Source organism: Heteronotia binoei, chromosome 2 (assembly GCF_032191835.1).
Source record: "Heteronotia binoei isolate CCM8104 ecotype False Entrance Well chromosome 2, APGP_CSIRO_Hbin_v1, whole genome shotgun sequence".
In the NCBI taxonomy this organism is placed as follows: domain Eukaryota; kingdom Metazoa; phylum Chordata; class Lepidosauria; order Squamata; family Gekkonidae; genus Heteronotia; species Heteronotia binoei.
Window position 1 is genome coordinate 125,388,392 of NC_083224.1, and position 288,358 is coordinate 125,676,749.

At 42.9% G+C, this 288,358-nt stretch overlaps 5 protein-coding genes across 8 annotated transcripts; 2 read left to right on the forward strand and 3 right to left on the reverse strand.

Annotated features, from left to right (window-relative positions):
- Window positions 1-408: 408 nt before the first annotated feature.
- On the reverse strand, window positions 409-25,484 carry SLC35D1 (solute carrier family 35 member D1). Its single transcript, XM_060231985.1, has 12 exons — window positions 25,231-25,484; window positions 24,503-24,536; window positions 24,331-24,417; window positions 21,997-22,064; window positions 20,706-20,777; window positions 19,318-19,386; window positions 16,912-17,014; window positions 12,990-13,082; window positions 9,540-9,607; window positions 8,686-8,764; window positions 7,687-7,769; window positions 409-4,825 (listed from the first exon to the last, which is right to left on the reverse strand). The coding sequence occupies exons 1-12, from the start codon at window positions 25,452-25,454 to the stop codon at window positions 4,717-4,719; spliced, it is 1,089 nt and encodes a 362-aa protein (XP_060087968.1). The 5' UTR covers window positions 25,455-25,484; the 3' UTR covers window positions 409-4,716.
- Window positions 25,485-31,666: 6,182 nt separating this feature from the next.
- C2H1orf141 (chromosome 2 C1orf141 homolog) lies at window positions 31,667-105,497 on the reverse strand. The gene is made up of 10 exons (XM_060231979.1): window positions 105,468-105,497; window positions 95,362-95,457; window positions 74,211-74,307; window positions 61,360-61,523; window positions 58,289-58,389; window positions 50,456-50,565; window positions 48,882-48,978; window positions 42,201-42,327; window positions 37,737-37,929; window positions 31,667-32,788 (listed from the first exon to the last, which is right to left on the reverse strand). Exons 3-10 carry the CDS (start codon window positions 74,289-74,291, stop codon window positions 31,760-31,762), a joined length of 1,902 nt encoding a protein of 633 aa, XP_060087962.1. The 5' UTR covers window positions 74,292-74,307; window positions 95,362-95,457; window positions 105,468-105,497; the 3' UTR covers window positions 31,667-31,759.
- Window positions 105,498-105,617: 120 nt separating this feature from the next.
- IL23R (interleukin 23 receptor) lies at window positions 105,618-148,143 on the forward strand. The gene is made up of 14 exons (XM_060233022.1): window positions 105,618-105,705; window positions 116,760-117,053; window positions 118,219-118,342; window positions 120,802-120,965; window positions 124,902-125,047; window positions 125,149-125,302; window positions 128,556-128,638; window positions 129,922-130,138; window positions 133,183-133,380; window positions 133,540-133,641; window positions 137,743-137,805; window positions 139,620-139,716; window positions 140,915-141,005; window positions 147,508-148,143. The coding sequence occupies exons 1-14, from the start codon at window positions 105,618-105,620 to the stop codon at window positions 148,117-148,119; spliced, it is 2,433 nt and encodes an 810-aa protein (XP_060089005.1). The 3' UTR covers window positions 148,120-148,143.
- A 10,341-nt stretch (window positions 148,144-158,484) lies between these two features.
- Window positions 158,485-214,101, forward strand: IL12RB2 (interleukin 12 receptor subunit beta 2). The gene is made up of 19 exons (XM_060233024.1): window positions 158,485-158,624; window positions 169,713-169,800; window positions 170,461-170,494; window positions 173,143-173,408; window positions 175,270-175,384; window positions 176,330-176,505; window positions 180,782-180,924; window positions 182,293-182,431; window positions 183,551-183,681; window positions 187,423-187,540; window positions 189,560-189,639; window positions 193,023-193,242; window positions 196,266-196,457; window positions 199,373-199,474; window positions 199,556-199,711; window positions 208,455-208,571; window positions 211,740-211,839; window positions 213,130-213,217; window positions 213,634-214,101. The coding sequence occupies exons 2-19, from the start codon at window positions 169,743-169,745 to the stop codon at window positions 214,099-214,101; spliced, it is 2,703 nt and encodes a 900-aa protein (XP_060089007.1). The 5' UTR covers window positions 158,485-158,624; window positions 169,713-169,742.
- Window positions 214,102-237,208: 23,107 nt separating this feature from the next.
- Window positions 237,209-262,670, reverse strand: SERBP1 (SERPINE1 mRNA binding protein 1). 4 transcript variants are annotated; one of them, XM_060231983.1, is made up of 10 exons: window positions 262,072-262,670; window positions 255,625-255,778; window positions 255,129-255,275; window positions 254,915-254,986; window positions 254,033-254,107; window positions 248,161-248,338; window positions 245,467-245,514; window positions 243,034-243,207; window positions 242,214-242,252; window positions 237,209-238,609 (listed from the first exon to the last, which is right to left on the reverse strand). In XM_060231983.1, the coding sequence occupies exons 1-10, from the start codon at window positions 262,466-262,468 to the stop codon at window positions 238,553-238,555; spliced, it is 1,341 nt and encodes a 446-aa protein (XP_060087966.1). In that variant the 5' UTR covers window positions 262,469-262,670; the 3' UTR covers window positions 237,209-238,552. The 4 variants fall into 4 exon arrangements, with proteins under 4 accessions (XP_060087966.1, XP_060087964.1, XP_060087965.1 ...); XM_060231981.1 differs by having other exon boundaries at window positions 254,915-255,010; window positions 262,072-262,641; XM_060231982.1 differs by having other exon boundaries at window positions 255,129-255,296; window positions 262,072-262,636.
- Between the last annotated feature and the right edge of the window lie 25,688 nt (window positions 262,671-288,358).

Here is a 288,358-nt window from a genome sequence, read left to right on the forward strand (position 1 = left end):
ACGTCTGTCCTAATCCCACTCTAATTGTTCTTGGTTACTGGAAATCTCACCAAACTCCTCTCAGATTCTGGAATTCCAGTGTCACCATTTCTATCTTCATTATGCAAACTACAGTCCCTCTTTAATACAAGATTCCAGTGGACTCAGATATAGCGGAGAACATTTCTGTGTCTAGGCATCCATTTTTTCCCCTCATCAACAAGTAGTATGGATTAGTCCTCTGACTGCATACAATACTGTTGGCCCCAATGACTTTGCATTTCAAAGCTGAGAGTTATTGTAATGTGGTTTAGAGTGGCAGACTCTAATCTGGAGAACCAGGGTATGATTCTCCATTCCTCCACATGCAGCCAAAGTCTGTGACCTCACACTATACAAAACTATTTTTTTTAAAAAGACACTGAGAAATTCTTTGTAAATTTATTAAAGCAAGTACAAAAATACATATGCACATAAAATTCCTTTTGGTGTCATCTGACTTACAATTTATATATAAAGCCTACAGAACATACTTTTTTGAGAAAAAAAAAGCTGACCTTTACTACTAGAATGCTTGTTTTTGTAAATAAATTCTATATAGGAAAATATGTAGAGGGCAATTCATAGCACAGAAAATAAAATAGGAATTTGTTCACCTTCCCAGTGTATGCAATGCCTTCTGGAACTTGGCACTAAAGAGGGGTGTGTGTATACATATATATGTATGTGTGTGTGTGTGTGTGTGTGTGTATAGAATGCAGAACTATTTTACATGACAGTACATCCAGCATTTTTTAAAAAAAACAAACATTCTAAAAAGATACCCTGAGAGCAACTGCCTCAGTACAGCAGATTTACCGAAACAGTTTGAAGTTAAGGTATCAGCACTTCAGTTTAGGAAGATCCCCACATCGGTGAACAGACCATGCAAACATATCAACAGAGATGTCATTTGCATAAACAATTCTTGTGAATCTATGGTTTTGGCAGGAGTTTAGCAGTACAAGTTATGAGAGGTACACTAGCAACTGAAATATACATAGCACATAATCTCACCTGGCAGCTTATGTCATGCTTTTAGCAGGCACTGTCCGTGTATTACTAAAATGTAGTTCATACCCACCATTAGTGGAAGAACAGAAAGGAAAAGCAATTTTTAAAACAGAAGGAAACATATTTTATATAGGAACATCAGATTCTTTGTCAGTATTCCTGCAGCTTCCTCAATCAGGTTTCAAGTGAATGGAATAGGTGCAGTAATAGTGGCAGGGAAAGGTAAAGGTAGTCCCCTGTGCAAGCACCAGTCGTTTCCGACTCTGGGCTGACGTCGCATCATGATGTTTACATGGCAGACTTTTTTATCAGGTGGTTTGCCATTGCCTTCCCCAGTCATCTACACTTTCCCCCCAGCAAGCTGAGTACTCATTTTACCGACCTCAGAAGGATGGAAGGCTGAGTCAACCGTGAGCCAGCTACCTGAACCCAGCTTCCACCAGGATCAAACTCAGGTCATGAGCAGAGCTTAGGACTGCAGTTTTACCACTCTGTGCCCTAAGTAACACTTACATTGGTTATAGACAAGAAACAAGCCACAAACACTGAACTACATAAACCCAAAAGAAAGTTATATAAACTCCTGCTGAAATTAAGGGCAGTAATGAAATGGGATAGCTAATGCATTTCCACCAACTGGTTTGTGAGAGGTGCTTGCACCTGTAGTTAGTCATGTGACAGTGTAGCCCTAAATTTAGGTGAACACAATCCTCATGATTTACAGAATTTATATGCTGCCTTCTGCCCATTAATTTCAATGCAAATTTTGTATGCCCTCTGTTTAGGACTGCAGCCTTGCACCCAGATCTTAATTTTAGTACAACTTATTATGATTTGACTTATGCCAGGAGCAGAATGCCAAGTCAGCCTCTCAGAGAGCAGAGATACTAGAGTCTAATTAGAGTAGTTTAATCTGTACATTTTAAAGCAGAAAGTTTCTGATTTTTTCCCCTTTAGGATAACCCTATATCTGGAGATGTATATTTGTCATCTTGCATAGATGACAAGTATTTCCAGAGATAGACCCTTTTAAAATACTATAATAGAATTTAAGATAACTATTTTAATCTCTGATTAGCTGGTGCAAAGACTTAATTTGCTTGAAGTAGTGAGTCACATTACAGAAATAGTGTTTGAGAAGAAAATAAAGACATTAATGCACCCACTAGATTAGATTTTCCAACTGGGTAAGTCCAGATTTCATAATACAAACTTTACTACAGATAGATTCAAGAACACTGTCTGAAAACCACTATGGTAAAAACTGTTAGTAAGTTTACAGTGCATTGGGAAGATTCAGTGTACACAGTACTATGTACTGAATACTCCATGGGCTAATGCCAAGATTCATAGAATTGCGGGGGCAAGTTTTCTGCTATATGCTCTTGTGTCATAAAACTTTTAGTTTATATTGAGAAGAATTAGTGCACTGGCCCATTTCTTCATACAGCAAATGAAAAGCAGCTGTTTATGCTCTTAGGTAGCTTTCTTGCACTGCTACCTAAGATGCTCTGTTAAGGACTGAAGGAAGCTCTCCAAAGTTGCAAGCACTGCCAAGACCACCAACTTCTGAACACAAATATTACAATGCAGCTAGGGTTCTTTCCTCAGTCATCCACAATTTTCTTGAAAGGCATGACCAAAATTTTAGCATGTAACTAAACCATACACATGGCATGAAATCCAAAATGCAGCTCAATGTGGCTCTCATATTTCTCTTGGTGAAGGAAGTAATCTGTGAAGGAGTTAGTTCCTTGCATTTTCCAGATCATTGTTGCTGCTTCTGCTTGTTTACAGCCAGAGAAGAGTTCCAATTCCAGGCTGTTCTTTGCCCCAAGAAAATCCTTATGGTAACCATGATGCCTTATCCCACCCCATGTCCACAGAGTCCAGGATCTACATCCTGTCAGTTTGATCATGCAAATAGAGCCATTCTTCTTTTTCCATAATAGTAATGATGGCCAATTAGATTCCTCAGCCATATTCTAGACAGTGACTGTACAATGGTTCTTCTTATTGTTTTAGAACAATATTTCTCCCAAATGTCACCATTTGCTCCATGCCTCTTCAGATCACTGAACAAAAATGTTTAATGGGGATTATTTTTCAAATGCTTTGTAGAATTCAGATAACCACATATGCCAAGACCACCAACTGTTTTGAATGTAGTCTCCACAGCTGGGAGGCACATTGCAAAGTTAGACTGACTCACCATCTTGAGGTAGCTTACTGCCCCTACCTCAAAGGAAATGTGCTGGAACTGAAAACCATTCCCAAGCAGTACAGGCCTTCCTAGCTAGAATGCTGCCACTAGTCAACTACACAAGCTCACATGTGAAATTTATCAATGAGGGGACCTGCTTTTTAATGAGAAGGCACACTGCTTTTTCCACTGAGTGAAAGCTTATCTGTCTTACAGGTCAACATTATCAAGAGATACTCAACTGCAGATAGACTGGCTCAGGCATTTGGGTGAGGGAGAGAGGAGCCTTCACCTTGTCTTCTCAGAACTTCTCAACTACAAGGAGCAACTAGGCTCTCTCTTCTTTTCTCAGAGGAATGACACAGTAGAGAGGAGTGTTTCATGTAACACTTGCTACAGCCATCTATGTTCGTAAGAACATGGCTATGAGGGGCAGGGTATCTGAAAAAAAAAAATAACACTGGCCAGGGAGCTATTGTCCCAGTAGTTTGGCAGGAGGATTTTTTCTTTAGAGTTTAAAAATCAAAGTCTACAAGTAAAAAAATGCCTGAGTGCATTTCAATGATGGGCTTTTTCAAAAATTAAATTTCAAGAAAGGTTCCTGTACTAAACACTGTTTTCCTAGGAAGGCAGCTAGTTTATCTGTTTAAGCAGAAAGAGGAAACTCTGGGGCTACACATCTTTCTGACACAGGGAAAATGTGCAAGACTAATCAAGGGAAAGCTTAGTAGCAGGGAATAAATTTGATAACTTTAAAACTACCGTTCACATTTCTCATTCCTCCATGAGAATACTACTCAGACCCCTATTCTGAACAATGGGTCGACACTTATAATGCTCCCTGTCTGGAACTTCCACAGGGCAGCCTCTCTGAAATCTTGAAAGTATACTTAAATAACTGCTGAAGAGAGCAGTACTTGAATTTTTAATCCTGTGCAAAGGAACCACTGATTTCAGATGGAAACAGGTAAGCCCCATGTTAACCTTTTATTGCAGTAGCCAAAGGTTAACCTTATCATAAATTGCATTTTACTCAAGTTAACAAATTATTTGCAAGGAAATGCAGTAAGGCTCCATCTTTTGGGAAGATGAAGAAGAAAACCTGCTCAGAGCCCCAGTTGGTTCTGAAATATTTAGGACAAATTCTCTCCATGTGCAGTTTTTATCTTGCAGTGTCCTCTGTACACTCAAGATTATTAATACTGTATCACTAAACGCTGGTTTTAGCAACTGGTGTGTGCTCTGATGTGATAAACTTTTGTTTTTAGAAAAATGCTGTTTCTTACAGGTTTAAAGTTACCCAGAAACCTGTGTATTTCATATGCATCAATTAATAAATACCTAATTATTTTAAGGCAGCAATCTTCAGATTGTGCAAATGCAAAGTACCCATAGTATTCCATTCACAGACACTATATAGTCTAATGATTTGTCAGCAATCACTGCTGAAGAGCAACAGTTACTTTTAAGTAACCCCTTTGTCATACAGAGCTCTTCCCTTTAATGTCCATCTTGATGCTAGCTTCAGATTGCTTGTTCATTTGCTCTTCCGTAAAAGTGATGTAAGAATATACCAGGCTTCCAGCAATACTGCAAAACATATGTTTGAGATTAAGAATATCCATATTTTCAGCTGGCAGTTGTCTGTAAATTACACTAAATAATCAAACAGCATTCCAACATACAGAAAAAAAATCAGGAATGCACCTGTAAATTGCTTCATAATTGCTGTATGGTGTTACAGCACTTTGTTACAGGAACGATAAATTAAAGGGTTTCCATCATAAAATTTCCCTTTGCTGTATTTCTTCACATTATGCAATGGTTTTCTTTTTCACTTATAACCAATTCCAGTTAAATTTAGAAAACAAACAGTATTAAATAGGCTTATCAATTAGACAATTGTACAGAAGAAGATCAGCACTGCTGATGGCAACATCATAGGGGACATTGGCCATGTTTTTACTATAGAGTAAATAATTTTTGGACAGGAACCCAAAGAAAAGATCAGTTCAGACATAAACTGGTTTAACTATGGCTAGTTTGGTAAACCAGGATTCAGCTCAACAGATCATCAATTTTAGCTTGAAACCTCCTTCTCCACTAACAAAAAATAGATACCACTGCCATCCCAATCTGTATTACAATTGCTGACTGTTGACATGAAGTTTTTCCTCAATTTGCTTTCTATTGGCTGACATTCCTGCAGGGCTATAAATCCCCACCTTCCTTCCTCTAGGCTCTGACATTCTTTTCCTCATACTTAATCAGCAGACATTCTAATTTCCCTGGCACATAAACACACACCAACCACCTTCCAAGAGATTCACCCTGCAATGTCTGCTGAAGCTCACCTTGCATGCCAGTAGTAGCAAGATAGGCCAGGAGGGCAACACACTGCCCAGACACTGCTGATGGTGGCACATCCTTCCAGTCCTTTACCAGTCAAGCTACTACTGAAGATTCACCACTGAACTTTCTCAGCAGTACCATAAATGACAAGTAAAAGTGACTCAAGGTATCCCAGTGTCACAAGCACTGTCCACCTACTTCACTCTACTGGGACAGGTGGGCTGCAGAAGCAGCACCTCTGGTGCCCAGATGTGCAATAGTAGTACAGGTGCAGGGTGCTGGAGAAGGAAAATCACCCCAGCAGCAGCAAAACAGCTCTGGGAAGGGACCCACATCCCAGACCTGCCCTGCTGCCACCCACCTTTAGGTGATGAAACAAGTGGAGCTTCATTTGACTGCTGCATGTTAGAATGGAACATGCCATGGTCCCTGCACTTTTAATGAGCCAGTTTGCTGCAGAGGTTAAGTGTGCAGAATCTAATCTGGGAGAACTGGGTTTGATTCCCCATTCCTCGATATGCAACTCCGGGTATGACCTTGGGTCACACCAATGGGTCCAGGATGTAGCAACATGAATCCTAACAGGAACACCATGGACGACACACATTCAGTCTGTGATGTGCCAACTACACTGGCTTATGGTTGAATACTGAGTCAGATTCAAGGTTCTGGATATGACCTTTAAGGCCATGAGCAATCTGGGACCAATGTATCTACAGGACCACTTCCTCCACTATGTTCTAGGAAGAACATTACGCTCTACTGGTTGAAATCTACTGGTGATCTCTGGTCCCAAAGAGATCCAGCAGTCCTCAAGTTCTGGCCCCAACCTGGTGGACTGCTCTGCCAGAAAAGATCCCTGTGGGATTTTTTACAATTTTGCAGGGCCTGTAAAACAGAGATATTCCACCAGCTTTTGTCTGAGGACAGAAAGAGTTGCCAAGCTGGCATCCCTCTCCTCCGCTCCTTGAGGGGGTCTCCTGCCCCCTGATGCAGCATCCGGAAAACCAGATGCTATAATGCAAGAGCACTTTACTGAGACACCATCAAAGTTCATAATCTGTTTCTACTAAACTGGTTTTATTAATATTTATATTTTTACCTACTGTTGTACATTGCCCAGAGCCCAGCACCAGCCAGGATGAGGCAATTCATCAAGTTAAAGAAATTAATAACAACAACAACTCTCTCAGAGCTGTTCCTCTCAATAACAGTTTTTGGAGAGCTCTCTCAGCCCCACCTACCTCAGCGTGTCTGCTGTGGGGAGGGGAAGGGAAAGGAGATTGTAAACTGCTCTGAGACTCTGAGTGAAGAGTCGAGTATGAATCCAATCTCTTATTATTCAGAGTAACACGAGATAACGAACAGAGATAACTTCTTTTGAGATGTGGTAAAAGTAGAGCAAATCTGGTTTTAAATTGTTCTTCTGAGGCATCTCTGTAGCCAAAGTGGGCACAGAATGTTGGGCAGGAAAGAAGTCAGGATTAAGCCAGGATACCACATACATATTATTAAATAGCTAAGAGCAATTACAGTCGATGAACCAGCTTCACGTCCAAGTTTGACATAGCATAACTAACAATAGTTAGCACAGTAGGCTGTGTTCAATTAACTAGAGTTAGTTACATTAAACTATTGTTTTGCATTTATGCCTGAACTGAGCTACCAAGGAAAACAGGCATCCATATGGAAGCATCAGACTACAACTGGGGCACAAAGTCAGTCAATACTACAGATTGTTTGACTATAGAAAGCCAAAAATGCCCTTATGTAGATGGCACCCTATCTTTCAGACTGCAAGATGGTGTCACTTAAATATCAAATGGAAGGATTCTTAATCTCTAGTGTGGAAGGAGTCTCATCTAAAACTTTCTTCCAGCTACTTACATTTCATCTTGGAGCAGGCAAAACTGTTCTGTGCTACAACACAATGCTATCTAACTATGACTTGTATTTTTACCGGTGATCTTATAAAAATTTCTTTGACATTCATACAAGAATATATTATGAAGTGTAACTAAAAATCAGATTGTTTAGCCACAATAAGCTTACTCATTTCATATACTTTTAGAAGAAAGAAACAGCTTTATACCACTTACCTGATATTTAAACCTATAAAGTTCATCCATGTGAAAATATAATCACCTCCAAAGAACATTCCAATGTAGGTTATTAAGATATTCTACAAAGAAAAACAACAAACCCATTCAATACAAAGAGTTCAAAACAGCTGTTTGACTGGGATGGGGGGTTAGAAATGGTGTTAACTAGGTTGCTACTTTTTGTTCTAATCCATAGGATATATTTGGATGTTTATAACCCTGTTTGCTTCCCCAATGGAGATACAAAGTGGCTTATACTATCATTCTTCCCTTGTTCCATTTTATCCTCACAACAGCCCTATGAGGTAGGATGGCTGAGTGAGAGGGACTAGCCCCAAGTTACCAGTGAGCTTCTATGGCACAGTGAGGATTCAAACCTGGATGTCCCAAATCCTAATCCAGCAGTAAGCACTATACCATGCTGACTCTGAGAAAGATGCCACATACATGCCTTAACTCTGCCCTGGAAAGACAAACAGAAACCAGCAAGTTGCTGGTCTCTGTATTTTCCTAAGTATTCAAACTTTCTCCTTTCTTCTATACTCAAAGCTTAACTTTTCACCAAGAATACTGAGATGCATGTATATAATGTGAATACATGCAGTTTTTTCTGCATACACAAAAGTTTCATCTCAGGATAGAAATTCTTCTAGTCTAGAGTCAAAGCAACAAACCACATTTTCTAAGTGATCCTTTATTCTGCTCCATATTTCTTTTTTATAATGAAGCAAATGGAAGCCCTATAATGCATTACAACGGAGCTAATGCTCACAATAATGTTTAATTTTAACTGTTAAATTTAAAGTTTTATTAATTATGTTAATGTGTAAGTTGTTGTTAGCCGCCCTGAGCCGCCTAGGCAGGGAGGGCGGGATAGAAATAAAAGTTATTATTATTATAAGAGGTGAATCATGTCCTGTTAATAGCCCATGTTACACTGTGATGGGCCAAAGAGAAATAGTTATCTTTTAAATTTACTTATTTTGAAAGGTTTACCTTAATACAGCCAACTATTGTCGTTGTAAGAGCAGAATTATACTGTGTGCAAAGTACCGTTGAATACATCAGAATAAACCTATGAAGAAGAAAAAGTCAATATGTGAAGTATTTAAGATCACTGACCAGTTTCTAGAATACCGTCACATGTCTGTTAGTTTCTAGGATTCTTGCAACAACAACAAAAAAGCTCTTCTAGTAGACCTAAACCAGCAAGGCAAGAGTGTATACCCAGGACAACTTAGCACAGCTGTGTTGCACCTTCAACTGTTAGCTGACTAGAAGAGAGAACCTGCAAGGAACTTGAAGGGAGAGGCATCCCCTTTGCTTCCTTCCCTCTCCTGCCCTTCTCTATTAATGTTCTCCCCTCTCTCTTTCAGCCCCCACCCATTCTCTGGCAATCTTTGCTCACCTCCTTTCTCCCCTCACCCCCTTCCCCCCTCTTCCCAGACACCCTTCTTTTGGTCTGATTTAGACCACCACAGATCAGTCCACACCTGAGATGCAGATATATAAATACACTGCTGTAAACCAAATACACACTAGTGGACCACAAGAATTCTGTTAGAAGCAGAGCATACAAGACTGAAGTCATTCCACCTTTCACATGGTGCAGCCCACCTTTCACATGGTGTACTTTTCCATGGTGCAGCCCACCTTTCACATGGTGTACTTTTCCTTATTAGTAATACCTCAGTATTAATGCACACAGCAATTTTTTTTTTGCTGATAGATCTAGCCTGCTGTGCTTCATTATAAAAAGCAGCCATATATATCCACATGAGAATGTACACATCACAGGTTTTCTGATAAGTGTTTCTTGGAAGAAAAGCAAGGAAAGATAGTATTCTTACCCCATTATGCATGAGAGTGTAAACTGTATAAGAAAGAGAGTGTCTGCCCAGCCTTTGTATTCCATTGCCTGAAAACAGATAAACCTGGCATCTTTAAACAGAAAATTGCAGCACAGTGTTCTGTCATTTGATAGATAACTAACCTAGAAGCCTGAGAAATCAAAGAAAGGATTCATACCCCAAAGAAAGTTACATGCTATTTAAAATATGACTTATATTCTGGCAAATGCAAGCTACTGAAATGCATGTACATAATGTGAATTCAACAGAGGAAATGAAAGCGGGGGGTGATAGTTGGAGACAAACTATAGCAAGATTGTTTTATGTGAATCATGGGACTCCCATGTCTGTTAGCCGCCCTGAGCCCGCCTGGCGGGGAGGGCGGGATATAAAAATAAAATATTATTATTATTATTATTATTATTATTATTATTATTATTATTTAAGCATGTTTGTATTTTAAGTTAAAAAATATCTTTTATTGTGTTTGTCTGTGCCCTTTATAAAGTTTATGACTATACTACCTGGCATTACATTTTATGAAACGTGGCCTGGCCCAACGGAGTCCCATTTATGTCAGATCTGGTCCTGATGAGATCAACACTCTATCTTAAATATAACCTTGGTAATAACTATGTTGAGGAAACAGCACTTTATGTGAATACCTGATGTTTCACTAGTGTAAACAGCTCTGTTCATTACAAAAACGTGTTACAAAGGCTGAAACATCTGAGTTAGAAATTTTGCCAGCATATGTTCTCTTGTCAAATCTGATATGTTAAAGAAACCTACTTGTCTATGTATTAGCATAGATATGTTAAAGAAACCTATGAGTGGACTTTGTTCACCTTCACTTCTAAGAGCTTTCCAGAGCAGGGGGGGAAAAGTTTATTCAAAAATTGGCAGCACAAATTGAAGAATAATGAGGAACTAAAAGCTCAAATGATAAATTTAGATTGGTGGACAAAAGTACAACTAGAGTCAAGATATACGAAAGACAAGGCTTTGAAAGGGATCAGAAGACCCTTGACAAAATCCTTACTGGCTCAAATAATAAGATGACTAAAAAGATTTATGCCACCCTGTTGTAACAAAAAAAGCAAGATGAGATAGTAAAAGCATGGTGAGGTGGGCCCAGAACCTAGGTTATAACTTAGAAATAGAAAAATGGGAGTAAATTTGGTGAACAAATATTAAAATAACCAAGTCAATCCCATTTAAAGAGAACATCTATAAGATGTTCTATAGGTGGTATATTACACCAGTCAAGTTGGCTAAAATGTACCCAGGTTTACAAAATGCCTGTTGGAAATGTAATAGTAAGGAAGGCTCTTTCTTTCATTTATGGTGGTCTTGTAAAAAGGCCAAAATATATTGGGCTATAATTCATGAAATATTACAAAAAGTATACAATGTGATAATTTAATTTAAGCTGGAATTTTTTTTGCTGAATATTATGCCAGAAAATGTTAAAATGAGTGTTAGGTATATATGTATTCATATGATAACAGTAGCAAGAATCAAATTTGCAAAGTACTGGAAGAAAGCAGAACTACCAACTAAATCTGAAGTAATCTAAAAAAATTCTGAAACAGCCAAAATGGACATTTTAACAGATCTTCTGAAGGAAGAAAGCAAATGCAACATGCTTGAAACATGGCAACCTTTTTATTTATGGCTAGAAAACTGCAACATAGAACATTAAACAAACAAACAAGGTGAGGAAATTAGTAGAGTCAATATTGTATGTAGTACATTATGGAGAACTGGGTTTATTAGACCAAACTGAAGAAGATCTATACTATGATATGTATTTGAAGAGTTAACATTAATTTGGAATACTGTTTCTTTTCTTTTCTTTATAATATTTCTGTTATTTTTTTACCCTAATATCCCCCTCTACCCCTCTTACTCTTTCTAAGAAATCAATAAAATATTTAAACTGAAAAACAGATGTACGCACGCACACAATGTCAATACAAGCTCCGCAGTCTAGAACGGTGCTAGCTTTCTGCCATCTATTTGATTGGGCCATCCGTTTCAAAATGAGCACCACACAAACACAGTGTAAGGCCTTTTCTTTCTCAGATAAAGCTTCTCAAATGGATTGTGCCAGTTACGCACAGCTGGTTTCATAGCCAACCATTTAGCTATGATGTACCCAAGCATTTGCTATAGTGATCAAACTGTAAGTTACTCAAATACCAAAATACAAATTTTAAAATGACCACTATGCTGTACCTCTCTATGAAACCAAAGTGTTTCACCTAAGTATACATTTTACTTCCTATACAAATTTTAAAGCTAGGCATTAATGCCTCTTCACGTAAAAAGAGAAAGTTTATTTTTGCAACTACCAGCATAATCCATAGTCAGCGCCACCCCAAGGGTGTATGGTGCTCCAGGCAGTCACCCCCTGCCGATGCCCTCCTGCAGTGCTGCAATGCAGCGCCGCACTCCGTCGTATCCCCCCAAGGGCACCAGCTGCCCATGCCTCCTCCACCCATCCACCGCTGCTGCCACTGCCCACCCCTCCTTTCTCTTCCCTTCCCATTGCCTCTCCCCGCCCCCCCGCCCCGCCCAGCGATCACAGTGCACCATGCCTGGGCTGTACCAACCGCGACCAGGCATGTATCTTATCATTTGAAGACTGCGCTGGAGGCTTCTCCTCCAGCACATTCTTCGAAAGATAAGATGCATACCGCTTCCCGGCCAGCAGGGCCCAGGCGTGGCATGCTGTGATCACGCCGGGGGGGGGGGGAGGCAATGGGAAGGGAAGGGAAAGAAGGGGTGGGTGGCAGTGGGCAGAGGAGGCAGGCAAACTAGGTGCTTGCCTGGGGCACCGCGAGGGGAGCCCAATTTGGCGCATCAACCCTACCAGCGCCCTAGGCAACCATCCAGTTTGCCTAGTAGGCGAGTCGGCCCTGTCCATAGTATAATTCAGAGTACACCTGCTTAGGATTGTTCTCCACTTCTACTACTACTAGAGTACTAGCATGCCACTTTGGGTTTACAGTATGACTTTGACACTGCAGGGATATGTTGACCTGACAGCCACAGCAGTATTGCTGTGGTATTCTTAAAATCAGCAACAAAATGCAACCTGTTGTATATCTATTTATAATATGCTTACTAAAGCACCAGTGGGAAATTGCTAACTGTGTCAGTCTCAGTAGCTCCTTTGGGATGGGGAAAGAATTAACAGTGGTCTTAGGCTCTGCAGCCGCATTGCTCCTGTAACACGTATGGGCAGTGGGGAGCAACAGTATCCACAAACACCGTGGCTACAGGACAATAATTGTTTAGAGGTTTCACTGAGCTTAGCTACAGCACATAATTATAACGGATATCATGGGCATTTCGGTGGCAATACTGAATTCTACACTTCATTTTTAAAAACATACCAATCAACATAAGTGTGGCATCTGTGATTTTAAAAAACAATCTCACCTTTTGCACATCTCCTGTGAAATAGGCTATGGCCAAAGTGGGAAGAATCATGAATAGTGCATTGTAATAAAGAAGGCCATATTTTCCTAACTCCTGGGGAAATGAAAAAAAAAATGTATTTATCTTGGCTGAAAAAATAAAGACCCAACATACACAGAGAACTACACAAAAACAAAGCTTCATCTTCATACTTTGCCCATGGCACAAATTAGCAGTGATAGAATATGTTGTGCTAGCTACACATACTAACACATTAATACATACTTTAAATGAAAATATAAGAAACAAAATCATATTAATTTGACTATCAAAGAACTTCTCTGTCACTTTCTTACCCTGTTTACCCCTCTACTGACACAGCAATTAAAGGAAGACCCATATACACTTTGTCTGTGAAATACTGGTAACTGGACTGCTGCATATGCAACCCTGGCTCCATAGTAACTGTGATTAAGTAAAATAAGAGTGCCATGCTATGCAGAGTTACACCTTGTAGTGTAATGGGCTTAGAAGGATGCAAGTCTACTTAGGATGGCACTGCAGCATTCAGCCGTGTGTTCCTTCATCACAGCCCTTCTCCCTGCAGCAAACGAACCTCTCCCCTCTTATCAACCAGTTGGTTTGCATTTATGAGAACCAATATAAAGGCTAACTAGGATTCCTTAAACCCAGAATATGAAACCAAAACCCATGTTTTCAGACCCTGGATTAACATTAGCTCCAGCTGTCTTAACTGTAGTTCTAGTGCAGACTACCTGGGAAGAAACACATACAGTTTCAAGGCTGGTTCTTGATTTGTGAACCATAGTTAGGAAGGATTTCCACTTATCTACCAATTACTAAAACCAATTCATCATTTAGTTAACTAACACTCTTAACTTAAACATATATGGTGCTGTAACTAATAGTGAGGCAATTATGAGAACCCTGAAACTAACTTACCATTACAAAAGACTGCACAGGTCCAATTGCTGAATACTTCTGTTCTAAATTCTTCATACTGGCCCATAAATCTGACTCTAAAATGCTTATCTTAATTCTAATGCTAGTTCCATTTTTTTCAGACTCCTTGGCTAAATGGTTTTATAGCTGAATATGCTACCTGAAACAAGAAGCCAACCACAATTGTGGCTGATCATTGATGGAACTGCTTGGACCTCAATCTGAACCCATATGACCTTTCACACATGCATGCCATAGAACAGGGGTCCCCAACCTCATGGGCACCATGGCACCTGCCAACACATTTCCTGGAGCCTGCCAACTATTTTCAGACAGTGGTCAGGGGCAGGTGAATCTACTGCCCAGCAAGGCTTCTCATTGACCACTGGAGCCTTTATTAGGTATGAAGATTTTTTAAAACGCTGCTTGAGCAACAACTGATTCAACAACACAAGGATTTTCACTGTGTGAGTGAAGGTAAGCTGTGGTTGCCATTTTGTGGCTAGACCCCCCACTCATGAGGCAGCCATTTTGTGCCTATGCCAACTACACTGTATTAGAATTCCAAAGGCTTAAAAAGGTTGGGGACCTCTGTATTAGAGAATGCCTTGTTTAATGCCTCTGGCCTCAAGAACACACACCCATACTGGAACCAAGCAAGAAATAGGTAGCCCACCAATAACCAGTCACCTGTCAAGAAGAGCAGGATGGATCACTTTTTATATTCTGAGTTAGGGTTATAAAGACTAAGGATGTTTTGGACAACCACCTTATGATGATTGGTGAATGGTGGAAAATGTAGGGACTCAAGTCCCATTTCAAAAGAACTACTCCCAGATGGGATGCAACAAGTGGAAAGGTTTAGCCTGCTCTGGGCAGGGCACACAAGCCAATAACCAGGAAGGAGAGAAACTGAGTGAAATCTACATCAACAAGCTTCTGTTTCAAAGTTCCAGCTTTTCTTGTAGACACGAACCACATTTTTGCAGTTTGATTCAGTTCATGGCTGAACCACAAGCCAAACCATGATATACCCGTTCATGAACCAAACCAGTTCCTATCAGTTTATGAGTCATTAAAGTTTAAACTTCTGCTTTCTGCTCCCTGTGGCATTCCACAAGGAGCAGACATCAGGGGTTTCCAAACAGCTGAGTGGTGGGACCGCTGCTCAGCAGTTTGATTTAAATGGCTCTGAGCTATTTAAACCAACAGCTGCTCTTCATAAACTACCATGAACTCCATCAAAATTTGAGGAAGTCTGCTGAGGTTCTTCAGTTCATGAACATTGCTTCATGAACCACCCAGAATCCAGTCCCTGCTGCTCAGTTGTTTGGAAACCCCTGCCTTCTGTTCCCTATGGCTTTTTGCAGGGAGCAGAAAGCAGTGGCTTCAAGCCATTTACACAAAACAGCTGAGCTGTTTTTCATGAAGAGCCATGCATTGTATCAAAATTTGTGGGAGTTTGTAACTGTTCTTCAGTTCATGAACATTACTTCATGAACTATGAAATAGCCAAAATTTGTGACAAACTTTAGTTCATTAGGGTTTGTAGAATCTTTCGGGCTCAAGTGCCGTGCCGTGGTACCAGTAGAACCTAGCACTTGAGCCCGAAAGGTTCTACAAACCCTAATGATGTTACCAGCCATGAAAACCTGAAATCTTTGAAAACTTTAGTTCATCAGCCAGTTTATGCCCAACCTACCCATTCCTCTGAAAGGAATGTCAAGGCAAAACCAGTGGTATGTGGAACTTAGCTAGCCTGTTCTACTTTTTTCCTTAGTTTTCTTTAACACTTGCACTGTTCTTCTGATATCATTCTGCTGTGCACCTGTGCTCTTAGTAAACAGAGATGCTTGTTAGTTGAATAAAGGGTTTTTTTATTTTGAAAGATCTCAGACTGTGATCAAAGCTCTTACCTAAACACCTAGCTATTTATCCATGCATAAAGTAAATCACCTGACCAGGCTAGAGAGTTAGCAGGCTTGGAAGTGGGGCGTGTATAACTTGTTTTACACACAGAGGCAGCCTCCAACAGTGATTCTAAGTGCTGACAGGAAGGGAAGGACAAATAAGGTTAAGTGGTGGCAGAATTCTACCCAAATGATCTGGAGGAGGAAGTAAGCGGATCTGAGCCCCCTCACACAGATTCCTATCACCTCTCAGGTGAGGTGAGTGGGGGAGAGGGCAGTGACCTATTAGTCTAGAGAGCCAGAAAAAAACTACAGGTGCAACAGAAATTAGCATTTTGCTTGCTAATTTCTGTAAAGTATGACAGAAAGAAGTGTGATACAATAAAACAGGGGTGGCCAACAGTAGCTTGCCACATGTTTTTTTGCCTACAACTCCCATCAGCCCCAGCCATTGGCCATGCTGGCTGGGGCCGATGGGAGTTGTAGGCAAAAAACATCTGGAGATCTACCATTGGCCACCCCTGCAATAAAAGGTGAAGACTGTTTTATACCATCCAGTTTACCCACAATAACGGGTTTTAGCTCTCTTTTTAGTGCTATCTCATTTATGTGTTTTTAATTTTTATGCCTTGTGATCATGATTACTGGCTTTTCTTCCTCTTTAATCTACTTTGGTTTCAAATTATTTTGTATTCTGTTTTTTAATTTTGTTTTGTAGTTCTATTATTCAATGTCTTGTCTTATGTTGAGCTTAAGACCATTAGTCAAGGACGCTAATAAATAAAAGGAAAGGAAATTCTTATCGTTTTAATTGTATTTTAATTTTTTAGTTTTAATATGTTTATGTTCACTGCCTTGTGGACCCTGACTGGGTGAAAAGACAACATAAAATGTTTTAAATAAAATAAAAATTCTGAGAAATTAAACATAATTTTGATTAAGACTCTGAACACATCAATAGTGCCTAGGAACTAATACATTTTCTGAAATAAAAAATTATTAACATTTGCCTAATTACTAATCAATCAGGTCAGAGGTTTTTTCACTATGAAACAGAAAAAGAAACCTACCTTTGAATCTAGTTTCTGTTTTACATATGCCCCATTTGCAGCTGTCAAGACATCATTAATCAATATAAAAATATAACCTTCTAGATCAAATGCCAGGTCAGAACTAAGGAAGAAAAGATTTTAAAAGTCACAGAGAAAGTATTACACTTAGAAATAACAAATAAGCACAATCTATATACAGTGCAGGTTTCTGTACAAAGTTTTTTTTAATCTCCCATCTACAATTGCAGATGGGAGGACTTGCCATTTTGCCAAGGTGAAAGCCCTCCATTGACTAGATACCTCCAAAATGGAGAGGTAGGGTGCTGGGGCAACCACATATTTTAGCCTCTCTGGAGATAGGAAATTTGGGGTATTATTGCTATCCCTTTGGTGCTCTATATCAAGCAATCTTTGTTTGATCATTGATCTTGCTTGATCATAACCCCTTTGTAAAACAAATTCTAAAGAGAAGTCCATATTCTGTAGTTTAGAGTAGATGGCCCTCTCCCAAAAGGATTGAAAATTATCTTGCAGGACTAAAGCTGTCAAACCCTTTGGGTTGTGTACTAATTTTAACCAAAAGTGTACTAATTATAACCAAAAGGCTAGACTTACTCTAGCTTCCACTTTAACCAACCCTGACTCGAGACGTAGACTGGCATTAGACACATATCTTGGAACCTGGAATAAAGCTCTCAAGACTTTTTCTAGAGGAGCAAAATGGGAGGAGGAAGTATTATCCCATACATTAATTGGGGCAATGTTTTTGCCAAAAATAACCGTAAAGCTGTTGGTATATACATGCCTCCTTTGTTACGAGCAAATTTAAGAATGCCCTGTGCATTTTTCCGGTCAATTGATGCAGCATAATCATGATGGGCAGTTCTACTCCCAAAGGAATGAATCATCACCCCTAAATATTTAAAATAGGATACTTGTTCTAGCCTATGGCCATTGATATAACAAGACCTTTTTTCCCTACTTTTGCTGAATGATAGAATTTTAGTTTTATTATAATTAATCTCTAGTAGGGTCTCTTCACAGTAGGAGCTGAATGCCTTGAGTGCTCTTTTCAGACCCACTGGGTTTCTGGATAAAAGAACCGTATCATCAGTAAATAGCAAAGCTGGTATTTTCCTGTTTGCTAAAATAGGGGGGGGGGGGGGGTGAGTGTCAACAGAACTTATGCCGCTAATCAGATTATTAATATATAAATTAAACAACATTGGTCCTTGTTTTACTCCTCTAGCTGTGGCTACCACATTAGAAAGTTGTCCAGCTCTGTCACATCTAACTCTAAGGGATGTGTTGGAGTAAAGGGTGCATATAAGATATAATAGCCTCTGGTCTATATTCATAGCTTTCAGTTTTTCCCACAACAAGCCCCTGGATACAAGGTCAAAAGCTGACCTTAAATCAAGAAAGGTGGCATACAATAAGGCTGACTTACTGGATGCAAATTTCTCTATTAGATGTTGCATCAATATACAATGTCCCTGTGGACGTACTCCAGGAGCTCAGAGGATTTTCAAAAAATCTTTACATCAAACAACCTGCATATCAGTTTGACCTTCTAACTATCTTATCATATACCACTACTTTGTTTTAACAAGCTTATGCTTAAATTCAAGGAGGAGTGGCTAATTACCAGCTGCTGGAGTCTGATAATTTTACTGACTTTCTACAGCACAGCTCAGCATTTCTTGCTTTATAATATTTAATGCAACAGCAGCAAGTTAATCAAAAGAGGGTGCTTGGTATTTTTAAACTACTAGGACGTGATAATATGCACGCTGTGGAGTACGGAATTCTTTTTTATTAATTACCTTTTGTTTAAAGCCTATTGCTTATCTACATCTGACGCAACTAACGATTTACTAAGACAGTGACCTTGCTATTAGAGTGCTACTGTGTATGTTATGACTAAAGGAGGGCAAATTAAGTCTCTATGTTCTCCACTGGGTGACCAGCATGTGAAGCAACTTATGTACAAAAGCTCACAATACCCAGTCATTTCATGTTTTCCTCTCAGTCTTAGGTTCAAAGCATTGACTATGAGATTTCTGTAATGAACGTCAATAAATCAAAAGTAGGTTTGCAACTTACATACACACACCTGAACAACCCCTGAACAACATACCAAAGATTGCTACAGCACAAAAATTGTCTCCAAATTTTGATGCAATGATTCAAAGCAAGAGGTGTCAGTTATCAGAAACTGTTAAATAAACAAAATATTTCAAGAGTACTAAACTTTTAAGCTTTACATTTTATGACACATGTAGCCCAGCCCGACACGATATCATTTATGTCTGATCCAGCTCTCATTACAAATGAGTTCAACGCCCCTGCTTTAGAGTATATTTTAGCATAAAAACTATAACAAAATGCAAATTACTTTTTTTCAAAAGCCCTGAATCTTACCTTGCAGCTACAAATGCACCAATTATCATTGCAAATACTGTCATCTGAATTCCCCAAGAAAATTTCTTCCTGGGAAGGAAGAAAATCAAGAATTTTAGTAGTACATGATCTCTTGAAAGTTAATGAAATAAAAACAACCAAGAATTCTGATACTGAAGGGTGGGTATAAACGTGTTTCTTGGATGTTTTCACGCAGTTGTTTGCACTGGTGACGAAACCGCGAAGGTGACATGAAGACTCTCAAGATTTTGAATGAATGCCTCAAACACAATACAGCTGATACATGAAGAGCTGCTATGGAGAAACCTGAAAGCAGCCCATCATGCAATACTTGCCATATAAGAAAATGTAAATGTTTGAGCAGTGGACTAGGATCTGGGGGACCTAGATTCAACTCACCCTCTGCCATGGAAACCTGGAGGGCCTCACACAAGAAATTCCTTCCCCTATTCCCCCCAACTTGGAAGGGGAGAGAAGAGTCTTTAATATGGCCTTGAGAAGAGAATGAAGGGATTCTCACTGCAGTGAACTATAGAGTGAAATACATTTACATGCTCCAATTATTTCTTTTTGTGCTGAGACAGCCTGCTCCAAAATTCAATGAAACAATATCATGCTGCACTTTGAAGTAGGCACCACCACTTCAGAGTTCAGCACAATGTAAGAAACCTCTCTGGAGGGGAGTTTTCTCATCTTGCTGATCTTTGAAGCAAGCTGCCTGCCTCTTAGGGGAAGGGGTTCTCCAATTATTCTGAGTTTGAGATGAAAACTCAGCTCATCATTAGAGACTGTGTTCACAGAGGACTTTGGTTTATAAGCCAAGACAACATTTATAGAGCCAACACTGGTCTAATTCTCTTCCTTTGTTCATATAGCATAAAAGCACATCTAGTTCCATCTGCAAAGGACTTTTTCAAGGGGTTGACTCACAGCCATGCTGCAAAATCAAGATAATGGGTCAGATCTGAGACATTCACCAATTCAACCAACCTCTGGAACCCCTTCAGTAGACTCCCTCCCCTTTTGCTGCTTGTAGGGGTTCCCTCCCCCCTCCCCCACAGTAGCATTTCAGGGAGTATCTGGGGAGGAGGAAGTAAGCAAAAAAGTCATGCTCTGTTGATGGGAGTGCTTTCTGTCAGCAAGCCCTGATGCCTTGAGTTGAGAGATCTACAGCAGGGGTGGCCAACAGTAGCTCTCCAGATGTTTTTGCCTACAACTCCCATCAACCCCAGCCATTGGCCATGCTGGCTGGGGCTGATGGGAGTTGTAGGCAAAAAACATCTGGAGAGCTACTGTTGGCCACCCCTGATCTACAGTACATATAGCACAGGCTGTACGTTCAATATGTTCCAGCAAGCAGAAGTCTACTGCACCATCTCGCAACTCACTTGAGTAAAATTCCTTCAGCAAACATTGTAAACAGAATAGAAAACCTTCTCAGGACTGTAAACATTGGCAGGCTGAAAGAAAAAAATCAGAAGGGGGGTAGTTTTTGAGAAGGCCAAGCACACACATAAAATTAAGACTTACTGAATAACAATGTACAAGCTATTTTAAAGTGTTACTCCTGGAAATTTTATGCTAAAAAGTTCTGTATGAATGAGCAACCTTGCTTCTCTAGTTATTCCACTGGGCAAGTAAGGTTCTCAATGTATAAAATACCATGATAAAAGTTTATTTACAGCACCATCCTAAGATGAGTTATACCCTCCTGAGCTCATTACCTTCAATATACTTAGAAGACTGTAACTCTTCTGAGAATGTTTATTGCTAAAACTGGTACCTGCTCACATCTTTAGTATGCAAGCCTCATATTTCTTTTTTAAACAGCAGAACAGCTGGTTTGGTCTTCTGAAGTAAGTATAGTTTTTCACAGTTTAAATATAGTCCACTTCTAAGAATGGCTTCATAAATAGCATGCCATTGTGTTTGTATTAAATAAAGCTTTAGAGACAAAAGATATCCAACAATAATTTATCACCATTTTTTTTAAATTGAGGACCTAGTTCTTGACATTTATCCAGTCAAAATAATCCCCCCCAAGGAATTCTCCAGCTTTCTCTTTGTTCTTTGGCAGCAGAGAGAACGATGCCACTAAGACACAAACAGCAAACTGTTACTGGAAACATGAAATAACAGTGTCTTTATCACCATGTTCATAGTAGGTCTGCAACAAGGAACAAAGATAGCGCACTAAATAAAGCTGTTATTTTATTTTCATTTGCCAGAATCTTAGTAGGAAAATAACCATATTTTGCTTGGATTGTTCCTTAGTCATGGCAGTGTGGAGAGCACAGGAGGAAGAATAAGAGTCACAGCCTGATGCTATACACGTTTGCTTGAAATTAAGTCCCACAGGGTCCTATTCTCAAGTCATAGCACACAGAACTGCAACCTACAGTACCTTGCACACTGACATTATGAACAGAAGGTCCTAGCAGCTGCAACCTTTGCAGCATTACACAGTGATCAGTAAACTGTCTCAGTGTTTCCATGATTAGAAAACTGTCACATCTCCAGAACTATACTTATCTTCTAAAAACTTTACTTCAGAAAAATTTTGATTTGTGTACCACAGCTCTATTTGTGCCAGATAAGATCGACACAGGGATTTTTTTTCTTTACGTGAAGGATTAAGGAAAAATATAACTTCACTAATAGATAAAAAGTTATCCATACTTTAGTTTCTTTGTGCTGAACAGTCCTGTGATTTGGTTCCCAAAATAGAGAAGAGGTAGTGGAAATGTCTAGAAAATTATAAGGATAAAAGAACACTGAATCAACATAGCATTATCTAGAGATACAACCATTCATATGATTACATAGTTTTGCAACTGGAACACTTTTTCTGGATATGTAACATCTCCCCCAGGAAACGGACAATGATGCTTTATCTGTAACACAGTCTCTGCATGTAGAACCAGTGTGGTTTTGCTGCCTCAGAACATGAACACACACATCTTTTGATTTCTCAAGACTGCATTCAACTTAGCAATACCATTTGAAGAAACAAAGGATCTTCAATTACATCAAAACATCCTGTCTTCACAGTAGGCCTAATGCAATGATATGGAATATGTATTTAAATTTGATGACGGAATGTAAAAAAAGACTTGTAAAAGTGTTAAATCAGGTCATTCATTCCTACACACAGGACTCAGCAACCCATTAAATGTTATACCTATAACCCCATACATATAAGTTTCACTCGGATCTCAGAAAATGGGAAGCCCACAAATGAAGATGATGAAAATAAACCAGATACACATGCTTACACAGAGATAAGTCACACTGAGATCAATATGTTCCTTACTAGGTAAGCATGCATGGGGTTCACCATAAGGTTGTAATTCTATATATAACAACTGGAAGTAAATTCCAAGACTCAGTATAATTTACTCCCAGGTAAACTTGTAAGTGATTGTATAATAATATATAAAACTTAGAAATATTTACAAAGGGACAAACTTGACCAACATTAATAGCCTATGGAGACAATGAAGCACAGGGTTAGGGGAAGGATTACAAAGGTGAAGAAAAAAAATGAAATAATTAAGGAAAAGTGCTCCCCAAAGAACTCCCCCCCCCATTTTTCTGTTGGAAAAAAAAATCAGGGATCTAGAACACTAAAAAGAAAACTATGGGGGTTTTTTTAGAAGGAGTTAAATCAATTTATGACATTAGACAATGATAGTTCCTACTTGTTTATGTTATTTATAGACTGCCTTTCTCACAGGGACTCACACAGTCAATGCAATCAACAAAATGGGACATTCAGCAATCACACACACTCTACCACCCCCAATCTCCCAGACCGAAGAGGTGGAAAGGTAAGAATTAGCAATTCTAGCAAACTTTCATTAGGGTGTATTTTACAACTGAATCTTGGAACACCCTAACCTCAATCTATAAAAAGATCCTATGAGCAGTTCAAGAGAATTGGCATTTGGGGAGTTTTCCTTCCATTTTATTGGCTGCTATCCTATCCATGAAAACCATGAACATCAAAGAAAATACTTTTCTTTAAAGTCCCAAAGAAGCATTTTTCTGTGCTTCAGTCTCAAGATCATCAGAGCATTTTTTTTTTTTTGCCATCAAGTTGCAGTTGACTTATGGTGATCCCATAGGGTTTTCAAGGCAAAAGACATTCATTCAGAGGCCGTTTGCCGCTGCCTGCCTTCATATCACAATCCTGGTACTCCTTGGAGGTCTCCCATTCACATACTGACAAGGGCCAACTCTGCTTAGCTTCCAAGATCTGACAGGACCAGGCTCACTTGGACTGTCCAGGTCAGGGCCATAGGAGCATACAGCCACGGAACCCAAATAACACCCTCCAGCATTATACTATTCAAATTCTGGGATAGGTGAGCAGCTTCCTACTTACTCCAGCATTCAAGACAACTGCACTCTAGAGTTAGACCTGCAAGGCTCAAGGTTAGGTGAGTGAGCTACCTTCTGAATCAACAGTGTCTCACTACAGCTATTTTCAGGGGTAGATTTCTAATATTTTATTTCCCTGCCACATGCAGTTTCTCACAGACCTTCTAACTAATATTTCCACCAGATAAACCCTTCAAAGCCTTTGCCAATCAGAAACTATGACAGTGTTATCAGATCACCTTGCATTTGACAGAACAGGGCACTGCCAATGAAAACTCAGGCACAATAAACTTTAATGTGCAAGACCCTGTCTTCTTGTTGCAACAGACTCACAAATTCCTCATCTGGAATTTCGGCTTAGCAGAATAAATTCTGTGAAGATGAAATTCTAGTCTTTTGATATTATCAAAAGAACTTGCAGAAGTTTGCTCTAGTTTGTGCAAAGTACCTGAAGCATACTTTAGAATTGTTCTACATTGTTTGTGTTCTTCCTGCAGGATAAATACAATGGAACAATTTATAGCTCCCTTCCCTCCCCCAGCTCAAACACACACAATGCACAAGAAGGTCCTGCTTCCCTTAAGATGATTCACAGAGGGTTTATAAAAGGGGAGAAAACATACACCATACCTTTCGAGGTATATTTCTGTCAAAGTCTGGAAACTTCACCACCCTGAGTGCCTTTCCCACCCAGAGGACAACCACTGTAGCCAACATCTGTGAAAAAAGCAAGAGAGACCACTGTTTTGACTTCCTTCACTCCCTGCCCTGTTAAGTACTATTAATGAAGATTCCAACTAACCTGACCTAGTCCCACACAGAGCGAGGACGGAAATCTACAAACAAACAAATTCAGATTAGCAAAACAGCACAAAGCTCTCTTTCTCAGTGTAAGAAACATGGCTGATGCAGGCAAGAGCAGCATACCAAGTTCCACATAGCCTCGAGTGGCACAATTCCCTGCCCAAAATGGAAGTAAACAAGATCCGAAGGCATCAAAAATGTCTCTGCCACTGGCAACCAACGCCCCTGCATGTCCAGTCCCGACATGTCCAACAGTATTTGCACAGTGGTTGCATGGCATCGGTTGCTCAGGAAGTACACACACGTACACACCGAGCGAATGCCCAAGACTGAAGAGCGAGAGGCTGCACTTCGGCACGACCAAGTGGAGCGGTCTGCAGAACGCCAGCGACCGGGAACAGGGCAAAACCGGAGGGCAGCACTGCCTGTTCTGGGGGCTGTGCTGCAAACATTCGGCCTCGAAAGGGGTCGCTTGGCCTACAACTTGCTTCGGAAGAGCCCCCAAGCCGGGCGCCTTCGAGGAGTTCTGGCTGCTCTCCCTTCTCCAGCTGGGTCAAGCCTTTGCAGAAGCCGCGCGTGAGGCGCCTCCCAGCATCTCCGGCTGTGCACGGCGAAAGCCTCGCCCTGCCTCCTCGGCACACGAGTTACTGTGTAACTCGTCGGCTCTGCCCCCAATTTCCCTCTGCTGGCGCCGGCAGCAACGAACTTTGCCCTGAACTCGCTTACCCGTAGCCGGTGAGGACGCTCTTGTTAACCACCACGATGAGGAAGGAGCTGAAGCCGTAGAAGGCAGCGGCCAGCAGCTTGAGGCAGACGGTGAGGCTCGGGGCCGCCGCCATGCCCGGCTCCTCATCTCCGCGAGCGGGGGCTGCTGGCGCTGCTGGCGCGGCGGCTGCGAGGGCTTCTCCTTTCACCCCAGCAGCCTGACGTCGGTGCGCGGCCGCCGACATGGTTGCAAGCAGAACGTCAGGCGGGGCGGGGCGGGGCGGAGCGCAGCACGGCGGGACCGGCAGGGAGCCAGCAGGGGCTGGGCCGAGCCGAGAGAGGGATGCGCCCATGGAGAGCGGCTGCCGCTCGGCGGGAGAGATGGGCTGCGCCTTTATTGGGGCAACGGCGGGACTCGGTCTCCGAGAAGTACCCAGGAAAGCTTTGCTGGTGCGCTTTCCGGAGGCGCAGTCAGATATAGGCGAGCCAGCGCTCTGTTGCTCATGAACCGAGTTCTGAAGTGGGAAAGGGCGGAATATAAATTAACAAAAAAAATATTCTACACTAAGAATAAGGCGGTTGTGGAGAAAAATAAAAGGGCTCTAGAAAGAGGCTCTGGGCGAGTGCCCCCCCCCCCGTCTTCCCTCCCAAGAGAGTGCCCCCCCCACCTCCAGGGGAGCTGATCTCTGCCATCTGGAGAGCAGTTGTAATTCTGAGTGATCTCCAGCCCTCACCTGGAGATTGGTAACAGTGGTTCCTGGGAGGAAATGGCTGGTTTGGAGGGTGCAGTGTATGGCATCACACCTGTCTGAGAGGTCTCACCTCCAGGCTCCACCCCTTAAATCTCCAGGAAGTCTAACCTGAAGTTGGCCCTATCTCCTTCCCTTTATCTGCCCCTCTGAGTTAAGGTTTCTATTGCCTCCCCCCTCCCTGCAGCCTCTAGGTAGGAAAAGGACAGTCGCTCTCCACAGTGGTGGGGGGGGGGGCAAAGTAGCTTGTTTTATCTGCACAGCAAGCCTGTGTGGTAGGTGAGGAAGTTTGTAACTGGTCCGAAATCACCCAGTCAGCTCCCACAGGAAGAGCCTGGGTCTGACAGACCCCACTCTGAAGCCCAACTCCTATGACCTCCTCAAAGTCCATGACAAAATTTCTAGGAATTTTCTGCCAACCTGGAACTGGCAGCCCTAATCAGGACTGACAGCAATGAGTTCTCCCTCAGAGGCCTTTAGCAGTAGCTTTCAGATCAAAACACTCTCTCTGATAACTTTGTTCTTAAACACAGGACTTGAATCCGTCTCTGTCTCCTGCTCCCCCCCCCCCTCTCTGGTCCGCTGCTACAGGATGCCATCCCCCCCCCCTTGTTTCCCTTCCAGAGGAGGATAGGGAGGAGCACTCAGCCAATCAAGGGAGGGCTTTTTCTGACTCTCTCCTCCTCCCTCAGCCAATTGAGGAGAGGCTTTGTTTCTGTCCTGTGTAAAGCAGTGTGACAGCAGCTCAGCCAATGAGACAGCAGAGAGCCAGAAACTGCCAGAACCAAGGTTGGTTCTGTTTATTCACAGAATCAGCTTGGCTGCCAAGCAGCAGCCACTCAGGCAGGAAAGAGAAGCAGACTCAACCAATGGCACATAAGTGTCACACATAGACGAAGTCCCCTTCTTCCCAAACAACAGAGGTGCAGAAGAGTTGATGTGCAGATCTCTTTTATTGTTTTCACACTAATGTCAGAAGGAAAACAGCCCTTTACACCCCCTTCCTTCATTCTCCTTTGACTTTCCTTTAAAAACATAATCATTTTATACCTTCCTGTAAACAAAGGAAATTCAGTTGATTGGCTACAAAGTTCTTGCTTCTGGTGATTTGTGGTATCTCATTGGCTTAAATAAACCCATCTCTCTCAGGATGGGGTAATTCCTTAGGGAGTTCTTTGTTCTCTACTCCCAATCTCCCGTCTTCCTGGCATCTAGCATCTGCACGGAACTTTGTGGTTAGGTGTTCCTTTAAAAAATGTGTCAGTAAGTACAATCTCTACTGTGTGGGCATGATGGCTTCTTCAGGCTAGGGGATTCTCCCTGAGGTAGGGAGAAAAGCTTTCCTTATCAAAGGATGCTAACAGAACTTTGATAACGTTCTCTTGCTAGAGAAATGTGCTTTGTGATATGCAATGTGCTTCCTTTCATATCTATTATGCTTAGCAAGGACTCTAATAGAGGTCTATTGTTCTTTGTTTCCCAGACTTTGGGCCTAGAATCCATAGGAAAAGGTACTATACACTTTAAGCAAGCCCTGCAAATATAATACTTTGTAGGTAACACTTTAAATGTAACAGAAGTGCAAGGCAGGTTAGAGCAAATGAGTTATGTGATCTGGATTAGTGGAAATCTATCTGGCACTCTGTGCATGCCCTAGTGAATCTGAATCTATGTCCTACATAGATTGACCCATCAAATCATCAATCAAGAGTACTTATGTCCTACATAAGTACTCTTGATTGATGATTTGATGGGTCAAAGGTTGATGCAGCACAGTCCCAACCAATCATGGTGCTCCATTTTGCCACCACAAAAGGACTTTTATTATAATAATATATAAAGGATAGTGGAGTCAGGTCATTGTATAGCTGGCCCAGTCTTTTTCACTCTCTGAACTGACAGCGGCTTGTGCAGACTAGACTACCTACATCCATTTTGCTAGATAGCCTTAAGACTGGACCAGGGATGTTCTGCACTCCTGGTTCTGAAGGTGATCCTCTTTCACTTGGCTCTTGGAATCTCTTTTTTGAGTCTCGGGCTCCTCCTTTGCCCTCCTCAAAATCCATAACAAAATCTCAAGGATTTTTCCACCAACCTGGAACTGACAGCCCTAGTCAGGACTGACCGCAATGAGTTCTCCCTCAAAGGCCTCGGGCTCAAAAACACATGAGGTAATGACACAGAAGAGGGTTTCCCTGAACTAGGGTTGCCAGGTCCCTCCGATCTCTGGTGCGTGATGGGGGGGATAGGGCTGTGAAATTCATGGGTATTTGGGGATGGGGCCTGGGAAAGGACAGGGACATCAGTGAGGTATCTCAGTGGGCCATAGAAACCACCCTCCAAAGCATCCATTTTCAACAGGGGAACTAACAGGTCAATGTAATGGGGAGATGAGCTATAATTCCAGGGGATCCCCAGGTCCCACATGGAGGCTGGCATCCCTACCCTGAACATTTTTAAAAATATATAGGGAGCCATGTGTGTTTTGCATGATTGCATTGCTGTTGGCCTGTAAGGAGATCAGTGCCAGTCAGGTTCTTGAGGGGTTTTGCTGGCTGGTTTTTGTCCTTTTCCAGCCTCCATCTCCCTGAAGGCTCACACACCTGCGGTTCAGGAGCAGAGTATCTGCTTTGCACATAGAAGATCCCAGGTTCAGTCTCCAGTTAATCAAATAGTGGCTTCCTCCTGAAACCTTGGAGAGCTGTTGCTGGTCATAGTGGACAATACTGACCTTAATAAACCAATAGCCTAGCTCAGGCCTTCTACCCCTTATACAGGGTGGCCAGTTCTCACTGATGGCCAGTTCACATCAGAAAGGCCTTGTGTCACCTCACATGTGGCTGCCACACATCCTCTCAATCAGATGGTCTCAATTAATTACTAGGCAAGTGCAGGCCTAATTGGAGATTGGGACCCCAGTGAACAGGAATAGAGGGCTTAACCCTTTTCCTAGCACCATTTCCCTGATCTGAAACATTCACGGGAGCTGTTGATGCCGTTGGGAAAAAGTCAGTACACGTGTTTCTCCAGTGGTGCAGCTAGCAGCTCTCTAGTACCATTTCAGGTTAGGAAAATGATTTGTATGGGACAGGGGAGAATTAAACCTCTGTTCCCATGCAATATGGTCCTGATCCAAATCAGGCCTCAAGTGCTTAGGATTTACTCTCTGAACATGACCTGCCAGACCATGTCTTTCAACAAGCAACATGGTGGACACAGGGTCTTGATAACACATGAATGGGCCCTTGGAATGTCCCATTGATAGAACATATACACACCTTTATGGGCATTTTGCTAGTTCATGATTTTTTTAAAAAAGAATTATTGAAACAAAATGTTAGAGTAACTGGTTTGGGAGGCAGTATGAATGTAATAGATACAAGGTTTCTTCAGTTTTCAATAAAGGTCTACTACAACCCATAACAGAGGAAGAAGAATTAAAAAGATGTGGGCACACAATTAGCTGGAAAGCAGTCAGTTCAACGATATGTGTCTGTTCACACAGTCACTTTTGGTACATAATCAGCTGGAATGTACAGTCTTAGGGAAAATAAAAGCTGTACGTAGTCAGACTTATAGGTTGGACTTCAGAAAGGCAAACTTCGACAAACTTAGAACTATGCTGGGTAAAATCCCATGGTCAGAAATACTTAGGAAGGAGAGGGTTCAAGAGGGGTGGGAGTTTCTTAAAAGTGAAATAATGAAAGCGCAATCACAGATGATTCCTATGACAGAAAAAAATGGAAGAAGCCTAAAGAAGCCGAGGTGGTTCCATAAACAGGTCTCTAAAGACTTGAAAAATAAAAAAGACTCCTTTAGGAATTGGAAGGAGGTCCTTATAACCATGGATAAATATAAACAAATCACCAGTGCTTATAGAGAAAAAGTTAGGAAAGCTAAAGCTCAGTAAGAGTTTAGGCTGGCCAAAGATGCTAAAAACAACAAAAAAGGGTTCTTTTCTTATGTTCAGAGTAAGAAAAAGAGCAAGGACATGGTAGGCCCGCTGCGAGGGCAGGAAAGTGAAATTGCAACAGGTAATGAAGAGAGGGCGAGACTGCTCAATTCCTACTTTCCCTCAGTCTTCTCTTCTGAGGGAAACAGCGCTCAACATGGCAAGAACAATATATAATGAGAAAAGGGAGTTGCAACCTAGGATCAGCATAGGGGTAGTACATAAACTAGTATCTTTAAATGAAACAAAGTCCTCAGGGCCAGAAAAACTGCATCCAAGGGTACTAAAAGAGCTTGCAGATGTAATTTCTGAGCCTCTGGCCATTATTTTTGAGAATTCTCAGAGAACAGGTGAGGTGCCAGAAGATTGGAGGCGGGCAAATGTTGTCCTCATCTTCAAGAAAGGGAAAAAGGAGGATCCAGGTAACTACCAACCCATCAGCTTGACGTCTATACCTGGAAAAGTTTTAGAACAGATCATCAAACAAATCAGTCCTGGAACATTTAGAAAGGATGGCTGTGGTTACTAAGAGCCAGCATGGGTTTCTCAACAAGAAGTCATGTCACACTAACCATGTCAGATCTCTTTTTTTGAGAAAGTGACTACCTTGCTGGATCAGGGGAATGCTGTAGACATTGTTTAGATGGTGAGGAGTCTGGAGACCAAGCCCTATGAAGAAAGGTTGAAGAAGCTGGGCATGTATAGCTTGGAGAGGTGATATGATCACCATCTTCAAGTACTTGAAGGGCTGTCATATAGAGGATGGTGTGGAATTGTTTTCTGTGGCCCCAGAAGGTAGGACTAGAACCAATGGGTTGAAATTAAATCAAGAGCTTCTGGCTCAACATTAGGAAGAACTTCCTGACCGTTAGAGCAGTTCCTCAGTGGAACAGGCTTCCTCAGGAGGTTGTGGGCTCTCCTTCCTTGAAGGTTTTTAGGACCGATTTCGCACTATGCTTGTTTTGGGTGGAGAGACCTTTTGCTACCGGAGCTTCTCTCCGTTTTTGCACAAGTCCCAGAGCTGTGAGTTGGCATGCTGCTATGCCACAGCAAGTGGGAACCGCTTGTCAGAGGATCTTGCTTGCTGCAGAATAGTGGCGCGCCAACTTGCAGCTCCAGGGCAACTTGTGAGAAAATGGAGAGAAGCCCCTGTAGCAAAAGGGTTCTCTACCCGGAACAAGTGTAGTGCGAAATTGATCAGAGGCTAAATAGCCATCTGACAGCAATGAGGATCCTGTGAATTTAGGGTATTTGTGAGTTTCCTGCATTGTGCAGGGGGTTGGACTAGATGCCCCTGGATGTCCCTTCCAACTCTATGATTCTATGAGGATAAAATGTAGAAAGGAAAATTATTGTATGTCACGTTGGGTTCTTATTAGGACAATAGGTGAGTTATAAATGAAATTAAATAAAACTGTCCTTTCTCTCCATTCCAGGGACTAAAAGCAACCTAGAAAATCATTTCTAGCCAGCAAAACAGTGCAGGGGCAGTATACAAGCCCATCCATTTCCAGTATCATGGCTCCAACCTATATCTGACCCCCCACAACTATTTTTGCAGCCAAATTTCACATCTAGGGATCCCAAGATCTGCAGGGCTCCATCTTGTCCCCCTGTGCTCAAGCCCAGTCTTGATATTCAGACTAAAAATGTCCGTATTGTTAATAATAAACTGTTGTGTTTAAACTGACATGGATATCTTCTGCCACTGATTCCAGTTATGGACTACACCATGGAACAAATGTGGACAAAGCAATTATTCTCTAGTTTTACTAACACGACAGAAGGAAATACAAACAACACAAAATCCATTTCAGAGACAGAAGTTAGTGCTGATCACCACTTTAGATCAATGATGAATAATCTTCTGCACAGGCAGGTCCTTGTTGGGCTCAGAGGCATCACATTGTGCGGTTGGTATGCTTATAACTCGAGAAGGGGATAATATAACTGGTTGCTGTTCTCCCTTCTGGGACTTAAATGTAGTGCTTACTTCTGTTTGAAAGCCTTTTGATGAGAATGTTGATATTGTACTGCTTGATATCTCACTGTCATCTTCAAATGAAAATGGGTGGCAGGATCCTGGAAATTCCATGCTATCCAGGCTGGTTTTATCCAGGAAGGCTTTCTTGTCAGAAGCATCCTGGTTAACATCAGATCGGCCTTTCTTGATTGCTATGCCTTCTGTGCAATCATTTATTACTGAGTAATTGTTAACTGGAAGAGAGGAGTCCTCGTAAGAGAGTTTGTCACCATATGTATATATTTTAACTGGCTTTGAAATGGGTATGTAGTCCACAAAAAGCACTCTTTTCTTAGGGACTGCTTCAGTTGGAGTTATGGACTTGTCCAAGGAGTCCAGGACTTGAGATCTGGTTCCTGAAATCCCATCAGCTGACACAATTTCATGGTATACATCAGTTTTAAGATGCACCCCGCATACTACAAATTCATATTTCTTGTTCTTATGAATTGGCTGTGAAACATATTTTTCTTTTACAGCTTCTTTTGTAATGGGTCTGTTAGCATTAGTGAAGCTTCCAGGCATTTTCTGCCCTACTGGTTTCCCTATCTGAGAATGCATGGGATTACAATGTTTTTTCTCTCTGGATGAAACCTCAGCACTGAGGATTTGGCGTATGCTGAACGTTGTGGGCTTTTTCTTCTTCTTTGCTGTTACTTTAGAAGCAAAATTTGGACTTTGAAGTATTGTGAGGGTTTCATTATAGTTGTTTTGTAGAATTGGATTTAAGTGTGTAAATACCACACATGTGTCAGAAAACCCTTTATCTCCATACTGGTTGACATATTTATCCAAAATAAGTTTTTGCAGATATCTTTCATTGTTGCACAACACAGGATGTGTTTCACTCATTTTCTAGAGAGAGAAGGGAAGGTGAGGGAAAAGAGATGTAAACATATTTCAACAAAATTGGAATAAGAAGGCTATAGCACATGCAAGTGAAAGCACTTTTAAGACTCATTCCTCTAGTTGCTGTGCTTGTGAAAAATGAACAGACAGCTTTAAATGTACTTTTGGTATCAGGTTTGTAAATGTAGTTATGAAAGGAAGTGGGTGAACACATGCATTTCAACCATCCTGCAATTTTGATATTACCCATGAACAGATATATTGCATCTGAAGTATGTTTTAAGTCCACCACCATTTTCCCCCTACAGAGTCACATGACTGGGAAATGCTTTTTTCATATTGTGGGGCAACAAGATGAAAGATAATTTGCAAGTGCTTGCTTGTGCTTCAGTTCCTTAGACGTAAAATAGTGCAGGTGACCCAAGTAATTGAAATAGAGCAAATGGTGGGATTGCATTGATCATGAAATTAATTTAAAACACACACACACACACAAGCTACCTGAAATTGATTTCAGCAAAGGAAGCAGCCTTTGAAATGTGTATTTAGTGGCAGGACACATGCCACTATTTTGCCTTCAGAATCCGAATCCTCCCCTCAAAGCATATGGTGTTGTTTCATAGGCTGATGCAACAATTAAGTCAATAGTCAACAGTATTTTTCAGTAGTTTCCTCTCCCCTCTTGCGTATGCATAGTCATAGGGTGCTTTCACACAGCGACTGTTCGTAAGTGGATTTTGCCATTCTTACACAGTAAAAATCCAGTTACAAAGTGCATTATTTAGTATGTGCAAACATACCCATAGACTTGAACTCTCTCTGTTCTTTAATTTAAAAAATAAACACACATTTATTTTATATTTCTCTTTGAAACAATTAGAAGTTATAAAAATATGCATTCAGATGTGCCAATGAAGCTTTGCTCCAGACACACCAGAAACAGAACTCTCCTCTATTAACACTATTCTCTGGAACTCACCTCCCCCCTTGGAGATTCAGCAGCCAGTTTTTCAGAGGGGACTGAACACTTACCTTTTTCACTTCTGCAATTAGATTGAACAAATTATTTTTACTTTTTTTGTTTATTTTGATATTCTGGTTTTTTATTTATTTTATTTTGGACATATATATGCTGCCATTCCAGGGACCTGTTTCTGTTCTGATTTTCTTGATATTGCTATTATTGGTAAGAATTTTTCCTGTTGGTCTTTTGCTGTATTTTTAGACATCTGACTTATCCATTAGGCACAGTGCTTAGGACCCACAATATTTTTAGGGCCCACAAAAAAATTAATATCTTTTAAATCATAAGAAGAAAAAAATAACTTGTAGGATCAAATGATTTTTTCCTCACATCATTAAAAATGAAATGTTAGAGCCCAAAGAAATCTATTAAATTTTGCCTAAAACAGAAAAAAATAATTTTAAGTATTTAAAGTTAAAATTAATTTTTAATATTAATATTATTATAAAATATGCCTAGGGCTCACAAAAGTCATAATGCGGCTCTGCCTGACTTATTAGATGGCCCAGACTAGCCTGATCTGATCTTGGCTGCTAAGCAAGGTTGGCCCTGGTTAGTACTTGGATGGGAGACCACCAAGAAAGTCCAGGGTTACTGAGCAAAGGGCAGGCAATGGCAAAAAAACCCCATCCCTATTTGTCTGTTGCCTTGAAACTCCTATAGGGTTGCTGTAAGTTGGGTGTTGCTTAGTGACTTGACAGCACTTTCCACTACCATTTTAGTGTATTTTTACCCTACCCTCCTAAGGAGTTCAGTGGGTGTATTCTGGTCTCCCCTCCTCCATTTTATCCTTGAAACAGCCCTATAAAATAGGTTAGAGAAAGTGACTTAGCCCAATGTCACCATCAAGCTTCCTGGCAGACTGACAGCACAATCCAGAGAGGGGGGTGGGGGCGGAAAGTCTTTTGGGAGCAGACGAGCCACTATGTGGGCGCAGGAAGGGTTTGCACCGACGTACAACCGGCACTGCCACAGTGTGGGGGAGTTACGTGGGTGGGGGGCCACCCGAGCGCCACTCCGCCCGAGGGCAGCAGCGCCTGAGGGCTACGCTCGAGCGTGGGTGGAAGTGAGGCGGAGCATGGTGTTCAGGCGGAGGAGGGGGTGGAGTTGGGGGCACGGCCAGGCTTAGGCAGCTTCCTGAGCAGTTTGGCCCGTGACACGCCCCCCCCGAGAGGTGCAACTTTACGCCAGCAAAAATAGCGGCATGTCCCATAGGCACTCGTTGAAACCAAAAACAAAGGTTGCCTCCGCCGCTGCGGAAGCTCGTAAACCCCTTAGGGAGCAGCGTGATTGCCTCGCCAATCCCCTTGTGCTTCAGGCTGACGAGCCCCCTCCCCAGCACCCAATCGTGGTCTCCCCCCTTCTAGAAATACTTCCGCCCTGGCCTTGCACAACTCAGTTGTTAGGGTGAGGAGCACGTTGTGGGAAGTTCTGTCAGCGAGCTCCCGGCCATACAGACTTAGAGTGAGGAACAGGCAGGCAAGTTGGTGACTGGTTTTGCACTGTGCGGTTGCTTTGACAGTATCTTTGACTTGCGAGGGGGAGAGAGAAGTCTCTCCCCTGGGGCTAACTGCTCTTGTTTCCAGGTCTCCACAGGATCCAGGATTCCGGAGGCTCTGCATGCGAGGACTGTAGCCCTTGGCTGGCTAAGTTCCACTGTCCCCCCCAGCCTCCCCCTCCCCTCACTCTCGACCGCTTGGTGTGCGAGCGTCTCTGGCACTTGAACCAGGCAGTGGGCTCCAGCAGGGGGCATTTGCTGACCCCACTCCCCTGTTCTGCTGCCTGCTCCCTTCCCTTGGTCTGCCCTCTGCCACGATCCCAACCCCTGGCAGGGCACGGTGTGTGTGTGGCAGCTGCCCCTTTGCGGGGAGGTGGGTCAGAGACTATCTCTTTAAGAGAATGCAGCCTGCTCTTCCAGCCGCCCCCCCTGCAGGTGCTCTTGATCTCTATCTCTGTTTTGCAGGTGGGACTCCAATACAGAGGCTTCCACGTGTGTCGCTCCACCCCCCCCCCCACTCCCTCAGCTGTTTCTGCCTGCCGCTCAGAATGGAGCCCCACCCACGGCGAGACTACCCAGTGTGCACCAGGGAGACTGCTGCACTCTGTTCCAGAAAAATAAAGTCTGAGCTGTGCCCTCTGTTGTCTCTCCTGCTTGACATCTGCTGCACGTTCCCTGGGCAACCACCCCCCCCCCCCCGTCAGTGGCCTCTCCGAGGGAATGCCTAGGAGGTTGGGAAGACTTGGGGGGGAACGGTCTATGAGCCGCCACGCGCCCCCCCGCATGGCTGGACAGGGGAGGGGAGTGCCTCAGCCTCCCCGGGCTGACAGCCTACCCAACCCCACAGGGCTGTTATGCGCAGGGCACTAAGGGGGGCTGATGAAGTGGACTCAGAGTTCTGCAGCTGATGCACTTGCACTCTGAGTTCCGCGGCCCCTGGGCGAGGTGTTCCATGCACATGGCAGGGGGCGTCAGGGGAACACAAGGGGTCTCTGGGTGGGGGAGTGTCTGCTGCTGGGCTGCTCACTCCCAGACACACATTCCAGCTGCTGTCTATGACCTCCTGCACTTGGTACTTCCTGTTTGTCTGCCTGCCATTGGCAGAGTCTCTGACAGTGGGAGGGTGTGAGGGGATTGACAGCTTCTCCATGGTCCCGTGCAGCCCTGTTTTGCCCCCACCCCTGCCTCACAACCAAGCCAGGCTTCTCGTGCGTGCATGCCCAGGTTCACTCCTGTTCCCTCCCTGTGTTGGTGGGACGTCTCTCCTTTGCCTGTGATGGTCTACTCATCATTGGCTCCATTCTCTGTTTGGGGGCAGGTTGGGGATGGCTATCAGCCTCTCTGGGGTCACCTCTTCCCATCCCTGACTGTCATGAGCTGTGGGGAATGCGCCAGGACTGGCCAATGGGGGGTGGCTGGGCTGGCCCTCCCCTCTGGCTGCCTCCGCCTCCCTTGTGCCTACGTCAGCGGCGTTGCCATGGCGACTGTCTCCCTCACGGCAAGCTATGCCTCTCCCCTCCTTACACTCCAGTGTGCTGAAGTCCTCAGGAACTAGCGGCACGGCAGCTACGCCATGGCCGGTCGCCACTTATGCCTGGATTGGGCTGCAAGGGTCCTCAGATCCTGGGTCCCCAGATCTAAGTCATACACTTGTATCACACCAGGCTAGTTTTTAAATTAATTTTTATCAGGGCTTTTTTGGTAGAAAAAGCCTAGCAGGAACTCATTTGCATATTAAGACACACACCCCTGACATCACCATTGTTTCACAGAGGGCTTTTCTGTAGAAAAAGCCCAGCAGAAATTCATTTGCATGTTAGGCTACACCCCCTGACGCCAAGCCAGCTGGAACTGCGTTCCTGTGCATTCCTGCTTTTTAAAAAAGCCCTGGTTTTTGTTTTTATTACAAACTGCAAGGTTATTACAAGATATTATAAAGACAATAAATTATATATGAAGAGAATTCCTGTTGAGTGCTACCAGAACCTCTCTCTTGTGGCATCACTTACATCACTAGAATAATTTGTTCAGGGTCCTTTATGCCCAGCTTAAAGGCAATCGCTGCTGACATGATTTACATCATGCTCCCATATCCTTCTTTCTGTAGCTTTATTAGCTAAGGTTGTTAGCCCCAAACAACTGTGAAACTGTCAGTTCCACTGCCTTTAGTGTGTGATTCCTGAGTTGCAACATGGCTCAGACCCTGTTGTAAATTATGCAGAAATGCATAGTGCAGTACTTTAACTACTTTGCTAAGAAAATGGCCACATGCTATGTTAAATATATGCAGATTAGGCAAGTGTCAGAAGGCGTATTGTCACTGTGACCAGCATATAACATGAGAGAGTTATTTGTGCAACTTGTTTTGAGCATTATATTAATAACTTTTACTAGCATATAAAGAGATTTGGGATGGGGAGAGAAAATATTACCATTGGAGTCAGTGGTTTAGCTTTTGGCAAGTCAACTTGGATTATTTTGGCATTTGGTTTCTCAATTTCATCCTCGATGCTCAAGGGGATGAAGCTTTCCTTTTCTTTCAAAACATTGTCCTTGGAGTCAATGGTACTTGTCTCAATCCTCTCTCCCTCAGGCATTACAGTTTCATCCAGAGGAATGTATTTCCTTTAAAACAAACAAATAAAAACTGGATGTCTGGCATTTAAATAAAGGCTCATAATACCAATTGTCACCACATGATTTATTTTTATTTATTCCACTAACACTTTCTGTCAGGTCACTATATTCCACTCCGGTGTCATCTTTCTTAATTGGTTACTGGTGCAATTTGTTGTGAACAGAGATTTCACACAGTCAAGAGTAATCTATTTTCTATCCATTTTTTACCATGATTTCCTCTTCACATGACCATGGAAACTCCATCCATAACCCTCAGGATCTACCCACCCTGTTAATAGTGTTTTCTGTTTGTTTGTTTGTTTGAGGAAGAGGGTAACATTGCATAGAAATAACACAATATATATATACATATTTGCAGAGACTTTGATAACCTTCCCCCCCCCACACACAAAAAAATCACACAGCAGGAGACCAGAAAGGGGCTTCTACTGGCTGCCACCACTCTGGTAAAGGTCTGTCTGGGAGGGCCAAGAGCACCCACCCAACCCCTATTTCTTCCTTTTTAACAAAACCTTTGAACTGTGACCAAAGAAACGTGAGGACCCGGGCAGTTTAACGATAACAGGAGATGTATTATAAGTGCTCAAAACAATAAGTGGGTTGCAAAACTTCTTAGTGCACAGTGACTATATAAACAGTAAAAGCTGGTATAATGAAATAAACAGCCCTAACACAACTAAATAAACGTTCCCTTCCTCTGATACTAAAGACTCACCCTCTGAGTGAGGGAACCTTCCTCCTGCTTTTCTCCTACAGCCTTTCCCAGAGAGAACAACTTCCCTTTCCAGCCAAGCCTATTTATGCTTTCCTCCCAGGTCCCGCCCCCTCTGGGTCCCTCCAAAACTCTACTACCCAATCAGAGGGACAGAAGGAATCCTGGGAGATGTAGGCCCCTGTATCTACTCCTAGGAAGGCTTCTCCCTGCCCTCTAGGCTGCACTGGGCCTCAGATCATGACACCCCCCTGCCCCCTTCCTAGAGGTGGGTGGAGCTATGAGTGATTCTGTTCTTTTTGAAAATGAACATTAATAATGCTGGTTAGAAACAATGTAACATCTTTACAACCTTTTAAAAATTCTCTTCCCATGATCCCGTTCTTTATCTTAAAGGCAGAAAATTCTCTTCTGTTAATTTCTGCAGGGGACTGCCCTTGCCATCTCAACACAATAAAGAATAAAGACCAAACAGGATTTATGTACGGCAGAAATGGGCAGGACAATATCCGGTTGGCATTAGACATAATTGATCTGCAAAGAGATTCTATGGAAAACTCAGCGCTAATCTCTTTGGATGCTGAAAAAGCGTTCGATTCAATCCATAAGAACTTTATTTTTTCGGTTTTATCACATTTGAATTTTCCTCAATCATTGATAAAATGGATTAAATTACTATACCATAATCCATCATCCCGATTAAAAATTAATGATAATTTATCACCTCCTATTCGATTAAATCGCGGTGTGAGACAGGGGTGTCCTCTCTCACCTCTTATTTTCAATTTGGGTATTGAACCTTTAGCGGCAGCCATTAGAAAATCTAAGGACGTTATAGGGATTAAATTTAAGAGTTTGGAATATAAACTTGCTTTATACGCAGATGATCTATTGCTGTTTGTGTCGAACCCTGAGCATTCTATCCCAGCTGTAATGACAATAATTGACAATTTCGGCAAGTTAGCTGGGTATAAAATAAACTGGTCTAAATCTGAGCTGATGCCATTAGGGCGTGGAAGTTTAGATTATAGCTCTTTCCAGTTAGCAGTTACAACAGGGCAGGTGAAATATTTAGGCCTTTTTTTGCCCAACGATCTATCGCAGCTAGTTAAGATTAATTTAGATAGGGTATTAACCAATATAACGACAGATCTAGAAAGGTGGAAGGGCTTGACCCTGTCATTATGGGGGAAAATTAATACTTTAAAAATGTGCATATTTCCAAAATTAATTTATATTTTGAGAGGCATTCCTATTCTAATCCCTAAGAAATGGTTCAATAAAATCGATGGGATCCTATCTAAGTTTATTTGGGGCTCCAGTCGACCTAAGATCTCTATGCTTAAGCTTCAGAGAGAGGTGAAGGAAGGTGGTTTTGGGGTTCCGAACCTGTTATTATATCACAGAGCCCTTTTATTAGCTGCAGTTAAATGGTGGAATCTTGTCAGCTTGGATAACGCACCGACCTGGGCATCGCTTGAGGGCGCAATGATATTTCCATTGGAGGGATGCTATGCACTAGGTTCGACGTTCTCTGTGATAAAACATCCACTGAGATCAATTACTTCAGCTAGAAAAGTATGGGAGCTGACACTGAAACTGGTTAACGCTGACCCTTTCTCGCATGAAAAAGCCTCTTTGTGGGGCAATCCTTTAATTAAGATAGGCAATAAGCCGGTTTTTTGGCTTCGGTGGATGCACGCCGGTATTGTTTCTTTGGATCAGTTAAAAAATCAAGAGGATAAGTTTATTGCACACTATGAACTTCCAACTCAAATAACATCTTTACCATTATATCAGTGGAATTTTATGCAAATGAAACAAGCCTTGCGAACTGTGTTCGGGCCTGATGCGTTGGCGGCATCACAGTGCCCGCCATTGTTTGGTCAACTGTCTGAGGCATTTGAGCAGAAGAAATCCAATTTAGTGTTGTATAATATACTGAAGGAGATTACAATACCTGACCTATCTGCACTAAATCAAAAATGGAATCTAGAGGTTCAATGTCACGTGAACTTGGACCAATGGGAAGATTGTTGTAATAAAATTAGGAAGTCCACTCTGGACATCAGGTTGATAACTATACAACAGAAAGTATTGCATAGAGTTTATTGGACCCCACTTCGTATGTTTAAGAGAGCAATGCTATCCTCAGCAGAGTGTTGGAGATGTAAGAGCAGAGAGGCAAATCTCACACATATGCTATTTAACTGTGAGGTGATTCAGAATTTTTGGCAACAGGTGTTATTGAAAATAAAGGATACAATTAAACGTCAACTACCATGGCAAGATAGTCACTTAATACTAAACTTTTTTCCGAAAGAATGGAAATTAAAGAAGGGGCAAAAATTATGGTTAGGAAGGGCTCTGTTGATAGCAAAACGCCAAATTCTTAAACATTGGAAACAAAATGATGTAATTCCAATTCTTCTTTGGGAAGATGACTTATTGAAACTTGCAGCTTTTGAAAAAATATCGTTTTCTGGTCGTAGACAAATGTGTCGTTTTAATGAGATTTGGAGTCCATTTATGCAAATGATGAATGTTTAGCTGATTTGATTTGATATCGTTGTAAACTGTATCGCTTTACTTTTCTTGTATTCACTATATGAAAGTTAGGTTGATGTTCTTCTTTCTGATATCTATTAATGTTTAACTTGAGTAACTATTGTAATTTTATGCACTGGGGTTTCACATGTGGGGTTTTTAAAACAACAATAAAATAAAATTAAAAAAAAAAACACAATAAAGAATAACTGTTTAGTACTTCCTGATTACCAATTCCAACTCCAAAAACCTTTATTGGCATAACAATAACTTTAAAAAAATATAAAAGAGATAGCAGAACAAATCAACCAATATGCCAACAAGAAGAAACAATCCAAGTACAACTATTTGCAACATTGTATATAATAATAACAAAGCAAAGTGATAAAAGTTTGGAACAGTAATCACAAATATTACAGTAAGTGAAATGGTTGCGGTAAAAACTATCATTGATACGCCTTATCTCACTCATTCATTCTTCCCCTTCCCTCTTTTCTTTCCTCTTTTTCTTGGCTTCTGAGTACCTTTGCCAGGAACTCTGCCACCTGCTCAGTAACTTCAGGGTTTTTGTCTCCTAGCAAGAGTTCAATACCTCCAGCCTTAGAGAGTTGCAAAAGAGGGCTAATCAGGTGTGAACCCCCACCTCATGCTACATCTTTGAAAGAGAAGGGATTTTCAAAGCAGTTTGTAATAAGAAGATGCACCCCACCCCCCACCAAAAAGTCCCACTTGGCACATCCAAGCTGTATAGGCCACCTAAAGTACTGTATTTATTCAAATGTAAGACTAATTTTCCCCACAGGTTATGCTATCCAAAAACAAAAAAAGAAAAGGAAGGAAAAAATAAGGGAGTAATCTTAAATTCACATACAAATTAAAGTTATGTCCAATAATAAAAATCTTTTTGGAGTATAACGTGGGAGGTCATCTTACATTCAGGATCACCTTCCTTTTGAATAAATACAGGCAATATAATTTCCACTATTTGACTAATTACCTTGTATTTGGGTCATATGGTAAAACATGTCCATTGATATAGAATCTAACTTTATTGTCTTTCTCCACCTGTTGAGCATCCTGATTGCTGATCTCCTCTTGCATTCTGGATTGGTCTGTTCTTTCACCTGAAATGTATCAGAGACATATTCTATCATTTACAGTTCTTTCTTCAAGGATCTTAGGGTCGTGTACATGGTTCTCTCTTCCTTGAATAGACATATTATGAAAATTACCTTGCAAATAAAGCAGCTGGAATAAATCAAGTGTGTGACAAGAGAAGAGAAGAAGATATGGCTACAGGCAGGCATGGCTGCAACCAAGTGGGTCAGCTAGACAGCCACAGAATAGGGATCTCAGCACACGGATGACAAAGTGGTGACAGGAGGAAAGGCTTAGATTTGTTAGGCACTGGGGAACTGGGATAATCTGAACCTCTATAAAAGGGAGGAGGTTCAGTTGAGCCAAAGGGAAAACATGCTGCTGGCATTTAATGTTAAAATGGTGGCAGAGCAGTTTTTAAACTAATCCCAGAAGAAAGCCAACAGGATCTGGGGGAGCACTTTGTTTAGGACAAGTTAGTCCAAAAATGTGATAGCATAAACACTTAGGGTATTATTGGTAGGATCACAATAGAACTTGGGAGTCAGGATAGGATGATAAAGTATAACCATGTGTGAAGACAAAAGGCCCGAGGGAGATAAATCTTTTGGGGGCGGGGTATTCCATAGGTATCTATATGCCAATGTCAGAAGCCTCCAAGTCAATATGGGGGAGCTGAAGTTGTTGGTGTTAAACTGCAGTTTAGGTATAGCGTGTGTTTCAGAAACAGGCTGGAATCAGGAAAATCAATAGGATGGACATGTTAGGGGTGGTGTTGCTTTGTATATCAAATAGACTGTAGAGCCAAATAAACTAGAAAACATTAGGGGAATGAACTCCCTGACAATCTTTATGGACAGAGATACTATTTTATTTGTTTATTTGTTTCCATTTGTATCCCAAGTTCCCCACTGAAGCAGGCTCAGGGCCATGAACAAGGCCAATAGACAAACTAAAACATTAAAACTAATTACACATTAGAACCAATTAATCATTACAATGACATTAAAAGTGCTATAATAGTGATGTAGGGTTGCCAAATCCAATTTAAGAAATATCTGGGGACTTTGGGGTGGAGCCAGGAGACTTTGGGGGTGGAGCCAGGAGACATTAGGGGTGGAGTCAATATCAAGGCTGTGACAAGAATAATTGAACTCCAAAGGGAGTTCTGGCCATCACATTTAAAGGGACGGTACACCTTTTCAATGCCTTCCTTCCATAGGAAATAATGAAGGATATGGGCACCTTCTTTTGGGGCTCATAGAATTGGACCCCCTGGTCCAATCATTTCGAAACTTGAGGTATATTTTGGGGAGAGGCACTAGATGCTGCACTGAAAATTTGGTGCCTCTACCTCAAAAAACAGCCCCCCCAGAGCCCCAGATACCCACGGATCAATTCTCCATTATTTTCTATGGGAATAAATCTCCATAGGGAATAACAGAGTTCCCAGAAGACATTTCCCTCCCCTCCCCCCCGCTTTCTGATGACCCTGAAGTGAGGGGAGGGCCTCCAAACTGGGGGATTGGCAACCCTATAGTGATGGCAGTACTGCAGCCATCTTCATCATGGCATTCACAGACTCCAGATACACATCAGGTCTGTGGGCCAAATTTCATGGTAACTAGATTGATTTATCTAGGCAAGTACTAGGTTTAACAATCAAAGGTTTGGTGGAAGAGCTCCATCTTACAGGCCCTGTGGAATTGTAAGAGATCCTTCAGGGCCCTAACATCCTCGGGGAGCTCATTCCACCAGTGTGGGGCCACAACCGAGAAGGCCCTTGCTTGACTTGAAGCCAGCCTGGCCTCTCTCGGACCAGGGATCAAAAGGAGATTTTGAGACCTGGACCGTAGTACTCTCTGGAGTACATGTGGGGAAAGGCGATCCCATAGGTATGCAAGTCCCTGGCCATATAGGACTTTAAAGGTAATAACCAGCACCTTGAAACAAATCCAATAAGCAATAGGGAATCAGCTGCCTAACCAACCAGAGATGGTAAAAGGCCAATTTGGCAGTAGTTGCTGCCTGGGCCTCCATTGTTAGAGAGGAGTTCAGGAGCACACCCAAACTCCTAACCTTTGGCACTGGCACTAACTGTGCCCCATCGAGCATTGGGAGTGGAATCCTCATCCCCAGACCGCCGCAACTCAAGTACAGGACCTCCGTCTTGGTTGAATTCAATTTCAGTTGACTCAGCCTAAGCCAGCCTTGTAATGCCAGGTCCAGATTTTTTAGGTCATAGCCAGACCCACTGCCCAAAAACAGAGCTGGGTGTCATCCACATATCGGTGACATCCCAGCCCATACCTGTGGGCAAGGGAGCGCATATAGATGTTAAACAACATTGGGGAGAGAACAGCCCCTTGTGGAACTCTACATAATAGTGGGTGCCTTTGGGACAGCTGCTCCCCTCTCGCTACCCTTTGTCCTCGACCCTGGAGATAAGAGGAGAGCCACTATAAGGCAAGCCCCTAAATCCCAGCATCGGCAAGGCAGCGGATCAGTAACTGATGGTAAGCCTTGTCGAATGCTGCCAACAGGTCTAACAACAACAGTACTGCCGATCCGCCCCAATCCAGATGCCTTTGGAAGTCATCCATGAGGGTGACTAGTACTGACTCAATCCTGTGGCCAGGGTGGAAGCCTGACTGGTATGGATCTAATATGGAAGCATCCTCAAAAAAATTCTGCAACTGAAATGCCACCTCTCGCTCAATAATTTTGCCTAAAAAAGGCAAGTTTGACACCAGTCAGTAATTTGCCAATACAGCTGGGTCCAATGATGGTTTTTCAAGAGAGGGCAAACACTGCTTCCTTGAAGGCCTCAGGGAAAGTCCCTTCATATAGGAACTTGTTGACAATTTCCCTTAAGGGGACTCAAAGTTCCCCACAGCTAGCTTTTATTAGTCATGATGGGCATGGATCTAAACTGCAAGAGATCAGGCAAATAGTGGAGAGGATTCTGTCAACTTCCTCCAGATTGAGTTGAGTGAACTGATCCAGAAACAGACCAGAAGACATGCATGGAGCCTTGAGCTCTTTTACTGTCTCAACTGTGACAGGGAGGTCATGGCGAAGGACTGGGCTTAATCTGCAAAAAAGCTCACATAAGCCTTACAATTCCCTAGCGTTTAGTCCACCCTGCAGCAGGGTAGTCAAGAACTAAATTGTTCTAAATAATTGTGCCGGGCACAAATTTGCAGACACAATCAATGCCATATAATAAACTTTGTTAGTGGCCTTGATTGCACCTTAAAGGTTACTTTACTCAAAAGTGGGGCTGTGCTGTTGCCCATATGATCACCCTTGAGACTGATCTCAATATGAAAAAGGAAATAAAGGAGGTGACTCAAGCAGACAATGTTGTACTGGGTGACTTCAACTACCCTCACATTGTCTGGTAACTATGTACGCAAATCATGCTGTTTAAATGAGAGGTCAGAAATGACTGAACACTGGAACAGTTAGCCACATAGCTTGCCAGAGGGGTAGTGATCTTAGACTTTGTTCTGTTTGGGGCTCAAGACCTGGTACAAGATGTAGATATTGTTGTTCCAGTTCAGAACAGTGAACACAATGCTAATAAATTAAGTATTCAAGTCAATGGAAAGTTACCCCTAAAGTCCAAAACAGTAACGTTTTCAAAAAGCGAACTTACAACTACTTAGAAGGAAGCTGAAAGGAAAACTCAAGTCATATCCCTACAGCAGGGGTCCCTGATATTTTGGGGCCTGTAGGCACACTGTAAATGTTGAAAGGAGGTGGTGAGCAGAGCATCACCCCAAAAACAGCTTCCCCAGGAGGTGAAGCCAAACCCAAAATTCCTTCTGCAAGAGGCAGAGCCAAACAGAATACCTCCCTTCTTGTATATCTAGAGAACAAGGAATGGCTAAAGGGACAAAGCAACCACACGCTGACAAAGCCCCAGGTGCTTATAGGTCTTTTCTATCCTCCAATGGAAAACCCTTTTAGTTGAAAAAGGGCAACCAGTAACAAGCCTGCATTACAATGGCCCTGCCTACTTTCTGAAAAGCTTTGCAGGTGCCATGACATCCATAGGCACCATGTTGGGGAGCCCTGCCCTAAAAGAGTTTTGGAACCACAGTTTGTGAATCCCAGACAGAATATATTCCTTATTTATTAATTTGTTTGTTTAAAACATTATTATGCCACCTCATCAGGATCCACAAGGTGGCAAACATTTTTTTAAAAAGCAATCAAAATACAGTTGATGGGATTTGACAGCCTGGGATTATTGACTTGACAGAAATATTAGGAAAGGGACTGAAAAAATACAGTATTATAAAACTCCTTATAGATCTATGTGGAGCTTCATTTGGAATACTTTGTGCAGTTCTGGTCAGCATATCTCAAAAAGGTCATTGCAGAGCTGAAAAAAGTACAGAGGAGGGTAACCACAGTGATGAAGGTGTTGGAGCACATTCCCTATGAGGAAAGGCTGAGGAGTCTGGGACTTTTCAGTTTTGCAAAAAGACAACTAAGCAGGAGCAGGGAGACATGACTGAGGTTTATAAAATTACACCCAGGGCAGGAAGAGTGGATGGAGACAACTTTTCTCCCTCTCCCAAAATACTAAAACTTGGAGCCATCGAATGAACTTGATGGGCAGTAGACTGAGGACAAACAAAAGGAAATATTTCTTTACTCAACAAGTAATCAAATTGTGAAATTCACTGCCAGAGGATGCAGTGATGACCACAGGCACAGATACCTTTAAAAAACCAATTAGACAGATTTGTGGAGGCTGAGTTTATCAGTGACTACTAGCCATGGTGACCAAAGGAATATTCCACATTCAGAGGCAGTAAACCTCTGAATACCGGTGCCAGGAAGCAACATCAGGGGAAGGCCTCAGACTCTATGATCTGTTGTTGGTCCTACAGAAAAACAAGTTGGTCACTATTTGGGATAGGATACTGGACAAGATTAGGCTTGCCAATCCCCAGGTCCCAGTGAGGGTTCTCCCGTTTTCCCAGACTCCTTCCTGCTCCCAGTCAGCTGGCCGGCAGGGGGAAGCCCCGCCCCCACAGCCATCCCACAAGCTTCAGACTCCACTTGGAATGGCTTCCTCTTGGGATGGTGTGTCTGTGTCTTTAAGGCTGAATGGGGGTAGAGGGGGAGCAAGCAGAACAACATGGCTGCTCCCAGTGGCTGTGAAAGCAGCCCAGACTCTCCATTGGTTGCAAAATATTTTCAGAGATCGTTTGCATAGGAAAGGTAAACTTGAACCTTTGGTTGCTCTGTGTTACTTGAAGAAGTTGGAAGTTCAGCAACTCGTAAGTAGAGATGCCAATCCCCAGGTGGGAGCAGGCCCTCCCCCGCTTCAGAATCGTCAGAAAGGGGGGGGGGGGGAAATGTCTGCTGGGCACTTCATTATTCCCTATGGAGATCGATTCCTGTAGGCTATAATGGAGAATTGATCTGGGAGTATCTGGGGCTCTGGAGGGGCTGTGTTTTGAGGTAGAGGCACCAAACTTTCAGCATAGCATCTGATGAGTTTCAAAAAGATTGGACCAGGGTGTGCAATTCTATGAGCCTCAAAAGAAGGTGCCCCTATCCTTCATTATTTCTAATGTAGGGAAGGCATTTAAATTTAAAAGGTGTGTGGTTCCTTTAAATGTGATGGCCAGAACTCCCTTTGGAGTTCAATTGTGCTTGTCACAATTTTGTTTATGGCTCCACCCCCCAGTGTATCCTGGTTCCACCCCCAAAGTCTTCTGGCTCCACCCCCAAAGTCCCCAGATATTTCTTGAATTGGACTTGGCAACCCTAGACTAGATGGACCACTGGTCTGATCCAGCAGAGCTCTTATACTCTTTAGAGGTTGGCATGAGGATTCAGATGTCACAGCTCCATGAACAGCCTATGGTATTTATAAATTGCCTGCCATATGGACTGGCCTGTCACAAAGAAAGTCTACATACTAGTGATGCTGGCCACTAATGCTAGTTCACATCCTTCATGTAATTAGACTGACCACCATGGTAGGGAGTTTATTAGTATTAGCCTGGATCTTTATGGTCCCTTTCCGTTTATGGATGTCACTGGGAATGTCACTTTCCTCTTATAGATGTCACTACCACAGTTCCACCCATGCTGCATAAAATCCCAACTGTTATAGCTGTGTGGACATTTATCAACAGCTGTAATGTTTAAATCAACATTCAGAAAAAAGGAAACTCAGATATTCGATACTGGAGCAGAAGGAATAGTTTGGAGTACCTTTTGACAAATGGCCCTTCTCTCCTGGTTCAGTGAGAAGTTTTTATATATTATGTATAGGTAAGAACTACAACCAAGCTAATAAGCATTTGAGCAGAGAAATATGATTCAAGAAACTTTTAAAGAGCATACAAGATTCAAAGAATAACATAAAAATGGGACTAAGACCGTTCTCAGTGCAGGAATGGCATACAGTCTTAAAATCTTGTTACTGATCCTTAAAGTGCAACAACTATCGTAGACATACAAGGTTTCTCAAATGATGAATATAAAGCATACTGGCATTATTAATGATATCTTATTCATTTAAATTGTATTGCTTATTTTCCCCAACCTTTTTCCATAGCCACAGTTGGTTGTTCATCTTGTCTCCTGGCTGCTGCAGGTAAACGATGGTAAGTGTCTGTGTTATCCAAAATTTTGCTTTCATCCTGGTTGTTGGGATGGGAATGTTTGCACATCTCAATAAGATTCTAAAAGCTGTATAAATCCTATGTGTAAAGAGGCAATGGCATTTCCAGAGCAATTATATGAAATTATGTGAAATACAACCAAATGAAAACCAGGGTCATGCAAATTTAGAATCATAAAATCATTGAGTTGGAAAGGACCTCCAGGATTATCTAGTCCAATACCCTTGCACAATGTAGGGACATTGCACAATGTTCCTACTCACAAATATTGAACCAAAATTGAACACAGTACTCTAGGTGAGGTCAAACCGGAGCAGAATAAAGTGATACCATCACTTTGCATGATCTGGACACTATACTTCTGTTGATACAGCCCGAAATCACATTGTCCTTTTAGCTACCACATTACACCATTGACTCATGTTCAGTGTATAGTTCTCTAAGACCCCTACATCCATTTTGCACATACTACTGCCAAGACAAGCCATCCTATAATTATGCATTGGATTTTTCCTACTTAAATGAGATTTTTACATTTATTCCTGTTAAAATTCATTTTATTTGTCTTAGCCCAGTTTTCCAGCCTGTATCCTGTATCTGGACTCTGTCTTCTAATGTATTTGCTACCCATCCCAATTTAGTATCATCTGCAAATTCAATAAGTATTCCTTCTATTCCTTCATCCAAATAATTTATAACAATATTCCAAATCATTTATAAAAATATTAAACAAAACAGGTCTTGGGACAGATCCTTGAGGCACTCCATTTGTCACTTCTCTCCAAGAAGATGAGGTACCATTCACAAGCACTCTTTCAATACAATCCATCAGCCAGTTACAGACTCACCTAACCGTACTTGGATCCAAACCATATTTTACCAATTTGCTGCTCGTATTTGAGTGAGCAAAAAACTGAATGGGTCCAGTATTCTCTCTTATCCTGTAACTGTTTTTGTCAAAACAAGGACAGCTATTCTTATAGTCACTGAATTTAATCATGCTTTTAGGCACTGTATAGATATATGCATAAAAGTAAAATGGACATAAAGATTATTTAACACTTTCTTGTTGTACTATGCCTGAAGTGAATTTATAATCATTGTCAAAGTATACCTTTTGCCATTAGATTAATAATCAAGTACTGGGATGCTAAACAGAAGATTATGTCTTCTTCAGTACAAAGCTTTATAACTGATTAGCCTGACAAAAGTGATCCAGACTAATTATCTCAAGCACCCTTTCTGTGCTCAGTTTAGTACTCCCCAGCTGCATAAAGTAAAATGAAAAGCCAGGCAACCAATCACAGATCTTCCAGTGAAATGTATAGTGATTTCCTCTGTAATCTTAGCACCTCATATTAGACCAGAGTATAACAATGTATGAAAAAAATAAAGGGTCTTCTTTGTTTAGCAAACACAAGATGTGATATATAAAAAGAGGAGATCATATTGTTCTATGGAAATAGCTAAGCAATGTTGGCAATGGAAGACTCACATGAGAGATCCTTTCTGGTCTTTTCTGAACTTCTGTGGTGAAATGAAGTGGTTTTAGCTTTCGGTTTAGCTTCAAGATAACGAAGCCTCCATCTAAAGTCTGCAGCTTCCCTTTAAAAAATACAGAGACTTCAGAGAACCTGCTTACAACTATTGTTACAGTGGTATGATAGTCTAATATTTATTTTTTAAAAACTGCAGAAGTGCTCATGGTCCAGGGAAGGTGGGTGGCCACTTCTGGGGGACTGGGGTAGGAAATTTCTGAGAAACTTGCCATGTGGAGGCCCCTGTTGCTGTTGCACTTTATCTGCAGCTGTATCAGCAACAGGAAACCACAGAATCGCAGCCCTGTGTGGAAGATACCATGTACTTATGGTTCTAAATAAATACTTTATGAAGCATTATTTAGGCTCAGCTCACCTCATGCAGAGACCTGGACCTTTTGTGCAGGCTGCCAAGTTGATAGCAATTGTTAGCAGCCCTGTGGATTCCCATGAAAAATCAAAAAATGAAGAACACAGTCCTCTTTATTAGGAACAGCCTAATGTCACATAACAGTTTGTGTGCTTTTGAGATCACTGGAACCCTTCATGAAGCTAGATGTTATACAAAATATTTTAAAATAGTGTACAAAAGAAGAGGAAAATTCCTCAGGACTACGGTTGCCAGGTTTGGGCTGGAAAATACCTGGAGTCTTTGGGGGTGGATCCAGGAGAGGGCAGGTTTTGGGGAGGGGAGGGGCCTCAGCATGGTACAATGTCACAGAGTCCACCCTTTAAAGCAGCCATTTTCTCCAGGGGAGCTGATCTCTGCCAGCTGGAGATCAGTTGTAAAAGCAGGACGTCTCCATGCCCCATCTGGAGGCTGGCAATGGTCTTGGAACGTATCTCGGAAGAGTTGGTAGAGATCAAGACTTGTAAACGATCCCTTTAACCATGGGTTACTCCGCTTCTTTACAAGCCATTTTTCTAGCTTTAAAAGTTCCTTTCCTTCTTTCGCAAAGAATGCCATGGTAAACACGTGGGTTGGTTTCTTGGGAAAACAGTTCCCTACACTAAGGTCACTTGCAGTAGAAAAGCAGACACTAGGACTTTTGGGGGAAGCAATGCCCTACACTAAGGTCGCTTGCGGTAGCAAAAGCGGACCCAGGAACTTTTGGGGAGAAGCAATGCTCTACACTAAGGTTGCTTGCGGTAACAGAGCGGACCCTGGGACTTTTAGAAGTTGATGCCCAGAAGAAGCCGATCCTTTTAACTTGCCCAGTTCTGGGACTTTTTCCCAGTAGGTGCCTAGTAGAACTGATCCTGTTAACTTGCCCAGTCCTAGGACTTTTTCTTGGTGGGTGCCTAGTAAAAGCTGATCCTTTTAACTTGCCCAGCCCTAGGACTTTTTCTTGGTAGGTGCCTAATAAAAGCTGATCCTTTTAACTTGCTCAGCCCTAGGACTTTTTCTTGTCTAACAGTGTGTGGATGCATGTGTAGTGTATATGTGTATGTGAACATGTACACATACGACTGGAGGCGACTGGAGAGGGGCCTCGGAGGCTGGCTGAGCAGAGCGTGCAGGAAGTACTGGAGACTGTGGCCGGCCGCCGCAACCACGGTCTGGGGTGAGCGACTGGCCGGGTGGCTGTGGCGGAGAGCCGGGGAGTGTGGCTGGTGCGGAGCGCGCGGCGGAGGTCGCTGGTGAACGGCTGAGGCATACAGAGTCAACTGGAGAGGGGCCTCGGAAGCCGGCTGAGCGGAGCGCGCGGCGAAAAGACATGGCAATAAGATAGGAGGCTGCCGGAGGCTGGAGGTTGTGGCCGTTTCAGCTGCAGCCAGGGTGAGCGGCTTGAGTGTCCGGGCAGCTGAGAGAGGGAGCGAGAAAGGTGCAGAGGGGCAGAGGAGTGAAGACCGGGCTTTAGAACAACGAGCTGGTGGATATACGGTGTGGAGGAGACCTGTGCAGGAGCCAGAAGGCTGGGACGCCTGGCCCTGAAGGGGGACAGGGGCTAACCCAACCCGGTGGCGAATGAGAAGCGGGCAGGAATGTAATATCAAAGAATGTACTTGATGGTTGCACTGGCATTGTATAAAGGATGATCATTATGATGCCTTAAGAACTGCCTAACACTGTATACCAGCACTGAAGCACTTGACGAGCTGAGACTTTATGTCCTACTACCTCTGCACTACCTCTGCGCCCTCTTTTCTGCACTGACACTTTAAAGAGCCGGAGAACATTCTATATTAAAATATCCATCTAGCACTTTAAGATCTGCAGCACACCAGTACCTTCCTTCCTCTCTGCACTGACACTTTAAAGAGATCGAGAACACTCTATGCAAAATCCATCTAGCACTTTAAGAACTGCAGTGTACCAGTTTACCTCCTTTCCAGCAAACAAACTTTTTGCTTTTCCCACCCACCTATTATTTATTGTTATTTTAGGTTCTAAAATTGATTATAAATTGATTGATTGTAAATTGAATGACTGATTTTATTTAGACCCAAGGGATTATTTATCCACTAAGTTGAGAGGTGATATAATCAGCCAATTAATTAGAAGGTGGGGGTGGGGGGAGGGGATGAACTTAATTTACTTAATTTAATAAAAAAAAATTAATTGGCTGAGGAAATTAGTAGGAAATTAGTAGTGGCTAGAATTAATTTATTAGGTGGAGTGGGCAAAGGAATAGAATACGTTTATGTTGCGGTTGTCGATCTGATATAAGTGACCCGGATTTTTGGAAGATCCTTGGTAAGTGATGTCGGGTCAGGGGATTCCAGTGCTCCAGGGGAGGGGAAAGTACAGCAGTGGGAGCAGGCAAAGTTTGAACGGAAGGAGTCTGAGACACAAGAGAGCTCGCTCCCCTTCCAGCCTGTGTCCCATCCCAAGGATAGCAGGTAGGAGGGCCAAGTGGAAATACTCGCCTCCGTCCCTGGTTAATGTGCAATGCCAGGTCCATAAATAATAAAACCTCAGTCCTGCAAGATTTTCTTATCAGGCAGGACATGGATCTGGCTTGCGTGACGGAGACTTGGGTGCGGGATGGGGAGACAGTTGCTCTCTCCCAAGTGGCCCCACCTGGGTTCTCCGTCCTTCACCAGGCTCGGACTAGCGGGCAGGGGGGAGGGGTGGCTTTTTTCATACGGGAGGATTGCTCCTTCAGGAGACTTCCTCCGCCAGAGATCAAGGGCGTGGAGTGTGTGGGCCTGGTGTGGGACGCTGGGGAAAGTTTGGCAATCTGGCTGGTGTACCGTCCGCCTAATGCACCAGCCAGCTGCTTTACCATCCCTGATGGAGGCTGTGGCAGGCTGAGCATTGGAGCACCCTCGACTTATAGTCTTGGGCAACTTCAATGTCCATGCCGAGGATGCGGCTTCCACTCGGGCGACGGACCTAGTGCTTTCCATGGCAGCACTGGGACTTTCCCAATATATAACAGCGCCCACGCACCAAGCTGGGCACACACTAGACCTGATCTTTGCGGCGGGAGTAGTGGTGGATCAGATATCTGCCGAGGCAGTGCCATGGTCTGACCACCAGGCCTTGAAGGCTCGTGTGAACATGCCGCCCCTATCCCGTTTAGGCGGTGAGCAGGTTTTAGCTCGCCCGTGTAGCCAGATGGACCCATTGCGGCTTCAAATGGCCATGCGGGATCCCTGGCTCTCTGGCGATTCGCTGGATGAGCTAGTGGAGATCTGGAATGACCAGCTCTCCACGGCCATCGACGAAATCGCTCCCCGACGTCCTCTTCATCCTCGATCCTTCATCCTCCATGGTATACCCTGGAGCTGCGATCAATGAAACGGCGATTAAGACGACTAGAGAGACAATGGCGTCACACTCGTGACGAAGCTACGAGAACATCATATAGGTCATTTATGCGGACCTATGAGATGGCAGTTCAGGCCGCAAAGAAGGCTCACTTTGTGTCCAGAATTGCATCTGCGACCTCGCGCCCAGCACAATTGTTTAGTATAATTCAGTCATTAACAAATTTACCACAGGGCAAACAAAATATTAGAGAATTGGAAATAGGCTGTGAGGCTTTTGCGAGTTTTTTCGCAGATAAGGTCTCGTCGCTCCGACGCGACTTACCCGCTATAATTGATACAGTAGAAGAACTTGAGGCACCAAGCACGTCTTTTGGTCCAATTCTGGATTCTTTCACTCCACTCAGCCTGGAGGAGGTCGACAGGATCCTTGTAGCTGTGCGCCCTACGACTCCAGGGGTTCCTGGAGGACACTTCCGCACTGGATCCATTCCAGTCCGGCTTTCGGCCAGGTCACGGGACGGAGACGGTTCTGGTCGCCCTCATAGATGACCTCATGCAACATCTGGATCAGGGCGGCTCAGCAGTGCTGTTGTTATTAGACCTGTCAGCCGCTTTTGATACGGTTGACCATCAGCTACTGACTAGCCGCCTTGCCGATGTGGGGATTCAGGGATCTGCCTCACAGTGGCTGACCTCTTTTCTCCAAGATCGGGGACAAAGGGTGGTGATCGGGGAGGAAGTATCCCAGAGGCACTCTCTTAGTTGTGGGGTGCCACAGGGATCGGTCCTATCCCCGATGCTATTTAATATCTATATGCGCCCCCTTGCCCAGATTGTCAGGCAGTATGGACTGGGTTGTCATCAATATGCGGATGACACCCAGCTTTATCTATTGATGGGTGGCCGGTCCGACTGTACCCCAGAAAATCTAGACCTGGCTTTACAAGCCGTGGCATCTTGGCTCAGACTGAGTCGACTGAAACTGAATCCGACAAAGACGGAGGTTCTCTACCTGAGTCGGGGTGGTCCAAGGGGAGAGATCCATCTGCCGACTCTTGACGGGGTGCCACTAACACCGGTCCCTAAGGTCAGGAGCTTAGGCATGCTCCTTGAGTCCTCCCTTACAATGGAGGCCCAGGTAGCAGCCACTGTTAGATCTGCCTTTTTTCATCTTCGGCGGGTGCGGCAGCTGGTTCCTTTCCTGGAGCACAACGATTTAGCGATGGTAATCCATGCTACAGTCACCTCAAGAATAGATCACTGTAATGCTCTCTACATGGGGCTACCCTTGACGCAAACCCGGAGACTACAGGTAGTACAGAATGCTGCGGCACGGCTGCTAATGAGGCTGCCACGATGGGAGCACATTCAGCCAGTGCTGAAAGAGCTGCACTGGCTACCTGTTGTGTTCCGAGTTCGCTTCAAGGTGTTGGTATTGACCTTTAAAGCCCTTTATGGTCAGCGACCTGCATATCTACGGGACCGCCTTTCTCCATATATCCCCCAGAGAGCACTGCGTTCAGGGGCAAAAAACCTACTCTCTGCTCCCGGACCAAAAGAAGCCAGGTTATGCGTGACAAGATCTAGGGCTTTTTCGGTGGCAGCACCAGAGCTTTGGAATGCCCTTCCAGAAGCCATACGGGCCCTGCGGGATCTGTCTGCATTCCGCAGGGCCTGTAAGACCGAGTTGTTCAAGCAGGCCTTCGATGCTTGACGAAAAGACGGCTGCCACCGGACATCACATAGAATGCCGGTGATCACTGCTTGGAATTTTTAATGCTGCTTATAATGTATGGATTCAGCACTATATAATGGTTTTAAAAATTGTAATATGTTTTTAAACTGGAAAATGTAAATTATGGTTTTATATATTTTATTGGTTTAACTGTGTAGATATGATACTGTGAGCCGCCCTGAGTCCGCTTGCGGAGAGGGCGGGATATAAGTCAAATGTAATAAATAAATAAATAAATAAATAAATGTATAAGATATACGGTGCTCAAAGTAAAAAGAGAAGGGGGAGGGGTCTCTATCCGTTCTTAAACAATCCTGACCTATCTTCACATTCCCTCCCCAGATAGACACATTCAGGAAGGCCTCGGGAAACAGCTGGACTTTACGTGATTCTCCCCTTGTGTTCCAGTCAGGCTCAGCCCTTGTACAGGTGGTATCTGGCCCCCTGGGTGCGGCTAGAGAATCAGCGCTGAATGATAGAGCGGGAGCAGCCCAGCCCCACAATATAAAAATGCTCTCTAGAGCTGTTCACACAAGTCATAATCACTCATACATTCACACAACAGCCTAGCTAGCAAGATTTCTGGATGGTGTACTCCCACGTCTGGCTGTCTGAAGACATGCGTGTTGACTCGCATGTGTTCAGACGGTCAGGATTCTGCCCAATGCTTTCTCCACCAATATCTGTAAGCCAAAATGCCCTCAAAAGAGGTTGGGGAATTGATAGGTGGGCACCTATGGCTTAAAAAGGATCTAGAATCTATGTATACAGGTTTCCACTTCCAGAAATTATTGCTTAAATTTGCCAAGGACAATAATCAAGTAAATACATTAAAAATTTATTACAGAAAAATATAGAACACCCATACAAGGTAATGAATACATACAACACACATACAGTCCTAATAAAAATAGAGAGAAATGCATAGAGGTAACATAAGGATGGACAAACAGGGTGATAATTACTGATTGTAGTCTTCCAGGAAGGCTCCAATGGTGACAAACGAGGACGATGGGAAAGGGGACCCTCAACTGGCCAAGAATCGGGGATGTATCTAAGCAGCAGGAATGGGGTACTGCTAGATGCACCCCTGTAGGGAGCTGGGTCACAGGTTATAAGGACTACCTTGAGCCCTTAGAGGATGGGAGGTACAGGGGCGGATGACAGGTGGTCAGCTGGTACATGACCTCAGAAAAAGGGGAGGCTCCGCAATGACCATAAGGGCTGGACTTGTGCGGTAGCCAATAGTCAGTTTATTGGGGGCACCTGATTGGATGCCCATACCTGGGCAATGAGCAGACCTGGCCCTGGTTACCTGATTGGACTTGCAGGTAACAATGGGCCAAAAGGGGAGGCTCCAGGATGACCATTAAGGGAAAGAATGGAAGAAATTATTGGGGTGGAAGTGATTAAGGCTATCAAAACTTATCTAAAAGGTGACAACAGATGGCCAAATTGCTACCTAAGGTAACACCCGATCTATACAAAGAAACTTGGCTCTGGGTGAAGATGTTCTTCCTCTTCTTCATTCCTCTACTAGCACCATCCTTTGTCTTGGGTTCCATTGGACAAAGGCTTAGGCAGTCTGACAGGATCCACGCCTAAGATAAGCTTGATTGCCTTATGCATAGGTGACATCTGCTGAGTACGTGAACCTCCCGCTTCACTGTAATGGAGTCTGGCACTGCAGGAAGATAGCTGCTGGTGATGTTAGCCTTCCCATATGGATTCTATGGTCAAGGCTGGAAACCGTTTGCCTGGACAGTTCCTGGCGGTGCAACTTCTTCCGCTGCAACGGCCGAGATGGTGTGTGCATGGAGCGACGGGAAACCCATCTGTTCTTCCGGTTAGCACCCTTCCAGAGACACAGAGTGCTGCTGCAACATTGTGGCTGTTAGTACTCACATAAGTCCCTTACAATCTGGTAGACAAAACCCATGTTCTCCTGGCAGATGTCTGTGAGTTGAGTCTCCAGGCACCCTGGCAACCAAACGGGTGACTATGATGTTTTAAAATTAGGGGTCTTTTTCTCACAGAGTGGCCACATCAGCAGAAGAGAATGGACTGTTCCAATATGATGGGGCAGAGGAATCCTTAAAGAGTAGCTACTGGGCAGGAGGGTCAGGAAGAGGACCTTTCATAGACAACAGCAGTGCCACTTCAGCTAAACTCTGGTTAATACTGAGCAGAATAAGGCAATAGTAAACCACTTCTGATAATCTCATACCTTGAAAACCCTATGATTGACACAACCCAAATTAAAATGATAGGATGTCTTGGAGGGCAGTAATTCATAGGCCACCATAGGTCAGAAGTGATTTGATGACACACACACCTTTCTTATCACTTCGTTTAGCTTTCAAGTTGTTTGGAGCACTAGATGGCCTCAGAGCAGGTTTCTTCCTAGTTATGTGTGCTGCTGACACAGATCTAGGCCTAAAAATACCAAAATAGACACAATTGTAAAATGTAATAGGAATCAAACATATAGCTAAACACAATTTAATTGGCTGATAAAGCAGCAGAAAAAAGGCTAAAATGTTTTGTCAACTTTCAGGGCAGATTCTGCTTAGCATTTTTGTGTTAGTTGAATTGTTTTTTTTTAAAGTGCTTACATCCATGCAGAGAATTTATTTACAAAATTAATCACACCTTTCTGCCCAAATAGAACCACCAGGCAGCTAACAATTCAAAGCATAACATTACAAAACACCACAAAATAAGTTAAAACATGTACAAAAAATCTGTCTCTTGGATTGCCCAAATTTAGAAGGTGGGGACATCAGAAGTTAGGCCTCAGAAGATGATCATAGTAGTCAGGTAAATTTGTGTGTAAGTAGGCATTCTTGGACTAGGAGCAATATGAACCAATGGAGCCATTTGGTAGGTACCACTTCACCGCTTTATGGTACAGGAGGAGGATTGCATGCATGAATACTCTGCAAGAAAAAAGTACCTGCACATAGATAAACAGCATGCCAAAGAGCAAGACTGGCTGAACTATTCTCCCCATATAATAATTTTGTATGTGCAAAAACTCTTTTTTAAAAATTCCAGGATAATTCAAATTGTTGACTCTTATCTATGGCAGTCCTGATCTATGGATGGCCCAGGCTAGATGGATCTCATCAGATCTCAGGTCAGCCATGGTATGTTTGGATAGGAAGCTTCCAAGGAATACCAAAGTTGCTACACAGAAGCAAGCAATGCAAACCATCTCTGAACATCTCTTGCCTTGAAAATCCTATGGAGTTGTCCTAAATTGGCTGCAACTTGATGGCACTTTCCTCCACCACCATCTACAGCATGGAGAGAGAAGGTGGCATGGTGTAGCCCAATCTCACCAGGCCTCTGAAGCTAAGCAGGGTCAATACATGGGTGGAAGACCTCCACGGAAGACTCTGCAGAGGAAGGCAATGGCAGACCACCTCTGCTTCTCACTTGCCTTTAAAGCCTTTTGCTGGGGTCACCATAAATTGGTTGCAATTTGATGACACTGACATACATACCTACAGCATGAAATGATGCAGTTCAACTAAGATGTTACCATTCAATGCTTCTAAATATATAAACTAGTAATCCTTAAGATGTGATAGTTTGCTTGTAAAATAACCAGTTCTGGACTCAAAGTCTGCATTGATATATGACCTTTGTAAAACAGGATCAAATATACCTTTGCACAACTGGGTGCAGCCATGCAACTTGATTTGACATCTGGACCATTAATGTGTTTTTATTTTATTGACAAATGGCAATCTTTACTCACAGAATCTAGACTTTTAGATTTCAATCCTAAAAAACATTTTCCTGTAAGAAGTCCTGTTGAAAAAAATTGGGCTTGCTTCTGAGTAGACCTGCCTAGGATTTCGCCTTTTGGTACTAATATATGCATTTATTGTACTACAACTATAGCCTTCAGATTTGTTTTTGTCTCTGATAGGCATTGTGACTTGAGTGTACAGAACCATTATATGTGTAAGGAAAAAATTTCACAGAAAGGCAGCAAAATAAATTAATTCACTGCCATTCAACACCAGCATTAACACAGCAAACTCACCTTAAAATGTTTAAATTCTGTAAATCATATAAAGCAATACATAATCATATTAAGGAATATATTTAGACTGTGATGCATGTATGTGGATTTATAACAAGTTTTTAAAAATGTGACAAGATTGCTTGTTTTCAGTCCACATACATAATTTTTAATCATTCTAAAAATCAGTCAATTACAACAAAGAGGTAAAGGAACATTATTACTACTGCCTAGTGGGAACCTGAGTTTCATCTTTGTTTTTCAGTTTCAAACAACGTTAAGCTTGCCCTAGGAATTCCTGTACTCAATCAGTACAGGTGGGGCCAAGTTTGCAACATGTGATAGCTCTAGGGTTGCCAGATCTGTATTGGAAAATACTTGGAGACTTTGGGGGTAAAGCTGGGAGAGGGCAGGGTTTGAGGAGGGAAGGGGCCTCAGCATGATAGAATACCTTAGAGTCTACCCTTCAAGGCAACCATTTTCTGCAGGGGAGCTGATCTCTGCTGCCAACTAGAGATCAGTTGTAAAGGCAGATCTCCAGGCCCCACCTGGAGACTGCCAACCCTCGATAGCTACCACCCCCCATGCTATTGCCACTCAAAACAGAACAAGTTATATTGTTTTATGGGGGGGGGGGTAGGGTTGCCAAGTCCAATTCAAGAAATATCTGGGGACTTTAGGGGTGGAGCCAGAAGACTTTGGGCGTGGAACCAGGAGACATTGGAGGCAGAGCCAGGAACAAGGGTGTGACAAGCATAATTGAACTCCAAGGGAGTTCTAGCCATCACATTTAAAGGGACATTTTAAATGTCTTCCTTCCATAGGAAATAATGAAGGATAGGGGCACCTTTTTGGGGGGCTCACAGAATTGGACCCCCTGGTCCAATTGTTTTGAAATTTGGGGGGTACTTTGGGGAGAGGTACTAGATATTATACTGAAAATTTGGTGCCTCAACCTCAAAAAACTGCTCCCCCGGAGCCCCCGAAACCTTCAGATCAATTCCCCATTATACCCTATGAGAATCGATCTCCACAAAGGGAATAATGAAGTGCTCAGCAGATGTTTCCCTCCCCCCCCCTTTCTGGCAACTCTGAAGCGAGGGATTGGCCTCTCTACTCATGAGTTGCAGCCAACTTCTTCCAAGTAACACCAACACCCCATCCCAAGAGGAAGCCTTTCCAATTGGAGACTGGAGCCTCCGGAGGGGGAAAGTCACATGATGGCTTTGGGGGCAGGAAGGACTGACTGGGGGCAGGAAGGAGCCTGGGAAAGTGGAAGAACCCCTGCTGGGACCTGGGGATTGGCAAGCCTGGGGGGGGGGGTGGTGGTGGTCAAGAAATACCAGTAAAAACTAGATAGTTGTTCCTACCTTTCTTGATAATAAGCTGAAATGTGACTAGATCCAGCAACATGCTCAGTAGAAGCAAAAAAGCTTGATTTTCCAGCAGGAGACAATTCATAATCCAGTTTAAGTTCAACCATCAGTTGAGTTTTTACAAATGGGCTTAATTGTACTTTCCCAAGACTTGGACTCTGTTTAAAAAAGCAGATAGCACTTTCATTGGTAGGTTTCTGTTCTCATTTTTCTCAATTCCCGATAAATTTTATGGGGTTAGTTTCTTGGGGAAGAGTAAACACTAGTGGGCCTATGTATTATTGTCATCAATCTATTTACAATTATGCAGAATGACTAGGTAACAAGCAGGTAAGTGTCACTAATCCTAAAGCCACACCAGCCTAACATCTCCCAGAAAATCTGCAGCATTCCCAGAGCAGCAGCAGATCAACTTCCTCTGTCTTGCACTGTGTTCTTTCCAAATCTCTTTATCCATACCACACAGTTGGCCCACTGCCAGGGTGGCCTGTGGGGACCATGCCCCTAACTTTGGGCTGGGGTCCCCTGACTCAGGCTGCTGCTGCAGCTAGAGGGCCATGGCAGTCCTTACCTGGCCCGCTGCAGCCTTCCCCACTCTCCTTCTCCATGATTGAAATCACAGGGGAAGGGCAGTGGAGCAGCAGCCGGCATCCCATGCTATTTAAAGGGCTCGCCGTAACCAGCAGCCCCTTTAAATAGCATGGTATGCCGGCGGCTGCTCCAATGCCCTCCCCACACAATTTCAATCATGGAGAAGGAAGGGAGAGGAGGTGGCAGCTACAGCTCTCAAGAGGCCGCTCTTTTGGCCACTTGAGAGCTACGGCTGCTGCTGCCTCCTTCCCCCTCCCACTGAGGCCCCCGTAAAAATTGAGGGCCCCCCGAATTTTCTAATCCTAGCTATGGCCCTGCCCCACAGGATAGGTGGTTTCACACGAAATAAGTATTGCTAGGCAGGCAGAATTTTTAAAATACAAGCTTTGTGTTTTAAAAGCTTTATTTTTCAAAATCTAACATAACACATTGATCAAACTCCTGATTGCAGAAAGAAACAGACATTATAAGAACTCATACAACACACAAAGAAATACTACATGGCTTGCCCACATATGCAAGGAAAGCATGTAAATAAATTCTCTGATAAATATGAGACATTTGGCACTAACACTACATGCCTGAGGGCAGTCATTTTGTGTACATAAGACCTGTGAGATTTTTCCTCTGGTCTTCAGACACAAATACTCATATCAGTTAATCAAGAAATGAAGATGGCATAAGTGATGAACGTAATCTGACCTCTTCCATTCAATTACGATTTTCATTGATTACCTAATTAGTGCTGCAGCTGCTGATTCAGGAAGAAAAACAAATACTAAAGAACTCCACACTGTATACCTAATGGGAAGGACATGTCAGCCAATGAAAAAAATCCTTACAACAATATTGCAAAATGAGAAAAATGATTATTGGGACAAAAAACTTATACTAAATATATATACAAAAAGAGTCTCATTCTTGAGTAATATTTAATGTGCTAAGAGCACCTCTACAGAAAATCCATTATAGTCCACCAAAAGGCCAGGCAGGACAGGCATCTGGTATAACGCCCTGCTTTAAAATGTATCTTCCTCAGCAAGCAGAACACAATCAAATGAATTTTCAACTCTTAAGTTTCCATTCCCAGACAATAAGCAAAAAAGCACTGAACTTTAAAGAACAGATATCCATGCATCAATGGGAATACATGGGAAAAGACATCAAATTTACAGCCAGCCAGGCATTAAGATAAAATTAGTATAAAATGTTTTTAGATGGTATATAACTCCAAAGGATATTGAGAAAGCAAATTAAAAACTACAGAGGAAAATGCTGGAAATGTTTCCTCCCCCCCCTTTTTTTTTAAAACATCCACCACATATGAAAGATGGAAATTTTTTTCATATGTGGTGGATATGTAAAAAAGAAAAAAAATGGAATGAAATATATGGAAAAATGCAGAATATATTAAAGTTCTAGTTTCCTATGGAAACCAAGAATTTGCTATTAGGTATACTGCCTAACTGCTTAAAATTTTGGAAAAGATATTCAAATACAGGGTGACAGCATTCAGAATTATCTACATGGAATTATCTACGCAGAATTATCTACACAGCAAAATGGAAACTGGACGTCTGCCCGTGCTTAGAAGAATGGAGAAACAAACTTGTCAAACATGCACTAACAGCAAAATTAACAACTTAAATTAACAGTTTAAAATATTGTACATGTATGGTAATGAAGAAAAAGTGGAATGGAATCAGTTTTAAATGTAACATCTTGAATACAAATATGTGTAACGAGGTGGATTTTGGAAAGAAGAGGTTTCTTTAATTTTCTCATTATGAGATATATAATAGACTTTCTTTCCTTCTGTATTTCTGTATGGTCGAGGGCCTGCCTACCTGAGGGACCATCTCTCCCCATATGAACCCCAGAGAGTGTCAGTATATCCAGTCTACAGACCACAGCTAGATCTAAATGAAAGCTGAACAAGCTGGCATTGCTCCAGGTTGCATCAGCCAAGATGATGTAATAGGGTATTGCTTAGTGACTCAGCACTAAGCTGATTGGGTACTGAATTTTATAAATGTACTGCAGACTTGTTCTATGTGTCGTGTGTGTATAGTGGATGTGTTGGCGAAGCACTTTGTCAGCCCGTATAAATATTGTAAATAAACCTTGCATATAGTTAGCTTAATAGCAACTGTGTACAGTCTTCCTTCTGCAAGTCTCTAGAAGACCCCACACTAAGCGCAAACTGAGGTCAGCGGGAAAGAACCAGCTGAACACCCCTGGGCCGAAGGAGGCCAAATTGAAGAACACACAGGAACTGGCCTTCTCTATTGTAGCTCCACACCTGTGGAATCAACTTCCGGACGAAGTGCAGGCCTGGTGGAGTCTTGACCAATTCCGCAGGGCCTGCAAGACTACTCTTTTTAAGATGGCCTTCACCTAACATTGAACCAAGTTAGATTCGCTGTAGATGTATCTCGCCATTAAATGTATCAAAGATCTGTAATATAGCACCACAAATGTTTAAATTTTAATAGAAATGTTGGTTTAAATGATGGTTTTATATAATGTAGTATTTGTTGAATTATATGATTTTATTGTATATTGAATTCATGTTGAGAGCCGCCCTGAGCCTGATTCAGCGAGGAAGGCGTGAGATAAATAAAATTTATTATTATTGTTGTTGTTGTTGTTGTTATTTCTATTACTTTGTTGTTAAAAGTAATAGTGAGTATTCAGAAGAGGAAAAGCATGTTGCAATAAAGTGAGTTCAGCTAGCTCTAAATCAACCAAGAACACTTTATTGCAATATGAAATAGTCACAAACAGCACAGGCACTTCACTCACTATATACACTCTGGCCATGGTTAACCACGCCCCCCCCCCCAGGAGGCAACAGTTACTCCTATTGACTCTCTCCAGAAACCTTCATTTGCATCTCTTTGTTACAAGTTGTTACATGCTTCTAGCATCCTGATTGGCCAGTTCTTCCAGGCTTCAAGATCCTAGTTTGCACTGAGTGCCTGCCTAAGGCTCAGGAACCCAGTGAGATGCAATACATAACAATGTAACACTGAGTATATAGCAATAATGAAACTAATGATGTAGATACAAAGACTAGTTATGAAGTTAGAAATGTAAAATGATGAATATAAATGTACCCCCATTAGACGTAAATATCACTGTATGTTATAGACAAAGTCCCCAAAATTTTTCCATGTAATAAAGGAGATGTTTAGAAGAAATTCTTTCTGTTTTTTATACTTTGTTACATATAATCATCTTTGATATATATAATTATCTTACATAACTCTTATTTTCCTTTCTATATTTTCCTTATACTATCTATTTGTTTCTACATAATTGTATAAATACACAAAATCTTAAGCCAGGGGTGTCGAACTCATTTGTTATGAGGGCCAGATAAATGAGACCTTGTTGGGCCGGGCCATGTCATTTTGGACCAAGCCATGTCGGGTCGGGCCATGTGTGTACCTATTTAAAATTAAGTAGCAGAGATACATATTTTATAAAGAACACGGTCAAACACAAATATATATTTTTGAAAAACTGAAAATATTCCTAAAACGTTAGCACTCATTGGTCTTAAGGATACTTTTTTTGTATTTCTCCCATAGGAACTAGGGAACTGGGCAAAGGAAGCTCTGGCTGTTTCCTTCCTTTCTCAGGGGACTGGGGGGAGCCTCAGCGAATGGAGAAAATACAGGTTTTGCTCTGTAGCTCCTATGGGATTGAGCAAGCCTTGCAAAGCAAGCTGTGACGCAGAAGGAAGCAGATGACAGCCAGTTGCTCGGGAGCCTGGTAAGAGCCCTCTAGGGGCCTGATTCGGCCCCCAAACTGCATGTTTGACACCCCTGTCTTAAGGTGCTTGAATTTGGACTTGAATCTAGCTGTTCTACTGCAGAACAACATGGTTATCCTCTGAAAGTATCTTCACAATTATAGTAACTCCTGTGTTCTACTGCATATTTTAAGCTTATGATGGTGCAACGTATATTTCAACGATGAATTTTAACAATTCCTATGACTTATACTGATGCTTGGGTTGACTATTTCTATTGCTCATAGCCAAAGGCCTTTGCAATCTTAACATAGAAGAAAAATACAAAAAGCCTTACAGAAAACATATATACATCAAAGCATAAATATTCTCATTAAAAAGAAAATAAAATCTGAGTTTTCTTTCCAAAAAACCAAATTTAAAATGACATTCATTACCTAATATGACCACAGTTATAGCTTGAAACTGCAGATGCAGGTGCATAGAGAGAGAAAATATAAGTTATGTTAGGGGCTATATCAGATAATAGGAAAGTTATTTTCTCCACCACTGAGCTCAAATTTAAATAAGTTCAAATAACAGAGAAATTTATGTCTAAGATCAGAATACAGAAGACAATACAAAACATAATGTATCCACATATACATAAACACCAGCCCACGGGGAAATTGAACCATCAACGTTGCTGTTGGTGTGGCATGAAAACCAATTGCCATAAAGACTAATGAAGTTTGTAAAGTGTGATACTGGACTATTAGGATGCTCTGTTCCAAATTTAGTATATGCGCTGCCAAAGCAAGCACAAGGATCCTGTTATGATCCTTTTCAATAGGGGGGGGGGCGTGGCATGCTCAGCTGAGAGGAAGACGTGTTTTGTTTGAGCTCCCGGTAGAATGCTAAAGGGAATTAAGTATTCCTTCTTCTGGTGATAAAAATAACAAAGCCTTGAAGACTTTAATATAAGCTGGTGATAGTTGTGAAGTGGGAGTCTGGAAGTTGGCTAGAGGCTAAAGTTAAAGTTAAAACTAATTGGTGTTGAGAGAAACGGCAATGGCGACCTCGGACTCAGAAGCTGAAAGTGAAGATAAGTTAATGAATCCAAAAGATTTTCAATTAGAAGTTAAGAAGGCAATGGGAGCTGCCAAACACAGCATTATTAAAGCAATAACGAAGATAGTGGATGAAAAAATAACTAATTTAGCTGAGGCCGTTGAAGCTATGGCAGAGACTGTGAATAGTGCATGGGAAATGGCGCAGCTAAATGAGAAGAAAATTAACTTGTTGCAAAAACAGTCCAGACAGTTGGAAAAGCAAAATAAATACTTTAAAGATAAACTGATGGACTTGGAAAATCGGGCCAGAAGGTCAAATTTGCGGTTGAAAAATATTCCAGAAACGGAGGATATGGATAATGTGATTAAATGGATGGCTGAAATGCTCCCAGACTTAGAAATTTCAGGGGAAGTTTTGGACCGTATTCATCGAGTTGGGAAGCAGACAGCTGAGTGGAGGTGGCCGAGAGATGTGGTAATGTGCTTTGGAAAATATATATTAAAGGAGCAGGTGCTTAAAGGCATGAAGGCCTTGGATAGGCAAGATAAGTTACTGTATAATGATAAAAAAGTGTTGGTTTTTGAAGATTTATCACAGGAAACAATTAACAGGAAGAAAAAGTTAAGAGTGTTTACCAAGGTGCTGCAGGATAAAGGAATAAAATACAGCTGGAGAATGGCACCCTTTGCTCTGAAAATGGTGCATGAAGGAGTAGAGTTGTTTGCAGAAGATCAGAAGCAGATGGAGGAGCTATTTAAACGTGTGGGACTGCAGCTGCCTAAGGATTACAAGCATTTCCCTGACCGGGACTCAGAAGGGGAAAATAGTTTGGAAGAGGAAATGGGGAACACTCAGAAACAGAAAAGGGGGGGAAAAAGAAGGAGGAAAAAAAGACTTGGGACTTCAGGGAAAGGACTAAGACTAAGAAATGATTAAGGGAAGATGGATTAAGGAAGAAGGAAAGAAGATAGAAGGTCCGGAATAGCTCAACATGAACAGGTTTTTTTGGGGTTTTTTTTTATTGTTGCTGTTGCTCTTTTTGAGTTTACAGTGTGGGAGAGATGTCTTTTTTCTCCCCCCTCCCCAATATGGATGTCAGTGGTAGCTGGATGTCTGATGTGTTTAGTGGTATGATTGGGAAGAAGATGTGTAGATGGTGGCTGATTGGGATGATGTTGGTATGTTTGGATGGTGTGATTGGGGTATGGATGGATGATTGGGATCTAAGGGGTGAATGGGTCGATTATGAATGGAGTAAGAAGGTGAGTGAATGCATATTGGGTAGAATTTTTTATACAAGAGATATGCCACAAGCATTGGCATATTGCATTTCTCTTGGATGGGTAGAATTGGTGATGGAGGGTAGGTGGAGGGTAGATAAGCAACATCAGGTGGGGCTGGTTAAGGGTTGTTGGGGTTTAGAATTCCAGGCTGGTAGAGAACAGAAGAGATATGGGGAAGAGCTATGGTTAGGTATAATATGATAAAAAATGTTAATGTTATATGTACAACTCTTAATGTTAGAGGGCTAGGAAATCCAGTGAAACGGGCAAGAGTTGGGAGATATATTCAAGAATTAAAAGCAGATGTGCTGTTTTTGCAGGAGGTATATAATGGGGGGGAAAGAGAGATGAATTTCCCTGGATTTGGGAAAGGTAAGAAATTTATTGCTCCAGGCTCCTCGAAGAGCAGAGGGGTGGGAATAAATAAATAAATAGTATTTAATTCTAAAATAGATTTTGTTGCAGATAAGGTAATGAGAGATAAGGATGGAAGGTTTATTTTTGTACAGGGTCATTTGGAGGGTGAGCCGGTGGCTTTAGCTTCTTTGTACCTCCCTAATGTGCATCAGTTGAATGTATTGTATAGATTTTTGCAGAAGTTTGAAAAATTTTCACCCTATACTAAAATAATAGGGGGGGATTTTAATATTGATTTGCAGGGGAAAGGCAATGTTAAAAAAAGAAAGGCAGAGAAATTTAAAAGAGTGTGCGGGAAATTTGGTCTGCTAGAATTATGGATGGAAATGTTTCCTAATGGTGATGTGTATTCTTTTTACTCTGCCGTGCATGGAACTTATTCAAGATTGGATGGAATCCTAGTCTCTCAAGAAATGAGGAATTGGGTTAAAGATATGGAGATTGGGATGATTAAGATTACTGATCATGCCCCTGTTTCAGCCTTTTTGCAAATAGGTCATTGTAATAGATCTTATAATTGGAAGTTTAATCCATGGTTAGTGGCAGATGAAGAAAGTAAGTGTAATATTAAAAATGCAATGGAAAGATATTTTGAGGAGAATAGGAAATCAGATACTTCATTAACAATAATATGGGAAGCAATGAAAGCCACTATTAGAGGTGTGTGTATACAGAATTTGGTGAGATTGAAGAAAGGTAAAGATAGGAAAATTAAAGAAGTAGAAGAAGAAGTTAGAGTATTGGAGGAGAAATTCAGGAAATCTAAGAAGGAGGAGGATAAAGAACAAGTAGTTAGGAAAAGGGAAGAGTTGAATGTATTGGATGTTAATAGGACTACGTTAAAATTATGGTATAACAGACAGAAGTATTATGAGTTTGAAGGGAAAGGAGGAAGAATTTTAGCAAATAAAATTAAGAATTTTCAGGTTAGGAAAAATATTAAGGCAATCAGGAACGATATAGGGTTTTTGGAAACTGAACCTAAAATGATACTGGAGAATTTTATAGAATTTTATAATAAATTGTACGCAAACAAAGGGATTAAAAAGGAAGATATAGAAAAATTCTGTGAGGGGTTGGAATTTTTAGAATTAAGTGAAGATAGTAGGAAAGAATTAGATAAGGATATAATGGAAGAAGAAGTTAAGGTGGCTATAGATTCTATGAATATGCAATCTGCACCTGGACTGGATGGTTTTAATGTGGTATTTTATAAGCATTTTAAGGATATATTGGTGCCTCATGTGACTGAATTGTTTCAAGGAATTTTGGATGGATCTCCTACACCGCCTACATGGTTGGAGTCGAGATTGGTGTTAATTCCGAAACCTGGGAAAGATCAGACTTTAAGGGATTCTTATAGGCCAATTTCAATTACCAATATGGATTATCGAATATTTGCAAAGGTTATGGCATGAGACTTAAAAAATGTATAGGGAAAGATAGGGAAAAGAGCAATTTGGGTTTATGCCTCAAAAGTATTTAGTAGAGGCAGTTAGGAAGGTGATGGGTATGGTTTATTTAGCTAAAAATAAGGATTTTCCGCTTACGCTTTTGGCGTTGGATATTTATAAGGCCTTTGATTCTGTGGATTGGACATACATGAAGATCATATTTCAAAAGTATAGGATTGGGGAGAAATTTCAAAATTTGATTGAGGCAATATATTCTAAATCTAAGGCGTTGATAGGAGTTGGTGGATCAGTAGAGGGTTATGTTCAGGTAATGAGTGGTATGAAGCAGGGATGCCCTTTATCCCCTATGTTATTTATTTTAGCATTGGAACCGTTAGTGAATAAATTAAAAAAGGACAAAAGAATTATAGGCTTTGAAGTTCCAGGGAAAGGGAAAATAGATGGGAATCTCTTAACAATGTATGCAGATGACATGATGGTGACAATTAAGGATGTGGAGCCCGCAGTGGCACCTTTAAAAAAGATACTACAGGAATTTGAGGAAGTGTCAGGGTTAAAAGTGAATTTTTCAAAATCTTCGATGATGTGTGTTAATGTAAAACCAGGGTTACAATTAGCAGCTTCAAAAATTTTGGGTATTCCCATAGCAAATAAAATGGTGAAATATTTAGGGGTTAATATTCCTAGGAATATTAAAAAAATATTTGAGTATAATTATAAAAGAATCTGGAGTGGAATTCAAGTTAAAATGAGAGACTGGAGGAAGAGGAAAGAGTCAATTAGTACAAGGAATGCTATGGTTAAAATGTTTCTAGTTCCTAGGTTAACTTATTTATTTTATGTATTGCCTTGGCATATACCAGAATACGTACTGAAGAGATGGCAAGGAGATATAGATAGATTTGTTTTTGCATCAAAGAAACCAAGGACAGCTAATAGGTATAGATATTATGGTATTAAAGATGGGGGATTCCCAATATAATTTACTATTATGATGCATATCAATTAAGGCACTTAATGATTTGGTTGGAGGGAGAATTAGGAGAAGAGCTGAACAGGATAGAAAAGGAAAATTTAGAGGTAGTAGGAGGAAAGGAAAGTTTATTTGAGAGAACGAAAAGGAGGAAGAAGGTAGGTGATAAATTATCAACCTTTATGGGGCCCAGTAGGGTATGGGGGAAGTGGAAAAAAGAACTCGCTCCGGAGATATCATCTATTACTAAAATGTGGTATTATGATAAATTTGCTCCATTAAGGGGATCGCTGTCAAAGGAAGTAGGAGATAAACTGAAGAGGATTACGATTCGAGAATTGAAAGAGGTTTGGGGTACTGATGGGGTGAAGAAAGAGGAGTATAATATTTTGAATAATATTAATTGGTTGTTAAAAAGTCAAATCTCCTCATTGCTGAAGGAGGAAGAACTTAAAAATATTGGTAAAAGAATTAATACTCCCTTTGAAAACTTGGTGAAAGAGTATAGCGAAGATAAGTCAAAAATAGTTTCAAAATTGTATAAGATTTTATTAGGTACAGGGAAATCCCCGAGAGAATTTTTGAAGGAACATTGGGAAACAGATATTGGAGATAAAATTTTAAATGAAGATTGGGAGAGGATGTTTAGATTACCTCCCTTTGTTACAACATCTAGGTTAGTGCAGGAGCAGGGATTGAAGATGATACAGAAATGGTATTATACACCCATTAAGATGTATTATATCTCTAAATCAGGGAGTAAAAATTGTTGGAGGAAATGTGGAGAAATTGGAACTTTCAGTCACATGTGGTGGGATTGTCTCTTAGTGAAAAAATTCTGGTTGCAGGTTGGCATAGAGATGACAAAGATTATGGGATGGAAAATAAGTATATCTAAAGCAATGGCAATTATTAATTTGGATGGTGTGGGATTAAGATCAAAAGAGGATAGTAAATGGATTAATTTGATGTTAGTAGCAGTAAGACAAGTGATAGCAAGGAATTGGAAAGAAGCTGAGAAATTGACAATTAATCACTGGAGGGATAAAATGAATTATATAATTATTTTGGAGTATTTAACGATGAAGATACGAAGAATGAACGGATTAAAGGTTAGGGAACAGGAGGAGGGGTGGTTTAGGAAGATGGTGAGATATTTGGAAAAGTTTAAACAATTTAAGACGATTGGTTGGTTAATAAGAAAATGAATGGATAAGATGTTTAAATAGAGTGATGGAGTTGTATTTGGATGAAATGTTAATAGTTATAAATTTATGGAATATTATAATGTATCTATGGCCTGGGACTCTCACAGAGGTGGATTGGTGTTGGAATATATAACAATAAAAATTTTTTAAAAAATGATCCTTTTCAATAGGGCTGCCAACCCCCCCGGTCGGGCAGGGAATCTCCTGCCTGGGAGGTTCTCAACCCGCCGGCCCACATTGGGCCGGCAGAGGGAACCTCCCCCTGCGATGACATCACCCGGAAGTGATGTCATCAAAATGTTGGTGCCCGTGAGGGACCATTCTAGGCATTTCCAGGAAAACTCTATGGCTTTCCCAGACGCTCTAGCCATTTGGGAGGTTAAAACTCTATGGTACTTTTGCACCATAGAGTTTTAACCTCCCAAATGGCTAGAGCATCCGGGAAAACTATAGTTTTCCCAGAAACACCTAGAGTGGCTCCGCACGGGTGACGGCATTTTGATGATGTCACTTCCGAGTGACATCATTTATCTTGCGCGTGTGAATGTCCCCCACCGAGGGATGAAGAGGACTTGGCAACCCTACTTTTCAAACAGCTAAACCATTGAGAACATTTGGAACTAGGTATAATTTACCACTCCAGTATGGCATCACGATTAATAATGCACACTCCAAGTTTAATGCCAGCCTAGGAGAAACCCTGGTAATATTCTTGAATAGAATAACACCAAAGAATTCTATTATAATTTTCAGGCCAAGGGATTCTTTATTGAAATGAGACACTGCTTTGCTAGCTGGTTGACTGGATATTCTGTTTCCTCCAGTGACTAATGAGGGCAACATGCACAGTTGCACACAAGCCCTAATCAAGGGAAGACCTACTTCAGCTTGTAGCAAAGTAGCTGGAGGTCCAGGAGGCAAGGCTCAAAGCATTTGTAAGAAGAAATCTTGTAGTTTTCACTTCAGTAATGAACACCAACCCCAAACTTCTGAGCTATGGCTTTGCTATGACAACGTTTCAGGGAACAAGTTATTCAGCAAGTTACCCATCAGCACAAGAGTGTCATAAGTATAACACTGCTTTGCTAGCTGGCTGACTGGGATATTGTGTTTCCTCCACTGACTAATGAGGGTAAAGTAGAACAAATTATGCAGCAAGTTCCCCATTAACACAAGAATGTCACAAGAAGTATAAAAAGTTTATTTCTGTCATCCACAAGCTAGAGTCAAAGCAACATTTATGTCTTGACGTAGTCAAGAATCAGAATGGTTGTTTCATCAGCAAAAGAAGACCTAATTCATTCGTCAAGAGAGACTCAGACCTGGAGGAACAGTCTTAAGCCCCCTACATACAAGAGGAGTATTCAGCTACTGACCCCAGATGAGTTTTGTATGTTTGCTTATTATGTTTGTTTATTTGTATGTTTCCTTATTATATGTTCGGCGCCCCACCTTTCTCCCCAGTGGAGACCCAACATAGCTTACATCATTCTCTCCTCCATTTCATCCTCACAGCAAAACTGTGAAGCGGGTTAGGCTCAGAGAGTGTGAGTGACCCAAGAGCACCCAGCAAGCTTCCATGACACAAGTTGGGATTCAAATCCAGGTTTTCCAGATACTAGTCCGTCTCTCTTAGCCGCTACACCACACTGACTCTCACCCCACTGGATGAGTGCTGAGCTGTATTAAGTTTCCATGATGACTCATCATGTATGGTGTATGAATGCTTTTTTCCCTAGAAAAATAGGTGCCAGCAAGGAAAGAACATCAGAAAGCTGTCATTGTCAGGGGATGCTTTTGCAATTTCACTATTTGCCATATTTTTATTATCCATTTTTAAGTATTTATGAATTTGAAAATTTCAGTTTACTAGCTATAATCCTCTTGCAAATGTAATCATGCCACGTGCCATTAATCTTTTCAGTGTTATCCTGATAACTGTATGGAATGTTTTGCTTTACTATTATTAGCATATGAACATTTATTTATTTGGGTAGTTAATTTGCTTTGCATTAGAGAATTAATTAATAATCTTCCTACTCTTCTTTAGAAATCTGACTGGTGTGTCTCTGCAAAACTTTGGATGTGAAATGTTGGATCCATAACTGAAAGACCTTTATTTGCTTTTGGGGGTCATATACTTACTTCCATCTTTTCATATTTAGCCAGCCTTTTCATTGTATACTTCTTCAGCGTATCAAGCTTTACCAGTAACCTCTGTGTCATGTTTATTATTCATTCCCTATGATAAAATAAAGATGTGTTACTGGAGAAAATAACATTTAGAAACAGAGAGAGGATTAATAGCAAGAATGAGTGAGGAAAAAGTGAAAAGTGGTATTTTCTATGAGGGTCAATATACACAGCCCATCTTGTTATTTATTCACACTACAATAAGGCTATGTAATGCTTACCTAGCTGATACGATGTCCATGAGTTCATATGGACACTTATACTACAAACTTTGCAACTTGCTGACATGGTTCAAGCTTGGATTAACATTTTGTGAATGAACCTGGGAAATCCTTGGGCATGAAGCTACCTTATATTGAGGCCAATTCCTCACCGGCATTTGCTCCGCCCCCACACTTCTCCTTGCATTGGCACAAGCCATCGATTCCCCTCCAGTCACTTTGCAGCACCTCTTGCTTCGGGGCTCCTACCTATTCCCGTCACGGCAACTGGAACTCCAAAAACCCAGCATCCTGTTGCTGCAACGGTAATAGGAAGGGCCCGCGATGTAAGATGCGCCTGTGGAGCAACTAGTGGGGAATCCATTGCCTGAGCCGGCGCAGAGAGAAGAGCGGGGGCAGGGCAAATGCTGGTGAGGAATGGGCCTGAATCAGTCTATCAATACATCAAAGTCAGTATTGTCTACTCAGACTGGCAGCAGCTCTCCAGAAACTCTTTTGCATTGTCCATTACCTAATCCCTTTAACAGGAGATGCTAGGGATAGAACTTTAGACCTACTTGCATGCCAAGCAGATGCTCTACCACCAAGCTATGGACTAAGCAATTGCCCTTCCTTCTATTCCATGGTCTAATTAAATTACTTCTTTCAAGACAAACTGTAGTATGCTATTATATTTGAACAGTGAAACTATGGTTTACAAAGAATGGCTTGTTCATAATATGTAATGTCAGTTTTCAAGACAAGTCCAAATCACAGTTTGTTGTTTTTATTTATGTATTAACATGCTTGCATGCCACCTTTCTTCACAGATTCTGAACACATAGTAATTTAGATGTAACAGTAAATTATTATCTGCCATGAAAGACTAGCAGTGGAATCCTAAGAACACTTTCTATTAGTAGGATTCTGAGCAGACCTGTTTAGGCTTGCTCTCCAACAGTGCAATCTTAAGCAGAGTTACACCTTTCTAAGTCCATTGAAGTCAAGAAGAAAAATTGCCTGAAAGGAAAGGCTCCCTGGAAAAAATGCTAGGTGAAGGAAGGATTCAGCATCCCCCTCTCCCCTGCCATTTCCCCCCACTTGAAATACTCATCCACACTTCACAGGTGTTTGATAGGGACTCACTTTTGAAGATACCTAATACCAGGTCGAAAAAGCCCAGCAGAAACCCATTTCCCTATTAGGCCACACCTCTGACATACCATTGTTTCGCACAAAAAAGCCCAGCGAGAACTCATTCACATATTAGGCCACACCCCTGATGCCAAGCCAGCCGCAACTGCATTTCTGCTCAAAAAAAGCCCTGCCTAATACTATGTTTAATCCTGTTCTTATGCATTTAATTGTGTACTTCCATTCTAGTGATTTCAGTGAGATTTAAGCCTTCCTAACCTTTTGTGGAGTCTCATCCAAACACATCTGTCATGATCTGTGCTCGGCTGTGAGACAGAGGCCTAGTGGGCCTAGGGAGCTTGTGAAGCCTGTGTTGCAGTAGGAAGAGATAGTCTACAATTCCCAGAATGCTTGGCGCTGGCTTCAGCCAATCGGTGTCCACGTAGGCTCTGAGGAGAATAGTTTAAAAGCTCTCTCAGGAGGCAGACACTGTTCTTTTACTCCTAAGAGGTCAAGCAGGAAGGAAGGCTCTATTCAGGAGGAGGACCTTCACTCTGAGAGAGTGAGCAGGTCAAGGCCTGGGGTCTAATGGACTAGGACAGTTAAATTTAGTTGCATTAGAGGCTTTATGTTTATTTTCCTTCACCCACATTACTATAATTTAAAGCACCTTATCTGTTCACTTACCCTTTATTGATTTCCTGTTTTAAATAAACCATTTTGTTGTTCTTTGTCACTATGCCTGATCGACACACCTGTTTTCTTGGCCAAAGGGAGGGCTTGGGAGGGGACTCTGGGCCTTCCCAAGGGACCCTAATTCCAGCATGGAGGCAGTGTCAGGTGGCACCCCCATCTGGGTCATGTCAACATCATATGCAGTGTATACAGAAGATCACATTAACTGGATTGACATATGGTTGGTGCAAACACAGCCAAAACATTCTGTCTAAATTAGGCCACAAGAACATAAAATTCAATGCACAATTTTCTGTAGCATGTAGAACTTTCTTCCATTTAATCCTAGAAAATTTTAATTATGCTACAATCATTCTTAAGTAACATTAAATAAAATAACAAGTTCCTTTCCCCTTATACTATTCAGATATAGTTGTTCAAATACAGTGGTTTGGAATAGGGTTGCCAAGTCCAATTCAAGAAATATCTGGGGACTTTGGGGGTGGAGCCAGGAGACTTTGGGGGTGGAGCCAGGAGACTTTGGGGCGGAGCCAGGAACAAGAGTGTGACAAGCATAATTGAACTCCAAGAGAGTTCTGGCCATCACATTTAAAGGGACAGCACACCTTTTTAAATGTCTTCCTTCCATAGGAAATAATGAAGGATAAGGGCACCTTCTTTTGGGGCTCATAGAATTGGACCCCCTGGTCCAATCGTTTTGAAATTTGGGGGATACTTTGGGGAGAGGCACTAGATACTATATTGAAAATTTGGTGCCTCTACCTCAAAAAACAGCTCCCCCAGAGCCCCCGAAACCTCCAGATCAATTCCCCATTATACCCTATGAGAAGACGTTTCCCTCTCCACCCCCCTCCCCCCCGCCCCCCCCCTTTCTGGGAAATCTGATGCAGGAGACAGAACTCACTCACCTCCGGAGGTGCAAAGGCACATGGTCCTTTGGGGGCGTGGCTGGGCTCCCCTCCCTTCACCGGCCAGCTGACTGGGGGCGGGAAGCAGCCTGAGAAAACGAAAGAGCTCTGGCTGCTGCGATCGGGGCTGGGTGCGAAGGGCTGCCGTTCTCCTCCTCCCCTCCCCCCCCCCGCTTTCCCTTTTATGGCCAGCGGGGGGAGGAGGCTCCAAATCGGGAGTCTCCAGGCCTACCGGGGGATTTGGGACCCCTAGTTTGGAACCACTGGAACATTTCCACATGTGCTGCAGTTCTTTGCTCAAGTGACCAAAGACGAACAAAAGGTAAACAAAACATGCTAGCCCCTTACACTAAGTTAATTATAGTATATTCCACACTGCGTTTCCAGTTCTGCAAGACATCATGCAAGCAATCTCCAGCCACTACAAGATATAGGGAGGAAAGAGGTAGGTATTGCACAAGATATTGCACAAGCAGAACTTTGCTAAATTTGTTTATGTTTCCATTTGTGCATCACTGGATTCAAGTTTCTAACTTTTGAAGATACTGAGAAAATGATATTGACCAAAGTGCTTATGTCCTGAGGTATTTCGTCTTAATATTTTATAAACCCATTGTGCAAATCAGTGATGAGATGTATTTTAAAATATTCCAGTCTTGAAAAGTAAGGTCATTTATGGAGACAAGAGCAGGATCAGAGATTAACATTTATGAAGCTGTAGGTTGTATGTTATTACTGAGAGCCTAGCAAACTAAGAGAACTTTCATTTTGCTACTTCAGGCTCTACTTCAATAGCTGGGCACAAACAGGAAATATTAATTAAAAATTAAAAACTGAAGTACTACTAGTTTCAAGGAAGAAAAGAGAGACAAAGTAATAAAATATTATCGATCTCTTTCCTATTTTCTGGGCAATTATTTATAGACTGAAAGATTTTAAACTCTTATTGATTATATATGATTTGATTTTTTTCCTTTCCCTGCTTGTAGGTATGATTGCTTATTATAGAACTAAATTTGGTAATGATCTCTCTCCATTTTCTATGTACTGTTATCTTGAAAATATGTTTACTTCAGTGCAAATTAGAATTTAAGAGACTGTGTAGTATAAAGAGAGTTTGTCCAATCTGTGAATTTATATAAACTCAGAGATTGCTGAAACCCCTTGAACTGCACTATGGGAATGCTTGCATCACTAGGGTATTAGTGCAATCCTGGAGCATGTGAAATTGGGAAATAAGTGCAATCTTGGAGGCCATGCAATCTGAAAGCATGTGCAAGTCTAGGAACTTGTGCAACTCCAGAGTGAATTTGTAAAATGATCAGTTTCTTATTTTTTAATACATGTATTTGATCGTTTTGATCATTTGTAAGTGAATCTGTAAAATATTAAATGCATTTATATTTTTTCACAGAACCCCACAATAAGTTCTATAGAGGGGTTTGGGGAAACATTAAATATTACAAAATTAAAACAGGATGACAGGAAAGAACTAGATGTGATTATTACAAAACATGAAGTAAAAATGCAATAAAAACTTTTAAAAGGTTCCTAGAGCAGATGGGTTTACAACAGAATTCTATCAGCATTTTATAGAAAATATAAGTACTTTACTTACTAGTACTATAAACAGTATACATCAGAGATGGAAATTCCAGAATCAATTATTGGAGAATCAGATTGCGTTATTGGTAACTAAACCAATTAGTTTATTGATTATGAATAATACAAATAATATTGGAAATGATTTCAGCTACAAGATTTTAAAAAATCATAGCAAACTATAGTTTTCATGACCAATCAGGGTCATTCTAAAAAGCAATATGAGGAACATTTTTTTAATATTGTGGCATATAAAAAAGATAGTTACCATCAGCCATTATTTTTCTGCATGTAGAAAAGGCATTTGATCAATTAGATTTATTTTTAACCAGATGTTAGAAGCTTTTGGATTTGGGCAATACTTTATGTCATGGATACCAACTTATTTATTTAGTAGTTTAGGTATGAGTAATCTATAGTAATTATTCTCTTATCCATGGCCAAATTGAGAATGGCTATTGGCTAATATTTCTGGAACAAATAATTGGCCCATCACACATGTCAGTGTTTCTGGCCTCCCATTGGTTGACTTCCCTGCCCTGCCTACTCAAGCCCAGAAATGTTGAACAAATTACCAGAAGCAGTCTTCCCTCAGAGACAGCCACATCGCCAACTCTTCTCTCTGTCAACAGGCCTCAGAAAGGTCTGCAGAGCAACTGTGGTCTCACAAAAGGCCTCTCAGCACACTCAAGCTTCCAAAGGCTGCAGAAATAGCCAGAAAGGACTGGCCCTGCTGGGAGTGTTTGCTGCCACCTGGAAAGTGCTATCCAAAGGCTGTTGCTAGGCAACACAAGCTGTTGGTCTACAAAGGGAGAGGCCTCAGGTGAATAGAATGGCATTCAGTCCACCCTCCAAAGCAGTGATTTTCTCCAGGATGGAAAAAGAGATATGTTCTCTGTAGTTCAGTTCTTCAGGCTCCATCTGGAGGTTGGCTATCCTAGGCCTGGTAGCACCTGCTGGGTGCCTTGATGCTACCAGCCATTTCCTCCATGGGGACCACTGTTGCCAATCTCCAGGTGAGGGCTGGAGATCACTCAGAATTAGAACTGCTTTCCAGAAGACAAACTTCAACTCCCCTAGAGGTGGGGAGGAAGTGAATGCCTTCACTTGGGTGGGTGGGAATACAGCAAGGAGGGGCAAACACCTAGAGCCTCTTTCTAGAGCCTGTTGTATTTCCCCCCATGCCGGGCCTTATTCCTAATGATAAATGAATCTGAAAGTATTAGAATATCAACACAAACTAGGCAAGATTACTAACTTTTCATCTTGTCTGTGGAACCTTTGGCAATTTTCATTAGGGAAAATGACAAGACCAAATGCATATTCATTAATTTAATTTATATGCCGCTGATATTGTTATTTATATTACAGAAACAGATAGTTCAAGTGCAGTTATGGCAAAAAGTGTCAAGACTTACAGTAAATTGGTAAGGCTTAAGATGGACTTTGAAGAGTCATAGTTTTTCATTTGTTTTACCATTTGGAATAGCTGAAACTTTGAACAAGATCACCTTTAAAGAAATACACAGGTAAATTTGAAAAGTGCTAGATACCTGGGAATTATGATATTCAGAGAACAGTTTAACAACTTTAATCCTTAGCTGTCAGGAACCTGCATAACTCTGGGACCACCTCTCCCAGTACAACCTCTAAGACAGCCTTGTGCTTCAGTGATCAACATCTTCTGGAGACCCCCAGCCTGAGAGACATCTGGCTGTCCTCTACCAGGGCTAGGGTTTTCTCTGCCCTGGCCCCAACCTGGTGGAACCCTCTGCCAAATTCCATCCAGGCCCTGTGGGAATTACTACCATTCCACAGGGCCTGTAAAGCACAGATAATCCACCAGGTATTTGGCTGAGGACAGCTGTGGCTTTCCAGTTTTAAAGAGTTTTATTGGTTTCAGAAAGAGTAGGGGTAAGTGATAGGGGGAATAGAAAGCACAATACATTTGACCTTATTCGGCATAAAAATACTTTTGAAAAATATAAGCTTACATCTACAATACTTTCTTTACATAAATTGTCCCATATTATTATGTCTATACTAAACATCATCAACATTTTAAAATTTTATGGTATAAATCTTTTGTTAAAGTTCTCTATTGGTTTTGACAATTCCAGTAAAGGCAATTTTGTAATATAAAATACAGGGGGGGGAAGAGAAATAAGTTCACACCAGAGAATCTTAAGAGTCTTGAGTATCTAACCAGGCATAACATTTCATCCAATATTTTCTTGCTTCTTCTTTAGATCTGCCAGCCAACAGCTGGGATAGAAAGTCCAGCTCTGCTGTTTCCAAAATTTTTCCCACCAAGTCCATCTTCATGGGAATTTCCTGAGATTTCCATCTCTGAGCCAAGAGAATCCTGGCTGCTTTGTTAAAATGTGCCAACAAATGTCTCACTTCTTTGGAATAGTCCTCAGGAAATATGTTCAATAAAAATAGTTCTGGTTTGAATTGAATCTGTGACTTCATAATCTTCTGTAATATTTCATGCACCATTTTCCAATAACCCTTCACTGTCTCATATGTCCACCACATATGATAAAAAGAACCAACCTGTTTAGTGCATTTCCAACATTTGTTAGACATATTAGTATAAATCTTACACAATTTCTGTGGAGTCAAGTACCATCTATAAAACATATTATACATCTTTAAAATGGAAGCCCAGGTAGCAGCCACTATTAGATCCGCCTTCTTTCATCTTCGGCGGGTGCAGCAGTTGGCTCCTTTCCTGGAGCACAATGACTTAGCAGTGGTGATCCATGCTACGGTCACCTCAAGAATAGACCACTGTAATGCTCTCTACATGGGGCTACCCTTGACGTTGACTTGGAAACTACAGCTAGTGCAGAACGCTGCGGCACAGCTGTTAATGAGGCTCCCCCGATGGGAGCACATTCAGCCAGTGCTGAAAGAGCTGCACTGGCTACCTATTGTGTTCCGAGTCCGTTTCAAGATGTTGGTATTGACCTTTAAAGCCTTTTATGGTCAGGGACCTGTTTATCTGCGGGACCGCCTTTCCCCATATATCTCCCAGAGAGCACTGCGTTCAGGGACAAAAAATCTGCTGTCCACCCCTGGACCAAAGGAGGCCAGGTTGCGTTTGACACGAGCAGGGCCTTCTCAGTGGCAGCACCAGAGTTATGGAATGCTCTCCCGGAGGCCATAAGGGCCCTGTGGGACCTTCCTATGTTCCGCTGGGCCTGTAAGACCGAACTGTTTCGACAGGCCTTCGAAGCTTAAACTGAGAGAGCGAGCTGCCACCTGACATCAGTTAAAGTATCCGGTGTCCAACCGTCTGAAAAGCAGAACCGCCAACATAGTAATGGTACAGCACTGTGGAATAGTTTTTAAATTTTAATTGTATTAATGTTTTATAGATTTTATTGACTTACTGTTTTAAACGAATGTTGTGAGCAGCCCTGAGTCCGCTTGTGGAGAAGGAGGGATAGAAGTGTAATGTAAATAAAAAATAAATAAACAATTTTTCTTTTAAAAATTTTGCCCATTGGACCATTCAGTCTTTTACAACTTCGTCTTGTGTCTTCATTTGGAGTAGATATGCATATAATTTAGAGATTAGCTTTTCCTGTGGTCAAATGAGTATTGTTCTGTATTGAAACCTGTCACTTTGTTTTTGACATATCTGGATTTAACTTGCATTCTCAACCACCAGTTCATTTTGATATCCATATTTTCCAACTCTTCTCTGGTTTTCAATTGGTTATCTTTTCCCAACAGGTCATCATACCTATAATTCTGATTGGATTTTAGAAGATTTGGATGAGTAAATGCAAAAGGATATTTTAGCATTGAAAAAAGTGCAGAAAAGGACAACTAGAATGATTAAAGGTTTGGAACACTTTCCCTATGAAGAAAGGTTGAAACGCTTGGGGCTCTTTAGCTTGGAGAAACGTCGACTGCAGGGTGACATGATAGAGGTTTACAAGATTATGCATGGGATGGAGAAAGTAGAGAAAGAAGTACTTTTCTCCCTTTCTCACAATACAAGAACTCATGAGCATTCGATGAAATTGCTGAGCAGTCGGGTTAAAACAGATAAAAGGAAGTACTTCTTCACCCAAAGGGTGATTAACATGTGGTATTCACTGCCACAGGAGGTGGTGGCGGCTACAAGCATAGCCAGCTTCAAGAGGGGGTTAGATAAAAATATGGAGCAGAGGTCCATCAGTGGCTATTAGCCACAGGGTGTGTGTGTGTGTGTGTGTGTGTGTGTGTGTATATATATATAAATAATAATTTTTTGGGCCACTGTGTGTCACAGAGTGTTGGACTGGATGGGCCATTGCCTGATCCAACATGGCTTCTCTTATGTTCTTATGTACTGGAGAAACCCATCTTGGAATTTTTTGATAAATTCTGGTCTTTAGCCATGACCATGTATGGTACAAGGATTTTCGAAACCAGTGATTCTTAAAATAGGAATGACCTTCAAGTCTTTGATACCATAAATATGCATGCCACCCCATAGTAAGATCATGTCCTTCTAACAACAATTTTCTCTTATCGTTCAGAAGTATCCAGTCTCTTACCCATAGAAGCACAGAAGCTTTATAATACAATTGCCTGGAAAGCCCATGCCTGCTCTTAATTTAGGGTCTTGTAATGTCTTTAATTTATTTCTAGGTTTTTTGCCTTGCCAAACATATTTGGAGACCATCTTATTCAGTTCTTGAAAAAATCCACTATTTAAAAATATTGGAATAGTTTGAAACAGGAATAGCAACCTTGGGAGGATATTCATCTTTATTAAGGCTATTCTTCCCATTAGGGATAGGTTCAAGTCGTGCCATTTTTCCAAATCTTTTTTAATTTCTTTAAGTAGTTTGTCATAATTACCTATTTTTAAGTTGCTACACTTATTTGAAATAACAACACCTAGATATTTGATTCTTTTTTCATACAAAACGCCTGATTTTTGCTGGAAAGATTGAATTTTTTCCGTCGTCATATTCTTCGTCAAAAAAATTCTTTTATGGTAATTAATCTTTAATCCTGCCCAGTAACCAAATTGTTTAATCTTATTTATGACAGTCTATTGAATCCATCAGTTGTTCTAGTATAAAGACTAGATCATCTGCAAAGGCTCTGATTTTATATTGTCCATCTTTTATCACAGCTCCCTTTATACTTGTATCTTCCCTTATTTGATTGTTCATGTCACGGCTGGGGCCGGGTCAGGTAAAGTCCAGGGGCAGTCCGAGGTCTGTAGCCAGTAAGCAGGAGGGTCCGAGGCGCCAAATCCAAATCACTGTACAAGTGTCGCAGGTCCGAGGTCCAGAAGCCGAGGTCAGGGAGTCCAGAAGTCACAAGCCAAAGTCAGGGAGTCCAGAAACCAAAGTCAAGCCGGAGTGGATGCTAGAACATCAGGGAGATGACTACTTGCTTCCACAAAGCCTCCTCCCAAAGCCTACAGCTATATAGCCCTCTGCTGGCTGTTGCCCATTTGGGCTAATTGCTGGCTCAGAGAGGCAGCCAGGATCCTGTTGCAACTCAAGCATCCTTGCTCTTAGAATGGCCAGAATCCTCTCAAAACTCAGGGCTCAGGGAGCGTCTTGCTTGTGAGCGTGCCGCCCTCCTCCGATCCCTGAGGTCCTGACGGAGGCAGTCACGCACACGAGCCACCCGAGAGGGCGAGGCAGGGGGGCTGGGTTCTTCTCCAGCAGGAGGCAGGGGCACTGGTGCAGGTGGCAGGGGCACAGTTTCTTCTGTAGGCTCAACTTCCTCTGCAGGGTCCCCAGCACCCATGACACTATCCCCCCCCTAGGGCCCCCATCCGTCGAGGGGCCTGGGAGGTCGGGGTGGTCGTTGTGGAACTGTTGCACCAAGTCCGGGGCATGAAGATTGTCCACAGGCTCCCAAGACCGGTCTTCTGGGCCGTATCCCTCCCAGTCCACAAAGTACTGGAGGCCTCCACGATGGTACCGGGAGTCCAGGATCTGGCGCACCTCGTATTCTTCTTCATCATCCACCAACACAGGTGGGGGCAGCGGTGGGCAAGGAGGCCGAGCTGGGTCAGGGGGTGCAGCTGGAACAAGGAGGGAGCGATGGAACACGGGGTGAATGCGGAGGTGGGGTGGCAACTGGAGCCTGAAGGCGACGAGGTTTATTTGTTCTATGACGGGGTAGGGTCCAATGAACCGCACATCCAGCTTGTGAGACCGACCAGGCCGGCGCAGGTAGCAGGTTGAGAGCCACACCTGATCCCCCGGCTGGATTGGGGGGCCTTCCTGCCTCTTCTGGTCCGCAGCCAGTTTATAGGCTTCCTTGGCCCGCTGTAGCTGCTCTCGGAGCAAGTCTTGGCTGTTGCGGAGCTCTTGCAGGTAGGCCTCGACGGCGGGGACATTCGTGGGTGGCAGGATTGCCGGGAAGAACCGAGGGTGGTACCCGTAGGTTGCAGCAAACGGGGTCATTTGGGTGGAAGAATGGACCGCGTTGTTGTATGCAAATTCCGCTAGAGGCAACAGAGTGGTCCAGTCATCCTGCTGGTAGCAGGTGTAACAGCGGAGATATTGCTCTAGCGTGGCATTGGTGCGCTCTGTCTGACCATCCGTCTGTGGGTGGTAGGCTGAGGACAGGTGCACTCGAGTCCCCAGGCTGGAATGGAGGGCTTGCCAGAACCGAGAGGAGAACTGGGGGCCCCGGTCTGAGATCAGGTGGGCTGGGAGTCCGTGCAGACGAAAGATGTGTTGCAGGTAGAGCTGGGCTGTCTCCTGAGCTGTGGAAAGTTTCGGGCATGGAATGAAGTGGGACATCTTGGTAAATAGGTCGATGACCACCAAGATGCAAGTCTGACCCTTGGATCGTGGAAGTTCCGTGATGAAGTCCATCAAGATGGTATCCCAGGGTCCTGAGGGTGTGGGCAAGGGCTGTAACAACCCCGAGGGTTTGGCTGGGACGTCTTTGGCCCGTCAGCAGACGTCACAGGAGCTGACATAACGGGCAACATCGGAGCGAACTCGTGGCCACCAGAACTCTCGCGTCAGCAAGTGGGTGGTCTTATGCTGTCCAAAGTGCCCGGCGGGTAACGAGTCGTGGGTCAGGCGTAGCACTTCTGCCCGCAAGGGCCCGGGCGGCACATAGAGGCGTTCGCGGTGTAGCAAGAGGCCGCCTCGAGTCGTGAACTCGCCTGCCGAGTCGTGAACTCGCCTGCCGAGTCATCTTGGAGTGCCTGGAGGTGTTGCTGGACTCAGGGATCGTTGGCCTGGCTAGCACGAATGTCCTCCACGAGTGTGGGTGAAGTGGAGGTGGCTGCAAACACTGAGGGCGGCAGGATGGGAGCAGCGGGCGCGGTCTCAGTTGAAGCAGGGGCGTATTCTGGTTTCCGGGAGAGCGCGTCTGCTTTCCGGTTCTGGGTATGGGGGATGTAGGAGATCCGAAAGTCAAAGCGGGAGAAGAAGAGGGACCACCGGATCTGGCGCTGGTTGAGATGGCGGGTGGTCTGGAGGTGCTCCAAGTTCCGGTGGTCAGTGAGCACTTGAACAGGGTGGCGAGCCCCTTCGAGGTAATGCCCCCAAACCTCAAAAGCCGCCTTGATCGCGAGCAACTCCCTCTCCCAGATGGTATAGTTCCTCTCCGCAGCAGTAAGCTGGCGCGAGTAATAGGCGCAGGGCTGGAGTGGCTGAGACGGCTCCTCGCGCTGGGACAGCACTGCTCCCAGGGCCACGTTGGAGGCATCAGCTTCCACCGTAAAGGGAAGCTGGGGGTCAGGGTATCTCAGGAGTGGCCCGGTGGCAAAGCGGGTTTTCAGGGTGGAGAAGGCGTTATCAGCCTCTGGGGACCAGCGGAAGGGTTCTTTGGGGCGGAGTAGTTGAGTCAGGGGTGTTGTCAGGGATGCATAGGCCGGGATGAATTGCCGATTGTAGTTGGCAAAACCAAGGAATCGCTGCAGGTCTTTGCAATTCTGAGGAGCCTGCGAGGTCAGGACCGCTTCCACTTTTTTCGGGTCCATGAGGATCCCCTGCGGTGACACAATGTGACCGAGGAACTCGACAGAGCGCAGGTCGAAGTCGCACTTCTCCAGCTTGGCATAGAGGCCATGGGTTCGTAGGTGCTGCAGGACCTGGCGAACGTGCTGGGCAGGATCGGCGTGCTGGGCAGGATCGCTGGAGTAAATTAGGATGTTATCTAGGTATATGATCGCGAAGCGGTCAAGCAGGTCCCGGAATACATCATTCATGAACCTCTGGAAGACAGCGGGGGCATTGGTCAGTCCGAAGGGCATCACCAGGTGCTCGTACTGCCCGTATTGGGTCCCAAATGCGGTCTTCCACTCGTCTCCGGTCCGTATGTGCACCAAATTGTACGCTCCACGGATGTCCAGCTTGGTGTAGATTTGGGTCCCCTTTAAGCGATCCAAGAGTTCAGGGATCAGTGGTAGAGGGCACCGGTCGTGGATGGTGATCTTGTTCAGGGCCCGGTAATCATTGCACAGCCGGAGCTCCCCACTTTTCTTCTTCACGAAGAGGACTGGAGCAGACAGGGGAGAGGTCGAGGGTCGGATGAATCCGCGTTTCAGGTTTTGTCCAGGAAGTCTCGCAGAGCTGCCAACTCAGGCTCTGACATAGGGTACAGACGCCCCACCGGGAGTGGTGCCCCAGGTACCAAGTCAATGGCACAGTCATAGGGCCGGTGAGGGGGAAGCTGATCCGCTCCTGTCTCTTCGAAAACATTGGCGAAATCCGCATACTTCTGAGGGAGCTGAGGACCACCACTCGGGATGCCAGCTGCTAGAGTGGTGGAAGGAGTCAGATGAGGACATGGGTCTTGGAAACATAGTTCCTGCTGGGCCCAGTCCACGATGGGGTTGTGCAGCTGCAGCCAGGAAAGGCCCAGAATCAGCGGGAAGCGAGGCATGCGGGCGACATTAAACTGCAGCTGTTCTTGGTGCTGCTGGACGTGGAAAGTGAAGGAACAGGTCTCCTGGGTGAAGGGCCCAGAACGGAGGAGGCGCCCGTCAATAGCCTCCACCAGCGTCGGAATCTCTTTTGTCTGCACCGGGATCTGGTGCTGCTTTACGAAGGCGGCATCTATGAAACAGTGGGCCGCTCCCGAGTCCAGCATGGCATACACGAACAGCCAGCGTTCGTCAAGCAGACGGAGTTTGACTGGTAGCAGGAATGACCCCGGGGTATCAGCCTGCTGTTCGGAGGACCCAGGTAGTTGCCCCAGGCTGGGGGTCCACTTACGCCTGGGGCTGCCCTTTTGGCGGCGGTGGCAGCGAAGGTCCGGGTATCCGATGCTTAGCGGGGCAGCCAGAGGCATAGTGGCCTGCCATGCCGCAGTAGAGGCACAGATTCTGCGTGCGGCGTCTGGTCTTTTCCTCTGGGGTCAGGCGGGGTCGAGCAGCTCCAAGCCGCATAGGCTCATCCTCGGTGCTGGTAGTAGCTGGGGATGGGCGAGGAGCCAAGTGGCATGGCGCAGGGAGCTGGCGCCCTCTGGTCTTGGCTTGGCGACGACTTTCCAGGCGGCCATCGATGCGGAGGCAGAGGGTGATAAGTTGTTGGAGCGTGGGTGATTGCTCTACCCTGGCCAGTTCATCCAGGACTTCCTCTGCCAACCCCTCGGTAAACTGGTCCATCTGGGCAGCCTCATTCCACGCCAAGTCTTGGACCAGGAGCTTGAATTCGGTGGCATATTGAGCCACCGAGGAGTTGCCTTGTTTCAGCGCCCTGATCTTCCGGTTGGCTGTGGCTGCTTGGACTGGGTTTGAGAAGGCAGCAGACAGGTGGGCCTCAAACCCCTGGTAATCAGTCAGTAGGGGAGAGGACGCAACCAGCAAGGGTGTGGCCCATTTGGCTGCCTGCCCCTTTAACAGACTGATGATGAAACACACCTTCGTTTTGTCATCAAGGAAGTCCCGTGTTCTCAGTTCGAAGTACAGCCGACACTGTGCCAGGAAAGCAGGAAATTCTTCCACGGCACCCCCAAATCTGTCAGGTGGGGGAACTGGGCACTTGGCTGGAGCACTGGCCGCAGGTTGTTGCTGCAAGTGCACCATTGCCTGTGTTAGCTGCTGTACCTGGGCTTGGAGTGCAGCTAGTAGTCCTGTGGTTTCACTTGCTTCAGCATCCATCCTGTGGAGTGGGTGTTTGTCGGGTGGAAGCAATCTGTCACGGCTGGGGCCGGGTCAGGTAAAGTCCAGGGGCAGTCCGAGGTCTGTAGCCAGTAAGCAGGAGGGTCCGAGGTGCCAAATCCGAATCACTGTACAAGTGTCGCAGGTCCGAGGTCCAGAAGCTGAGGTCAGGGAGTCCAGAAGTCACAAGCCAAAGTCAGGGAGTCCAGAAACCGAAGTCAAGCTGGAGTGGCTGCTAGAACGTCAGGGAGATGACTAGTTGCTTCCACAAAGCCTCCTCCCAACGCCTACAGCTATATAGCCCTCTACTGGCTGTTGCCCATTTGGGCTAATTGCTGGCTCAGAGAGGCAGCCAGGATCCTGTTGCAACTCAAGCATCCTTGCTCTTTGAATGGCCAGAATCCTCTCAAAACTCAGGGCTCAGGGAGCATCTTGCTTGTGAGCGTGCTGCCCTCCCCCGATCCCTGAGGTCCTGACGGAGGCGGTCACGCGCATGCGCCACCTGAGAGGGCGAGGCAGGGGGGCTGGGTTCTTCTCCAGCAGGAGGCAGGGGCACTGGTGCAGGTGGCAGGGGCACAGTTTCTTCTGCAGGCTCGGCTTCTTCTGCAGGGCCCCCAGCACCCATGACAGTTCAGTACCTCTAGAGATAAGATAAAAAGTAGAGGTGACAATGGACAACCTTGTCTTGTACCTTTTTGAATGTTTACATCTGTTAGTTCGCCGTTCACTGTCACCCTTGCATTTTGTGAAGAATATATTGCTTCTACTGCTCTCAAGAAGTTTTCACCATTCCATGCCTTTCAGTTGCTGAAGCATAAAGTTCTAACAAACATTATCGAAGGCCTTCTCAGCATCTAAACAAATTAAAGCCAATTGTTTCTCTGGATGAATTTCATAACATTCCAAGATATTACAAACTCTTGTGACATCATCTTTCAAATATCTTCTAGCGAGATTTATTGTTTACTGCTGAGACTCAAGCACCCTCACTCCTAGAAGGGCCAGAATCCTTTCAAAACTCAGGGCTCAGGGAGCGTCTTGCTCGTGAGCGTGCCGCCCTCCTCCGATCCCTGAGGTCCTGACGAAGGCGGTCATGCACACGAGCCACCCGAGAGGGCGAGGCAGGGGGGCTTGGATCTTCTCCAGCAGGAGGCAGGGGCACTGGTGCAGGTGGCAGGGGCACAGTTTCTTCTGCAGGCTCGGCTTCTTCTGCAGGGCCCCCAGCACCCATGACACAATGCCCTTATTATAAAGTAGTTTTAAAAAGAAAACAACCTTCTAGCTTCTATCAACAATTTGTGGTAGTCAAAATGATGATAAGAATAATAATAAGCAAAACTTTTTAGCCAACCACACTAAATAGTCAATAGGCAAAACAATTCAGTTCACTGCAGCAACAACAACAATTCACTATTACAAGTCCTCTAGGAATGCTGATTCAGTTAAAATCCAAATCAGCACAACGTCTTTCAAATAACTTCAAATTTCAGAAACTTCAAGGTGTAAATTTGTAATCCAGGGCTGAATGCCCTATTTGTAATCCAAGAGTGAGATCCAGAATTAAAAATTAAGCCAATAATCCAAACAAAAGGAAAGGAAATCAGGCACTCCCAAAAGGAAAGGCAAAAAATACTAGAAAATAGGAAAAAGTTCCCCTATTTGGTGATGCAAAAAGAAATAAAGAATGAAGGGTGCATAAAAAAGGAATCCCAAGCTAAAAAATATTTAAACCATGCCAAAAAATAATCCAGCCACAAAAGGCAAAGAAAAAATAAAAACAAGTTTAAAAGGTTATATCCATATCATCCAACAAGAATAGATAAAAATCAACTTTGGAAATTTGTAGAAATATTCTTCTTACAGCCAGAAATCCTACTATGTCTTATGTCAATATCAAATACCCACCAATCTTTAAAAGTTAGTTAGAACTCTTATAAATTCATTCAGAGCACTTCAATTTAAGCTTCAGAGTATTTTTACGCCAGCTGTCTTTCACATCCATGTACACTTGTAAGAAAGCATCTTTCCCAAAATCTAAAACATTTTTCTCCCCCAAAGGGGGTTTAAAGAAGATCAGTTAAGTTCAGTCATCAAATCTCTTATATAACTAAAGGTTGGTGTGGTCTCCTCATGCAGGTATTTTCAATATTACCAGGTTAGGCAGAAACTTTTGCCAGCCTTGAAAAAGAATGAAGGAGAGTCCCCCCCCCGCTCAGTCTTTTGCCCCACTTGAAATCTGCTTCAGTCCTGGTTCTCCTTTTTCGTGTTTATCAAAGATATTGTCATTCAGAAGATAGTATAGGAAAAACACTTACAATAGTAGGAGGATTGATGTCACTTATCTTGAAATTGGAAGATTTAAACGTCCAAAATGTAGAGTGCAGAAGAAAAGAGAAAGAAGCTGGTGGCTGACCCTCTTGCCATTTAAAAATGGCGATCGGAGCAATGAGGCTAGGAGCAAGCAGGATCGGGGAGCAGCCGCCTCCGCTGACACCTCCATTCTACTGCTCAAGCCCCCTGCCTTCTGGGACCCTTCCCCCAGAGTAGAGTCATCCTTCAGGGGCGACTCCTCCATAAACTGATTTAGAAGCAGCTCTGGACGCGTCGGTTCGAGCTGCTTCTAGCTGCGCGTCACCGAAACCAGAAGTCCTGACAGATGTGGCTTTCATCTGGCAATCCCACTTCCACCGTGAGTTAGTGGCTCCACCAGAGTTTGACACCATCTTGTTTTTAGGGAACTGCAATTGTTTTTACTGTTCATAATTTGGTTTTATCTTGTTTAGAATTACAACTGTTGTGAACCACCCTTTGCCCAGCTATTGAGAAGCATGGTAAAAAAATTCAATAAAATAAATTAAGGCACACTTTACTATTTGGTCTACTATTTACTATTTGATCTTTGTTAGACTGTAAAAACAATAAAAATGGCAACAACATATATTGATTTTTTTAAATTTATTTATTTATTTAATTCGATTTATATCCCGCCCTACCCCACCGAGGCGGGCTCAGGGCGGCTTACAACATAAAACCAGCAAAATCAATTTAAATATATTAAAAATACATTAGTAATTATAATTATACAATAAAATACTTAAAATACATATAAAATACATAAAACACATAAAGCTCGTAGAGCTCACATCAATATATATACTATGCTGCCATTCTTCAAATCAGTTCTTCAGTGTTCCAATATTAGATAGTCTGATGTTCGAGATTAGATGTTCAGGCATTCCGATAGCAATTTACTTGTATGCCAACCGGAAGAGGACTGTTTTGCAGGCCCTGCGGAACTGTTCAAGGCTCCGCAGGGCCCTCACCTCCTCCGGGAGCTGATTCCACCAACAAGGAGCTACCACCGAGAAGGCCCTGTCTCTAGTCACTTTCAGACGGGCCTCCTTTGGCCCAGGGATTGTAAGAAGGTTTTGGGACCCCGATCTCAGCACTCACTGGGGAACATGTGGGGAGAGACGGTCCCTAAGGTAGGCAGGCCCCAGGCCATAAAGGGCTTTAAAGGTCATAACCAGCACCTTGTACCGAACGCGGTATGTTATCGGCAGCCAGTGCAGTCCCCGAAGCCCCGGCTGAATGTGCTCCCATCTAGGGAGCCCTAACAACAGCCGGGCAGCGGCATTCTGCACTAGCTGCAACTTCCGGGTTCGGCACAGGGGCAGCCCCATGTAGAGGGCATTGCAGTAATCCAGCCTCGAGGTGACCGTTGCATGGATCACTGTTGCCAGGTCGTCGTCCTCCAGGAAAGGGGCCAACTGCCTTGCCCGCCTAAGATGAAAAAATGCGGACTTGGCAGTGGCCGCTATCTGGTCCACCATAATTAAAGTAGGCTCCAATAGCACCCCCAGGCTCCTAACCCTGTGCGCCGCTGACAGGGGCACACCATCGAGGGCCGGTAAGGGAATCTCCCTCCCCGGACCACGGCGACCAAGGCAAAGGACCTCTGTCTTCGACGGATTTAGTTTCAGCCCGCTCAGCCTAAGCCATCTAGATACGGCCTGCAATGCCAGGTCCAGGTTTTCAGGGACACAGGCAGGCCGGCCGTCCATAAGTAGATAGAGCTGGGTGTCATCAGCATACTGGTGACAGCCCAGCCCATATCTCCGGGCAATCTGGGCAAGAGGGCGCATGTAGATGTTAAACAACATCGGGGAGAGAACTGCCCCCTGAGGGACCCCGCAATCCAGCGGGTACCTCTGGGACAGCTCACCCCCAATCGCCACTCTTTGTCCCCGACCCTTGAGGAAAGAGGTAAGCCATTGTAGAGCCAACCCCTGAATCCCCACGTCGGCGAGACGGCAAGTCAGCACCCGATGGTCGACCATATCGAACGCTGCCAATAGGTCTAACAACATCAGTACCGCCGTGCCGCCTCGGTCCAGATGCCGTTGGAGATCATCCACTAGGGCAACCAGCACTGTCTCCGTCCCATGACCCAGGCGAAAGCCCGACTGATGGGTAATAAAAATGTATTAAATAGGGTGCCTGGACATTATTTGAAAGAATGGCAAAAACAATTGAACAATTTTATTTGGGAAGGGAAGAAACCAAAGGTTAGAGTATATTCAATGCATCATTTCAATGAAAAATAAGGTTTTGGGTTATCATATATACTGCTTTAGTATACATCAGCAATATTACTATGAATTTCAGAATGGGGAAGACAACAAGATGATGTTGTCAAAAAAAATGGTTCCCTAAAAACTTTGGTCGTTTTAAAATCTTTGGTTCAGGCCTCAGATGTGGCCTAAAGAGTTCCCAGAGATAGAAGAGACATAGCTAGCAAAGCAATCTGATCTTGCTATGTTTAGTTAATACCCAGCTGTGTAGGGGCGTGTCCTGTACCAACTTCCAATTAATACATTCCAAGCAATTGAGGTCCACGGGTTTCAACTGTAAGAAAGAGGCTGAGGGAAATCAGAAATAAGGTGTAACGTACTCAATCGGGAGACGCGAGTAGGGCAACATTCTTTATTAGGAGCACGTTGCAAGAGAGAGAACACGCGGGCCGGGTCCCGCTTATGTAGGCGCCTGGGACCGCCTGGGAGGCGCCTGGGACCGCCCAGTCGCCTCTGCGTGTGGACGCGTATGGCTGCCGATACACTACATAAGGTTTGCTTCCTTTCATCCTGGCCAAGTTGCACCATAGGACATATGCCCAGCAAACGGGTTACAACACCTTTAAGCATTTTCATTGGTTCTCCAGGCCTGGAACCCTTTTAGACCCTAAGCTGTAACGACAGTTAGGCTTTCAGTTCAGTGTGATTGCTTGTGCTTGATGATGATTATGTACTACACACTATGCAGTTGCTTTGGGCAGCAATTTTGATGGCTTGCTCAGGAGGGCTAAACAGCTTGCTGGCCCTGGCTAACTCTGGAGAGAGAGCTGCTGGATGATAAGAACCTTCAGCCTAAAATGGAGTAACATCTGGTAACTTAGAATCATTGCGTCACTGTATTCACTAGTTTTTTAATTCTTAGATTTCTTGTTTTCCCTCACAGTCTTGTTTCTTTTAAAATATTACTTGCACCTTAATATAATAATTAAATTTTACTTCTTGTTTACATAATTCCAGAGTTTTGACCAAGTGACTACCGACCAGATAATTGTTTTGTGTTTTGGGAAACTTGTTCTGCAGGCCCACTGCAGAGTTGACTTTTGTGTTAATTTCCCTGAAAGGCTATCAGACTTGCCATTCTGGGATAGACTTAAATAGTTGGTAGCCTACCTGACTAGTGTGAGGGCAGCCTCACACTGAGGTTTTGTAATTTTGTCATGCTGCAGCCCTTCCAACCAAAAGTCCTTAGCCCCAAGTTGGTTAGGGACTTTTGACAGATGTATCTTATTGCAATAGAACAGGATTATATAAAGTGCCATTCTATGCCTTTTACAGTTTGATAAAATGCTCAGCAAATGATGCAAGCTTCCAACACGTGTTGTGAGTGCTGCAAATCACAAATTTATTAGAAAATAGTTTGAGGAGTAATATGTGATATTGGAGGATATTGAGTTTCCACTGAATCCAGGGTTTTTTTCTTTTAAAATAATCTGTTTTAAATTAATGCACATTTCCATTTGACCTTCATATGCCCTCAAGATGGGGAAGGGGAATGGAATTATCTCAGAATTACAACTAGTCTCCAGACAACAGAGATCAGTTTTCCTGGAGGAAATGGCCCTTTTAGTGGCTGAATTCTATCACTCCTGCTGTCCTCCCTCCCTTACCAAACTCTATCCTCCCCAAACACTGCTCCCCCAGATCCCCAGATGGGGATTTCACAAGCAAGAATGCCAACCCCAATTTGACTCAACAAAATGAGATAAATAATTTTTAAAAATTAATTTAAAAATTAAAATCATTTTTTAAAAATAAAATTCAATTTTAAACCACGGTAACTTCCAAAGAGGCTTGTTCTTGTCTTCTCTTTATTCCCCTGGTACTGACCTGTTACTCCTCGTGATAAACTGCAAGTGGTCGTCCACCTCTTCACAGAATCAATGTTTCAGGAAAAAGCAGGTTGACACTAACTGAGTGTCAAACCTAGAAGAAAAATAAAATTGAGTCCTCTTATGGAAACATCACATGAGCCCCTTATACGTGGAGTAAGATGGGGAAGGTAGCCTAGGAATCGTGTTCATCCTTAATTTTTATACATAGCATTGCCAACCACCAGATGGAACCTGATGTTCTCCCAGAATTACAAATAATCTCCAGGCTACAAAGATCAGTCCCCCTAAAGGAAATGGCAACTTCAGAGAGCGGACTCTCTGGCATTACATTCTTGTGGAGCTCCCTCCCTTTTCCAGAGTCCATCTCCCAAAAATTTCCCAAGTCAGAGTAGGCAACCTACCTGAGTGATCAGTTCCCTTGCAAAACCAACACATGTTTGTATTCCCCGAAACTAATCAACTCTTGAAACCTAAGCAACATCTTGAAGAGAAAAAAAATGAAACTTAGCCATAATCTAGAGAGCAATGTGTGGGACAGGACCAGCATGGGATTTAGTAATAATAGTTCTGCATTACCTGAAGGACTCTCTGAAGATAACAGCCCTGTAGAACCTCTCTGTTCCCATTGTGTCATCACTGTTGACAAAACCATGACAACCAAACTAGTTTCAGCAAGCTGCATGCCTCCATGGTGGGAATGAAGGTAGGGAGAATTTTTAAGGAAGGAAGGAAGATTGGAGGGGGTGGGGGTTACACTTACTGCACTTAACCATTTATAGGCAGCTGACAAAGTAGAAATGTTTCTCATTAGAAGGACTGTTTTTAAGATAGTTGTCAGCATTTTTCATGAAATAAATGTGCAATTAAGTTTTGTTCATCAGTGAATACTCTTACATCTACATGACTTCAGGTTCCTTATACCACATTTTGTGTCTTGGTAGGAAAATAAATAGACATACAAAGCTTTCTTTGGTGGTAAAGTATCTTTTTACTAGTGTGCTTGGAAGGTATTCCATAAGACAGCTTCCGGAAATACAATTGCGGCCCCTCAGTATAGTTCACAGTTGGCCATTACCAGTGCCTAACTGCCCTTGCAGCTCTCTACTCTTTAATGTAACTCCAAAATAATATGTGCAGGGCACTGCCTGGCCTAAGATGAAACAAAATGGATGCCAGTCAGAAACAAGCCTGGGCAAATATTTTGGAAGTGAGTCAAAGCATGTGGGTGACTACTGTTTCCCTTCCACACCCTGAGATGTATAATTTGGAACAATGGGTTGGAAAACTGGGCTAAATCAAACAAAATTTCCCAGTGTTTTCTTTTTTTAAAGTTCTACTTTAACGCAGATAGTTCCTCTTTTTTTTCTCCCATGCTTGCCCCAGGGAACATTTTGCCCTATATCTGGAGTCAAAAGCTTTCCAATATCCACCCTGCCTTTCTTCTTAGTTAGCTCTTGTATGTGTCTTTACTGCATATGTATATATGTGTGTGCATGTACATGTACATGTGAGTATTTCTGTCCATTTCTATTTTTAAAAATTAAAAACCTTTCTGGTAGAACTTCTGCCTGGTTTATTTGAGAGTTCTCTTAAAGGAGGAAATCTGGTACACAATGGTGGAGATCCCAGTTACCCTTGCTCTGTCTCCTTAAGATAATTCCCCAATTAAATAGATGATTGCTTCTTTGGGTGATGTGCTGGCTGCTACAATTCTCTGAGTTTCTCTAGGGAACAGGGGGAGATGTCCTCATAGTAATTGTGTAAGAAAGAGGAAGTGCTAGTCCAAAGGGCTCACCAGGACTTGTCTAAACTGAAGCTAGCTAATAAGGAACAGATGTCTATTCCTCCTTAGATAACTCCTGAAATTCCTTTTTTTTGAAATGTTTTTAAAGCACAGATGTTTTCTCCTTTAAAATGTTCCCTTTTTTGCCATCAAGTCACAGCTAACTTAAGATGACCGCATACCATTCAAGGCAAGAAATGTTCATAGATGGTTTGCCATTGCCCACCTCTGTGTCACAACCCTGGTATTACTTGGTGATCCAACCCTGCTTAGCTTCCAAGATCTGACAAGATCAGGCTATCCTGGGGTTATCTTGGTCAGCAATAAAAATACCAATACCAGAGCAAAATTGAGCAGAAGTTAAGGAATTAAACTCCCTCTCCCTCCCCTGCATGGTTCCAACTGAGGCTGCCTGATCCTACAGTTAATTTGCATGTAATGGACAAGACATGTGATTTTATCTGTTTGAGATTATGTTTATTTCCTTAAAAGCTTCAGCAAAGGAAATTATGCTTTACCTATGAAACATCTTCTTATCCAAGAATTCTATTGATTCAGCAGTTTATGGCTTGCTGTTCACCCCAAACTCAGTGGGAAATTACTTTTATTTGTTTGATAAGATCAGTTCTGGCTTTATGAACTGAAATCAATATTTTCACTGTTTAAAAGCTTTATTCACTAACATTAGCAAATTATAGCATTGATTATTCATGAACAGCTGACAACTTAAGAAGCTGCATATATGACCACTAAATGGGCAATAGTTGATTATTAGACTTGTACCTGAAATTACCATCTTGTCGTAATCCCCATGGAGCATGGGGGTAACAACAACTGGTTTTTGAGAACTCTGAACCTGTTTGACTGGAACTTAAGTCTCTTCTTATTTAGCTACAGTATATGTTCCCCAGATGCATGGCTGCCAGTGCAACTGAATATTTTAGAAATCTGTACCCTGATTTTCATCTTGGAACCATGGCTTATGGATAATAATTAAAACATTACAGACGAAAACAAAATAAAATTAACCCCTAAACACCCTCCCCCTCAAGATGCTTACTGTTCACACCCCATCAAAAGCCCTGGCAAACAGGCAAGCCTTGCAGCATCTCCTAAAGATTTCCAACAAAGGCCTTCCCCTCATTTCTTCCGAATGCCCACTCCATAATGTAGGGGCTATGATGGACAGGCCCAGGCTTTGGCCAATACCAAGTGGGCCACCCCAAATGGGAGACCAGTCAGCAAGTGGCTCATGGGAACATATGGGAAAAGACAGGCCTTCAGATGTATGGGCCTCAAACTGTGAAGGGCTTTAAAATTTCATCTAACACTTTCAATTGAACTTGGAAACAAACTGGCAGTCAATGTAGCTGCTTCAAAATGGATGACATATGTTCCATTGGTTAGCCACTGACAGTAATTGGGCTGCCACATTCTGGACTAGCTGCAGTTTTTGAGTTTTCTTCAAAGGCAGTCCAACATAGAACATGTTACAGTAACATAATGGTTCAGTGTGGCCAGATCAGCTAAATCTAAGAAAGGACAAAGCTGGTGAACCAGAAGCAGCTGTGTCATGATCCTAGGCCTAGTGAGGCCTATAAGCTCCAGGGAAGCCAGTATTGGAGTAGTAACCATACCTACATTTTCCAGGATCCCTTCTGTCCCTCTGATTGGGTGGGCAGCGGTTTAGTAGAATCATAGAGTTGGAAGGTACCTCTAGGGTCATCTAGTCCAACCCCCTGCACAATGCAGGGAACTCACAAATACCTCCCCCTAAATTCACAGGATCTTCATTGTTGTCAGATGGCCATCTAGCCTCTGTTTAAAAACCTCCAAGGGAGAGCCCACCACCTCCCGAGGAAGCCTGTTCCACTGAGGAATTGCTCCAACGGTCAGGAAGTTCTTCCTAATGTTGAGCCGGAACTCTATTGATTTAATTTCAACCCATTGGTTCTGGTTCTACCTTCCGGGGCCACAGAAAACAATTCCACACCATCCTCTATATGACAGCCCTTCATGTACTTGAAGATGATGATCATATCACCTCTCAGCCACCTCCTCTCCAGGCTAAACATCCTCAGCTCCTTCAACCTTTCTTCATAGGACTTGGTCTCGAGACCCCTCACCATCTTCATCACCTTCCTCTGGACCCATTCCAGCTTGTCTATATCCTTCTTAAAATGTGGTGCCCAAAACTGAACACAATACTCCAGGTGAGGTCTTACCAGAGCAGAGTAAAGCGATACCTTCACTTCATGTGATCTGAGCACTATACTTCTGTTGATACAGCCCAAAATCGCAATTGCCTTTTTAGCTACTGTATTACACTGCTGACTCATGTTCAGTTTATGATCCACTAAGATCCCTAGATCCTTTTCACACATACTACTGCTTAGACAAGTCTCCCCCATCCTATAACCATGCATTGGATTTTTCCTACCTAAATGCAGAACTTTACATTTATCCCTGTTAAAATTCATTTTATTGATTTTATACCATTTTCCAGCCTGGTCATCCTGTATCCTGTTTCTGTCTTCTTCTGTGTTTGCAACCCCTCCCAATTTAGTATCATCTGCATATTTAATAAGCATTCCCTCTATTCCGCCATCCAAATCATTTAGAAAGATGTTGAACAAAACAGGTCCCAGGACAGATCCTTGAGGCACTCTAGGTAAGAAGGTGGAAAACCAGTCCAAGTGAGATTAGTAAAAGGGAACACAGGCAGTGGCAAATCAAATGCAAGACTGTGATCAGGCAGGCAAAAAGGGACTATGAGGAGCATATTGCAAAAAACATAAAGACCAACAATAAAAATTTCTTCAAATATATTAGAAGTAGGAAACCAGCCAGGGAAGCAGTGGGGCCCTTGGATGACCATGGAGTAAAAGGATTACTGAAGGAGGATGGGGAAATGGCTGAGAAGCTGAATGCATTTTTTGCCTCTGTCTTCACCGTGGAAGATGAGAAGTGTTTGCCCGCCCCAGAACCACTAATATTGGAAGGGGTGTTGAAAGACCTGAGTCAGATTGAGGTGACAAAAGAGGAGGTCCTACAACTAATAGACAAATTAAAAACTAATAAGTCACCGGGTCCGGATGGCATACATCCGAGAGTTCTGAAAGAACTCAAAGTTGAACTTGTGGATCTTCTAACAAAAATCTGTAATCTTTCATTGAAATCTGCCTCTGTTCCTGAGGACTGGAAAATAGCAAATGTCACCCCCATCTCACCCCCAATGTTCCAGAGGAGATCCGGGAAATTACAGGCCAGTCAGTCTGACTTCAATACCGGGAAAGTTGGTAGAAACCATTATCAAGGACATAATGAGTAGGCACATTGATGAACACGGGTTATTGAGGAAGACTCAGCATGGGTTCTGTAGGGGAAGATCTTGCCTCACTAACCTGTTACATTTCTTTGAGGGGGTGAACAAACATGTGGACAAAGGAGACCCGATAGATGTTGTTTACCTTGACTTCCAGAAAGCATTTGATAAAGTTCCTCATCAAAGGCTCCTTAGAAAGCTTGAGAGTCATGGAGTAAAAGGACAGGTCCTCTTGTGGATCAAAAACTGGCTGAGTAATAGGAAGCAGAGGGTGAGTATAAATGGGCAGTCTTCGCAGTGGAGGACAGTAAGCAGTGGGGTGCCGCAGGGCTCGGTACTGGCTCCCATGCTCTTTAACTTCATAAATGATTTAGAGTTGGGAGTGAGCAGTGAAGTGGCCAAATTTGCGGATGACACTAAATTGTTCAGGGTGGTGAAAACCAGAGAGGATTGTGAGGTACTCCAAAGGGATCTGTTGAGGCTGGTTGAGTGGGCGTCAACGTGGCAGATGCGGTTCAATGTGGTCAGATGCAAAGTAATGCACATTGGGGCCAAGAATCCCAGCTACAAATACAAGTTGATGGGGTGTGAACTGGCAGAGACTGACCATGAGAGAGATCTTGGGGTCGTGGTAGATAACTCACTGAAAATGTCAAGACAGTGTGCGTTTGCAATAAAAAAGGCCAACGCCATGCTGGGAATTATTAGGAAGGGAATTGAAAACAAATCAGCCAGTATCATAATGCCCCTGTATAAATCGATGGTGCGGTCTCATTTGGAGTACTGTGTGCAGTTCTGGTCGCCGCACCTCAAAAAGGATATTATAGCATTGGAGAAAGTTCAGAAAAGGGCAACTAGAATGATTAAAGGGCTAGAACACCTTCCCTATGAAGAAAGGTTGAAACGCTTAGGGCTCTTTAGCTTGGAGAAACATCGATTGAGGGGTGACATGATAGAGGTTTACAAGATAATGCATGGGATGGAGAAAGTAGAGAAAGAAGTACTTTTCTCCCTTTCTCACAATACAAGAACTCGTGGGCATTCGATGAAATTGCTGAGCAGACAGGTTAAAACGGATAAAAGGAAGTACTTCTTCACCCAAAGGGTGATTAACATGTGGCATTCATTGCCACAGGAGGTGGTGGTGGCCACAAGCATGGCCACCTTCAAGAGGGGGTTAGATAAAAATATGGAGCAGAGGTCCATCAGTGGCTATTAGCCACAGTGTGTGTGTGTGTGTGTGTGTATATTTGGCCGCTGTGTGATACAGAATGTTGGACTGGGTGGGCCATTGGCCTGATCTAACATGGCTTCTCTTATGTCACTCCTCTATAAGAGGATGAAGAATCATTCACAAGCACTCTTTGGATGCGATCTGTCAACCAGTTACAGATCCACCTAACGGTAACAGGATCCAAACCACATTTTATCAACTTGTCAAAAAGGATAGTATGTGGAACCTTATCAAAAGCCTTACTGAAATCAAGATAAACAATGTCTACAGCATTCTCTTGATCCAGCAAGGTAGTCACTTTCTCAAAAGAAGAGATCAGGTTAGTGTGGCATGACTTGTTCTTGAGAAACCCATGCTGGCTCTTAGTAAACATTGGGAAATTTGCTCAGTGAAGAACAGAGGGGTGAGACCTGGGAGGAAACAATAAAAGGACTGGTTAGAGAGGAAGTGTTGTTGTCTCTGGAAAAGCTGGGGTGGACAGAAGGCTGCAGCTAGGAGGGTTCCCTCATCCAAAAAGTGGTGATTCAGCTGCAATTAGAGGAAGGGAACATATAATTAATTGCGTCAGGGCTTTTATTTTGCTTTGTGCCACCTTTACCATTTCCATGTTCACTATTGCACTAAAAGTTATAACTCACTTGTTTTGAGCACTTACAATAAAGATATTATTATTATACTGCCTGTGTACTCATGTCTCTTCAGTCACAGATAAAAGGTGCTTGCTGAAAAGGAAGACAGGGGTCGGGTGGGTGCCAGGGATCACAGCTTGCAATGCCAGTGGATTCTACCATGCTTTCTGTACACTCAAAATGTTTCTCCATATTATAAATTCATGTGACTCCCTTTTTTTCACAGCGGTCAATAACCCTACTGCTTGGCTATATGGAAAATGGAGCTTTGTGGCTGATTCTCAATTTCAGAAAAAGTCTGTTCAGTTTCAACAGTGGGTTTCCCCCTTTGCCTGCTGTTCCTTTCTGTTCCCTTTCATTCAGTGAACTAATGCTAAAATGCATTTGTGAAACCTGAACCACAAGGATTTAAATTGAAAGAGCTTGTTGGACACTACAATGAACATATGAAGCTGCCATATCCTGAATCAGACCCTTGGTCCATCAAAGTCAGTATTGTCTACTCAGACTGGCAGCGGCTCTCCAGGATCTCAAGCTAATGTTTTTCACACCTATTTGCCTGGACCATTTTAGTTGGAGATGCTGGGGATTGAACCTGGGACCTTCTGCTAACCAAGCAGATGCTCTACCACTGAGCCACCGTCCCTCCCCCCACCGTCCCTATGCAGCTGTGATAGGGCAACTGAGTAAATTTTAAAAAGTTTTGATCACCACCCCACACATATCACAAGTGACATTCCACCCCAATTTATAAAAATGCATTTTAAAAATTGTCGCTGGAGAATAAATTCACCAGAAGAAAAAGAATGGTGCATAAGGTGGACATAGAATCCAAAGCCAAGCTTAAAGGTTTTCCTTGGAAAATCTGCAGTAAGCCTGTGTGTGCATAATAAACCATGGAATGCCACAGAGTAGGAATTAGTGCTGCAGTACCAAAACTATGACTAATGCTGATGTGAATTATACCACAAATCCATTCTGGGATAATTAACTAGAATCAGGCAATATTGTTCTAAGCAGATAAATTAACTTTAAACTTACGGTTTTCAAACTCTTTAAGACTAGTTTTTTAGACAACTACAGATATGCTGGCCATGTACAGGTGCTTAAGTGCAAGACTGTGTCTTTTAGATAGACCTGATGCTGAGAAGGAGATGGGAGGGGACTGGAGAAAGGGGGCACATTTTTTAGAGCTGTGGGTTTTCCCACAGGCTGACTCAGAGAGTAAATGTTACATATTAAACTAAAAACAATACGGTGTTCTTAAATCAATGGTAATGTAGGTCATGACTCATGAACTGCATATGAGTTGCTTTTTCTATTGGTTCATCTGGCAGTGGATTCTGAATCACACATTTTAAGGGGAAGGGAAGTATATTCTGCAGCAATAAAAAGTGAACTCATTCAGCACAGAAGTGGGACACATTGCCCAATGGACAGTAAGGTAAAAATCTATTCATATCTTCAAACAATTGGTAAGCTTAAACTATTCTTTTTTTCTGAATCTTTTTAAAAGGGATAAAGCCTATCAGTATTCTTGACTATATTGTAAATGTGTTTGTTTATTCAGCAGTAAATATCTTAAGTATCAGATTACAAAGCAAGATACTAAGGGGGTTTCATGTATTTAATGATATATGATAAAAATAGCCTTGGCCTTCTGGAGGAAAATCATAGCTGAACTATGAGAATGTTTAAATACCCAAACTAAATAGTATGAAGTTTACAAGAGGTCATCATTTTGAAAGATTACTATATCACATATTGTCCCATGGATATGTCCAAAGCAAAAGGTACCCTATATGGGTATTATTTATATAGATGCATGGACTGGATTAGAAGGAGGGGTGATATTAGACTTATTTAAGGCATTTAACCCACCTTTCTCCTAAAGAGGTTCAAAGTGGGTCAAGATTTACTGTTTGCTAGCTAGTTCTAACATTACATATTTGTACTCATGGCTTAATGGTAATTCAAATGTCACTCTGGCATTCAAATCACTATACCATGTCACATATTGGAATCATCACTCATTGATCTTGTCCCCTAATAGTAGCCATTTGACCAGGCATGTAATAGCTTGTTCCAACATTCCTGTTATTTTCACAACTCAGGTAACTTGTAAAAGTTAATTGATGGACCGTGGGACACTATCACATCCCTAAAGTGTAGCAAAAAAAATATTTCAATATGCAATGGCAAAGAACTGCACATGGAGAAATACTTGTTGGTCATTCAATACTGCAGTTCAGAAAAGCCTTGCAATTGGGAACAGTATCATGCCCTGTATTAAGACTTAGCATGGTACTCTAAGCAGAGTTCCACTCTTCTAAGTCCATCAAAGTCAATGAGCATAAAAAGGTGGAACTCTGCTTAGGATTGCACCTTCAGTGTATGAAAATGTCTCTAATTGCTTTAGAGAGTAGCTGTGCTGGTCTGTAGGACAGCTAGAATTGAGTCCAGCAGCACCTTAGAGACCAACATTATTCTCAGGGCAGAAGCTTTTGAGGGTAACCCTATTTGTCTGCTTTGCGGTTAGCCTTTTGGACTTTGTTCATTCTGTTGGCAAGTTGCATAAAACTATAGATTAGTGCAATAATTTTGCCACATTAAAATTGTTAGCTTCTCACCTGATGACTAAATGAATAGCAATGATGGATAATTCTGGGTTGGCTCCACCAGTCTCCCAGGCTGTACAATTGCAAGGCAAACAGTGATGAGGTATCACAAGAGAGCACACTGATTTTCAGCAAATGCCTTGTGATTGTCGTTGCAAGTTGTACACCCAGGTTGTGTTGCTATATGACCAATAGATGAGCAGATTTTTTTCAGCCTCCATGCCAAATAGTAAGGTATATAATTTAGAACACTCCGTTAGAGCTTTAACTAATACATATATTGAGAACAAAATTTTAAACCACAGTATTTTTCACATATTAATTTGGAATTATTTTACAGTCCATTTTACAATATTCAACGTTTTTCTTCATTTGTAGGATTTTCTGAAGTCCAATGCAGGTGTGATTGCAGTTCCCAAACTGGTGTGGCTGCAGTTTAAAAAAATCTGCTTATCTATCTGCTTAGAACACTCTGCTTACAGAGTGTTCTAAGTTATATACCTTACTCATACCTGTGAGCTCTCTGGTTTCACATCCATGCCAAATAATGGCAGACAGTTTAACCAGCTCTTTTATCCACTTCTCAGACTGTAATTAAGCACTCTGCAAAGACTAAAACAGCCTGGGGTTCCTGCTAGAATGACAACATTTTAAAAAGTCCCATGGGGGAGGAAAGAGGGAAACGAGATAAACAGCCAAAGTTCAAGCACACTGTTAAGAATACAATAAAGATAGTAATCGTGTTTCCAGGTACCAGCTTTCATTGATGATGAACCTGGGGGAGTTGGAGAAAGGAAGCAGAAAACAAAGGAAAAGGAAAGGTCCCCTGTGCAAGCACCAGTCATTTTCGCCTCTGGGGTGATGTTGTTTTCACAACGTTTTCACAGCAGACTTTTTATGGGGTGGTTTGCCATTGCCTTCCCTAGTCATCTACACTTTCCCCCCAGCTGGGTACTCATTTTACCGGCCTCGGAAGGATGGAAGGCTGAATCAACCTAGAGCAGGCTACCTGAAAACCCAGCTTCCACCAGGGATCGAACTCAGGTCGTGAGCAGAGCTTAGGACTGCAGTACTGCAGCTTTAACACTCTGCACCACGGGGCTCTTCTCAACAGCCTGGTTCCTGCCAGAATGACAACATTTTAAAAAGTCCCATGGGGGAGGAAAGAGGGAAATGAGATAAACGGCCAAAGTTCAAGCACACTGTTAAGAATACAATAAAGATAGTAATCGTGTTTCCAGGTACCAACTGTCATTGATGATGAACCTGGGGGAGTTGGAGAAAGGAAGCAGAAAACCAAGAGAAACAGTTATTTTGATGGTGGCATAATTGCTCAGAGGAGCCCCTGGGGGGCTCTAAATTTGAGCAAGGAAACCAAATCTACACTAAAGTAGCCAACTGACCTGGAGAAGAATATCCTTTAAAGGGCTGTTATGTAGCAGCTGATATTATTTATCTCTATATCATAAAAATCTTCAGCTGCCTGTTTCTACCCATGAAGCCTCTACTAAAGGAACAGGACTTTTTTTTTCTTAAGGCCAGCTGGCAACTCCAGTCCAATAGGAAGTTAGAATTCAGGGAAACCTTGTGCAGTAATAGCAAAAAAATGTGGTCCGGAAAAATGGTTATGTAGTTTGAGTAGAATAGAATACATACTAGAGTTTTAATTCAGTCTAGGAGAAAGTTGTGCTTCACGGGCAGAAATCCTTCAGCCTATAGAAATAGTGCACTGGAACTTGTTTCCAAATGCCCTACACATGTGTAGCCCTAGACATAGGGTTCCCAACTTCCAGGTTGTGACTGGATATCACCTGGCATTAAAACTGATATAGAGAACTAGAGAAAATGGCCACTTTGGAAGGTGGACTGGATGGCATTGTACCTAATTGAAGTCCCTCCCCTTCCTAAACTGCACCCTCCTCAGCCTCCATCCCCAAAATCTCAAGATCAGGGGTCCTCAACCCCCAGTTCGTGGAACAGTACCAATCCATGGCCTGTTAAAAAAACGGGCCATGAGTTGTATAATTATTTCATTATATATTACAATGTAGTAATAATAATAAGACGACATTGGATTTATATCCTGCCCTCCTCTCCAAATCTCAGAGCGGCTCACAATCTTTTATCTTCCTCCCCCACAACAGACACCCTGTGAGGTGAGTGGAGCTGAGAGAGCTCTCCCGAGAATCTGCCCTTTCAATGACAACTCTTGGGATAGCTATGGCTGACCCAAGGCCATTCCAGCAGGTGCAAGTGGAGGAGTGGAAAATCAAACCCGGTTCCCCCATATGAGTCTGCACACTTAACCACTTACACCAAAGGGAGAGCACAAGCCTTGTTTGCTGGGGTTTCAGCTTTTTGGAATTCATCCCATAAGGCCTTCTTCCTTTACTGGTTTCTCATGCTCATGTTACCCAGATCAAAGGTTTGCTCAATTTGTTAATTTTACCATTCTGTCATTGGATCTTAAATTTATACCATTTTGCATTCTAAACCACAGCCTACCAGCTATATGTAGCTCTGCTCACTGTACCTGATTCCTTGTCTGATGAAGAACACAAAAAGCACACAAAGGCTTACATTCTGAATAAAACTTTGTTGGTCTTAAAGGTGGTACTTGTTTCCTGCTTTGTTCTACTGCTTCAGACCAACACAACTACCCATCTAGATCTACTTAAGCAATATAACAGTCACAAAAGGGAATAAAAGGGGTAAATGAAAACATAACAGCCTTTCCAAAAGAAAGTGAAAGTCCTGGCAGGATGGAGGAGGACACTGCACTGTGTGTTGGGTGATATATTGGTCAATTTGGATTTTACTACTAGATGAGAAAATTAAGCATAGTAGAGTGACACATGTAAAAAGAGCAAATGACTGGAATGATCTAATCACCTGATTGTCCTGAGAGTGGACAATGTCTCTGCTGAGATGGGATTCAATTGAGACTAGGAACTTTAAATCTTCTTTGAAAGTATGAACTTTAAGAGAGTGGTAGGTTGAAAGAACTCCAAATATGAATGCAATTTAAACATTTGGAAAAGGTCTTAGAAAAATCAACCTGGAGTGATTAGGATTACCTACCTAGAATACCAGCTTGGGCTGGTTTAACAAAGGACTGGGCCAGGTGTGGGGAACATCCATCCCAAGGGCTGTTTACTGTCCTCGAGACCTCTTGGTCTGGCCCTTGGGGATTGCTGGGCTGAGCCAAGCCACATGGCGGCCTCTCTGGGGCCCGGCTGGCCAGTGAAGATCATGAGGTGCAGCCACACTGTGACCCCTCCCTGGGGGTCAACTGGCTGGCAGGGATCATGGGCCCAGCCACGCAGTGGCCTCCCTGGGGCCTGGCTGGCCAGCCAGGTTCGCTGTGGGGCCTGAAAAAGTCATCATCACAGTTCAGTTAAGTTTCTCCCTTGTTTCTTTATTCCGCTTTCTATTTCTTCTCTCCATTTCTTTGTTTCCCTTAATTCCCCTTTCTTTATTCCACTTTCTTCCCCTTCTTTATTTTCTTTTATTACCCTTCCTCCCCCCCGTTTCTTTATTTCCATTTCTTCCCATTTGTTTATTTCCTTTTATTCCCCCTTCTTCCCTCCATTTCTTTATTTCCCTTTATTATCCAGCTACTATCCGTTCAATTTGCACTTGATTATCCGATATGGTGCTAATGAGTGTGTGACCTAATATGTTAATATTAGGGGATGTGGTCTAATATGCTAATGAGTTCCTGCTGGGCTTTTTTCTACCAAAAAACCCCCTGGACTTAGGCATTTGCCTAGGGTGGTGGGTCGTGGGTGTGTGACAAATTAGGCTCTCCCCACATGACTTCAAACAGAAAAACAATGATTTGCATTAATTTTGCCAGTCTGAATAGTTTCTCCCTCAATGGAGCACTGTTTTTTAAACTGATAATTTTGTATGGCCCATGAATGATGTTATAAATATTCAAATGGTCCTTGGCAGAAAAAAGTTTCCCCACCCCTGAACTGGGCAAAGGCTTGATGTTTTTCCTGGGCTCTTGATTAAATTAGCTGAGTGGCAAACCTGATCAACGAAGACTAGGCAATGGCTGACCTCACTTGTGATTAGGTTTCCAGAGAACTCTGCTTTGTAAGGTATATTACTGGATGTGGCTTGTCTGTTTGTGGCTGTAGTCTCTGAATTTAAGTATCACAGATGGGACCACATTGAGAATTAGATATATTAATTTTGAAACAATTCTATTATTAGTTATCTTAAGCATGTGGGCCATAATTTTTTAATTTTTTTTTTTAAAATCATTTAGGTAAATACTTCTGGATGCACTAATCATATTTGTTACCTGATATTATTCTGCTAATTTTATTACTGACACAAAAGATTTTTTAAAAACATTGTTTATCTCAAAACAGAGATTGGAACATTGAAGTTTAGTTTTTAGGCTGGGATATATGGCCTTGGAGCAGTCACATTCCAGACTGCTTTGGAAAGTCTAAGTTCTGAAGGTCTTTTGAAGTGCAGAATTAGAAGGTTAGAGTCTAAGAAATGCAAGGAAAACTGTTTCAAAAGGGTTTTATTTTTTTCCGCAAGGCCTTGGATTTGTTCTGCTGTGATTCTCCAGTGTGACATTAGTCCTGTTGAGCTTGCAGCACAACAGTGACATTGGGTTCTGCTGGACATTTGTTCCTTGGGCTTGCAAAATATATTCCCTAGTTTGACATACTTCTGTTGGGCTTGAACGGCCCAGTGACCCTCAGTTCTTCTGGGCTTTTGAATGTTCAGAAAATTATAAAACACACTTAGACTGCAAATTATTCACTATATTCATTTTGAAAGTTATAAGAATACTTATACAAATACAAATAAATAAATTCCACAGAATCCAAATGTGTTGTTGGTATCATAAATCAATTGCAGCTTCAAAACCCTTCTATTCATTTCTCAAAGCACTGGTGTTCTGCCTAGCGCCTGCATTCTGTTTTTGTATAGGAAGTGCTGGGAGCTGCAAACACAACTGGGAATGAGTGGAATGGTGAATGTCAGTATGTTTGTACTTTATAGACAGCTCCCCCCAAAAGTGAAACTGATGTGTAGGAGATCTGATAGACAGCGTAAATAAGATAAATAAAATAAATAAATTGAGCTGAAGATGGGGAAAACAGATAAAAGGTTGGTTGGTGAGTGGGAAAGAAAGAAGGAAGAAAAGGGATTATGGGAACTGTCAAGAGGAAATGAAGAGGACATATTGTGGGGACGTGGACAAATCCCTGCAAATCTTTGAGGGTTCTTTACTTGTACGACACTAAAATATATCAATACAACAACAGATTACAGCAGCCACAACTGCTCCAAATTGGCAGTCAGTAGTACCACATTTCTCTCAAAGCTTACGAAAATAGCATAGTTTTACATGCAATTCAATAACAGTTAAGAAAGAAGGACTTATGAGCTGAATTCCAAAAAGCTGAAACCCCAGCAAACAAGACTTGTGCTCTCCCTTTGGTGTAAGTGGTTAAGTGCATGGATTCTTATCTGGGAGAAACGGGTTTGATTCCCCACTCCTCCACTTGCAGTTGCTGGAATGGCCTTGGGTCAACCATAGAATCACAAAGTTGGAAGGGACCTCTAGGGTCATCTAGTCCAACCCCCTGCACAATGCAGGAAACTCACAAACACTTGTCACTCCTCTCCAAGAGAATGAGGAACCATTCACAAGCACTCTATGGGTGCGATCTGTCAACCAGTTACAGATCCACCTAACGGTAACAGAATCCAAATCACATTTTACCAACTTGTCAACAAGGATAGTGTGTGGAACCTTATCAAAAGCCTTACTGAAATCAAGATAAACAATGTGTACAGCATTCCCCTGATCCAGCAAGGTAGTCACTTTCTCAAAAAAAAAAGAGATCAGGTTAATCTGACATGACTTGTTCTTGAGAAAATCATGCTGGCTCTTAGTAATAACATCCATTCTTTCTAAATGTTCCAGGACCGACTGTTTGATGATTTGTTCTAAAACTTTTCCAGGTATAGACATCAAACTGACGAGTCGGTAGTTACCCGGATCATCTTTTATCCCCTTCTTGAAGATCGGGACAACATTCACCCGCCTCCAATCTTCCGGCATCTCTCCTGTTCTCCAAGAATTCTCAAAAATAATAGCCAGAGGCTCAGAAATTACATCCACAAGCTCTTTTAGAACCCTTGGATGCAATTCATCTGGCCCTGAGGACTTTGTTTCATTTAAAGAAACTAGATGTTTATGTACTACCCCATGCTGATCCTAGGTTGGAACTTCATGCCCTCCTTATATGTTCTGTTTTTGCCATGTTGAGCACTGTTTCCCTCAGAACTGAGCAGGAAAAGTAGGAATTGAGCAGTTCTGCCCTCTTTTCATTACCTGTTACAATTTCACTTTCTTGCCCTCGCAATGGGCCTACCATGTCCTTGCTCTTTTTCTTACTCTGAACATAAGAAAAGAACCCTTTTTTTGTTGTTTTTAGCATCTTTGGCCAGCCTAAGCTCATACTGAGCTTTAGCTTTCCTAACTTTTTCTCTACAAGCACTGGTGATTTGTTTATATTCATCCTTGGTTATAAGGCTCTCCTTCCAATTCCTAAAGGAGTCTTTTTTTATTTCTCAAGTCTTTAGAGAGCTGTTTATGGAGCCACTTCGGCTTCTTTAGGCTTTTTCCATTTTTCTTCTCATAGGAATCGTCTGTGATTACGCTTTCAGTATTTCGCTTTTAAGAAACTCCCACTCCTCCTGAACCCCTTCCTCCTAAGACTCACTGACCATGGGATTTTACCCAGCATAGTTCTAAGTTTATCAAAGTTTGCCTTTCTGAAGTCCAACCTGTAAGTGTGACTACGTATAGCTTTTCCCTTCCCTAAGACTGTAAATTCCAAAATCACATGGTCACTACTGCCCAGAGCACCCACTATTTCCACTTCTTCAATCAATTCTTCCTTGTTGGTGAGAATCAAATCCAAGATAGCAGATCCCCTTGTTTCCATCTTCACTTTCTGGAAAAGGAAGTTGTCAGCAAGACAAGTCAGGAATCTATCTGACTTTTCATTTTTAGCAGAGTTGGATTTCCAACAGATGTCCGGGTAATTGAAATCTCCCATGATCACTGTATCCCTTCTCTTGGAGAAGTCTGCTGTAGAGGTATCTCATCCAAGTCCTCTGCCTGACTTGGTGGTTTATAGCAGACCCCCACAATAACATCACTGTTATTTCTTACTCCTTTTATTTCTACCCAGAGACTCTCAACTGAGCTTCCATGCTCAGATTCACATATTTCCTCACAAGTATATACCTCCTTCACATATACTTGTCAGACACTGGAAAGCTTTACTGTTATGATATGATGCTTCACTACTATGATGTGATGCTGTGTTCAAACTGCTGTGAGCTGCTTGACCTAACCGACTCCATTTTCTAACATTTGTTACTAACCCCAAATAGAAACCTTGCATATCAAAGCTATTACTAACCCTGCTGCGAGTTCCTGTCCTTGGTACTAACAAATGCAACAATCCTTTGAAGATAAAATGCCTCAGGGGCAGCTAGAAGCTGCTCCTGTGAGAAAGGGAACCACAGCGAGATAAGAAGGACCTAACTTGTGAAATGTATCACCATACTGTGGGAATGTAGTCTTGTTTAAAAAAGCCTTTGATGTACTCCTAGTTAAAATGTCTATGCTCCAAAGGGAGGGCATCAGTTCCAATGTATCCATGCTCAGAACCTTTGGATTGTCAAAATAAAGCCTTAACATTGTAACCAATGGAAGTCTGCTTACTTTGAAGTTCCATCGTCTGACAATACTGCTACACCTCCGCCCTTTCTCATTTGCCTGTCCCTTTTAAATAAATTGTACCCCTGAATCCTAATATTCCAGTTGTGAGTGTCATCCCACCAAGTTTCAGTAAGGCCTATTATGTCACAGTCTCCTTCCTTTATTAGGACTTCCAGTTCCTCCTGTTTGTTTCCCATACTTTGTGCATTAGTGTAGAGACATTGGAATCCACGTATTATGCATTCCAAGGGTTTAGTTCCCGTACAAGCCTGCAAGTTAACATTACCTAGCATATGCACCACTCTTTGCAAATCTTTAATATTCTTATCCCTAGTTTCCGGCATCATATGAGGCTTTGAATTATTGTCTTGCTCCCCTATACAATTTAGTTTAAAGCCCTCCTTATTAGGTTAGCAAGGCTGTTACCAAACACCCTTTTCCCTACCGCCATAAAGTGCAAACCATCTTCCGATAGACCACCATCTCGAAAGCATAAGCCATGGTCCAGAAATCCGAATCTTTCCTGACGACACCATCGATGTAGCCAGTCGTTTATTTGAAGTATTCTTCTTTCTCGTCTTAAGCCACGGCCTTCAACAGGAAGCACTGACAAGAATACAACCTGTGCACCCAGCTCCTTCACCTTCTGACCCAGAGCCACATAGTTTTTTCTAATACGTTCAGGGCTATGACGGGCAGTATTGTTTGTTCCCATGTGGATCAGCACGAAAGGATAGTAATACGTGGGCTTGATAAGTCTTCCAATCCTTTCTGTCACATGCTGGATGCGTGCACCCGGCAGACAGCAGACCTCTCGGGATGACAAGTCCGGTTGGCACAATTTGGGCTCCACCCCTCTGAGCCAGGAGTCTCCAATCACCACCACCTTCCTCTTCCTATATTGGGGAGCAGAAGCTCCAGGCTTCTTATCTACAGGATCCTGAGAAACTTTCTTCAAGCTTCATGCGGCTGGGGAAGTAGCCCTTGTTCCAATGGCTCAGAATCAGTTACTGTGGGGAGATCCTGGAACCTATTGCTGAGCAGCAGGGGCTCAGAACATTTCCTGATTTTCTTTCTCCTTTGGGTTTCATTTTTCCAGGCACCTTCTTCCTGTGTTGGGCCCTCTTCTAATTGCTGAGATACCGTTTCCTCTCTCTCCTCTTGTCCTTTCAAGAGCACCTCATATGTTTTGTCAAGAAAATCCTCATCTTCCTTTATACACTGCAGTGTGGACAATTGTGCCTCCAGACCCTGTATCTTTTCCTCCAGCAGGGCCACTAACTTACACTTGCTGCAAGTGTAATTCATGCTACTCTCATGAGTTGTCCTTAAAAGGGCAGCTGCTGCAAGAGCTCTCTTAGTCCCACCTACCTCACAGGGTGTCTTTTGTGCATGGGGAGGGGAGGTAAAGGGAGGTAAAGGTGACCACTCTGAGACGCTGAGATTTGGAGTATAGGGCGTGATATAAATCCAATATCATCACCACCACAATCATCATCTTCTTCTAAAAGTAATGTCTTTTTAAGGACCTAATTGGGGTGGAAAGGTAAGATTAAAATGTTTAAAATAAAGTTTAAAGTGGATAAAGAAATTAATTTCTAAAACCAATTTCACTCCTCCCTATTGTTTAGGTCAGTGCTCAATATTTTTCCACTGGGATCCCATAACTTCATTTTTCTTCACTGTTTAAAAGCACTAATATTGTTTTCTTTGTTTTTAGGCAATGCCTTTTTACTGACATCCACCACTACTTGAATGATGGTTACAGCTAAAGTTTTAATGGTGTTGAGTATATTTTTCTACAAGCTTGGCCAAGTCCTTCTTTCTGATCGATGTTCATCGGCAGCTAAAGAGCTAGTTAAGTATTATCTTCTGTTAAAGGGTTGGAAACATAAAAAATACTGTTTCGGACTTTAACAGTTCATTATGATTATAGCAGACAAATAATACAGAAATAATTTTTAAAATAAAGACAGTATCATCTGTTTAATTTATATAATCAAGACTTTTTTGTAGAAAAAGCTCAACAGGAACTCATTTGCGCCTCATTGGCTACACCTCCGGTGCCAAACCAGCCGGAACTGCGTTCCTGCTTAAAAAAAAGTCCTGTATACAATCTACTACATTCCCAGAAAAATATAAAGATCACCAGGATTTAAGTAAGAGTCAAGCTTTTGTGCATACTTACTTGAGAGGATACAGCATTGAACTCAATGGAGTAACTTCAAGGAAACAAGCATGGGGTTGGGCTTCACAACAATACAGCAGACAGATCCACTCATAGATTAATGTACACAGATATTATTCTGAGTGAAGGAGGATCAAGTGAAGCCAATAGAATACTTCATTGCAAGAATAGGGAAGAAATGTTAGATCACAGTATTTTTTTTTTAAAAAAATTGAGAAATATGCTTGGAAGTAGATGGATGTCTCCATTGGGCAAGGCTAGCTCCAGGTTCCAGAGGCCCTGGCTAAGATTCAGCCCCATAGCTGAGTCGCAGGCAGAGGGGGCCATAGGGAGGCTGTAGGAGGAGGGGGGTATGGGGGTGAGAGCAAGAAGCTGGAAGGGAGCCACCCCTCTCCCTTCCCCCTCCAGTGTGATTTAAATTGCATGTAACCTTCGAATTCCCCTTCTATCTTTCCTGGAGCTCAGCCTGCAGTGATCAATTTCCAGTTCAAAAGTTCAAAAGAAGTCTGATTTGTATCTCTGTGCTCCCTCCTCATTTCTCTGCTTTCCTATGCCGTTCCCCAACCAAGAGCAGCAGGGAATGCATGTGGCTTGTACATGCTGACTGGGGGAGACATGTCCTAGCTGCCCTCCTCCCTCTCCCCCAAAAAGGACTCTAGTTGCCCTTGCAGCCTGTGCAGTCTAGGAATCTCTCCTCCCACCTACCCAAGAACTCTTCATGGCCAGACTAATGGCTGCTGGGAGCAGAAGGTGGGGCTGGCTGCCCACCTACCCACCCAACTCTGCTCAGAGAGCTTCAGGGGAGATCTTTCCATTGCATCTGACTGCTTCATGTGCTGAGATGATTGGGGGGGAAAGGGCTCTGAGGGGGAGGGGGTAGCCAAGGCTTCGGGAGGGGGCCTGTAAAATCCACAAGGAGGCTGAGCCCTCTGGGCCCCATAGGGCGCTACAAGCCTGCTAAGATTCCATGCAGTACAGCCACTACTAGGTATGCCACTACAATGTTATGCGTGTATGCATGCATGCACATACATGCTTGTGCCTACTCACACACAAAGTCTTGGAGAAACGAGTGAACAGTAACTTTTTCATACTCCTTTAAGTCCCATTGGTACCAACTGCTGGGAGGAGAGAAATTCAGGAGTTGCTGTCTTGAATATTCAGGAGTCGAACATTCAAGATATTCAAGAGTTGCACTCACTTGTCTCTTCTAGATATGTCTGCCAGCAAGAGAGTTAGAAAGAGCAGAACTACTGTTCCTGTTGCCTCTTCCAAGGAAAGAAGAGGTTTCCCCAGAGACCCCTGTGAACTTTCCCATTCCTGGTATGAATGGATCTGCCATGTATCACTGATCAGCTGTGGGGCCTGTGCTAACATGAGTCTAGCAACCCTCTGATTCTGGGCCTGGGCTCCCTAATGTGGACGTGGCCCTCTCTTTAGCATATTTAGGGAAATGATTTTGTTACAGGCTGTTCCATATCATATGGTCATATTTACATATATCACATTTGGGCAGAGTACATTGGCTATTTATGCTAGTTGGGTCTTCAAAGCTACTCCTATGAGATATTTGTCAGTCCCCTTCAACCCGTACAACATCAGCCAGTGACCATCAACAGTTCACTTGGGTTGGCCAGTCTTCATTAAATTTTGCACTTGGATTAGAACCATTAATAATAATAACTTTAATACCATTGGAATACTATAACCATTGGAATACTATAAAATAATATGACCAGATAAAAAGTAGACAACTGTGTCATATACGCAAAACATTACTATGATTTTTTTTCTAAATAATTACTCATATTTTATAGCAATTAATTTTTTTCTCCACAGATGTTGTTTTGTGTGCTGGGCAAGTATGGACAGAACCATCTCAAGTCATTCCAATGGGCCAGAATGTTTCTATATACTGCCATTCCCCTACAGAACTGTGCACAAAAGCCAAGCTATATATAGAACTAAATGGTGTTCGTGTTGAGGACCGATTCTTGTCATTCATAAATAAAACCACAGTTCAGCTTCAGCTTCAAGATTTTAATGCTCCATTTTCCATCGCTGTATGTTATGCTAGTTGTCCCCTACAGACTCCTGATGAAGTGGTATGTGGAACAGAATTTTGCATGGGCTGTAAGTAATTTATTTGCGTGGAGGATGGGTGTTTGCTTTGCTAGTTCTAGATTATTTCAATTAATTTAGGACAACAAGACATTAAATTATAGGTGGGAAGGATGTTCAGAAGGTGGGCTTTCATTTATGGTTTAAAATTATTTGTTTAGGGCTTTCATCAAGCAAACTTGCTTGCAGTGAACTCCCTGCAATGTGCAGACCAAATTCAATGCTTGTTTAGCATGTAAACCTGTGGGCAGAATGGATTTCAGTTTTGACCAGTGTTTATCAACTCTTAATGCTTTGTCAGCCATACAATAGTAATATTGCATATTTACCAATTATATGTATTACATTCAGTGGAACTTAGTCACAGGTAAGTTTGCAGAGGATTTCAGCACTGCTTCCAACAGGACATCTTTTTAGCCAGGAAGCCAAGTTCTACCCTTGCTCATAACAACTTCCATACATACCAAAATGTTTCTGTAGTAGTTACTAACTGGCCAAAATTATTGAAATATATATCTCTTTACATATTTTAACCCACCTTTCCTTCAAGGAGTTCATTGTGGAACAACTGTTTCCTCCCCTTTAATCCTCATAACAATCTTGAGAAGCAAAGATGTTTTCCAGATTGCTCTCATGTTCTATTTTCATTCCTCTGTATTACAAGGGGAAGGGGGGGGGGTTTCCTTGTGTCTAGACAACTTTGTTAACATCCCTGGGCTGTCCCAGTTTTTCCCTGTTTTTTCCCTGTTCTTTCCTAAAGTAGTTTTTCCTGTACTCCACCCCCCCACCCCCATTAAGGAATGAATTCACAAGATAGCCTCCTGCCCAGAATCTGCGCATTCTTTTCCCACCTCGTGGATCACCACCCAAATCCAAAGAATTGGATTTATACTCTGTCCTTCACTCAGAGCCATGGAGCAACTTACAATTTACTTCCCTTCGTCTCCTCACAACAGACACCCTGTGAGGTAGGTAGGGCTGCAAGAGCTCTGAGAGAACTGTGACTGAACAAAGGTCACCCAGCTGACTGCATGTGAAGGAGTGGGGAATCAAAGATAGTTCTTCAGATTAGAGTCCACTGCTCTTCACCAATATACCAAAATGGCTCTCTAATTAGCTTCTGTATATTTTGTGTGTTTTGAATGAACACACTCTTATGTGCTGTATTCTTTTACAGATCTACCTGACAAGCCTGCCAATTTAACCTGCTTCATATATGAGCATTTGGCTGATATGAGGTGCACTTGGGACCCAGGCAAATACACACATTTAAACACTAGATACAGCCTGAATTTGAAGAGGTAAGAGGGTCTGATGCATCTTTTTCAAATGTGAAGCATTTTCTTAAGTAGAGGAACCTCTGCACCATGAAGAAATTAAACTCAAGAGGATGAAAGAACTGTTGGGCTTCATTACATGCACTTGTGTGCAATGCCTAGTGTGTCCCCAAAACTAGGTTACTTGCATACTAAACTGAGGATTCAGAGATGACAGAGCAGATACTGATGCTGTAGTCTGACTATGTGGACTACCATGTGGTCACAGTCGGCAACCACAAACTAATCATGATCATTCACATTTTGTGGCCCAAATTACTGGAAAAAGATGAAGTGTCCTACTTACACTTTCTGAAAAATCAGGTTGTTAGATCTGTTCTCTGTTCTAGCCTCAATATGGTTTTAAAAAGAAAGTATCTTTCCTCTGCTAATGTTCCCACACAGCATGGATCAGACTGTAGGGCCTCCCAGACAGAAGTGGCTTCATAGTAAGGGTGATCCTCAGCACTTCTCATTTCAGTAACCAAAGTGCTTCCTGAAAATAAAATACTATATTCCATGGTTACAGCAGCCATAGTAGTCCAGACTTGTATCAGAGTTTAGAAGCTAAGTGGGGTTGGTTGTGGTCAGTACTTGGATGGAAGACCACTGAGGAGGACCAAGCTTTGTATGCAGATGAAGACAATTGTAAAGTACTGCTGCTTATCTTGTGCTTTGAAAATCCCATGAGAAATCACTATTAATAAAGTTGTGCTGTTATTGTTGTTATGAAATGTCACAGTCAGATATTTGACTGGTAAATGGTGTTCTGAAATTCAAGATATAGCCAAGTTCTATGGAATTGCAGATATATCTTCACAGGATTCTCGCTGTTCCAAGCAACACTGTCTTTTGGAGCAGAGCTGGTGTTATTTGCTCAATGCCCAGAATGTCCAGGTATTTCTTGAGATTTTCAGACACTGCTCCAAGGGCTCCAGTGACAACTGGCACAATGATAACCTCTCAGAGGTGCTCTAACTCTATTCATAGGTATTTTTTAATATTTTCTCTGTTCTTTCTTTTTGATTCTGCTGTCTCCTGGGATTGCAATGTCAATTATCCAAACCGTATTTCTCATCGCGCCCCCTCCTCTACAATTGTGATATAGGTGTGTTATGTTCCAGGTTTGTAATTGGATGACCCGAATATTATTGTTGTTGTTGTTAGTCATGGTTGGTATCAAAAGAAGGTGTGCTTACCAGCATAGAAGGAAGTCTTTGTCCATAGTCCTTTCCTGGTTGCTTCTTAATGGAACATGGCTTCATCAAGTGTCCTAAAAATTAGGGGTGACTTTTAGGGAGGTGGGGTGAAGATTACTGGGATGATGAGTCTGAATTCTGCTAGCATATGAAATAGACTGCTTATAGCCCTTTGGATCACAGCCCATCAGAAGAGTCTAAACTCTTCTGCAGAACCTGTGCAGTTGTAATGAAATGAAGAAACTGGAAGAAAGCATAATCTGAAATGTGAATAGCCACACACTTAAAAGGCAGGACAACATGGGATAAGAGGTGTGGCTATGATATTGTCCCCCTCTTTCCTGCAATTATCCAGCATTATCCCAGTCTCACTCACTCTTTCCCTCTCAATGCTTTGGAATACATATGTCTCTGTGACTGAAATGGGGAAACTTCAGGGGGAGAGCAGCAGGCAGAGGAAGAGTCAAGCATCCCCTCTTCCCTGATGCTCTTTTACTGAACATCTCCCCTGCCACAAGATGTTTTGGTTCAAAGCAGATGTTGTTTAGTTAGCCAAACACATGACTGTATCATAATGTATTGTCATGACCCTTAACTTTTCCAATGAAATCAATGGAACTTAGAAGTGTTTGGCTATATCATGTTCTTAATATGAACATTAAAACAACTCTATGATCTTTCAGAAAGTGCTTTAAAATGACAGGGAATCTCACCAGTCATTTGTTTTAAACATTTCTTCTGTTCTTGAAAATGTGTTCCTACATTGCTGAACAAGTTAACCAGCCCCCACTCCTAATATCTCCATCAGTGTTAGAAAAGTTACTACTTCACAGTTCACTTACTTAAATTATTTATTATGGTTGCACAGGCAATGCATTTCTTCTAAATGGCTACATTAGATTTCGGGATGGAGCTGCAACCAAGTGAGAAAATCAGGCAGAATGACCCCCTCACACACACACACACAAACACACACTTCGTTTTTGTGCGCATGGTAATTTGCAAAAGAAACATGGTGGAATAAGAGCTCTGGTGGGGTCTCTGCACCTCACCACAGCCCCCCTGCACCCATGGCTTTTTGCCCTCAGAGATGGTTCTGTGATCCCCTGGAAATATCTGAGAAGGGGGTTGGTGGAAAAATACATCTCTGTGAGTGTCTCCCCTTCACAAAGCCATTGAATCCAACTCACAGGTTCATGGCTGTAGAATAATTTTATGTGACTTGATATATTTTGACCTTTACAGTTTACAGACTGAAGAAAACAATACCTTTCCTTCAAGCAGCCATTTTTGTGTCATCCCTCTGACCAGTCTGCAGAAAAACCAGAGATTTTCTATTCAGGTCTATGCTGAAAATGACCTAGGAGCAGTTCATTCGGATCCATTACACATTGACCTCATGGAGATAGGTAATGTGCAATCATTCAGAGAGGTTCTTTGTAAAAAGCTGATCTTAGGTGTTGGTTTTCATCTAACTATCTCAATATTATTGAGATCATGACAGATGAGTGAAGATGGAACTTCTGAAGAACACTTACAGTGTTCTATATTGCTAATTCTATAAAGTGAACTGTTTGCCAGGGCTGGATCTGGGGGGGTGAGGGGCAGAGGGGGTGTTTTGCTCCCAGCGCTGCCAGAAGGGGGGCGCCAAATTGGGCACCTCCCCCCCAGGAAGGGGGGAGAAAGATCAACTTCTTTTGCACCTGGCTGGAATCCCTTCCCTTGCCTCACCCACACAGCTATGCTGCTACAGGAATGCAATAATTGCTCCCTCCCGGCTGCTTTTCTTCTCTCCCCTCCACCTCACAACCCCAGCCCCTTCCCACGGCTTTGTGGCAGCACCATGATTTTTGCTTCGGCCCACCCCAAGTTAACCATCCAATAACATATTGTGTCCATGGGAAAAGGTTGCACCACAGAAATCATATATCACGGCTTCGTTGCAGCACCATGGACCAAAAAATCAGGATCCTCATGATTTTTGCTTTGGATCCCCCCAAGCTCACTATCCAATCACATATCATCTCCATGGGAAGAGTCTGCATCCCAGAAACTGTGGATCCACAATTTCTGCGGTGCAAACAATGCCCATGGACATGATATAAGAATTGATGGTGAGCTTGGGGGGATCCAAAGCAAAAATCATGAGGATCCATGGTTTAGAAACATGTTTTTCCACTGTTGTGGCGCCACAGATTCGTGGAGGCATGATTTTTCTGGTGCTGCCTATAGTCTAAGACAGGATCTACAGCAGGGTGGTGGTTTCATTTCATTTCACCATAAAAATCATATGAATTCATGAGGATCCGTGCTTTGGAACCCTGTTTTTGCACAGGTGAGGCACCACGAATCCGTGGAGGCATGATTTTTGTGGTCCTGCCTATAGTCTAAGACAGGATTTACAGAATATTAGTGGTCTGATTTCATTTCAATGTAAAAATCATATAAATTCATGAAGATCCATATAGATCCAACTTTTACCCAGACCCAGTTTTTAGAGTATCCAGTTGCAAACACTTTGTATTTTCGCTTACTTGTCCCTTGCGATCCTTAGCTCTTCCCCCTTTCTTCCTCCTCGGTTGGGGCAGAGACTTGCCTTATGTTAGTCCGTACAGCACCCTATATAGGAACAAAACTATGAATATTATTATCAGTTCTCCTTTTTCAAGGTGAGAAGCTCTCTAAATTTTATACTGGCTTGTAAGGAAGTCCCACTGAATTTAATGAGATAGAGGAGGAAAGGAAAGGAAAGGTCCCCTGTGCAAGCACCAGTCGTTTCCGACTCTGGGGTGACATTGCTTTCACATTTTCACGGCAGACTTTTTACGGGGTGATTTGCCATTGCCTTCCCCAGTCATCTACTCTTCCCCAGTCATCTACCCTTTCTTCCTCCTCGGTTGGGGCAGAGACTTGCCTTATGTTAGTCCGTACAGCACCCTATATAGGAACAAAACTATGAATATTATTATCAGTTCTCCTTTTTCAAGGTGAGAAGCTCTCTAAATTTTATACTGGCTTGTAAGGAAGTCCCACTGAATTTAATGAGATAGAGGAGGAAAGGAAAGGAAAGGTCCCCTGTGCAAGCACCAGTCGTTTCCGACTCTGGGGTGACATTGCTTTCACATTTTCACGGCAGACTTTTTACGGGGTGATTTGCCATTGCCTTCCCCAGTCATCTACTCTTTCCCCCAGCAAGCTGGGTACTCATTTTACCGACCTCAGAAGGATGGAAGGCTGAGTCAACCTTGGGCCGGCTACCTGAATCCAGCTTCCGCTGGAATTGAACTCAGGTCGTGAGAAGAGTAAAATTGCAGCTGAGAGACCTAAACCTTTACTCAGAAGTTCCACATAGTTCAGCATTTAATATCAAGTATGTATGCTTGGGACTGTGGCCTTCTTTGCTGCAGATCCCAAACAGTTTACGCACTTAAAGAAATGCAAACAGCCATCAGATCCCTGGAAAGAAATGCATGCCATATTGAGAAGGGAAAACCAAGCTGGGTTTTTCTCTTACTGTTCAGGTGAAGGTCCTGTGAATTTAGGGGGAGATATTTGTGAGTTTCCTGCATTGTGCAGGGAGTTGGACTAGATGACCCTGCAGGTCCCTTCCAACTCTATGATTCTATGATTCTAGGTTCCTATCCTTTCGCCACTGCTGCACAACTCAGGGAATTTAAATTTTAAACCCCTTCTCTGGTGTGGCATTGCAGGGGCGCACAAAGTTAGTTTGGGCTAGGGCTCAGAACACTCTAGGGCCAGCCCTGCTGAGGCTTCCCCTCCTCATACAAACACCCAATGGGATGTTTAAATGGAGCGTGGGTGTCAGATTGCCCACGGGTCCCTTCATTTTTTGAGTGGGTGCGCCATTTTTTGGTTTTGCCCCCCCCTCAAAAAATATGTAGATCCGGCCCTGCTGTTTGCATGTATAGACAATGATTCTAATCTACATTTTGATAGCTGCAGTAATTTAATTATTACAGTGCTTTGTGCAACTCCTGGAAACTGCATGATTAATGGATAGTCTACATAAAAGAGGATGTCCCAACAAGAACGTCCCTCACTCCTAGACAATAAACAATCCTGCACCTGGTATAAAGTTGAATGGACATTTTGGCACAATCCCTTGTGTGACTATCCTAATTCTAAACTATTTGAGCACTGGCACTAGCAGATCACTGTGGTCACTGCTGAGTTCAGCTAGATTGAACTAGCACCTGACCTTTAAGGTCCAGACTGAAAATATCTGGTAGTTGAGATGTCATCAAATATTGCTCTTGTTTGCCACTCAATATACACTGTTTTCATTTTAACCATATCTACTTAAACTATTTTACTTCTGTTCTGCACTGCAGTCTCTATGGTACAGAATGTTCCAGATGAACTGGTGAAAGAATGTGCAGTCAAACTGTAGCAAACTTTTGGAGATCCCATAGGGTTTTCAAGGCAAGAGATTAAGATAGTGTTGATAGCCAATGCCTGGCCCTGACTAAGCACTCCCCCTGATAATTGCCTAAGCCTGTCCTGCCAGCATTTTCACTACTGAAGAAATTATTGCCATAACCAGCTACATAAAACACCTATACTATTTCAATAGGTACAATACTTGGAATATTATTCTTTTTTTAGCAGGAGAAAACAAAGTTATGTACAATATATTACCTTGTTTTGTTTCCATTTTCAAAGTACAATTAAACCAGACTCAAATCAAGAATCCAGATTTTTTTTATTTTAAAATATCAATTCTAAAACATCAAAAGCTATCTGTTCATAACCATCAACAATTAAAACAGGAAAAAAACTGTTTATTCACTAAACTGTCATCTCAAAACAAACCTATCATTCACTATTTGTTACTTTTTAAATTCTGTCTTTCCTCTAAGAAGCTCCAGAGTCTTTCCCTTCCCTCGGAGCTTCAAAGAGTGAGGACAGGAATGGGGGGGGGGGGAGAGAAAAGAGCCCTGCGGGTCTGATTAAAGCTGTGGGTGGGCTGGGTGTGACCTGCAGGCCAGGAGTTTGACAGCCTTGCCCTAAGATTCTTGGCATTTGAATTTGAACCTTGGCATCCCAAACCAACACTAAATCCACTACACCAGTTATAGAATTGGGACATTGCATGGTCGATACTATCTGGTTTGACTATGGTATCAGTCTTCATTTTAAAACAAGTGCTCTTCTTCAGGAGTTTGAATATAGAGTGTTTTATTTTAAGATAATCATCAGTTTGAACAGAAAACCTCAGCTGCTTCTTTCCAAGTTTAGAAATAACCCTTTAAAATTTGCTTAAGGGCTTATACTAAGTCGGATGTATCACATTTAAAAAATTCTAATTCTTGTATCAATTGTAGCAATACCAGTGACACCAGCTATAACCCAGATTGAAACTGTGGAATATCCAGTATTTAAAACTATAATCCAGTGGGAGAAGCAAACTGCACTCAGTAACACCCATTGTGAAGAGCGTCACAAGGAGACAACAAGTGAAACTTGGCATGTGAGTAATTCATCCAAGCAAAGGCTAATTGGAAGACTGAGAAGTACTGATCCATATTGGGAAGATACACACATAACTGACCTGTTGCTTCTCTGTTCTAGGTTAGAGAACTGGTTGCTGAAAGGGATCATTACACTGAGTACAATTTAGATGCAAACACTAAATATGAGTTCCAAGTTAGATGCAAGTTAATTCAAGCTGGAAAATTCTGGAGTACCTGGAGTGAACCTGTAACATATACGACTCCAGAAGCTGGTGAGTATCATGGCTCCTTCTTTACCATCTTCCTTACTCAAGTAAAGAGAGGATAGCAATGAAACAACATCAAGCAATTTATGCCACAATTAGACTACCCAAGTAAGCTTTTAGATACACCGTATTTAGAGCACCACATTGTACGTGTCCAAAAGAAACCTAGTACAAAGGAAGCAATGCTAATTTTAGCATAAGAACAGTACTTGATTTTAATCTTTGGCTGTGGTTTTATTTCCTGTGACATCTTCAGCAAAATGTAAAAAAACAAAAGATTGGTATAGCATGTCTTACCTCACTGGTATTATGAATATAAAAACTCTATAGAAAATTCTCACATCAAATATATGCAAAATATTTCTACTGGTTTCAGTTTTACAAAGGATAATATGGTCTGAAAGCCAAGTTAATAATCTGGGAAGTCAAGTTATCATACCCTTTCTGCATTGTAAATAAGTCAATATTAACTTTTATTCCTTTTGTTAATGCAGATAATTTGCTCTTAGACATCCCACTGCGCAAGTATCCAGGGCCCAAAGAAATATTTTTTTAAAAAAATTAATACCTGACCAGACAAAAAAAGACCCCCCACTTGGAAAATCAGAGCCATCCCCTAAAATTCCTCCCAGGTACTATATACTAAAGCCAATGAATTTGTGTAAATCAATTTACATAAATGTAAATAGTGCAAATTGTGGAATAAGCAACCAATAAGCAATTCAAATAATTTGTTAAACTAGATGTATTCTTCAATGGCTAGTACATAAACAGAACCCTCTTGTATCATTATGCATGTTTAGCATCCTCAAAAACGGGGAGGGATGGTCACACTGTATTTCTTTTCCATCACTGTGAAGCTGAATTGAGCCTGCAGACAGAGGTAACATTGCAAGTGGCAGAGGTGTTTTTAATAGAACTATTCCTGTCCTTTAAACAAGTGTACTTTTTAAAATTTCTGGTTGGGGTAGTCAAACTGTGGCTTGGGAGCCACCTGGATGTGGCTTTTTCACAGATATTGTGTGTCTTTCAAAGCCAGCTTAGAGACAGCATTTCTCTCTTTAAATCACTTCTCCAAGCCAAGTCAGCAGTAGCTTGGAGAATGCATTTAAAGTTAAAGTTGCTTTCTTTCCCCCTCCCCTCCCTCTCCATCCCCATCTGTTTGCTTTCCTTCCTTCTTCCCTCCTCTCTCCCTCTTTCCACCTCTCCCTCCCCCATCTATTTGCCTTCCTTCCTTCTGGCCCTCAAACGTTTATTCTATGTGGCTCTTATGTCAAACAAGTTTGGCCACCCCTGTCTCTGGTAAACTATGAGAACCAACTCTGCAGGTATTCAGCATGAAACAGCTAGAACTAGGAGAAACCATCTGTGATGGGGACTTTGGATGTGGTTTGGTAAATTGAAGACCTTTGCTGTGTCAATCTTATGTCTGTCTTTTCCCTGAGTAAAAGGGAGGGTTTCTGGACCACCAGGTTTCTTCATCAGCTAGCGGAAAAGAGATCCAAACCAATTATATCACCTGCTACTCTTGGGGAATCTAGGTAGCACATGAATGATAATTCTAGTGCAAACACTGAGTTGGATCCAGAAATATTTTCCACAAGTGAAAGGTGCTTCTGTTTGTGCAAAGGGGGTGGTTCTGTGGATATGCCTCCAACAGCAACCCTCTGCACCAACATTCCATTTCCAAGGGTCCCAGGGCCATAGCCAGAATTTGGAAAGTCAGGTGGTGGGTACTTACACCCCGCCCAGTGCCCCAAATGACCTTCCCTCTATAGGCTCCCTCCCTGCCTGCCTCTCTCTCTTGCCACTGCCCTGCTCTCCCCCCCCCAACCAACTTGCTTCTGGGCTGGGGGCAGAAGCAGCCCCCAGCCCCCGGGTTAGTTAAAGGGCCCATGGACCAGCTGTTTCGCAAGTCAACTTGCACAGGGGCTGGGGACTGCTTCTGCTGCCAGCCACGCGCTGTTTTAGTGGCATGGAATGGAGGGCTGCAGCAAGCTCACCACTACCCTCTCTTCCCCACCAGTAAAACATGGGGCGGCAGCAGAAGCAGGCCCCCGTGCGAGTTAAGCGTCTGGAAAACAGCTGATCCATGGACCCTTTAAGTAGCGGGGGTTGGGGGCTGCTTCTGCTGCCAGGAGTGGCTCTAGGGTGAATAGGCCCTAGGCAGGTGACCCCCCCCCGGTGCCCCCCAGCCACTGCACTCCGCTCACCCCCACCCACCACCATGGGGCTCTGCTCGCTTGCCCCCCACCGCCACCACCCACCACCACCACCACCCCCGCCACTGTGGTCTGCTCACCCGCTGCCCCCGTGGCGCTCTCTCGCTCACTGCCCATCCTCCCCCTCACTCGCCGACTGCTGCCAGTCCGTGTGCTGTTTTTGTGGCAGGGAACAGAGGGCTGTGGTGAGCTCACCACTGCCCTCTCTTCCCCACCAGTAAAATAATGTGTGGACTGGCATCAGAAGCAGGCCCCTGTGTGAGTTAAGGGCCCGCAAAACAGTTGATCTATGGGCCCTTTAAGTAGCGGGGGGGGCCTGGGGGCTGCTTCTGCTGCCAGGAGCAGCTCTAGGGCAAATAGGCCTTAGGCAGGCAATCTCCCTGGTGCCCCCCAGCTGCCATGCTCCTCTTGCTCGCCCCCCCACCACACTCCCCCCCACTCGCCGCCCTTCCTCCCCCTGCTCGCTGCGACTGCTGCCGGCCCGCATGCTGTTTTAGTGGCAGGGAAGGGAGGGCTATGGTGAGCTCACCACCATCCTCTCTTCCCCACCAGTAAAATAATGTGTGAGCTGGCAGCAGAAGCAGCTCCCACACCAGTTAAAGGGCCCACAGATCAGCTGTTTCGCGGGTCCTTAACTCGCGGGCCCTCTCCACTGCCCTGGAGCCATGGCAGAGGCGCCAGGGGCTGGTTGGTGCCCCAGAGTCAGGGGCCTCTTCCAGAAGTCGGGGAGCTGTTCCCCCATAGCTTGTAGCTATGGGCCTGAAGTGTCCTCTCATCCCAAAAGGTGCTTATGCGAGTTGTGGGAGGCTGCAGTAGAATGGGGAGAAGAGAAAGTCTGTTGTGCTGCTATGGAACCAACCAGCCCTTTCTACTGTGCCAGTACAGTCCTCAAATGGACACAATCATTTTCCAGCCTTGATACTGCCATAAAATAAATTCTTTATTGACAAGACCAAAACTCCAAGTAACCAAAGTCATTTAAAAGCAGAAATCAGAAATATCATAGTCAGCTTCTTTGTTTTCTGTTTTAAATGCAGAACCATCTTCAGTACTTGATGTGTGGAGATATTTGGGACCACACTACCCAAATGGTAGCCAAGAGGTAACCATCTTGATCAAGGTGATACTACTTTTCTTTCCAGGCTGTGCTAGGCATTAAAAATGTGTTAGGCTTTAAAAGCGTTAGGCTTTAAAAATACTGATGTTTAAAGATTAGGATGGTATTATTTTCATGGGTCTAAAATTTAAAAAGACACATGAAAGTTGAAATATGAAACAACTCCTTCTGTTGGGGTCAACACCAGAAAGAATCCATCCTATGGTTGCATACCACCTCAATTTATTCTTTGCTTTACAAAGTAACAAAAATACAGAATGATATGCAGGAAGCATTGGGTTGAACTCTCAGTGGAAGGAGTTTAGATAATAGTACTTTCCCTGCAGTCTCTTTTATACCCAAAAAACATTTCCCTCAGGATTGGAGGAACTCCTGAGGAACAGACACGTTTTCCCATGTGTTTGGCTTAGATTTTCTTGGCAGTCAATCCATGAGCATTGGAATCAATTTGGACATGGTTCTTCTGTACATCTGCCCTCCCTCAACATTTCAACAGTTGTCGAGTAATTTATTTGCTTCCACATATGCCTTCAATATCTGGGATTTCAAGGGAGGGTGCTTTAATTATTGATGTAATCATTGGCTGTGTTTTTATTGATGCTTTTATTGATATATTGAGATACCATTTTAATGATAGGTTGAGAAGTTTGGAGAACACATTTAAAGTTAAGGGTGCTTTCTTTCCACCTTTCCCTCCTCCATCTATTTGCTTTTTTTCCTACCTCTTCCTTTCTTCCTTCCTTCCTCTCTCTCTCCCCTGTCTTCCTCTTCCCCCCTCCTCAGTTTGCCTTCTTTGTTTCTCTCTCTTTCTTCCTTTCCAGTTAGCAGAAACAAATTTAAACTCAGAAAAGGAAAGCCTTCCATAGCTCAGTGGTAAACCATGTGCTTGGCATGCAGAAGATACTGGGTTCAATCCCCTGTCTCTCCAGTTAAAAGAATCAGGTAGCAGGTGGCACCCTGGAGAACCACTGCCAGTAATGGACAATAGCAATGCTGATGGACCAATGCTCTGATTCAGCATAAGGTATATTTATGTGTGCATGTGAAAAGCTGCTAGAGGAGGGCAGTGTGGTTTGGATACATCAAAGGGCAGCAAAGAAAGTGAATTTTCCTCATTCAGATGGGCTATCCTTGCCCACATTGGTATGTAAGATATGCTTCAGGAGATAGGGAGCTGTTGATTTAATCACATTCTCATAATAGACACTGTGACTATTAAACTGTATGATTAGGAAAGCAAAAATAATATTGATATTTAAAGGCAATTATTTTGCTATTGCTTCCAGCCATTTCATCCAAAAGAGAGCAGAGGGCGAATTCTGGGTTACAGAGTGTTCTGTGAAAACCAAGGAAAAAATATAATTTTATGTAATACACCGGAGACAAAATGCAAAATGTCAGTGCCTGCAACAGTATCTTATGTCTATGTGATAGCACAAAATTCAAAAGGAAGTTCCAAACCTGCTAATATTACGGTAAACCAACAGTCCTTTAATTACCATGGTAAGTCATAATAGTACATTAAAAAGCTCAGAACTGAACGATGTTTTGTAATACTTCATTAAAAAGAGATCAATCCTTACAAGATTCTCTGACATGGGGGTGGGGGTATATCAGGTAACTCAGTACCAAAAACTTAACCGCACTTAAGTCTTTGGAAGGGAAGGCTCCGTTTCCAGCAATTCCCCCCTCTGACTGCAGGCCTCTGCTTTGCCACTGGCACTGATGCTGTTCCTGGGGGTGTGCTGAGTGAACTACAGTAGGACAGGTAATTGGGGAAATCCTGCTCCACAAAGTCTGCAGATGGTTGGATACATCTTAGTATCTGTAAGTATCCTTGAACCTTCTGCAGCAAGCCATATACATTTGTTTATTTTTATTTTACAAAATTGTATCCTGCTTTTCTGCCCTCATAACAGCCACCAAATTAGAATAATAACAGAATATACCTACTTTCTCTGCTACCATAACCTCAATTTCAGTAGTCATATTTTTCTCTTGCCCTCCTTCCAAAGAGCTCAAGTTAAGATACATCAAGTTAAATCCAGCAATCCATGGGCACCCAGACTACAGATCAGATTCCCAGGGGGAAGGGTGAATTTTTAGGAGGAGACATCACTTCCAGGTGATGCTGCAGAAATTCCCCCTAATCTCTATGGTAAAGATAATAGATATTAGGAAAATTCCTAGTATGTCACTATCAGTGCCATTTCCTCACATTTTTCTCCTGCTCTTGACATTATCAACAGTGAGGGATTGAGGACAGGGGCAAGGCCCCCCTGTTTAGGACCCCTAAACCCCTGTTTAGGGGCCCCTGGTTGAGAGTGGAGGACCCCTGTTAGGGGGCAAATTGGAAGCCTAGTCACAGATGTTTTCCACATTTCCTTCTCTTCAGCAATCCTTTCTGACCCCAGGAAAGATTATCTCTACAGTTACTAGAAGTCATGTGGGTTGGAAGGCTATGCTGAAGAGGAAGAAGGAAGATAAAATTATCTTCTCCTGTGTTTCATCAACACAGCTCTGCTGATGGAAGAGGAACAAAGGGAAATTTTGTCTACTTTGCAGCCCTCTGACTGTTCTACCTTTTAGCCTACATGAATCCTGCAACTCTAGAAATCTATCTCATGGTAAGATAGGAATTCTGACAAGCAATGATTTTCACCAGTCTCTTCCTCCTGTGGCAGACTAGCTCTACCTTCATGCTGTTACTGGGTGTTCCCAGCATTTCAGGGAGCAGGAGAGGGAAGCAAGAAAATAATGGAAATCCTTCGATCAGTGGCAATTTTCTTTGGGCCCCGAGCCACTGTGCACTGCTGCCTTTTAAGACATTTCAAGGTTGTTCCATTAGGAATATCTATTAAAAATATAGAGAGAATTTTACATGTGCACACATTACTATATTAGAAAGTCTATATATGTTTAAAACATATATATGAACATTGGATTCACATTCTAGCTATATCTGAAGAAGTGAGCAGTGACTCATGAAAGCTCATACCCTAACAATTTTACAAGTCTTTAAAGTGCTACTGATTCTTTTCTACTGCTACAGAAAAGCTAATGCAGTTACTCTTCTTGATCTATGTTTGAAACAATGCAACCTATTAAAAAGAAACAGGACATTAACAGGTAACATTCTTGTTAGCCGCCCTGACATGTCTTGTTAGCCACCCTGAGCCTGCCTAGGCGGGGAGGGTGGGGTATAAATAAAAAGTTTATTATTATTTATTATTAATATTCACCAAAACTCTAAATATTAATTCATCTGTATGCTAACAAAAAATTCCAATTCTGGTTTTATATCTGTTTCTATCAATCTATAATTAATCCTGTATTATAGAAAGTCATACAATAATTGCATTCAAGAAATATATGTGTGATTGTATAGTTGAAAAGACTTCTGTATTAAAAGCTATAAAATAGTCCAATATTTATAAAATGTACCAAAAAAGCAATCCCCATTTAACATATATAAAAGAAGCTAGGTATACCTGCTATTTATTGTCACAGATGTGTAAGAAAACTTGCAAAGTTCTTAAACCAAACTTTAAAAGCACTTGGATTAATTTGCTCTTCATTGCAGTATTTTCCATCCAGGTCACCAGTCCTTTTTGTTATAAAAATTAGATCCAATTTTTCTCACATTGACCAGTTAATTTTTATACATAAGGCATAAAACACCTTGGTAACAAACTCTTAAGGAGTAATGGCAATTTCATTCTGAAGTTTACTTCAGAAGTTTGACACTACAAGATAATTTATCAAGGTTCTAGACCTTTACCATTATCAGTGGGTTGATCTAAAAATAATAGCCGCCCTGAGCCCGCCTGTCAGCCGCCCTGAGCCCGCCTCGGCGGGGAGGGCGGGATATAAAAATAAAATATTATTATTATTATTATTATTATTATTATTATTATTATTATTATTATTATTATTATTATATAGATTTTTCACAAAATCAGAACAAATGTTCTTCTGTTCAGCAGCTACCATCTTTGGATAATATATTGGTCTAGCAAAATGTCCAGAATGATGAGCAGCACTTTGATGAGTGCAGGAGGGAACTCATTTTCCTTTGCTTCTGTATACAAAACAGGAAAGATGGATGTTGCCACCACTGTTAATCAGGCCAGGGGTGAAGGTGGCCTAGTCCTGTCCTTCCTCTCTCTTTGGAATAGTCAGCGGCATATATCTTAGGGAGCTTGCTAGAGGACACAACAGCAATGCATCTATGAGTCACACTGAGCTTTTTGATCTGCTCTCTAGAGGACAGGAGGCCAGATCACAATTAAAAGCAAGACAGAAGTACTAAATTAGTTTATTTATACAATTAAAATAAGAAAATTAGTCATCATTATTCGTAATGCATTTTCAGTGGATAATGAATAAAGAGCCCATGCTGTGATTCTTTATTTCTGTTTATTTCTTGTTTGTTTCAAGAGTATTTCTTAATAGTTTCAAGCTACAAAACCCCTTCAAAATGGACCCTCCAACTCTTGGGAGTGGAATTGCTTCAAATTCACTCATCTCTTGTTTTGCCCTTGTAGATTTTCCACCCCCTACCCATATGCAAATAAGAGAGGAACTGAAGGGAATTTCTGTTATGTGGGAACTTCCCCTGTACTTTGGGAAACCAGTGCTGTGGTACATAGTAGAGTGGACTTATGCAGGTTGGCATAGTCATCACCAATATGACATTTTGTGGGGAAAAGTCCCCAGCCAGAACACGACAATGTATATACCAGGTAAGTTCATCGTGGAGTTTAGTGTTTTTGACTGTTATCACTCAGCAACTCATGTGTTCTTTAGCCATGATCTTTTCCCCTTAACTAAACAGTAGACTTTCCTGTTTCTTGAATTCACTGTGCAACAGCCTTTTAACAATAAAGAGTCATCTTTTCCAGAAGACATCCAAACGAAAAACTACTTTAACATTTTGGTGTATGCTGTGTACCATGATGGAATCAGTGAGGCATGTTCTGTACAAAGCCATTCAAATGGGTTGTGTAAGTACAAGTCTGTTGTGGAAAGAGTCTGTTGCATTGTATGCCTTTTGAGTTAGCTTCCCCCAACATATATAAGAGAAGCCTTATTGGATAAGGCCAATGACCCATCCAGTTCAACACTTTCTGTCACACAGTGACCAAAACCCAGGTGCCATCAGGACACAGCCGGCCCTTCCACCACGCAAACTAGGCGGTTGTCTAGGGTGCTGGCAGGGTGGGGGCACCAAATTTGGCCCTCCCCTCTTCCCATGCCATAGACAAAATGCTAGTTTGCTTCTTCTTCCGCCCATCTGCTCATTCGCTTCCTCCTTGCTTGCCTCTTCTTGTCCTCTGCTCGCCTGCTCTGCCTCCTCCCTGCCGATTCCCTTCGTCCTCTCACCCATCCCTTCTCATCCTCTGCCTGCCTGTCCTGACTCCTCCTCACTGATTCCCTTTGATTCCCTCCTCCCCATTGATTCCCTCCCTGGGGATTGCGAAGCCTAGTGTTCCACCTGTACCTTATGATTTATAGCTTCTGATGGACCTCTGTTCCAAATGTTTATTCAATCTCCTCTTGAAGCTATCTATGCTTGTAAGTGCCATCACTTCTTGCAGAAGTGAATTTCATGTGTTAATTATCTTTGGGTGATTTGTTTTCAGTCCCCTTCCTCATAATCTCCAGCATAACACTTTGCCTTTTTTATTGGAGTTGCACACTGAGTTGATGTAGTAATCTCCCTAATTAAAGGAGGAAAGCACGCTTCTGTCCCTTATTTGTATACATTAATTGGCTCATCTAAATTGGAATATTGCAATAGATCCTGAGACATGCTGGCCAAACCACATTAGTCAATTTTTCTTGTGAAATTTGCTGTGTCCCTTAAGCCACAGGGTGGCAGTATTTCATGAGTAATTCTATCAACTTTATTTTAGTCCGCCGCTTTTCAAGAACTATAAACATTTCAACAAAATCTCCATTGCTGGGTTGTTGGTGAATGCTACTTGATCAGCATGTCCAGTATTAAAGACATTTTCAATCCACTTGGCTCTGTGGAAATCTTGAGTGTGGAAGGGAGTACCAATAAATTCTGTGTGGTGCGATACATGATACCTAAAAATCCCATTGTTCACTGAGGACCTTTATAGTTTGTTTTCTTCCAAAGGGAGAAGTCAAAATGATGTTTCCCTTTCTGGACCAAATATATTTATTTGAATACCTCATAGAGACAGCCCTTCTGGAATGTGTTGCCTGAAAGAATGGCTTCACATTTCTTCATGTTATAGCTTGACCAGTTCTTATTAAACCACAAACCAAGAAATAGAGGTGAAGATCCCTGAATAAAAGGGCAGTGATCCTGAGCCAAAGACCCACATGGAATTTTCATTGACAGTTATTGCAGACTGAATTCAAGGTATGCTGAATACCGTCATCCAGCTAAAGAAATCTTAGCTGAGTCATCATAACCCCTGTAAATGATTACGCTTGGGTTAAATTTCTATAAATATTTCTAGATACTAAAGAAAAGAGTAGTAGAAGAAGATGATATTGGATTTATATCCCACCCTCCACTTCGAAGAGTCTCAGAGCGGCTCACAATCTCCTTTACCTTCCTCCCTGTGAGGTGGGTGGGGCTGGAGAGGGCTCTCACAGCAGCTGCCCTTTCAAGGACAACCTCTGCCAGAGCTATGGCTGACCCAAGGCCATGCTAGCAGGTGCAAGTGGAGGAGTGGGGAATCAAACCAATTCTCCCAGATAAGAGTCAGCACACTTAACCATTACACCAAACTGGCTCCCCAGTCTTTAATACTGGACATGCTGATCAAGTAGCATTCACAAACAACTCAGCAAAACAAGATTTTTCTGGTTTTCAAAACACTGGCAAGTTCATGAAATCTGAGGTGCTTTTCAACTGCACCTTCCAGAATGAAATGTCTTTCTAAGAAAATAAATTCTTTGAATTTCCATAAGCAATACTAGAAAGAATGCTGGCTAGCATCTCTAACAAATCGTATGTTGTACCTACCAAGGAAGCAACCAATAGCACAGCTAGTGCTGTACAGGGCAGTAGCCAGAATTTTAAAAGTCAGGGAGCTTTTTTAAAAGTCAGGGGGCACCCTTTCCCATTCACTGTGGGGCTTGCTGCTTCTCAGAAGCTTTTGGAGGTGGGGACAAAATCTGGAGGCTCTGAATGTGGCCAAGTCAAGACAGCCAACCCTAAAACTTTGGAGTCACGAAGGGACTGCACCTTGCATGCAAGCAGTGGGATTTCCTTCCACCTCCCTCTCCCTCACCCCTGTACATTGCAGCCAGCAGCCCCATCTGTCCCCCCTCCCCAGCCCATTTCACATGGCCTCCTCCCCCTCCCTCCTCTCTTCCAGCTGCTTTTGCTGCTGCAGTGCACTGTGTCCTGCTCAGCTCTCCTGACTTGGGCTGCTGCTGATTACCCTTTGCCAGCTCAGCCATGGCAAAAGAAAAAGAAAAAAAGCAGGCTGCTCCCTGGAGGGCCCCTTGGGAGTTGGGGGGGGGGGGCTGTCTGGAAGTCAGGAGGCAGTGCCCCCACAGGTCCCCTGTTGCTATGGGCCTGGTAATGTATAAGTATGATGATAATTTTCTTAACCTCACATGGAAGAAAAAGGTGAAATACTTGCTTCTAATATTAGTGATAGTAGTAGGATGTGGAATGACCCAACTCTGACATTGTATATCCCCCAAACTGTAATCAAAACAGCAACTATATTGGCAGAACCCATGGCTCAGCTGTGCACCAAATAATGTGATGTTTTGTAGCATCCTTAATACTCCTTTGCCTTATCATAATAGGGTATCTCAGTAAAGAACACACATAGACATAAATGCAAAGCATCATTCAGATGAAACTGCTGAAGGATGTTGTCTCTTAGAAAATCTCTGGAAGGCGATACTTGAGATTGATTGGAAATGGACAGGCCTTGAATTCAGCAGGAACTCACAGAAACATAGCTCCTGAACCTTTCTGAGGGTTTCTCCTCCTCCTCCCCACCTATCTTGTCCATTGAGTAGTAGGTGCAGCTGCCTAACAATCCCTGGATTAGGAGAGTGGGCAGCCAGCCAGCCACCAGGGGCTTTGCCACACCCCCAGCAGCCCTCATTAATCCCTGGAGAAGCCCGCACCACCCTTTCTCCACCTCTTATGTGATTTTGGGCAACTAAGAAGAGCCTCAGGTGAGTGAGGCCTGCTTGGGCTGGCTGGATCTCTAGCCAGCCCAAGCAGGCCTCGCTCACACAGGACTGTCCTTTCTTGCATCGGGTTGCTTTTGGCTGGTGGGGGCATATGCTAATGAGTTATTCTAATGAGCTCCACCACCTATTTTCCTACAAAACAACCCCTGGAAATTGATATAGGGGAGTGTGCAGCTAAGGTTAATATCTTCAGACTTGAAAAAGAATGACTTTAAAACTCAATATCAATGGTACTGAACACCATAAATATATCATACTTCAATGAAAAATTGCTGAGCAAAGTCTGACAGAGTTTTTGCAAACTTTTTGGAATTATCCTGTTGTTGAAAAACATTGGGTGATGTATCTATTTACAGAAACAATCAGTTTCCAGTTCCCTAATGATCTTCCTTGATGTGGTAGAGCTGGATACTTGATTATAATACCATTTGGACTACAATATTGATCATTACATTGATGAAATGTAGTAGATATAGAGTTGCTCTAGATAGGTCAGGCTAGCCTGATCTTGTCAGAAGCTAAGCAGGGTCATCCCTTACTAATGTTTGGATGGGAGACATCCAAGGAAATCCAGGGTTGCTAAACAGAAGCAGGCAATGGCAAACCACCTCTGAATGTCTCTTGCCTTGAAAACCTTACAGGGTCACCATAAGTCAGGTGTGAAAGTAGAAGATGTTGAATGGGGAAGATTAATTTGTTGAGAAACAGTCACTGTTAAAATATATTGGAACAACAATTTTTTGCATAATGTGAAACACCACTTTTTTCTGTAATAAAAGTTATTTTCATTTTTTAAAACTGCTTTTGAGTCAGTTCAGCCAGCAAAAAATGGAAGGAAAAATAGTGCTAGCTAAAATAGTGTGCTTACTAACTGCCACTCTCATTTTCTTTCTTTTTATCAGCAATAGGATTTCCAGATGGACCAACTGGTAACACTCTAGAAAGTACCTCTCCAGTTTCCTATCGTAAGAGCAGGACTATGACTGGCTTGGGGTAGGGGGTGGGAAGAGAAGTTTCTCTCTGACCATGTGGGAGGTTTGTACCAACTAATGATGGCATCTCAAAGTGGTAGGAACTGTAAGCCACATCCACTGACGTTATTCTAGGGAAATGAAAGTTTAGGGTATTTTCACAGGTCTAGCTTTAGATCAGTCACATTGTGAAGGGAGATATTCCTCCAGGCAAATGATAACCCTATCTGAATATAATTATATTAGTATAACCATATAACATGTGTAACTGAATCCCTGAATTCCTAGCAATTATTTTAAAGAAATAAAGTCTCTATCCCCTTCCATTGTGGAACTATAAGGGGAAAGGCACATTTCTGCAATTGAAAGTACTAGAAAGTACTAGAAAATTATTTTTAAATTAAATTTGTTACATGTATTGCTATAGTTACATTGATATAACAATATTCAATTGCCAGTTTTATAAACACACACACATCAGGACTGACAAGAAACTTGTGGGAAGAGGGCATTCTTCGCACCTTTGTGTCCTCCCCCTCTCCCATGACTTCTCTGCCTCTCACTCTTTCTTAATTCTGCTGCCACCCCTTCTCTTATTCTTCCCCCCAATGTCTGTCACTGTTTCTGCTCCCTACCCCATCTATCTCTTTCTGCCCCCCGTCACCATCACTCTTTGCCACCTATTTCAGCACTCACTCTCTCTCTTTCTGCCTCACCAGATCCATCACTGCACCCCAGCCTGATAGCTCCCCATTGCCATTACTACAGGGTCCAATGCAGCTTCTTTCACAACCCCTCATAGCTGCTCTCAGTGGCTTGCCCAGCACAGCTCTAGGCAAGCCCACTGAGGTTCACACACACACCTCATCAGTCTTGGAGGATCACCCAGAGCATCTCTGGATGAGCCCAACAAGGCTTTTCTACTCACACACCGCTGCTTTCAGCAGCTTGCCCAGAATCACTCCATCCACAAATCATCCTCACACATCATCATCACTTTTGGTGGCCTATCCAGCACAGTTCTGGGTGGCCTGCCAAGGCTTCCTCCTCACATCACCACTTTTGGCAGCTTGCCTTGTGTGGCTCCAGGATCCACTGCTGCAGTGGCCACTGGGCTCCCAGGATCCTCTGCTGCTGCAGCAGCCACCACCAGTCCCCACAATAGTACATGCATTCTCTGTCCATGTGCAGAGAACGCTTCATTTAATTTTGGGAGGATTTAAACCCCCACAATGAATTTTTATAATATTTTAGATTTCTCTGCAAACCTAGGTGTTCCCCCAAGTTTATAGAAAAATCTGTTTTGTGTAAGTGTGGCCCCAATCTCACAAATGAGCTAGTCTTATGTTTTGGGTCTGGGAGAGCTGTGACTGACCCAAGGTAACCCAGCTTGGCTTCAAGTGGTGGAGGGCAGAACCAAACCCAGTTCTCCAGATTAGAGTCCCTTGCTCTTAATCACTATACATTGACTCCCATTTTATCGGCAATTGAATATTGTTATGTCAATGTAATATATTATATCATCATCATCATCATCATCATCATCATCATCATCATCATCATCATTCTGGGGTGTATTGTCTGTAGTGGTTTTACAAGCTATCCGTCGAGCAGGGAATATCATATAGGTAAAAATGTTTTGTTCAGGGTAGCCTAAATATTTAGGTACTATCTTTATGAAAACATTTGTAGGCTTCCCTTTCTCTCTGACCATTCAGGAAGCACATACAATGCTGTGTAAAATAGTGCTCTTGTACAAGAAACTGACTAGTCTCCACCACCACCACTTTTTTTTTTTTTTGTTACAGATGATGATGTTGGCGTTTTATTGGGAATTGGTATTGGAGTGGCCTTCTTATCTTTCTTTCTTTTGGCTTTGATCTCTAAGAAGTCATTCAGGAAAAGGTACAGATTGGGGTTTCCTTCCTAGCCTTGGCTCAAGCTTTTCAACCCTTAAGAATGTATGCACAGTTATTTTTTTCATGTATATTTCCCCCCAGTGGAGCAAGATGATAATCATTTTTATAGAAGCTATTTAAAGATTAAATTTGAGTATCACAGGAGTACAGAAGCAAGCACACAGTCGGCAATACTATACCCCAACCAACTTCACCCCTTGAAATCCCAAAAGGTTTTCTGCTTTTCCAGCTCTAGCTCATGCAGGCAAAAAATGTAGCCAAGTACTTTCCACAGTGGGTCTTCTGAAAATAGGCAAGGAAGATTCTCCTGTCTTATGTTGCCAGGACATTAGATAATGCAAGTTTCACTCCATAACCCTCCTGTTAGGTATTAATGGTATTTCTGTTATTTTTATGGAATTGTATAAGTGGGCCAAATTGTTGCCTAGCTTGACTTCTGTGTCATCCTGTTAGAAATAGCTTCTGGCATCATCAATTGCATGGCCAAAATTCCACCTCAAGGGAATTTGACAGGGATCTGCTGACAGTTGCTACTGGTCACTTCCTGTTCTGTCAAAATGCTGAGCTGTGGATCTGGGGATGAAGTTGCCACAGGTGTGGTTTTCATATGCAATATTTTCAAACTAGCAATTCCCCACATCAAAACTGAAATGAAAGTTTCACCACCTCAGGTAGTGAAATCTGCCTTTCCCTTGTCATGGATACACATTATTTGAATAGGCCTTATATCACCAAGAAACTTGTTTAGGAATGGTGGTGCAGTAGTCCTGAGCTTTGATTTTTAAATCTTTTAGGCTGAAACAGAGTAGAACTACATGGCATGGTGGCTGACTCAGTTGTAGGAAAGTAGGATATGAAACAATTTGAGGTGGAAGAGTAGTGAGTAGAAGGGTGGAGTGCTATCTGGAAGGGAGTGGTGACTGGAGAAACAGTTCGGATCCCTCCCTCACCTGCCATTGATCCACTAAAAATCCCTCCAGTTCCACATCTGTTTTAAACGTTTTGTAAGTGGACCTGAGTTTGAAGACAAGGGCCTGTACCCGTCACATGTTGTTCTCCCCTTAGCCTGCCTTGAAAAGTACAGAAGTATTTTGCCCAATCATAAATTTAAATCCTAATCAAAAATTGACAACATTGTATTTTAAAAATTGACAACATTGTATTGTTAACATTGTATTTTAAAGGATTAGCACAGTGTTTATTTCAGTGACACCCAAGTGGCTACTTGAAGATTATCCTCAAGTGCAGAAGAGCAATGTGATCAGAATGTTCCAGGTAACTTAGCAGACCAGATCTCTATGTGTTTAATATATCTGACCCTACTTGGGAGGAGGGGGTTTCTATTTGCAGAAATCATGACATGACATGTTGAAACAAAATCCTGTACATAAATGTTTACTTCTCATGTCTGACAGGTTCAGATTATGTTGTGGGTCACTTTGGGCATTATTTCCCCTCGTCGTCTCTATGTGTGATGAGACTGGGGATGTAAACTTATTCCCCACTTCCCTCACCACACATACAAAGTAATATTCAAACTGGAACAGCCTGCATTTATTTGAAAACAGAATCTCCTAGTCATGCAAAACAGAACCTGCTAGAAAGCATGCAAGATCAACACCTGCTCAGCATGTGAAAAATGTGCCTCTCTCTTCACACATTACAGAGTACATGGGTTGGGTCCAAGGACCTCATGTCTTATGTAACAGATTCTCCTTCATGTGTGCAGGACTTGATTTGAATCATGACTGTGTCATGGGAAGAGAAAAGGATTTACTCCCCCACACCATTTTCCTGATCTGATAAAATCTTAGGGGAAATCCTATTGGGAAAACTCATGGGCCAAATAGCAGGCTCCCAGGACCACTGCAGGTTGGGAAATGGCATGGGGTTAATGCTGAAGACCTTTCTCCACATGTACCAGAGTCACAATCCAAATTAGGAATGACATGCTTGCGAATTGAGGGGAAACTGCAAATCATATGTGACTGTTACATGGGACACTGGGGTGGTAGGGAATATTACTCTGGACCAAGCCTGGATACCTCATAATGTGTGAAAAGACCATCTACAGGTATCAGCATGGTCCATAGTACAGCACAGTTTTCCAAATTTTATTAAAATATTTGTACCCCATCTTTCCCTTGTGGCTCAAAGAAGTTTACAGTCCCAAACATTAAAAAACAAAAATATGATAAAAAGGTTCACCCTTCTCCCCAAGAAGATGTCTGCAGTTTAAAATCTTAAGGATTTTCAATTTCAGAGCCCCTCCTTAAGAAGCTTGTTCCACAAGGTGGAGGCCACTACAGAAAAGAAGCACTCACAAGCAGTTGCTGAGTGGCCACCTTAAGAGGGGGAACAAACAACTAGAAAGTGGCATCCAGAAGACCACAGTTGTACTTTGGGATATACCAGGAGGGACAGTCCGGCAGATGTGTATGTCCTAGGCAGAGATGTACAATTTCTAGAAATTTTAACATGAAAGGGAAAGGGGTTTCCTCATTTTTTCAGGGAGAAATATGGAAACAACATAAAATGTGTCATTTTAAACTTATCATATCTTAAATTCCATGCTTCCTAGCACCCTACACACATAGGCCATAATCTAGCTAATGGTTAATCATGATTAAATCTGCAATCCTATTCATATTGGAGAGCCAAGAAGTGCATTGGTGTAGTGGTTAAGTGTGCGGACTCTTATCTGGGAGAACCGGGTTTGATTCCCAACTCCTCCACTTGCACCTCCTAGCATGGCCTTGGGTCAGCCATAGCTCTGGCAGAGGTTGTCCTTGAAAGGGCAGCTGCTGTGAGAGCCCTCTCCAGCCCCACCCACCTCACAGGGTGTCTTGTTGTGGGGGATGAAGGTAAAGGAGATTGTGAGCCGCTCTGAGACTCTTCGGAGTGGAGGGCGGGATATAAATCCAATATCATCTTCTTCAATATTTTCCAGAAAATAAGTCCCTGCAAGATTTATTTCTGAGTAAACATGCAAAACGTTGTACTCTGAATCCCACTGGAAGTTATGGAACAAGTTAACCATGATTAACTTGCTTCAAATTGGAAATATTCACAATTAATTTAATCTATTGGGCCAGTATTTATTGCACTGAGTTTTGCTTGAATAAAACATACTTAAGTTGTGTTGGATACATGTTCTGCAAGTGGGGTTCTGTTCATGAAACAGAACTTTCCCACCTTCCACTATAGTTCTCCTTTCCCCAGAATTGCTGCCCTGAGTCAAGGGAACATCTAAGAACAGCCATGGATATGATATGGAGGTCTGCAGATAGAAACTGGCAAAAAAAAAAATCATCTCCACATCCACTGGTAAAAGTACCCATACACCATCAGAAATTGAATGCAGGATCCAACTCCTTATTTTCAGATTCCTATGTTCTCATGTAAGTTTTATAGAGATCTCAACCAGTGTTCCCTCTAAGCTGAGTTAGTGTGAGCTAGCTCACAGTTTTTTAGCCTCTGGCTCTCAGATTTTTGTCTGAGCTCAGAAAAAATGGTCCCAGAGCAAACTAACTTATGCAGTGGCTCACAACTTCTGGCAAAACTTCACAGCTTTACCAGAAGCTCGCAAAGTAGAATTTTCACTCACAAGTTTCCACAGCTTAGAGCAGGGGTGTCCAACATTTTGGCTTCCCTGGGCCACATTGGAAGAAGAAGAATTGTCTTGGGCCGCACATAAAATACACAACACTAACAATAGCTGATGAGGAGCTAAAAAAGGTTCATGCATAATTTTCATGATATTCACCACCACATATAAGCAGAAGGACCTACTTCCCATTGCAAGGATCAATTTAAAAAAATCATTCCATCCCTCCCAGAAACACAGGGCCTTAATGTCCTTTCTGATTCCAAGTCCTGTTGTAGATGGCCCAGAGCTGAAGCAGGAACCATGCCACATAGGCCCCAAAAGGCCCAGACCAGACCACAGTAAAAAAAATCATCCCATCCCTCCCAAAAACACAGGGCCTTAATGTCCTTTTTGCTTCCAAGTCCTGCTGCAGATGGCCCAGAACTGAAGCAGGAACCAGGCCACAAAGGCCCCACAAGGGCCAGACCAGACCACAGTGAAACACAAGTGGGGGGGGGGGGATCAGTAAAAAAAATAATAATCTCATCCCTCCCAGAAACACAGGGCCTTAATGTCCTTTCTGCTTCCAAGTCGTGCTGCAGATGGCCTAGAGCTGAAACAGGAACCAGGCCAGGCAATGCACTAAGCCAGGAGAAGGACTGGGAAAGGTCTAGCCTGGGGTAGGAAGCAGCCAGCAGCAGACCGCCAGGCTACCTCAGTCATCCACCCCAACAATAAAAGAAAAAAAAAAGCATAACATCAGAAAATGTGCCAATGTGGTGCCTGCCAGGAGCAAACAAGAACCAGGCCAGATTTCAGCAAGCCCCACCACAAGCCCAGAAAATTATAGTGACCTCCGCAACAATTTCCACAGGACCAACCTCCTCCTCCCTCCCAGCTCTCACTCTCTTACCTGGCATTCAGAGAGACTTACTGCAGGCTGCACACAGAAGAATATAGGCTTCCCAATCCCCAGGTCCCAGAGGGGGATCCCCCGGTTTTACAGGCTTTCCCCCTCCCCCAGCCAGCTGGCCGGCAGGGGAAGCCCCGCCCCCAGAGCCATCATGCACCTCCATGAACGATTCCCATACAGGGTTGCCAAGTCCAATTCAATAAATATCTGGGGACTTTGGGAGTGGAGCCAGGAGACTTTGGGGGTGGAGCCAGGAGATATTAGGGGTGGAACCAAGATCAAGGCTGTGACAAGCAGAATTGAACTCCAAAGGGAGTTCTGGCCATCACATATAAAGGGACGGCACACCTTTTCAATTCCTTCTTTCCATAGGAAATAATGAAGGATAGGGGCACCTTCTTTTGGGGCTCATAAAATTGGACCCCTTGGTCCAATCTTTTTGAAACTTGGGGGGTATTTTGGGGAGAGGCACTAGATGCTATACTGAAAATTTGGTGCCTCTACCCCCAAAAACAGCCCCCCCAGAGCCCCAGATACTCGTGGATCAATTCTCCATGATTTTCTATGGGAATAAATCTCCATAGGGAATAATAGAGTTTCCAGAAGACATTTCCCTCCCCTCCCCCGCTTTCTGACGACCCTGAAGCGGGGGGAGGGCCTCCAAACCAGGGATCCCCTGCTCCCACCTGGGGATTGGCAACCCTATTCCCATAGGAAACGATGGGGAATTGATCCGCGGGTATAGGGGGCTCTGGGGGGCTGTTTTTTGAGATAGAGGCACCAAATTTTCCGTATAGCATCTTGTGCCTCTCCCCAAAATACATCCCAAGTTTCAAAAAGATTGGACCAGGGGGTCCAATTCTATGAGCCCCAAAAGAAGGTGCCCTTATCCTTCATTATTTCCTATGGAAGGAAGGCATTTAAAAATTAGTGCAGTCCCCTTAAATGTGATGGCCAGAACTCCCTTGAATTATGCTTGTCACACCCTTGCTCTTGGCTCTGCCCCCAATGTCTCCTGGCTCCACCCCCAAAGTCCCCAGATATTTCTTAAATTGGACTTGGCAACCCTAGAAGAATAGGAGCACTGTAAATGTGGAACAGGCTCTGCTGGCCAGCAAATAAGAGAGGCTCAACCAGGCTTCAATGCTCTCACCACTGCTAGTAGAATGTTTGTATCTGGCAGGCCTCTATGCCCGCCTACTCTTAAAACTGCCCAGTTGAGAGTCTGATCCACTATAGCAGCACTTCACACCAACAAATGGAGATAGATCCAGGAGAAAAATGGGGGGAGGGGGGGTCACCCATTCTGCCTTCCTCATCATGAGTGGTTGTTATAAGAAAGCCCTATCCTGAATCTTCCCCTCCCAGCCAGCATAGCCCACCTACTGCTCAAACTCTCCCCCACATTGTTCTCAGGAAAATGCCTGGCTTTCTGATTCTTGTTTCCTTTAAGAATGATCATTGAGAAATGGAGAGCAGAGCAGGCCCCTTGGTAGCTATGGGATTGGGTGGAAGAGATGTTTGCTTTGCTCTGTTCCCAAACCATGCCTCTAAATTTCCAACAGAAGGGGAAGGGAAGTCATTGCTCCCTCTCCATGCCCTCTCTCAGAAGCTTGGAGTAGAGGGGGGTGGGGAGTGGGCAGATTTTTTTTTCTTTTTCACACCAGCCCTTGCTTCCCAACTGAAGCTCACTTTTTGCTGACAGACACAGGCTTGCTTTTAAAGCCATCCTGAGTGCAGTAGATTCATGATCAAGAGCAAATAAAAAAAGAGAAGGGGGGTCCTTGATTTGTTTTTAAAGGAGGAGGCCTGTTTTTTTCTACATGCTTTTTTAAAAACCTCTATCTCCAGAGACTTGGGGGGGGGGGCACCTGTTTCTATGTGTCTCTTTTCTAGTCCCAGCTACAGAGAAGGATAAGGGGATTCTGGAACTCCCACAGTGAAGAGATGGAGGGGGAATGCAACAGAAACCACCCGAGGCAGTGAAGCATCTCCATTTTGGAGACAGCAAGCTCAGTTCCTCCGCACATGCTCCACCTCCAACCTTCACAGAGAAGGGCCAGCAGCCCCCCAACAAGGAAAACTCCCACCCCATCCCATAAGCCTGCCCAGGAGCTTGGGAGTAGGCTTCCCAATCCCCAGGTCCCAGAGGGGGATCCCCCGGTTTTGCAGGCTTCCCCCCTCCCCCAGCCAGCTGGCCAGTGGGGGAAGCCCCACCCCCACAGCCATCATGCACCTCCATGAACAATTCCCATAGGGAATTGATCTGTGGGTATCGGGGGCTCTGGGGGGCTGTTTTTTGAGATAAAGGCACCAAATTTTCAGTATAGCATCTAGTGCCTCTCCCCAAAATACCCCCCAAGTTTCAAAAAGATTGGACCAGGGGGTCCAATTCTATGAGCCCCAAAAGAAGGTGCCCCTATTCTTCATTATTTCCTATGGAAGGAAGGCATTTAAAAAGATGTGCAGTCCCTTTAAATGTGATGGCCAGAACTCCCTTGAATTATGCTTGTCACACCCTTGCTCTTGGCTCTGCCCCCAATGTCTCCTGGCTCCACCCCCAAAGTCTCCTGGCTCCACCCCCAAAGTCCCCAGGTATTTCTTGAATTGGACTTGGCAACCCTACTTGGGAGGCTGGCTCTGCTACTCTCCAACTTTCCCAGAGAGGGGCCCACAGTCACCCCCTGATACCTCCAGAGCACAGTCAAGGGCTCTTTGTCCTGGGTGGGAGATCCAGAGGGGCCACAGCAGGAAGAAAGAAGAGCTGAAGAGTGCCCAAAAGCAAAGGAAGAGCACTCTCACACACATGCTCTGAGTCAGCTCTGGTGCCCTCTCTGGTGGTGGGGGGGGGAAAGCAAGCAGGAGGAAAAAGCAACCAGATGTAGCCTCAGTCCCAGGATCTGCTGCTGCAGCAGCACACAATTCCAGGTGCTGTTTTAAGAAAGTTTATAAGTTTGTGTTGGGGCCACATTCAAAGCCATCCTGGGCCGCAGGTAGGACAAGCTTGGCTTAGAGGGAGTATTGATCTCAATGTTATATGGTAGTAAACGAGGTTGAGATCAATACTCCCTCTAAGCCAAGCTTGTCCTACCTGCGGCCCAGGATGGCTTTGAATGCAGTCCCAACACAAACTCATAAACTTACAAATTTAATACTGCAGTACTGAGTTAGAGATTAACTCTTGACTGATGGTTGGTTTCTGTTTCCTTTCCTCCAATCATCACATTAAAATGGCAGTTTTAGTATTGTCATATTTCCCCATAATTGTTCCTCAGGAAAGAAATAGTTCCGCGATGCACATTTTCAACTGGCTGGTGTTGGATTATGAAGATGCTGTAGTAACTGAAGTAGAGGAGACACTGATAGACAAGGAGTGCAAGCCTCTGGATAATAACAGGGAAACCAAAGAATCAGCTTCCAATATCAGTCTACCAGAGGCATTACTTGTCAACAGTTCTGATATAGCAGAGGAAAATGGCTACAAACCTCAGGTCTGCAACAAGGTATCCCTATGCAGCAATAGTTGTGAAACATATTCTCAAAATCTGGATACAAAATCAAATCTCCCAGGTTCACCCATGAATATTTTAATAAAAGATTATATGAGTCCTATTGCTTCCATATGGCCTACTGAGGACATGGACGGAAATACACTTTTACTTGAAAAAGTCAATCTTATTCTGAGCAACAATACAAGTGGGCAGAGCAAGATATTCACCTCTACAGAAGAATCAAATAGAGCAATGGAAAATCAATGGAAGCTCCCGTTATCAGAAAACAATATTCAAGAGCAGACCTTGATACCAGATGAACTGCTGTCGTGTTTAAGAACTGTGAATGAAAATACAGATTTAATGTCTTATTTTCCACAAACCATTGTAAAGTGATTTTAGTACAAAGAAGATTGGAACAAAAAAAATTAGTGATTATGCACCACAACAAAACAGGCAAAATTGTTCTGCATCTTCAATGAAAATAATTCAAATTTTACCTCAACATTCATTGTCTTGAATGAAACCAAAAGCTGGAGACACTTGCAGTATTATCTTTCCATTCAAATTCATTCTGGTGTTTTAAGCAGGATCAGAAAAATGCCTGGTGAACCCTGCCTAGGAATGGGGACAAACTGGCTCACAAATGTAAGTTCATGACTAATTTGGGGCAGTTCATGATTTGTGAACCAAAGTTCATCAACTAAAGTGCCACCATGAACTTCCATGAATTTTAAGGGAGTTTTTGGAGGCTAATGAAGAAAAAACTGCTAAGAGGCAGGGAGCAGAAATAGGGTTGCCAATCCCCAGGTGGGGGCAGGGGATCCCCCGGTTTGGAGGCCCTCCCCCCACTTCAGGGTTGTCAGAAAGTGGGGGAGGGGAGGGAAACGTCTGCTGGGAACTCTGTTATTCCCTATGGAGATTTATTCCCATAGAAAATCATGGAGAATTGATCTGCAAATATCTGGGGCTCTGGGGGGGGCTGTTTTGGGGGGTAGAGGCACCAAATTTTCAGTACAGCATCTAGTGCCTCTCCCCAAAATACCCCCCAAGTTTCAAAAAGATTGGACCAGGGGGTCCAATTCTGTGAGCCCCAAAGGAAGGTGCCCCTATCCTTCATTATTTCCTATGGAAGGAGGGAATTGAAAAGGTGTGCTGTCCCTTTAAATGTGATGGCCAGAACTCCCTGTGGAGTTGAATTATGCTTGTCACAGCCTTAATCTTGGCTCCGCCCCAATGTCTCATGTCTCCACCCCCAAAGTCTCCTGGCTCCACCCCCAAAGTCCCCAGATATTTCTTGACTTGGACTTGGCAACCCTAAGCAGAAAGCAGGGATTTAAATGGCTTAAGGCCGTTTAAACCCTCATTTTCTGCTCCCTACTGTTTTCACTGTTTTTCACTGTGAGTAGAAAGAAGGCAGCAGAAAACTGGAGTCATTTTAACCCCCTGCTTTCTGCTCCCTGCAAAAAGTGGTGGGGAACAGAAAGTAGGGGTCATGAACAGCTATGAATTAGTTCAGTTCACAAACCAACCTCCCAATTCATATTGGTTCATGGTTTGGCCATGAACTAGGAACTGGTGCCTATCCCTTATCCTGCCTTAACAGGTGAAGGTACTCACCTTCCAATCTATCACAAAACAATCTGTAAAATTGCAACAGCAGAGTTTCAAAAACAGCAAAAATGTAACAGGTGTATTATAAAAAACATTGTGGTGCTCCAAAGTAATTCTGTTCCAAAGTAATACAAGATAACCCAAGCAAATGAGGCAAAGCTGCAGATGCAGCCATGAATATCACAGGATCTTAGCCAGTTTGATTAAGGGGGAGATATAATATATTTAATCCTGCACTTGGCCTCAGAGTATAAATCAAAATAATCTGTACATTGGCACCAGGTGCAGAAAGGGGAAATGTTTGCAGAAAAATCCAAAACCTTAAACAATTTTTTTTTTTTTGGGGGGGGGGGTTAAGATATCAAAATGGAGAAGTGATATCTGCACATCAGCAGCAACCTTTCCAGAGGTGGCTTAGACCAAAAAGTATAATTTAATCTTTTTAAAATTTATATCCCGCCTATCCCACACGCAGGCACTTTCTTCTCTTAGCCTCACTGATCCACTGGAAATCAACCAACATGCTTTCCACTCCAAGCCACCTCCCCCATCAGATGGCTGGTAGTGGGTAGGGGAGGGAGGATGCACTTTCCACTCCAAGCCCAGCCGCTGTCCGCTGGCTAGGAGGGTGGCTCTGGAGCAGAAAGTATGCATAATGCACTTCCTATTCCAAGCCTCTACCTACCCTAATCACTGCTGGACAGCTGACTGGGAAGTCTAGGCATCTGGAACACTTGCTACTCCAAGCCCATCACTTGGCTAGCAGTGTACATGTGGAAGAGGGTGAGACTCGGTAGATAGCATGCTTACACACTTCTCTTTGCTTATCAGGGGTGGTGGAAATAGGCCAGCATGGGAGAGGAGCATTTGATGTCCCCACCCTGTGAATCCTTGGGTGTCCCCCACATGTTCCTACTAAAGTTCATATATGATAATTAGACAATGAGTGCAACCAAAATAAAAGCATGGAACATGTTTTTTCTACATAAATCACAAACCTCCTGTTTCTAATTCTATCACTTTCTGATGCACAGAGAAAGTGAGAAGAGATCATCTTTAGTGTGTATCTCTCCAATTTAGCTACTTCTTAGCAAACATGTTGCTACTCTGGAACAGTTTCTGGGCATCTAAAAGTATTTATGTAGGCATTAAGTAGTAGCACCTGAAGCCTACTTCAATGAAGGGTTGACCACCACATAACTGCTCATTATCATGAGTTCTCATATTGCATGGCAACATATGAAACTTCTCAGATCCATGACCTGCATCATTTGGGTCCCTGCCAGAAAACCTTATGAAGGGATGACGCTGACTGGTTAGTATCTAAGTATATGAGAAACTATTTACATCTTTTTCACCCTTACCTTCGTTTCATCACTGGGTTGTAATGGCAGACATAGTGCTGCTGAGGATATATATAGGGTTGAGTTTGACAGAAACAGCAGCTAGTTTTCCCATCAAGGACAACCCTGTCCCAGAGTTGCTTTCACAATAATCTCTCAGCATTTACAGCTTAATTATTTGGCGTTGATGTGAGAATATTATTGTGTCTGAAGTTTTTGAAAAATCTGAATGGCTTTCTAGTAGCTGAAAACTGTCACTAAACATATGTGCTTGTACTATACACATTGATCTAAAATTAGTGACGGTTGCTGCTACAGGAAGGAAATTATAAGATAAAACCCACACACACCAATGTACAAGTGGAAAATAATCAACAAAATGTCGTTATGTCTCCTTCTGACATACAGTTCTTGTTACAAGCCAGGAACGTTTCTGTGTTCAAAGCACATGGTCCTGAACTGAAAATGCTAGTTTAATTCATAAAATAACACAGTCCTTATGTATATCCATTTCTTGGCCTGGATAAAATGCATTTGTATCAGTTCACCTAATATGGCATCTAGTTAAATTTTTCTCAGCCATCCACATCCGAGTGCTAACTGGCATTCATCTCCTCAGATTCTGCACATATAATGATATAAATGATTGTGGCTTGGATCCCATCAAGAAGTTCCATATCTGCTAGATGGTTTCTGCTGCGGAGCCACCTCTGTTAATATTTCCATTTTGTGCAATGGCCCACTGAAAACTATCAATCTTCTTGTGCAAAATGAAGTTTTGGCAGAAGAAGAGAACCAAGCCTCTGTTGCTAGTGTAGACTTTAAACTGGGAAAATGCATCTGTGGGCAAAGCAGAGCTCATCACAACCCCATAGATCTTAAATTACAACAGCAAAACTCTGTCCTTAGCAAATAAATCATTGTTAGAGAAAACTTCCTATGCTGCCCTTTATGATGCACTATACCTGTGGCGCCCAGTCCTACGTACACCCAATTTAAACAAATAAGGATTGCGTAAGAGCACTGAGAATCTTATAAAGCAAGTAAATGTGTTAGACACTATATTGCAAAATGTAGTGCTTCAAGGGAGCTAGCTCTGCATATTATTAGGACTATGCATACAGGTAGAAACAAATAGCAATCCAACCTGAACAGACTCTGCTGTTGAATATAATTGTTGTACAATCTGAACAAGAAAAATAATGACTTTCAGAAATAATAGAAGAGCAGTTGTTGATCTTCTGTATAAACACTGGCACCTCACTGACACTGTTAATAATAATAATAATAATAATAATAATTTTTATTTATATCCCACCCTCCCCGCCAAGGCAGGCTCAGGGCGGCTCACAAACATGGAAAGTGCCATGACTTTCAGTAAATACATTATACGATAAAATGCAATAAAATACATTAAATAAATAGATTAATTAATTAAAACCACAACAGGTAAGGTGCTATAATAGAAAACGATGTATATCAGATGGCTGGATGTCATTTCAGGATTCAATCTTGTAGGCCATTTGAAAAAGAATAGTTTTACATGCCCTGCGGAACTGATTATAGTCCCGCAGGGCTCGAACCTCGGCTGGTAGTTGATTCCACCAATGGGGAGCCGTTACTGAGAAGGCCTGCTCTCGAGTTGTTTTCAGTTTGGCCTCCCTTGGTCCAGGGATTTTTAAGAGATTTGGGGAGCTAGATTTCAGTGCTCTCTGGGGAATGTTACTGTTCCATAAGGCAGTGGGAGTGGGGGGGATGACTCAATAGATATGTGCTCGACAGAGATGTCATCCAAAAGAAGGGTTTGTTGATGGTCCTACTGAACATCTCAACTCACATTTCTGAGTTTCTGCATTCTGCCCATCATTCTGTGAAAAGATGAAGAGCACAGGTCCTATTTGTTTGTCAACTAGTGTGGTATAGCAATTAGAGTGTTCCACTAATACCAGTGAAGAATTCAAAGCCTCACTTGCCATGAAACTCATCAGATGAAATTGCATTGGTCACTCTCTCTTACTATAGCTTACCTCACAAGAGTGACATGAGGATAAAAGAGAGTAGTGGAGAACCAGGTATGCTGGAAGAGTGGGTTTGAAAGCACTAAAATAAAGAAACTGTTATCTGAGATAGCTGGCTTCTAGGCAGTAGCCTGGAACAAAGTTTTGCATGAACCAATCAGCATTTGAGGGGTGGGGTCAATACCTCCTCTAATCTGTAGGGTCTTGTGAGCAAAAATTCTACTTTGTGAGCTCCTTGTCATTAAAGTTGTGAGTGATTTGGCTACTGCATACATTAGTTTTCTCTGGGGCCATCCTCCCTGAGCTAAGACAAAAATGTGTGAGTTGGAAGCTACAATGACAATCTTTACTGGCATAACAGCACAATCAGCAAAAGAGAAAACATATATTACCCCAACATTTGAAACATTCCTCTCCTCTTAGAAGCACAGCACAGATATTTTGCCACAGTTTCAATAATCTCAGGGTTATGAGAGGACAATAGGAAAAGAGTCTTATCACCATCAGATTGTCCCCTCATGATTTTGAAGAAGAGGATCTAAGTAAATCTGAAAGCGGCGTGCCGTGTCAGGAGCCTGGGAGTTCTACTGGAGCCTTCATTATCAATGGAGGCCCAGATAACAGCCACTGCTAAGTCAGCCTTTTTCCATTTGAGGCGGGCAAAGCAGTTGGCCCCTTTCCTAGAGTGTCGGGACCTAGCAACAGTGATCCATGCAACGGTCACCTCGAGACTAAATTACTGTAATGCCCTCTACATGGGGCTGCCTCTGTGCCGAACCCGGAAGCTGCAGCTGGTGCAGAACGTGGCTGCTAGACTGCTATTGGGGCTCCCAAAGTGGGAGCACATACAGCCGGGGCTACGTGGACTGCACTGGCTGCCAGTTACATACCGGATTCGTTACAAAGTGCTGGTTATCACCTTTAAAGCCCTATATGGCCAAGGACCTGCCTACCTGAGGGACCATCTTTCCCCATATGAACCCCAGAGAGCACTGAGGTCAGCAGGGAAGAACCTGCTGACTATCCCCAGGCTGAAAGAGGTAAAACTACAGAGTACCCATACTCGGGCTTTCTCTGTAGTGGCTCCACACCTATGGAACCAGCTTCCGGAAGAAATGCGGGCCCTGTGGGACTTTGAACAGTTCTGCAGGGCCTGCAAGACCATCCTCTTTAGGATGGCCTACACCGATTAAAGAAGAGACTGCTAAGGAAAAGTTACCATCTGTCTTAATAGCACCAGGATGTCAATCTTATTTTATTTTATTAATTTTAGAATTTTAATTAAATTGTTAAATTAGTTATTGTTTGAAACCATTGTATTTAATGTATTGATTTAATGCTGTTAACCGCCCTGAGCCTGATTCGGCGGGGAGGGCGGGATACAAATAAAATGATGTATGATGTATGTATATGTATGTAAATGGCATGAATATCACAGTAAAATGTACAATGCAGGAGAACATGTTCAATACTTTCTATATCCCCTGAACCACAACCACAAAACCTGTTGGAATATGGAATTTTCTTGAACCTCCCATACAGCACAGCAGAAGGAAGGACACTAAAGCGAGTTAACATGAAGGCTCTAAGAAGGTTAGGAAGCTGGAAGCTAAAAAACTGTGAGTTAGCTCACACTAACTTAATTTAGAGGGAACACTAAATGGGACCTATGTGGATTAAAAGTGACATGGGAGGAGACTATGATGAGGAAAGGAAGTAGATTAAATTGCTCCACTCTTCTCTTGTACCAACAGAAAAGCTGGTAGGATCCAATAATGTTGGACTAGGTTTGGAGATCTGGACTCAAATCCACATTCAACTCCAAAGCTGACTGGGTGACCTTCAATGAGTCACACTCTCTCATCCTAACCTACCCACAGGTTGTTGCAAAGATAACATGAAGGAAGCAATTTATGTGCATTTGTCACCATGAGCTCCTCTGAAAAAAGGCAGGGTAAAAAATGATCAATTGGAAAATCACAATATAGGTATTACTGATTCAAGTTCTCAAGTAAACGAAACTGCAAAGTAAAACCAACTGAAAGATAAAGCGTGAAGTTACAATAAAGAATCATAATGAAAGCAAAACTAGTTATATTTATGGAATCTGACATTCTCCTAGATTATTTCTCTTGATTTTGCCAACAATGACAGATTTTAATTATCACAGTTTTGGTTTGAGGTCTAAGTTGATATTTAAAATACATGTAGACAGCAAACTATACAATGTAGTAGAAAAATGTAGATAGCAGACTACACAATGAACAGAAGAATAGACTCTGTTTGCTCTATGTAGAAAATATATTTTTCATGACAAGTATAAATGAAGGTGCTTAATGGTAAGAACTTAAAAAGAAGCAAACACACATTACAAACATATATTTCCTTATAAAGGTAAGTGGTGAATAGAAGTTAAGCCTCCCCTGCATTTTTCTTAAACAAAGCTTCCAACGTATGACCACAATGTGTCACAATTTTATTTTCCACAGGACACACCACTGTTTCCAAATCATTCCTAGAAGCAAATATAACTAATGTTACAATATTTACCAGAAATGCATACATTTCTGAAATCTGCTATGGAAGCTTCATATCTGTGCCTGTTTGTAGAAAAAGAGAGCCAACAGACTACAAATACCTGTGCTTTTTTCCTTAAGGGAGCAGTTGCAAGAGTACTGAGCACTGACAGGAAACCAGAGGGACTCACTAGTACTTGGAAACCTAGAAAAAACTTGGGGAACTTCGCACCCCCCCCCCCCCAAAAAAAAATTCCGTTACAAAACCTGAACAATTTGGAGTAGCACTGAAAAAAACCCTGTTTTTAAATATTTTCTCTTCTAGAATGATAGAAATGCTTCTTAAGGCAGTTTTTAATACTCAAAATATATAACATGAAAATCTGAAGAAAAAAATTCAATTTTTCCAATGGAAAAGAGAACTTTCAGTGTGTAGTGAAAAACCTCCTGTAAAATACTTCCTTTTTGAGTAAGAAAAACCTTATCTTACAAAGCATGGAAAAATTGGAAAACTTTGGGGAGCACAGAAAAACACTCATATTGTTGCCAAATACAATTCTCCAAGTTTTTTAAATATAAAAGTAATGTAATGTAATGTAATGTAAAATTTTATTTATATCCTGCCCTCCCCCGCCGGAGCAGGCTCAGTGAATAATTTTGGCAACAATTAATATTCCATAATGTGTTTAACAATGCACCATTAAAGAGTTCAGTATTTTCAATGTCATGAAGTTCTGCTTAATATCCACCCTTATCAGCAGCCCTATGTCCTGCAATTCTATGACAAAGTCTTTTGTCCAAATAACATATTTTCTTTCGTTTATTACAGAATTTGTTTTCTACTCTCAGCTTTTATTGTTTTCTACTTCTCAGAGGGGGGGGGGGGGAATTAGGGCCCAATCAGAGATTATGCTGGCAACAGGTTCAAACTCTAGCCACCATCCTATGATGTGCTTGAAGTCTTTTCAGGGGCTTCAATCCAGTGACTGGACTAGATGGACCTTGATCTTCTCTACCAAGGCAATGCTTAAATTCTTAATCACATTCTATTACTGTTTCTTCTGAAGTACACATTTGTTTACACAATAAAAGATGTTACAAGTGGTATAACTGGACTTTTCCTATTCTTCTGAACAGACAAAGTAGGAATTCTGAGTACAGAAAATAGTGTAGTGTGATGGCTAACAGAATGAGTTGTGGTCCTAGATTGCCAGTTCAACTTTTACTTCAAGCAGAAATGCTCTGTGGACTTTTGCAAACCGTCATCATTCTGCAGCATGGAGTTTACCATACTAACCTATCCAGGGCTTTTTTTGTAGAAAAAGCCCAGCAGGAACTCATTTGCATATTAGGCATCACCATTGTTTTACATAGGCTTTTTGTAGAAAAGGCCCAGCAGGAACTCATTTGCATGTTAGGCCACACTGCCTGATGCCAAGCCAGCCGGAACTGCATTCCTGTGCATTCCTGCTCAAAAAAAGCCCTGGGCCTATCTGTCATAAAGACTACAAGATAATATGTGTGAAGAGTTGTGCACTGAGAACGCTGAGGAAGAACATGCAATCTCATCCCTAGGGCAGTCTAGAAAAAGAGACAAGCAGGGGTGGCTTGCCATCATCTTCCTATGCAACCAGGGTTGCCAGTTCTGGGTTGGGAAATGCCTGGCAGTTTTGGTGGTGGAGTCTAGGAGGGGAGGGGAGGGGCTTTAATGGGGTTTAATAGAGCCTAGGAGGGGAGGGTTTGGGGAGCAGATGGGCTTTAATGGGGTTTAATTCCATATTGTCCAATTTCCAAAGCAGCCATTTTCTCCAGAGGAAGTGCTCTCTGTTACCTGGAGATCAGTTGTAATCCCAGGATATCTCCATTCACCACCTGGAGACTGGCAACCCTAATAGCAACCTCTGTCTTCCTTGATAGTCTCCCATCCAGGTATTACTCTTGACCAACCCTACTTAATTTCTAAGCTCTGGTGAACTCAGGCTAAACTGGGCTACGCAGGCTGCTTTGAAAACTGAAAACCCAAGGGTTTATATAAACCTTAAGCATTTTTAGTAAATGCGATAGACATGGTACAACATCTCACATGGCATCTTTCACCCACACCCAGGGATGCAGCTTTAAAATAAAAATATCATAGTGTGCATTCACCAAAGTCTACTTATGCTGCATGAGTTAGGGATGCCAATCTCCAGGTGGAAGCTGGAGTTATCCTAGCATTACAGGTTTCCAGACTATAGGGGTCAGTTTCCTTGGAAGAGATGGCAGCATTGGAGGCTGGACTCCATGGCATCCCTTGCTGAGCTCCCTTTCCTCCTCCCTTCCCTAGGTGACATCCCCCAATTTCCAGGAATTTCCCAACCCAGACTTGGGAACCCTAAAGCTAACTAGTTTTCTTTATTCCCACTACCTTAAAAAAAACAAAACTGGCCACCTGAGCATACGAAATCAATGAACCAGGCTACTTTATTGAAAACAGAGGGAAACAGTCCCTCTGGAAGACTGTTCCTTAGGAGCCTGCATGTTCAGGGAGCTCACTCTGAAAAGCGTTCTTGCTTCATTCTGCAGAACCAACGTATAATCTTTATAATCCCTTAGTCACTAAAATGGGCATTGGTCTAAATTGCAAATTACAGCTGTGTTACTTCTTAAGAAGAAGACATTGGATTTATATTCCGCCTTCCATTCAGAGTGGCTGACAATCTCCTTTATCTTCCTCTCCCACAACAATCACCCTGTGAAGTAGGTGGGGCTGAGAGGCTCTCTCAGAAGTTGCCCTTTCAAGAACAAGCTCTGTGATAGCTATGGCTGACCCAAGGCCATTTCAGCAGCTGCAAGTGGAGGAGTGGGGAATCAAACCCAGTTCTCCCAGATAAGATAACAGTCTGTGTACTTAACCACTACACCAAACTGGCTCTCTGTCTAATATGCCATTATAAAAGTTGGTTTAAATTAATTTATTATAAAATTGACCATTCAAAAAACAAAGACTGCTGGCAAAGCTTACTTATCCATACATTTATCAAAGGAGCTGAGGCTGAATTCTTCACTTCCATGTCCTCATCCCCCCCCCCCCTGTAGCCTCCTCTCAGAACTTCACTTCTGACAGAGAGCTCCCAAAGGGGCAGGCAGCTGAGGCAAATTGGGAGAGGGTCAAAGTGTTGGTAATGAACTGCCAGTGAAGCACAGCTCACTGCTGCACCATACGTCAGTCAGTCAATGAGTGAATGAGGAAACCACTGCATGGGTGGAGAGAGGTAAAGGGAGAGGAGCGAGTGCTGCTCTAAGCAGGCAAGAACCACGGTGTCTCGCACACATGCTGCTGGGCTTATTCTTTGCTGGCTCTGACCAGCCAACCCAGGACGTGTCAACAAGGAAAGGGAATTGAAGCTGAAGCAGAACAGTATACAGGGGTGAGTTGCAGGAAGGAACTGAGAGGGAGGGTGGAAGGAAGGCCCTTCTGCTTGCTTGGAATTTGTGGAGGAAGGACCCTAGGGTTGGCTTTATCAGAGATTGTTTGAGACAGGGCTTTTTTTTAGCAGGAACACACAAGAACACAGTTCTGGCTGGCTTGACATCAGGGGATGTGGCCTAATATGTAAATGAGTTCCTGCTGAGCTTTTTCTACACAAAAAGCCCTGTGTGCAACTATAATGTCAGGGTGTGGCCTAATATGCAAATGAGTTCCTGCTGGGCTTTTTCTACACAAAAAGCCCTGGTTTGAAGCAAAAAGAAATCTTCTCCCCTACTCCCTTAGTGGGTCTATAGTTATCCAAGGTCTGCAAAGGTATCACTTTTACTTTACATGCATGCATTCCTCATAGTGCTTATAAATGCACTGAAAGCTTCAGCTGGAAGTGGGAAACTGAATTTCCCTGGAGACAGAATATTGCCATTTTACTGTCAGGACAAAATAGCATGGTCTACTTGTAAAGAATCTCAGCCTTGAGAAAAGGCATCTGCATCCCATGCAACTGAATGGCCATCGTACAATTAGGAATAAATTAACTGAAAGGAAGAAATGGGTGAAATGTCCTGTGTTCAACTCAAAGCTGCTCAATTTTTTTCCTTGCAAGTTTCCCTATTAAACACTCAGAAATGCTTAATAGGGATTTGCAAGTGCTCAACAGGATGATCACAAAATATGCTCGTGAGACATAGTGCTTGCTACTTCTCTCCTTTTCCAAGTAACAAGACTTTGACCAGTTGCTCTCTCTTGAGGGAGGAGATAATTATAACTCAGAGACAGAGAACTGATGAAAAGTAATGAACTGAATTTAAAGTTGATAGAAAGTAATATAGGAAATTAAAGTATGTATGTTTGTATGCAAGACATTATCTATAGTTAGTGTATTTGGGTTATGACCAAAATATTATTAAGATTTAGGCTCAGGATCCTCAATTGACTATTTTTAACAAGCTAAATATGCCAGTTTTTTGCTCCTACTCTTACTTCTATGATTCAGTTTTTAGGTTTATTTCAAATTTCTACCCTGCCTTTTAGTTAAAAAGCATTCGAGGCTAAAAACCATAATTAACAAATAACATTGCTGAGATGCTAACAAAATAGGGGGAAACCTACAGAATGAATGAAAATTTAGCAAGCATCGATAAAAGCAAAAACCAATTAAAAACCACAATTAAAAACAGTTTTTAACACATTCTCAAGTACTGATAAAAGAAGCAGACAATGTTAAAATCATTTAGTCAAATAAATAACTTTACCTGGAACCTAAGAGCTCATAAACTAGTTGACATTTGAATAACCCTGGAGGGGAATTCCATACGTGGAGTGTCACTACCACCACTTCTTCCCAACCACCATTAGGCCTCATATCTAAATGCAGTTACTGGAAGCTGAGTCTCCAAAGATTATCTCAGTTGATAGGCAGATTCATATGGGAGAAGGCAGTCCTTTTGGTATTCTGGTACTAAGCTATTTGGGGTTTATAAGTTAAAATCAAACTGGAACAAATGGTGGAAGTGCTTTACTACTAGCACAATATAGTCTACTTGACCAATCTCAGATCCTAATACGGCTACCATATTCTGGATCAACTGCCCAATAAGGAAATGCATTACAGCAATTTAACTTGAATGTTACCAGGATTTGAATATCTACAATCAGGTCAGGCTCTATCAAGTCAGGATGGGTTGCAACATCGGTATACCAAACTAAGGCCCTTTCAGCAATGGAGGCTGCCAGGGCCTAAGGGCAATCCCAATGATAGCACCCCAAAGCTTTGCTTTTGGATCCTGAAGGAAAAGTTCATCCTCACTGAGAAACATCTTACTGAACTGGACAGCCAAATGTAAAGAACATACACACACACACACAGAAATCCTATGCAGAGTTATGTGGAATTGAAGTCAATGACCATACATTGGAATAATTCTGCATAAGACCACAATGATGATCCATTCTCTTGCTATTTAAAGACTATATGCATATATACATTTGATGCACAATCCAGAACATTGAGAAAGTCAGTGTTCTTCAGAGAAAAAAGCATGCAGGTGGTTACTTCCAAGGGCTCAGAAGTCAGAGATTTCCAGCCACCTGGAGAACATTGAGTTTTTAAATATATATATTCTGAGATTCCCTTTTATTCCTGCATACTTAAATTCTTTTATCAATGCTGTTTTCATCTTTATTATGACTGGCACATCTTCTACCCTTAGAAAATCACAAACTGGAGAACTATGAAGAATGACAGGGGAAAAAATAATTTCTTAATAGCATGAAATCACTGCTCAGCTTGCTAGGAACTTCAGCTGTATAAAATTAGAGTGCAATAGCTCTCTGCAGCTGATGGATGAGTTTCTAGACCGGGTGAGCATGAATTTGTTCATCCAGCTGAGAATCTAAATGGTACTGTGGCAGGAAAGGGGATATTTTTGCTTCCATCTTCTGGTGCTATTTGAGAGGGAATTAGGACAAGGAGATGCACACAATGGAGTAAGTTGAGCATGTGCCTCTGCAGCACTGGCATACAGGTCCCATTCATCTCAGACCTGTATTGCGGCCACACCATGGCCCACCTAGTAATTCTGCCTTCACATCCAGCCCTCTGAATCCCTGAAAAAAATATCTGAACTCATGCACAGATTTCTTCCATTTTCACATATGTGAAAAACCCCTTCTAGGTATTGTAGGCATAATTTTTAAGAACAAAGTACAAGTCCAGTGGCACTTTTAAGACCAACAAAGTTTTATTCAAGGTATATATTCATTTATTCTGTATTTTTGTATGTTTGTACATTTTGAGGACCAGAGAGTTTTCAAAGAACTTTGCCTTATACTATACTATGGTAACTCCGTTTTTATCCTTAATTTCTTCTAATCTTCATATCAGGACTCAACAGGATTGTCCACAGAGGGCCTGCAGACTGCATGGTGCATATTGTAGTTGTGTGTTTTGCTTCAGGTCAGGGAACAGATGAATACAAACAAAGATATAATTCCATGGGTTGATCCCCACAGTAAAATGTTCAGATGGGGAAGATGGATTGTTTTTAGAATTTTCTGGTACCAGGGTCAGGCTGTGGTTCAGTGAAAGAGCCTCAACTTTGCATGCAGAAGGTCCCAGGCTCAGTCCCCAGCATCTCCAGCTAAAAGGACTAGGGAGTAGGTAATGTGAAAGACCTCTGCCTGAGACTCTGCAGAGTGGCTGCCAGTTTGAGTACATAATACTGACCTTGATGAACCAACAGTCTGATTCAGGATAAGATAGCTTCATGTGTCATATGGTATAAACCCAAGAGAGGTTGTTTTTTTTAAAAAAAATGTTAAAACTGCAATTAAGAAAACAATTCTTGTAAAAGAAGCTGCAGAACTTTTTCTTGTAAATGACCTGTGTCAATCACTCATTCAGCATGTGTCCTTGACATATACAGAAACTGAAAAGAAAAGTCTCATCTGGTGTACTTCATACCTGATTTAGCAACCTGAGCAGCAATTCATATGAAGTCTCCAAGATGCTAAGATGTGAAAAAATGATCTCTTTAGAACACTGAAAGTAAAAAAGAAAGAAACAATAAAAGATAAAGGATGGAGGTCTATGTTTCCTTTGTGCTGAGACTGGAGAGTGGTACTGGGAACATTCTGGAACCTGAGGGCACAAACAGATATGAAGATCATGGATTCCCTAAGTCTGTAAAAAGTCAATGGGGTATACAAAGAACCATAATTCAAATCAGAGCTGTGTGGGAAGGGCAGCAGGGATTTAACAATTTGTCCACTACTCAGTTTCACAAATCAAAACCAAGTTCCCTGCATCTTTTAAAAAAATCCCTGCATTTTAAAGGAAAATTGAAGGTTTTCCTAATAATTAAAAGAACAGAAGTTGTCCTCCCCCTCCCCCTTAAGAATGCTAACAGTATGGGGAGGCCAGTTTTGATTAGTGAAACCACACAGGGGGTTGGAGGGCTAGATCCCCTCTCCCCTTTCTGTGTGGCCATGATCTGAATTGCAGCTGCACATGCATGTAATTTATCTTTATAGACTGACAGAGATCTATATGATCTTTGTAACAAATGTTTTTGCCTTAAGTTAGATCATATATTTTGTTTTGGGACACAAATATGCTCCAGCTATGCCTACAGAGCATGGACAATGCTCATTTTCTGATTCCTGCATGGGTGGACTGGCCCATTAACTTTCCAGGAAGTTCCTGGTTTGTTTATTTATTTTTACTGGGCTTCTAGCCTGCCCTGTCACCCAAGCAGGCTCAGAGATATTAGATATAAATCCAGTTTCTAAAACATCCAATCAATCATTAACAATAATAACAGTACAATATTTTTATTTATTTATTTACTTTTATTTACTTTAAATTTCTATCCTGCCCTCTCCGCAAGCAAACTCAGGGCGGCTAACAACATTCATATTTACAAGTTAAACCTAATAAAACATAGTTGCAATGGTTTATTACAAACATAGTAATAAAATCACATCAACAAATAACAATTGATGGCATTGTCCAATTTTTCCATTTCCATCTGCTCCTGGGCAGATCCCGACTTGTGTGCTGATGGATGCTGACAAGGCAGGTGAAAGACAATAGGTTGTACCAGACCAGCAAAGCAAGGCAATGTAGGGAAGGGGAGGCCACGGTCCTGAAGGGCTATTCATGGTCCCGATTACTGTTGATGGGCTATTCTTGGCAAGCAGCAAGCTGAGCCAAGAGATCTCTAAGGTGCTGGAAGCACCACAAGAGTCCAGTCAGCTTGGACCTGAGCCATGGCAATGATGACTATTGTGGCTTGCCACACCCCAGGTCTGAGATGTATAGGCCCTGTATGCCAGTGCTGTAGAGGTTGTTTTAATCCCAGCATACCACTGTTAGATCCTATGGTTGCATGACTGGAAGGTGCCCACAAAGGAGGATCATCTCTGCCTTCCTCTTCTCACAGCAGTCCTCTGAGACTTCTCAAGAATCTTGTAGACTAAAAGCCACTGGCAGGGGCTGAGAAGGAAGAAATTGGCAAAAGCACCTCTGTCTTGTTTGTGGATAAATAAGCTATCCAGGGGTGTAAAAGTGGTGGCAGTCTTGCTCAGTTCTGCCTCCTAACTGCAGAATGCTTACCGGGGGGGGGGGGGGGGGCGGGTTGGCTATGTAGGTCCCACAACAATGCTTTAGGGGGATTCACAAAAAGGGAGATATGCTGTTGATTGTGTGTGATTTGCAGCTATTCCACATTCCCTATACAAATAAAACTTCTATTAAACATTGTTACATTTTTTAAAAGACTGGAGTTCTGGTCATTTCAGATGCCAGCATAAGACAGGTGATTGCACAGTAAATGTGTCATCCCTCAGGAGAAGAGTTTTCAGGAATTGAGGCAGTTATAAGAGTGTCTCTGTTGTAGTTTACGAAATGTTTCAGGACATGGAAATATAAGGCATAGAACAACATTCATGCATCCTCGTGACATTATTTTCCCTCTCAGTAGAACAGTGTCATTTGGTAATCACACACAGAAAGAACTTATTATTGCTGACTGTGTCAGACTCCATACTAACTAGTTCTCCTTTATAAACTGCCTAATACTGCTTCAGACCCTTGGTCCATCAAAGTCAATATTCTGCACTCAGACTGGCAGCAGTTTTCCAGGGTCTCAGGCAGAGATATTTTGCATCACCTCCTACCTGATCCTTTTAGCTGGATATACCAGGGATTGAACTTGGAACCTTCTTCATGCCAAGCAGATGCTCTACCACTGAGGCACAGCCCCTCCTGCTATAGCAGATCCTGGCTGAATTTCTATGTTTGCACTTGCTTGCTTTCAAACACATGCATGCTTGGAAGGCACCAAATGCATCTTTATGATATCTTTTTCAGAGTCATACATTTACAGGTACTCAAGATACAGATTTCTGCCCAAGTAGATGGAACACAGTGACACTAATATGAGACTGTCTGCTCTGGTTCTCTTGTGTGAGAGAACAGTGGGGGGAACTAACATTTAGAACCAGGGCTTGTAACAAGGGTTTCTGTGGATCTAGAACCAAATATGGCTCAGATCCAAGTAGGCAGCCGTGTTTGTCTGAAGCAATTGAACAAAGCAGGAGTCAAGTGCATCTTTAAGACCAATGAAGTTTTATTCAGAACGTAAGCTTTCGTATGCTAAAAGCACACTTCTTCAGACGAGTGGATCAGGTACAGTGGGCTGAAATACATGGAGTTTGTTGATTAAGAGGGCAAACTGATACAGAGCTGGGATCACATGGTGGAACAGTATGACAATTTAGAAGGCCATTTGGTCTGGATAGCCATAAAAGGTAATAAAAGTTGCCTGCCAACTGGTGTTTCTGTAAGTCTAGGTAAATTACAAAAGGACATGTATTTCCTTGTTGTCCACCTAATTTACTTGTTGAGAAGTACTTTTATTACCTTTTATGGCTATCCAGACCAAATGGCCTTCTAAATTATCACACTGTTCCACCATGTGATCCCAGCTCTGTATGAGTGTGTCCTCTTAATCAACAAACTGCATGTATTTCAGCCCACTGTACCTGATCCCCTCCTGAAAAAGTGTGCTTTTAGCACACAAAAGCTTACGTTCGGAATAAAACTTCGTTGGTCTTAAAGGTGCACCTTGGCTCCTGCTTTGTTGAAATATGGCTCAGTAAGGAAACAAATACGGCTCTTTTTAAAAGAAACTGAAACATTTAAATTAAGATATATTGGAGGGACAAGTGAGACGCTAGAATACCCATTATGTGAAACAAGGGTAATGACAGAGATGAACAGTTACCAGTAATCCAAATGCAAACTACATGGGGATTCATGCACTAAAACCTTCATGCAGGAGGCACCTATGTATACTTATTACTTATTGTAAGATCTCTCTCATGTGTTTACTGGCTAATAAAAAAGAGTACAGTAGCTAAGAAAAAGAGTCTTAAAGATGTTACTGGACTCTACTATTTTGCGACAACAGATTAGCAGAGCCAACTCCTCCGGATCAACAACCAGTGTCTGCACTTCAGAAACATTATAGACTTTTAATGAACCTGTAAATTATCAGTAATGTTATGCTGTATATTTTCAGTTATGGAGACAGACTTTCTGACATGCTCTTACTTAGAATTATTATATAGTTTATGTTTTTACATAGTTATGAAAAGCTGCTGACTCCAGTTTCAGCATGCATATAGCATGAGTGAGTTTCTAAAATTAGGAACATTTCTTGGTTTTGAAATCAAAAAAGGCATTTCTTCTAAATGCTGTCAAAATCTGAAAAGACATGCAGCTGCCATCTGAAATTTTATATGTATGTGGTGGCTGCCTAATAGCTTCTTAAAATTACAATTAAGCCAGTATTTCATCCCCTCAGCTTCTTGAAAGGAAAATGAAGCAACAGTGCTGTAGGGCTTAACCACAAGGCTGGAGGTTATATTTGACCACTTCCCCAAGAAGTTTCAGTTACCATTCTGTGAATCTTTCAGTGATTATTGAGGGACTCCTGAAGTAAGTCATATGCATCTAGTGGAAGGTGTGCCAGTTGGTTTACAAGCATAAAAACAATAAAATAGAATAGATAAAACATTATTAAAAATTAATTTACGATAACATAAAAACATTAAAAACAGTAGACTAGCTAATCCTATCAGGCCTCTGCATGATCAGGAAAGTCTTTAAAGTCTTTAAAGGCTTCCGCAAAGAGGACTATCTTAACCTGGCACTGAAAAGATGGTAAATTTGGTGCCAGACAGGAGGGAGATTGTTCCAAAGATGGGGGGCCACCACTGAAAAGGCTCTTCCCCTAGTTGCTGCCTTTTGAGCCTCTCAAGAAATTGGCACCCAGAGAAAGGCCCCAATCACAATCCTTTAATTATTGGATAGATGTTTATGACATCTGGATCATGAATTTTCCAGAGAAGTGTAAGAGATACAAGGAATTTAAAAATTCTTATCCATGCGCCATAAAACGGATACTGATGGATCATTTGATGGCCAAAAGCTTTTCCCCAGCATTTCATTGTATACTTACATGTGAAGCAAGTAGTGGAGTCTGTGCTCAGGCATAGCTGACCTTACTCAGAGCTGAGGGATAAGAGAGTACTGTTGGCATGTTGGAAAGAAAGGCAGTGTCTAACTGAGAGGGAGGGGGAGCAGGAGAGCAAAAGGCCAGGTGCCTGAGGAGGCTGGGTGTGTGGAGGAAGAGGAACAGAACAGGACAGAGGCTCAGTGCAAGACCATCAGCACAGGACAGGTAGAAGGAGTTGCCTGCAGAAAGAGTCAAAAAGAAAAGAGGGAGAGGAAGAAAAAGGAGTTTTCATCAGCAAGGAGATCCAGAGAGGCAAAGACACTGGGGAAAAGGAGGATTATGGTCAAGGGAGCAAAGAAGGCCTGTGGGGAGGACTATGTTTCACCTATTATTAGAAAGAATCAGACAAATCTTTGCTGAAAGTCTGTTTACATGTAAGAACATAACACTACTAGAGCCAGTATGCAAGGTTAAAGTGAGTTTTCATTTCCCATCAACAGAGTCCCTGTAGTAACGTTTCTCTTCATTCATACAGAAACTTAAGTTGAAAGCGAAAAGACAATGCTTGTGTTTTCATCTTCTTTCAAAGCGTAATTTACAATGTGTGATTTTTGTTTCTTGTAGCCACCCATACTTCATGGGTGAGATCATGCAGTCTAAAATCTGAATATCCTTCTTACTGTAGATGCAAATAGGTGGGTTGTATTTTCATTTTTGCTGAGTCAAGTTATTCTTTGATCATGGTTGCAATATCAAAGATAAAAGTGTGAATGATGCTTATAATGAACAAGACATATTTTGTTGGAAGACATGTTGATAGTGAGGCTGCTCATGGAGGTGGGGGTGCTCATGTTGCAGTCATCTCTTTCCCTTGTTGGCAGATTCCAGGTACTTCAGGGTGGGAGAGTGTTGAAGAGATCCCCCACTGTGGTAGGGGGTAGTTTTCAAAGTGTTTTGTGGGGGTGGTTTTTTTTATTAAACCAGGAATGTAATGTTGACCTTTCCTGCCCTGATTTTTTGCTGATATGTCATTTGATTGTGTAACTGGTTTTTTTTAATGGGTTTTGTAGTTAAAGTTCACTTCATATCCCAGAATATTAAAAAAAAAAGTTTTTCTTTTATATGGAGTGATACGTCTATGAATTTTGCTCTGGTCCCCTCCTCTCCCCACTTTGTATATGAACATGGAGTTTCCCCCCCTTTGTCGACAGACTCCAGGACCTCAGGAAAAGAGGGAGTAATAAAGGTCCTTCCCCTGTGGTATGGGATAGATTCCAAAACATTCTGTAGGGGGAAACTTCTGATCAAACATGAGATGTAATGTTGGCCCTCCCTACCTTGATTCTTTGTTGATATTGTCCTCAACTGTGAAAGTTTTTGTTTTTATGAATTTTACTGAAAGTTTTTTTAAAAAATTAAAAAGTGCAGCCATCTCATGATAGCCAGTGTGGTGTAGTGGTCTCTGGCCTGGAGAACCAGGTTTGCTTCCCCACCACGTGAAGCTGCTGGGTGACCTTGGGCCTGTCACACATAGGGTTGCCAAGTCCAATTTAAGAAATATCTGGGGACTTTGGGGGTGGAGCCAGGAGACTTTGGGGGTGGAGCCAAGAGACATTAGGGGTGGAGCCAAGATCAAGGCTGTGACAAGCATAATTGAACTTTAAAGGGAGTTCTGGCCATCACATTTAAAGGGACAGCACACCTTTTCAATGCCTTCCTTCCATAGGAAATAATGAAGGATAGGGGCACCTCCTTTTGAGGCTCATAGAATTGGACCCCCTGGTCCAATCTTTTTGAAACTTGGGGGTATTTTGGGGAGAGGCACTAGATGCTATACTGAAAATTTGGTGCCTCTACCTAAAAAAACAGCCCCCCCCCCAGAGCCCCAGATACCCGCGGATCAATTCTCCATTATTTTCTATGGGAATAAATCTCCCTAGGGAATAATAGAGTTCCCAGCAGACATTTCTCTTCCATCCCCCCGCTTTCTGATGACCCAGAAGTGGGGGGGAGGGCCTCCAAACCGGGGGATCCCCTGCCCCCACCTGGGGATTGGCAACCCTAGTCACACAGTTCTCTCAGAACTCTCTCAGCCCCACCTACCTCACAAGGTGTTTGTTGTAGGGAGAGGAAGGGAAGGCAATTGTAAGCTGCTCTGAGCCTCTTTAGGATAGAGAAAAGTGGGGTATAAAAAACAATTCTTCTTCTTCTGAATGGGGCAGTAAGCACAGTTCAGGTTGCCCAGTGTCCAGAGAAAAAAATGCCCTGTCCTTATTAAAAAAAACTTAATGGGATGTTAGGTTACCCCCATGCCATTAAAAGTTTCACCTACCCTTCTCCATACATTAAGCCTCTTGTAAAAGGACATGACATTTTTCTCAAGGCCTTTGGGGAGCCCTAGGTGCAGTGATTCCTAGTTGTTTTAAAGGGCTTTTAAGGGAATTTTTAAAGGCACTTCCTTCAGGAGCTAGATTAGGCAACCTTCCAAACAGCAGGAAGGGAAGCACTATGTTGTTTGTTTGAATTAAGAGATGATGTGATCATCAGAATGATTTTCTGTTATGTATCAGCACTTACACAATCAGAAAAGAAATCTTGCTTATTGAAGGCAAGAGTACTAAAAACAGCAGAAGCCCTAGGATTGTAGCGCAGAGTGCCATTTGGCGTCACGTTTCACTACGCCTCACCGTTTCAGATTTTTTTTTTTAATTCAGAGGTTCAAACAACCCTGTGTTTAACAGGATTGCCAGCAGGCCTGGAGAAGAATGTCCTGTCTTTTTAATAGAGAGCAGCTAATGCTTTTCATGACATGGTGGTAAATAATACCACCAACTAGTAAACAGCAACCCATTAGCCTTCTATTAACGGGACAGGACCTCCCTCACCACCTCTTCCAGGCAGTTGACAGTCTTCAAGAAATCTGAATCTGGGATGTGAGATGCCTCATTTTCTGACTACTGTCTTTAATAGCTAGCTGGAAGAGTTTTCTTTTTTTCTTTTTTCAGTGTTTATCTGTTTGTTTTAAAACAGGTGAGATGTTCTTTTCATGGAATGCATTCTTAACCATTTGGCTTCTTTCATGGACAGGAATAGGTAAGTCTGTATTTTCAAACAGACATCCTGACTGACCTCTTCTCAGGCAGCCCCCTTAATCTGGACATAATGGGGTGTGCATGCAAATATGACAGCATATAAGTATACAGGGTGTACAAATGCAGACATCTTGGCTTGTTCCCTATTGGCATCCTCTCAGCTTACTGGGAGAAGACAAGAAAGCCAGCATTTGTCAAGGCAAACTGAGATCTGAGTGAATGAACCATAGATAAAATGAGCCATGGATCACATGATACTTTAGCTGAGGCCTTCCACATAAGATAGTTTAACTGTGAAATGCTATGGACTGAGCCTTGGCCATGCTAGAATTTGAATTTAAGTCTCAGTGGTCTTGATGGCCTTATGAGAGGCCCTTTTAGATAGTGATGTTTTTTTAAATACAAAGTTACAGCCTGCATTGACCTTCCCCTACCCCATGGGCTTATGACCCTGATGGCTCTTCAGCTAGGCCCTTTTGCACAGAAACCAGGTGCTTTGCCACTGAACTATGGGCCCCTTGTGAGTTCTGCCCAAGTGCCTAGTGCTGGAACCCAGCAAGCAACTCAGCTCCAGCAACAACAAAGAAAGCCTACAGGTTTTGAAAATGCTTTTTATTTCTTTGAATTGCTTATTTACAATAATAACTTTTAAAAATTTCAGGTGTAAACTTTGGAAGTGTGGAGGACTGTGATGAGTTGAGTATTTTCATTTATTTTATATATTCTTTAATAGAATAATAGTATTTTTTGCAATTAAGCTAAAATCACGGGGTTGGAACCGGTCCAAGGATCACACAAGAAGTACTGATCTTCCCTACTTTCCCTTTTTGGAAGCAAATCATTTGCAAGGATGCACACTCCCTGGATCCTGGGACACATAGGAAGTAAAAACCATGGGGGTCAGTGGGCTGAAGTAAGGAGTGACAAAGATTCAAAGATCCATCCTGTCTCTTCCATCATTGGCGCTCTGGTCATGCAAGAGGTAGGAGGAAGCAATTTTGCCAGCTTCCTCCTTACCACTGCAGCCTCTGAACCCTTGAACTATTAGTCCACATAGGCCCTCAGCCATGGGAATAAACTTTCCTGAAATGACTGCTGAGGGAAGAGCCATGATTCTTAGCATCATCCACAGACAGATCTCTGCTTTGAACCCATTGTTAAGAGTCATCAATGATCATCAGCATTATAGACTGCCCTCTCCCAAAGGGCTCAGGGTGGTACACATCATAATAAAAACATACAGCTGTTAATATACAATAAATAGGGAAATAGAAATTAATAACAGATATAATCAGTAACATCTTCCAAACATGATGGCATAGCAGTTTTCACTCCTTCCATGGGCAGATCATAAACTGGGCATGGGAAAGACCATAGCAGAATGGTAATACCAAGCCATTTCTGCCCTCAACTATAGGCATGGTGGAACATTCTATTTTACATGCCCTGCAGAAGTGAGAAAACTAAGTCACTAAGAAACTCTGGAGCTGCTCAGCCATTGCTCTTTCAATCATCTTACCGAGAAATGATAAATTTGAACCTGGGTGATAAGTGAATCTAAAGATGACTTTTTCAAGAGTGGTGTTAGCACAGCCTCTTTTAATCCCACTGGATATACCCCAGAATCAAGGGACAGGTTGATAATGTCCATCAGGGGGTCCTGAATTCCATCTGCCTTCAGCAGACACAGTGGACATGGATCTAAGAGGCACATGGTCAGCTTAACAGTACCCAGGATCCCATTGATGTCAGCCTGAGAGAGTCAGCTTAAGTTGTCAAACACAGAATCCAAAGATGGCCAAGGAGCCTCAAGTATCCTTACTGTATCAATAGTGGTGAACAGGTTGTGACAGAGCGACAGGACTTTATCCACAAAAAAGCTCACAAATGCCTCACAGCTAAGGGTCAGATTCCTCACATTTTGGGCTCTCCCTGAAAGGGAAATTAAAGACCAAATTACCCAAAACAGTTGAGCCAAACAAATGTGATGGAAGCTGTGAAGAAATCCCTCCTAGCAGCTTTCACTGCCATCTCATAGGTTTTCATAAACAACTCGTGAGACCGGCATCACACTTGCTCTAGCCCTCTAAGTTCTTGCTTCATCCCCCTGAGCTCCGCTATATACCATGCAGCTGGGTTGGGGCAGGAATGAAGAAGGCACTGGGAAGCAATTTCATAGATGACTTAAGAAAATCAAATATTCCAGTCCTCTATCAGCTCATCTAATGAAATGCTGGGAGGTAACAGATCCTGTAGAGCATTCTGGAAGCCAGTAGGATCTGTAAGTCTTTGCAGACAACCATAAATCAGCTCACCACCTAGACAGAATGGGGGTGGCACAAGCAATGTTAATTGCTCGCACCATACAAAGTTATGTAGACATTTCTACCGTGGATTAAAAGGTTGACCTATTAGAATTTATATAGTTCTAAGTTGTATTCAACCTGGATGGCCCAGGCTAACCCAGTCTTGTTACATCTCAGAAGCTAAGCAGGGTCATCCCTAGTTGGTACTCAGGATGGGAGTACACAAGGGCAATGGCAAACCACCTCTGTTCATCTCTTGCCTTGAAAACTCCATGAGGGGTTAGTATAAGTCAATCATGATTTGACGACACTTTCCACCACCACCCTAGATGCAAATAGCTTACCTCACATATACCGCACATGCAGTTTTTCTCTCTCTCTAGTCAGAAGGACACACTGCACATATGTTCAACACCTGACTTGGTCAAGTGAAACCGTGTCTTCTTAAATTCTCCCACCTTCACAGCCAGAAAAGAGTCAACAGCCTTGCATACATGCAATGTGGAAAACTATATGATGAGGCAGCACATCAGAGCAGGACACAGAGCTGCTTCCCTGCCTCTTGGCTCAAATATACCTTTCATAATAGCAAGAACATGGGTGGGATACAGAAAGGAGAAGATTAGTTACCACTGACAATAAAAGCCAAGCTGGTGTGCCCCTGTACTTCTGAGAGAATTTGATCCATAGACTGAAACCTTTTTCAGCAGATTGAACACTTTTCTGGCATGCAGTTAGGCCCTGACACCTGTTATTTGGTGTGGATAAATGGCTATTAAAGCTTCAGCCACAGGGCACATGACAACACTAATACAAAAGTAAAGGGGAATAAGCAATTTTTGTGGGGAACACAGAATGTCTGAAACAACATGGAAGATAAGTTTTTAGTAGGGCACTTCAGTTCACAGCATGTGGAGACCATTTGTGTTTGACATTTTTATTGGTCATTAAAAAGACAGATGTGGTATCCAAAACTGATTTGTTCTGTGAGGAAAACTTACACTATAAATAACATTTGTTTTCCTCCCTGCCTGTAGAGGAAGCATGAATGCTAGCTCCACAGATGTATCCCGTGGATCAAATGTGACTCTCTCCTGCTTGATAAACAGAAACAAATTGGGCCATGTTTGGGACACATATGAAATAGCCATTTTTCAAAATGGATCAAAAGTAAACAGGAGTTATGGCTGTTCTGTCAATGCTCATGTTTTAATGCACACCTTTGGAAAGCAGACCTTTGAATGTAAATCTGCGGGACGAGTGTCAAGACTGCTCATATGTGGAATTTACATCAATGTTGGAAGTAAGGAGATGTCCTCATATTTGTGCACATGCAGCAGAGGCAAAGAGATGTCTATGCTGCTGCCTAGTATGGGAGAGGAGTTATTATATTAGAATAAACTGTGCTGTGTTGGCCTTGCCTGCCTTGTTCTCTCTCAGAATCTTTTGAATGAAAGAAGTGCTTGTGTTATTCCCACAAGATCAAATATAGAGGAATGGGATGGTTGTCACTGTTATTGCTTTCCTGGATTTTTGCATCATTCCCAGTCAATTTAGTGAGCTTTGGCTATTTCCATTTCTAAATCTGTACCCAAGGGCACAATCCAGTTAAAGTTAATCTCTTTTAAGTCCCATTGCCCACAGAAGAAACTGAGGGAGCAACCCTAAACAGATTCAGTCAGAATGGTACTCAGGTCTCTGCAGTGGGACTTATTCCCAGAAAAGTATTCTTAGGATTGCACAATTATAACACATATACGGCAGTCAATGAAGCACAAGATGACTAACCTTTACTGACCATAGCCCTGGGCTTGGATCCCAAACCTTCTTTCTGCTTGTGCTACTCTTCATCCATTATGGAGGCAGTCTTCCACTGCAAAACACCTATTTCTGAGGCACTAGGCACTTCTGCTCATGGAAGACTAAGGTCTTTTAAGTTGCCATGATGTATCTAGCAGGAAAGGAATGAGTTCCACCGCGGGGAGCTACCTCTGCAATAAATGATGCGCAAGCAGAAAGTATAGGATCTAAGCCCTAATCTCTAACACTTTTGAGCTTTCCTTTGTGCAGTCATTGGCATCTTCTGTTTATAGATTCTCTTCAAACATGGAACCATGGTTTATTTAAACTATAGTTAGTTTCTGAAACCAGGATTCAACAGGTTGGCAACGGTTCAAATGCTGCCTTGCCTTGACAAATCATTGCTGCTCTGTTAAGACTAACTATTGTTAATAAACTTCAAGCCACAGTTTCAAGTCCTGGTTTGATGGTCCATAACTAAACATTACTAGTGGGGTAGCCTACATTGGGATTATCACACAACCCTAGTTGGATTAATTAAACCATGGTTTCATGTGATGTCTGAGCCATACTATATAAAGAAAATTGTTGTGAAGGAATCTGTCCTTTTTTGTCTACTACCTGATTCTTTCATAATATTATCTGAAACTTTTGTATAAATTAGGCTACAATTTGAATCCCCTTAAGAATTTCTCCACTCCAGTGAGTGTTAGGGTAGTAAATGAGGGGAGCAGACACTCTAAATGTCTTCCCTCAAGATAAAGGTTGTGTTGCAGAAAAAGAACATTTTATAAACATTTACAAGTTTTGCTCCCAGAACAAGTGTGTTAGCCACACAAATTGAGATGTAGTGCTACAATCATACAAATGAAAATAATGTACACATACGGTTTTGGATGTAAATTAATGAACAGCACTGTAAATCCAGCCCTTACAAGACAATCTTTTCTATTATTTCGGATTTCTTTTTATTTAATTCATTTCTAGTTGTCCATCCATACACAGCACATACTGTTGTATTTCTCTATAGAAACACAATATTTCTTTGCTAGGTGCCAAATACAGGTATTCCCCCTTGCCCAACACATACACACACCACCACCACTGTAGCCAAGCTTCCAGGGAAGGACCCTAAAAATTCTCTTCTGCCAGTTGGTCAGCACAGCAATTCTATTTTGCCTTTAGCATACTATAATTTTTTCTCATAACAAAAAACCCAAAATGAAATAACTACTATAAGATGAAACAAGCAACTTTTGAAAAAAAACAAAAACACATAGCCATTGCCACAAAAGGAGCAATTTATACAAATAGATTACTGACCCGCTCATAGCTTAGATTCTGATCAACTATCTCTTGTTCAGTACCTCCAGACCAACCAAAAAATGTGTCCTGCATTCAGTATGGGAAAAATGGAACTATGACTTGTACCTGGAAGGAAGGAAGATATACATACTTTAATACACTCTATGAGCTACAGTAAGTAAAAAGATTTATGCCTCGGGGACTTGTAATATTTTGGCTCAATGCCCCTGCATCTCTGCTTTCCCTGTCTGGGAAACACAGGAAATGCCCAGATCATGAGTGGAACATCCACATGACAAGCACATTTCATGAAGTTTTCAGGCCTTTCTCCTTTAAGCCAGAGAAAGACATGACCTGCTTTTCTCCCATTAAAAAGGAGAACTGCTGGGTGGCTGCAGGTAAACCAATTGTCTGGACACAGCCTGAACCACCTCAAGGAAGGAGCAGCTTGGCTTTCAAAATAGCATCAGGCAACTCTTGGCCAAATTCCCCCTCCCCACCTTTTAATGGGATATTTCACTTTCCCAACTGAAACAGCAATGTTAACAAATATCACTTCAGTAGTTAAATAGTGTCCTAGAATCTTTCCTATCACTTCATCATATTTATGTCAAAGTTTTAAAATAATGTTGGTCATAAGAAAAATATTTCAAGGCTAGTGTGGATAACACCCAAAGTATCAGATGAAGACTGGACAGACTCAGGTTCCAGCCCCCACTCAACCATGAAGTTAGTGGGTGACTTTGAGCTACTGGTCTCTTTTTCTTAGCCTCTCCTACCTCATGTAATTGAAGTGGAAATAAAGCACAGGAGGAGAGAACCATGTAAGATGTCCTCAGTTCCTTGGAGGAAGGTTGGGATGAAAATGTTGAAATAGAATGTATGGTCTAGCCAAGTGCAGTTTCTAAATCCTGAGTTTGTATCATGCCACCTGTTAAGGAGAAGTACCCATCAATGAAGCGACTAATGCCACAATAATAACAAAACCCTGTTTTAGTCATGCAACTGTATGTTGGTCTGAAATTAGCATAACTCCACAACAGAGTTGTTTAAATTAAAAGCTCTCTAACAGAATGTGATTGTTCAGCATTTTCTATTGGTTATGCCTCTCTATTTCAGGCTAATAAATGGAACCACTAATAACACACCGTTTTTAAGAAAGCATTCTATATCTGGTTCAGTGGATCTTGTAGTGAAGCTTGGTTTTGAATCCACTTACACAGCTGTGGTTATTGCCTCAAACAAATTAGGGAATGCTGCCTCCCTACCATTTCAATTCACATTATCTGACATAGGTAAATATTAAAGAAGGGTATTAATAATTTTTTTTTGGGGGGGGGGGGCGACTCTGATTGGACTAGGTGCTGTTGGAGGATTGTAGTGGAAGAGTTTTTTTAATCTAAGCATTGTGTGTTTGTTTCTGAATGCAAGAGTTGCCCAGATGAGAATCTTTGTGCAGAGGCTTCAGTGACTTCCAGCAGCCCTGAATGTAAGGGATTTGTCTCAGATCAGTTCATTCTGTTTATCTAACATTCCAAACATTTCCAACAGACTTGATCGGACTGTTGCCCAGAATTTAAAATAAAAGCAGCATAGCATGAAACAGCATGCTCCATTGGGGTTGTTGGCAATTAGCAGCCTTGTGATTGTCGGAGCGGGAGTAGCAGAGTGAGGGAGATGACTTGCCCGACACAGGGCTTCAGGAAAGAAAATCAGGCAGACACGTGCAACTAGTGCCAAAAGGTGTATTAACATATATACACAACAAGTGCTCTCTTGTGCAGTCTATACAATATCACCTCCACGGACAAAGTGCTTCGCCTAACCACCATCTCACAGGGAGAGACCTGTGTGATGCACACACAGATCATATATAGTCCAAGCAGCCAATCCTGGCCGTGCTGACTCAGCAGATTGCATCACTTGGCTTCTGCCGGCTCAAGCCGGTCTGCTGATCAGGTCACTGTGACCTAGCCTGGCAGCTAGATCACCAGCTGTCATACTGTAGCTGTCAGACTGGGTTTATGTAGATTCTTGCTCCAACACACCTCCTAATCTATTTAAACCCAGTGCACCAAAACACTTCACACAGTTTACATACATGTCCACCAGCAACATTACAGTTCATATTTACGTAGCTCGGAACCCTTTCCGGAATTCGTTCAGGAACTCATCATGATTGTAAAACACATCATCGTGTTCCTGTTCAGCCAGCTCTTTCAGACGCTTGGCTTCAGCCTCCTTCTCCCTTGCCTCGCACTCTGCCACCCAGGCTTTCCATTTCTTAGCCTTTTCTTTTAACATTTCCTCAAATCCGGGTGGGTCTGGATTGACAGTCAGAGTGACATAGGGACACTTGTACCTAGCGGGACGTTGGCCTTTGGTGGACCTGGCAGACACCCGTGGCCCTGTGCTTGGACCAGCTTTGTCTTCTTCGGGTTGCTCTGTTCCCACCTCCTGGGCTGGTTGCTCTGCCCCTGTAATTGGGTGTTGAACCTCCTGACTCTCACACTTTACCTCCAGTTCCTGCATTTGGGGCTCTGCCTCCTGACTCTGCTCGTCAGGCTCTGTGCCAGCATTCGGCTCACCTTCTCCAGCCCCACTGGGTGCCACCTCCTGGGCTGGAGTTCTGGGCTGCGCTCCAACATCGTTATCGCTACTTGGCAGCAGGACAAATTGTTTCTGCAAGGAGTGCAACCTTGGCCAGCTGCTTTCTTCATTGAACTGGGCACTCTTATTAAGTGTTATCTTGCTTTTGCTATTGCAGAAACGATAACACCTGGCCCTTGGCTTGTAGCCCAGAAAAATTAGGCTCTCTGCCCGGACATCCCCCTCCCCGCTACTCGTGGAGTGGATGCCAACCCGAGCCCGTGACCCAAAGACTTTTAAAGAACTCAAATCTGGGGTCTTGTTCAACAGTAACCTGTAAGGCACATTTTTCACAGTATTACACCAAACCCTATTTTGCAAAAAAACAGCTGCATGTATGGTTTCTGCCCAATAGGTCATTGGCAGTTGTGCATCCTCTAACATGCAATACATCACATTCTGCAATACAGCCCCATGCCCATTTTCTCGGGGCGTTGCCGGGTTCGTCAGACGGTGGGCGATGCCCTTGTTCTCCAGCCAACGTTTCATCTGGTTAGATAAGAATTCCCCCCCTCTGTCGGTTTGTACAGCCAGGAGATTAACCCCTAATTGTCTCTCCACTGCTTTGACCCACTTGGTGAATGTCTTATACACCTCAGACTTATGCACCATGGTGAAAACCCACGCGTACCTCGTGTGGTCGTCGGTGGCCACCAAGCAGTATCTCCTCCCCGACAGACTCTTTGGCAATGGGCCAATAACGTCTAAATGGACTAGTTCCAGGGCTCGTGTGCTTTCCCTTGAGCTTTCTTTAGCAACAGCACACGCCTTGCTTTTGGTCTTCTTGCAGACCTGGCAATCCAAGTAACATTTGCAAGGATTTACTTTCAAACTAGGCACAAGCTCCAGGGTTTTCTTTAACGCCCTAAATCCGCAGTGCCCAAGTCTCCTATGGAGCAAATGTATACAATTATTGTGCACAGGCTCATTCGACACCTGAGCCACCTGGGCACAATCACTCTGGACCACATACAGTTTACCTTCCCTCTTTCCTGTCACAAGCAACTTTCCCCCACCTCCCAGGATTTTGCAGCAGGTTTTCTCAAATCTCACCTGGTATCCCTGGTCAAACAGTGTGCTAACACTCAACAGGTTAGACTGCAGTGAGGGTACATACAACACATTTTGCAACATACATTTCAGTGCAGGAAATTCCACATTGCCTGAGCAAACAGAATTGGCAGTGGTCCCATCAGCCAATCTCACATACTTATGCTCAGGACTGTCAATGTTTTTCAACAACTCCTTCTCGCAGCAGAGATGGCTCGTTGCCCCGGAGTCTAAAATCCAAGCAGACCCTGTGCTCTCTACTGCAGACGTGACCAGCCGGGTTGCTTCCTCACACGGGCTGGCGGTCCTCCGCTCTCGCCGCACACGCCCCCGCCTCTTCTCCCTCTCAGGGCAAGCTCGGAGCAGGTGCTGCGACGACCCGCATCCATAGCAGCGACGGACTGCAAACGCAGTCGGCTCCACTTCCTCCACCTTCGGACGCCTGCCAGCAGCAAAAGCTGGCTCATTCTTGGCTGTCTTCCCGGACACACCGATAACAGCACGCTGCCTGGCCGACACCCCCGGACAGCTCACGGCCGCAATTCTCTCTTGGAAGTCAAGCAGGTGGGCACAGACGTATTCCATGGTCAGGGTCGCTACGTCCACCGTCTCCAGAGAAGTTATCAGGGGAGTGTACTCAGGTGGCAACGACGACAGCAAAATGTACACTCTGTCGTCTGGAGCTACAGTCTTGCCTCTTGCCTCCAGCTCAACGAAACAGTCCGTTAGCCGTTTGATGTGATCTTTCACACACCCTCCAGCCGGCATAACGGTGCGGAACATCCTCCTTGTCAAGGCCATGAGGGAACCAGCAGTGGTGCTAACATGCACCGCACTCAACGCGTCCCAGGCAGCCTTGGGAGTGTCCTTCCCTCGCACATAAACCAGCTGGTCATCTCCTATAGATAGCACTATGTTGGCCAGTGCCTTATCCGATAACACAGTCTCGGCAGGAGATAAGTCAGCAGGGGGGTTACTCACGAACAGCCATTGCCCTTCACGCTTGAGGTAGTGTTGCATTCTCAGGCTCCACACCGCGTAGTTGGCTGAGGTGAGCTTCTCAACGGCTACTCCAAGCTGTTGCTGAGCCATCGTGCCGACTCCTCCTCACAGCTGGCTGCCGACGTCCCTCTGGCTCTCAAACAGAGAACGGTGGTGCTTCTGTGTCCTTCACCGGCGTTCCTCGCCTCCGGCTCTTTCCAAACTCACAGTCAGCTCAACTCTCAACTCTCTCCTCCGCGCAGCGGAACCGCCCTGGGCCCATAACCCTGTCGGAGCGGGAGTAGCAGAGTGAGGGAGATGACTTGCCCGACACAGGGCTTCAGGAAAGAAAATCAGGCAGACACGTGCAACTAGTGCCAAAAGGTGTATTAACATATATACACAACAAGTGCTCTCTTGTGCAGTCTATACAATATCACCTCCACGGACAAAGTGCTTCGCCTAACCACCATCTCACAGGGAGAGACCTGTGTGATGCACACACAGATCATATATAGTCCAAGCAGCCAATCCTGGCCGTGCTGACTCAGCAGATTGCATCACTTGGCTTCTGCCGGCTCAAGCCGGTCTGCTGATCAGGTCACTGTGACCTAGCCTGGCAGCTAGATCACCAGCTGTCATACTGTAGCTGTCAGACTGGGTTTATGTAGATTCTTGCTCCAACAGTGATAGCCAGAGGAAAGTAGAAGCCTGCACATGATTTTTTGCTATTTTGTTTGGTCTGGCTATTGTTATTGTAATTCTCTTTTGACCATGGTAGTATACCTACAGTCCTTGGGACAGATAGTTACTCTGGGTAATCACAGTGTGTGAGACTCCATGAATCAGCCCTGATTTTGCTTTTAAATGTATTTTGGTCACCACCACCAGTGAAACCTCATTCCCCACTGGATATCTCTGTGGAATTTGATGGCTTGGATGGAACAAACAGCACTCTTTTTTGGCAAGATCAACAAGACACTCAACTCTTCAGAATAAGATTCAGACTAGTTAACAGTAATTCCTGGATTATGGTAACACCTTTTATGATATGTATTATTTTACCTCTGTGAATAATTAATATGGTGTTCAGCTGTGACATCCTGATAATTTATTAACATCAGGGGTGGAATTCTAGAAGAAGAAGAAGATATTGGATTTATATCCCGCCCTCCACTCTGAAAAGTCTCAGAGCGGCTCACAATCTCCTTTACCTTCCTCCCCCACAACAGACACCCTGTGAGGTGGGTGGGGCTGGAGAGGGCTCTCACAGCAGCTGCCCTTTCAAGGACAACTTCTGCCAGAGCTATGGCTGACCCAAGGCCATTCCAGCAGGTGCAAGTGGAGGAGTGGGGAATCAAACCCGGTTCTCCCAGATAAGAGTCCGCACACTTAACCACTACACCAAACTGGCTCTCCTAGCAGGAGCTCCTTTGCATATTAGGCACACACCCCTGATGTAGCCAATCCTCCAAGAGCTTACAAAAAAGAGCCCTGTAAGCTTTTGAAGGATGGCTACATCAGAGGTGTGTGGTCTAATATGCAAAGGAGCTCCTGCTAGAATTCCACCTCGATAAATATTATTTCAATTTTTCTTTCCATAGCATTCTATATAAAAGGAATTATATACATCTGATATAGAATTAAATTATTCAGATACATACTTCACGTTTGCTCAACGTAGATCAAAAAATACTTCAAGAGAACTGTAGCAGTAGGTATATATGCCATGCATTTTTGACACTATAGGGTAAAAAAATCAGCAGTAATGAAAAACATGATCAGGGCATATATCATAAATTCCTAATTCTCCAGTCTTCTCAATAGAGATGACCCTCAGCCTAATATTAACATCTACATATATTTCTCATGATAGAAACAGGCATCATAGGCCATATCTGGGTTTCAAGCTCCTGCCACTATTTTGTGTGTTTGTAGAAAATCCGTCATTCCTTTATCCAGAACATTCATTGTATTAAAGCAAAATAAAAGAGTCACCAACTGACAGTGGAGGTAGTAATCATACCATAGATTTTGGTATTGTTCCATTAATGAGGTATTAATAGCTTTAAGAAATGAAAAACAGCTGTTGAACAAGCAAACCTTACAGCTTTGAAATAGCAAAGAAATATGGGTTGGACTTGTGCTGGTAAACAGTATTGGTTCAAAGAGGTCAGCTGTATCATGAATACTTGACATCCCAAATGTTGGAATAGGCACTTACTTCCCACACATTGTGTAACTGGTATATATAACACCACCTACGATATAACATCTTGAAACACAGGTAGAGCACTCTTCCTTCTCTAATGAACAACTGTAGCCAACTGTTAATTGATACTTATCAATGGCAGCTGCCATTTTGTTTAAAAGTGCTTTTATTTTTTTACTTTTCACTAAAGCTTGAAAATATAACTGCTAGAAGTTATGACCTACATGACCTGAAGCCAGACACAGAGTATGAGTTCCAGGTGTCCTGCAAGTTCTTTCTTGACAAAGGCTTATGGAGCGACTGGAGCAAGCCATTGCAAACAGAAGCAGGTAATAAAATCAGCATTCACACTAATGTCAACAAAAGTCAATTTAACTGATAATGGGGTTGGATCCAGAGTAAACTGGCAGGTTCCACCATTTCCCCTTTCTCACTGCAGACCACCTTCACATCATTCCTCAGGGTCTCCTGTCCAGGAGCAGCATATTGTGGCAGTCATTAGGATGCAGTGGGACAGTGGAGGCAGAGATGTTTTGTTCTGCCTGTGGAAATTTTAGTTGCGATCCAATCCATGTTGAAGGTGTTGAATAGCCTTCAAATAAGTCATGAGGGAAAAAACTTTCAGAAACCTTGTGGGTTGCATAGATTGTGTCACTGGCTTTTAAAAATCTATTAATTACTTCCCTCTGACAGAACAGAGTACCAGGAAAGACATTTTCTCAGGGAGAGAATGTAAGACAATTAAGAACATAAAACTTTGTCAATTTTAGAGCTAGTTTCAGTTTAATTTACAATATATTGGGGGTGCGGGATTACCCCCAATATCATTAACAGAATATATTGCAATTTACAAAAAAAGCTACAAAGGGGCATGAAATGGAGCAACAACTTGGCTTCATTAAGGGAGAGGAATATACAGAGAACAGAGCTGTCTGTAGAAGATGGAAAAAAAGATTTTGTCATTTCCCCCCTGGATAAACTGAATTCTCTTCTTCACTGAAGACTACAGTTTATTTTGTACTTAGGTAGAAATCAACCATGCTTGCAGACTATTCTTACAGGAATTTAATGAGGACCACAAAATATAGTCATTTGATCTAGAGACCAAACAACAAAACTATAATATAGTGGGTTCTAAGCATGGCAGAGTCTCGGAGTGAATGATAACAAGCTCTTTAATAGGAATCACATAGTAAAAGGCTACAATACAAGACTGGTGTTGGGGCCCACGGGATGAACTTATATACATCTCTGGGTTCCCGCGCAAGCAAGTTATTGGGTCATTCAAATCGGCGGGGGCTTGTGATTGGTCCTGGGCTGCGGGGGTTTGAATCCTACAGCCCTTTGTTTCCAAGTCCCCAAGCTCAGTCCGTATGGCTCCAATGAGCCAGGCGGAAACACCAAAGTCTTCCCTTGAGTCCACACACATAACATCCCTCCCCCCTTAGTTCGCCTGAGCACAGGGATTGGCAACGCCGTGGTTTCTTCTTTGGGTGTTGCTGGCGGAGGCCCTGGTACTGAGGGGGAATCCCACGGCTGGACTGGGTCCTCCAAGGTTTCTGGCGCTGATGGTGGTCCCGTTTGTTCCACTGGTTCTGGCACAGGTGTAGCTGCTGTCTCTTCTGCTTCCTCCAGCTCAGGAGTTGTTTTGCCACAAGCAGGAACCGGGAAGGGGGGGTTGTGTTCTCATCATTCCCCCTGGCCGCCTCTTGCACACGTATTTGATCAATATGTTGCCTTATTGTGAATCCCCCCTCTGAGGTAACTTCATACATGACAGCCCCTAGTACTCGGGATACTCGCGCTGGTATCCATGCTGCCCCCCCGAAGTTTTTGGCAAACACTAAGTCCCCTGTGTTGAACCCCCATGGGGCCCAGACCGCCTCTGGTACCTCTTGTAGGTTGGGCACGCAATCTGGATGCATGCGATCCAGGAGAGTTGTCAGCCGCCGGCCCATGAGAAGCTCTGCTGGGCTGTGGCCGGTGACAGTACTGGGAGTGGAATGTTGTGCCAAGAGGCACTCAGCGAGGCGTGCTTTCCACTCCCCGTATATGATTCGGCAGAGTGTTTCCTTCGTAGCCCGCACCATTCTTTCCGCTTGGCCATTTGTGGCTGGGTGAAAGGGGGCTGACCTTATATGTTTTATTAAAGTTCAGCCACAGAAATCTTGAAAGGCCAAGGTGAAGGCCATCCCATTATCTGATACCAACGTGTCAGGGAGGCCATGTGTGGCGAATACCCTGCATAGCGCCCCTAATGCTGCCCTAGAAGAGAGGGAGGCCACTGGCACCACCTCTAGCCATTTGGAGTAGGAGTCCACAATAAGGAAGAATATATGCCTCTGGAAGTGCCCCGTGAAGTCGAGATGCAGGTGGGACCAGGGGTTACGAGTGGACTCCCACTGTTGGACTGGGGTGCGGGGAGACGCTGGACGAGTCTCCTGGCATGGCTGACATTGGGCCACCCAGGATTCAATGGCATTGTCAATTCCTGGCCACCATACATAGCTGCAAGCCAGCGCTTTCATGTGTACAATTTCCTGGATGGGTTTCGTGCAGCGCTGTTAGGACTCACTGCCGCAGTACCGGGGGCACTGCCACCCTACTTCCCCACAACAGGCACCCTTTTATGCACAAACAGTTCATCCCGGTGAGATGCAAACGCAGAGAATTCCGAGCCCACCTGTCCTTTTGACCACCCCTTCCACACCCAGTTCAGAACTCGGGAGAGAGTTTTGTCCTTGGAAGAGCAATGGGCAATGTCCTTCGTGTGCACCGGGCAGTCTGGGAGGGCTTCCAGTGACATGATCTAGAATGCCAGGGCTGGGTCTGGGTCCATGGAGGGCAGCGGTAGGCAGCTCAGAGCATCAGCATGACCCATCGCTTTCCCAGGGTGGTACTTAAGGTCGTACAGGTAACCCGCCAGAAAGATGGACCACCTCAGCACCTGCGGTGAAAGCATTTGGGGCGTCTGTCGGTTGGGGGTGAACAGGCCCAGCAGGGGCTTGTGGTCCGTCAAGATAGTGAAAGGCCTGCCGTACAGGTAATCGTGGAATTTTTTTACCCCTGCCACGATAGCTGGGCCCTCTTTGTCTATTTGGGCTTAGTTTCACTCTGGTTTTTGTAAGGAATAATAGGCTACTGGAACCTCACGCCCATCCGGCAGCCTGTGGGCCAACACAGTGCTGACTCTGTAAGGTGAGGCGTCACACGCGAGCACGATGGGTAGCGATGGGAAGTGCTCCAGCAAGCTATTAGCAGTCAAAGTGCCTTTTACTGCCTGGAAAGCAGCAGCTTGCCGATGACCCGAAACCCGTGGTGCCCTTTTGTCCAGCAGTCAGTGTAAGGGCTCTGCTACCGTCGCCTTGTAGGGAATGAAGGCATGGTAGAAATTGAGAATTCCCAAGAATGATTGTAACTTGGCCTTGTTGGTGGGAGCTGGCGCATCACAAATGGCCTTTATTTTGTCTTGGGCCGGATGAATGCCGCTCGCATCCACCGTATACCCCAGAAAATCTATGGTGGGCACTCCCAATACACATTTTTCCTGTTTTATCTTTAACCCTTCCCCCTCGAAACATAGTAACACCATTCGGAGGTAGTCGCCGAATTCATCTTCGGTGGCTGCCACAATCAGCACATCGTCGAAGAATGGCTGTACCCCAGGAATGCCTTTAAGAAGGGAATCCATTAAGTTCTGAAACAGTTCCGGAGCCACGCTGACCACAAACTGCAAGCATCTAACTTTGAAGGCCCCCCAGTGTGTTACAATAGTTTGTGCTTCTGCTGTGGCTGCATCCACAGGGAGCTGTTGGTATGCTTGTGCCAAATCCAGTTTTTCAAAGATTTTTGCTCCCGCTAGGGATGCTAGCATATGGCTCACCACCAGAATGGGGTGTGCATGGCCTTGCAACGCCTTATTTATCGTGCATTTATAGTCAGCGCAGATGCGTATGCTGCCATTGGGTTTGATCGGGATTACTATGCATTAGTGACTGGTTCTAGAACCCCTTGGGCCACGAGGTGGTCAAGCTCCTCTTCGATCTTGGGCCTGAGAGCTAGTGGCACCCGCCTGGCCTTCAGCCGTATGGGCTGCACGTTGGGGTCTAGTTGTAAGTCTACGGGGGCCCCGGTGTATGTCCTCAGAATTCTGTTGAAAACCACGGGGAACTCTTTGTACACCCTTTGAAAGTTCCTTTGAACGGAAGTGTAATGGATCCCCGTCACTTGGATGCCCAGTGTCTGAAACCAGGACCGACCTAGGAGGCTGCACAGATCGCCCTCCACCACAATCAGGGGGAGTTTGCCCTTGAACTTTCCGGACTGCAACCTCCCACTTTTGAAAGTTCCGGACAAGGAATGATGTTAGTTTTAATTGAGCTTCCCCCCATCTGAGACACATCTCCCTGAACGTGTGGGCTGAAATGACCGTCTGGCCTGCCCTGGAGTCTACTCCATTTTGCAGGGCTTGTCTCCCATGAACACAGTCACGTAGTATTTATCCAGGGAGGGAATGGGCAATTGGCATACCTGGGTCCCTGAAGTGATGAGTGCCTGGATGTTGTCCATTAGTGTGACCTCATGGCGGCAGCCATTCTGTTGGCGAGAAAGTTTTCCTTGGCGCAGCATTGCCGATCGGCACACCCGAGCTATGTGCCTGGCCTTCCCGCACGTATGGCAGGTTATGCTCCTGAACTTGCACGTGCGCTGCTTGTGTGGCTCCCCACAGCTGGCGCAGGTCTTGGGGTTGATCAATTCTGTTGCTCTGGCTTAGGCTTTTGTTGGGTAGCCTGGTGCAGCTTGAGGGTGTCGTCCCCATCTGAGTTGTCTGATTCTGCGGCCAGTCGCAGCTGGTGGGTGTTGGCCCCTGGGCGGCAGGCTTTCTCTTTATGCGCATTCTCGGTGGCGGCGGCTATTTGTAGGGCCTTCTCCAAGGTCAGCTTTGATTCCATCACGATTTTCCGACGTGCCTTCCCGTCCCTGAGGCTGTGAGTGAACTTCACGAGCAGGTTCTCTTCCAATTGTGTGCTGTACTCCGCCTTCCTGCCCAAATCTCGCAGACGGGCTAGGTTTCGTTTGGCTCCTGGAAGCTGTCGAGGAACTGTAGCTTCCGGGTGAGGAGAGTAGGCTTCGGGACAAAATGGCCAGTCAGCGCCTCGATGATTTTGTTGAAGGAAGACGCCTTGAGCGTCTCTGGCGCGACCAGGCCCTTCGCTAGCTGTAGCGTGGCAATGCCACAGTTGCTCAGCAGGATGGCCTTCTTGATTTCGTGTTCATCATCCTTGATTTGCTGTGCCACGAGGTGGTACTTTTGTCCCAGGCTTCCCAGGCCTTGGGCTGCACTATGTCAAACTTTGGAATGGAGTTTTGCAATCCAGATGCGGCAGCCATGATCGGGCTGGATGGTGGTGCCTGTTGCACGGCGGCACTGGAGCTTGGTGCGCTTGGCGGTGCCGGGTTGCCCTGGACCTTGCTCTTTCGAATCCCATACTTGTCACCACTATAATATAGTGGGTTCTAAGCATGGCAGAATCTTGGAGTGAGTGATAATAAGCTCTTTAATAGAAATCACATAGTAAAAGGTTACAATACAAGACTGGTGTTGAGGCCCATGGGCTGAACTTATATACATCTCTGGGTTCCCGCACAAGCACGTTATTGGGTCATTCAAACTGTTGGAGGCTTGTGATTGGTCCTGGGCTGCAGGGGTTTGAATCCTACAGCCCTTTTTTCCAAGTCCCCAAGCTCAGTCCATATGGCTCCAATGTTAGATAACAGTTGCATGTTTCAATTTAATGTAACTCCTGAGTAATCTTAGCAGTCAAGGGATAAGAGGACAGTTTCTTTTATTGATTAAAAACTAGCTTTATACATAAATAAAGGAAGAAGAGAGTAGAAATTAATAGATAGTTCTCTCAATGGAGAGAAATAAGCAGTGAGGTCCCAAAAGGATCAATATCAGTGTTGGTGCTATTTAGGTTGTTCATAAATGATCCAGAACTCAGGGTGAGCAGTGTAGCAGCAAAGTTTGTAGAAGACACCAAATTATACAGGATTGTGAAAATCAAGGCTGACTGTGGAGAGCTCCAGAAGGGTCCCCACACATTGGGTGAGTGGACAATAATGTGTCAAGTGATATTCGAGATAGATCATCTACATTGAAACAAACCCCCCCCCCCAATTTTAAGTACATTCAGATGGGGTTTTAGTGGAGTTCAATAAAAATGTCAGCCTAGATACTATAGCAGTGAGAAAGGCAATCAGTGCTGGGGATTATTAGAAAATGGATTGACAGCAAAACAGGCAATATTATAATGCAACAATATAGATCTAAGGTGCAACTTCATTAGGAATACTCCGTGCAGCTCTGGTCTCCATATCTCAAAAATGACATTGCAGAGAACGGAAGAGGACAACCAAGGTAATTAAGGAGTTTGAGTATATTTCCTGGGAGGAAAGGCTGAAGAATTGTGACTTTTTAGTTTAGAAAAGGGATGAGTAAGATGTTGGTCCTCCAGAATAACTGGTTGAGCACTGTGTGAGACAGGATGCTGGACTAGATGGACCACTGTTATGATGAAGCATGTTCTTAACGCTTTCATGGGAATGGGCCCCATTAAATAGATCTCAGTAAGATTTTGAAAGACCCGCTTTGGATGACTCTCTACAAATTCGAAAAACTCTCATAAAAGGCTGCTCACTTTTCTTAACCTTGAATAAAGAACAGTTACCACAGTTTTCATTTCCTCTGTAAGACAAAGATTTGGCAAAGATTAATTAGCATCAAAGGCATAAATAAGACCAGAAGTCTGCTTTTGTATTTGTGGGTTTCCATTAACCATACCTGTTCTTTCTTTGAATTGTAATAATATCACCACTCACCACTATTGCTGGTATCTGGCTCTACATTAAAAACCAAATGATGCAGAAGTCAAATGATGTGAATGCAAGCCTTGACCTGGATAGCCCAGGCAAGCTGATGTCATCAGCAGGGTTGACTCTAGCAAGTACTTCAATGAGAGATCTCCTTGGAATTCCAGAGATGGAAGCAGGGGGCAGGCTTTTTTCAGTCACTTTCTGAATATCCTCCATGCCTCAGTAGGGGTCAGTCACTATGTCTTCCAGGTGCACACACATAAAAATGCAAAAAAAAAAAAAAGATGTGAATACCAAGACTTCTTGCTTCTTATCTTTTCAATTCTAGATGACATTTTATGGCCATGCACCTGAATGATAATATTTCAGTTATGACATGGAAATGAAAATGACCACTCTTTTCTTGAAATGGAATTTCTTTTTCTCCCAGTATCCATCCAAGACTGTCCCCTCAAATTCTGTTTCTGAATCAATTTCATAGTTACCTGAAAGAACAGAGCTGGCCACTGTAAATGTACAAGGAAGCAAATGATGGTGTGATGCCATGTCATTATAGAACAATTTTTCCCCCTTTCATCCAGTGCCACTTGGGCCATTTGATATCTGGTACTTCAAGAAGGATATATCCTCCCAAATGGAGAATATTACTCTTTTTTGGAAGGTAAGGGTTTATGTGATGTGTGTAACCATGTGTCAAACCTAAAAGCAATGGAAAGTCCATTCCCTTACTGAAAAAGGTTTGATGGGGAAGGGGAACATACTTAATCAACTACAGTCTGGGAAATTCTATTTCATCCAGAGCTAGTCTCTCTTCAGGGGCTAGAACAGAAATGATGGTCAAGAGTAGTGGGTTGGGATGAGAGGAGCAAATTCTTCAATGTCCTACCAAATGGTCAGCAAAAACAGCCTTGGACTCAGGACTTTTTTTTTAAAGCAGGAATGCACAGGAACACAGTTCAGGCTGGCTTGGTGTCAGAGGATATGGCCTAATATGCAAATTAGTTCCTGCTGGACTTATTCTACCCAAAAAAAGCCCTGTGCAAAGCAATGGTGATGTCAGGGGGTGTAGCATAATATGCAAACGAGCTCCCACTGGGCTTTTTCTACAAAAAAAAGCCCTGCTTGGACTAATGCTTTGCACAACCTTAGAACTAATCCTGTTACATTAGATTTTGAACTTCAACTGGAGAGAGTTTGGATGGTGGAAGGCCTTCCTCAGCCTACCCTAAGTAATTTTGGTACAGACTTATTTGCACCAGCAATTACTTCATCTTAAAGTGTATTTGCTAAGTTTGTAATGCTCCTTAGCTCCAGTAACATTGGTAATGATTTATTTATTTAATTGTTTCATTTTCTAGCCCGCCCTTCCCTGCACAGCAGGCTCAGGGCAGGTAGCAACAGCAAGTTAAAAGGAAAGGAAAGGTCCCCTGTGCAAGCACCAGTCGTTTCCAACTCTGGGGTGACGTTGCTTTCACAACGTTTTCACGACAGACTTTTTTATGGGGTGGTTTGCCATTGCCATCCCCAGTCTTTTACACTTTCCCCCCAGCAAGCTGGGTACTCATTTTACCAACCTCAGAAGGATGGAAGGCTGAGTCATCCTTGGCCCGGCTACCTGAATCCAGCTCCCGCTGGAATCAAACTCAGGTTGTAAGCAAAGAGTTCAGACCACAGTACTACAGTACTGCTGCTTTACCGCTCTGCACCACGAGGCTGCTAGCAAGTTAAAAAGTATCATAAATTAATTGTTAAAAACAACTTTACATAGCAACAAGTCAAAAATTTAGATCAGATGGCAACTTAGGCACTAACAACAAATTTAGCTAAAAAGTGAGGTTGTGCAGCCTATGTGTCAGAGGAGACTGGTACAGTGACAAGAGTGGATGGTGGGGAGATGACTGGTGGCAGGTGACTGAGGGGGGCCAATTTAGACAGAGCTTTGCTGCCTCAGACATATGCCTGGTGGAACATTTCTGTTTTACAGGCCCTGCAGAACTAAATCAGATTCCACAGATCTCATCTGGAAGGATGTTCCACCAGCCCAAGGAAATTCTCATGATTACTCATGGCAAATTAATTTATCTGAAGAAGTGTGCATGCACATGAAAGCTTATACCCAGAATTAAACTTTGTTGCTCTCAAAGGTGCCACTGGACTAAAACTTTGTTTTATTGGCATACTGCTTGTCAAAAGGAAATGGGGCATGTTGCTGGGGACTTGCATTCTGAGATGTGTTTTATGATATATCTAATGTTCTTGGTCTCACCTCTGAAGCATCTTTGCACCTTGCTGGAATTTCTGAACCCATAACAAAACATTCTACAGTTTACCAGTAAAATTGCCATTATTTTGCTCCCTTTCCCAGCATGTCTGAGCAGTTCAATAAAGCAAAATGCTTTGTTTCATAATAACTAAGTTAGATCTAGGAGAAACAAACTTATACATAAAAAAGAAATTTTGGGTCAATTATTGCTTATTTTATCAAACAAAAATAAAAAGGAATCTCATGGCACTTTCTAGACTTATTTCAGCATGAGCTTTCAAATGGGGAAGGGGTGGCATGGTATAGCCTGATCTTCTCAGATCTCAGAAGTTAAGCAAGGTAACAACTTGAATGGGATACCACCAAGGAAGACTTTGTAGAAGAAGACACCGGCAAACCACTGCTTCTCACTCATCTTGCAAGTTCCTTACCGGGGTCACCTTAAAATGGTTGCAACTTGACAACACTAACCTACATACATATGAGCTTTCATGGACTAGTGCCCTCTTCTTCAAATGCAAAGTATCCATCAAAACTTGTGGAATGTTAACCTCTAATGTGCCACAAAACTATTGCTTATTTTTGCTGAAACAGAGACTAATATCTCTACTGGTGGTGGAAAGTGCCATCATGGCAACCCCATGGGGTTTTCAAGGTGAGAGATGTTCAGAGATTATTTGCCATTGCCTACCTCAGCATCATGATCCTGGTATTCCTTGGAGGTCTCCCATCCAAATACTAGCCAGGACTGAGCCTGAGCTACTCCTCTGGAATTATAACTAAGTGAAAATATTCTCCACAAACCTGGCATTGTGAATTTTTTCCAAACTCTATAACTTTATAGCTTCTCACTAATGTAGATTCCTACTTTGATAGGACAATAGGGCCACTTCTCCCTCAGTCATGAAGGCCAAGACTCCACCCTATCCACACACATAGCCACATTCACCTCAATTTCTTGCTAAATTTTAGCAGGTAGTCTTTAAGGTGTTACTGGACTCCAGACTGTTGCAGACTAACTCTCATATGGCTACTCATCTGGAATTTGTGGCAAAATTCATGCGAATTTTTTTTCTCTAAGACCATTCCAACCAGTGCTGCATCCACATCCATTCTGTCACAGCTTCTGCTCCCCTACCTGTCACATCACACTCCGGCAGATTTTGCACTCACCTTACGCCGCTCTCACCTCCATCTTCTCAGCACGGCGTCCTCTCAATTTCTCACTATTTCTGTCGGGGCTGCAGCAAACATCATGGTTTTTGTGCAGCAAATGGAAGCTGGTTTTTAGCAGTTTCTGTTTGCTGCGCGAAAACCACGATGTTTGCTGCAGCCCCAGCGCAAATAGTGGGAAATCGGGAGGACACCACACTGAGAAGATGGATGTGAGAGTGGGGTAAGGGTAAGTGCAAAATCGGTAAGAGTAACATGGCAGAGTTGTGGTGAAGACAATTAAAAGAACTTTGCATTTTGAAAGTGGGTGGATATGAGGCTAGAAAGAATATTGTGTTTCCCAGTCAGTAGACAATGTTAACCAGGCAGGTCCCAGCCTCACAACTTTGTCCTATATTGCTAGATGGGGAGAATAAGTGGATGAGAAATCTGCACACTATAAAGTAAAACAGAAGAGCTTTGTAAAATACAATGACAGGCAGTTTCTCTCAGTAGCTTAGCTAGATGAGCAGTCAACTAAAAGTTGGCTTTACATTGCTGACAAAGCCTCTTTGTTTGGGTGGGCAGCAGAACAACACACAGGGGAAAAACAAGTGGTTTCTTTATAGAATATGAACCCATCAGAAACAAGAGGGAAAAGCCATCCTTGCAGAGTGACCTTTCGGGCCCTGAACCAGAAGCCTCACCAAGTAACAGAAGCACATTGTGCAACAAAGAGCGTTTTCTCACAAGTCATGCCTATATCAGACTACAAAATCACAGTTTATTACTACAACTCAAGAGGGATCTCCCCACCCATCTACATCACTACTGACCTAGAAATTTCAGGTAAGATGTCTCTATAATAAAGTTGCCAGGTCCCCCCTGGCCACTGGTAGGGGATGGGGTGGTAAGGTGGCCAGATACAGGTTAGGAAACTCCTGGAAATTTGGGGATGAAGCCAAGGAATTGAATCCAGCAAAGATAGAGGTCCTTTGCTTAGGCTGCGGCGGGCTGGGGGAGGGGATCTCCCTACCAGCTTTTGACAGTGCGTCACTGGTACCAGTACGCAGAGTCAGGAGCCTGGGAGTGCTACTGGAGCCTTCCCTAACAATGGAGGCCCAGATAGCAGCCACTGCTAAATCCGCCTTTTTTCATCTCAGGCGGGCGAGGCAGCCCCCTTCCTGTAGCGCAGCAACCTGGCAACACTGATCCATGCAACGTAGGCTTCCCAACCCCCCCGCCCTGGTGGGGGACCGCCAAATTTGCAGCCTTTTCCTCCGCTCTCCAAAAATCCAGAAGCGGGGGGGGGGGGAACATGCGTGTAGGCATCATGTAGTTGTAGAGCTCCTGCAGGTTTAGAAACCTGCAAACTGATCCGTTTGTAAAATGTGTGCCTTTAAGGCTGCGCAGGAAACAGGAAGAGCTTCATTGGAAAGGGTCAGTAATAGTTTCCATGGAGAACGGCCCCTCCCTTTCTTTTGCTTTCATTTTCACAGCAAGTAAAGTTCTGCAGGAAGAAGATCTAGTAAGTATTTGTGTGTGTGAGAGAGGGAGGGGGCAGGGGATTCCCTGGTTTGGAGGCCCTCCCCCCCTTTAGAAAGCGTGGGGGGGAGGGAAATGTCTACTGGGCACTCTATTATTCCCTATGGAGAATGATTCCCATAGGGAATAATAGGGAATTGATCCGTGGGTATTGGGGGCTCTGGGGGGGCTATTCTTTGAGGTAGAGGCACCAAATTTTTAGTATAGCATCTAGTGCCTCTCCCCAAAATACCCCCTAAGTTTCAAAACTATTGGACCAGAGGGTCCAATTCTATGAGCCCCAAAAGATGGTGCCCCTATCCTTAATTATTTCCTATGGAAGAAAGGCATTTAAAAAGGTGTGCTGTCCCTTTAAATATGATGGCCAGAACTCCCTTGGAGTTCAATTATGCTTGTCACACCCTTGTTCCTGGCTCCACCCCAATGTCTCCTGGCTCTGCCCCCAAAGTCCCCAGATTTTTCTTTAATTGGATTTGGCAACCCTAATGCAACAGTCACCTCGAGATTAGACTACTGCAATGCCCTCTACATGCGGCTGCCCCTGTACCGAACTTGGAAACTGCAGCTAGTGCAGAATGCAGCAGCCAGACTGTTAGTGGGACTACCTTGGTGGGAACATGTGTGGTCTAGGCTGTGGAAGCTGCACTGGCTGCCAATTGTTTACCGAGTTCGCTACAAGGTGCTGGTTATTACCTTTAAAGCCCTATATGGCCGAGGACCTGCCTACCTTAGGGACCGTCTCTCTCCATATGTTCCCCAGAGAGCACTAAGATCTAGTTCACAAAACCTTCTGAAAACCCCTGGGCCAAAGGAGGCCAAGCTAAAAACAAGGGAGCAGGCCTTCTTGATAATGGCACCCCAATGGTGGAACCAGCTGCCAGAGGAGGTGCGGGCCCTACGGGATCTTAATCAGTTCCGTAGGGCTTGTAAAACTGCCCTCTTTCAACTTGCTTTTTAAGGTGGAACCATGGCAATAATATTAAGCCGTTTTATATATACTGAGACTGTAGCATCATTAAATTATACTGGTTTTTAGATAATTATTTAATTTAAATTAACTTAAATTTATGAATTGTATTTTAATTGTTATATTCTGATTTTATTGTTATATCATGGCATATGTACTATGTCTTGTAAGCCACCCTGAGCCTGCCTTGGCGGGGAGGGCGGGGTATAAATAAAAATTTATTATTGTTATTAAGGAGGACAGGGACCTCTGTGGGGTATGATGCCATAAAGTCCACCATCCTAAGTATTCATTGTCTCCAGGAAAACTGATCTCTGTAGCCTGGAGATGAGCTGTAATTCTGAGGGATCCCCAGGTCCCAACTGGAGGCTGGCATCCATAATCCATAGAAAAGATATACTACTGATGGTTCATTTACATAGGACAGAACTAGAACAAACATGCTTAAGGCTACCAGATTTTTTACATGTCTCAGCTGTGCAGGTCAACATTGTCTCATTCAGAGAACATGCCAGTAGTATGCCCTTGCTCAGTCACAGTTGATACAAGTTTGATTTAACCTCTCCCATTCTTTACTGTAGATAGGACAAAATAGGAAAGCATCTAATATGGCAGGTTTTGGCATCATTTGCTGAGGATTTTTTTTAACTTTGCTGAGGTATTTGGGGAACTTTATAAAGTAAATTAATCATTATAACAACATCACTTTTAACTCTGATGATTTACAGTAATTTTTTTCATTGCCAGATCTCAGTAGGCAGTTGCAAAACTTTCTACACATCTTGCTTTAGTGTCCCATTCAGTGACCACTCTCATTTTCATAAACTGAAAACCTCCAGTATTAACCAGAGCTGCACCCCTGTGTTCAGTCATTTGAATGTATTTAAGGGTTTTCTGACTTCCTGCAAAACTTCCTGATGGGCCACTGGCAGCCAGAAGCAAGCCAAGCTGAACCCCAGCAATGCTGGCAGTGCAGGGGTCACTTGGCTAAGACCCAGCCAGCAGCAGTGGTAGCCAAAAGCTTGCTTGTCATCTCCTTCTGTACATACCACCATCAACTGGGTCCAAGTCACCTGGATCCTGTGTCATTGCTAGAGCCAAAGAAACTGTTCAATTGAGAATGGTTATGAATCTTATGTCTTCCTGGTCTTTCCTTGCTTCCTACAATTAGGGTGGCTTGCAGAACATACAAAATGCATCAAATGCATTTTATTGTTAAAACTGTGTAAACAACACAATGAAATTTACAGTCATATCAAATTTACTAATAAAGTGTATGACTCAGACTAAAGCAGTTACCATAAATTATCTTACCACCCATGCATTCATGAGTCTCATGGAGTTTTTTTCCCCTTTGAAGATCTGCTGTCTCCTTCCAATCTCACAGCTGCATCAATGGGGAATGGCAGCATCTTTCTTGCATGGACAGCACCTCCTGTGCCTTCCTCTTTCATTAATGGATATGTTGTGGAATGGGCAGAGCCTCATCAAGCCTGGGAGACCCACTCAAACTGGCTCAAGATTCCTGTAACCAGCTATACAATAATAACAGGTAAGTGCCTAAGATGGGAGAACAGAAGCTATTAGGACCTTTACTAGGCAAAAATCTGGCTTTGTGGATGAGCTAGTGCATGTTTTTGCACCATGGTGTCTTCAGCACATAGCAGCCCCATGGTGCAGAGTGGTAAAGCTGCAGTGCTGCAGTCCAAAGCTCTGCTCATGACCTGAGTTTGATCCCGGTAGAAGCTGGGTTCAGGTAGCCGGCTCAAGGTTGACTCAGCCTTCCATCCTTCCGAAGTCGGTAAAATGAGTACCCAGCTTGCTGGGGGGAAAGTGTAGATGACTGGGGAAGGCAATCGCAAATCAACCCATAAAAAAGTCTGCCATGAGAACATCGTGATGCGACGTCACCCCAGAGTTGGAAATGACTGGTGCTTGCACAGAGGACTACCTTTTTTTAAAATTTTCAGCACAGGAAGCCCTAGCTTGACCCAATGGGGCAAGATTATCTCAGCCTCAGCTTCTCACAGTTGGTGAAAACCATTCTCCAGCAGTTCCAATGACTTGAGCTCACTGCACAAAAGACATTTGTGGATACAGCAAAACATATCATCACCTTATTACTCTCAAATGTGAGGCTGTCTTGCTAAAAGCCCCCACCCTCACCCTGGAAATGTTCAAAATTTGCAGTATCTAAGCATTCATTCACAAAACCCCGTATAGCATGGTGGTGAATCCACCATAAATAGTTGCCTTCTGGTGTAGTGAATGGTGTTGTATGTACAGGCTTCCACATATGCTGATACCCCAAATCACGAATGGCCTGGCTGGGATCTTGCAGAGGATTTCTGCAAATGAAGGGGAGCAATTTTCACCAGTTATATCCCTCCTGCCACAGACCTATTTCTGGGGGTCTTCCATTCTCCCAGGAGCAGCAGTTCGAGGGGCATTTTGGTCTGCAGTGGGAGAGTTGAGGCTACGCCACACTACAGTGATAACAATCCCTTCAATGAGCAAAATTTACTGGTGGATCCAAGCCAATGTTTGAAGTTTTGTTTTGTGCAGGCGTGACCACACTTATGACACATGCTGGACAGTACAGGGCTAAAACAGGTATGCAGATGGGAGATCACTGATAGGATCTTCTCAGCATTCTTAAAGGCTAGTATTTCCACTGGAAGGAAAAATGAGACAACCCATCTCTTGCCTGCCTTTTCTCTTTCCAAGGTGAATAGGAACAGGGAGGAGTGGAGGATTTGACAGACAAAACCATATAAGGAGTCAGGATTAAATCCCCTCTCTTATACTCAATTCAGCTCCATTCTCAACTGGATCCCTGTGTGCCTGAATTTTTATAGACTGATCTTCAACTCATCTAAATCTGACTCTCACAATGGTCTCTTATGGCCCTTTCTTACACACTCAGGGAAATGCTGATGGCCACTTTGGGGTCAGAAAGCAATTTTTCTCCAGGCTAGTTTGGCTAGGGATCCTGGAGGGTGGCCATCTTCTGGGCAGGGCTAGTGCCAGGCTTGCAGGTGTCCTAGGCTGGGAGGGTGGGGGCTGCCCCCTCCCTCTTGGGCAATTTAAATCACATGGGAGGGCATCCAGGAGCAGCCACTGCCCTTCCTGCACCTGGGAAAAGTCACACCAATCACCTGATCAATAGAGCCTTTAAATTGCCTAGGAGGCCAGCGCCTGCTCCTGGCACTCTCCTGATCATGGATAGCACTGGCAGAAGCAGCCAGGCCAGCATCTCCCTCCATTTAAAGAGCCCCCTCCAAAAAAAACTGGTCAGCAGGGTCTTTAAATTGCAGGGGAAGGGCAGTAGCTGCTCCTGCTGCTCTCCCCGTGTGATTTGCATTGCTGGCATGGGTGGGGTTGGCCTTCAAGCCATGGTGGTGGTGCTTGAAGGCTGTCCTTGCCGGCAATTCTTATTGCATGGGAAGAGTGGCAGGAGCAGCCACTGCCCTTCCCTTGTGGTTTAAAGACCGTGCAGACCACCTGGTCGGCAGGCTCTTTACATGGAGGGGGAGACTGGCCCGGTTGCTTCTGCCAGCACTACCTATGATTGGAAGTGTGTCCAGGAATGGGCGCCAGCCTCATTGGCGAGACCTTTCCCAAGTGCAGAAAGGGCAGCGGCTGCTCCTGGGCACCCTTCTGCACAATTTCAGCGGCCTGGAAGGGAGGGAGCAGCCCTCTCCCTCCCAGGGGGCGCCCAATTCAATGCCCCCCCAGGGCCGTGCCCTAGGTGACTGCCCAAGGTCATATAGCAGGTGTGCTGGCCCTGCTTCTGGGCATGGAACAGGGTTTACCGGGGGTGTGGGGGAGAGGTATTTGTGAATTTCCAGCATTGTGCAGGGATTTGGGACTAGATGACCCTGGAGGTCCCTTCCAACTCTATGATTCTGATTCTGTCAACTTGGTCAACTTGTGGTGGCTTTCCCACTGAACTACTTCTTCAATAATGAGAATTTTGAAGGTCAGACCTTTGTATAAGAAAAGATGCACCAGAAATAATATGTAACCCTCAGATCAGTGGCTGACAGGAAGATTTAGATGTCTGGGATACCTTTGCTGCAGCAGGTCAATATGAAATTGAGCAACATGGACCTTAGGGTTCTTCTTACACTACATTTAAAAGCATATTTCTAGTCCTTATGATTAGGCAGAAATGCCTGGAAACATCAGATCAAAACTCACAGTTCTTCCAAAAGGGGGCGCTTTTCTCTGTGCAAGACTCCTTGTGCTGGAGGAAGCTGACACCATTAACAGAATCTGTATCTAGTTAAAGTCAAAACATAAGGGGTTATTTATTTCATATGTTCCACAGTGTGCACAAAATGTTGCAAACAGTTTGTTTATAAAATGTTTACAAGGTTTTTTTTAAATGGAGGGAAACTCCTCTTAATGAGCCTAATTTAGTATATGTCAGTTCTGGCTCACACATCATTCTCTAATTTCTAGAGCCCCTAAAGCCTTATGTGTGCTATCACATCCATGTGTTTGCACTTTATGGGAACAGAGCAGGAAAAGCAATTTGCACTACGGGAGATGCATCATCAAAAGGTAAGGGCAATGGATGCTTCATTCTGTGATTCAGCATAACAGACTTGTTCTTTTTTCTCAAGAAGATTCTATATTTTGCAGTTCCATTAATTGGACCACATATTAATACAACAGTAAGAAATGGGAGCATATTTGTCTTCTGGACAGAAATTCCAGAAGAGCTGCAAGTGGGCTGTATTGTTAGCTACAAGATATATATGCAGCAGAAATCACCCAATGTGGATGCTGAAGTCTATGGTAAGTTCCTGTTCAAAATTAGGACATTTTATAGTGCACAGGAAACTAAAAAAAAAAAAAAATGAAAATTCAGTTTTTAAACAGAGAAAAGTAAATTTGTTTTGTGGAATTCATAGGAAACAATTGAACTAATGTGCTTGAGTGGAAGCTTTAAAAATCAAGGCATAGCAAAGGAACAAACTAGACATAACTGGTAGAGCAGGGGTGGCCAACAGTAGCTCTCCAGATGTTTTTTGCCTGCAACTCCCATCAGCCCCAACCAGCATGGCCAATGGCTGTGGTAGAGGACTCATTAGGACTCAGGGAGGGAATTTCCTTCCTTCCTTCCACTTGGCCTCTATCTCTCTCCCTTTTCTCTGCTTTGCCTTCTTCTCGCCCTCTACTTTGACTCCAATTTCACCCTTTGCTTATTTACTCTTCATGCTGTCCTTGTCTTTCTGTTTTTCCAGTCCACCCCTAGGCATGCCAACCTTCTGGTGAGACCTAGGCGGGCCAGCCTTAGACTGTCTGGCATCCTAGGCAAGGCTAACTTCTGCCCCCGCCCCCCCCACACTGATAATGTCACATGGGGGATACCCAATTTGGTACCCCCAGAAGGCCAGCGCCCTAGGCAATTGCCTAGTTTGTCTAGTGGCAGGGCTGGCTCTGGACCTGGGGATCCAACAGAATTATAGCTCCTCTCCAGACTATAGAGTAGGCTTGGCAATCCCCAGATCCCAGTGGGGGTTCTCACACTTTCCCAGGCTCCTTCCCACCCTGAGTCAGCTGGCCGGCAGGGGGAAGCCCTGCCCCCACAGCCACCATGTGACTGTCCACCTCCAGAGGCTTCAGTCTCGGATTGAAAGGCTTCCTCTTGGGATGGTGTGTCTGTGTTACTTTGAAGAAGTTGGCAGCAACTCGTGAGTAGAAAGGCCAATCCCTCGCTTCAGAGTCACCAGAAACCGGGCAGGGAGGGGGTGTGTAGGGAAATGTCTGCTGGGCACTTCATTATTCCCTATGTGGAGATGGATTCTCATATGATATAATGGGGAATTGATCTGGAGGTATCGGGGGCTCTGGGGGGGCTGTTTTTTGTGGTAGAGGCACCAAACTTTCAGAATAGCATCTAGAGCCTTTCCCCAAAATACCCCCCAAGTTTCAAAATGATTGGACCAGGGGGTCCAATTCTGTGAGCCCCAAAAGAAGGTGCCCCTATCCTTCATTATTTCCTATGGAAGGAAGGCATTTTAAAAGGTGTGCTGTCCCTCTAAATATGATGGCTAGAATTCCCTTGGAGTTCAATTATGCTTGCCACACCCTTGTTCCTGGCTCCACCCCCAATATCTCCTGGCTCCACCCCCAAAGTCCCCAAATATTTCTTCAATTGGATTTGGCAATAGGGGTGTGCAAAAAAAATATTTTGAATTAATCAGATTCAGAAATATATGGGGCCAAAATATTCGGAATACCTTATATTTCCAAATACCAGTACTCAGAATAGCCATATATATGGTAGATGTACGGCTATTTCCGAATATACAACCCCATTATACCCTATGGCCATTGAACTCAATGGCAAAATAGGGTATATTGGAAGCCACCTGGAGGGGAGGGGGTTTGAGGGAGAGCCCCCAAATTTGTAGGGGACCTGCAGGGGACTCTCCCCAACAAACCCCCCAAGTCCCAAAAGGATTGGGCCATGGTGTCCCATTTCAGGGATATCCCCTATCCCACCATTATACCCTATGGGCCATTGAAATCAATGGCAACATAGGGCATAATTAGAATCTACTGGGGGGCAGGGGGTTTGAGGGAGAGCCCCCAAATTTGTAGGGGACCTGCAGGGGACTCTCCCCTACAAACTCACCAAGTCCCAAAAAGATTGGGCCAGGGGGTCCCATTCCAGGGGCACCCAAAGAGGGTGCCCCTATCCCACCATTATACCCTATGGGCCACTGAAATCAGTGGCAACATAGGGCATAATTAGAGCCTACTGGGGGGGCAGGGGGTTGAGGGAGAGCCCCCAAAACTGCAGGGGAGTCTCCCCTACAAAACCCCCAAGTCCCAAAAAGATTGGGCCAGGGGGGTCCCTGTTTTTGGGCTCCGCAAAAGGCCCATTGCCACCAATGCTGGGGAAAGCCCAATTAGCCACTTGCTCCACTATAATTGCTGTGGGGAAAGTGGCTCTGGCCAGAGGGGGGGTTGAGGGAGAGGCCTCAAAACTGCAGGGCAGCTTCAGGGGACTCCCCCGCATGCAATCTCCCTGGCCCAAAAAGAATACACCCATCTGTGGGCACCCCAAAAGGAACACTGTTCCCAATGGTGAGGAAAAAAACAATTGGAGCCACTTCCCCCACTGTAATTGTCATGGGAAAAGTGGCTCTGGGGAGCAGGAGGTTTTGAGGAGAGCCCCCCAAACTGCTGTGCAGCTTCAGGGCACTGTCCCACACAAAACTCACAAGGCCAAAAAAAAATGGACCAGGGGGTCCAGTTCCTGGGGCACCCAAAGCCAAACCTATCTTCACACCAGAAAATCTCTATAGGACCCAAATGCACTACATCCATCTATCTACACTATGAAGAATCCTGCTGGCCTGGAACCAGTATAAACCCAGTTGCCAATGTCACTGCCACACAAAACACAATCTGATCAAGGTCGCTCTGCAGACCTGGCTGCAGCAAACCCAGATGCCAGCTCTCCAGCCCTGCCCCAAACAACGCAGGGAGAGCTGGCCAAGCACAACAAGAGAGAGCTCTTGGGGTCGTGGCAGATAACTGACCAAGAGAGAGATCTTGGGGTCATGGTAGATAACTCACTGAAAATGTCAAGACAGTGTTAAGAATGTTAAGAACAATAAAAAAGGCCAACGCCATGCTGGGAATTATTAGGAAGGGAATTGAAAACAAATCAGCCAGTATCATAATGCCCCTGTATAAATCGATGGTGCGGTCTCATTTGGAGTACTGTGTGCAGTTCTGGTCGCCGCACCTCAAAAAGGATATTATAGCATTGGAGAAAGTCTAGAAAAGGGCAACTAGAATGATTAAAGGGCTGGGACACTTTCCCTATGAAGAAAGGTTGAAACGCTTGGGACTCTTTAGCTTGGAGAAACGTCGACTGCGGGGTGACATGATAGAGGTTTACAAGATAATGCATGGGATGGAGAAAGTAGAGAAAGAAGTACTTTTCTCCCTTTCTCACAATACAAGAACTCGTGGGCATTCGATGAAATTGCTGAGCAGACAGGTTAAAACGGATAAAAGGAAGTACCGGTACTTCTTCACCCAAAGGGTGATTAACATGTGGAATTCACTGCCACTGGAGGTGGTGGCGGCCACAAGCATAGCCACCTTCAAGAGGGGTTTAGATAAAAATATGGAGCAGAGGTCCATCAGTGGCTATTAGCCACAGTGTGTGTGTATATATAATTTTTTTGCCACTGTGTGACACAGAGTGTTGGACTGGATGGGCCATTGGCCTGATCCAACATGGCTTCTCTTATGTTCTTAACAAGCATGCTGGTTCTGGGTCTCTCACCCAGATGCCAGCTTGCCTGCCACAGAACACACAGTCTACAGATGCCAGCTCTCCAGCCCTGCCCCAAACAACCTGGGGAGGTTGGGGATGAACAGCAGTGGAAGTTGCAGATGAGCTGCTTCCACCCCCCTCCTTCTCAGCTACTGGCACTGGGCCCGCCCTGACTCTGTAGTGCTCAACCTTCTGGGAGAGCTCGTCTCGCCAGCTATTGAGCTTGTTGGCCCGCTCGGCGATTGTGCCCTTAAGGCGCGGGTCTAACATGGTCGCCATCAGGTAGACCTTATCCTGGGTGAAAGTCTGAAAGCGGGCCTCAAGCCCTTCCTGCAGCCTAACAGCCAGGGCATGCACCGCTAGAAGAACATCTGCACGGCCTTGAGCTGGCACTAGAAACGAGGCCAGGTCCTCACGGGCCATGTGGACCATGGGGATGACCAGTGCGATGCTTGCCATGTCAGATGAGAACATTTCTGTGTGGGTCTTGAAGGGCCCGAGAACCTCCACAGTCTGAGTAATGACCATCCAATCCTCCTGGGTGAGATGGTTCTCATCCCAAAAGACCCTTGTCTCAGAGACAAAGGCATCCAGGGCTGCTCTCTGCTCCACCATGGCACAGGTAGAGTTCCAGCGTGTGCTGACGTCACAGATCAGGCGGTGCTCTGGCATGCCTGTTAGTGTCTGTTTCTCACACAGCAGATACGAGTCTGTATTGCTGTGCGAGAAGTGACCCGTAATGTGCCGACACTTCTGGAGCATACTAGATACCAATGATCCTGGCTTTTTGTCTGGCCCAATGCATCCTTAACCATGAGGCGGAGAAGGTGGGCCATGCAAGGAAGGTGTTTTAGGCCCTGACGCTGGACAGCCGCCTTGATGTTGGAGCCACTGTCAGTCACCATGAAGCCTGTTGCGACGTCCCCACTGCCTATCCAGCCCTCTAACTGCCGTGAGAGGATGGCTCTGAGAGTGTCCGCAGTGCATCGACTGCTCCGGCGTGCAACAAGGCCCAGCAATAGCCGGCCTGGTGGCCCTGACCCTGCCTGCCGCTACAGCCACCCCCACCCTGCAGCTCACTGGGTTGCCACAAATGTGCAGTCAGGGAGAGATACCCCTCTAACGCATGTTGGGAGCTCCAGATATCTGAGGTGAAATGAACAGTCCCCCCGGCAGCACGGGAGAAATGCACCTTCACCACAGATCTGGGTTGCCACCAATGTGAAGTCAGGGAGAGATACCCCTCGAATGCATGTTGGGAGCTCCAGATATCTGAGGTGAAATGAACAGTCCCCCCAGCAGCACGGGACAAATGCTCCTTCACCACAGATCTGGTCGCCCTGAAAACAGATGGCACGATGGTCCTGTTAATGGTGGTTCTAGCAGGAATTTTGTACCAGGGAGCCAGGTACTCAAGCAACCCTAGCACCCCAGGATTCTCGACCACTGAAAATGGAAGCCCATGGGCGACCGACCTGGCAAGGTTCCAGGCGATCACCGTCCTGCCGTACCTGATTCCCCCTCTTGGCACACAGGTGCCACCTGCACCAAACATCTCAGGCAGAGATGGCTGGCATTTTTATCTGAATCTATTATGCCATTAAAGGTTTGGTATGGTATGGCATTCCTGCCTTGTCACGGAACTCTCCTGGAGAGCTCTGGAGGTAGTTGCGATGGGATGGACCTCCTGGATGGGTGGTGTTGGCCGCTTGGGCACCCCAGCATCAGCCTGCTTCTCCCACTTAAGAAGCACCACCTGGTGGTGCTTCCACAGGTGGTTCCGCATCCCCCCCAGAGTCAGGTAGGCAGGATCCCACCCACGACTGACCCGGGCCCTACACAGCTGGCACTGTGCATAGCGTGGATCCTCCGTAAGTCGGAAATGCTTCCAGACTTCGGAGGTGTACAGATGCCCAAGCTGACCGGCAGCTTGGCTGTCCAGAGCCACCTCCTGTGAGGTGCTTGGGGCTGACACATTGTGTCTCGGGGTGGCAGGAGAAGCTGGCTGCCGGGGGGAAGTGGGCGGAAATGGAGGCACCTCGTGTGTCTCCATTTCTTCCCCCTCCACCGCATGCAGCCTCCCCTCCTAGCCATCGCCTGAAGGACTGCTGGTGCCCAAAGGAACTGAAGAAGGCGGCTGGTCTTCCTCAACCAGCTTCTCCTCCAGCTCCTGCACGACACTCTGTACCCTCCTTGGGGTGATCATTTTGGACAGAAAACTGTCCCCAAAGCTCATCTCCAAGGAGGGCTGCTCTTGCTGCCCCTCCTTCAGCTGCTGAGGCTGAGCGACATCAGCTGGAGGAGAGACTGCCCGAGCAGCAGACCCTTCTCAGTGCCAGCATCTAATGGCACCTCTGCTGGGGGCGCCCCAGCAGCAGCCTCGATGAAGGGCCAAAGGTGGGCCTTCTTCATCACACTCCAGCCAGAGGTCAGAGTGCTGGAAGACCCTACGTACAGGTGGGAGGGAAACCTGGGTCCTCCCCTCTACCCCTCTAGTTGTCTCCTTGGCCTTGCCCCCAGGGTCACTCTTCTGCTGCCTGTCACTCATGTCACCCTTGGCCAGTCTCACACAACCTGAACTGAGAGTGGGATTTTTTACAAACCTAACTCACTACACTGTACCCTGAACCAACAGGTGGCCTGACTTCTTTTTAAAAACATTTCCACCAAATCTTGTTTGTTTGTTTCGTCCCTAACCTGTCCTTCTTTGGGTTGGGTTAGTAGTAGTCTGGTAAACTTTAGGAGACTAGGTGATCCTGCCTCTACCTGGCTACAGTTTTTAAAAGGCTACCTTGAGATGAAGGCAATCCTTGTTATATCCTCCTAGTTAAACTTCTCCTAACTAGATCCTGGGACAAACCAGATTTCCTTGCAAATTAGAAATCAGGTGTCCCCTATAACTAGAGAGAAGCTGTGGTTTTCCCTATGGAAATCTAAGGATGCACCAGCTTTCAGTGGCTGAAAGCAAGATGCAATGCAACCCTAGTCTCTTTAAAAGGGAGCCTGATGTGGCCTAGTAGTCACGCTGCCTTTTATGAGAAACCTAACATCTTTTTAAATCACCCCTATCTGGCCAAGTTGAATTTTGAAAGAAGATAAAGCCCTAAACTAGATTATTTTTTTTTTTAATTTCAAAAAACACAATCCCTAAAAATACCTTTTTTAGTGGGGCAGCCTACTTAGTGGCCCTAGCCAAACCAAAAGCACCCTCTCAGACTCCAAAAATAACTCTATAAAAACATGAAAGTGACCCACCCCACACAGCCCCCGCACCAACCCCCACACCAACCAGAGGTAATTTAAAAAAACCAAAATGTGACAGAAAGAAACTTAACTTTTAACCCCCCTCCCCAAAAACCAGAACCAGGAAAAGGGACAACAGAACAGGATGCAAAAACAACAACAACAGATCCAAACAGATCACTGAGAAAAGGTCAAGAAACTCAACTGTTAAAAAATTGACCTTTTCAACAATAAAAAACCTCACGCCAAATCAGTCAACAACACCCCCCCCCCCAAAAAAAAACAAACCAGAAGCAGGAAAAGGGACAACAGGACATGATGCAAAACCAACAACAACAGATCCAAATCACTGAGAAAAGGCCAAGAAACTCAACTGTTAAAAAAGTGACCTTTTCAACAATAAAAAACCTCAGGCCGAATCAGTCAACAACACCCCCCCCCCCAAAAAAAAAAAAACAAACCAGAAGCAGGAAAAGGGACAACAGGACATGATGCAAAACCAACAACAACAGATCCAAATCACTGAGAAAAGGCCAACAAACTCAACTGTTAAAAAAGTGACATTTTTAACAATGAAAATTAGGCCAAACAGCCCCCCCGCACAAGAACCAGAAAAGAAAAGGAATAACAGCAGGACAACACAGCAGCAACAAATCAAACACAGAATCCTTTTAAAACAGTAAAAAAAACTTGACTTTTAACAATACAGAAACTTTACCAACCCTTTCCCGCCAAAAACCCTTCACCCTAACCCCAAGAAATCCAAGCCACCCAAATCAGGAAAAGTAAAAGGACACTGCACTTTTAAAAATCGTCTCACTAAAGTAAGATATAGGCAAATTGGCAACCCCCACCCCAAGCTCCCACCCCCAGCAGAACCCTCTAATCCTAACCCCAAATAAACTACCCAGTACCCACCCACCCAAATCTGGATAAGTAAAAGGACTCTGAGTCTTAAAAAGTCCTTTTACTAACTAAAATAAAAACAAGAACCCCAAGATTGTCTTACCTTAGACATCTTCTCTTCAGGCAGGTCAGACAAGGCTGAGAGAGAGCAGCAGCAGCTGAGGCCAAGGGCCAGCGCAGCACAATCTCTCTCACACACCAACACCAACACAGCAGCAATGGAATGGAGTCCAGCCAGGCAGACTCCTTAAAAAGGTTCTCTGGCCCTACACAGAGCAGTTTCAAAAAATACCACTGATCTGTGCTTGCCCAGAGAACACTGTTTACTTGGATACCCAAATAAGCAAAAGAACAACAATGTAGCTGATGACTGGGTGATTAGCCCAGCCATCTGCTACACAACAGCCCTGCAAAGCATGCATTTGCAATGCATTTTGCAAATTCATGCTTTGGATTGGCTGCTGGGGCTCCTCTCCCACTCCCCCTCCCTCCTTGATCCCAGGGAGGCTATGGGAGAGGTGGGGAAAGGTTTCCAAAGGTGAGAAAGGAGGCAAGCAGCTCCCCCTGAGGCTGCAGAAGCTCCTTTCCTGCTTTTTCTATGGACTTCCATATACTCCAAATATTGATTTGGAAGTATACGGGGAGCCATATACGGCTCCCGTATAATGGCTTCTAATTGGATTCAGAAGTATACAGCGCTGTATACTTACAAATCAGGGGTGATTCGGAGGTTTCTTCAATTCAGCCGAATCGAATGCACACCCCTACTTGGCAACCCTACTACGGAGATCAGTTCCTCTGGAGAAAATGGCTGCTTTGGAGGGTGGACTCTGTCACATTGTACCCCACTGCGCCTCCTGCCCACCCTGGGCTCCATTCCCAATGCCCAGGAGTTTTCCAACCTGGATCTGGCCACCATATCCCCCACCCCTCAATTCCCTGCCAGTGGCTTGGGGGCTTGGGAACTCTATGGTGAGGGAAATAAATTATTTAGATAAGGTACTTACAAATGAATTTCATCTTAGTTTGCAATCATATTGTTCTTCAAGGAGAAATAATAATACTCTTGCATCTTTTTCTTTCTAGACATTCCTAAAGCAGCTCCACAGCCATTTTCCATTAAAAATGTCCAGGCTGGTGTTGCATATATTTTATGGATGACAGCTTCCACCAAGGCTGGAGAGGGTCCTAAAGGGAATGAAAGTAATTATGATGCTTATTTTCTATAGCTGCTGGGTGATAGCTCAACCAAAGGGTACTTTACATGGTCTTTGCATCAGAGGTAAAATTTCATATTTCAGCTGAGGAATGCAAAGAAATTATTTTTTTACTCAAGACCTATTCATCAAGAGCCAAAGGCTTACTCTTATTTAAATTCAAGATTCAGTCACACAAAAAAGGAAAATAGTCCATTTTAATAGCACACTATTTTCCCCTATACATTTCACAATACTTTTATATTATCACATTTTATTAAATTTCCAAGTCTTTACTTAGGGCCAACCTAGATGTGACATGATTCCCATGTCCACCATAGATATGATGCCAATTCAAAATGATTTTAAAATGCTGCCCCCACAGCACAGTGTGCTAAGGCACTCTTGCAGCAAATTTACAGCATAGCTGCTGGTGTCTCTCTCCCTCCACCCCCCCCACACACACATGCACCTTTTAAAATGCCAAAATGGTAGTGTGCACACTAGGGATGGGCACAGATAAAAAAATTGGAGGTTTATATGGGTTCATGGTCCATGGGTTCTCATGGACCATAGACCAGTATGGACCCTCTTGTTTAATAGACCAGTCTATATTTTGTTAGGTTCGTAAATTCTGGATGTGGCAAAATGACCTCACTGTAGGCTAGAGAAGTCAAACTTGCAGTGAGTCTCCAGCTAACTATCCTCTACCTGCCCACCAAGTTTGGTGAAGGTTGGATTGGGGGGGGGGGGGGGGCTGAGTTATGTCCCCAAAGTGGCTGCCACCCGAAAGTGTGGGGGGTGGGGTGTCAAACTCAGGAATGTGTCAAATAGGTTTTTAGGTTATTTTCATAATCTTGTAAAAATCTCACAATGAATTTTTTAAAACTATATTTTAAGAATAAGTTCATAACAGAAAGAGAATAAAGTCAAATTTCATTACAGAAAATGTCCTTTAAACTAAACCTCTGGAGAACAGGTCCACCTGCCCCTTTCCACTATATTGGTAGATCTACCTTCCAGAGAACAGGTCTACCCACCCCAGTTCTCTATATTGGTAACCTACCCTTCAGAGAACAGGTCTACCTTCCGCTTTCTACTATATTGGTAGACCTGGCCTCTGGAGAACAGATCTCCCTGGCCTCAGACTGTTGCCCTGCACTGAGCCTTAGAAAAGATACCAGCACTGGGGGCAGGACTCTTGCAGACTACTTTGTTTTTGTTTGGGGGGGTGTGTGTGAAATATGACAACCAGCATTACAGGGCAAATATAACAGAAGCGGAACAATCACTGTCAGAACCCTGCCCAACCTAACAAACAGGAAGTTGCTTAAACTACTTGTCCAAACTACTTATTCAAATATTTATATTCCACTTTCCCCTGCCACTCAAGGCAGCTTACAAATCATACTGAAAAGCATAGTAGGGGTGTGCAAAAATATCATTTTTTTTTCTGGCCCCATTATAGCCTATGGGAATCATTATAGTCAATAGACCCATAGGCTATAATGGAGAATCCATCCAGAGGTACCTGGGACTCGGGGAGGGGGCTGTTTTTTGAGATAGAGGTATTTCCAATGGAGGAGGGAAATGCCTTCTCAGTTCACTCATGGGCTGAGGCAAAAATCCCTGCACTGCCAGCTAAAATTTTGTGCACCAGCACCCCCTAGCACAGCTTAGAGGGAACTTTTTACCTGTCATAGTTTTGGCCCTGAAGGGGGGGGGGGCAAACTAAATGCTACCTAACAAGCATCATTATGAAAAGCATACCTGCAGTTGAAAGGAATTGGTTTTGCATAAACCCAGCTCTATCTGCTGATGGATGGCCACCCGGATTCAGCCCCAGAGGAATTGGATAGGGCATTGGCTGCAGCAGAGCTGGCTGAAACTAAATCCATCGAAGACGTAGGTGCTGTGCCTAGGTTATAAGGGACTGGGATCAGAGATCAGGCTCCTATACTTTGATGGGGCTCCACTGACGCCTGCATCAAGGGTGAACAGCTTGGGGGTATTTCTGGATGCCTCTCTAACCATGGAGGCCCAGGTTACCACCACTGCCAGATCAGCCTTTTTCCATCTGAGGCGGGTCAGACAGTTGGTCCCGTATCTCAGCCCCCACGACCTGGCCACAGTAACCCATGCAATGGTCACTTCCAGGCTAGATTATTTTAACTCTTTCTGCGTGGGGCTGCCCTTGACCCTCTTCTGGAAACTCCAGCTGATGCAGAATACTGCTGCATGGATGTTGACTTCGTCGCCTGTACGGGCACGGATCCATCCTGTGCTGCGTGAACTGCAGTGGCTACCCATTGAATACTGGATCCAGTTAAAGGTGTCGGTACTTACATTTAAAGCCCTATACGGCCAGGGGCCAGCATACCTTCGGGACCGCCTCTCCCTGTATGAGCCCCTTAGATCCTTACTATCAACAAACTAACAACTTCTGGTGATATCTGGCCCAAGAAACGTCCATCTGGCTTTGACGAGGGCTAGGGCCTTTTTAGCCCTGGCCCCTGCCTGGTGGAATGAGCCCCCCTGGAGGTCTGGGCCCTGCAGGATCTGCTTCAATTCTGTAGGGCCTGTAAAACAGAGCTCTTTCGCCAGGCTTTCAGCTGAGGCAGTGGGCGTCACTTGTTATCGGCCTCCCCACTTCATTCCAACCCAGCGCTACAATCTGCTGGACCTGGACAATAGGTCACATCTGTGAGGCAGAATCTGCCATCTTAGTCTGTCCAATTTTAAATTTTATATATTTAAAACTGGTCTTTTATTGTTTTTACTGTTGACTGTTTTTATAATGTAATCCGCCCTGAGCCTGTTCTACGGGAAGGGCAGGCTAAAAATCGAATAAAGTAAATAAATAAACTAGGTTACTGGTTGCTTGCATGACTTGACTTTACTGAGACAGGTCTTCCCCAGGACTGGTGGTACACCCAGTATATAGAAATGAACATGAATTATAAAGACTTGTAAACGGTTTGTTCCAGAAAGCAAACACACACACCCTAGCAGCAGCAGATTTCATTAGCATGCTAGAACCAGGCTTAAAACAGAATTTAAAACAGAAAAGTAAATACATTTGATTTTTAATTGTATGTGGGAATTTCTAAGCTTTTCTTGCTGCATCTTACAAGTAGCCATACATGTAACAATTGATTTTGCTTTCTATAAACAGGCTTTGCATTTACCAATGAACCTAGCTGGGCTCCTGTTGTGGTCCTTTGCATTATAGGTCTTTTCATCATGGCCTGCTGTGCAATGTATGCAAGGCTACAGTAAGTGAACATTCCTTTCCTTTAGAATTCATAATTGTGTCAAGTATATAATGAGACAGTCTCAATGTGTATCACAGAACAACTAGCTCAGAAATGTGCACAGGAAAAAAGGTGTTCAGGTTAAATGTACAGAACCTGCTTCTACTCGAGTCAATGGTAAATCTATGAGGTTTTGGCCTTCTCCTCCATTCCATTTTATCCTCACAACCATCCTAGGTTAAGAGAATGCTATTGGCCCATAATCGAGGGTTGCCAGGTTGACTGGCTCTGCCTGCAGGGGGATGGGAGTGGAGGTGTAGGGTTACCAGCTCCAGGTTGGGGAATTCCTGGAGATTTCAGGATGGAGCCTGGGAAGAACAGGGACCTCAGTGGGGTACAATACCATAAATTCCACCCTCAACACATCTTTTTTTCCAGGGGAACTGATCTCAGTAGTCCAGAGATCATTGGCAATTCCCAGAGATCCCCAGGTTCCACCTGGAGGCTGGCATCCCTAATTAATCACTCAGTGAGCTTCATGGCTTAGTGTCAAACAACATGCTACTTTTCTTCACATGTTTACACTAGTTGGCTCATATTCCCTGCAGCCATACAGCAGGTTCAGGAAACTGAACTCAAATGGCTACAGAACAACACTGTAGGGGAAAGGGCCCATATGCATCACATGCAGCAACTGCAGTGGATGGTTATTTTGCTGATTTTGCTACTCCATGCTATGTATATGTAATACAAAGCAGCAAGATCAGTGCTAGGGTTGCCAACTTCCTGGTGGCACCTGGAGATGTCCCATTATTACAATTTATCTCCAGTCAACCATGATCAGTTCCCCTGGAGAAAATTGCTCCTTTGGAGAGTAGTCACAATGACATTATACCCTGTTGAGGTCTCTCCCTCCCACCTCAAGATCTATCCCCCCAAATCTCCAGGTATTTCCCAACCCAGAGCTGGCAACCCTAAAGACTGCTGAAATAACTTCTCCCCCCAACGCAGTTTTTGCATGAGAAAACTATTTTTGGGGGGGAGGCAGGATCCCCCCCTTTACCACACCATTCCAACCGCCCCCCCCCCCAGCAGTTCCCTGCAACTGCTGTGTGGCTATAGGGAACAGGCAAATTAGTTGAAACAAGTGTGGAAACAAAAGAACAGACCTCATGGTGGAACTGTGGATTCCTTCTCCTCCTGTAGTTACTGAATGTATAACTTCAGAAATGTACTTTACACTATCAGGTTATTGGGGAGTATTTCAATGCAAAGTTTAAGTATGTATTGTTCTGTTCCACTTTCTGCTAGGGGTTTCTCACTTTTCTCTGGGTGGTATAATAAAGCTGTTCCAGATCCTGCCAATTCTTCATGGGCTAAAAAATTTACATCTGTGGAGGTAAGCCTGGAATCTGCTTGGAATCTGTAATGCAATTATCTTAGCTGACTCACTGGTTTTCCTAAATTTTAAAAAATGCATATCTCCCTTAAGAAGCTGATCAAAAGGGATTTGCAGCAAACAGGGTGTGGATAATTGCAGGCTCATGTTTGCAAGTCTTCCTTCAATTAAAAGTCATTTTGTTCAAAAGGCAGTTTTCCAGGATGAAATATGTTTTCTTGTAATTACCTCTTGTTACCTGCTAAAAGTTGTTGTGTTGGTTGAACACTAAAAGTGCTTTCTTTTAGCATATAGATCTTGGCAGAGTGTTCATAAAACACTGGCTTCTATGCAAAGGAAAATAGGTCTATTTTGAGCAAGATACATACTTATTCATGCATGGTCATTATACTAGTGTTTCTCTGTCTCTCATTAAGAATGAGCTGAGTTCACATTCCAGCCTGTTCCTAAACAATCCAGACAACCTGGAAGAGCCTGAAACTCTACAAATAGAAGAAGTCTTGATAAAAAGACAGTCTCATGGTTTTGAGGATGTGCTGTTCTCTGAAATAATAGAAAAAATTGAAAGCCACACATGGCCAACTGAGAGTGATACACTAGATCAGCACCAGTTACTCTTCTTATACAAGAAAGTTTCACCTGAAGAACCAAATCAGGACCAAGTATTTTCCGACTACCTTGTCAACCCTCTTGAAGATACAACAGTAGACTATTTGCCTTCAACCATTCTGCCCACCATCACAAACACAGCTGAAGATGACAGTGAAGCAGAGTTCGATTCATTTAATATTTTCTCAAGAACTTTTCTATCTCAGACATTTTCTCTTTGTGGAAAGCTTACTCTAGATGCCATAAAAGTGGATTGTAATTCTTTCACAGATTAAGCTGTCAAGAATCCATGGTAATCGTAAAATCACTTTAGCAATTGTGAAATTTGTCCCAGTCTTTTTAGCCCTTGCATTAAAAAAAAGAAGTGTCTTCTTGCTACTCAAGATTTGTGAATCATCGAGCTTCTAAGGGTATGGAAGGAAAAGGAATCCGTGGGCTGACTCAGAAACGCCTCTGAAGTAGGCCCAAAAAATCCCGGCAAACATCTGCAGGGCGTCCCCATCCCGCACTCACCCTGTCCTCCACCCGGCTCAAAAAGCTACCACTGTGAAAGTGGTAGCAAATATCTGAGCCAGCCATCAATTGCCGGATTGCCGTCTGGACGGGGAAGGGCACACGCAAGGCAACTTGGCAGTCTGGAGCTGTCAAGCCGCCCCAAGCTGTTTCATTTTCGTTTTTGTTTTTAACTGAAACCAATCAGAGCGCTGGTGCGCTCATGCTCATGTGCACCAGTGCTCCCCCCCCCCCCGGGAAAACAAATCCAGCTTCCAGGTTACCTTCCCATGCGACGGCGCCCAGCCACCTCACGGATGGGATGCCAGCGGCATGCGGGGGAGCGTGGGGAGGCTCTGGGACAGCTCTTTTGGGGCTGTCCTGATTCGGGACACCTCTCTGCCGTCCCAAAATGCCCGTCTGTTCTCAGCCCATGGTACCTTAATTTCCAGTGAAGTGTTGCACAGAATATGCCACAGCTGGGTAACTTTGTAGCTGGCTGTTTGTAATGAACTTCAACTGCACATATTAGCTTTACTTTTGGCCATTATATCAAGTGAGGCTGAGATAGATTCAAGCTGCCTCCTAGCTTCTAGGAGGTGTTTAAGGTCACTATAATTCTGACTTCATTCTTGCAGCCCAAGAATTCTTGGTACCAAAATGTTTTATAGAAATTCAACATGGTAAATAGCAGCACCATGGCACCTCACAGTGTACCCACTTTCTTCATGAGTCCTGAAAATAAAATCCAAAGAGCCTTGGACAGGGAGCTTTATGCAACTCCCTACCCATTAACACTGAACTCATTTTGCTACCCAAATTAGTCCCTGTGTTATGCAAAGGTTGTCCCCTTTTTCACAGGAAAAATCTCACAAAGCAATCTGGGTAAATTACAGAACCTATTTGTCTCTGTTTTGCATAGCTCCCAGTTTTGATACAGCAGATCAGGGGTGGCCAAATTGCAGCTTGGGAGCCACATGTGACTCTTTCACTTCACACATATTGTGTGGCTCTTGAAGCCCCACTCCATCAGCCAGCTTGAGGGAGGGGGGCCTTTATGAGGTAGAGGCACCAAATTTTCAGCATAGTATCTGGTGCCTCTCCTCAAAAAACTCCCAAAGTTTCAAAAAGATTGGACTGGGGGTCCAATTCTATGAGCCCCAAAAGAAGGTGCCCCCATCCTACATTATTTCCAATGAAGGGAAGGTATTTAAAAGGCATGTGGTCCCTTTAAATGTGATTGCCAGAACTCCCTTTGGAGTTCAATCATTCTTGTCACAACCTTGCTCCTGGCTCCGCCCCCAGATATTTCTGGAGGTGGACCTGGCAACCCTAGATGTCAGGTTGCCACCAGGCCTGACCCTGAAGTCATCCTTTAAAGGCTAAGTCAGTCCTAGAAAGGACCCTGACCCCTCCAGCTGCTTTATACTAGCAGAAACCAAGGCAGCTAGCCTTCTACTAGCAATATTGTTGTGGTTGCCTAGCAACAGTCACTAGGCATCGATTCTAGAATTTGGGGGGCTAACCCCAGTGGTTTTGTTTTAAGCAGGACCTGTTCCAGGTTTTTGAAGGCCCCAGGTATGAATAACAGGGGGCCCTTTCTTGAGTCCCTGTTGGGTACAAAGACAGTACAAATGAAGTAAATAGCCAAACATCTCAAAAGAACCTTGAGAGGTAGGTTAGAAAAAGCTACAGAGAGTTGGTCAAGATTACACAGTGAGCCTAGATTAAAGCTGAGTGATGGCATGTCTAATACTATCATCAATTGGTTCTCACTAATCACTTCTCAGTCCAATATAGCACATGCTGTAGACCAGAGGTCCCCAACCCCCGGGCTGTGGACCAGAACTGGTCCGTGGCCTGTTAGCAACTGGGCCTTGTATAATTATTTCATTATATATTAAAATATAGTAATAATAATAAGACAATGACATTGGATTTATATCCTACCTTCCACTTCAAATCTCAGAGCCGCTCACAAGCTCCTTTACCTTCCTCCCCCACAACAGACAACCTGTGAAGAGAGCTCTCCCAGAAGCTGGCCTTTCAAGGACAAACTCTGTGAGAGCTATGGCTGACCCAAGGCCATTCCAGCAGCTGCAAGTGGAGGAATGGGGATTCAAACCCGGTTCTCCCAGATCAGAGGCCGCACACTTAACCATTGCACCAAACTAATAGAAATAAAGTGCAGAATTGTATCATCCCAAAACCATCTCTCCCCCCCCCCCACCCCCAAGACCATGGAAAAATTGTCTTCCACAAAACCGGTCCAGTCCCTAGTGTCAAAAGGGTTGGGGACCGCTGCTGTAGACAATTCAAAGGCTGGTAATTACTGGACTGTGTTTTGTTATGACATGGAAAAGAATGAGATTACATAGTGTTCTGTTCACACTTAGAATGTAAAAATTAGATCTCATAAGCCATGCTAGTTTCTTAAAAAATTAAACAGAAGCAATATGGCTAATTTATTAGGACTAAAAATCACAGCTAGATTTCAAACTTTATTCCTCAGGATTGCATTATATATCTAATGTTTAAAATTACCTCAGAATGTAATCACAAATTTGGGTTATCCTAAGAAGTGCAATGTGTCAGAAAATCTCAGCCTTTGGGGACTACAAATCTTGGTGCCTCACCAGCTCTTCAGTATCAGATGTATAGACAGGGGTTCCGTAATTCCTAGTCATTGCAATTCCTGGTCATACAGCACATTTTTTGTGCTATAATGTATTTCAATGGAGCCCATGCAAGTCAATTAGCATCTCCTGGCTTCTGTTATATCCAGTGAACGTTGAAGCCTCTTCCATTATTCCCAACATGAAATCCTCCCTTCATTTACATATATCCCACAGAAAATACATCAAATCCTCCCAAGCACACAGGAGAAAGTATGAGGGGGGGGAAGGGGTGGAGGAGAGCTGGGAACAGAGGTGGCCCTGCCACAAGGCAAGAAAGGCACCTGGCTAGGGTGCTGGCCTCTGGAGGTTGCTGAATTGGACACCCCCCCATGTGACTTGCACTTCCACCACCTAAGTATGGGGTGGCTGGGCATCGTCCTGCATTTCCAGCCAGGGCTGGAAATGCAGGAGGAAGATCTTTCCTCCCACCTACTGTGCCTCCAGGGATTGCCCCAGAGGCATGGGGTGGCTGGGCTTTCCTCCTGCATTTCCAGCCTTGGCTAGAAATGCAGGAGAAAGAACTCTTTCCCCCCTGTGCCTCTCGGGACTGCCAAGAGCTGTGGGGTGGTGGGGAAAGATCTCCCACACACATACAGCTCCTAGGACTGCCCCAGAGGTTTTCCTCAAATTGATTATGAAAGGGGGCACCAGAATTTTGTCTCGCCTAGAGTGCCAGATTATATATGGCCTGCCATGGCTGGGAAGGACCGCTCCCCCATCTTCAGCTGATTTCTCCAGACTTCCTCCTTCATTAAAAAGCCACCACTTGTGTGGGGGCCTATCAGCAGATCTCATAGGTTGGTAAGTAAGGCACTAGCTGTGGTTTTAGATATATTTATTGTTCTGAAAACCTGACGTTTTTCTCAAGTTGTAGAAAGATCTGTCTTGTTTGTCAATGGCTCCAGTCTCTGACATTAAGCATCCACATATCTGGCCCATTGAGAATTAGATGCAGTGATGACAAGTGGGAACCTGCGAACATCTAATTTCACTCTTCCACATATTTCCTCTTTCTCTCCCTGAATTTTCTCCACAGCCTCTCCAATTTTCCTGCTCCCTTCTCTTCTTCCCACTCAACAGTCAGCCCACCTTTATCTACCTCTGTGTCTTCAGCTGCCTCCCCTGCAGCCTCTACCTAGGAAAACTAAGGCCCAATTGTGTGGTGCTAGCTGGACCAGGCCCATCTACATGGTAGGGATCCCTGAAGGACTTGTGGAGGGGGGGGGAATCACTTTCCCTTATATCTCCTTCTGTACATTATTTCCTTTATCTCTCTTTGCAACCCACATATCCTTTGCCCTTTTCCTGCCACATTAGAGCCAGTTTGGTGTAGTAGTTAAGTGTGCGGACTCTTATCTGGGAGAACCGAGTTTGATTCCCCACTCCTCCACTTGCACCTGCTAGCATGGCCTTGGGTCAGCCATAGCTCTGGCAGAGGTTGTCCTTGAAAGGGCAGCTGCTGTGAGAGCCCTCTCCAGCCCCATCCACCTCACAGGGTGTCTGTTGTGGGGGAGGAAGGTAAAGGAGATTGTGAGCCGCTCTGAGACTCTTCGGAGTGGAGGGCGGGATAGAAATCCAATATCATCTTCTTCATCTTCTTCTTCTTCTTATCTCCTTCTCTGCCATTCACCAACCTATCTTATAACTGCCTCCCATCTTCAGCTGTATTTATTTTCTTCATTTATATCCCACCTTTCTATACATCATTCTTCTTTAGGGCTACCAGCTCCAGGGTGGGTTTTGGGGAGGGACAAGACTTTAGACTTGGGGAGGGGTATAATGCCCTAAAGTTCACCTTCCCAAGTCGTCATTTTCTTCATAGTAAATGATTTCTGTTGCCTGGAGATCAGTTGTAGGCCCATAAGATCTCCAACCGTCACCTGGAGGCTTGGCAGCTCAAGTGAGAATCACAGATAGGATGGCAAACAAGGCAAAGCCTCTGTGTAAACAAGGCAAAGCCTCTGTGTAAACAAGGCAAAGCCTCTGTGTACAATTATCTAAACACAAAATTCTATCCACTCTAACTAGGGGTGTGCATTCAGTTCGGCCGAACCGAATCAACCGCCGAATCACCCCTGATTCGGCTGTATACGGAATCGCATACAGCCAAATCCAATTGGGGCCCATTATGCGGGAGCCGAGTATGGCTCCCTGTATACTTCAGTATAGATATTCGGAAGTATATGGAAATCCATGGAAAACATGGGAAAGGGGCTTCTGCAGCCTCAGGGGAGCTGCTTGCCTCCTTTCCCACCTTTGGTAGCCTTTTCCCGCCTCTCCCATAGCCTCCCTGGGATCAGGGAGGGGGAAAGGGGGAAGACGAGCCCCAGCAGCCAATCCAAAGCATGCATTTCCAAAATGCATTGCAAATGCATGCTTTGCAGGGCTGTTGTGTAGCTGATCCCACAGCCATCAGCAACATTGTTGTTCTTGTGATCTTTGTCCGGCCACTGTTGTCTGGCCAATCACAGAGCAGTGCTATTTTTTGAAGCTGCTCTCTGTAGGGCCAGAGAACCTTTTTAAGGAGTCTGCCTGGCTGGACTCCTCCATTGCTGCTGGATTGGTGTGAGAGAGATTGTGCTGTGCTGGCCCTTGGCCTCAGCTGCTGCTGCTCTCTCTCAGCCTTACCAGACTTGCCTGGAGTAGAGAAGACGTCTAAGGTAAGATAGTCTTGGGGTTCTTGTTTTTATTTCAGTTGGCAAAAGGACTTTTTAAGACTCAGAGTCCCTTTACTTATCCAGATTTGGGTGGTGGGTAACTTATTTTGGGTTAGGGGGTTCTGCTGGGGGAGGGTGCCTGGGTTGGGGGGGTTTTGCCAATTTGCCCATATCTTACTTTAGTGAGAGGACTTTTAAAAGTGCAGTGTCCTTTTACTTTTCCTGATTTGGGTGGCTTGGATTTCTTGGGGTTAGGGTGAAGGTTTTTTTGGAGGGGGGAGGGGTTGGTAAAGTTCCTGTATTGTTAAAAGTTAATTTTTTTACTGTTTTAAAAGGATTCTGTGTTTGATTTGTTGCTGCTGTGTTGTCCTGCTGTTATTCCTTTTCTCTTCTGGTTCTTGGGGGGGGGGTGCTGTTTGGCCTAATTTTTATTGTTTAAAAGGCCACTTTTTAACAGTTGAGTTTGTGTTGGCCTTCTTTTGGATCTATTCTCTATTGCTGCAGGGTTTGCATCCTCCTGTCCTGTTGTCCCCCTTTTCCGGGTTCTGGTTTTAGGGAGGGGGGGGGTGTTGTTGACTGATTCAGCCTGAGGTTTCTTATTGGTGAAAAGGCCACTTTTTTAACAGTTGAGTTTCTTGGCCTTCTCCTGTTGTCCCTTTTCCTGGTTCTGGTTTTTTTGGGGGCGGAAGCTGGCACCTGGGTGAGAGACCCAGAACCAGCAGGCTTGTTGTGCTTGGCCAGCTCTCCCCTTGTTGTTTGGGGCAGGGCTGGAGAGCTGGCATCTGTAGATTGTGTGTTCTGTGGCAGGGAAGCTGGCACCTGGGTGAGAGACCCAGAGCCAGCATGCTTGTTGTGCTTGGCCAGCTCTCCCCGTGTTGTTTGGGGCAGGGCTGGAGAGCTGGCATCTGTAGATTGTGTGTTCTGCGGCAGGGAAGCTGGCACCTGGGTGAGAGACCCAGAGCCAGCATGCTTGTTGTGCTTGGCCAGCTCTCCTTTTGTTCTTTGGGGCAGGGCTGGAGAGCTGGCATCTGGGTTTGCTGCAGCCAGGTCTGCAGAGCAGACCTTGAGCAGATTGTGTTTGGTGTGGCAGGGTTCATAGAGTAGATAGATGTATATAGTACATTTGGGTCCTATAGAGATTCTCTGGTGTGAAGTTAGGTTTGGCTTTGGGTGCCCCAGGAATTGGACCCCCTGGCCCAATCTTTTTGAGACTTGGGGGGTTTGTAGGGGAGAGTCCCCTGCAGGTCCCCTGCAAATTTAGGGGCTCTCCCTCAAACCCCGTCCCCTCCAGGCGGCTTCAAATATACCCTATTTGCCATTAATTTCTATGGCCCATAGGGTATAATGGGGCCGTATATTCGGAAATAGCCACGCATCTACCGTATATGTGGCTATTCCAACTACAGAATTCAGAAATATATGGGATTCCATATTTTTTCTCCCATATATTTCCAAATCTGTGTACTACCGATTTTTTTTTTTTGCACATCCCTAACTCTAACAGTTCTCTAAAGTATTTATATTCAAAAGAATTGCAATTTACATTTATAACAGCAAAAGTCCATACAAAATTCTATCAGAATAACATGGAACAAGAACAGTGAGGAACCGATAAATCCATTCAGACAATTCAACAGGTAAAGTATTAACTGGTGAATCACTCACTCTTCACTTATCTCTGGATAATGTCTACAACCCCAACCCCGTCAGAAATAGTTCCACTGAAGCCAATAGTCCAGCTTGATCCCAACGCAGCTAAACAAGCATCTCCAGAATATTATTTTATTTATTTATTTCCATAAATTTATATTCTGCCCTTTCCCGTGAGGGCTCAGGGTGGATTCCAACATAATAAAACCATTAAAACCAATGATAAAACATCAGTACAATTAAACAATTAAAACCACAGATCAGAATTAATTTAGGACGGCCTGGATGGTGTAAGCACAAAAGGCATAATTATTGTAGGCTACTTAGATTGCCCAAAGATATCAGCAGCATTGGCCCAAGTCAGATGGCAATCATTGCTCGGAGGCCAGTTAGATGGTGTAATAAGATGAGGATGCCCGCTAGCCTCAACCATAGGCCTGGCGGAACAGCTCTGTTTTGTAGGCCCCTCCAGAATGGCAACAAATCCAAGAGGGCCCGAATCTCCATAGGAAGCTGATTCCACCAGGTCGGGGCCAGGGCCGAGAAGGCCCTGGTCAAGGCAAGCCGGACGTCCTTTGGGCCAGGGATGGTCAGAAGATGGTAACTGGCTGATTGTAATGGCCTTCTGGGCTCATATGGGGACATTAGGAACCTGTTTTCACTGTAAGCTTCATCTAAGCTTCAAATTTACATAAAAACATCTCATCAATCAGAAACTTTAAACTCTGTAGTCTTCCCAAAATGGTTCTAAGGTAGTATCAGGCAGTCCAGTAGTTGGTACCAGGCCTGGCCCAATGAGTCCTCCCTCAAAGGCCAAAACAGCCCTGGAAAAGGCCCTGCACACATCCCTGCCTTTTACTGACAAAACCTGAGCCTAAAATGCTGTGGTTGCTTAGCAACACCCACTGAGGGCTTGCTTCTTAAAGCTCCAGGCTCTCCTTTTACCATTTTGTGTTTTTTACCCGACCCATTTTTTTCCTGCAAACATGGGGCCCTTTTCAGGTTTGTGGAAATATCTATCTTGCATGTTCACAGCTCCAGTCACCGGATTTAAGCATACAAAAATCTGGCCAATTTCATTATTAGAATATAAAATAACATCAGTGATGCAATCTCCCATTCAATCTTTTGCTCAACCATTCATATCATCATGGCTCAGCAATGCCCTCCTATGCAAAAGGATAAATGAACATGAATCTCACATTAAAAATCACAATATTCAAACACAAATGGATAGACATTTTCATCTTCCAAGGCATTCAGATACAGACGTCACTATTCTACAAAAAAAGTTTCTGAATTCAGTGTATACTGCTGAATTTGCTAATAGGTTCAAGACTATTACCACCCCGTCCACCATCTTAACAAAGACCTGGGATTCCTTACTCATTATAGAAGCCAATATCTTGCATACCCCACCCCTTTACAGGTGGTGAACAGTTCAGTGATACTTCTTTAATTCCCTATTGTATCTGCTCATTTTGTTTCATCCTGCGCTAGATTTTATATTGTTAAAACCTACTTTGACTTCTGAAGTTGAAGTGACCAACTTCCAGTCTGAGTGAACTGATTACACTTTTGAGTGGCTTTTTAAAAAAACAACACCACCTCAATTTGGTCTGGATCCAGACTACATCCACCCCTCTTCCCACAGCAGAAACACCCCCCACAAACTTCATTATTCAAGGTCCCATACCTCCCAGGAACAGCATTTTTTTTAGATTTGTGGGAGGAAGACAAATTCTGTTAGAGGGTAAAAAGAATTTATTTCCACCTAAGTCACAGCTCCCTTCATCAAATGCAGGAAGTGTGCATTTATATTCACAACAAAAAGGGGGGGGGGGGGTTATAAAGAACTGGAAGCGGGGGGAGGATTCTCCCAGTTGCTCCAGGGCTCTTTCACAGTAGTTCTGCCTCCAGAGTCCCTAATGTTCCAACTGCCTCCAAGTGCCGATTCACTAAAAGGTGGTGTGTGCAGTGTGTGCATACACAAGAGTGAACTACTTATATAACATCTAACCCCAGCTTTCTCTCTAGCATGGCTTGGTTACCATTTTCCTGAAAGACTGGGGAATCAGGCACAAGTTGATGGCAGTCAGTGCACACCAGGATCTTTAGAAGTAACAAGCTTTACTAACTACATAAATTCCACAGAAACTAAGCAAAGATAAATGGCAATAAATCCAAGTACAGCCAGTAATTGTGCAGAATGCTAAAAAAACAAAACATATCTTTTATTAATTTTTTCTTCCCTGGTCTTTTTTTTAAGTCCTTTTCTTTTTTATCTATTTCATTTTGCAGTGCTGACAGCCTTTCTTCTCTTGCTCTTTTGTCTTTATTATTCAATGTGATTAATATACCCCTCATTACTGCTTTATAAGTGTCCCATACTGTTGGATATTCCATATCATCCGTTTCATTTATTTGGAAGAATGCTGCAGTCTCCTTTTCTAAGAATGATACAGTGTCTTTATTTTGTAGTAAATCCTCATTAATTCTCCATCTTCTTGATTTTCTTTGCAATTTTGTTGACCAGCATATTGGATTATGGTCCGCCCAAACCTTTGGAAGAATCTCAATTTTTTTTGTTATGAGGCCCAAGCTTTGGGAACCCCACAACATGTCAATTCTGGAAAAAGAATTATGCCTTGCTGAGAAAAATGTATAGTCTCTTACCTCAGGGTTGAACTTTCTCCAAATGTCTTCTAGATTTTCCTGTTTAATCAACTCAAAGAAAGAATTGGGCAGCTTCCCTTCTTTATCATTCTTCTTTGGACTTGATCTGTCAAGGTTGTTTTGTATTGTCCCATTAAAATCGCCCATCATCAATACCTGGTCATAAGTCTCTTCGTCCATTTGTCTATTTATGTCTTTAAAGAATTTGTCTTTCGCTCCATTGGGTGCATAGAGTCCTAGTAGTAACGTTTTTTTCGCCTCTATCGTCACCTCAACCGCAATATATCTTCCTTCTTTGTCTTTAAAGATTAATTTTGGGTCAAGTTGTTCTTTAATGTAAAAAACCACCCCTCTTTTCTTTTGCTCCGTTAGTGAAAAAAATTCCAACCCCAAATTTCTATTCCACAAAAATTTACTGTCCTTGCGTTGTATATGAACTTCCTGTAAACAAATTATATTACATTTTTGCTTTTTAATCCAATGAAATGTTCTCCTTCTTTTCTGTGGTGAATTTAGTCCATTTATATTCCAAGATAGTAATTTGTACTCCATTATGATGTTGGTTCTTTATTTTCTTCAAAAAAGCTATGCATCTCTTGTTCGCTTCTTATTGTAATCCTTTTGCCATTTTGTTCAAATCCAAGACCCTCTGGTATTATCCATCTATATCTTGTGCCCTCTGCACGCAACTGATCGGTTAGCTTCTTGTACTTTTTCCTATCGCTGATCACTTCTCTTGGTAGCTCTTTCATTATTTTAACTCTGCTCCCTTCTATTGCCCAGGCTTTTTGGTACCCTTTCCTCAAAATTTTCTCTGCCACCTCTTTTGATCTTAATCTTATGACGATGTCTCTTGGCAGACCTTTATTTTTCGCATAAACTGAGTTGACTCTGTAGGCACCCTCCAACATACTCTTAAATCTGTCAGGGTCTTCTTCTATGTACTCAGTGATGATATCCACCATATAGCCTTTTAAGTCTGTATCTTCTTTTTCAGGTACCCCTCTTAGACGCACTTGTGACTCCAGCAACTTACAGTCGTGTATTATGACCTTTTCTTGAATTTTTAGCAAGGCAGAGGCCTGTGTATCCACTTTCATCTCTACCTCTTTCACTTTATTTTGAGTCTCTTCCTTAAAATTCTCTATCTCCTTCTTAAGGTCTCCAACTTCTTTTTTAATATCTTTTTTTATTGCCAAATGCAATTTGTCCATAGCTTTTAACATTTTTGCCTCCAGAGCGTCAAATTGAGACTGCATCTTGTCAAATGATTGGGCTCTTGCACGTGTTGTTCTTTCTACTGACATATAAAAAATCACCAAACCTTAAAAAAATCCCCACATAAAATTTAGCATCCAATCCAATAGCTTAGAGCCAGTTCTTTCAGATGAGACTAGTTTCGTTTTTCTCCCTTCTTCCTGAGCAAAGATATTGAATTTTAACAATTTTGACAGTTTTTCTCCCTTTTAAAATGGCAATCGTTATTTCTCTATGGTACAGTTCCAGCCTAGAGAGGTCTCTCTTCGTCTTTCTTGATCTGAGTCTTGGACTCAATTCCTTCCTAGTTCAAAGGTCGGATGTCACAGCTCTTGTTGTCCTTATAGGCTCTGATTTATTGTCCAGCCCCTTTTAGTTTCACTTCCTGTCACAGCTTAGACTGATCTCGTGTCTAGTCTCGCAGTTTTTTGAGCTGCATGAAGAAACCGCAACCACAAAAATCCACAACAATATGTCTTTTCTCCAAAATATCTTTGAAGGCAATTGTTTTTACGACGTTCAATTTTCACAAGCTGAATTCTTTTCCTGCTATGCCCCCCCTCAGCTCAGTTCATTCTAGGTTCTACAGTTTATGGGCATATATACACGGCAACTCTCTTTTCTTTCTTCTGCGTCACCAGCCTCCCATTGCCAACTTTCGCTTAACAAGGTAAAAGTTTTTTTTTTCCATTCAATTATGCTTTGCCTTCGTCTGTTATTAATCCACTCAGTGTTTAAACTATATTCAAAGTCTCTCAGAGTGAAGATAAGAATGATGAGTCTACCTTTTAGATGTTCTCAACTCCCCCGGCTGTTATTTTCTTGCAATTAAAATCAGTCCTTCTAGAGTGCTTGGATTCCGACAGCCTTAAGTGACCGAAGTCACTTTAGAGTCACTGCAGACGATGGTTGACAAATTCCAGTGCCGGACATCAAGAAATGAAGGAGTCAGCTCCCTGACTGCTCCAGTTCGATATCAACAGCATTAAAGGAAGATAAGTCGTCTTGGGTTAACCCTTGCCTAGGGTTAATGAGCATAGACCTTATCAGGGGTCTTTAATACCCTGAACAGTGACAATAAAATCCCCCTCTGTTAGGGAGCTGCAGACTGTCTTCCAGCCAAACAGGAAGAAATTACGATATTACAATCCCAAGTTAAACATTTGCTGAATAAAGAACTAGAATGGAATTTAAAAAATTTGAAACAGAAATCGTTTGAAAGTGCAAACAAACCTGGTAAATACCTGGCCTGGCAATTAAAAAAAAGGAAAGAAAATAAGACTATAAATAAAATCATGGCAAATGGGAAAACAGTAGTGGATCAAGAAGGAATTAAAAGAGAATTCTTTAAATACTATGCAAATTTATTCAAGGGTGTGAATGTAAGTAAAGAAAAAGTGGAAGAGTATCTACGAAACATTCAGGTGGCACCTTTGATGGAACATATGAAAAAGATATTAAATGACCCAATAGAGAAAATTGAAATAGAAGCAGCAATAAAAGCAATGCAAGAGGGTAAAGCTCCAGGGCCAGATGGATTCACGTCAAAATTTTACAAATCTCTTAAGGATGAATTAACACCCAAACTGTTGAAGTTGTTAAACACGATAAGAGAAGAAGGGAAAATCCCAAAGACCTGGAGGGAAGCTGTAGTCTCTCTGATTCCTAAGGAAGATAAAGATAGCACAAACGTAAAAAATTATAGACCAATCTCATTGTTGAATAATGACTATAAGATCTATACAAGAATTTTAGCAGAGCGACTGAAACAATACCTGACCAACTTTATAAACAAAGACCAAGCGGGATTTCTTCCTAAAAGACAAATAAGGGACAATGTAAGAGCTGTTATTAATGTTGTGGAATACTATGAAAAGCACCCGGAAAAAGAAGTGGCCTTATTTTTTGTTGACGCAGAGAAAGCCTTCGACAACTTAAATTGGGACTTTATGTTTGCGGTAATGGAAAAAATTAATTTAGGGGAACAATTTATAAAAATGACAAGAGCAATATATACAGATCAGCATGCAAAATTGTGTATAAATGCAGACCTTACCAAAGAATTGAAAGTGAGTAAAGGAACAAGGCAAGGATGCCCGCTATCACCATTGTTGTTTATAATGACTCTTGAAATTTTGTTACAACAAATTCAAAAAGATGAAAAAATAGAAGGTCTAAAAATTAGAAGATTCTCTTATAAATATAAAGCTTTTGCAGATGATATAGTGTTCATAATGGAGAATCCGGTTCAAGTGTCACCACTGCTGTTAGCTAAGATAAAAGAGTACGGAGAACTAGCAGGATTATACATAAATAAGGAGAAATCGAAATTCCTCTGTAAAAACATGCAACCAAATAAAACAAAAGAACTACAAAAGGTGACAGGTTGTGAAGTCACAACCAAAGTTAGGTACCTTGGAATAGAGATAACAATGAAGAACATTGATTTATACAAAAACAATTATGAAAAACTGTGGTGTAAGATGGACAAAGATTTGATGAAATGGAATAAACTCAACTTGTCCTTACTGGGCAGGATAGCTGCAATCAAAATGAATATTTTGCCAAGGATAATGTATTTGTTTCAAACCATCCTGATTGTAAAAGAAGCAAAACAATTCAACAAATGGCAAAGGAAAATCTCTGATTTCATTTGGGCCGGAAAGAAACCAAGGATTAAGATGAAGATCTTAACGGATGCCAAAGAGAGAGGAGGTTTTCAACTTCCCGATCTAAGACTATACCACGATGCAGTTTGTTTGACATGGATAAAAGATTGGATAATGCTGTTAGACAAAAAACCTCTGTGGTTAGAAGCTCACGGAAATAGATTCGGCTGGCATGCATACATGTACTATGGGAAGAATAAAATGGATGGTTTTTTCTCTCACCACTATGTCAGAAATACATTACTAAATACTTGGATAAAATACAAGAAATACGGGGACGAGAGAAAACCATTATGGATAGTGCCAGCAGAAGTAATAAAAATAACAGCCGATTCTGAAGAAAAAAGAGAAATGTCATATAACCAACTGCTTAAGATTCAAGGAGACAAAATTGAAAAACCTCAGAAGAGCTAAATAACAATTATGACTGGTTTCAAATGCAACAAATTAAAAGTTTGATGGAAAATGACATAAAATCAGAGGGGATTAGACGAGAACAAACAGAACTGGAAAGAGTCCTGTTAGGTGACAATGAAAAATTGATATCAAAAGTATATAAGTTATTATTGAAATGGTCTACAGAAGAAGAAGTAGTAAAGTCTCAAATGGTCAAATGGGCAATTAATGTGAATAGAGAAATACAAATGGAAACATGGGAGCACCTCTGGAAGAACTCAATGAAGATATCAACTTGTCAAAGCATTAAGGAGAACTGTTTTAAAATGATGTATAGGTGGTATATGACTCCGAAAAAATTGGCTAAGATAAGTAAGAAAATGTCGGATAGATGTTGGAAATGTAAAAAACATAAAGGTTCTTTCTTCCATATGTGGTGGACATGTGAAAGAGCGAAAGAATTCTGGAAGATGATACAACAAGAAATCACCAAAATTTTGGGCTATGATTTTAAGAAAATTGCAGAGACGTTTTTACTTGGATTACAATTAGAAAAATACCCAAAAGAAGACAGGACTTTAATTTGGTACCTGTTATCAGCTGCTAGGACTTTGTACGCGCAGCTTTGGAAGCAAGAAAAAATACCAGAGAAATGGGAATGGACCATGAAAGTTTTATCGTGGTGTGAAATGGACAAATTAACCAGAACACTAAGAGACTATGATTTAGAGATATTCAAAAGGGAGTGGAGAAAATTTAAAGGATATATGGAGAAAACTTGGAAAGTAAAGAAATATTGGACATTTTTTTAGTTGTAAGAATATATATATGGAACTTTGAGCAGTCAGAAGTGCCTTTAGTATGGATTTGAACTTATAACCTCGGGGAAGTCAACATTGGAGGGAGGGGGGATGGAAATGTCATATGGGTTAATGTGAAAAAAGAAAAAATTAAGGAATAGATAAGCTTTGTAACCATATGCTACCAATAAATTGTTTAAAACCAAATAAAAAAACAAAACATATCTTATTGACTGACCATTCAAATTCCCCTTGGGAAATGGACATAAGGCAGCAGAAACCCCAACAAAGGCTTGACACCATTGTAGCCTTTGTTTCTCCCAGTTCCTTGTCCTTACAGCCCTTTTCCAAGCTAAGTTGACTACTTTAACCCTTGCCTGAGGAGGAGGATCTTCTGGACCCAATCAGAATGCTGTGGTCTTGGCCACACCTTTCCCATTAAGATCACTTGGACTATCCCTCATTATAAATGTTCAGTGATGCCTAGTAGAGAAAACACCATTTAACCTGACACATTTGCAGCCCAAAGCAAGAATTAGATTTGGCTTTTTCTTCATCGGCTTTCCCAAACCATTAAGTCACCATAAAAGTCACCTTCTTCCAAGGAAGTAGCTTGAGGTCTTTAAATTCCTTCTCTTCTCTCCAAAAATGTGCATTTCTTTCTCAAAGCATCCCTCCTATTCATATGCAGTGAAGATCTAGAGTTTTTGTTTTCATCCACAAAGTGTTGGCAATGACCTGAGGAAGCCATGAAGTGGATAATCACAGAAACTACCTTAAACATACCAGCCACTTGAAAGGATTGGCTGAGATAGCTTCACTGGCTGTCTTCACTTCCCAACTTTTAAGGTGACCAATGGCCCCAGCACTTCAGTTGCAACAGGTGTTACTGAAGAGCTAGCAGCAGTAGGAGCTAGAAGTCCTCAAGCTGATGCTCCAATGTTGATTATTTGATTGCTGCTTTCTGTTGTGTAACCAGGAATGATATCCGTTCTTTGCAACAGGATGGCTGCCAGATTTTTTATATAGCATGGTCTTGGGCTCCTTGAATTACATTTGCTGAACATGAATCCTTTTTTTCTTAATGAGATCAATCCTTTCACAGCATTGCTGCGATTAAAGCCACTCTTGACTGTCTCCTTGGACAGCTAATTGAATGCAGTCTCATTGTGGTACAGATTGACAAGTCTTTCCTAGACATACTCATTCAACAGTCTAATGAATGCTCGTCTTCACGAAGTTTGTTGCTTTGCCCTGGCTTCTGGAGAACTTGAAGTCCTTTAATACAAGAGGCCAATAGCTATGGAACCTGCTGTTAGAGATGGCTGATGTCAGAGATGGCCAAACAGGTAATGGCTCATAAAGCAAGCAAGGTTTACTTGTTGCATGGGAGATTAATGAGGTGTTGAGGGCATTTTGAGGGTTCAAACACACATTTTACAAGACATATCAGAGAAGTCACAACGTTTTGAAGCTTTGTAGGAAAAGCTGTTTTCAAGGTGTTAGGGTGGCACACAGCAATAGACCATGGGGTGACCTGAGCAGTGACAATATTGCTTTTATTTCCCAAGGGGGATGCAGCAGGGGTGTTCAGAAAGAGGTAGCCCAATTTATTTGGCGTCAGTCCAGCAGCCACCATCACCCAAGCTCTTTGTCTCAGCAGAGTGAGAGTAAACAGCTTGTATGAACAACTTTGTTGATGGAGTTCAGGTAATAGTCTGCATTAGCACTGCTCTCTCAGACCCAGGGATGAGAACAATATAAGTGTGATGCATTGACAGGCCTTTAAGGAGGTGGAGAGATGAATTTGATTCCAGGAAAAGGCACTGAGAGGCAGCCTGCTGGAGAATTGGCTTAAGGCAAGAAACCTTTAATCTTCAAGCTGCTCTTGCCTGGGGACTCTGTAGGCAAAGTGTGTGCAAAGTAGGAAAGGAGCCAGGAATAAGCAAAGGTACTGCATCCAAACATAATGCAAAACCAAGCATAAAACTAGCTGCAATACATAACCCAGTTTATTTTATTTATGTCATCTATACTGTGCCTTTCTCCCCAGTGGGAACCCAAAGCTGCTTACATCATTCACCACTTCTCAATTTTATCACCACAACCCTGTAAGGTAGGCTAGGTTGGGAGTGTGTGACTGGCCCAAGATCATCCAGCAAGGTTTCTCGTGGGTGTGCACTTGATGGGTCTTCCAGATACTATTCCAACGTTCTTGACCACTACACCACACTGGCTCTCCACGTCTTCATATCTTGACTTCAAAAGCTGGTTTTGTAGATTCTGATCACTTGACTAGGGTCAGTTTGAATTAAATCAGTTTCATGTTACATTTGAACCAACCCTGTACCCTTCTTAGTAAGTTCGGTAAAAACGTGCCAGATTGCCACAGCCAGTCACAGCACTTAACCTTTACCAGTCCCCCCTCCCCCTTTCAATTTCTACAGTGTCTGTTTCTGTTCAAAACACAGTGCAGGGCAAAATTCTTTTGTAAATCATGGGTGGCAAACCATTTCTCCTGACCATTAAAAACAGGACAAACTATCCAAGTCCAAAAGCACCAGGTTTTTTACATCCACAAAACAAACAGTAGTCATGTAGCGATGTCACAAAACCTGTAACCCAGGTTTCACGGTTTTGCAAAATAATTATGTATACAAACATTTTTATAGCCATTTTGCTATCCAAACATCATTCACAATTGCAAAATACTGAGACCATGTGCCCTACTTGTTAAACATGCCTCAAGTTGTCAAGGATCAAGAGCACTCATTCCAATGTTCCAATGGAATGCATTCCAATGTTGCTTTTCCTGTTTGCTATTTAAGCCCAACTATTGCTTTAAGCCGCTATAACATGGTGTGCTAAATTAAACTTGTCTAAGTGGTACCCTTATATGTGCAGACATTTCAAGTGTGTAAGCTGTCTGCAGTGGTAGTGGTACCAATGAACTGGGATCAAGCCCACTAATTCCACCCTACCATACTTTGCACAGAGCCTACACTTGTGCACACACTTCCTTTTTTCAGCATACAAAGTCTACACACATTGTGGAGTATATACAGGCATTTCTCCTCCAATGACCCACCCCCACCCTCCAAAAGCATAACTGAACAATTTGTGAGCAGACTCGAGCTGCCAAGAACATTATAGGTCAAGACAAAGCTAGAGGGCACTGGTTTGTTGCACATTATTAGGAACAAAAACTTGGCCATGGCTTATGGTTTACATCCATGTATAGTTAATTCAAGTGAGTTCCAAAGGGAACACCTTCTAGTAAGTTCTAACTTTGAGAAACTCACTTGCCTTGCATAGACCTACCCCAAATGGACAGCAAGCATTAAGACACTTCATTAGTGGTCCAAAACAATAAACTACTTCACTTTCCTATCCTAGCATCTCAAAGCAGCAGCAGTTTATGGAGAGAAATCTATGCACGAGCGCAGATTTAAGGTCTAAAGTGACAGCAACCATCCACCTCCACCCGCCCCCCATGCACAAAATGGAAATCTTTTTTCATAGCTGGTAACTGCAGTCAGAATGTCACACTGAAAGCCCCACCTACTCAGTTATTTTTATAGATGGTACACATTGAGGACTTGTGCACAAGGTCAAAACAGTTCTTTCACGACTTGAACCAGCTTGTTGCATTGCTTCAGGGAATGGAGAAAAGCAGCTGTGTATCAAAGCCAGCTTTTCTTGTATTGGTTGTCCTGATGTCTTCAAGACTTTGTGGTAAAGCCCAAGTGTCACCAGTAGAGCACTCTCCAGTCATCTGGCATTATGACAGCTTGCTGAAATTTCTCCATAAATACGTCCAAGTCTGGATACTTCATTTTGCCTTCAGCTAAAAAATTTCCCAGCAGCTTGTGCAGTCATTCTGGAGTATTTTAAGTATCCCAGTCCCCTCCCTATTACCTCTCAAGGTAGCAAGCACCATAGCACCATCCTGTAAGATTTTTTTGTAAGCAGCAGTATAAACTACATCGGCTTAGGAAAGTAACTTTTCTTAATTTCACACTTCAGAGAGGTAAGCAAATAGAAGGGAGCACTAGAGTTTAGTGTCTTGATTACAGTGTGGAGCTGTCGGAAGATACAGGTGAATATATGTATGCCCTGTAAAAATCACTTTACATTTGTCTTTTCCAATCACATAACTGAGTTTTCTTCTAATGTTTCCTTTCAGATATTGTATTTGCTGTCACAATTCTCTGAAATGAGCAGAAGCAAATAAAGCCACAGGCACCAACACATTTTAAAGTGGCCAGAGATTCCACTGAGGGTCTGGCAATGGCATACATCAATGCAGTATGCGGGTAACATTAAATGAAGGGGATAAGGTCGATGCGTACAAGTAGGAAGCAGGATGAAGAGCTGCTGAAGCTTCTGATCTTCAAATCATTGTGCTCAAGATCACAAAGTAATTGGCACAGTTCTTCCAAGAAACACTGCAGTACTAGTCTTTAGCTCAGGAGCATGGTCGGAAATGATTTCTAACGTATTTTAGAATGACAATGAATACTGATAGAACGTAAAAAGACAAAAATACATACAATTATTACGAAAACATAAACAGACTGATGTTACACTGGCCTGATAAGGGAATTTTACTTGTACTTAGGACCTAAACTGGAAGGTATATATCGGCATTAGTATGTTGCTGCTACTGACATAAGGCCAGATACATTTGTGGCCTTTAGGTCATTTATTTCCAGATTGGAACATTCCATTTTGGGTCCAAAGTGTGTATTACATAACAAATGTAACAGGGACTATAATTTGTACTATTCGACCTCTGAAAGCCTCTGCAGGCCAAATATAACTCTTTGTGCCTGTCACTTTGATTTTATAAGGCTTCATTTGGCCCCCTACATTTTTGTTTTTGTAATAAACACATGCACTTATAACTATTGATGTTTTAAACTTCTGGCCCCTTACTAGTACTCTAAACTTCCTTTGGAGGTTTTTGCTTGGTTGGTTTGGTTTCTTCTCCCTCTTTTTTTGGTTGGAATGTGGAGCCTATTTGCTTATGCTAGTCAGTCTACAAAAGAATTTTTTTGCATCAATAAGTCAGTGAAAAATCATTTCTTGCTACTTGCCACCCATCTATGCAGTCACCGAAGTGACCTCCACAGCATCAAGGCAAGACATAAACCATTAGAAATCTAGACCAAAGGGACACAAATTTTCTGTTACCTGCTATGGTGGCCATAACTAGAGACAAGTAGAAAAAAAATAATCTCCCTCTCACCAAATATTGTCATAGCAACCAGAGAATGCAACTCCCAAAATAAGGGACATGAGCTATAAGCTTGACATGTGATTCCGAAAGGAAGTATACAAGAACTTGTAGGAGGGATGTTACCATTTTCCATTATTGTAATTTTCCTCAGCTTTTACTTTCCCTCTGCAGAACTCCAGATTGCACTTGCTGTGGCGCAATTTCAGCCACCCTGCTGCATCATGAGTGAGCTCAGAAAATTCTCTTCTACAAGTGGTATGAGAACTACCTTTGTATTTACATATACTTACCGCAAGGGTGACTAAAGACTATTGACTGCTATTATGTTCCCTATCTTGCAAAGCACAACCTCCTACGTTAACCTAGAAGTTTCTATAAACAGCACAGCTGACATTTCACTGTATATATTCAAATTTGAAAGTTGTGCTTTACATCAGTTTTCAATGCATTTGCAAATTTCCACCTTGTGCAATATATATTAGTTCCAATTGGAATAGGTGGATCTCAGCATCCTAGAAGAAACGAAGCTGTGGTTGTGGGCTCAGAGCCAACCAAAACTTTGCTGCGCTCTTGTGCATGCAACCAATACAGTTACTACAAATTAGTTTCTTAGCCTTATCACTTCAATATGGAAACCTAGAGCGGCACAGAGTCTGACTCTTACCTACCTCTTATTTGGAGTTTTACTGCATACTTTACATTTCTGATGACGTTAAACAACTAATTTTTCTTGAAAGCAGCACAAATTATGGTTGCCAAATTGGTAGCTGTTTTCATTCACCCTTCTTCCTTCCACTGTTACAATACTATCCAACTGACTCCACTCTGACAACAAATATAGGCAAGAAAGCAGAGGTGGGTGGACATTGGTAGAACACAGTTGAACAGATGCAATGTTTAGCTTTTGCTATTCAATTTCTTATACATTGTCCATGAACACAAGTTAAAAAACTGGCTCGCCAAGACTGAACATTTATAGCCAGTTATAAATGGCACAAACTCAAGTGTACCAGAATCACAGCTTAGAAAGTGGAAGATGAAGAGCAATAAATACACCAAGTGGTATCCCCTTCCCACGCTTCCTCAGAGGCCATGCCTTAGCTCATTCACATTTCACTTGTATTGTGTGCAAGGGGAAGCAGATGAGTGCAAGATGCTTTCCAATCCACCAAAACCAGCTGGGAACTGGTCTAGGCGAGGATATGGAAAGGCTGACAAGACATACAGACAGATACTAGAGGATACGTATAGCCTTTCTGTCAGAGTATCTGTATTCTCCACGGTGGCATCACATTTGAAATCACACATTAAGAGCCTAAAATCCTGCAAAAGAGGATCAGTTTAGAAGAACTTGTAGGCAGCTAATCATTTTCATTAGCGTCTCAACTACTATCCACCAAAGTGTAGCATATCTATACTCTGAGTACTCAAGACAGCCAGAAGCATCAGTCCTACTTTTATTAAGTCAACAGGTATGATATGCAAGTGAATCTCACTGGGCAAGATGTAATCAACCATTAGATGCAGCATCCCTCCAACAAAAAGACCTAGAATCACAACAGGCATAGTGTGAACCTCAGCATTACTTCAGAAGGACTTGTGCTATTTTCTTTCATTCATCTGGTAATGCTTACGCCGATCAGTTGGTACAAAATGAACTTTCATGCTCAAACATTTTAAGTCAACCAATTCATATTCAGTATTGGCCCATTAAAAACACAGGCCACATCCCTTAACACAGTGGTGTAACAACAGAACAAAGAATTGAGAGGAAATTAGTCATTAATAGCTAATACTAGCAAAAAATGGTGTGGGCAGATGTAATTTTGCAAGCCATGCCCACTGCTGGGTGCATAAAGCCATCACTCCCTGGATAGGAATTCAGGGATATGTGGGCTAAGAACTACACTACACAAGATGCTTGGCATTAGAGGCATTTATAATGCCCGCTTTTCATGACAGTTTTATAAAAGAGCATGAAAATAAATCTTTATTTTGTTAACACGCACCAGTATTAGGGAAAATTGTTTCACAGCTTGACACATTTTAAGATACACAGCTATTAAAAGAACAGCAAATGGGCCATTTTTAAAAAGCCTTCCTAAACATTATGTATGTTACAGTATGCCAAGCTAAAGATGTGTGTGCCAAGTATCAAGTGGGCATAGCATAGGAGTTGGCTTTCCAGAACAACATGGACAAACAGCTAAGGTTTGTGGTGGAAAGTCATTATTAGCCTGGGAAAGGGGGAGCATACAGAACAGCAAAGAACTATTCAGTAAGTATGTCTTTGGGGATAAGAATACTTGCACAGTGAATATATGATAAAATGTTTAAGGATACACATCAACATCTTTCAATATATTCTGCATTAATAAAAATTAAATTTGAGGGGCTGGAGGGAGAAGATGGCTACTGAAAATTTATGCTCCTGTTGACCCTAGAAAAACCGCTACTGCTAAAATGAGAGATTTTAGTAGTCCAAAATACTTTGAAAGAGTGCTTATCATCTTAACCACCCATTGGGCAAAATGTATTTGATACACTGAAAATCTTTTTTCTTCCAGACTGTGTTGACAGCTGAATGCAACAAGAGTCCAATCTAACACAGTAACCTTTTCTTATGTAAACAAAAATGTTCATAGAGATCATTCAGATAATCTAAGCCATCTGAACACAGCAAGTTTACTTTTCCATTGTTGAATACTTTTTGCCCATCCAGTACAGCTTTTTTAAAAAAATAGGGCATTGTCCTTCGTTTTGTACCTAAAAGCACAAATGCTTAAAAGCAGCTTAAACTGTAATAAACCTTAAATAAATGGTTGTTCCTATTTCTAGTCTCCTAACAAAAGCTGCAGACAAAAATCCTAAGTAGTCCTTTTTATTAATTGCTCTTCTCAAGTTCCTTGTGTTTTGAAAGTGGTAACATTCTTGTTCACAGGGATGAAGAGAACTCTACAGTGGTAAGGAGAACTTACAATCACCCTCTGAAAATAAAACATTCGTTTGTCAGCTAGCAGAGAAGCAACAGTGAAAAAAAATCCACAAAAAGTGAGGTTTTGGTTTACATCCCAAGGAGACCACAGCTGTCCCATTTTGATGCTTACTGTTCTCCAACTTACATATCAAATAATCCTCTTCCAAAGTAGTACACTGTGCCCTTTGGTTTCTTCTTTAGGACCAAGACTGTAGCTAGTGAAAGTGTTTAAATACATCCAATGCAGGTGCATCTCTGTGTCGACATAATGCACTGCCAGACAATATTAAATGTAGCTTAAACCAGCTGTATCAGAAATAGATGCCTCTTCCTTCCCAACCTCCCATATCATGAAAAGAAAAAGCTGCTCCTACCTACAGGGTATTTTGGGTAGCAATAATATTAACAACTTTAAACAAAGTTTTACCAAACTGACAACTAGTTTTGTCGAAGAAAAGAAAGGGAATAAGATAAAAAGGAGAGATGTAACAGATTTTTTTTTAGAATGGCTTAGACCAATTATCCAAACAGAAGTGCTGGCTTTATAAGCAGGTATTTGAGTATAAACCGATGTGCTTTGACTATTTTTCAAGTATCCGATATAATTTTTGTATAAAGACTTTGAATACACAAGCTACCAAAGATAGAAGAAAATGGACTTCTCCAAGTTTGGATTTAAGTATTAAAAACTCAAAATATTCTGGAAGTTAGTATTCCACACAGTACTAACAATTTTCCAAATTACTTTTGTACATGTCCCAGCTGACCGTGGACTGAAAACAATCTGCTAAGCAGTATTAAAAGAAAGAGTGTGCAAGAGTTAAAATTGTTTGTAGTCTGGGGAAAAACACCTAAATTAAAAAATAAAAACAAATGAAGTGAAAGCTTTAACTGGTACACACTGTTCACACCTATATTTCAAGTTTGGAAACGCATATTTTCAAGCAGCAATACAAAAAAGTATCCATGAAGAATGCATAATTTCCGAAAAAAATTATGAAAACATCCCTGCTACCGTTACATTTCTAAATACAAAACTGACTACCATATTGTTGCTTCTGTGTAGCAAGAGAAGTTCATTTTCAAAACAGGTAAAATTCAGTCTTTAGGTGTGAATGGTATGAATGAGAGTCCCCTTTTTTAAATTTCTTAGTTGTTTTTAGGATCCTTAAGCATGCAAGCCTTGTAGAGGAGGGCCCAACATGGGGCAGGGTTGGCTTAGGGCATCCAGTTTAGGACAGAGCTGGGAAAGCTTCTGGATCATCAACATCAGGAGCAGAAGCACTTGACTGAAAGAGAAAAAGGACATGTTATTTGGAGGGAGTGAACAGATGGATCACTTTTCATTTGTAGCATTACATTAATAGGACACTGAAATCCAATGAATGCACAGAAAGTGGAAAGCTAAAAATTATACCAAGTTTTTGTGGACATGGGCTAGTCTGGGGTGTAAAGTCTTGTGTAATAGAAGGATTATTCTCCAGAACTACCTGTTTAGCTGAGTTCACCAATACCAATGACGATTTAAACTGTAAAAAAACACCCCTGTATTTCAGATCAGTAGGTGTGACAAAAAAAGGCGATAAAGGCACACAATGGCACATAAAGAAGTCTGGGGGGAAGATCTATGGGTTAAGCAGATTGCAATCCTAATCTGTTTAAAAGCACGGACTTATTTTATTCCTGATTAACTGACAAAATACAAGTATGTGATCCTGCTTTAAGACAACACAGAGCGCTCTTGGCTGACATAAGATGCACAAAAAATGAATGGTGCTGAATGAGAATTTCAACACTATTATTATATTTTGCAAAAAAAAGTGTGTAAGTTAAAGACAAAATTCAAACACCATTTTTTTCAAGCATATATAATAACCCATTAACAAAAAGGACACAAGTAGTTCCATGCACCTCCCTACAAATAATGTTAAAATATTTAGACGAAGTTTTAAATACATCTTAAGAGTTTTATTCTACATACTTCTCTATTAAAATTAGGGAGGGAAGAGGATCTTGCATATGGTCAATGTGTATTTTAATTCTACATGCACATCTCTGTACCGTGTAAATAAAATGCAGAACTGATGCACCCACTTTTAACTGCTATGAGCAGAAACATGTAGCAAAATGAATGTAATGAAATTTGCTATGGGATAAATATGCCGTTGTAAGTGAACCCAACTGCCAAAATCTGATGTTGTATTACTAGCCTACATTTTAAGAGACCAAATTCTTATTTGAGAGGCAGTTAGCAGAGCAGCCACTCTTCACTGGTTATACTGCTTAGTCAAAAATATTCCTTTCATACCTGCTTTAGTTTCTTATGTCAAAAACAAACAGGATTGGTTCAGATATAACAAATCATGGTTATGTGAATAAGCCTAGGATATGGCTCACATGCTTTCTTCCTCATACTTCTCCATGATGTTCAAACATTACGTTTTGCTATGAAAGTGGAAAGTCCATCATTGTCTAAACAGTGGAAATAGTGAAACTATAATTTACTTTGTTACCCAAAAAAGATTATTAACACCAAACTATAAGTGGAAGCAAAAAGTATAAGCTGCTGGCCACAACAGAGGAATTAGAAGGAAAACAAGAAGAGCCCAAGGATCCCCTGTCTGTTCAGAGCACCCTGGTTTCATGACCAGACCCCATCCCATGGAAGATTTCTATTTACACAGCTGTAGAGATGTGCATTCAGATCTACCCTAACCGAAAACATATCAGAAAAATGCCTTATTGGTGGTTATTTCTGGTATATTTTGGCTTCCCAAATGTTATTTGGGCCTTCTTGGGAAAGCAAAACAAAACATCCTGAATCTATTCGGAAATTACTGACACCTGAAAACAGCAGAGAAGCAGCAGATTGCTCCTGCTTCTCAACTGTCTGTCAGTACAGATGGCCAGAAACTCATTCATGAGCCAAATTTCAGCACAAACATGGCCTGGTTCAGAGCCCCCAAACCAATATTCAGGGAAGGTACCTTCCCCAAACATTTCCCAGACTTTTGTCTGGTTCAGCTGTTCGGGCCCTTTAAACCTAACAACAGTGGTGTGGGTCTGCTGCGAGCCCTTTCAGCAGCCAATTTTGCTTTCCTCCACTTGGAAGTAGGAAGAAACAAAACAAACCAGTGAAATGGCAGCCAGCTATTTAAACCTAACAGCAGGCCAGACCCACCTATCAATGGTTAGGTTTAAATGTCTGAGAGCCAATAAACACTTCCTGGGCAATCCCCCCCTTTCGAGTGGGAGAAAGGGGGATCCAAACTGACCGGTTCAAGGCTTGAACCCTGAACTAAATGAGAATTTTAAAATTAGTGGCCATCCCTATTTGTTAGGCTTTTACCACAGCCCCTTTACAGTTTAAAGGAACTGCAGAAGACATCCCAGTTTAAATCAGGCTGCAGGAGAAGCCATCTCAACCAGCAATCTCCCCATGGCATGCAGATCCTAGGGCTGCCTTCTGCAGTGTGGTTTAAATAGGCTACAGGAGAAGCCAACCCAGCCCCAAGATCAGGCTGGCTTTCAAAAAAATAAAGAACAGTATTTTTCTTCTCAAGTCTGTCAGGACCCCCCCCCCCCAAAAAAAAAAAAAAAAATTCAGGACTTGTCAAAAATCCTGGATCCAAATACCATACCAGTGTTGGGATTTGGAAACTTTTTGGGGTCCAACAATTTCTTAATAAAGAAATACTCGTTTAAAAAACTGCATACTCCTACACAAGTCTTATGTAAGTGAAAGTACAAAAAGTACTTCTCGATCTGCTCCCACAACATGAAAGTTATTGTATCCATACTATCTTTTCCTCATGTGCAAGAGGCAGTAAAAGCCATTTTTTTCTGATACAGTTTCAATCATGCAAATTACGTATGCGAAAGATTTTCACTGATAACCCCTGCCCACAGCAGCCTAAAATGGTCCCTGAGGGACCCACAGGAATACTTTGAAGGGGATTGGGGGGAGGAGAAATCAATGAAAATTACCCTGGCCTTTGCACCTATAGATATTCTAGGCAGCAGCCAAGCCACTCTTGTACATTCCATATACATACTGCTATTGTAAAAAGTTACATTGAAGTGCTCTATGTGTTGTCGCAGCCCTTCTGTTAAAAGCAGAACCATGCTGAGTACATTCAGCTTGCTGCTCATGCACATGGGATCCCAACCAATGTCTTTCAACACTTTAAAGACTAACATTTATTATGGCATGAACTTCCTAGAGTAAAGCCTACTTCACTGGATGCATGAAATATGTCATCAAGTTGAGACTGCAAGAGTTTCTCAAACACAGGCACAAAGGAAACAACTGTGAGCAGTGGTGTTAAAAGGCAATGACAAAGCTAGTCTGTAACCAGTGTTCTTTCTAAGCTGGGTTTTTTAGCCTCCAGCTCACACATTTCTGTCTTAGCTCAGGAAGGATGCCCCAGAGCAAACTATTTTATGCACTAGCTCAACTGCTTGCTCACAACCAGCAGCCCACGAAGTAGGGGTTTTTTCCTCATAAAACGCCAAAGCTTAGAGGAAGCATTGTCTGTGACTAATCTATGCAAAGTTTAATATGTGATGAAAGAAGTACAACAAATACTAAAGGTTGAGCATAATTGATTAATATCAGCCAGTAGGTGTTAAAAGCACAGAATGTCTAGGAACCCTCTTCTTCCATAACCATTGTGGTCACTGTGTTTACCTTGCATATATTTATACTTTGCATATAAATATCACAGATTGCACTACATACTCATCACTGATTTGACCATTTTAGAAGTTCTTCCACAGTATGATCGGATACCAGGCCTAACGTGACAGCGTACAGTTTCCTATGTTTTTTAACAAAACACAGTGATCTAGAGGTTTCTACCAGACTTAGGTATGGATATAGAAATCACAAACCTGATTGGGTGTGTGGATCACATCAAACTCCTTAACCAACTGAAAGAAAACACACAAATTTTAACATGGATCTAGAAATTCCTGTTACAAATTTTAAAGGGCCAATAACTTCATTTCCCCTGAAATGAATGTTTTCAAGGATAATTCTGGTAATGAGGACATGCAAAAAAAAAAGTTCATGAACAGAAATAATAAAGTTATACCCTCTGCCCTTGAACAATTCAAAAGAAAAACCATTCCTGTTTGTGACGAAGACAACAGCAGTAGTTCACTGCACGATCTAAAATAACATACTTAAAACAACAGGTGCACATGTCTATCACTATCCATCTCATTTAACTACTAATAAGTTAATTCAAACCTTATTGTTGCTATGTAGGCCAGCCACAAAATCTTTCCCAGCCAGTATCTACAGAAGTAAAGGAACCTCACAAACTAGAATATCTAACCCACAAATAACTGAAATGAAAAGGCATAGTTCAGTTATACAGCAATGTCAGTCACCCTCTTCAAGGGTAAAAAAAACAAACAGCGCCAAGTAGTATTTACACAGTGGGACTTTACAACTGCATCATGATGGTGGCAGTCCCCTGAAACTTCTTGGGGGGGGGGGAGAATCAGCAACATTCTTCTGTTTAACAAGTGATTTGAAGTCCAGCTACGGTTTTGAAAACAGCTAATCTACTTTACTACTACTCGGGCTAAAACCCATCAATATTGTCAAATCTGCTGCTCTAAGTTCCAGGAAACTCTTGTATTCATTTTAACTAACATCAGTAAATGTTTCATATCATTTGAATGAAGAAAATAGGTTACCCACCTTGTCAGTTCTGCTTCCACGGTTGGCCCTTCCCCCACGCCCACGGCCTCCTCTTCCACCTCTACCACCACGTCCAGGACGACCAAGATCTCCAAAATTGATCTCCAGCTGGGATGTGATATCATTTGCTGGCTTGCGGAAGTGATGATCCATTACAGAGTCTTCAGCATGAGACTAAAATGAATGTCAACAATACATTATCAAGTACCAAAGATATCCATCATACATTATTGTTGTAAGCCGCCCTGAGCCTGCTTGCAGGATAGGGCAGGATATAAATCTAAAAATTAAATTAATCACGCAACTTTAGTTAACTGTACACAAATGACACAGCTTCCAGTTCCCATTCCCAATTACTATGACTAGCAGGAAACCTATGAGCAGAATGCAATACCATATGTATGTATATTTTGTCCCCAGGTAGTTTGGGTTACTCAAGGCAGGCGGGAAAATACAAATACTACTAGTATGTTAAAAACTATGGCCATTAGACAACCAATTTAACTGAACACTGACAATATACCAACATATGGTTAAAATAGTCTACTTTTAGTCATGTATCTATTTTAATACTCAAGTTCTCCAACAAAGTAATACAAAAGCAGCAGAAGCCTGTGCAAAATTTGTAGACAGCTGGAGCAAGGGATACCCAACAGTGGCTTCCATGTTCTTCCTCTTGTACAGCAGTCCCCAACCCCCGGGCTGCCAGCCTCACTGCTCCCCCCCCCCAATGGCGCTCTGCAGCCTTGCCGCCCCACCCTCCCTCTGTTTTTATTTAAGTTAAGCTGGGGAAAGTGCCTTCCGGGCTCTTTAAAAGCTCACCTCCCCCTGCCCCCCTCCGATCACCTGATACGCAGGGGAAACCACGGCAGCAGCAAGAGCGACTGCTGAACAAGCAATGCTGTCCTTGCCTCTGGAGGCAAGGGCAGTGCCGCTTGTTCAGCGGGTCACTCACCGCTGCTGCCGTGTGTGTGAGAGAGAGAGCTTTTAAAGAGCCCGAAAGGTGCTTTCCCAGCTTAACATCATAAAAACGGAGGAAGGAGGCGACGCGTGGGAGAGGGGGGCACGGCAATGAGGCTGTGCGGGGGGGGGGGGGCAAATTCAGTTCCCCCACCCTGCCGGCCCTGAGGCCGCGGTGGGCGGGCCTGCCGGTCCCTGGTGCCAAAAAGGTTGGGGACCACTGCTCTAGTACATCTGAGCCTATTCCTCCTCCCTACTTTACGCATGTCCTCAGACATTTAACAGTTCTTAACAGTTAACATTTCTTGGACATTTTACACAGTGTTTTGCTCAATAATCCTATGGCTGGCCAGACCTCAAGTAATCAGAAAAGGTTGCTGCATCTTAACATTCAGCTGACAAATAACACCAACATCCTTCTTGAAGGTGCTGCAACCTGGACTGCCTTGTTCTTTTCAGGCTTCCACCCTAACCAGACCAGCATTTTCCTCACTCGTCCTAATTACATTTGAGACATGCAGATTTCTGTATGCAAACCAGAAATTAATTCAAACATACAAAGTAGGCATGAAAAGAAAAACATTCACAAAACCATGTAGACCATCAAAACACTAACTAAAAAACACATCAAGGGTACAAGAGCCAATAAATTTGTTTGTTTTTGTAAATGATTAATTACTACTTGTATGACTTAACCCAACTGTTCTATTCAAAGAATAGTATTACGCGTCAGAATTTGTTTCTTTGATGCATGTACACATCACATCACATTATAAAGATCTGTTCTTTGCTATGAGATCAGAGCAAACTGTACATCAAAATAAGGTCTCTAAGTAAATTATCCAGCAAACTTGAGAGAGATTGCCAAACCCCAAACACTACAGTTTAAGCTGTTGAGGAAAAATACTTAGGGTTGGACACACCTACTAATCATTGATACACTATCACAGTATCATGAAGTTACTTCACAGCACTGCATGGACAAATATTTTGCACTAGAGTGTCATTAAACTACAAATGAGTAAAAGAACAGGGAAATGGACCATACAGCCACATACACATAACCTGAAACAAATACGAAGTTTCTTTCTGGAAAATATGGAGCACCAGTAATGTAATTAAGTAGCCGTTATATGTAGGCAGTCAACGTGATGTGAAAGAGATCCTAATGTTATTTTCCTTTGTTGTAAAAAGTCCTATACAAGGTATATTACAAAGAAATATATGACTTTGATACGTCAGAACAGGACCACATGATTGGCAATAACCACAATAACTGCCCAATAGGGGAGGGTGGGATATAAATTAACAAAAATTTTAAAAAAATGGTGATAAACAATTCAATAAGCAGTCCTGTATCTTCTATTTGAAGTGCCTATTATCAATGGCTCTTTTAGAAGGCACCTCTCAAGTTGAGCTTGTTTAGAATTCACAGTGCTCCTCAACCACTATGTATATATAAAGGGTCAGTACCTCATTGGATTCCAGCTGACTCCCCTGCATCTCTGTCATCCCCTTTGTCTGATGAGTTGTATGTCCGACAAGCAAGGGATAAAAACAAAATGAAGTAATGAGACTTTTCAGATACAAAAAAGCAACAGTTAGGTGATTCCGGATACATGCTAGTAAACATACGGACAAAGCAAGGGCGATCAAAAGAAAGCAAAATAGGATGTTGTGAAACTAAAGAGATTTACAATCTACATCTTTAAAAAAGTGAACCCTGATGAGTGCTAAATCGGATTAGCTGCGTGAGCCACAGCTGAAGTAAAAATACAATCTTTTGCCTGAAGTCTTAAGGGGTGAACTTTACTAATATGGGTAGCTAGTGGTGGTCTGTTTGGGTACTAGCTCTGCATAGACAGAGCATATTACCTTTAACTCCATGGAGCAATAGACTAGAACCTATAACACAGGGGTGTCAAATATATGGCCTTCGAGCCAGAACTAGCCCACCAAGGGCTTTAATTCAGCCCACCAGGAGGAGGAGCACCAGGTATGGATTAATTAGCTTCATGGGAGCAATTTCAGAGAGAGACTCAGGCACGTGCCCCTCCCCACTCTTTTGGCATTAGTTGGAGTGAGCCTGCCTGCCTGATTGTCCCTCTTCCATCTGCTCTCAGAAGTTCCTCTTTTTGCCCCCTCTTGCTGGCTGGCTGCATGCGGCTGGAGGTGCTGAGCATGCTGGTACTTGTGCTTTTCAGCAATTTCCAAACACCACACCGCCTACCTCTTTGGATCTTTGTCAGTGCACCAGGCTGCCAGAGCCCTGGCTGGAAGGGAAGGCAGATATTTGTTTCAGAGAGGTCATGCATGCATGCAAACTGTTGGAATTGGGGTTGTTTTATTTTGGCTGCAGTGTGTTTCTAATGTATTGAGGATGCAAATCCTAAAGACACTTTTCCTAGGAATAATCCCCATTTAATAACATTGTATTTACTTATAAGTAGACCTTATGATGACTCCATGAATCTCTCATTGAGGTATTGACGCAAGCAGTACAAAGGAAACTTTACTTTTTGATGGTTTTCATTTGTTACTTAGTTTAAAATGCTCACGCAGTAGCTTGAAAATTTAGTATCGCAAAGAATAGAATGAAAAATCAAACATGCCTCTGTTAAGAGCAAGCAGAATATAAAAATTAGCTACTCCAGTCACAGCAGGCCACAAAAGCTGCTTGGGTTGGGATGGTGGGAGCGAATAGGCTCAGAGCCACATGACTCTTTCCATGGTGGTGGGGAGCCAGCAAGAGAGAGAGACGTCTCCTTCCCACCCACCCAGGAATGCACCTTTTAACCTCATCCCTGCTGCCTTCCTCCTGTGTTATCATTAACCGGCTCCTTGGGAAACTTTTCCAAGGGAGACTCACGCGTCCTCCTCCTCTTTCAGCATCAGTTGCCTGCCTAGTTGCCCTTCTTCTGTGTGCTCTGGGAAAGTGCCTCTTTTTGCCTCTTCTTGTGGGTGAAGATGCTGAGCATGCTGGTGCCTGTGCTTTCACACATACGCACACAAACACTCCAACCGCTTCCAATCTTCATCAGGTTTTCGCATGCTTGTATTTTTGCACATTTGTATTGGCCCTAGGTTTGAGTGTCAGTGGGGCTGTGAGAGTCCCAGCTGGAAGGGAAGACAGCTTGTTTCAGAGAAGCTGTTTGGGTTTTTGTAACTGGGATTCATTGTTTTATGTTGGTTGCATTGTGTGTGTCTGTCCCCTAAAGCCATGCTGTTTGCTCAGGGACTGGAATGACAGGTCACAGAGTGGAATGACAGCCCCTGAGAGTAGCAGAAGGATTCTGGGACTGGAATGACAGCTCCCAGGGTGGAATGGCAGCTCCTGAGAATCAACTCAGTGCTCTGGGACTGAAATGACAGGGAAAATAATGGAATGACATCCTCTGGGATAAGTAGAACTGTTCTGGGACTGGCATAGCCCCCATAATGGAATGTGAGCTCCTGGGAACAGAATCTGTGCTCTATGACTGGAATGGTGCCTCTGCTTTCTAGCTCTTTGCATTTTTGACAGTGCACTGGCTGCCAGAGCCCTGGCTAGAAGGGAAGGCAGGGATTTGTTTCAGAGGTTGTGCGGGCTTGCAAAATTCACAATGCCTAGTAATTTCAGGTTTTTTCCTGGTGGCCTGGCCTGACAAAGTCCCATTTATGTCAGATTCAGCCCTCATAACAAATGAGTTTGACACACCTACTGTAACATTTTTCATTTTAAATAAAAATTAAATAATTAAACATAAAACCAAATTCCCTAACACACTTCTCACAATCAAATTCAGGGGCAGGCAAGGAAACCTCAAGAGTTTTATAGAAACACTCAAACAAGTAACACCATTCTCTAGTAAGAAGTGATGAGGCTCCCCTTCCCAGTCTCATCCACTCCCGTCGTCTCCTCTTTGAAATCCTAAACATTTAAAAAAGTCTACTAAGCTTCACTCTTTGGTCCCATGTGTTTCTCCAGACACGTTTACAAGCCCTTTTCTGCTACAGTAAGGGCTAGAAACACATGTTTTTAAAAGAAGATTCTGAATACACTTTTTGAACTATATTCAGCTTTCATATGCTACTTATGGAAGGCATATACAAATAAAGATGCTTTACTTACTTCAAGGTGAAAACAAAACAAGTTAAACAATTCAGAGTATCACAGCATTCTCTTACCTCCTCACTCTTTGACTTATGGAGAACAAAACCTTTTTTCCATTGTCCATCAGCTCCTTCATTTGGTTTGCGGATATTGAATTCAACTTTTGCACGATCCTTATTTTGAATAGCTTTCCATTCATCCAAAGTCATTTCTTTTGGACCTTCTTCCTTGACTTCATCTACTTCATTCTCTCTGAAAGTTTAAAAGTGGTAATAGTTTGTTTCACTTCGTCTGCAGTAAGCAATACATTCAGGATAGTGGTCTAAATGTTGAAAATTGCTTGATGTGAGTTAAAACTGAGGGCCACTTGAATACAGTGCAGCATGCTGGAATTTCTTAAAACAAAATGGTTTATTTAAACAGACAAATCTCTAATTCAGGCAGTCTAATTCAGTAAATAAATGTTTTCTCTTACATTATTTTCCCAGTTTAACTAGATTAAGATTGGCAGTTCCCCATTCACAGGCATTATCAATGCTCTCCCCCCCCTCCACCTCATGAAATGGCATGTTTGAGGTCAAGAAAGCTCTCACACTTCTATCACTACCCAAAACGTGCAAAACAGTAATGGTCAGGAGGTCATTATTAAACTGGGATTAGAATTGTAGAATTGCTGCATTGTTGTAATAACTTGTAATACACTGTGTATCATTTACAGAGTTAAAAAGGGTTAACGGTAGTTCCGTTTCCAACTTGGGGTGACATCTTATCATTGCCTTTCCCAATCATCTACATTTTTCTCCCAGCAAGCTGGGCACTCCTTTTTTCGACCTCAGAAGGATGGAAGGCTGAGTCAACCTCGAGCTGCCTATCTGAACCTAGCTTCCACCAAGATTGAACTCAGGTTGTGAGCAGAGCTTGGAAAGCAGTACTGCTTTAAATGATTTAAGGAAAGTGGACTATAGAAATCAGTGGTGTACTTACCTGTAACTGTTATTCGGTCGGGGCGGTCCGGGGAGAGAGATCCAGCTGCCGGCCCTTGACGGGGTGCCACTGATACCGGTCCCCAAGGTCAAGAGCTTAGGCGTGCTCCTTGAGTCCTCCCTTACAATGGAGGCTCAGGTGGCAGCCACTGTTAGAGCTGCCTTTTTCCATCTTCGGCAAGCGCAGCAGCTGGCCCCTTACCTGGAGCGCAACGACTTAGCGACGGTAACCCATGCTACGGTCACCTCAAGAATAGATCACTGTAATGCTCTCTACATGGGGCTACCCCTGACGCTAACCCGGAGACTACAACTAGTGCAGAACGCTGCGGCACGGCTGTTAATGGGGCTACCACGACGGGAGCACATTCAGCCGGTGCTGAGAGAGCTGCACTGGTTGCCTGTTGTGTTCCGAGTTCGCTTCAAGGTGTTGGTATTAACCTTTAAAGCCCTTTATGGTCAGGGACCTGCCTATCTACGGGACCGCCTTTCCCCATATATCCCCCAGAGAGCACTGCGATCAGGGACAAAAAATCTGTTGTCTGCCCCTGGCCCAAAAGAAGCCAAGTTATGCATAACGAGATCCAGGGCTTTTTTGGTGGCAGCACCAGAACTTTGGAACACCCTCCCAGAAGCTGTAAGGGCCCTGCGGGATTTGTCGGCGTTCCGCAGGGCCTGTAAGACCGAACTGTTTAAACAGGCTTTTGTGGTTGATTGAAAATGGGCTGCCACCGGACATCCCACAGAATGCTGGCGAGCATAGGCAGAAGTCAATACCGCCTAGATTGGACTGAGACAGCGCTAATAGTTTTAAATTGATAAGTAAATTATGGTTATATATGTTTTATTGAATTGATTGTTTTTATGATGTTGTGAGCCGCCCTGAGTCCGCTTGCGGAGAGGGCGGGATATAAATGTAAAGTAATAAATAATAAATAAATAAATTCATTGAGGCAGCTTCTGTGTAGGCACGCACTGGGAATGCGCTTGCAGAGGCCAGCCACCAGAGGCTCTCTTATAGCTATTCTGGTATGTTTTTAACACTGCAAGGAGTTCTCTTCCCCTGTAGAGTTTATTAGAGGCTAGCTTCCAATCTGCCACATGCTCTGCAGGGAGAACTTTCCCTCACTCCTCCTGAGTTCCATCAAGCGCCATGAATGTAATTACATCATATAAACTCACAGTAGGATAGAAAAGAGGGGATATGTGCACCTGCACAGAAGACAACTAGAACAGTTACAAGTAAGTGCAACACTGTTTTCATCTTCAGCCTTCTGTGCAGTCCCACACTGGAAGACTACAGAGCTCTTTACCTTGGAAGGTGGGGTGAATTTCAATGGAATAAGGAGTGCACAGCTCTGCCAATTGCTGAATCTTTTCTCCCATTCACTTCCACCAAATAGTGCTTAATGAAGGCATCTGATGATGACCACACTGCTGCAGAGCAGATGTCCTCCAAGAGTGCCTCTCCAAAACTCTGCTGACACTGCCTGCTCCCTAAGCTCCAGGGGACATGGTAGATTGGCTTATGCCCCAACCAAACAACCAATTCATCTGGAAATGGTCCGCACTGAGGCTGGCCACCCCCTTGAGCTACTGGAGTAGCAGACAAAAAGACACAGGGACTTCCTGAAACTGTTTGTTCTGTCTAGGTAAAACAATAAAGACCTTTTTACATCTAAGGATTGTAGTGTTTGCTCACCTCTGAGGTAGGAAATAGAAAAAAAAATACTGGAAGGACCATGTCCTGAGCAAGATAGAAATTAAGAGACCACTTTTGGTAAAAAATGTAAACTTGGTCTCAAAACTACATGACTAGCCTGGGAATTAATAACTGCAGCTGCCAATTCTCCAACTTTTCTGAATGGTGCGATTGCCACCAAAAATACAACCCTGAAAGACAACAGTTGCAAGCTACAGGAATGTAGTGGTTCAAATGGGGTTAACATGAGTTGGGAGAGACCAATAGATGAGGATCACTGTGGCACTACAGATGGCCATAGAGGAAACAAATTAAACAACCCCTTCAAAAAACTCTTGGACACTGGGGGAGAAAACATCTTTCTGTCCTGGATCAGAGTATGACAGACAGATATAGCAGCTAAACATACCTTAAGGGAAGAAACCACCAGACCATATTCTTTGACAACAGATATTCAAATATTAATGCAATAGGGCAATTTTCTGTATGACCTTCTTGTGCCCTGGCCCAGCTAGAAAAACAGACCCATTTACGCCGTAAGACTTCCTAGTAGAGAGCCTACAGGCATTAAGAAGGACATTGGCTACATGGTCCAAGAACCCAAACTGGGCCTGCTCATCTTGTGGTGGACCACAGGACTCCTGTGAAGTAAATCTGCAGCTAAAGGAAGGAGTATGTAGATTTCCTTGGATAATGCTAGTACCTGGAACCACACTTGTCTGAGCCAAAAATGAGTGATCAGGATAAATCATATATGTTCCTCTGGCAGGAAAGCATAAAAGGCATAAAATACTGTGCCTATCCAGCAAATGCATACCCCAGAAACAGTGCCTATCCAGCAAATGCATACCCCAGAAATGCATACCCCAGAAACAGATTATTAAAGTTGTGAGCTACCTGCATAAATTATTGTGCTCTGGAGCCATTTTTCCTGTGCTAAGACATAAAATGTGTGAGCTGGAGAATAAAATTCTGGGCTAGCTCACACTAACTCAGCTTAGAGGGAACAGTAGTGCATATGGGGTTGTCACCTTGGTAGAAGTCATCAGCCCTAACAACTTCTGAAAAAATAAGACTGATTAAAATCTATTGTTAGATAAGCTCCTAATCAATGCCTTAATATGTAAAGTTCCATCTCAGATACTGTGACATCCAGAAGATCCCCCATAAAGGAAACATTTGGAGGTTAGAGGTGTGATTTTCTATTAATTACCAAGCCCAATTCCTGGCAAGTTTGTATAACGAGGGACACATCTGTAACACAGGTTCCCCATGGGAAGGTTCCATCACAAGCCAGTCATCCATATATGGGCAAACAGAACACCCTTTAGACCTTAGGTGTGCTACTACAACAGCAACACATTTAGAAAATACTTGTGGTGCAGTGGCTAACCCAAACAGAAGGGTCATGTACTGGTAGGCAGCCATGCTAACTGGTTTCTGCCAAAGAGCCCGGAGACATTGGCAATACCCACCAGAATCTGGAAAGTGATTATACCTGGTGACTCAGCATAGAGCCTGCCTAAAATCTTGTCTCAAGGCCTCGAGTTGCTGGAGTACACCTCTAATGATATAGCCATTCACATAATTTGCTCTGCTTAAAGCTTCAAATCTTCATTAGGTGACACTGGATCAGGGTCCCCTACAGTGTCATCAAGAGACAGGTCTGACCAGAAGAAGAATCAATCCTCAAAGCCTGCTTTTCCTCAGAATCCAAATATCCCATAAGGGTGTGAGGAGAAACTGCAGGAGGGTACCAAACTGGCAGACCCCACAGCGTCACGATTCCATGAAAAAGGGTGCTTTTTGTGACTGCCACTTCCTCCATCTTGAGGTCTAGGAGATGGAAAATAAGGGTAACCTTGCCAAGAAGCTAGGGAAGATAGTTCCACTGAATGGATAGCTACTGGAACCTGGTTCCAATGATGCAACTTGGCCAGTTTCTAATTCCGCTTCAGAAAATGAATGAGCCAGAAAGACATGGGTAAGGTGTTCATGGGAAAGAGACTCCTTTCTGTTCTGCTGGAACCAATGCTAACTTGACTGGAACCCATGAGTCACTCAATTCCAGGAGCATCTTGGAACTGGAACGTTTTTCTCCTTATGTTTGGACTTAAATGGGCCTTCTTCGGTGAGGACTCCGACATGCAGCATTCAGATGAACAAGCAGGTGAGTGGACACTCAGATGGCAGATGTGCAAACTGGTCAGTTCTAACTGATTTCAAATGCAATGATTGGCTGTGCTCTGCTGGGGCATATGTTTCTGCTGCTGGGCTACTGGATCAAAGGAGTGCCTTCTTCCATAAACTAGCCTTAAAGCATACTGCTCAATGTGAGCAGGCATTCCAGGGGTAAACTGGAGGCAGATCTTGGACGAGATTGTATTATCAGCCTCACTCAAGCAGAGAAGGTGCTCCTGTGAGTGACTCATTTTTATGCCACACTAGGTACATTTTGAAATAAAGCATTCTGCAACAGATCACCAGCAACAAAAACTCATAGTACTCAGAAGTAGAAGAGAACACATCTTCACAACGCAGTGGCAAAGAAAGGACTTAAGGGAAAGGGGGGCTTCCCCTGTAGAGTACGTGACTGTTAGGTGGAAAAATGGCCTCTGATGAGCTCTGCAGGAGAGGGGCTCCCCTTGGAGTATTAAAAAGATATCAGAATAACTGTAAGCCTTTGGTGGCTGGCCAGCACAAGCACAGTCCCAATATGGAACCGCACAGAAGACTGAAAATGAAGTAATTATTTTAAAGAGTGAATTAAAACCCTGAACTTTGTATAATGAGAGATTGTGATTATGGAAAAGTAGGATTGTGGGTACATTAAAAAAAACCTGTAAAATGTATTCTAATCAGTGATACAAAGTTCAGCAGCTTTAACACTGCAGTTTCACACCTAAACTCAAATTCCACGGGTTTTTTTGAAGCATTAGTTTGCAATCAACTATGGGAACTAGAATACATAGTTCTGATTCAGGACAGGGTGGTGGTGAGAGCAGTAATGAGAACATTTGTAATTAAAAGCCTGCTTCATCTTACTAAAACCACTGAAGCTCAATTTTGAAACTTCAGTTTGATTCTTCGTAGTCTTAGGGCTACTCAACTGACTGTCAATCCTGATTCAAGTGTCACCTTTAAAACTTAATGAATTTGATGCTGAAAGCATCTATGATTACATTTGGTAAGCATTAAGGTTCTAACTTCTCATGAGTAATGAAAAGATGAGTCTGAATGAATCAGTAAGGGAATACTTACTTATTCTCTGAATCAACAGGTGGATGTTCTTCTCCCTCTGGTGTTTCCTCTGTCGCATTTGATTGATCCAACCCACTGCATTAAGATTTTTAACATTTAGCACTCAAACAGAATTTGCTTCCTGAAATTCACTGTAGCATAAAATTTGCTTCATAAAGCTCCCAGTTTCTCCAACAGCAGTTATTCAAGAAAATATGCCCCCAAAATATATCACCGATAAAAATAGGTAAGGCAAAGCTTGAATAAAAATTTAGCTGAAAAATTCAGCCACCAGAACAATGCAACAAATTGGTGCTATTTGTAGTGATGTTATAAATTATTTTCAATTTCTGCAACACTGAAAACATGTTACTAGCACCAAATATCAAGCATACAAAGGCATGTACTATTTTTTTAAAACCCTACATTGAAGTTATACTATATTTCTCACCTACATAAAAAGGCACCAAGAACATAAATGGGTTTAGATACAGCAGGAAACTCACAGAAGTAGTTAGCAAAGTGGATCTTCCTCTGCTTACCAGTCTGTCAGAGACTGGTTCTGAGACACAGAGCAGATTGTTGGGTAAATCAGTACTTACAAATGTTTTCCAGTGGATCCAACCCATTAGTTTGATTTCAAATGTGCATACATTTTGTATAAATCACCTTCTGACACTTAAGGGAAAGAGCAAAAATGTGTGGCACGCTAAAACTGACCCCACCCCTGAACTCTGGCCTTGCTCATAAGTTCATATATGTAGATCCAATTTAATATGGCTTTAAACTAGGTTTTTGTCTCACAACCATCTTGGACATTCTAGCTGAACTACATCAAGAAACTTAGAGAGTATGACCTTACTAGTCTCTGAAAACCACATTTAAAACAGCAAAATTTCTTACGTTAGCTCATCTTTGACTGTTCCCCAATTGTGTGATCCGCTTCCACCACGCTTGTCCTCATGCTTTAGGCCACTGAAATGTGAATGTGAAAGAGAACTAACAAAACTGAGTTAACATAATAGTGTCAGGATACAGAATTTCAAAGGTAAATTTGCAAAGTATTGCAGAGAAGCAATGTATTTCCAAGGGCAAAAGTGTCAAGTCTAAGACTTACGATCTGTCGCTTCCACTATGCCGATCGAATTCACGTTTGCCTCTAGAGTCAAAGCCATCTCCTCTGCCCATGCCACGTCCTCTGCCACCACGACCACCTCTTCCACCTGGACCACCACGGCCACGCATTGGGCGATCAATAATGGGTCTATTGTAAACCAAAGTGAAACTTCCAAGTTTATTTTATACTCCCTTATGAAAAAACAGGTTATAAAAGTATTGTTATCTAGTGGTGACAATGAGTTTTTTTAACCTCCTGTTCTCCAAATTAAATTTGGAAATTACAGTGACTACTCAAGAGCTAACAGCACTGCGCTCAAAAGAAGGCTTAACTCATGAAGTATCAACTTGGTGGACAAAGATGTTTGTAAAAATACATAAGAAACAGTAAGATGCTGGTTAATTAAATGCCTCTATTAAATCCATTAATAGCATTCGGTTACATCGAGTTTGCTAAAACCACCATTCAGTTTTTTAAAAACTTATATTATTCTTACTTATCAACAGAAAATTCTCCTCCATCACCCTTCTCTTCAGCAGGTTTGTCAAATCGCCGCTCACGAGGAGGCCTTCTCTCTTGCCTCCTCTCAATAGGTTTGCCTTCTCCCTGAGGCTGCTGCTGATCAGGCCTTCTGCCAATCCGTCTTATCCCTGAAATAGTAGGCAGTCTTCATCAGTAAATGTTTTACCTACTTTCACAGAAGCAACAGCTCTTTCACACATAGTACCTTATAGACAACTCATGGATGATAGTTTTTTATACAGTTGGTAGTAGGATAATAAAACTGCCCTGTTCAATAAAATACAGTCTTTGTTTCGTGCATTTTTTTTTCTATGTCCCATTATAATCTCTGGTCATTTTTGCACATTTCAAGCTGTTTTCTGGAATCACCATAGGTAAGCCCTTTAAAACATGCACTGCTAAAACAGACATGTATACAGTAAAAATGTAAGCTTTGCTGTGACTGCTTATGCCTACTGGACAGTGCTTCTCTCTGCACCCCCAACTATGCACCTAAACCTTGGAACAGCTTTCTGAAGGGTTCATTTTAGAAATGGAAGAAGGATGGATGCATTTTCATGTGGACACACAGATCATCCTTCAAAAAGCCTTCAAAGCATCTTCCCACTTACAAGCCATACTACACCATTCAAGAACTTGCTCTTTGTTAAATGACTTAAATTAACTAGATCAGGAGATGGAGATACATGCTCAACAATGTTATCACTCTATTTTGTGCAATATTAGCAAAAGCAGCTTCTGTTAGGAAGAAAGGAAATATGCCCCTGACACTGTTTTGCACATACCAAGCTACTGATGCTGGATAAAGGCTCATATTATGGTAATGGCTACAAGGAAGCATTCCCACTGCTTTTGAAAAACTGTTTGTGCAGGCCTATGGGATACCACATTCATGTGCCTCTCCCCTCAACTCTGTAAGGCTCAGCAAGATTTCTGTAACAGAAAAACAGCAACCCCAAATAGTATTCCACAGTATTTGTCAGGGCACTGCTGCAGTGATGCTAATGATGTTCTACAGATGCTTGGCCATACTGGCTGCATTCAGCAGCCTAAGCTGGTACAAATCTGCTCTGCCAGTGAAACAGAGCAACTGACCAATTAGACTCCATGCTTCAGGTCAAACACAAAAAGAGAGCAAACTTCTGTTTTAGAAATTGATTTCCTTTCTCTCCTAAGTACAAACAGCTTCACAAGATGCATGCAAATCCTAAAGGTTACATTTTCACTTCACAAAAGAGGCTCATCCTTCAGACAAAAGAAATTTAATAGTGAAATATTTGATACAGAAAGTTCTTGTGTCAAGGCATAATTTGTTCAAATGATGTCTGCAGCCTCAGGTGAGAAAGAAGAGTAATCTTCCTCTTCCCATGCTCTTTCCAGCATATATCAAGGAGCAACAGGTAAATCCTTGGCAGTCCACCTCCTCTCTGCTCCTTATGAAGCTCATACTGGGGCCACCCACACTCTCTTTCCAACTTGTGAAATGCTACAAGTGCCCCATGTCCTACAGGAACATAGGAAAGCATTCCAAATCACAGGCTGGAGCAGAACCCTCTCTTCCAGTTGAGTTGGCACATTCTCCCAAAGCCAACAGACATGCTGGAATATGCACCAGCAACCACTTTCTTCTTTGCTGCTCCACAACGGCTAATCCTGGCTCCTCATCAAGGTCAGATAATTTTACCCACTTCTGCCATCTCTAACTATTGTATTCTCTGACCCTATAATGTATTTGAAGAAACTCTAATGCAACAGGTCTTCTAATTGCTTCAGAGTACCCCAAAATGCAATGTGACATTAGATATTGAATTTTACCCTGTAGGAATGGCAAGGTTGCTGGCTATCACTAAAAACTGACCAGGTTGTGGACAGCAACTACTGACAACCAAAGTATGAGGACCCCTGGAATTATAAGCGGTCTAAATTACGCAAGTAACTGCACTTTAAGCAAATCATGAGATTTTAAAGAAACATTTATATAATTCAATATAAAGTGAACTGAATGAAATTTACCATTACATAAATACAGCTCAGAGTACAAAACAGTGACTAAGTAAAGGTGTAACACTAAATTATATACTATAGATGAGGGGTGGCCAACGGTAGCTCTCCAGATTTTTTTGCCTACAACTCCCATCAGCTCCAGCTGTTGGCCATGCTGGCTGGGGCTGATGGGAGTTGTAGGCAAAAAACATCTTGAGAGCTACCATTGGCCACCTCTGCTATAGATCACACTCACACAAGCATTTTAAAGTACTACTCTAAAAAAGGTAAAGATAGTCCCCTGTGTAAGCACCAGTCATTTCCAACTCTGGGGTGACATCACATCACAACATTTTCACAGCAGACTTTTTTATGGGGTGGTTTGCTAAAGCCAGACAAAAAAGTATTCCAGCAATATATTCAGGAATCAAGGCAACTATGTGGAGCTACTACACACAGAAAACTACTTTTGGCCCTTGCCAACTATCCAACCATTTCCCTGATCCCAAGTATAAGAAACACTTCTTAAGTGCACCATATGTATAGATGCAAGTTAAAAATCTGGGACAAACTTTATCCTTGAATATGTGTCAAGTCGTTCGGTTTTGAGGGGAGGAAGTTATTACTCATATCAACTTTGTCTTAGAACGTTCACTGATTTCTAATGATGCTTATACACTTATAAATTATCTTCCTGTCTGTTAGAGGCTAACTGATGGGTTAATGAAAATGGACCCTCCATGCCCTTGGTATAGTTAAATGGCCTGTATGAGAGCAATAACTGCACACCTCAACCTTACATCTTATGTGAATGCACGACATACAGACAACAATTTAACAGTTGCTGGATTTTGAGGGTTTTTTCTCCTTTCCTGTTTGGGTTTTTTTTTTGGGGGGGGGGGGATTGATTTTGAAAAAAAATCCTTGAATACAACACAGGTTAATGACTGCAGAATAATGGCCAAAGCTGTGCACATAGCAAGCCATTCTTCTTATAGCTATTAAAGCTCTAGCCCTTATCCAGCAGCAATAGCTCGATCTACAGTAGAAATGAAACTGAGGCCATTTGCTCTAGTGTCATGTAAGTCAACTAAACCATGAAATTCAAATATAATCAGATTGCAAGCAGATTCTAGACTAATTCGCTTGTTTCTTATATGGAAAACTTAAAACGTCAAAAACTCCCCAAACATGAGTGAAGACATAATATACTTTGCATTTCAAGTGCTGTTCCTTGTACTACCCAAAAAGGTGCATTCAACAGGGACACATTCTTTTTTTCTTTTTTTACCACCATCAAGTCACAGCTGATTTAAGGCAACCCAGTGGGGTTTTCAAGGTAAGAGACCTTTAGAGGTGGTTTGACACTGACTGCCTCCACATAATTCTACAGAACTGAAAAAGTACCACTTTCACACAACTCTAGAGTAGCACTGTTCTGAAAGACATTTCCTGCTTATGAAAAGCCATTTGATTAATTTCTTAAAGAACAGTATAACTAGGAGCCTGTTTTGTCTCATTTCCTAGCACGCCATAACTGGGAATTGCTACTGACATTCTCTACAGGTGCCAGAAAGTTTGGAGTGGGTCTTAGGCTACATAAACTCCTGCTCAAGAGCTTAACACAAAACTTGAGTCCCTTCCTGTTTCATCCAGTACCCCCCCCCCCCAAAAAGAGGGGGGGATTCATTTCATTAGTCATTTGTTGTTAAGTGCCTCATGTTGATTCTCAGTAGAAGTACAAAGTTTATTTAGGTGAGGGATAAAGATTAGCTTTTTGTGACTGCACCCCATATTTATTTATACACTGACACTTTTGTTATTCATTTATACCCCACCCTTCTCCCCAATGGAAACCCAATGCAACTTACATCATTCTCTTCTCCACCATTTCATCCTCTTAACAACTCTGAAGCAGGTTAGGCCCAAGGGCACCCAGTGAGCTTCCATGGCACAAGTGGGGATTCAAAACCAGGTCCTCCAGATACTAGTCTGACACTCTTAACCATTACACCACACTATTACAGCTTTTAAAACTGACAGGAACCTGAAGAGTTTAGGATTTGGTTTTGTTGTAGTATTGAGAATATATGCTCATTAAAATATATTAAAAATATATAAATGAAAAATATGTCTGACTCTTAAACTTTCACAGTGGCTCCTAAATCTACAGAAAATTTGTCAATGCTTGCACTGATAGAAAGCCCCAGACAATGGCAAGCCGCTTAAATTACAGCTATATTTCTTACAAAATGTCAGTCACTTTTTCTACCTTGATGGCACAGAGCAATATTAAGCACCAAAACCAGATCAATAGTTTCTGTATGTTGCAAACAGTCACCCAAATGCACTGAATTCAAGCTAAATATTCCTTGCTCAAATAGGACTTAACATAAGGCTTAAAAAGCAACATATATGTTCTATAAGAGTATGTGTTTGCAGTTTTTTCAGGCTCTGATAAACTAAGCATCTGAAAATGTATGAAATCATTTTGTTACATAATTCATAGCTCTTGTGAGGCAGTAGCGGCAACATCAATATCCAGGCCAATTATAACTATTAATAAATCAACTTGTTGGGAACTGTTACAACCAGAACATACTTATAAATTCATACATTCAGCTAGAACATTTAGAATAATACAATTGTAACTATCACTGTCTGCTGTGGCTCCTGTACAAACTGACTGCTCCACTAAACCACACTATGGCCATCAGCTAATTGTCCCACCTTCACTCCCAAATCACTGGCTACTGCTGCCATCCCCCTACTCTTCACAGATATCCAGATAGGGTACTTTTAACTAATGCAGGTAATTAGTCAAAAGCTTACCATATACATGGCTGTTCCCCTCTTTAAGATACTACAAATGGGGGTGGGGTATGAAGTGTTTTCAGTGGACCAACATGGATACTGAGTATGCAAAGTCCAGCATTTATTGAGGACAGCATACATTCTTCTTCTTTAACAGTGTAAATTAAGCAAACAACTAATAATCTTCCCACCAACCATTCATACAGAACTACTTTCAAAAACTATGACATTAGCACTACACCAACTAGTATGTACCAGAAGTGTTTGCTCTTCAGAACTACTTACTGTAGTTTAACACATGAAAATATTCTCATGATCTTGGTAAACTAGTAGAGTTTTGAAATCAGCTGCGAACAGGTGGCAAAAAGTGTACAAATAGATACATATTTAATAAAAATTAAAAAGCATGTACCTAAGAAATGAGATACTAAGAAAAATCTTACTGCATTTGAATTCACTACACAAGTAAGTCTTGAAATAAGCAGGCTAATGACGCTTTGCAAATTCCCATTACCAGTTAGTGATTTTCACTTTGTAACTATTTAAACTAGTATTATTACCCTTGCAATGTAAATCTTTTCTTCCTAATAGGAACAGTGAGCAATGTTTTTACCTTTCTGGTTCAAGTTTTTTTTAAAACCACAATATTTCATTTATTATTTGTTCTGTACAAGTTCCAATCCCCCAAAAATTATAGGAGAAAAACCATTTGAACACATGCTTTATCAATTTTCTTGCATTGCATGTCGATATTTCTTCTACTGCAGCATTAACGCTAAGATAATCGACTTGTTTACTATTCTACTTTTTAAAAAATGAACAGAAATCATGCTGTATGCAGAGAATTCTTAAAACGTGATCTTATGATAAGCATGGAAAATTCATTTCTTTAACATGCATGGGCTGCACTGGTCTCTAACTTAAACGCCCATTAACTGGCAGTTTTCTTTTTCCCACAAGCCCAACAAAGCAATCTAAAGGGATCCATTTTATCTGTAGCCCAGCCCTACTAGGCGGCAGTATATAGTCCAAACACCACGCGGAAAACGCACGTGGCCCAGGTGTAAATTGGCTAAACTTCATTAGCGCCACCATGGTCCTTTTCGGGTTAAAGGCGGCCAACTTTAACTGAGCCATCAAAATAGCTCCGAAGAATCCTTTTACGCACACTAACTCAGAGCCCGCTTGAAGCCTCCAAGTACACTGCCGACTCTCCTTCCAGGACTCTACGGGATGCACCCACAAATGACATTCCTCCACCAAGCGAGGGCCCGTATTCACTATCCATTCCTGCAAGAATCTGGCGTCTCCCACTGTACTTGTTCAATTGCAATGGCCCTCATTTCCCTTCCACCACGAGGCGAAGCGCGTGTACACACGAGCGCTGCCTAACACGAGGCGGCTCACTTACACATGCGGGGCAAAGCAGCCTTCAACTAGGGATTTGGGACGCAACTGGTGATCTGCGAGAAAAGAATGGCAATTCTGCTCCAGTCTCAAAGGCCAAAGGAGCAGAGGCCCTGCGACGCCAACATTATATGGCGTTAAGGCTCCGGCCATTCTTTCTCCCCCAGCGCCCAGCAGAGACCCTGCCCTTGAGAGAGAGCCCTGCTCGCTCACTCACCTTCTTTCCTGAGGGGCGCGGAGCCAGGCTGCCCGCCTCCATCTTCCCTTCGGTCCCCAGCACCACCAGGCCCAGAGGAGACAGCGAAGGGCGGCAGCGGGTTTTTGCGCTCCTTCTGTGACTCCCTGCGCAGCTGCTTAGCCGCGCTGCCGCTCCCGCCAGCGGAGCCAGCCTGGCCTGAGCCGCCGCCTGAGGAGGAGTTAGCTTGGGCCGCCTGCCCACCACCGCCTCCACGACCGCCCTGATGGCCCCCTCCGCCGCCGCCTCCTCCGGCGCTCTCTTTCTTACGGCTCTCGGCCGCTTGGATCACCTCGAAGGGATCGGATTCGTCGTCCAAGAGCTGGTCAAAGCGGTTGGTGACAACGCAACCGAAGCCTTCCTGCAGGTGTCCGGGCATGATGGGCCCCTCTCGGCGGGATCCTCCTCCGATGCTGCCCAGGCCCCAGGCCCACCCCCTGCGCGCTCGCTTGCTGCCCACACAAGATGGCCGGCCCCCAAAGAAACTCGCTTCTCTTCCGGCGAAAGGGACATCCGGGAGACAGCGAGCTAGGCCTCTGGCGCCTGCAATGCATGTCGGGAGCTCGAGGCCGAGCTCTCTAACAATACCAACAGACGGCTCGCAGCAGACATCCGGACCACGATTCCCAGCAGGCACTGCGCCACCAATGAGTGGAGAAACTGGAAGGGGAAGGAAACCTCCGTATGAAGCGCCTTCTCAGAACATCCCATGCACACAGGAAATTAACACGGGGGGAAGGAGGTGGCAGAAGATATCTCCGCCTTCGCCCGCTGAACCTGAAGTGACACCCTTTAAAAGGGAGCCCAGGAAGGATGGCTGAAACAGGCAAGACTAGTATTCCTCGTGCTCCTAATTTAAGAGCGGCTCCACAGTAAATTCCTCACGTGTTAGATATTTTGTACATGCTAAGTGCTCTCACTGAACTACAACACCTGTATGCGGCAACATGAACATTTCAGGAATCATGCACTGTGGACAACCAGTGATTAGGCAAGGGAATGCAGTAGCCTTCATACCTTTAAAGCATACCAGTCACTGAAAATAAAGATAGTTAAGCACAGAACATAAGAGAAGCCATGTTAGATCAGGCCAATGGCCCATCCAGCCCAACACTCTATCGCACAGTGGCCAATATGTGTGTATGTGTATGTGTGTTTATAGATATATATATATACACACACACACACACACACATAAATATATATATATACTGTGGCTAATAGCCACTGATGGACCTCTGCTCCATATTTTTATCCAATTCCCTCTTAAAGCTGGCTATGCTTGTAGCCGCCACCACCTCCTGTGGCAGTGAATTCCACATGTTAATCACCCTTGGGATGAAGAAGTACTTCCTTTTATCCGTTTTAACCTGACTGCTCAGCAATTTCATTGAATGTCCAAGAGTTCTTGTATTGTGAGAAAGGGAGAAAAGTACTTCTTTCTCTTTCTCCATCCCATGCATAATCTTGTAAACCTCTATCATGTCACCCCGCAGTTGACGTTTCTCCAAGCTAAAGAGCCCCAAGAGTTTTAACCTTTTTGCATAGGGAAAGTGTTCCAAACCTTTAATCATTCTAGTTGCCCTTTTCTGCACTTTTTCCAATGCTATAATATCCTTTTTGAGGTGCAGTGACCAGAATTGTACACGGTATTCCAAATGAGACCATCGATTTATACAGGGGCATTATGATACTGGCTGATTTGTTTTCAATTCCCTTCCTAATAATTCCTAGCATGGCGTTGGCCTTTTTTTATTGCAGTCGCACACTATCTTGACATTTTCAATGACTTATCTACCCCGACCCCAAGATCTCTCTCTTGGTCAGTCTCTGCCAATTCACAACCCATCAACTTGTATTTGTAGCTGGGATTCTTGGCTCCAATGTGCATTACTTTGCACTTGGCCACATTGAACCTCATCTGTCACGTTGACGCCCACTCACCCAGCCTCGACAGATCCCTTTGGAGTGCCTCACAATCCTCTCTGGTTCTCACCACCCTGAACAATTTAGTGTCATCTGCAAACTTGGCCACTTCACTGCTTGCTTCCAACTCCAGATCATTAATGAACAAATTAATGAGCATGGGACCTAGTACTGAGCCCTGCGACACCCCATTGCTTACCGTCCTCCACTGTGAATACTGCCCACTTATACTCACTTTCTGTTTCGTATTAATTAGCCAGTTTTTGATCCACAAGAGGACCTTTTACTCCATGATTCTCAAGCTTACTAAGGAGACTTTGATGAGGAACTTTATCAAAAGCTTTCTGGAAGTTAAGGTAAACAACATCTATTGGGTCCCCTTTGTCCACATGTTTGTTCACCCCCTCAAAGAACTGTAACAGGTTAGTGAGGCAAGATCTTCCCTTACAGAACCCATGCTGAGTATTCCTCAATAACTTGTGTTCATCAATGTGCCTACTCATTCTGTCCTTGATAATGGTTTCTACCAACTTTCCCGGTATTGAAGTCAGACTGACTGGCCTGTAATTTCCCGGATCTCCTCTGGAACCCTTTTTAAAGATGGGGGTGACATTTGCTACCTTCCAGTCCTCAGGAACGGAGGCAGATTTCAATGAAAGATTACATATTTTTGTCAGGAGATCCACAAGTTCAACTTTGAGTTCTTTCAGAACTCTTGGATGTATGCCATCCGGACCTGGTGACTTATTAGTTTTGAATTCGTCAATCAGTTGTAGGACCTCCTCTCTTGCCACCTCAATTTGGCTCAGGTCTTTCAACACCCCTTCCAAAATTAGCGGTTCTGGACTGGGCAAACACTTCTCATCTTCCACAGTGAAGACTGAGGCAAAAAATGCATTCAGCTTCTCAGCCATTTCCCTATCCTCCTTCAGTAATCCTTTTACCCCTTGGTCAGATTTAGGCCTCAGATTTAGCAGGTGCTCACAGGAGCACTGCTTCTAATCCTTTCTGACGGTTCCACCTACCTTGTCCATTGAGTAGTAGGTGCAGCTGCATAACAATCCCTGGATTAGGAGAGTGGGCAGCCAGCCAGCCCCCAGGGGCTTTGCCACACCCCCAGCAACCCTCATTAAGCCCTGGAGAAGCCCACACCACCCTTGCTCCACTTCTTATGTGATTTTGGGCAGCAGGTGGCTTGCTGGCCTTTTGACTATTGGGGGGCAGCCAGGAGAGCCCCAGGAGAGAAAGGTCTGCTTGGGCTGGCTGGATCTCTAGCCAGACCAAGCAGGCCTCACTTGCCCAGGGCGCTCCTTTCTTGCATTCGGTTGCTTTTGGCTTGGGGGGCGGCATATGCTAATGAGCTCTGCCACCTATTTTTCTACAAAATGACTCCTGGTTAGGCGTGGGACTGCAGTAGCCTTCACACCTTTTAAACACACCAGTGACTGAAAATATAGTTGCAAGATCTCACTCATACTCAAGACTTTACCTAATCTGTAATGACATCCCTGATATGGCTAGCCTAGGCTAGCCTGATCTCATCAGTTCTTGGCAGCTAAGCAGAGTTGTTCCTGGCTAGTATTTGGATGGGAGACCTCCAAGGAATACCAGGATCACGAGGCGGACACAGACAGTGGTAACCCACTTCTAAACATCTCTAGCCTTGAAAATCCAAGAGGGTCACCGTAAGCCAGCTGTGACTTGACAGCATGTTCCACCAATGACATCTACACTCAATAATAGAATCCTCCACTCATGAGCACAAATCAAAAAGGTGCCCATGAGTTGTCTTATTTGGAGCACAAACTCAGTGAATTCACTGATGTGTACCTTGGAGTCTAATCCTTCCCCCCCCCCCCCCCTTGTGCTGTAGGTATTTGTTGCAACAAAAAAGAGACTTGGGCATCTTGACATAGTCAATCAGAAACAAAATAAACTCATTTGCATTTTGCATCTGATGAAGTGAACTTTGATGCACCAAAGTTATACCCTGGAAAATTTTGTTGGTTTTTAAAAGGCACTATTGGTCTTCAATTTTGCTCATCCTCAAATTTATGACATGAACTTCTGTACAAATTACTCCCAATATGCTCCTCAAAACTAATTTTTAAAATGGGGGGGGGGGGACATGTACTAAAACACTGGCATAGACCATGGAGAGCCGTATTGACAATTGGCATGAAATAGCAGAGCCACATTTACTTCTATTCTGGGTATGAGACTTGCACTTCGTGGAGGCTAACAGCTTTCCTATTCCTCTGGTGTATCCTATTCCTCTGGTCTATTCCAATGGTATATTGATATAACGATATGAAATTGGCCTTTTCAATAAAGGTGGTGGGGAGTGGGATAGCTATATGGCTAGAGGACTGGGGCAGAGAAGCTAGAGGAGAAAATCTGCCATATGGAAGATCCACTGCAACTACACTTTAAAGTCAGCTCTACCAGCAACCGAAACCACACACACTTGTTCCCACGTGGGAAAGCCACCTTCATTTGAACAAATACTAACCTCAGTTTTAACCATTTCCAGTAACATTTTTGTCAAAGGCAGTCTGCAGTTATGCACCAAAAGAAGTGAAAAGTCACTAGTCACAACCATGAACAAGCCAAAGAAACCTGATATCACTATTCCCATAATAACTATTCATAATTCAGGTGAAGTGAGCAAAGTTTAGTGAGCAAAGACCAACATAAAATGAATAGTTGGTTTTTAACCAAACATACACTTACAAACAAATCACATTACAAAGAATTAGAATGTGACAGATTTGTAAACATTCATAACTGAATGGATTGTGGATATAAATATACCTATTAAATTTATAACAGTTAGGACATATGACGGTGATCTAAATCTTATACTTAGTACAGTGCATCAAGACATCTAGTATTTGGGGAACCAAAAACTTTTATGGTCTTAAATATTAGTGTTGTTTCATGGTCCACTTGACCTTATTTTTCTGTGTTAACACACTAAATTGACTACAAGTATTGGGCTGTACATTCTTACCCCACCCCCTTCAGCAATTCCTGATGCTGATACATTCTTTAATGCTGTATATACAGTATTTTATTTGTTGAAATAAATTAAGACAATGCGTTTTTTTCAAAGAGGCAAAACTGAGATCACTACCAAAGTACCTCTCTAGTCCCAATGACACAGATAGAAACAAAAGATTTTATTATGGTGGCATACTCGTATTCACTGCAATCTGTTCTTCGGTGAGGATTACTACTGAAGATCACAGTTCAAGGAACAGGAGTCCAGCAGGTTGTCTGAGACCTTACAGACTCCCTAAGGCTCCCTGGTTTTCATCAAAGGGGTAATATGGTTTATAGTTTACCAAATGGCAGCTCCACAGGATATCTGCAGAAGCATTCCTGTGCACACTTTGCCACCTTTCTACTAATGACACAACCTCAGATTAACTCCATTCATAGTCACTCCTCGCTAGATTCCTGTTGGCTACTCACTAGATGGGAGCAAAGCCACAGCTTGAATAGTGTTCATACCTAGACCCTCTGGACATACAAGTTTTTTCAGGCTTCTCTAATGCTGCTTCCCTCCCAGAGATACAGGAATTTTCTGCATTTTATCTCCTGTCATTTCTGGCCCCATACTGCTTCCATTTATCCCGAGTTCTGCATATATTTTTGTGCTGGCAGTTTTCACTTTGGGGTTTTTGTTTTATTTTTTCCTCCAAATTTTTTTCCATTTGTTTTGAGACAACCTTAACCCTGATCTTTTTGTGGAAGCCAATTATGAGTTGCCTTTTTCCTTGTGAATGAAGGAAATTCTGTTGGTTTCCTCACTCACCTCCAGTCCACTTTTTGATTATTGGACTGTGGTAGTCAACTCACTTTTTCTCCTCCTCCACTATACCCTGAAGATGAGTGGTTTCTTCCACACACACATCCTGTTTTGTAAAAAGCACTAAAATAATGCTATATTATTGTAATAATATTCTTAGCAGGTCTTCTGGATTCCCAGTTTTCATTTTTTTTAAAGTGTTCAGTATCTTCCCTCATGGACATATGCAATTTTTTAAAACAGGGAGATGCTGTGATGCTACCAATGAGGACAGCACCCTCCTTTTAAAATCCTCATTACTGAAGGTATATGGGAAAGAAAATAAATAGACTCCACAACTGTGTGTGAAAGAACCATGCCCAAACCAATTAGAGACTCAAAGTGCTCTCAATTGGTGCAAAACAATATATTACATTATAGTCTGGGGCTTGCCAGCACAAGTCCTGTGGGCAATATCTGGCACTCCAAGGCTTATCCCTTGGCCTCTTTTTCTTGAAACAGCCACCCAAAGGAGAATCACCACACTGAAGCTGCATAGTCTTCATCTGTTGGACATTCCTGCCTCTAATTTTAAGAAGTCAACAGCAGCAGAAAAAAACCTTGCGTGTTGAATTTTGGAGAGCTGGCTTATATGCTTTTTTTCTCATGCTCAATAGGTAAAGTTCAGGTTCTCCATACAACTGGGAAAACAGTAACATGAATTACAGGGTTCTTGCAGTGCAAAATACACAAAGTCAAGTGAGCAGCTGGCCTATTTTTGGAAGTAGGCTTGCCAATCCTCAGGTCCCAGCGGGGGTTCTTCCGCTTTCCCAGGCTCCTTCCTGCCCCCAGTCAGCTGGCTGGCGGGGGGAAGCCCCGCCCCCAAAGCCACCATGTGACTTTCCCCCTTGGAGGCTCCAGTCTCTGATTGAAAGGCTTCCTCTTGGGATGGTGTGTCTGTGTTACTTGGAAGAAGTTGGCTGCAACTCATGAGTAGAGAGGCCAATCCCTCGCTTCAGAATCGCCAGAAATGGGGGGGGGGGGAGGGAAACGTCTGCTGAGCACTTAATTATTCCCTATGTGGAGATCGATTCTCATAGGGTATAATGGGGAATTGATTTGGAGGTTTCAGGGGCTCTGGGGGAGCTATTTTTTGAGGTAGAGGCACCAAATTTCCAGTATAGTATCTAGTGCCTCCCCCCAAAGTACCCACCAAGTTTCAAAACGATTGGACCAGGGGGTCCAATTCTATGAGCCCCAAAAGAAGGTGCCCCTATTCTTCATTATTTCCTATGGAAGGAAGACATTTAAAAAGGTGTGCTGTCCCTTTAAATGTGATGGCCAGAACTCCCTTGGAGTTCAACTATGCTTGTCACATCCTTGTTCCTGGCTCCACCCCCAAAGTCCCCAGATATTTCTTGAATTGGACTTGGCAACCCTATTTGGAAGTGTTAAGAACTTAAAAACAATAGTGAAATTCATAGGTTGCAATGTCAAAGTTCACCTTAAAAATTCCTGGACATTTTCAGAATTCTGAACCATTTACTGCCTTAGTATTTTATCCACATAGTACTTAGTCAACAGGGGAAATTACTCAGGCGTTAGTGTTCCCAAAAAGTTGACATCAGCCTTGAGTAGACATTCCCACCCAAACTGGAACTGAAGATTACCAATAATTCAATCCATTACTGAAGTTATGAGCTTCTCAGAGTAAAGATATTTCTATTTGTCACCACTGAGCGCTGAAATAAAGCCAACACTCCCAGCAGCTACAGAAGCAAGACTGCTGGAGCTATTTATGGCAACAGAATGAAAATAGCTTTAGTTGGCTCCCTTCAACTCATACATCACTTACCTAAGGAACTACCCTGTGCACTCCTTACCAAAAGAGGAGCCAAGTTCTTTGTGACATTCTACACTGTTCATGCTATTTTCAAGCAGAGCCAGCAGCTGTTGGCAGGCTGCTTATTAAGCACAGGCAAAGCAGGCAAAACTAGTATTGAAAACCAAAGAAGAAAGAGACCCATCCACTGTCCTGGGTCCACACTCCATGCCAAACTGAAAGTATATTTTAAACAGGAAATGCACCCTGCAAGTGCACACCAGCTTCCTTTCAGATATGGCATTCCTCCCCCCCCCCTTTTTAGAAATGTTATTCAAACAACACAAAACTGTGCCTTAAAGTAGGCATGAAATTTCATTCCAATATTTCCACATTCTGTTGAGTTAATGACATCAAAAGCCAAATGATTGAGTTAAAAGGCCTTACACAACTCAGCCAACTGGAAGGCAGGGAATGTACTTAGCCTTGAGCCCCACTGCTGCTCATTTCAGAAATTAAATGCAATTTTGAGTCAGCTGTCCTTCCTGCATGTAGCTCATCATTGGCTTTTCTTCTTTTCAGCTAGAAAAGCACAGCCATGCATTAGATACTGGCAATGGTTATCAGATTGCAACAGCTGAAAAACTAGATGAAGCCAGATTTCTTGGCCAGGCCCCTCTGTGAGATTAATACAGTTTTGCCAGATGCAAGCAACAAATCAAATAGTAGAATTTAAACAGGGAGGTTAGAACGTGTGAAAACCTGATACAGCAGGGTGCAGTGCAAACCAAATGGTCCTTAAGGATTGTGTTCTTTATGTGTTTCTACTCTGTAAGGGTCAACACTTGGAAACTTTCACATTAGGTGAAAGAAACTACAAGTACAAGCCTAGATATACTTTACAGACGATAGGGACATGGGAGCTGGCAGCCCTAGTATACTTACTTAGAAGGATTTTCTTCCAGGTCAGTGCATTATCTGATAGAGCTGTGATTTGTGCTGACATATCTAACCCATAGTGCTAGATTTGGTCATGTTCTTTGCACTAATTAGAAGTGTGAAGTGCTCCGCATACAGAATTCTATACAATATACTCCACCCCAGCCTCAATTTTTTTTTCTTTCTGAAAAGAGAATTATAAATTTCAGGGAGTGAGGAAAACTCTCAGTGTCCAAATATAAACCTAATATGACAGTCTATCAATACCAAATCATGGTTTTCTGTTTTCAATTTCTGCTTCTTGTTCCACAGATGTCAAGAATAGAGATATATGTGTTAAAAGTATCACAAGGCACAGCTCTTTGCATCTCTCTTTGTACATAAATTACATAAATATACAAAATTCTGCTTTTATATACTATCATGGGTGATGTATGCAATACATACTAATCAAGGCTATGGTTATTTTACTACTTCAGCAACAGTAAATATATTTCACATTCTCCTAATACAACAATTTGTTCAGAAAAAAACAAAAAAAATCCCATTGCTTCAGCATTTCTGGAAATTTACATTAATTATGATATGGCAACTTGGAAAATTTTCAGATGATGTAGGATTTTTGTAGAATGGAGGAATGTACAGCCCATGGATATTCCCACGTATTTTATTGCATCTGTTGCAGGAAATCCCACATTGCTATACATTAAAATGCAGGTTAGATTTGCTGTTAACAAAGCTATTTTCACCCCCTCTATACATTTATGCAGTTGGGAGAAAATGCCATGGATTGGAGAAGCATGTGGGGTGGAACCTGTAAGATCACTGTGATTAGTGAAGATTCCGCATGTGCCTGTCTCTTCTGTTGAGAATCTCACCTGTACATATTAGAATATGCACACAGATGGTTTGGTACTGCTTTTAATGGGGCAGAGGGAGGAGCCATTAGGATTTTTTAATCTTCCTTTTCAGAGTCTTTCTACCCATCCTGCTTTGTCAGGCGTAGGAGCTTATGGATAAGCAAGCATTTATTTTAGCAGGAATGCAGTTCCGGCTGGCTTGGTGCCAGGGGTGTGGCCTAAAATGCAAATGAGTTCCTGCTGGGCTTTTTCTACAAAAAAAAAGCCCTGCCAGGGACAATAAACAGTGTTGCCTTGCAAACTGAAAACTCACCATCTGGAATAAGAGTTAACCAAACAAACAACAATAGAGTTTTTTTTTAAAGAGGTGGTTTTAAAGAGGCAGAACATGGATAATGTATATTACAAGCACACTGGACACTACCTGCTTTTAAAAGCTGCACTACTCAGTCATTTCCTTTTGCTTACAGAACAAAGAATTCCCATGTCTTTCTGAAGAATACAGAAGGCACAGCATATACAGCATTTGTGTGTCCACATTAAAGTCATGCAAATTCATTTTACAACAACAGGCTGCAATTTATTTTCCTAATGCTTCTGTCTCTTGAAGGAACCTGCAGAGCAAGCACTACAGTTCACTCCCTTAATCTGAAGAGAAACAAAAGGACTGACAGTGTTGAAAGATATTACAAGCTAGGAAAAGCACTCCCATTACCTTGCCTTCATACTGTGAAGCACACTAATTATCCGATATTGTTTTCAGCAGTCCCTGTGTGCCTAGTTGTTGTGTAGCAAGTTCTGGTGGCAGTCAAGAGATTTAAATCAGGATCTCAGTCCTAGACACACTTAAAGCCCAATCCTAAATTCCAGTTTCTAATATGCATGCTTAGAACTTCAGCTGCAAGCTAGGGAACTTGACTGGGTCTCTTCTTGCCATGCTCTGGTTAAAGGCACAAGACTCTAGCCAGGATAGAATGTGGCAAGATTAATTTCACACTGGATTTACAAATGTTTTAAAATAACATTGTGGTTTTACAGCCATTAGTAAAGGGGGGTGAATATATTCCTCAGGTTAAAGTAGAAAGCAAAAAAATCCTGGAGGTTTTTTTGCCATCTTCTGGGCGTGGGTCACTGAGTGCGGTGGTATTTGTGAATCTCCTGCATTGTGCAGGGGTTTGGACTAGATGACCCTGGAGGCTCCTTCCAACTCTATGATTCTATGAAAGCAGGTAGGAAGTAAACATGAATATCATGCCTTATGAACCTCATAAAAAGTATCAGACTATTATAAAAGACTGAAGTCTTCGTGATTCAGAGTAGCAACTCTGTTTTTTAGCACTGTAGGTTTCAGTCTCAAGATCTTTCTTTTGCAATATAGGAGTTGCTGAATAGGATTGATTGAAGACCTGGGCAACTGTCACACTGGCAGGGGACCAGGAACGGCCTTCTACTGGTTGCCACCACTCTGGTAAGGGTCTGTCTGGGAAGGCCCAGAGCACCCACTCAACCCCTGACTTCCTTATTTTTAAAACCTTCTATCTGTGACTGAAGAGACATGAGGACTCTGGCAGTATAACAACAACAGATTTATTATAAGTGCTCCAAAAAATAAGTGATTTGTAAAAACTTTTAGTGCAACAATGAATATGAAAACAGTAAAGGTTGGTACAAAGAAATAAAGGCCCTGACATGGCTAACTACACATTCCCTTCCTCTAATTCCAGTTGACTCACTCAGCCTCCTTGGATGAGGGATCTCTCCCTGGCTGCAGCCTTCTCCAGCCCAGAGAGAACACTTCTTAGTTTCTAGCCAGGTCTATTTATTCTTGCTTCCCAGGTCCCACCCCTCTGGACTAGTTTTCCCTCCAAAACTGCTTTCACCTAATCAGGGGGACAGAAGGGACCCTGGGAAATGTAGACCTTGTAGCTACCCTGATACGGGATTCCCTGGGGTCTGTAGGCTTCACTAGGCATAGGATCATGACGGCAACCCTAAACCCAGATTTAAATCTGTGTTCAGCAATGAAATGACAGTTGCTGATAAGTTCAATTTTATAAAGTTGTGGTGGTGATAAAATGAAAATAGACTATTTCTGCCTTGAGCCAATGAGGCCGGATGGGAAAATAAGTAAGCTGGGCAGGACCACAGTGACCAACCTTACAAGAGCTGTGGCCCAGCTCCAAAGACACTTCCTAGTGAACACTTGAATAGGTTCTGCTAAGGATGGCCCTGACCTGGATAGCCAAGGCTAGTCTAATCTAGCCAGATTTTGGAAGCTATGCAAGGTCAGCCTTTGGAAGGAAGACCCACCAAGGAATACCAGGGTCATGATGCAGAGGCAAGCAATTGCAAAACACCCCTGAGCATCTCTTGCCTTGAAAATCCCACAGGGTTGCCATAAGTCAGCTGTGACACGACAGAAAAAAAAAAGAGGTGATGAGTTTGTGACAGTTTCATCATCTCAAAATAATTGTGTAGATCGGTGCATGTTGTGGACTGTATAAATGGTATACCTGGACATGACAAGGAGGCACCCATTATTGTATCTGCCTATTTAAAATGAATGAATAGTAACCCTGTCAAGGGGAATCAGAATCTTTTATAGAGAAGACTCATCTTTTTTTTGTTTTGCATCCTGACCTAAAGAGGAAATCTGCTGTGTTGCCAAGTTAGCAAGGTAATTAGAAGGAGACACAGCCTTGGATCTTTCTACTCTCTTTGCAGAAGTACTGGTATGTTGTCACCTGTGTCCTGTCTTCCCTTGGGACAGTTTCTTAATCTTTGATGCTGATTCACCTTCCTCATTGTTAGCATGCGGATCATTCCAAGACTGGGTAGTCATTAGCATCAATGAAAACAGAGTTAGACACATTGAAGTCTTAAAACTTATGTGGCTACAATATACTTTACCACACATCACTGAGCACAAACAAGATCCAATACAGAATAAGGAATTTTGAAACCTTGGCTTTTTAAAAAAAAAAGTGTGCAAGTTTGTGGACATTCTGTTTAGGAAAACTACTGAAAATGTAAGCCTGTTTAAAAGGTTAGAAAGTGTGGTAAATCTTTAAAGGTGAGTTCCGATTGCTTTGTTTTGTTTTAAGAAAACTATGGCATTTTATTTCAGTAAAATGTTTAGCGCTCACATTCATCCAGGCATGTATTTAAAAAACAGTCTTTGACAATACAGTTTGAAACACTGCTACAGCCTAAGCATTCAGTAGAAGGTTAACGAAAGTTTACTGTTTGATCCTATGTATGTTTACTGAAAAATAACACCCCCCCCAATAATAATAATTCATGCACTGAGTCTGCCAAACATCTTACATTCCCAAAACTGTAAATATTAACTCACATACATTTGAAGTGTCAAACATACTCTTTAATCTCCATGCTATTGTGGAACAATTTGTGATTGCATAACTAGTTCCTATAAACTAGAAGCAAAACACTCTGCTCCTTCAATTTTTACTGCTATCCTCTGACTTTACTGAATAAAGGATTGCATTATCCATAAGACTCTGCTAATATTTCCACCTATCCTCTTTTTTTCAAGTAATAGAAATCTAGAATCAACCTGCTCTTTATGTTCTTTGTATCAACATGTGTGTATTAAGGGCTGTCAACTATCATTAACAGCCTTGCTCAAGTCCTGATAACTGAGGGCCCTGACTTCCTAGACTGAGTCAATGCATCTCTTTTCCTACCACTTTCAACTTGCTGTGTCAATATAAATAGCACTTATCATGGCACCACCTTCTTTCCAGACCAAGACTCCAGTGCCTCTGAGCTGCATGGAGTAACAAGGTTTTTCCTATCCCAGTTCCATGACAAGAAAAGATGAATACAGAATCCTTGATTGTCATGTAGCTCTTAACAGCACATGAGTTCTTGGCTGCAATCCTAAGAACACTTTCCTGGGAGTAAGCCCCATTGAATAAACTGGCACTTCCTTCCAATTAGACCTGTTCAAGATTGTTCCATTTGTCAAGACAAGAAGAGACAAACTGACCAGAGTCCCTACCATTATGAACCATATAGCATTCCTACCTCCAGCAAGGCCCTGGATAAATGTATTTTAATCACATATTCAGCTGTATATGTATAGAATGTTACGTGAAAATTACTCAGCACATGTATATCAATTATACAAATCAATTATACACTGTGCATAGTTGGTATGTGTGTTCACTGTAACTTGTGGACAGGGCTTGTACATCAGTGAAACATTTGTCTAACATCTGGTGACAGAACGAGGTTTGCTGCCTTGTAATGTAGGGGTGGTAGTGAAAAGTGCCTTCGAATCACAAGCGACTTATGGGACCCCATAGGGTTTTCAAGGCAAGATGTGTTCAGAGGTGGTTTGCCATTGCCAGCCTGTGTGTCTTTGGTGGAATACTGACCACGGCCAACCCTGCTTGGCTTCCAAGATCTGCTGTGATTGGGCTAATCTGGGCTGTAATGAAGGTAATGAATCCTAAACAGATACCTGGAAAATCTCTAATATGTCCAGCAGACATTTACAATTCAAGTTATCAGCACAACTTTTTAATTAAAAAAAAATCCTGCTAATTCTGTACTATTAGAATGCATGCCAGCACGAAGCATATAATACAAATGGAGTGAGATGCATTCATGCACACGATAAGCATCTTATTTTGTGATAGCTAAGCAGACATTTCCTTCATTCTTCTGCAAAATTATCCTTTGACATTAGCTCAGGATTTTTCAGTGAATGGCAGGACCATTTGATGATACTTTGTGCTTGACAAGAGATATCCTCTAGCTGTTACTTCCCATTGTCATTCTTGCCAAATGGTTTAGCATGGGTTATAAAAATGTAACTATTTATGAACTACATATTTCTTAGGTACATAATCTTACAATTTTGAAACTTGCTACAGTCTCAAAACAATTGACTTTCCTTGCTGTTATGTGTAAATGTGTTGTCACTTTCCTGGATGTTGCCATTTTAAAAGAACCTGCATCAGCCTTGAGATGTACACACATTTTTAATTACAGATTATGTTTTGTGTGTTACATTAGTTGTGATGGGTTAGATATTACCAGCTTCTCCAAAAGATGCAAAGCCTCATTTTATAAAGCTTTTTATCCATGCAGATCCCTGGTATAGTCTTTTCAGGGAGCAAAAATGGCTCATCTTCCTTACTAGTGGAAGGACCCAATGTGATATCTTTGTTTACATTTCTGTTGTGCCTTTCCCCCATGAGGTTATCAGGATAGCACACATGGTCTCATCTGGGTCCCTTTCTATTTTACTGTTACAGCAATCTGGTTGCGTAGACTGGGCTGACAGACTCGCCCAAGGTCATGCAGTAAATTGAGTGTGTGGGGCCCCGCCTCATCCGGGGGCCCCACCCCTTGAGCTGCCGTCACCCTGCGGATCCCAGGGCCTTGCACTTGGGTGACTGGGAGGTCTCAGAGGAAGATGCTGGGCCGGGTTACCACACCCTGTTGCCCCTTTTGGCCATGCTTGCCTTGTCTGCGCTTGTCTTCTTTCTCTGTACTCGACTCAGCTGGCCTCCACTCTGCGCTATAGGTCATCACCGATCTCCTCACTGGCCTCCCTTCCTCCCTTTTATTCCCTTCCCAGTGCCCATGCCCCCTTCCCGGTGGTTCTCTTCCCAGGCCCCGCCCCCTGTCTTAAGCAACAACGCCCAGCAGCTCTCTCCCTCTCCTGGGGCTGCTGGGGGCCGGACATCCTTCAGGGTGCTGCCAACCCCCCCCCCTCATGCCCGCTGGGCCATGGGGAAGGCAAGGTGCCATTGCGCCCAAGTTCGGGGTTGGGCCCGATGGTCTGGGCGGTGGCTCCTGGCTGCGACATCTTCGCAGGGCCGTGGATTGCCCTGGCTTCCTGGTTGGGCTGCGGCGGCCATGGCAGCAGACAGCATCTCCCTTGTTCCCCAGGTAGGCAGGGGCAACCAGGGCAGCTGCTTGCTTGGGCCAGGGACGTTGGCAGAGTTTGAAGCCAGTTTTCCCCATTCATAGTTTTATGATCTAATTACTACACTAAATAGTCTGTCACTTTACTCAATTTTCTAAGGTAGAATTTCATGTCCAAATTGATCTCTTTAAGTAAGGTGCTTCAGAAAATACCTGTTTAATCCTTACACATCCCACCTATGTATTTCAGGGAATGCACTTTTATAAGGGAATTATGCCAGTCTTCTGGAAAAACTCTTGGCATCTCACAAAATCACACTTGCCAATAATTCCTGAGGGAAATAAAGATGATGGCTGTAATCCAGCAATGTGCTTTGCATACTTGCAAACAGTAGTTGGAGGCTATCAGGATTTGTCTGGTGCTTTTTCTATTCTCTCTGCTTAGCCACATGCTGCTTTAAAAAAAAAAATCTGGCTTGCAGACGAGCCCAATAAACTTCCTCTCACATATTTGGATAGCATCTCTTACTAGTCCACATCAAGTTCTTTTCAATGGTTTTCATGCAGGAGATCTTATTCTTTCTCAGGCACTGGAGCATAAAAAAGGATTCTTTGCTCTGGGGGTCCTTTGAGATGATGGTAATGAAAACAGTTTCACCTGTAGTTCTGTGCTCACATTAAATTCACAGCCATTTTATCTCCACCTGCAGTGAGGAATATCTTTGTTGTATGGAATAAATAAGGGAAGATGTGCATTCTCACTGCACCAAGGATGCATAATCTCAGAAAGATACTTAAAAAAATAAAAAGTTGACAGTGCAGAGATTTATTTTTTTAATGATGAACTTGCTGGTGTTCTTTATTGCTCTTTCTCTAGTGGTCCTGGTAGTGGGTCAGTCCTCTCTACTGGGAAGTAGCTCCTCCTCTCTGAGGACAGGGTTGGCTCAAACTTGATCCTGGAGGGGAGGGGCTTATCTCCTGAATTCCCAGTTTGTCTGGCCCTGCCCTCGAAGCACGACGAGTCGGCCTGAGCTTTTGGAGCTCATTCATCCTATATCAAAGACATAGGGGTTTTTAGCCTAGGCACGTGTCCCCAAAACTGTGCCGACTCCTGCATTTGCTACCTGTCCTTTTTGCGGCACCTTGCCCCTGCTGATCCACTGCTCACTGGGACAGTGGGGGTTGCAGTTGAGTTGGTGTGTGGCAGAGAACCAGTGCTGAAGTCGTGTAGACTGGCAGTTCCAGAGCTAGTAAAAAGCCAAGGCTCCACAGAGGGTAACTGCCCATTCTTTGAGAGGAGCAGCCACCTCTGCAGTATACAGATCCTTTCCTTCAGTGGAAGTCATCTGCAAGGCAGCACCACCTGGAAATCGGTTCATTTGTTTACCAGGCGCTATAGGATTGATAAACTCATCTCGGCTGAGGCTGCCTTTAGAAGTAGAGTTTTGCATCTTGCCATCTGAAAGGGAAAGCTGCTGTTCCTGCCAGGGGAGTACAGCTTTGGTATGTCCCAGTAGTGAGGATTGGCCCACTACCAGGACCACCAGAAAAAGGAAGATTTGTATTCACTTACTGTGAAGCTGATTCTAATGGCAGAAAGTGAAGAGGATCTAAAAAACCTCTTGTTGAGGGTGAAAGAGGAGAGCACCAAAGTAGGATTGAAACTCAAGATCAGAAAAACTAAGATCATGGCATCTGGCCCCATCACACCTTGGCAAATAGAAGGGGAAGACCTGAAAGTAGTGACAGACTTCACATTTCTGGGATCCAAGATCACTGCAGATGGTGACTGTAGCCATGAAATTAAAATACGTTTGTTCCTTGGGAGGACAGCTATGGCAAACCTAGGCAGTATAATAAAAAGTAGAGACATCACCTTGCCAACAAAAGTCTGTATAGTCAAAGCGATGGTATTCCCGGTAGTAATGTATGGCTGTGAGAGCTGGACCATAAGGAAGGCTGAGCATGGAAGAATGGATGCTTTCGAATCATGGTGCTGGAGAAGACTCTTGAGAGACCCTTAGGCTGCAAGAAGATCAAATCAGTCAGTCCTAAGGGAAATCTACCCTGACTGTTCCCTGGAAGGTCAGATGCTGAAGCTGAAGCTCAACTATTTTGGCCACCAAATGAGAAGGGAGCATTCATTGGAGAAGACTCTGATGCTGGGAAAGACAGAAGGCGAATGAAGAAGGGGACAGCAAAAGATGAGATGACTGGACAGCAGTACTAATGTAACTAACATGAATTTGAGCAGACTTCGGAGGATGGTGGAAGACAGGAGAGCCTGGTGTGACTTGGCCCATGGGGTCGCAAAGAGTCAGACTCAACTGTGCAACTGAACAAAAAAACCAACAACCTTGAAGCTTCCTTCTTGGATTTCCCACCCTCTTTTGGTGATGGATGGCTTTTGCTTCCAGACAAGCTACTGTAATTCTGAATTGGGGTTGTTCACACCCTCCAGCTGTATAGTTGCAATTTGGTTCAGTTATGGGGAACCCAGATAGTGGACCCCACTCTTCATTATGCAGTTAGTTACTAGAAAGGGAGGTGGTGGTTGTATTGTTGAATAATGTTACTGAAAGGGGGGGAAATGTTCTTTCTTTCCTCTTTGTTGGTAGGGATGGGAGATGAGATTTGGAGACATCTGGGAATCCAGGAGACAAACCCTTCCCCTTCAGGATCAAGTTTGAGCTGACCCTGTCCTTGGAGAGGAAGAGCTACTTCCCAGTAGTGAGGACTGACCCACTCCAGGACCACTGAGAAGGAAGCTTCACAGTAAGTGAATACAAATCTTCCTTTCTCAAGGTCATCAGCTGGAGGCAAGGAATCATATTCTTTCTAAACTATAGCAAAAAAAAGTTCAAATGTTTTATTTACATTTTCAAAATAATTCAGTTGACAAAAATAATTCATAACACATAAAAGATGTACAGAGACACTTTATCTCTTGCCAACATTCTGAAACATTATAATGGTTGTCTAATGTTCCATACATTTATTTGAATTATTAAGAAAAACTCTTTGGATCCACTGATATGTTAACTTGGTCAACAATACAGTGTTGTTTTGTTGTGAAGCCATTACTCTTGAAAGGACCAACTCTACATTTGGAGGAATTGCATGCTCCCTTACATAGTCCATCCCAATATTCTTTCCAAGAAGTCCTCAAAATGTCATAGGAATGGAGAGGGGTTCTGCTGCTCATCATTTGCGATGGCACAGTCACTAGCCAGCAGGTGCCCATGATCTTGCCCAGCTGCACCCCACACATCAAAATAGATAAACCAGTTAGGGGAGGCAGGGATGTCTGTAATTTCCCAGTTTTTTTTAAAAAAAAAACCTAGAGATTTGAATGTTAAGCAAATTGTACATCTGTGTACCAAAGTGCAGCTGTTGCTATGAAATGTGCGTATCTGAAGTTATTGTGTAAATTAGATACTTATATATTCCTGACAAATGCATTTGTGTGAGGGGGTTATAGCAGTGTGGTGAAAAATTCAGCAATAAACCACTGCACCATTAATGAAGTACCATGCTGAAAGCCTTCTGACCAGTGAATTGCTTTTAAAATGGCAAGCATTTGCCTGATGATGTGAATTGGGCCTAAGAGGCCATTACTTCCAACTCTTGACATTCAGTATGGCTCTTAAGATTGCCACAGTGCTATTCATCTCTATTCTTTGGTTTCCACTGCATTGGAGCTATACTCTGGGGTCACACCCATTTCTTCGTATCTTCTCTTTCTTCTATATCATTACCACACCCATGCATTTAATTGCCCAAAAGCTGGCTTTTTTCTGCTGAGTTGTAGTACTGCCCACAGGTCTCCACCCTCCAGCTCAGGTGCTGAGCAAAACATTCACTTTCCATAACAGTGTGTCACAACTAATAATCTTCACTGTCTTCTTCAAACGCAGTTTAATTGTGACTCACTGGTGAGTAGGCAGTGCTTTCTTTCTAAGCCTCCTCAGTTTGTTCGTGCTGATATTCTGGCTGTCACATTTCTCTGTTTATCACAAACATACCCATTTAAAAGAAAGGGAGGGTTCATTGCTGAACTTTCAGATGTCCTATCTAAAAACAACATGGGGAGGGGGGTTATGGCTCAGTGGCAAAGCATCTGTTTTATATGCAGAACGTCCCAGTTTCAATTCTTGACATCTCCAGAGAAAAGGATTAGGTAGTAGGTGAAGATAAACTGCTACCTGTGACTCCAGAGAGGTGCTGCCAGGCAATACTGACCAATAGGTCTGATTCAGTATAAGGCAGCCTCTTGTGTTCAAGTGCTGTGAAAAAGACTGCACAGATCAAAATAGTGACAATGGGATAAGAAGCCCTTTCCATCAGCTTCAGATTCATCAATTCATTCCAGAACAACAAGAAGGAAAAGTTGTCATATGCAATAATGGCAAGCTTTTACTTTACCATTTTACTTCAAAGGAGCCACCTCAGGAGCAACTGTAGGTCTTTCTTGCCCCAACCTTGGAAGGATGTCAGGACAGGCTTAATCTTCTCCATTTTGCTTTCCAGGAGATCTGCAAGGCTGTTAGTTGCTTAAGGATTGTGGATGACTGCATGCACGAGTCATGCAGTTACCCAAATGGTCATGCATGTGAAGGTCCTGTAACTAGCAAAGGCATCCCTTTGCTAAAGGTAAAAGGTAGACCCCTGTGCAAGCACTAGTCGTTTCCAACTCTGGGGTGACGTCGCATCACAATGTTTTCATGGCAGATTTTTTACAGGGTGGTTTGCCATTGCCTTCCCCAGTCATCTACACTTTCCCCCAGCAAGCTAGGTACTCATTTTACCAACCTTGGAAGGATGAAAGGCAGAGTCAACCTTGAGCTGGCTACCAGAACCCACCTTCCACCAGGATTGAACTCAGGTCGTGAGCAGAGAGCTCAGACTGCAGTACTGCAGCTTTACCACTCTGCACCATGGGGCTGTTTATCCCCTTGTTAGCATGGAGCAAACGTGTATTTGGGGGTAGTTTAAAAATATGAGATCTTAACTCTGCATACACCAAAATCCAGATCCAAACCAACATTTGAAATAACAATGGGGAATAAGCTTTCTTAAACAGAAAAAAGGATTTTATTTATTTAACAGGAAACCAAATTAAATTAAGCCATTAGGAGAGTAAAATGAAGATTTACAGAGAAGAAAAAGGTGTTAATAAACCAACCCCAAATATTTCCCTAGTAAACCACCTACCTATAGGGAAAGCCTGAAAAGGGAAAACAAGACATAAATGCCTGGTTTCATAAAGAAGGGGGAAGGGTTCCTTGGTGGTGATGAAACTAACCAGGTGAGGAAAGTAAGGTGCAGTAAAGCAGGCCTGTGAAGTGAGAGACTATGCAAGAGGTACTGGATGAATCCAAACCAGCTACAAAAATGGGGGTGGGTGGGTAACTGTTTATACCCTTTTGGCAAGAGTGAGGAAGGGAAGGAGTGTTGGCATTGGAATGCAAAAGTAATAAAATAATCTTTCTGGAGATGAGCAAGTTGGAAAAGGATGTCTCTAGTGTGCAGGGGAGTTTTCCTTGATTGCATTAAACATATCAAAAACGTTCCTTTGAGGAAATTTGGATTTTAGAACTATAGACATAATTAAGAAAGGGCAAGAACTTCCCTGTCCAATTGCTGAAATATGGAGGAGTTTGCTGAAATTGGCTGGAACTGTTTTGGAGAGCTGGGTCATTTGTTCAAATCAAATTATCTGGAAGTAGGCTCCAAGATTGTTGAGGGGAATGATCCTTGATTGAATCCCTTTTAGGGTGGGCTTTTGCATGGTTGATGGAGGAGACCTGCATTCCTTTATACCTTTATTGTGATTTAATATTAAATATTTAAATATTTAATATTATTTATGTCATTTAATATTAGTTTAGTACAGGCTCCATCTATTATTCCCAGGCCCATGTTGATGTGTACACATGTACAAAATAGGGGAGCAAGCCTTGACAAAATGGAGGTCCTGTGGGCTGAGTGTCCTGGGGACATCAATGTTAAAGCTTTCCCCACCCAAGAAAAAAAACACCACTGCCTTTTGAGTAGTGGGAATGTGAAGCAAGAGCTCCTGATTTTCTCTCTGAATCATTTGCCAGATTGCAGCTGCTCCTTAATTAGGACTTTTCTAAAAAGAACGCTAGCATCCATTGCTGTTCTAAAAATTGTCAGTAAGAATCACTTAAGTCTGAGTTTCAGTGTTCCTCATCTGTGAAATGATAGGGTTTGATTTTGGAATCCTGATTCACAGAAACTCATTTGCATACAACTTCAGGTATTGCTGAATGATTCACCTGTTCTAGACCTACTGCAGTCCGGCTTCAGGCCTGCTTTATGGGATGGTGATGTGAGTCATGGTTAGTAGTAGATAGGGGTACCCTATCATCATCAAGCCGCATACCAAAGTGACAGCTGCCCTCCCACACACACACAAAAATGAATACCGCATGTTTTCCTATGGGGGACTGTGACAACTATCCCTGATGGGACGCTAGGGATCCACTCACCCAAGAAATGCCAGATGTTTTCTATGTGGGGGAAAAAGAGGAGCCAGCCTATGATTCTGGTGTAGTCTGCTTCATAGTGTTTGGGGAAAGCATGCTTTGCAACACAGACGTTATTTAGAGAATTGTGGAGAAGCAACAGTTCTAAGCAGACATAGTTTGGAGAGGAGACATACCCAATAGATAAAATGATGGATTTAAAATGAACGCAGCTAACCTTATACCGGTAACATGTCCCTTTAACATCAGGTTGTGTGTCGATACAACTCTCTGGGGCTCAGTAAAGCCATAGAGTTTTGGCCTGAATCCTAGATCCTTGGTTTGCCAGCCCCCACAGTTATTTGTTGAGAGGATGCTGTTGTGTGTGTAAAATTGTTGCTATTTTGCACCCGTTTGTGTTTGCAACGGGTGAGCTTTTCAAAAACAGGTGCGTTGTAATTCTAGGAGATCACCACCCGGAGGCTGGCATCCCTAATGCCAGGCATCTGTGCAAAAGCTGTGCTTTGGGGAAAAAACTATGTTCAGGGTGTTAAAGGTTTTTTCAGTGTCTCTCTGTGTGTTTATGGGGGGAAATTGTTGCAAGACAAGCATGACTAGTTCTGCCGTCCATTCTAATAACACTGCCCCATTAATTATTAATTGCAAACGCCTATAGTTTCTTTTCCAACATTAAATCCTATTTTTCTAGCATCTTCAACAGCCTGTTCTCAGATGATTATGAAGACTGCCTCTTGTTCTCTGCAAGCACTCAGGGAGCTTGCCAGTCTCCAGAATGGAGAATCTAACTTTGGCTGCCAAAACAAAAAAGCACAACCTTGCAGAAAGAGTTCTCACAGGTACATGTCTGGGAAAGTGATTTCTTCCAAGGGTCTTTGGAAAACAGCTTTAAGAAAAACAAATAAGGTATAGCTTTTCAGCTTCATGATGTTTTGATAACTGCCTTCTAATTTGATCGATCTTATATTTTGCTATTTGTGAGACAAAAGCATTTGACCCGCAAACAGTCCTAAAAGGTCAGGGGCTCTAGGTCAATGGTTTTATGGGTGAGAAGTGCAGGCACCAGAAATGTTGTTGTACAATATATTTCAAATGCTGCTGGTCACTCCCGGTGTTAGACTCCCATCAACATGAATCTTCCTGGACATTGTTTTAAAATTACATGCTCTGCTTAGACCTGATAAGATCGGGACAAAATAAATAAACAAAGAACTTGGGAGAGTTTTTCAAAAACAGATGTGTTGCAATTCTAGGAGATTTCCACCCGGAGGTTGGCATCCCTAATGCACAGCATTTGTGCATGTGGAAAAGCTGTGCAGAGCTGTGTCTGTTTGTTACATGTTTTTAAGTAATTAGTATTCCCCACATTTCAACGCAATGAACATTTAAAAAATTTTTTAGTTCTTTGGGGCTGCCAAAGCCTCTGATTTTAAATGCATAATTTGTCAAAAGAAAAAAATTAACAGCAGTGGTCTGATAAGCACAGAACTATGGGTGCCAGCCACAATATGAACACCCAACAAAGAAATTTTATTTTTACGCAATGTATAGTCCGTATTAAGCAGTTAGACATTCATAACATTACCTTAGTAATATTTGCTTCCAAATTATTGTCACTATCTTCATATTATAAATGGTATTATTGCTTCAATTTTTAATTTTGTATTAATGTTGACTTTTCCCCCTTGAAATGAAAAATGACCAGTGTGTCTGGTCACAACTATATAGCTATACAGTTTTGAACTGTATCATTATATATCAAAATTATTGCTTAAAACTACAATAACGTGTATTTTAAAAAAGAATAATAAGAATACAGAAAGAAAAACAGAGAACAGAGAGAGAGATAATTATATAAAATGTTTAGATTTTAACAAGTAGATTCTCAGCATTATTGTAAGGTACAATTGTCATAAACTGTAGAGCTGAGATAAAAGTTAAGATTAAAAGTGAGAATTTCACAAAGATGATTATTGACTAGATGACTGTTCCCCCAGCCTGGAACTCTTCCTCTGTAGCTTCAAATAGGTAAGCAAACTCAGTTTGGTCGAAAGATTAGATTTTGCTACTTTTTGCAGTATTTATCAGAGGCATCAGATGCATAATTAGTTTCTGAGGAGACTGTAGGTTTGGCATTCAGATGCATCTTTTCCTGGGGTATCACAGTTATGGGGGCAAATGCCCTGATTGGGGATTGACATTTTCCCCAAAAAATACATTTGTTAATTGATTTATGTCAGAAGCCATGCTTGCAACTTTTCCTTCAACGATTTTGTAATGTTTTCAAAGAGGCTTTGAACCGTTCTAGCAGTAAGTTCAAGAAGTGCAAGCCCGATAGGACACAATTATCAGAACATGGGGAGAAGCAGAACAACGTATAAACTGTTTACAAGGCCTTAATTCCGGAGGGGGGGGGGCTAGCCATTCCCAATCCCACACACCATTGTGTTGTGGCAAAAGTACAACCGCACCTTATGCAGGAACAGGTTTTGCCGTTCTTAGGGTGCAGCAGGTCTTCCTAAGCCGACTTAGTATCCCCGGCTAGACGAGAATTCATGTGGGAACACTTTACCCCAGCCTTTCTGGAAAAAGAGATAGCTCAGACCGGATCTTTACTAATAAATTTCCATATGAAAACAACGCTGTACTCAACAGCGATGCACGGTATAGGCTCATCGCTTTTCACAGGACATACATCCACAGCCGTTTTTGGGCGTGTGTGTGTGTGTGTAAATTGCTAAGTTCTGCAAGGCTGTCCGCAAGATCTCAATTCATCTTGAGTAAAAATTAGCCACTAATGTACAATGGATCAATGCTAAAGCCTATGGAATAGATGCCTCTTTCCTTCTGAACGTATGTGCACGAATCCTGCCTTCTCTGTCCTGTCCAGGCCTCTCCAACACAGATTTGTAAACATTTTTTTTAACTCATCACAGAGTGCAAACGTCTGAAATAAAAGAACGATCCTAACAATTTGTGAGAAATGGGAGAGATTATGAGCGGTGTATATTACACAGGGAACAAGCTTTGCAGCTTCAAAAATATAACGGATCATAATCAAATAGTGTTGAAATAAATAGTTTTTTAAGGCGGCTGCGAGATTTTATTTCCTTTGTTTATGGTGGTATCTCTAGAACATAATAGTGTTTTTATACATTATAACACATACCGTGAATACACAGAAGATGATCTAGAAGATACATTTCAGTTTTAATACAAAGGCATGCAAATGTGGCCTTTGCAGTAGTTTTTAAAGCATCCGTGCAATTCAGTGTTTTGATTACGCGTGTCGTAGCGGGTCATGGTATATAACCGAATAAAATATAATTCGAAGTCACAATGTATAAAATTAGACGACCTTGTTACTATGACTTTTGATGTGCCAAGCTGTAATATGCTCGTCGGTAGCAATACCGTAACCCCCAAGATAGCTCCCTCTGTGAATTCAGCTCTGCAACCCACCACCAATAGGAGAGTTGCCGTTGTTCAAACGCACCAACAGGTGCGGGTGGGGGGGTCAGCACAGGATTCTCTTTAAAAATGGGGAAGCCAGACACCGTTTTGATGGCTCCATAGCACCATGGTGAATACACCTATGTCTGTTTTTAATCCAGCAGCCCCCGGAGCACCTGTATGGAGGAAAGCTATAGCGAGGATTCAAAAACCTAGCACTGATTCTGACAAGGAGAATGTAGAGCCAGATCTTGCAAAATGCCTTTTTGCTTCACCTGAGAAAATGAAAGATGGCACAGAAATCTGTACACCGAAGAGGGGTAGGTGTTTCCAGGGTGGTGAGAGTTGTGACTCCATGAATATGCCACAACAGGATACATTTAAGGTGGATAGAAAAACATGGGAAAGATGTGTAAAGGTTGTGTGGTGTCTGTTTAGGCTCCTTTTCTCATTTTGTGTGTTTGTGATTTTTTTTTAGAAATATTGTCTCGTGGACTTGTCTGGTATTCAGACATCGATTCATACTGTCCTACAAAAATATGTGGGAGTGTCCAATGAAGATGTTCCACCTGTGGACATGCAAAAGTCACGTTCTGCGATGTACAAACTGATAACTGCTGCTGTTTATTCAGTTCTCAATTATTGCTCCAACTATCTCTATAATTCTATGTGTGACGGTTGCATTTTAGATAGATCTGGACAGAATTTTCATGTATGTTTGATGTGACCCGTTGCTTTTTATGATGAGAACTTAAGCTATGTTTGTTGCAATCTGAATATGGGTCCTGTGTTGTATGTGATCACGGTTATTGCGTGTTTTCTGGATTGCTGCGGTATTAACAAGAATCATATCATAGCGTTGGCCAACCTGGTGGAAGGCATACGAACATCCCCAACTCCCTGTGAACAATTGAGAACATTGTTTCAGAAATGCCACCAACCCTATGTGACACTTGTTGAAAAATTTCTGCATAATACATTTCAGAATGGCACATCTATGAATACCTTTCTTTCCCTCCTTTTGTAAATAAATTTTAAAAACTTCCTGTAATAAATGTACATT

Coding starts and splice junctions, on each gene's coding strand:
- IL23R (XM_060233022.1), top strand. CDS start 105,618: ATGGGGGAGGAAAGAGGGAAACGAGATAAACAGCCAAAGTTCAAGCAC. Junction 125,303..128,555: donor ATATACGACTCCAGAAGCTG/GTGAGTATCATG, acceptor TTTTAAATGCAG/AACCATCTTCAGTACTTGAT. Junction 130,139..133,182: donor ACAGTCCTTTAATTACCATG/GTAAGTCATAAT, acceptor TTGCCCTTGTAG/ATTTTCCACCCCCTACCCAT.
- SLC35D1 (XM_060231985.1), bottom strand. CDS start 25,454: ATGTCGGCGGCCGCGCACCGACGTCAGGCTGCTGGGGTGAAAGGAGAA. Junction 13,083..16,911: donor AACAGAAACTAGATTCAAAG/GTAGGTTTCTTT, acceptor TCATTTCCCCAG/GAGTTAGGAAAATATGGCCT. Junction 7,770..8,685: donor CAATAGTTGGCTGTATTAAG/GTAAACCTTTCA, acceptor TTTTCTTTGTAG/AATATCTTAATAACCTACAT.
- IL12RB2 (XM_060233024.1), top strand. CDS start 169,743: ATGTTCTTTTCATGGAATGCATTCTTAACCATTTGGCTTCTTTCATGG. Junction 169,801..170,460: donor TCTTTCATGGACAGGAATAG/GTAAGTCTGTAT, acceptor TAAAAATTTCAG/GTGTAAACTTTGGAAGTGTG. Junction 180,925..182,292: donor ACAGTAATTCCTGGATTATG/GTAACACCTTTT, acceptor TTTTCACTAAAG/CTTGAAAATATAACTGCTAG.
- SERBP1 (XM_060231980.1), bottom strand. CDS start 262,468: ATGCCCGGACACCTGCAGGAAGGCTTCGGTTGCGTTGTCACCAACCGC. Junction 255,297..255,624: donor GGAGAATTTTCTGTTGATAA/GTAAGAATAATA, acceptor TAAACTTGGAAG/TTTCACTTTGGTTTACAATA. Junction 242,253..243,033: donor GTGGAAGCAGAACTGACAAG/GTGGGTAACCTA, acceptor GTTTTCTTTCAG/TTGGTTAAGGAGTTTGATGT.
- C2H1orf141 (XM_060231979.1), bottom strand. CDS start 74,291: ATGACACAGAGGTTACTGGTAAAGCTTGATACGCTGAAGAAGTATACA. Junction 61,524..74,210: donor CTAAATATGAAAAGATGGAA/GTAAGTATATGA, acceptor TTTTTTAAACAG/AGTCCAAGTCTTGGGAAAGT. Junction 37,930..42,200: donor CCATATGACCCAAATACAAG/GTAATTAGTCAA, acceptor TTTGTTTTAAAG/GAAATACATTCCTCTGGATG.